The sequence below is a fragment of the Pan troglodytes genome, chromosome 19 (assembly GCF_028858775.2).
Source record: "Pan troglodytes isolate AG18354 chromosome 19, NHGRI_mPanTro3-v2.0_pri, whole genome shotgun sequence".
Classification (NCBI taxonomy): domain Eukaryota; kingdom Metazoa; phylum Chordata; class Mammalia; order Primates; family Hominidae; genus Pan; species Pan troglodytes.
In genome coordinates this window covers 52,325,287-52,599,534 of record NC_072417.2, presented here as the reverse complement: position 1 = coordinate 52,599,534, position 274,248 = coordinate 52,325,287, and the positions used below count along the sequence as shown (strand labels likewise).

Here is a 274,248-nt window from a genome sequence, read left to right as displayed (position 1 = left end):
AAAAGTCAATTCCTACTTTTCTCCCTAAACTTGCTTTCCTGCAGTCTCCACCATCTTAATGTCCAATCTAACATTAGGAGGCAAAAACTTTGAAGTCATTCTTGACTCTTCTCTATTACACACCCTATCCAATCTTTCTGCAGATCCAGTCGACCCCCAAATCCAGTTAGCTCTCATCATCTCCCCTGTTACCCCCTGGTCCAGGCCATCTTCCTCTCTCACCTGAATCACTGCAGCATTCTCCTCACTGGTCTCTTTGGTTCTGTTTTCACTCCACCTTAGCATAGTCTCCACAGAGCAGTCAGAGGGATCCTTTTAAAGTGTAATTCCCATCCTGTCCCTGCTCTGCTCAAAACCCTGTCATGATTCCCGTTTTAATCTGTCAGATTAAAAGCCAGAGTCTTTCCAGTGACCTACATGATCTGCCTATTATCACCTCCCACTTCTTTCCCCTTGCTCACTCCACTCCAGCTCTGCAGCTGTCCTTTCTGTTTCCTGAACAGCCCAGATTTTGCTTCTTTAGAACCTTTGTATTTGCTGTCCCCTCTGTCTGGAATGTTTTTCCAGGAAATCACCTGGCTCTCTCCTGCACTTCCTTCCTGACCACCATGTTTAAAAATCACTCAAACACACTTCAGGCCGGACATGGTGGCTCACACCTGTAATCCCAGCACTTTGGGAGGCCAAGGTGGGTGGATCACCTGAGGTCAGGAGTTCGAGACCAGCCTGGCCAACATGGTGAAACTTCGTCTCTACTACAAATACAAATAGTAGCCAGGTGTAGTGGCACACACCTGTAATCTCAGCTACTCAGGAGGCTGAGGCAGGAGAATCGCTTGAACCCAGAAGGCAGAGGAGGTGCAGTGAGCCAAGATCACGCCACAACACCCCAGCCTGGGTGACAGAGCAAGACCCCATCTCAAAAAAAAAAAAGAAAAAAAAATCACACAAACACACTTCTCTTCATATTCCCTTTCCAAGTTTTATTTTTCTCCAGAATACTTTACATTGTTTTAACGAAAGTTCTCCGTTTCCCCCCAACTAGAATGGATACTTCCTGCAGGTAGGCACTCTAGTCCTCCCATCCAAGTACTAACCAGGCTCAACCCTGCTTAGCTTCTGAGAGCAGGGGAGATCAGGCCTGTTCAGGGTGGTATGGCCCAGGAATTTTGATTCTGTTTTATTCATTGCTGTTCTGTTGATTCTCTTTTGTTCCTCCTCCTAGTGCTGAGAACACTACTTGTACATAATAAGCATTCAATAAATATTTGTTGAATGAATGACTTGTTGAATGAATTAATCTCAGAAATGCAGGACTGGTTCTACATTAGAAAATTTTTCAAGGTCATTCTCTGTTGTCATAACACATTAAGAGAGGAAAATTTTGTACTCTAAATCATTTGATAAAATACATACTGATTTCTGTTTTCAAAAACTCTTAGTGGCCGGGCGAGGTGGTGGCCGGGCGAGGTGGCTGACATCTATAATCCCAGCATTTTGGGAGGACGAGGTGGGCGGATCACTTGAGGTCAGGAGTTCGAGACCAGCCTGGCCATCATGGTGAAACCCTATCTCTACTGAAAATACAAAAATTAGCCGGGTGTGGTGGTGCATGCCTGTAGTCCCAGCTACCTGGGAGGCTGAGGCAGGAGAATGGCTTGAACCCAGGAGGCGGAGGTTGCAGTGAGCCAAGATCATGCCATTGCACTCCAGCCTGGGTAACAGAGTGAGACTCCATCTCAAAAGAAAACTCTTAGTGAGTTTAGGAATCCAAGGAAGACCCTCAAACTAAATAGATAATCTACCAGAAGCCTTCAGTAAACCTTAACACTCCATGGTGAAACATTAGAAACATTCCTACTAAAAGACAGGCCAAGAATGCCTGCAATCTTCATGACTAGTCCAAGAAGTCAAAAAGAAGAAATGAGCGCTGATTTAAAAAAACAAACAAACAAACAAAAAACTACCGATGCAGAGGCTGGCAGCAAGGACTGAAGGACTGTACAGTACTTGCCCGGAGCAGGCGGATGGCCACACCCCTGTGAAGCCTGCTCAGCTGGCTGGGGGACGCTCCAGTGTGTGAGTGGCAGGATGCAGGGTACTTCCTCTGCCAGGGAGTTGCATTGGGGAGATCCTCCCCCACTCACACTTTGGCAGCTGGGGCTTTGGAATGTGACTTAGCTTCTGTCAAAGGGTCAATCCACCCTTTGATATATGATGCAAAGGCAAACATATGATGCAAAGGTGAGAGAACAGCCCAAATTAGGACTTTTACCACAGCTGTGGAGGTGGACAGCGACAGTGGTGGGCCCTGGCCAGACTTTTCATGCTCAAAGGTGGTGGTTGTTCTTCCTACTTCTTGTCCCTCCAGGGCTTCCTTTGCCTGTGTGCTGAACCTGCTTCTTTTCATTTTTTTTAACTTTTTTAAATTTTTAATTGTTTTAATTAAAACAAATTTTGAAAACTGTCTGAACCCGCTTTTGAACCCTGCTATGATTTGAATGTTTGTCCCCTGCCAAACTGATTTTGAAACTTAATCTCCAAAGTGGCAATATTGAGATGGGGCTTTAAGCAGTGACTGGATCATGAGAGCTCTGACCTCATGAGTGGATTAATGGATTAATGAGTTGTCATGGGAGTGGCATCAGTGGCTTTATAAGAGGAAGAATTAAGACCTGAGCTAGCATGGTCGCCCCTTCACCATGTGATATCTTACACTGCCTATGGGCTCTGCAGAGAGTCCCCACCAACAAGAAGGCTCTCACCAGATACAGCTCCTCAACCTTGTACTTCTCAGCCTCTGTAACTGTAAGAAATAAATGCCTTTTCTTTATGAATTACCCAGTTTCAGATATTCTGTTATAAACAATAGAAAACGAACTAAGACAAACTCTCATGATTCTACTGCCATGCCATTCCAATAAACTCCCTTTATGCTTAAGAGAGCCAGAGTTGGCCAGGCGTGGTGACTCACACCTGTAATTCCAGCACTTTGGGAGGCCGAGGCAGGTGGATCACAAGGTCAGGAGATCGAGACCATCCTGGCTAACACGGTGAAACCCCGTCTCTACTAAAAATACAAAAAAATTAGCTGGGCGTGGTAGTGGGTGCCTGTAGTCCCAGCTACTGGGGAGGCTGAGGCAGGAGGAGAATGGCGTGGACCCAGGAGGCGGAGCTTGCAGTGAGTCGAGATCGTGCCACTGCACTCCAGCCTGGGTGACAGAATGAGACTCCGTCTCAAAAAAAAAAGAGAGCTAGAGTTTATTTCTGTTGCTTGCAACCAAGAAATCTGGCTGGTGCACTGAAGTTTCCATAAATAATAGCAATTTAAAGACTCTTTCCAAGCCAGGCAATGCCTAGCCTTGTGTAGTCCTTGTGGTAATACATTCATTCATTCATTTGTTCAACCAACTGTGCTCCAGAGACTAAGAATACAAAAATGGGGGCCGGGTGTGGTGGCTCACACCTATAATCCTAGCACTTTGGGAGGCCGAGGCAGGTAGATCACCTGAGGTCAGGAGTTCGAGACCAACCTGGCCAACATGGTGAAACCCCATCTCTACTAAAAATACAGAAAATTAGCTGGGGGTGGTGGCGGACACCTGTAATCCCAGCTACTCGTGAGACTGAGGCAGGAGAATCACTTGAACCCGGGAGGCAGAGGTTGCAGTGAGCCGAGAACGCACCACTGCACTCCAGCCTGGGCAACAAGAGCGAAACTCCACCTCGAAAAAAAAAAAAAAAAAAAAGAGGGCCAGGGCTGGGCGCGGTGGTTCACGCCTGTAATCCCAGCACTTTGGGAGGCCAAGGCAGGAGAATTACGAGGTCAGCAGATCGAGACCAGCCTGACCAACATGGTGAAACCCCGTCTCTACTAAAAATACAAAAATTATCCGGGCGTGGTGGCACACACCTCTAGTCCCAGCTACTTGGGAGGCTGAGGCAGGAGAATCGCTTGAACCCGGGAGGCAGAGGTTGCAGTGAGCCGAAATCATGCCACTGCACTCCAGCCTGGGTGACAGAGTGAGACTCCATCTCAAAAAAAAAATTTAAAAAAAAAGAATTCAAAAATTGTAGAGTTATAGTGTGCTTCTAGTTTAGTTGAGAGGACATCTGTCCTTCAAGGAAGGCTAGAATCTATACCCTGAGTCCTTACTGAAATCAATCCAGCAGTCAAAACATGGGACCAACGATCACAGCAGTAAGATAGGAAGAGCACCTTTGTACACTTAGCTCATGTTGAGATAAGCCACTGACAGAGCTGAAGGAAGCTCACAGTTCTGGGTTCCATCCTTTGGCATTTAAAAAGAAAAGTGCTAAGAAAATTCGGTTGGTCGCGGTGGCTCACGCCTGTAATCCCAACACTTCGAGAGGCCGAGGCAGGCAGATCATGAGGTCAGGAGTTCGAAACCAGCCTGGCCAACATGGTGAAACCCCGTCTCTACTAAAAACACAAAAATTAGCCGGGCATGGTGGCGCATGCCTATAATCCCAGCTACTCGGGAGGCTGAGGCAGGAGAATTGCTTGAATCCGGGAGGGGGAGGTTGCAGCGAGTGAGAGCAGGCCACTGCACTCCAGCCTGGGAGACAGAGCAAGACTCTGTCTCAAAAAAAAAAGAAAAAAAGAAAGAAAAGAAAAAAAGAAAGAAAAAAAAAAAAGAAAAAAGAAAATTCAGGCCAGGCCAGGCCTGGTGGCTCACATCTGTAATCCCAACACTTTGGGAGGCTGAAGCGAGAGGGTGCCTTAGCCCAGGAGTTTGAGACCAGCCTGAGCAACATAGCGAGACCCTGTCTCTATAAAAAAAAAATTTTTTTTGGCCAGACGCAGTGGCTCACGCCTGTAATCCCAGCACTCTGGGAGGCCGAGGCAGGTGGATCACGAAGTCAGGAGATGGAGACCATCCTGGCTAACACGGTGAAACCCCATCTCTACTAAAAAATACAAAAAATTAACCGGGCGTGGTGGTGGGCGCCTGTAGTCCCAGCTACTCGGGAGGCTGAGGCCGGAGAATGGCGTGAACCCGGGAGGCGGAGCTTGCAGTGAGCCGAGATTGCGCCACTGCACTCCAGACTGGGAGAGAGCGAGACTCCGTCTCAAAAAAAAAAATTAATTGTCAGGTGTGCTGGCATGCAGCTGTAGTCCTAGCTACTCGGGAGGCTGAGGTAAGAAGATCGCTTGAGCCCAGGAGTTCAAGGCTGCAGTAATAGTGCCTCTCACTCTACCCTGGGTGACAATGAGACCCTCTCTCAAAAAGAAGGAAAAAAGGGAAAGAAGAAAAGAAAAGAAAGAAAGAAAGAAAGAGAAGGAAGAAAGAAAGAAAGAAAAAGAAAAGGAAGGAAGGAAGAAGAAAAAAAAAAGAAAGAAAAGAGAGAAGTTCAAAGACCACAGGGTCAGGATCCCAAAATAGTTTTTATGTTTTATTTATTTATTTACTTATTTATTTTTGAGACAGTATGGCTCTGTTGCCCAGGCTGGAGTGCAGTGATGCGATTGCGGCTCACTGCAGCCTCCAAACTGGGCTCAGGTGGCCCTCCCACCTCAGCCTCCCGAGTAGCTGGGACCACAGGCGCGTGCCACCATGTCCAGCTAATTTTTTAATTCTTTGTAGAGATGAGGTCTCTATATGCTGCCCAGGCTGGTCTCGAGCTCCTGGGCTTAAGCCATCCACCCGCCTGGGCCTCCCAAAGTGCTGGGATTACAGAAGTGAGCCACCGCGCCTAATCGGGTGGTTTGTTTGTTTATTGACGGGGTCTCGCTGCTGCCCAGGCTGGAGTGCCAGTGGCTGTTCACAGGTGCAGTCCTGGCGCATTGCATCAGCTCTTGGGCTCTAGCGATCCTCCAGAGTAGCTGCAGCTGGGATTCCAGGCGCGCCACCGCGCGGGGCTCAGAATGGGTTTTTATATTGAGGGTTATGCTGCCACCTAGAGGATATATGTAGTACCGAACTGTGTGCGCAGAAATTGAGCCTCAAACTGGAGGCTGCTTTTAACAGAATAAAGCAGAATTCCTTGGAGTTTTGAACAAAAACATTTAGATGTTTTATGCTAGCAATTAATACTTTGGGTCATGGACTCATTTTAAGATGTGATGAAACAACAGACACTCTAAGAAATGCACATGCCACACGTTTCCAGGGATCCTGAGACCGCCAAAGACCACACTAAAGCCTAATCCCAGTTAAAACCTGTTTTACATGGGAATTAATAACTAAAAGATCAGAATACAAATTCAAGGATAGGTTTAACATGGATCTATTTACAAACTAGAGCCTACATTTTCCACTTGACTGTCAAGTGTTGGCCAGACACGGGAAAGTGGAGGGGCTTTCCGCACCTAGCCAGCAGGGGGTGCCCTGGGACCGGAAGGACCGGCGCCGGGAGCCGGGGGTCGGGATGTCTGCGGCCTGTGGATCCCGCCGCCCAGGGCTCCGCCCTCACTAGCCGGCTTCGCCACTGCCCGCTCCAGTCGAAGAGGCTCTTTCCGGGTCCCGCCAAGCCCCGTCCCTTTCCCGCGTCGTCTGGAAGATGAAGCTCCTTGGCTGGGAAAACAAAACAGCCATGGCTATGGGGCCCAGGACGGGTGGCATGGAGGGGCCACAGCTGCGTGCGGCGTCCGGGCGAGGTCCCCGCCTTCCGCGGATGTCCTGGCCTCCCCCACGCCATGGCCCCCGTCCAGGTCTTGGGTCCTCGCCAGGGCCAGAGGTGGACCCGCTTTTCCCCCAGGCCTGGGGAAGCCCGCACAGCCACTAAGCCCTGTGTCTCCCCCGAGGGCTGGGAGTTTGAGAGCCCCAGAGGCCAAAGGGCCAGCGCGGCTGCAAAAGCTAGGCCCGATCCTACCCTCTTACTAAAGAGACTTTGGGCCGGGTGCAGGGCTCACGCCTGTAGTCCCAACTATTCCGGAGGCCGAGGCGGTGGATCGCTTGAGACCAGGAGTTCGAGACCAGCCTGGGCAATATGGCGAGACCCCTGTCTCTACCAAAGCATACAGAAATTAGCCAGTCTCATAACTTGGTCTCAAAATAAATTTTAAAACATGGGTGCTGTGGGGGGGAAAAAAAAGAAAAAGAAAGTGGAGAGGAATCCAGAGCAGAGCGTCAGTCAGGCCAAACCAAGTCATCCTTAATGCCCAGCACAATGTTGGAGGTCCTTTCTGCTTATTCTGGAGCAGGGCCAGCCCTGGAGTTGGATAGGCTCTGCTGGAACACAGGCTACAGTGCTCACCAGGCATTCAGCCTTGGATCTCAGCCATAGTTTCCCCACGTACAAAATGGGTAAAAGGTACTTACCTCATGGGTTTGCGGTGAGGGTTAAACGAGATCATGAATGTAAACGACAAGTTCGGAGCCTGTTACACAATAAACATTTAATGAATGTCAACTGTGCGTTTCTTTTAAATAGGTTTCTTGGTCAGGAGTTGATAGAACTTACACAGAAACCTTGGCTTTGCAGTGTTTCTATTAAAATTGAGCGAGAGGGTCGGGCGCGATGGCTCATGCCTGTAATCCTGGCACTATGGGAGGCCAACGCGGCGGAACACTTGAGGTCAGGAGTTTGAGACCAGCCTGGCCAACGTGGTGAAACCCCGTCTTTACTAAAAATATAAAAAGTAGCCGGGTGTGGTGGCACCGCCTGTAATCCCAGCTACTCAAGAGGCTGAGGCGGGAGAATCGCTTGAACCCGGGAGGTCGGGGCTGCAGTGAGCCGAGATTGTGCCACTGCACTCCAGCCCAGGTGAGTGGAGTTTTTGTTTTGTTTTTGTTTGTTTATTTGAGACAGAGAGGCTCTGTTTCCAAAAAAAAAAAAAAAAAAAGGAAGATAAAGCAGGGCCCAAAATCTTCCTCATCTGAAATGTACTAAAGTTACCAAAATATAGGAGGAAATGGCTAAAAATTCTGTGGCAACCAAAGAAGGGGATATAATCTTATGCAATAAACTTCAAAGATTGGTAGCCAAGGAAGAAACGAGATTCTGGTAAGGATTAACATGGCTCTGCTTCAGGGTCCCAACTCCAGCCCAACCCCCAGATGAGGCTGGAGAAAGAGGTGACAGGAAGTGTGTAGGCAGATGTGAGCTCATTAGAGCTGTCCAGGAACACACTTTCTTAGTTTTCCAGGCTCGGGGTAGGATGACATTTCCCTGCTTCCTTTAAGTTTCACCTTTGAAGTTACTTTGAAGTTAGCATAGCTGTGTGGCTTGTTTTGGTAACTGGCAGTGAGCTCTGAGACCTAGTGCATGCTGTGACATGTCCCCTTCCCAGTGATGTGGTAGCAGGGGAAGCACATGTGGTGGATATGTAGTCACTGTCAACCTGTTACCTGGAACGCCACAATGAGAAAGACCCTTTGTAGACTTGTTAGTGAGAAATACACTTTGTTGTCTTAAGTGACTAAGATAGCAGAGTTTTTCATTACTGCAGGATAACCTAGCCTATCACTACTGATATAGCAGCCCTGGAGAAAGGACAAACTCAGCTCTTAAGAGTAACAGCCTTAGCAAAGGACTTTAATAGACAATTCTCCAAAGATTATAAATGGCCAATAAATGCATGAAAAGATGCTCAACATCACCAACAATGAAGAAAAAGCAAATTAAAATGACAATGAGATACCCCTTCTAATATTCATTAGGATGCTATTATTTAAAAAAAAACAAAAACAAGTAACAAATGTTGGTGAGAAAATAAGTGGTGGAAAAATCAGAACCCTTGTGCATCATTGGTGGGAATACACTGTTGGTGCAACCACTATGGAAAACAGTTTGGCAGTTTCTCAAAAACCTAAACATAGAATTACCATATGATCCAGCAATTCCACTTCTGGCTATATAAAAGCAGGAATTAAAAGCAGAGGGCTGAGCATCGTAGCTCACGCCTGTAATTCCAGCACTTTGAGAGGCCAAAGTGGGAGGATCACTTGAGGCCAAGAGGTCAAGACCACCCTGGGCAATATAGGGAGACCCCATCTCTACAAAAAATAAAAGATAGCTGGGCATGGCTGAGGTATTGCTCCTCATATTTGAGGGCATTAGCTGCAGGGGTCTGTCCGCAGACCATGACCCAAACGATGGATGAATAAAACGTACACTGACACACAGATATTCTGTTTTGCCAATCCAGCTGAGTGTCCGACCGCCTGCATACCAAGAGAGGTTTGTCACTGCAGCCTGCCCTGAGCAGCTCGCACTCCAGGCATTTATTTGATATACAATTAACAACAGAAGCTTTAAGTAAACACACTTGGGGATAATTAACACAGTTAAGAGAGTCGTTCTAGGAATGATTAAAGCTCAGGTACCGAGGTCTAAGGTAAATACCATTAGGGGGCAATATCCCTAGTCGACCTCCCCACAAGAGCGCCATCTGGCTCAAAGGTTAATTAATGGCAGTAGGGTAAACAGACTTAACTGGGGAAGCATCTATTGTCCCTATTATTTACCCTGTGACCTAATGCTCTAAGATAAGAACCAGCTGCGTTCAGCCTGTTCAATTATTACAAGCTATGTAACCTTTCGGCCTTTCAAAAGGTTTGTGACTATTCCCCGTAACTTTCCCTAATATTTCCCTTTAATATTTCTGCCACCATCCTGAGTGAATCCCAACACATGGCAGTGTGCTTGTAGTCCCAGCTACTCAGGAGGCTGAAGTGGGAAGACCCTTGAGCCCAGAAGTTTGAGATTACAGTGAGTTATGATCTCACCACTGTACTCCAGCTTGAGTGAGACTCTGTCTCTAAAAAACAAAACAAAGTCCGGGCGTGGTGGCTCACGCCTGCAATCCCAGCACTTTGGGAGGCCAAGGGTGGATCACAAGGTCAGGAGTTCAAGACCAGCCTGGCCAAGATGGTGAAACCCCATCTCTACTAAAAATGCAAAAATTAGCTGGGCGCGGTGTGGCAGGCACCTGTAACCCCAACTACTCGGGAGGCTGAGGCAGGAGAATCGCTTGAACTCAGGGGGCGGAGGTTGCAGTGAGCCAAGATCACGCCACCGCACTCCAGCCTGGGTGGCAAAGTGAGACTCCATCTCAAAGAAGAAAAAAAGAATTAAAAAACGTTTTTTAATGAATTAAAAAACGTTTTTTAATGAATTAAAAAACGTTTTTTAATGAATTAAAAAATATATAAACACCAGGCACAGTGGATCATGCTTGTAAATCCCAGCACTTTGGGAGGCTGAGGTGGGAGGATTATTGCCTGAGTCCAGGAATTTGAGATCAGCTTGGGCAACATAGTGAGATCCCATCTCTACAAAGAAGAAGAAGAAGAAGAAGAAAGAAGAAAGAAGAAGGCCAGGTGTGGTAGCTCATGCCTGTAATCCCAGCACTTTGGGAGGCCAAGGCAGGTGGATCACCTGAGGTCAGGCATTCAGGACCAGCCTGGACAACATGGTGAAACTCTGTCTCTACTAAAAATACAAAAATTAGCAAGGTGTGGTGGTGGGTGCCTGTAATCCCAGCTACTTGGGAGACTGAAGCAGGAGAATCGCTTGAAGCTGGGAGACAGAGGTTGCAGTGAGCCGAGATTGTGCCAGGGTGATGGAGTGAGACTCTGTCTCAAAAAAAAAAAAAAAAAAAAAAAGGCCGGGCGCGATGGCTCACGCCCATAATCCCAGCACTTTGGGAGGCTGAGACGGGCAGATCACTTGAGGTCAGGAGCTCGAGACCAACCTGGCCAACATGGTGAAACCTCTTCTCTACTAAGAATACAAAAAAATCAGCCGGGTGTGGTGGTGTGCACCTGTAATCCCAGCTACTTGGGAGGCTGAGGCAGGAGATCGCTTGAACCAGGGAGGCTGAGGTTGCAGTGAGCCAAGATGATGCCACTGCACTCCAGCGTGGGTGACAGAGCAAGACTTCATCTCAAAAAAAAAAAAAAAAAAAAAAAAAGAATTGAAAGTAAGGTCTTGAAGAGATATTTGTGCCTGTATGGTCATAGCAGTATTAACTTTGACCCACTAGCTAAAACACAAAAGCAACATGTGTCTGTCAGCAGGTGAATGGATAAACAAAATGTGGTATATATGTACAATTGAATATTATTCAGCCTTAAAAAAGGAATAAAAGGCTGGGTGCAGGGGCTCACGCCTGTAATCCTAACACTTTGGGAGACTGAGGTGGGTAGATCACCCGAGGTTAGGAGTTTGAGAACAGCCTGGCCAACATGGTGAAACTTCATCTCTACTAAAAATACTAAAATTAGCCGGGCATGGTGGCACTTGCCTGTAATCCAAGCTACTGGGGAGGCTAAGGCAGGAGAATTGCTTGAACTCAGGAGCCGGAGGTTGCAGTGAGCTAAGATGGCACCACTGCACTCCAGCCTGGGCAACAGAGTGAGACTCCATCTCAAAACAAACAAACAAAAAATTATTATTTCCAAAGAAACAAGACCCTGGGTCCATTTCCCAGCCCACACCTGATGTTGACTCACAATACACAGCCTGGTTTGCTATAAGCCTGCTTCATTTAATTGTCACCTTAACTTCACACCACCCTCAAGTCCTGGAATAACTCTTTGCTGACCTTTGTGTGCTGAGCCATCTCCATGTCGCTCAATGTGCAGTCCCTCTCACTGCACTGAGTCAATAGCCAGACGTGGTCTGACTGCAGGGTCATCCTTGGTGGCTTAGGCTGACTCGGGCATAGCTGTGTGCTCTGAGACCTCACCGCATATAGGCTTTGCCCCCAATAAACTCTATATCATATTCATATTATGTGGTCTGGGTGTGTGTAGCTTTGCACTGTCTTCTCATGACAGTGCCCTCAACCTCTTTCCCAGGATTTCCTCCTCTACCTCCTCAAGTCCCACTGCTCTGCAAAGACCAAAAGCTGCAGAGTCCCAGCTCCCTCCTTCACACCCCACGACGCAGCCTCCTCTCTCAGAACCCTTTAAACAGAGTCTTTTACTGCAGATCCCAAGAACAGCCACACCCCTCTCTCCCACCCACTCCAGACACACCCAGGTAATTATAGCACCCAGGGTAACTCTATGTAGATGGAGTCCCTGGAACATGTGGATAGTGCCCCCTGGGAGTATGCAAAAGCAACATTGCTGGCACCTGCAGAGAACAGGGTGACATCTAGGAATCAGAGCATGGGCCTCTGGGAGGTAGGGATGTGGCCAGGCAGGCTGCCAAAAATTGGTAGAGCAAGGCCACAGGATCTTTCTGATCTTCCTTCCAAACAGAGGCTCCTGTACTGGTGATCCCTGTGTTGATTGACCACTCCCTTCCTGGGGGTCATGGTCTCTGTCCCAGTTGCCCGGACTTCTGTGAGTGTCCTACTGAGGTCCTTTTCATGAGAAGCATGCTGTCCTTCCACCTGCTGGGAGCAAGAGTGACAACTGCAATACTATAATAGCAGTGGCATACAGAGAAGAAGAAAGATGAAGTGGCAAGAAAAACAGGCTTCCAAGCAGGAGTTTTTCTATAAAAACAAAAACGTTTACAAGCAAACTTTTTATAAAGGGCTAGATAGTAAATATTTTAGGCTTTGAGAGCCGCATAGACTTATTTGCAGGGACTCAATGTTGCTATTGTAGTTTGAAAGCAGCCATCAGGGTTATGTAAATGAGTGAGTCTGATTTTGTTTCAGCAAAATTTTATTTACCAAAACAGACAATGAGTGGGCTGGATTTGGCCCATGATCCTTAGTTTGCCAACTCCTGCTTTGGGCTCACCCAGATCTGATTTTGAATTCTGGCTCTGCTACTGGTTAGCTGCAGGAGCTTGGAAGGCTCTCTGAGCCTGTTTCCTCGTCTGTAAAATTAAAGCAATAATTTCTAACACTCAAGAGTGTTACCTCACGCCTGTAATCCCAGCACTTTGGAGGCTGAGGCAGGCGGATCACCTGAGGTCAGAAGTTCAAGACCAGCCTGGCCAACGTGGCAAAACCCTGTCTCTACTAAAAAATACAAAAAGTAGCCGGGCATGGTGGCGTGCATCTGTAATCCCAGCTACTTGGGAGGCTGAAGCAGGGATACTGCTAGAACCTGGGAGGTGGAGTGTGCAGTGAGCGGAGATCACACCGCTGCACTCCAGCCTGGCCGACAGAGCGAGACTCCATCTCAAAAAAAAAAAAAAAAAAAGAGTGTTAGAAGGTTTTGAGATAATGAATAAAAGATGCCTTGTGTATACTAAGTATTCAACAACTGATAGCTGCATTGGTCTAATTATAACAGTTTAGAAGCGATTGAGTCAACAAATGCTGGATTTGTCAGGGAGGACTTCCTATCAGGAGGTAGATCTTGGGCTGAGTCCTGAAGCAAAGATAGGCATTGGATAGAGGAGTTGAGAGAACACCCTAGGACTGTTATTATTATTATTCGACACGGAGTCTCTTGCTCTGTCACCCAGGCTGGAGTGCAGTGGCGCGATCTCGGCTCACTGCAACCTCTGCCTCCCAGGTTCAAGCGATTCTCCTGCCTCCTAAGTAGCTGAGACTACAGGCGTGTGCCACCACACCCGGCTAATTTTTATATTTTTAGTAGAGACAGAGTTTCACCATGTTGGCCATGCTGGTCTCGAACTCCTGACTTCAGGTGATCCACCCGCCTCAGCCTCCCAAAGTGCTGGAATAACAGATGTGAGCCACCGCGCCCAGCCCAGAACCATTTTTCAATCCTTGGCTCTGCCTTTTATTAGCTGCAAGATCTCAGGCAATTTATTTAACCTCTCCAAAGACTCATTTTCTCATTCACAAAATGAGGCAAATAATAATATCTACTATCCCAGGTTCTCATGAGAATTAAATGCAACATGACATTTAATGAAATGAGAAGTCCCTTGGACATTATCTGGCTAAAGTATGTGCTCGACAAGGATACCATTTTATGTGCATACTTAGCATCTCAGAACTGATGCTCACAATGGAATATCATTGAAACGCATTAAAATTCATTTTAAATGATTGTAGGTAGTGAGGCAATTGAAAGAAGAAGACAAGAGGACTGATTATAATGCTTCAGGCTCACTAGCTTCCTTTTAGGAGGGAAAAACAATTTTAAGTTAAATTTTAGGCTCTAGATTTTTACCCCTGCTGCTCATTAGAATCACCCAGATTGATGAAATCAGAGCCCATCTGAGGCTGTGTTTTTCATCTCCAAAATGAGAGCTGTTGTGGGGATTAAGTTTTTGAAAAAGTACATCTAACAGGTGATCAAAAATGATAGTGATATTATTGCAGTGTTGGTCATTGTTGTTGTTATTATTATACTGAAAGAGGCTTCAGTTTTCTGATCCATAGAGTGAGGGAATTGCATGAGACCATTGCTAAGATTCCTTCTAGCTCTGTTTTTTTGTTTTTGTTTTTTTAGACAGAGTCTCTGTCGCCCAGGCTGGAGTGCAATGGCATGATCTTGGCTCACTGCAACCTCCGCCTCCCGGGTTCAAATGATCCTCCTGTCTCAGCCTCCGAAGTAGCTGGGACTACAGGCACACACCACCATGCCCAGCTAACTTTTATATTTTTAATAGAGGTGGGGTTTCACCATATTGGTCAGGCTGGTCTCAAACTCCTGACCTCAGGTGATCCACCCGCCTCGGCCTCCCAAAATGCTGGGATTACAGGCATGAGCCACTATGCCCAACCCCTTCTAGCTTTCTTGATCACTGATTCTAGGGTTCTCTGCTGAAATATATTTGAGACATCCTGGATAAAAGATCATGCAAGAGCTCCAAATATGGTATTAATAATTGATTCTGGAGGCTTAGCTACTCCTGATGGATTAGACATGACTCAACTGCCTCTCTTATGTGTACAACACAACAACACAACCAAGAAAGGTTATTCTGGCATTCCATTTATTCAGTTTATTTACAGCCCTTACTTCCAGCAGCACGTTAAAGATATGGCCAGGGCCGGGTGCAGTGGCTCAAGTCTGTAATCCCAGGACTTTGGGAGGCCAAGGTGGGTGGATCACAAGGTCAGGAGTTTGAGAATCTGGCAATTCTTCAGACCTAGAAGCAGCCAGCTCGATAACACAGTCTTGTGTGGGCTCTCCCTCTGTCCCTCCCTCGCTTCCCTCATTTCTCATCCCTGCCCCTGAGACTGTGCACCTTCACATAGCCCTGCCATGAGACCTTCATCTCAGGCTTTGCTTTCTGGGGTAACTGAGGCTAAACACTGAGTGGCCCTAAAAGAGGATTGGGATTTGGAAGTTAGATTATTCACCAGAGAACAGACTTTGCTGATGATCAGGCCCAGGTTGTAATTGTTGAAAAAAAGAGAGGATGCATAGTCTTATCTCATCTCCTAGTCAAAGTCAACACCATGATAAATAAGAGTCAAATCCTGAGATGTGAATTGGGGACATTTGAGTGGTTAACCCTGAGAAGCTTGCACCTTCAGACCCCTCAATACCCCTGCTCCCCAGAGAAGGCTGGACATCGACCTCAGCACAGGCAGGAGCCCTGCAAGATGCCACTTGTCCTACTAAAGATGGACCCCTCCACTCTGTTTCTAGGTAAATAACCAAAGTCAAGTCTCCACACAGCCTGAGCAAGAAAGTCAGAGCCTGCTACAGGAGAAAATACCACACTGGCCAAAGGATTCACTAGCCCTGGCTACTGTGTGTGGGAGGAACCAGGGAATCATGTGTGGGAGTCAATGTTGAAGCTGTTGGACTGGGGGTGGGGTGGAATATAAGCCTGGCCCTGGGGAGTTTTTCCCGTTTGAGGGCCTTTACCCACAACTCAAGATCCAGTGCTATAGCAAGAGATCCCAGAGCTAGTCCTAACAGATGGTCAGGATTGAACTTGGCCTAGAGTAAAATGAGGAGGATAGTCCCAGAACTTTCTCAACATAGTATTGAGGAAGAGGTCAGAAGGCTGAAGGAGGTAGTGTAGCTGGAAAGGGGTCCTGATCCAGACCCCAGGAGAGGGTTCTTGGACCTTGCATAAGAAAGAGTTCGAGACGAGTCCACCCAGTAAAGTGAAAGCAATTTTATTAAAGAAGAAACAGAAAAATGGCTACTCCATAGAGCAGTGACATGGGCTGCTTAACTGAGTATTCTTATGGTTATTTCTTGATTCTATGCTAAACAAAGGGTGGATTATTTGTGAGGTTTCCAGGAAAGGGGCAGGGATTTCCCAGAACTCATGGATCCCCCCACTTGTAGACCATATAGAGTAACTTCCTGACGTTGCCATGGCGTTTGTAAACTGTCATGGCTCTGGAGGGAATGTCTTTTAGCATGTTAATGTATTATAATGTGTATAATGAGCAGTGAGGACGGCCGGAGGTCGCTTTCATCACCATCTTGGTTTTGGTGGGTTTTGGCCGGCTTCTTTATCACATCCTGTTTTATGAGCAGGGTCTTTATGACCTATAACTTCTCCTGCTGACCTCCTATCTCCTCCTGTGACTAAGAATGCAGCCTAGCAGGTCTCAGCCTCATTTTACCATGGAGTCGCTCTGATTCCAATGCCTCTGACAGCAGGAATGTTGGAATTGAATTACTATGCAAGACCTGAGAAGCCATTGGAGGACACAGCCTTCATTAGGACACTGGCATCTGTGACAGGCTGGGTGGTGGTAATTGTCTGTTGGCCAGTGTGGACTGTGGGAGATGCTACTACTGTAAGATATGACAAGGTTTCTCTTCAAACAGGCTGATCTGCTTCTTATTCTCTAATTCCAAGTACCACCCCCCGCCTTTCTTCTCCTTTTCCTTCTTTCTGATTTTACTACATGCCCAGGCATGCTACAGCCCCAGCTCACATTCCTTTCCTTATTTAAAAATGGACTGGGGCTGGGCGCGGGGCTCACGCCTGTAATCCCAGCACTTTGGGAGGCCGAGGCGGGCGGATCATGAGGTCAGGAGATCAAGACCATCCTGGCTAACACGGTGAAACCCCGTCTCTACTAAAAATGCAAAAAAATTAGCCAGGCGTGGTTGCAGGTGCCTGCAGTCCCAGCGGCTCAGGAGGCAGAGGCAGGAGAATGGTGTGAACCTGGGAGGTGGAGGTTGCAATGAGCCGAGATCGTGCCACTGCACTCCAGCCTGGGTGACAGAGCGAGACTCCGTCTCAAAAAAAAAAAAAAAAAAAAAAATAGCTGGGCATGGTGGCGCGTGCCTGTAATACCAGCTACTCGGGAGGCTGAGGCAAGAGAATTGCTTGAACCCAGTAGGCGGAAGTTGCAGTGAGCCGAGATCTTGACACTGCACTCCAGCCTGGTGACAGAGTGAGACTCTGTCTCAAAAAAAAAAAGAAAAAAAAAGACAGAAAGAAAGAGCACAGACACAGTCACAGGTATTTGCAGTAGGAAGCTGTCAGGTTAGAGTGCACGGAAATAGAAAGTATATTTTACACTTGCAGCACATCTTCGTTTGATTAGCCACATTTAAAATACTGAATAGCAACGTGTGGCTATTTAGTATTCACTAAAATCTTGGACAGTGCAAGTCTAAAGAATCCTTGATCCGTCCGGCATGGTGGCTCACGCCTTTAATCCCAGCACTTTGGGAGGCCAAGGTGGAAGGATCACTTAAGGTCAGGAGTTCGAGACCAGCCTGGCCAACATGGTGAAACCTCGTCTCTACTAATAATACAAAAAAAATTAGCCGGGCATGGTGGTGCATGCCTGTAATCCCAGGTACTTGGGAGGCTGAGGCAGGAGAATAGCTTGAATCCAGGAGGCGCTGCAGTGAGCCGAGATCATGCCATGCCACTACTGCACTCCAGCCTGGGCAACAGAGTGAGACTGTCTCAAAAAAAAAAAAAAAAAAATGCTGGGCGTGGTGGCTCACGCCTGTAATCCCAGCACTTTGGGAGGCTGAGGGGGGTGGATCACCTGGGTTCTGGAGTTCGAGACCAGCCTGGCCAACATGGTGAAACCCCATCTCTACTAAAAATACAAAAATTAGCTGGGTGTGGTGGTGGGCACCTGAAATCTCAGCTACTCAGGAGGCTGAGGCAGGAGAATTGCTTGAACCCAGGAGGCAGAGGTTGCAGTGAGCCAAGATCGCGCCTCTGCACTCCAGCCTGGGTGGCAGAGCAAGACTACGTCTCAAAAAAAAAAAAAATACTTGATTGTCTGGACATTCTGCAGAACATCATATGGAGACACTATGTTGACGACATCATGCTGATTGTAAGCAAGAAATGGCAAGTGTTCCAGAAACACAGGCAAGACACATACATGCCAGAAGGTGAGATATAAACTCTACTAAGATTCAGTGGCCTGCCACACTGGTGACATTTTTAAACCTGCTAGATGTTTGTGTAGAAAAGGATTTAACCTTGCCCAAAGAGGGGTCTGGCCTTTGTCCCCAGCTACTGGAGGTAATCTCTTTAAACTCTTGAAATATCATTCCTGATAGAAGTATTTTGTTTTGACTAGGGGCCTTGGGCCAGCCAGATAGCAACAATGTGATCTGGGTTGGGGGCTTTGGATCAGGTGGCATCAGTGTGACCTCCTGAGTGGCTAGAGACTGGAATCAACCACATGGGCAGACAACCCAGCTTACATGATGGAATTCCAATAAAGACTTTGGACACAAGGGCTTGGGTAAGCTTTCCTGGTTGGCAATGCTCTATACTGGGAAACCCATTCTGACTCCATAGGGAGAGGACAACTGGATATTCTCATTTGGTACCTCCCTGGGCTTTGCCCTATGCATTTTTCCCTTGGCTGATTATTATTATTATTATGAGATGGAATCTCGCTCTGTCGCCCAGGCTGGAGTGCAGTGGAATGATCTCAACTCACTGCAACCTCTGCCTCCCCGGTTCAAGCGATTTTCCTGTCTCGGCCTCCCGAGTAGCTGGGACTACAGACGCATACCACCACACCCGGCTAATTTTTTTGTATTTTTAGTAGAGACGGGGTTTCACGTTAGCCAGGATGGTCTCGATCTCCTGACCTCATGTTCCGCCTGCCTCGGCCTCTCAAAGTGCTAGGAATACATGTGTGAGCCACCGCGCCCAGCCCCCTTGGCTGATTATTAAAGTGTATCCTTGAGCTGTAGTAAATTATAACCGTGAATATTACAGCTTTTAGTGAGTTTTGTGAGCACTTCTAGCAAATTATCAAACCTAAGGATAGCCTTGGGGACCCCTGAACTTGCAGTTGGTGTCAGAAGTAAGGGTGCTCATGTGTGTACCATGCCCTCTAATTTTGTAGTTAATTAACTTTCACAACTTTATTATTACTGCTTACACTCAATGTTTATTCACATTTATCCACATACCACTTATTCTAGTGCCTTGCATCAAAGACTTTCTATCTCATGTACTTTATTCTGCTTGAAGTAAATCCTTTAGGATATTCTTTTTTTTTTTAAACTTTGCACATACATACTTTTATTTTTTACTTATTTTTAATTTTGTTATTTTTGTGGGTACGTAGTAGATATATGTATTTATGGAGTACATGAGATGTTTTGATACAGGCATGCAATGTGAAATAAGCACATCATGGAGAATGGGGTATCCATCCTCTCAAGCAATTTATTCTTCAAGTTACAAACAATCCAATTACACTCTTTAAGTTATTTTAAAATGTACATTTAATTTTGTATTGACTAGAGTCACTCTGTTGTGCTATCAAATATAATTTTTTTTTTTTTTTGAGACAGAGTCTCACTCAGTGGCCCAGACTGAAAGTGCAGTGGCACAAGCTCGGCTCACTTCAATCTCTGCCTCCCTGGTTCAAGCGAATCTCCTGCCTCAGCCTCCCACATAGCTGGGATTACAGGCACACACCACCATGCCCAGCTAATTTTTATATTTTTTTAGTAGAGACGGGTTTTCGCCATGTTGGCCAGGCTGGTCTTGAACTCCTGGCCTCAAATGATCTGACCACCTCAGCCTCCCAAAGTGCTAGGATTACAGGCATGAGCCACCACACCTGGCCAAAATAGAATATTCTTTAGTGAGGTCTGCTGGTGACAATTTTTTTCTTTTTTTTGAGACTGAGTCTCGCTGCCGTCAGCTTGGGCTGGAGTGCAATAGCACGATCTCAGCTCACTGCAACCTCCACCTCCCAGATTCCAGCAATTCTCCTGCCTCAGCCTCCCAAGTAGCTGAGAGATTACAGGCACCCACCATCACACCCGGCTAATTTTTGTATTTTTAGTAGAGATGGGGGTTCACCGTGTTGGCCAGGCTGGTCTCGAACTCCTGACCTCAGGTGATCCACCCACCTTGGCCTCCCAAAGTGCTGGGATTACAAGCATGAGCCACCACGCACAGCCAATTTTTTCCATTTTTGTCTGAAATCTTATTTTGTGTCATCTTTGAAATATATTTTTGATGGATATAAAATTGTTGGTTGATAGTTATTATCATTATTATTATTATTTTGAGACAGGGTCTCACTCTGTTGCCTATGCTGGGGTGTAGTAATGTGATCTCAGTTCACTGCAGACTTGACCTCCTAGGGCTCAGGTGATCTTCCCACCTCAGCCTCCCTAGTAGCTGGGACTACAGATGCATGCCACCATACCCAACTAATTTTTCTATTTTTTGTAGAGATGAGGCTTTGCCACGTTTCCCAGGCTGGTCTCTAACTCCTGAGCTCTAGCAATCCACCCACCTTGGCCTTACAAAGTGCTGGGCCATGACTAGCCAGCAGTTACTTTTTATAGCATATTGAATATTTAATATGAATCTTCTGGCATCCACTGTAACTGTTTAAAAAATCAGCTGTTTACTTGGCACTCTTTTTTTGTTTTTTTTTGAGACAGAGTCTTGCCCTGTCGCCCAGGCTGGAGTGCAGTGGCGTGATCTTGGCTCACTGCAAGCTCCGCCTCCCGGGTTCACGCCATTCTCCTGCCTCAGCCTCCCGAGTAGCTGGGACTAAAGGCGCCCGCCACCATGCCCGGCTGATTTTTTTGTATTTTTCGTAGAGTTGGGGTTTCACCGTGTTAGCCAGGATGGTCTCGATCTCCTGACCTCGTGATCTGTCCGCCTCGGCCTCCCAAAGTGCTGGGATTATAGGCGTGAGCCACCGCGCCCAGCCTCTTTTTTTTTTTTTTAGACGGAGTCTTACTCTGTCATCTAGGCTGGTGTACAGTGGCGTGATCTCAGCTCAGTGCAACCTCCACCTCCTGCCTCAGCCTGCCAAGTAGCTGGGATTACAGGTGCGTACCATCACGCCCGGCTAATTTTTGTATTTTCAGCAGAGATGGGGTTTCACCATGTTAGACAGGCTGGTCTCGAACTCCTGGCCTCAAGTGATCTGCCTGCCCCAGCCTCCCAAAGATTACAGGCATGAGCCACCTCACCCGGCCAAGTAGCACTCCTTTGAAGGTAATCTGCTTCCCCTATCCCTAGCAATTTTTAACAATTTTTCTTCATTTTTATTTCCTGAAGTTTTGTTATTAATAATCTGTGTGCAGATTTCTTTGTATTTCTTTTGTTTGCAGTTGATAGTGATTCTTGAATTAGTGTGTTGGTTTCTGTTATCACCACAGGAAAATTGTCAGCCATTAGCTTTTCAAATATTTCCTTGCTAAATTCTTTCTTCTCCCCTTTCGGTACAATTGATTTGATTGAAACTAAAACCAGGGCTGGGTGCAGTGATTCATGCCTGTAATCCCAACACTTTGAGAGGCTGAGGCAGTTGGATCACCTAAGCTCAGGAGTTCAAGACCAGCCTGGCCAATATGGTGAAACCCCGTCTCTACTAAAAATACAAAAATTACCAGGCATGGTGGCACACATTTGTAGTCCCAGCTACTCAGGAGGCTGAGGCAGGAGAATTACTTGAATCCAGGAGGTGGAGGTTGCAGTGAGCTGAGATCCCACCACTGCAGTCTGGCCTGGGCGACAGAGTGAGATGAGAATCTGTCTCGAAAAAAAAAGTTATGAATGTTTGATAAACTATATTTGTTAGAATGTTTGTTGTAGAATACTATTCATTGATTTTTAAACAATGTTAGATTAAACCATTCACTGGATTTGTGATAATTAACTTACTGATTTTACCTCACTGATTTGTTGTAATTAATACAACTGGTATAAAAAGACTGTGACGAGGCCGGGCACGGTGGCTCACGCCTATAATCCCAGCACTTTGGGAGGCTGAGGCAGGCGGATCACCTGAGGTCAGGAGTTCAAGACCAGCCTGACCAACATGGTGAAACCCCATCTTTACTAAAAATACAAAATTAGCCGGTCGTGGTGGTGCATGCCTGTAATCCCAGCTCTTCGGGAGGCTGTGGCAGGAGAATCACTTGAACCCGGGAGGTGGAGGTTGCAGTGAGCCGAGATCGCGCCATTGCACTCCAGCCTGGGCAACAAGAGCGAAACTCCGTCTAAAAAAAAAAGAAAAAAAACACATAAAACAAAACAACACTGTGACGGTTCCCAAAAATTAGGAGCATAATTAAAGGAACTCCTGATAAAAATTAATTTTATCTTACATGTAAACTAAAATGACTTTATGAAGTTAATTCAGAAATACAATGCAGGGTATTAGTTTGCCACAGCTGCGTATTCAGCCTAATGTAATATTCTTGTTATTTTTAAATTCTTCTTTTAACTTTACTCATATGTGGATCATCAAATTTCAAAAGATTAAATGACAATACTCTTAGCAGCAAGCTTCCCTAAGCATATAAACATTTTAATGGGTGATGATTCAGAAGGTACCTGAAGAATATGTACTGCCAGATATCATTCACCCCCATATACCTGCCCGACAGACATCCCATTTTGGGACACTGGATAAATGTGTGGGTGGAGAGAAAGATAGGAGAAAGTGGTATAAGCAAATGGCTTTGGAGTCTGATTGACAGCGATTGAAATCCTGTCTCTACCTCTTAACAGCCTCATGATCCTACATAAGTTACCCCGATCCTCAGGGCCACATCTGTAAATTGGGGGTTGCGATGGCAGCCATCTCACAGGGTCTCTTTTCGGGGAAGGGCAGGAATTATGGATTAAGTGAGCTAGTAATTGTAAAGCACTTAATACAAGGAGGGCGCATAATAAGTACTTCATAAATAATGACGGCCATTATCATGACTGAGGTGTATGCAGCTGTCGGGGATTACGGCGACTTCAGAATTTCTGGTGGGCAGGGCTCAAAGGCAGCAAATCACACTGGAAGTCGAGGCGAGGCACTGCTTCTGCACAGACTGCTTAGCTGGAGAGAATGAGGAAGGCTTAGAGGAGATTTAGAGGAACTTAGAGTCCTCCGCCTCCAACTCTGTGGGATCTGCTCCCGTGCCAGAGACATTCAGGGGATTTCTCGCACTCTCCCCTCCCCTACGTCCCTCCCGCCCCATCCAACTAACCACACAACACATACAAAATAGCCCCTGCGAGGTTCTGCACGCTGGAAGGGAACAAGAGAAGGGCGCTGCGTTTTCTTGCTGATGCCCTGTACTTGGGCCCCTGGTAGACACAGCCACTTGTCCCCTCAGCCTGCAGAGAAATCCCACGTAGACCGCGCCCGGGTCCTTGGCTTCAGCCAATCTCCCTTTGGTGGGGGTGGGATGCACGATCCAAGGTTTTATTGGCTACAGACAGCGGGGTGTGGTCCGCCAAGAACACAGATTGGCTTCCGAGGGCATCTCGGATCCCTGGTGGGGCGCCGCTCAGCCTCCCGGTGCAGGCCCGGCCGAGGCCAGGAGGAAGCGGCCAGACCGCGTCCATTCGGCGCCAGCTCACTCCGGACGTCCGGAGCCTCTGCCAGCGCTGCTTCCGTCCAGTGCGCCTGGACGCGCTGTCCTTACCTGGAGAGAGGCTTCACCTTGAAATCCAGGCTTCATCCCTAGTTAGCGTGTGACCTTGAGCAGTTGACTTTATTTTTCAGTGCCTAGTTTTCCAGATACCAGGACTGACTCCAAGGACTATTACTCATCTGGAGGGTTTAGCACAGTACTGGCGCATAGTAAATTTCCATGTCAGTTTTGGTTACCTTTCATGCACTTGCAAACATGCCATGCTCTGAAACGAAATAGGCACATCTTTTTTTTTTTTTTTTTTTTTTTTTTAGGAGTCTTCCTCTCGCCCAGGCTGGAGTGCAGTGGCGCGATCTTGGCTCACCGCAACCTCCACCTCCCGTGTTCGAGATTCTCCTGCCTCAGCCTCCTGATTAGCTGGGACTACAGGCATGCCACGACGCCCAGTTAATTTTTGTATTTTTAGTAGAGACGGGGTTTCGCCATCTTGGCCAGGCTGGTCTAACTCCTGACCTCAGGTGATCTGACTGCCTCAGCCTCTCAAAGTGTTGGGATTACAGGCATGAGCCACTGCATCTGGCCAGAAATGAAATAAGTAAATCTTTTAACCTGCTCTAACAATATAGTGAAAAGACCATATTATTATTAGAGCAGGTTAAGGGATTTGCCTATTTCGGGTTCTAGTTATAGTCTTAAACTTGGACATTCTTGTAGAAAGTAAAAAGTTTCCTCTTCAAAGTTCCCCTTCTTGTTAAAGAATACATCATAAGTGTTAGAAGTAATAGTTTCTTTTAAAGACTAACTTTCTTCAAGCCTCCTTGCTTTGTGCTAATAACTCTTTGTTAAGCCCTATCCTATGTAACTGTTGGACATGCTCACAGGCACGTTCCAGTTCACAGCCTATGCCCCTTCCTTATTTGGAAATGTTATTGCTTCCTTAAACCTTTCGGTAAGCAACTTCCTCTCCTTCTTCGTTCTTCCTTGCACTTACCTATTTAGAAAGTTTTAGGCTATTAGCAAATCGGCTATCAGTTTAAGAGTGTGAGGTCCCGCTCCAGCCAATGGATGCAGGACATAGCAGTGAGGACGACCCAAATGCATAAGGGATAAATATGTCTGCTTTTCCTTTGTTCAGGTGTGCTCTCGACATTGTTCCATCTGCGATTGAGCACCCTTTCTGCAGAAAGTAAAGATGGCCTTGCTGAGAGATCTTTTGTCTCCGTGCTGACTTTTCTTCGTGGCACCGATTATCTATTTCTAACAATTTTGGTATTTCTAACATTCTGAACAATCTTGGGCTAGTTGTCTCTTCTGGGCCTGTTTCCCCATCCGTCACATGATAAACTTCATTGGTTTAAAAACCCCAGCGAACATTTATTGAGTTACTATTACCTTCCTGCCCTCCCCAACCCCAACCCCACGGAGCGGTTACAACCTCAGCCGCTGAGCGCACTCGCCGGGTGTTAAGAAGCACCAAAGACAGGGAGGCTTGATTGATTTTGCTTTGGGAGTAGAGGGTCAGAAGATTCACAGGAAAATGGCATTTGAGCAAGGATGAATCACTGGAGCTAGCTTTTAAATACTGGCGAGGCTTTTATGTTGCAGTCCCTTACAAAGTTGAGCATTCGCAGTGACTGCACTCCGAAATAAGCCCGCTTCCCCTTTTCATTCGCTAATGATCCAGGGAGCTGCTGGTTCCGCATGCAGCAGGTTGTGCCTTTTCCTAATCAGGGTTCTGCATCGCCTCGAACCCGCAGGCCGTGGCGGGTTCTCCTGAGGAAGCAGGGGCTGGGGTGCAGGGTGAAGCTGCTCGTGCCAGCCAGCGCCTGTGAGCAAAACTCAAACGGAGGAGCAGGAGGGGTCGAGCTGGAGCGTGGCAGGGTTGACCCTGCCTTTTAGAAGGGCACAATTTGAAGGGTGCCCAGGGGCCGGAAGCCGGGGACCTAAGGCCCGCCCCGTTCCAGCTGCTGGGAGGGCTCCCGCCCCAGGGAGTTAGTTTTGCAGAGACTGGGTCTGCAGCGCTCCACCGGGGGCCGGCGACAGACGCCACAAAACAGCTACAGGAACGGTGGCTCGCTCCAGGCACCCAAGGCCCGGGAAAGAGGCGCGGGTAGCACGCGCGGGTCACGTGGGCGATGCGGGCGTGCGCCCCTGCACCCGCGGGAGGGGGATGGGGAAAAGGGGCGGGGCCGGCGCTTGACCTCCCGTGAAGCCTAGCGCGGGGAAGGACCGGAACTCCGGGCGGGCGGCTTGTTGATAATATGGCGGCTGGAGCTGCCTGGGCATCCCGAGGAGGCGGTGGGGCCCACTCCCGGAAGAAGGGTCCTTTTTCGCGCTAGTGCAGCGGCCCCTCTGGACCCGGAAGTCCGGGCCGGTTGCTGAATGAGGGGAGCCGGGCCCTCCCCGCGCCAGTCCCCCCGCACCCTCCGCCCCGACCCGGGCCCCGCCATGTCCTTCTTCCGGCGGAAAGGTAGCTGAGGGGGCGCCGGCGGGGAGTCAGGCCGGGCCTCGGGGGCGGCGGTGGGGCAGGTGGGCCTGCGAGGGCTTTCCCCAAGGCGGCAGCAAGGCCTTCAGCGAGCCTCGACCTCGGCGCAGATGCCCCCTGAGTGCCTTGCTCTGCTCCGGGACTCTTCTGGGAGGGAGAAGGTGGCCTTCTTGCGCGAGGTCAGAGGAGTATTGTCGCGCTGGTTCAGAAGCGATTGCTAAAGCCCATAGAAGTTCCTGCCTGTTTGGTTAAGAACAGTTCTTAGGTGGGGGTTAGTTTTTTTGTGTTTCTTTGAGGACCGTGGATCAAGATCAAGGAAATCTCTTTAGAACCTTATTATGGAAGTCTGAAGTTTCCAAATATTCAGGGTTTTATGTCTAAAAGCAACACGTGAAAAAATTGTTTTCTTCACCCAGTGCTGTCTTCCAATTTCCTCTTTGGGGGGAGGGGTAGTTACTGCTGTTACTAAAATAAAATTACTTATTGCTAAAGTTCCCCAACAGGAAGACCACTACTTTTGATGACTTTGCAAGTTTGCTAACTACTGGAACCCTAACTTACAAGCGAACTACTTACATTTTTGATTTTCAGTTGTATTACCTGCCCAATGTTTACGTAGAAACAGCTTGATTTTGATTCTGGGTAACGTTGTTGCACTTCATTAAAAATACATACCCGAAGTGAGCAAGTGTGGGTCTGTGGACAGCAGTGATTTTTCCTGTCAATTCCTGTTGCTTCAGATAAAATGTACCAGACAGAGGCCGGGCGCGGTGGCTCACGCCTGTAATCCCAGCACTTTGGGAGGCTTGGCGGGTAGATCACCTGAGATCGGGAGTTCAAGACCAGCCTGACCAACATGGAGAAACCCCGTGTCTACTAAAAATACAAAATTAGCCAGGGTGGTGGCGCATGCCTGTAATGCCAGCTACTTGGGAGGCTGAAGCAGGAGAATCGCTTGAACCTGGGAGGCGGAGGTTGCGGTGAGCCGAGATAGCACCATTGCACTCCAGCCTGGGCAACAAGAGCGAAACTCCGTCTCAAAAAAAAAAGTACCAGACAGAAATGGGTTTTGTTTTCTTTTTTTGTTTTGAGACGGAGTTTCGCTCTTGTTGCCCAGGCTGGAGTGCAATGGCGCGATCTCAATCTCGGCTCACTGCAACCTCTGTCTCCCAGGTTTAATCGATTCTCCTGCCTCAGCCTCCCAAGTAGCTGGGATTACCCATGCCCCACCATGCCCGGCTAATTTTTGTATTTTTAGTAGAAACGGGGCTTCACCATGTTAGGCTGGTCTTGAACCCCTGACCTCAAGTGGGCCTCCTACCTCGGCCTCCCAAAGTGCCAGGATTACAGGCATGAGCCACCACGGCCAGCCAGAAATCGGTTTTGGAAAAAGCACTAAACAAAATCGAACTTGGTTTCATATGACAGCTCTGCTGCTAACTGTAACAGGGGCAGACCAGTTAACCTACTTTTCTGTCTTCTATCAGCTGAGAATTAGATGATTCCCAAAGGCCCATTGAACTCTGAATGACTTTAAATACTTCTTAAGTGGGTACACGGTTTTGGTGACTGATGCCAGGTGATGAATGCATGAAAGTGCTTAATGAATGAAACCGGTAAAATAGTAGGAGGAAGCTTTATTGGTAAGGCAGGGGTATACCTAATAGCTCTCTAATTTATTGGTATTGAAGTGGTTAACTTTTGTTTTTTTAAGGGGGGAAAGCATTCTAAGAATAATGAGGCAAACTGCATATTGCACAAGAGACTGTTGTCTCTATTCAGCAAATATCTTTTGAGTGTCCAGAGTCTGCCAGATGCTGTGCTAGGCCCTCACGATTGAGTAGTGAACCAGAGAATGTCCCTGCACCCATGGAGCTTATTGTCTACTGGGGTAGACAGATAATAAGTAAGCAAACAAATCTTCTCTCTTCTCCCTCTCGCTCCATGTAAGTGTGTGTGTATAGGTGTATACTTACAAGTTGAGTAAAGTGTTATGAAAGATTAAGAGGAGAAATGCATTTTGGTTAGATGTTAGAGAGAGGACTCAGCAGGTGACCTTGAAACTTAGAGCTGAAGGATCAGTAGGAGGTAACTAGAGAGGCCAGGGAATCGCATGTTCAAAGGTCAGGAGGCAAGAAAGAGCATGGTGCCCTTCAAGAGAGGAAAGAAGGCTACTGTGACTGGAGCATAGATGTAGGCAAGTGTCGGGTGATTGAGAGCTCTACGGGCCATGGTTAGGTTTTATTCCTAATGCTGAGATGCCAAACATGGTGGTTCATATCTGTAATCCCAGTATTTTAGGAGGCCGAGGCAGGAATATAGCTTGAACCCAGGAGTTCAAGACCAGCCTGAGCAACATGAGACCTGTACAAAACATTTAAAAAATTGCTGGGTATGATGGTGCACACCTGTGGTCCCAGCTACTCAGGAGGCTGAGGCAGAAGGATCACTTGAGCCTAGGAGGTGGGGGCTACAATGAGCCATATTTGAGTCACTACACTCCAGCCTGGATGACAAAGTGAGACCATGTGTCAAACAAAATACAGAAAGAATATTAATTTAAAATTTTGAAAGAGGAGTGATCTGAACTTATATCTTAAAAAGATCATTCTAGGGCACGGTGGCTCATGCCTGTAATCAAGGGCTTTGGGAGGCTGAGACAGGAGGATCACCTGAGGCCAGTTCGAGATCAACCTGTACAATGTAGAGAGACTCCATCTCTACAAAAAGAAAAAATAAATAGCTGGGTGTTGTGAGTTATTCAGGAGGCTGAAGCAGAAAGATCACTTGAGCCCAGGAGTTTGAGGCTGCAGTAAGCTATGATCCCACCACTGCAACACAGTGAGATCTTGTCTCAAAAAAAAAAAAAAAAAATCATTCTAGGTGCTTTTTGGAGGCTGGATGTGGTAAGAGTAGAAGCTGGAGATGGTCCTGTTAGGGATTCGATTCAGACTTTAAATACCATCAATGCATTGAGTCCCAAATTTACATCACTACGTTGGATCCTTGCCCCTGAATCCAGACTGGTATATCCAACTTTAGGTTCACTTTGTATCTCTACCTGACCAATATAGAGGTGTCCAGTCTTTTGGCTTCCCTAGGCCACATTGGAAGAAGAATTGTCTTGAGCCACACATAGAGTACACTAACGCTAACAATAGCAGATGAGCTAAAAAAAAAAATCGCAAAACTTATAATGTTTTAAGAAAGTTTACGAATTTGTGTTGGGCACATTCAGAGCCATCCTGGGCCGCGGGATGGACAAGCTTAATCCAGTAGATACCTTCAACTTACAATATCTAAAATTTTATGCCAGATTTAGTCATTTTAAACCTGCTCATCAGTTTTTCTCAAGAAGTAGTATTTTGGCTTTTTTTCTTTTCTTTTTTTTGAGATGGAGTTTCGCTCTTATTGTTCAAGCTGGAGTGCAGTGGCGGATCTTGGCTCACTGCAACCTCCGCCTCTTGGGTTCAAGTGATTCTCCTGCCTCAGCCTCGCAAGTAGCTGGAATTACAGGCATGCGCCACCATGACCAGCTAATTTTTGGAGACAGGGTTTCACCATGTTGGTCAGGCTGGTTTTGTACTCCTGACCTCAGGTGATCTGCCCGCCTCGGCCTCCCAAAGGCTGGGATTACAGGCATGAGCCACCGCTCCCGGCTGCATTTTTGGATTTTTAGTTGCTCAGCCCAAAACTTTAGTACATCTTTGAACCTCTTCTTTCCTCCTACTCTATATCTGATCCATCAGCAAATCTGTTAGGTCTACCTCACACATATCGAAATCCTACCACGTCTCACCATCTGTGACAATTAACACCCTGGTCTAGGCAGTCATCTCTGTTAAGATTGAGTGGTTAAGGACGTCCTCTAAGGAGATGACATTCAAATCTTAGCTTAAATGTCAAGAGGGAGCTGGTTTTATAAAGATTGAGGAGGCAGCATTATTTTGCCATAGGCTTCCATTTGGTTTCCATTCCATTCTTGATACTTATGGTATATATTCAAAACAAATGCACAGAAACAGACCCAGGTATATATGGGAATTTCGGATATAGAGTTCCTAGTTGGGAAAAGATAGACTGATCTGTAAATGATGCTAGTTATCCATCATCTGGCAAAAAATAATTTCCTGCCTCCTCTCATATATATCAGATCAACAGACTTTTTCTGTTAAGGGCCAAATCATAAATATTTTAGGCTTTCCAGACCATATGGTTTCTGTCACACTCTCCTCTATCCTTGAAGCCATAGACAATATGTAAACAAATGGGCATGGCTGTGCTACGATAAAACTTTACTTACAAAAACTGGTAGTGGGCCAGTTTAGGCATGGCCAGCACTTTGGGAGGCTAAGGCAGATGGATCACTTGGGGTCAGGAGTTTGAGACCAGCCTGGCCAACATGGTGAAACCCCGTCTCTACTAAAAATACAAAAAATAGCTGGGCATGATGGTGGGTGTCTATAATTCCAGCTACTCTGGAGGCTAAGACACAAGAATCACTTGAACCCAGGAGGCAGAGGTTGCAGTGAGCCGAGATAGCACCACTGCACTCCAGCCAGGGTGACGGAGTCTTAAAGCAAAACAAAACAAAAGGTAGTGGGTTGTATTTGGCCCATGGGCTGTAGTTTGCCAATCCCTGATGCAGAAACAAATTCCAGGTAGATAAGAGCCCAGAATGTTAAAAAAACAAAACTTGAAGTCATGTAGAAGAACAGGTAGGGGGAAAAATCCTGATCTCAGGATAGGAAGGGATATTGCTTAAAATAAGACACAGGAAAATATAATCCATGTTGTGTAAATTTGACTACGTTAAAACTTAAAACTTTCGCCAAGCGCGGTGGCTCATTCCTGTAATACCAGTACTTTGGGAGGCCGAGGTGAGCAGATCACCAGGTCAGGAGATTGAAACCATCCTGGCTAACACAGTGAAACCCCGTCTCTACTAAAAATACAAAAAATTAGCCGGGCGTGGTGGCGGGCACCTGTAGTCCCAGCTACTTGGGAGGCTGAGGCAGGAGAATGGCCTGAACCCGGGAGGCGAAGCTTGCAGTGAGCTGAGATCGTGCCACTGCACTCCAGCCTGGGCGACAGAGTGAGATTCCGTCTCAAAAAAACAAAACAAAACAAAGCAAAAAACCTAAAACTTTCATACAATAAAGTATACCTAAGATACTTCTAGAAGAGAAGATTTACATCCAGGACGTGTATGGAATTTCTGCAAGTAATAAGTAAAAGACAAGGGACGTGAAGAGGCAGTTCACAAAAGAGGAAACCAAAATGACCAATAAACATGAAAGGATGTTTAACCTCAAAGGAAACAAGGAAATGAATTAAAAACATCAAATGCCATTTCAAAACTAGTAAGTTGGCAAAATTAAAAATACCAAGGATGAGAATATGAAGCATGGCTATATGAGTGCATGGAACTGGTACAGTCACTTTCATTAAAAATGCACATAATTTGTTTTTTATTTATTTTTTTGAGACAGTCTATGTTGCCCAGGCTAGAATGCAGTGGCATGATCTCGGCTCACCACAATCTCTGCCTCCTGGGTTCAAGCAATTCTCCTGCCTCAGCCTCCTGAGTAGCTGGGATTACAGGCGTGTGCCACAACGCCCGGTTAAGTTTTGTATTTTTAGTAGAGACAGGGTTTTGCCATGTTGGCCAGGCTGGTCTCGAACTTCTGACCTCAGGTGAGCTGCTTCCCAAAGTGCTGGGATTAGAGGCGTGAGCCAATGCTCCTGGCTGAAAAAAATGCACATAATTTGTTACCTAGCAATTCCATGTCTAGAGGCTTATCCTAGAGAAATTCTTGCTTATATGCATAGGAAGACGTGTACTAGAATGTTCACTAGTTGAATGTTTAAGTGAAAATTAGGAAATAAAGTAAATGTTCATTAACAGGAAGATGAGTAAAGGTATATTTATAAAACAATTAAGTAGCTAAAATGAATAAACTAGAGCTGCGTGAATGAACTAGAACTGGTTCAATAGTCATGTCAGATTATTGAATGAATACAGGTCAGATATGTATAGAGTGTCATTTGTGTAATTAATTTTTTTTTTTTTTTTTTTGAGATGGAGTCTCACTCTGTTGCCCAGGCTGGAGTGCAGTGGCGTGATCTCAGCTCACTGCAACCTCCACCTCCTGGGTTAAAGTGATTCTCCTGCCTCAGCCTCCCGAGTAGTTGGGATTACAGGCATGCACCACCATGCCCAGCTCATTTTCCTATTTTTAGTGGCCACAGGGTTTCACCATGTTGGCCAGGCTGGTCTTGAACTCCTGACCTCAAGTGTTCCACCCAACTTGGCCTCCCAAAGTGCTAGGATTACAGGCGTGAGCCACCGTGCTCAGCCATTTGCGTGATTTTTAAAGATGTGCAGAATAATGCCATTAAAAAAAATACATACATGTATATATATACACGTTTGGCTGGGTGTGGTGGCTCACACCTGTAATCCCAGCACTTTGGGAGGCTGAGGCAGGAGGATCACTTGAGCCCAGGTGTACAAGACTAGCCTGGGCGAGATAGCAAGACCCCATCTCAACAACAGAAAGGATAATTAGGCATGGTGGCATGAGAGGATCACTTGAGCCCAGGAGTTCGAGTGTTATCAGGCCACTACACTCTAGCCTGGACAACAAAGCAAGACCGTGTCTCAAAAAAATAAAAATAAAAAGTATTTGTATGTGGTCATAGTCAAAAAACGTACATGGAAGGAAAATGTCTTTATTTATTTATTTATTTATTTTTAAGACAGAGTTTTGCTCTGTCACCCAGGCTGGGGTACAGTGGTGTAATCTCAGCTCACCGCAATCTCAGCCTCCCGGGTTCAAGCGATTCTTCTGCCTCAGCCTTCTAAGTAGCTGGGACTACAGGTACCCGCCACCACACCCTGCTAATTCTTGTGTTTTCATTAGAGACAGGGTTTCACCATGTTGGCAAGGCTGGTCTCGAACTCCTGACCTTAAGTGAGCCACCCGCCTTGGCCTCCCAAAGTCCTGGGATTACAGGCGTGAGCCACTGCGCTCGGCCAGAAAATATCTAATTTAGTAAGTATTTATATCTGGGAAAGGAAGGGTCAGGTGGTGATTCATAGGAACTCTAAAGTCTATGTATAATACTTAGGGGGACAGAAGGAAATAAAGCAAAATGCTGATATTTGATTGTTGAGTTGTGTATATGTTAGAAGTATAACATAGGAGATCTGATTGATAGTAGGAGAATGTTTTTAGGTGGTAAAAGTGGAACCGTGGTGGTTTATTTTGGCAGTAGAATCAGTTGGTCATAGTTTGTATGTGGAAGGTAATAAACAGACCATGTTAAGGATGACTTCCGGAATTTTGGTCTGAGTAGTGGGTGGATGACAGTGTCATTCATGAGGGAAGATGAAGACTGAGGTAGGAACAGGTTTGGGAGAAGATGACATGTTCCCTTTTAGACAAGTGGAATTATGGAAGATGGCAGGTAGGTGGTTAGCTATATGAATTTGAGATAAAAGATTTAGGATGGAGATATAAATTTAGGAGTAACAGCGTACCTATGGTATTGTAAGCCTTAAGAATGGGTAGGATCAGCCAGGAAATACAGATGTATATGCAGAAGAGAAGAGTCAAGGAAGCCAAGACAAGTTAATGTTTAAAGTGAGTGATGTAGTCCATGGGCAGATGCTGCTGAGAGGGCTGCAAACACCAGTGACCCTACAACATTTTTAAATGTCATCTTCCTGACAGCAGTGATCAGTACCTGCAACGATCTTATTTATTTTTTTCATGTTAGTCTCCACACACTTGAATGTAGACTTTTTGAAGGCAAAATCATTGCCTTTTCTGAGCTGGGAGCATGTCTGGCACATACCAGGCACTCAACAGTTGATGTATTGACTTCATCCAGATACTCTGAGGGCGAGTTATTTCCTGCTACTAGCCTTTCACCTTTCAATGTTTAAGAGCACAAATACAGAGATGGGCACGTTTTGGCATTTCTTATTTTGATAACCTTTTCCTGGTAAGATTTTTTAATGTTGAAAAAAAAAAACAAGAAAAGAGGGTTAAAAATAGTCTTATGTCAGATCCTGTAATAGAATTCACACTTGGCTTAAGCTGCTGGGCACCTTCCTATCTTGGATGTCATATTAGCTTATCTACAGCAGAATTTTTACTGTTTTATGTAATAAGGAAGCAATTATATGATTATTTTACAGACAAATTATTCTTTATCTTTTATTTTTTTAGACGGAGTCTCTCTTTGTCTCCCAGGCTGGAGTACAGTGTCGCGATCACGGCTCACTGCAACCTCCGCCTCCTGGGTTCAAGCAATTATCTGCCTCAGCTCCCAAGTAGCTGGGCTTACAGGTGTCCACCACCACACCCAGCTCATTGTTTTGTATTTTTAGTAGAGATGGGGTTTCACCATGTTGGCCAGGCTGGTCTTGAGCTACTGACCTCAGGTGATCCACCCGCCTTGGCATCCCAAAGTGCTGGAATTACAGGCGTGAGCCACCGTGCCTGGCCCAGACAAATTATTATACTCTGAGTGTTAGAGGCTTAGGATGTTTTCACTTGATGCTATGGGAGGAATAAGTAATAAGATATGATACACAACCAAAGACCTTTCTTCACTATGCTTCTAGTAGCTAGTACTATGGATGACACACGGTAATAATATTGGTTAGCATTTGTCCTCAATTTACTGTGCTAGTTACTCTTCTAAGCCCCTTACAGGTATATATTTTTTTTCATCAATAACCCTCTAAGGTAGTTTTTATTATTGACCTAATTTTATAAATCAAGAAAATTAAGACCCAGAGAAGTAAGTAACTTGTCCAAGATCACATGGCTTATAAGTGGTAGAGCCAGAATTTGACCCCAGATGTTGTGACTACATTGTCTCTCCATAAGCAGGTTCAACTCTTTTGACTGGATGCTGTTCCAAGGTCACTTCCTTAGAGAAGCCTTTGCTGACAACTACCCTCCTGTGCCCTCCTCCAAGGCTGTCCATTGTTCTAGAACTTTGAATACTCATCTTAGAATAAAGCTGGTCTAATTTTTACAGTGTTATAGAATGGATCTCTGACTGCAAAAGTTGGTCATAATTATCTTTTTGTGTTCTAGTGAAAGGCAAAGAACAAGAGAAGACCTCAGATGTCAAGTCCATTAAAGGTAAGTTCTGCCCTTGGCAGTCCACTGCATTAAAAAGTGATGTGCTTTGCATTTGTGAGCTCTTTAATCCTGTTATACTCTCTCTTTTGGCATTAATCGTTTCTGCCTTATTTTATAATTACTTATGATTTTGATTTATTTCCCTCTTTAACCTGTATAATGCTTTAACATCTAGCATATAATAAGTAGGCTTTTTTTTTTTTTTTTTTTGGAGACAGAGTCTTGCTCTGTCACCCAGGCTGGAGTGCAGTGGCGCGATCTTGGCTCACTGCAAGCTCTGTCTCCCGGGTTCACACCGTTCTCCTGCCTCAGCCTCCCCAGCAGCTGGGACTACAGGTGCACGGCGCCACGCCTGGCTAATTTTTTGTATTTTTTAGTAGAGACAGGGTTTCACCATGTTAGCCAGTATGGTCTCGATCTCCTGACCTTGTGATCCGCCCGCCTCGGCCTCCCAAAGTGCTGGGATTACAAGCATGAGCCACCGCGCCCGGCCATAAGTAGGCTTTTTTTACCTTAATTTTATTTTTTTGAGATGGAGTCTTGCTCTTATCCCCAGGCTGGAGTGCAGTGGTGCCATCTCGGCTCACTGCAACATCCACCTCCCGGGTTCAAGCGATTCTCCTGCCTCAGCCTCCCGAGTAGCTGGGATTACAGGTGGCCGCCACCATGCCCAGCTAATTTTTGTATTTTTAGTAGAGACAGGGTTTCACCGTGTTGGCCAGGCCAGTCTCAAACTCCTGACCTCAAGTGATCCACTCGTCTTGGCCTCCCAAAGTCCTGGGATTACAGGCGTGAGCCACCATGCCTGGCCATAAGTAGGCTTTTACTGAGCCTTGTGTGTATTGGCCATCCTAGTGATTACAGTGAACCAGTGCCCTTCTTATTAATCACACATTTAATTGTTCCCTAAAAGTGAATAGTTCACTTTATTTATTTAGTAAGACAAAAAATGAAGAATACTCTTAACTGAGCAGTCTGTTAACTGTAGGAAAGCACTGACACTTATAAGGCTTAGTTTTCTGTCATTTATCCAGAAGTATGGTTGATTACAGTTTTTGCTTTTTTATTTGAATGAACAACCTTAATTTAAAATATATTTTGTTTATTTTTTGTTGGGATTGATACATTGTCCTTGTTTATAGATTAGAGCATGCTTTTTAAAGATGCTGTATTACTCACTGATTTTATTTGTCCAGTGTACAGAGATTGAAGTGGGAAAATTATAATGGAAATTGTTTCCATAGTCATTACATATTAATTTCATCAATTTATTTCCATAAAATCTGTAGATTGCTACTTATTTAGATTTTTCCTTCAAATGTTTTTATGTTGTATTGCTTGCACTGAGTATTTATTCTATATGCTCAATTTGCTGGAGAAGACTAATTATAACTTAGGCAAGTTGTAAAATTAGGGAAAAAAGTAAGGTACCTTACAGCCTAGTTTACTTATTTCTTATGTAAAGCCAGTTAGATTCCACATTAGTTCAAACTGCCTTCTTTGAGCAAAACTTGATTGGCAGTGATAAAGGCTTAAAGCCCTTCTCAAGCAGAGACCTGTAAAGACTAGATCTGACTATAGTAGAAGGAAGGAACTTAGATGTTTCAGGCAGTGAGAACACCAGTCTTCCACTCTAAACTTTGCCACTAACAGTATGACCTTGGGAAGTTGTAACTTTCTTCAGAGTCTTCATTTGTTGAATGGGGGGATTGGCCTAGCTAATTTCTAAATCTCTACTGGGCTAAAAAATTCTGTGTTTATACTCTGATTATGAGGTACATAATCTGTGCTTAACATTCACTGACTTATCCTTAGGATAATACAGAAGCAGTACAAGAAACAGCCCCTCAAGACGTTTGCAGTCTGGTTAGAAAGACAAACTTATACACAGAACAGTAGCAAATAGACCAAAATAATAATAGCTGCCATTTATAGAACACTTCTTCTGTTCTGGGCATTAGACAAAAACTGACTATAACGGTGAACAAAAAAGACTTAGGTCCTGCCCTCATTGAACTTACAGATTAGTAGGGGAGAGGAACATTAATCAAGTAATTCCACAGATGGCTTAGCCTAGATTGGTAGTGATGGAAGTAAAGAGATGTGAACGGACTTGAAAAAAAATTAGGAGGCAAAATGGATAGAAGTTTATTATTGATTAAATATGAGGTGTGAGAGAGAGGGATATTTAAGATTGATACCTACCTTCTGGCTTGCCTAACAGAACCAAACCAGGAAATTATATGTTCAGTTTTGTTATGTTGGGTGGGAGGTGCTTTTGAGTCATTCATTTATATATGTTACATATGTTATTTTATATGCACAGTAATTTTAAGGTCTGAGTTTTAAACCAAAGGTTAGAGAGTGATATTTAGAGTCTAGCAAACCTAAGTTGAAATCCTGCCTGTTGAAATGGCTGTTTACTAGCTCATTAATCTAGGGCAAAGTATTCAACTTGTTTTCATTTTAGTCTTCATCTCTAAAATGAGGAAAATATGGTCTTACAAGATTGTCCTGAGAGATAGATGAAATAATATCCAAAAAAAAAAAAAAAAAGATACATAGAGAAACTCATATAGTGCCTGGTATATAGTAGGTCCTCCATTGGTAGCTATCATTATCTAGTTTTAACATAGCCTTCAGTTTGTTGAGTGAAGCACTGCAAGGAGTTCAGAGGAATTTGAGATCAACAAATGATTTCTGAAGTTTAGGGAAGACTTCATGGCAATGACACTTACCTTGTATAAAAGTTGAAGAATAAGAAAGATTTGAATGAGAGATTCTTTCTCTTCTCCCTACCAGCCCAGCTTCTTATTTGAGGATATATTGGGCAAAGGGGCCTTCAGACAAGTAGAGGGAGATTTTTACAGAAAGATTGAGATGAAGGTATAGAAGGCTGTAAAGACCAGAAAAGAGAATTGAGACAGAGGAAGCAGGAAGCCACTGTAGGTTTTTGAGCAAGATATTGATGCTGTAAGTATGGTGTTTATGAAAGGTTAGTCTGGAAGAGATTTGCAGGATGGAGACCCCGGAAGTTTTTATGTTATAATACAGAAAGACTTGCACTGAGGGTGAGGTGTTAAAAATAAACAGATAAGTAAATGTTTAAACATCTTGAAGGAAAAGTCAACAAATCTTGGCAAGTAAACAGATAACAGTGAAAAAGAGTGGGACCAAGATTTTGAGTTTTGGAGACTGGCGGATTGAACAGACAGGGAAATTGAGAGGAGAATCAGATGATGATGTTTTAAGTTGATATTTAGACAGATTGTGCTTGAGATGGTAAAGTCAATGTGGGTGGGAATGCTTAGTAGCGAGTAATCAGTGATACAAGACCAAAGCCCAGGTCAAAGACAAGTCACAGATACAGATCAGGGCTTTTTCATCTGCTCTGCAGAGGTGTACCCCAGGAGCTGTTGCAAAGAGTCCATGAGGAGGGTGTGAGTAAGATGTTTCCCTTGAATTTGCCAGAATTACTTTTTTGTTGTTGTTGTTGTTGTTTCTGAGACAGATTCTCGCTCTGTTGCCCAGGCTGGAGGGCAGTGGCGAGATCGTGCAGCTCACTGCAACCTCTGCCTCTCGGGTTCGAGTGATTCTCCTGCCTCAGCCTCCCAAGTAGCTGGGATTACAGGCTCGCGCCACCAAGCCCAGCTAATTTTTTTTGTATTTTTAGTAGAGATGGGGTTTCACCATGTTGGCCAGACTGGTCTCGAACTCCTGGCCTCGTGATCTGCCTGCCTCAGCCTCCAAAAGTTCTGGGATTACAGGCGTGAACCACTGCACCCGGTCCCTTGTTAAGTTTATTTTGGTGGGAAGCAAAGGAGGTTTCACCTTTTAAAAAGTTTGAAAATTATTGCTCTGGTAATAATTAAAGATTTGAGAGTAAATATGCTTTCTAGCAGAAAGAATAAAAGAAGAACAGATAGCCTCAAGAAGGGGAGCCAAAGAAGCAGGCTATATCTGACACACTGGGTGTTGATAAATGGGTATTAAAAGAATGAGAGGAATGAGCAGATAGAAGAGGAAATTAGGAGAGTATAATACCATGGAGACCAAGAAAGATAGACTATCAGGAAGGAGTGGTAAAAATAAGTTACTAGTTCTAAGAGAGATGTTAAGAGGGACCGGGGAAAGCCTTGTACAAATGAGTTAGTAGCATTTTACATTATATACATCTAATTAAGAAACAATGCGAGAGTCTCACCATTCCTATAGACTCTTACTTGTACTTGTCTGAACACGAAAACTGGCTTTTGTTTATAAATAAGCTAAAAATTATTTTGCTCCAATTTCTCATGAAAATAAAAATAAACCTTCTTTTAACATTGAAAAAATAGTTTGAAGACAGTCACTCTTCATTTTGTAATTCCCACAACTATTATTGAATGACTGAAATTATCTTTATTCTGAAGCCAAAGGGGTGATACTGATATTTCTTCAGACTACTAAAAATATATTTTATGAATTTTTAGTGTGCTTTATCTTTTTTTGTTTTTTTTTTTTGAGATGGAGTTTCACTCCCGTTGCTCAGGCTGGAGGGCAGTGGTGCAATCTCAGCTCACTGCAACCTTCGCCTCCCAGGTTCAAGCAATTCTCCTGCCTCGGTCTCCCAAGTAGCTGGGATTACAGGCACCTGCCCCCACACCCAGCTAATTTTTTGTATTTTTAGTAGAGACAGGGTTTCACCATGTTGGTCAGGCTGGTCTTGAACTCCTGACCTCAGGTGATCCACCCACCTTGGCCTCCCAAAGTACTGCGATTGCAGGCGTGAGCCACCATGCCTGGCCTGAGGAATATTTTTCTAGGTTTCCCCCCACCCCAAGCATTTATTCTGCAATTTTAGTTTTGTTCCTAAAGCAAGCAAGGTTTAAGGATTTAAAAATAATCCGTATTTTAGAATGCTTTCTGGCTTTGTTACTTTTTATCCACAGTAGAAGTTCTCAGAGAATGATCTACCTCTTTTTATTTAACTTTTTGGCACAGTATTTTGAGAATTATAAATAATATTAGAATGTTTTCTGGCTGGGTGTGGTGGCTCATGCCTGTAATCCTGGTTACTTGGGAGGCTGAGGCAGGAGAATCACTTGAACATGGGAGGCAGAGGTTGCAGTGAGCCGAGGTCATGCCACTGCACTCCAGCCTGGGTGACAGAGCAAGACTCTGTCTGGGGAAAAAAAAAAAAAAAAAAATAGAATGTTTTTTTTCCTATTTTCCACCACTTGATTAAGTTACTTTTCCTCTTAAGTATTTTTTGCTGAGTATGCTGACTTAAGAGTAATGTTACAAAATTTAATTTTTAAAGTTCTCTGAAAGCCCCCTTATGAGAGTTTTAGGCTATCAAATTGTGTTTAATTCTTAACAATTTTTTGAAAAATTATAGCTTCAATATCCGTACATTCCCCACAAAAAAGCACTAAAAATCATGCCTTGCTGGAGGCTGCAGGACCAAGTCATGTTGCAATCAATGCCATTTCTGCCAACATGGACTCCTTTTCAAGTAGCAGGACAGCCACACTTAAGAAGCAGCCAAGCCACATGGAGGCCGCTCATTTTGGTGACCTGGGTAAGTAACTATCATTTTTTATTAACTTGTATTAGAAGGATTTGAGTACAATATGTGAAACTTCTGTCATAGGATACAGAACTATATAATTGGAAAGTGCTTTGGAAAAAATGTATTTAAAATAACAGCTACAAGTATAATGGGTAGCTGTGTTGTGTTCCTGTAAATATAGAATATAAAGCATGCCCAGTAGAAAAACAAGCATTTCCAGAAGAAATATATCTGATCACTAAATATAAATATATGAAAAAGATGTCTCACTTTATTACTGAGGGAAGTGCAAATTAAAATAATCAGTTAATGTTCCCCTAACACATTAGCATATATTTAAAGTTTGACAATTTGAATGTCAGTGAAGATGCAGGGAAATACCCCTCCTATTTAGTGATAATATAATCTGGTGAAGACTCTTTGGAAAGCAATTTGGAAATCAGTATAAAATATGCATGTCATTTAGGCCACTCTTTCTAAGACCTAGCCCTCAGATATGCTCATTCATATGTGCAGGTGTGTGTGTGTGTGTGTGTGTGTGTATGTGTATATATATGTATGTATGTATGTATGTATGTTGAAGGCTATTCATTATAGTATTGTTTGTGATAGCAAAAAATTATGGACAACATATAAATATCTGTTATAGGGAAATAACCAAATTGTGGTATACGCATGCTCTGGAGTATAATATAGCCATTTGTTTCTATTTATTTATTTTCTTGAGACAGGGTCTTACTCTGTTGCCCAGGCTGGAGTGCAGTGGTACGTACGATCATGGTTCACTGCAGCCTTCACCTCCTGGGCGCAAGCCATTCTCTCGCCTCAGCCTCCAGAGTTACTAGGACTGCAGGCATGTGTCACCACACCCAGATAATTTTTTAATTTTTTGTAGAGACAGGGTCTCACTATGTTGCCTAAGCTGGTCTCAAACTCCTGGCCTCAAGCAATTCTCCCACGCAGGCCTCCCAAAGTGCTGGGATTACCAACGTGAACCACCACACCTGGTTCAGTGTAGCCATTTAGAAATCTAAAAAAGACGTGGGAAAATGTCTAAGGCATGTTTAAATGTGAGAAAAGCAAGTCACAGTATGCATGGTAAAATCCGTTATATTAAAATAAGTTCTTCCAAAACAAAAACATATGCAGGAGACCTTTATTTTGTCAGTATTTCTTACCCAAATTTCTGCACTTAGAAAATTGCGTGTCATGTTGTCATAAGTTGAAAAAAAGATCCATGAACCAATAGACTTCTAATAAAATCAGTCCTGCTTTTGACATCTCTCTCTACTTTTGTGTATATTCAAACCAGAGTGTCAATGTGTTTGTGGGGCACACTTAGCAATAATACATAGCAGACAAAATGCATATAGCTCAGAGAGTAAAATTGTAAGTTTTGCTAGATCACTCATAAATTGCTGATGAGAATTTAAAATGGTGCAGATGCTCTGGAAAACAGGCAATTTCTTTCTTTTTTTTTTTTCTTTTTGAGACAGGGTCTCACTCTGTTGCGCAGGCTGGAGTACAGTGGCGTGATTACAACTCACTGCAGCCTCACCCTCCTCAGGTTCAGGTGATCCTCCCTCCTCAGTCTCCTGAGTAGCTGGGACTATAGGCATGCACCACCACGCCTGGCTAATTTTTGTATTTTTTTTTTTTTTTTTGTAGAGACGGGGTTTCGCCATGTTTCCCAGGCTGGTCTCAAACTCCTGGAATCAAGCGATCCACTCGCGTAGGCCTCCCAAAGTGCTGGGATTACAGGCGTGAGCTACTGTGCCTGGCCTAGGCAGTTTGTTTGTTTGTTTGTTTATTTATTTATTTGTAGACGGAGTCTCACAGGCTGGAGTGCAGTGGCCCAATTTTTGGCTCACTGCAACCTCTGCCTCCCAGGTTCAAGCTATTCTCCTGCCTCAGCCTCCTGAGTAGCTGGGATGACAGGTGCCTGCCATAATGCCTGGCTGATTTTTGTATTTTTAGTAGATATGGGGTTTCACCATGTTGGTCAGGCTGGTTTTGAACTCCTGACCTCAGGTGATCAGCCCGCCTCGGCCTCCCAAAGTGCTGGGATTACAGGCATGAGCCATCATGCTTGGCTGGTGGTTTCTTATGACGTGAAACATGCAATTACCATATGACCTAGCAGTTGCACTCTGTATTTATCCCAGATAAATGAAAACTTACCTTCCAATAAAAACCTGTGCACAAATGTTCATAGCAGCTTAATATTGAAAAACTGGATGTTCTTCAGCAGGTGAATGAACTGGTTCATTCATACCATGGAATACCATTCAGCAATAAAAAGGAACAAACTGTTGATACATTTAACCACCTGGATGAATATCAAGGGAATTATGCTGTCAGACAAAAACCAATCCCTAAAGACTACATATAGTATGATTCCGTTTGGATACTATTCTTGAAATAGAGAAATTAGAGAAATGAAAAGATTAGTGTTTGCCAGATGTTAGAGACAGGGAGGTGAGAGGGGTAAGTGGGTGTAGTTATAAAAGTGCAACATGAGGGATCTTTGTGATGTTGAAGTTGTATCTTGGCAGTGGATGCAGAAATCTCAATGTGATAAAATTACAAAGAACTAAAAACAAGAATGAGTACAGATAAAACTGGGGAAATCTGAACAAGTTAGAGTGTTGTATCACTGTCAGTATCTTAGAGTGATATTGTACTATAGCTTTGCAAGATGTTACCATGGGAGAAACTAAAGTGTACAAGGGATCTCTAGGTATTATTATTTTTTTAGAGATGGGGTTTCACTATGTTCCCCAGGCCGGTCTTGAACTCCTGGGCTCAAGTGATCCGCCTGCCCCAGCCTCCCAAAGTACTGGAATTACAGGCGTGAGCGACCATGCCTGGCCCTTTCAGTATTGTATCTTACAACTTCATGTGAATCTAGCATTATCTCCTAGAATTTAATTAAAAGAAATTGTAAACCTCACAGAAGATCAGAATTTCCTCAAGTTTGTGATGTTGACAAAGATGAACTAGTTGACACTGACAGTAAGACTGAGGATGATGACACGACGTGCTTCAAAAAAATGATTTGAATATCAATGGATTAAGAAGAACTCTTTTGACAAATTGATGAAACCCTCAGTCAGTTTTATAAGAATGCCCATCTTTATGATCATGCTATGAAAGCCAATTTTTAAAAAAATGTTTTGTTTTTCCTAACAATTAGCTTGTGGTTATAATTATAATTTAAATTTAGTTAAATATAAGATAAATGATTTTTTATTAAGTTTAGTTTCATTTTTCAAGGTACGATCTCAAAGCTACTCTTTAACCTACTATGAATGAATAATGCTGAGTTCATAACATCTTTGTAGATATATCCACAATTTTCCCTCAGGATAAGTGCCTACAAGTGGAATTACTGGACTGAAAATAATGCAGTTTGCTAAGACTTTGCTGTCTGTTCCTGAATGCTCCTCCAAAAAGGTTTTGCCAGTTTACATCCTCATGACCAGTGAATGAGAGTGTTGCCTATTTTCCTGTGCCCTTGTTACTGCTTAATAATTTTTGAAAAAAATCTAATTTGACAGACAAAAATGCATTTTATGTTAATTTGCTTTTCTGGGATTTTTAATGAGGTTGAGTATAGTTTTTAATATTTTTATTGGCCCCTTTGGAGCTAGTATCATAAGTTTTTTTTCTTAAGAATTTATGTGGTCTGGGCTGGGTGCAGTGGCTCACGCCTGCAATCCCAGCACTTTGGGAGGCCGAGGTGGGTGGATTGCCGAAGGTCAGGAGTTTGAGACCATCCTGACCAACATGGTGAAACCGAATCTCTACTAAAAGTACAAAAACTAGCTCAGCGTGGTGGCGGGTGCCTGTAATCCCAGCTACTTAGGAGGCTGAGTCAAGAGAATCGCTTGAACCCGGGAGGCGGAGGTTGGTTGCATTGAGCCGAGATCACGCCATTGCTCTCCAGCCTAGGCAACAAGAGTGAAAAGTCTCAAAAAAAAAAAAAAAAAAAAAAAGAATTTACATGGTCTGAATTGCCATTAAAAGAGATATGAGAATTATTGAGTAACAAATAACTTTTTAATAATTTAGGCAAGTTTTGGACGATTGTACTTTGTTTAGAAACCAAAAGCATAGTATTTGTAGTTTTTTTATTTATTTTAGTTGGTAGGAAGTAAACTTTATTCAAGGTCTCTGGTACCAGTTATTGCTAAAAGTGATCAACTAATCTGTCAATCTGAAATTATTTGTTGCTGAACTGCTAATTCTTTTGCTTCTATCTTTTAGGCAGATCTTGTCTGGACTACCAGACTCAAGAGACCAAATCAAGCCTTTCTAAGACCCTTGAACAAGTCTTGCATGACACTATTGTCCTCCCTTACTTCATTCAATTCATGGAACTTCGGCGAATGGAGCATTTGGTGAAATTTTGGTTAGAGGCTGAAAGTTTTCATTCAACAACTTGGTCGCGAATAAGAGCACACAGTCTAAACACAGTGAAGCAGAGCTCACTGGCTGAGCCTGTCTCTCCATCTAAAAAGCATGAAACTACAGCGTCTTTTTTAACTGATTCTCTTGACAAGAGATTGGAGGATTCCGGCTCAGCACAGTTGTTTATGACTCATTCAGAAGGAATTGACCTGAATAATAGAACTAACAGCACTCAGAATCACTTGCTGCTTTCCCAGGAATGTGACAGTGCCCATTCTCTCCATCTTGAAATGGCCAGAGCAGGAACTCATCAAGTTTCCATGGAAACCCAAGAATCTTCCTCTACACTTACAGTAGCCAGTAGAAATAGTCCCGCTTCTCCACTAAAAGAATTGTCAGGAAAACTAATGAAAAGTGAGTATGTGATTTTCTTGTGTGTACATATGTGTCTTTCTTTTTTTAATTTACTAAGCAGAACTTCAGATGAGGAATAAAATGATTGGAATATTTTTTTTCTCCTCTAACTACTTGTAAATTTGGGAGAATTTGGAGAATGTAGTAGAGTCAGATCAGTGTATGGAAAAGGAGCAGGAGGGATATCTGGAGTGACTGGACCTTCTAAGAAGTGTGTTATCAGAATTAGTAAATGAAGAAGGGTCAAATGTCCTACTTTTCCCCTCCACTGATTTTGACATCAAACCATTATCCACATAGCCTTATTTCCTCCCTCGGTCTTAATTTTATTAATATTTTACTGCACTTTGCAGATAAAATTTTTTAAAAATTTTAAAAAATTGCCAATAAGTGACATTTATTAAGTTCAGTGCTTAGTGTATATTTGGATTTTATTTATTAGTCACAAGACCTTTGTGCAGGTAGTAGGCATGATTATCTTTTTTTTTTGAGATGGAGTCTCGCTCTATCGCCCAGGCTGGAGTGCAATGGCGCGATCTCGGCTCACTGCAACCTCCGGGTTCATGCCATTCTCCTGCCTCAGCCTCCCAAATAGCTGGGACTACAGGCGCCCGCCACCACACCCGGCTAATTTTTTTGTATTTTTAGTAGAGACGGGGTTTCACCATGTTCGCCAGGATGGTCTCGATCTCCTGACTTTGTGATCTGCCTGCCTCGGCCTCCCAAAGTGCTGGGATTACAGGCATGAGCCACCGCGCCCGGACTGATTATCTTATTTACACATGAGAAAACCAGGGCTTAGAAAGGTTAGGTAACTTCCTCTAGGTTGTACAGTAAATGTGGACCTAGAAGCATTTTGACAAGAGCACCTGTTTTTTTTTCTTCTCTATTAGTTTAGAAATTATATACTCTTAATTATCACCTGGGATTTTGATTAGACAGCCTTCATGTTCTTTTTCATCTTAAATGTTCTTTGTGTCTTAAAGGGCTAAGTGATTTCTTCAGATCTTTTAGTTCACTCATTCTCAGTGAACTAAAATGAGGTCTAATCTACTACTGAATCAAGTTTTCAGCATGTTATTTCCTTCCTCCCTCCCTCCCTCCTTCCTTCCCTCAACCAGGCTCCCGAGGAGCTGGGATTACAGGCGCCCGCCACCACTCCTGGCTAATTTTTATATTTTAGTAGAGACGGGGTTTCACCATGTTGGTCAGGCCGATCTTGAACTCCTGACCTCAAGTGACCCACCTGCCTCGGCCTCCCAAAGTGCTGGGATTACAGGCATGAATCACCACACCTGACGGCATGTTATTTTCATCACTAAGTTACTGTAAGCTGGGAGAAGTGGCACACACTTGTACTCCCAGCTACTCAGGAAGCTTAAGGTGAGAAGATTGCTTGAGCCCAGGAGTTTTGAGACCAACCTGGGCAACACAGCAAGACCCCAGCTCAAACAAAGAAAAAAAGTTATTGAATTTTTTATTTCTATGGATCATTTTTTGTAGTTTCTTATTCCTTTCACCCTTCATTCCCACTTTTGATCCCATCTTTTATTTCTTTAGTTTTATTAAATGTATATTTGTCTGATAATTCTGCTATCTACAGTTTTTTGTGGACCTGACTCAGCATTTCTTTGTTTCTTCGGATTCAGACTGTTGGTGGCTTGTGATTTTAGTGATTTTTGGCCGTGAACATGTTTCTTGGACTTTTGTCTGTGGGAATTCTCTGTGTACTCTGTATAAATTAAGTTATTTCAGGTGTTTTGCATTTTCTTTTGCCATGCACCTGGGGCCTGGGTCACTACCCTTCTGGTACCACTTAAAACTGAATTTTTGTCTTGGGTGCTCGTACTAATCCTGTATGAGTACAGGTTTATACTTACTGTAGAAATATGGTGTTTGATTATGGGGTATTGTCCCAGATGGTGCTGGAGTATTAATATGCTCTCTGTTAAACTTAATGTGTTGTCCCTGTAAAACTCCAAAATTCTGAATTCCAGAATACTACTGGCCCCAAATGTTTAAGATAAGGGAACTGCCTGTATTTGTTTCTGCCTCCCACTATTTTCCTTAGTTTAACACAAACTCACCTTTTTAAAAAACATTTTGAGAGAATTCAGTATTGGGAAGAGTTTCTAACCTGTTTCTGGAAATGGAAGTCCAAAGTCTGTTTCTGTAATTGTTTTTTTTTTGAGATGGAGTCTCACTCTGTCACCCAGGCTGGAGTGCAATGATGTACTCTCAGCTCACTGCAACCTCCACCTCCTGGGTTCAAGCGATTCTCTTGCCTCAGCCCCCTGAGTAGCTGGGATTACAGGTGCCCACCACCATGCCTGGCTGATTTTTGTATTTTTAGAAGAGATGGGGTTTCGCCATGTTGGCCAGGCTGGTCTTGAACTCCTGACTTTGTGATCTGCCCACCTCGGCCTCCCAAAGTGCTAGGATTATGTTTCTGTAATTGTAATACATTTATTGTTTTTAGAAACTGTCTTTGCTTTGGTGGTAATTTTCAATAAAAATAGAAAATAGCAGTGGAGTTATTAAAAGAGCATTAGTTACATTTTTCCCTTTTTCGTTATCTTCAAATATTATATATAGTAAGTTTGACCTTTTTAAAATGCATACTTGTATCAGTTTTAACACATACATAGATTCCTGTAACTGTCACCACTATAAGGGTAAAGAACAGTTAGTTCCTTCACCTTTGAAGTCAAACCCCACCTCTATCCCAACACTTGGCAACCGCTGATCTTTCTCCGTCTCAATAGCTTTGCCTTTTCTCTTTTTTTTCTTATTTTTTTTTGAGACAGCGTCTTGCTCTGTCGCCTGAGCTGGAGTGCAGTGAGGCAATCTCGGCTCACTGCAACCTCCGCCTCCTGGGTTCAAGCAGTTCTGCTGCCTTAGCCTCCCTAGTAGCTGGGATTATAGGCACGCACCACCACACCCGGCTAATTTTTTTGTATTTTTAGTAGAAATGGGGTTTCACCATGTTGGCCAGGCTGGTCTCAAACTCTTGACCTCAAGTGATCCACCTGCCTCGGCCTCCCAAAGTGCTGGGATTACAGGCGTGAGCCACTGTGCCCAATCAGGACTTTTTTTTTTTTAATTTACATTCAACTTGTCATTTTTTTCTTGTATGGATTGTGCCTTCAGAGTCACACCCAAGAGCCCTTTGCCTAAGCAAAGGTCATGAAGATTTTCTCATATGTTTCCTTTTAAAAGTATTGTGGTTGGCCAGGCGCCGTGGCTTATGCCTGTAATCTCAGCACTTTGAGAAGCTGAGGTGGGCAGATTACGAGGTCAGGAGATCGAGACCATCCTGGCTAATGCGGTGAAACCCCATCTCTACTAAAAATACAAAAAAAAAAAAAAAAAAAAATAGCCGGGCGTGGTGGCGGGCGCCTGTAGTCCCAGCTACTTGAGAGGCTGAGGCAGGAGAATGGTGTGAACCCGGGAGGTGGAGCTTGCAGTGAGCCGAGATCGCACCACTGCACTCCAGCCTGGGCAACACAGTGAGACTCCATCTCAAAAAAAAAAAAAAAAAAAAGGATTATGGTTTTACACTTTACATTTAGATATATATCTTTTTTGAGTTAATGTCGTATAAGTATGAGGGTTAGGTCAGGTTTTTTGTTTTTTGTTTATTTTTACATATGGATGTCTAGTTGTTCTAATACCATTTGTTGAAAAGACAACCTTTACTCCATTGAATTGCCTTTGTACTTTTGCCATATTTGTCTAGGCCTGTTTTTGGACTCCTTTTTCTGTTTCATGATGTGTGTGTCTATTCCTTTGTTAATACCACATGGTCTTAATTACTGTATAGTAAGTCTTAAAATTGGGTAGTGCTGGCCTTATAAAACGAATTGGGAAGTTTTTATTTTTACTCTTATTTCCATTTTCTAGAAGAGATTGTGTAGAATTGGTGTCATTTCTTCTTTAGATATTTGGTTGAATTGGGAAGTGATGCCATCTGGGCCTAGGGTTTTATTTTTTGTGTATGAGACAGAGTCTCACTTCTGTCACCCAGGTTGGAGTGCAGTGGTGAGATCTTGGCTTACTGCAACCTCTGCCTCCCAGGTTCAAGTTATCCTCCTGCCTCAGCCTCCCAAATAGCTGGGATTACAAGCGTGTGCCACCATGCCCGACTAATTTTTGTATTTTTAATGCAGACAGGGTTTCACCATGTTAGCCAAGCTGGTCTTGAACTTGTGACCTCAAGTGATTCGCCCACCTTGGCCTCCCAAAGTGTTAGGATTATAGATGTGAGCCACCGTGCCTGGCAGGGGCCTAGGGTTTTCTTTTTCAGAGTATTTTAAACTATGAATTCAGATTATTTAATAGATATAGGACTATTTAAGTTATCTATTTCTTCTTGAGTGAATTTTTACTGTAGTTTATGGCCTTTGAGTAATTAATTGTATTGAATTGTCAAATTTATGAGCATGTAATTATTTATAGCATTTCGGGTTTGTAGTGGTATCCCTCTTTTATTCCTGGTGTTGGCAATTGTGTCTTGTTTTTCTTTGTCAGATTGTATAGGGATTTATTAGTCTTTTCAAAGAACTAGCTTTTGTTTTGATTTTTCTGTTGTTTTGTTTCCAATTTTATTGATTTTCTGCTCTTTATTATTTCTTTTCTATTATTTCTGCTTGCTTTGGGTTTATTTTACTCTTTTTTTTTCCTCCAAGTTGCTTAAAGTAGAAACTTAGATTTCTGGTTTGAGACCTTTCTTTTCTAAGATAAGCATTTAATACTGTAAATTTCCTTCTAACCACTGCTTTAGCTACACCCCCACAAATTCTGGTATTTTGAACTGAGCACAAATGAAATGTTCTAATTTCCCTTGAGTCTTACTCTTTTACCAATGAATTATTTAGAAATCTGTTATTTAGTTTGCAAGCAATTGGAGACTTTTTTCCTGTTATTTTTCTACCATTTATTTCTCATTTCATTATATTATGGTCAGAGAATATATTTTGAATGATTTCATTTATTAATTTTTAAAAATAACATTAAAAAATTTTTTTAAATGTGAATATACCACATACAGTGTAAAGATTGTACATTCTGTTTTTGGACAGTTTTCTGTAAATGTCAAGTTGATTTAGTTGGTTAATGATGGTGTTCAGTTTTTCTTTATTCTTGCTGATACTTTGTATGCAGTTATATCACTTTATTACTCAGAAGAGTGTTGAACTTTCCAACTACAATTTTTTTTTTCCAATTTTACTTTCAGCTCTATCTGGTTTTGCTTCATGTATTTTGAGGCTCTGTTGTTAGGTGTGTACACATTTAGGATGATATCTTCTGGGTGAATTGCCTGTTTTATCATTATGTAATTCCCTCTTTATGGTAATTTTCCTTGTTCTAAGATCAGAAATATCTGTTGTCCAATTTATATAGACACTGCAGCTTTCATTTGATTAGTGCTTGCATGGCGTATCTTTTTCCATTTTTTTACTTTTGATCTACCTTTATAATTCTATTTAAAGGGGGCTTCTTGTAGGCAGCATATAGTTGGGTCGTGTTATTTATTTATTTATTTATTTATTGAGACAGAGTTTTGCTCTTGTTGCCCAAGCTGGAGTGCAGTGGTGCAATCCTGGCTTACCACAACCTCCACCTCCTGGGTTGCAGCGATTCTCCTGCCTCAGCCTCCCGAGTAGCTGGGATTACAGGCATGCGCACCATGCCTGGCTGATTTTTTGTATTTTTAGTAGAAACGGGTTTTCACCATGTTAGCCAGGCTCGTCTTGAACTCCTGACCTCAGGTGATCCACCTGCTTTGGCCTCCCAAAGTGCTGGGATTACAGGCGTGAGCCACTGCACCCGGCTTGAGTCATGTTATTTTTAATCTTTTCTCACAATACAGGGTTTTTGTAGGTAAATTTAATTATTTTAATATAAATTTTAGTATAATTATTTACATTAAATGTAACTGTTGCACTGGCGTATTTATAATGTGTAAATATAATTATTGGTATTAATATAATTATATTACTCATAATAATATTAATATCTTTGGATTTAGATTACCAGTTTAGTATATGTTTTTCTGTTTCTCCCTCTTTGATTTCCCCTTTTTTGCTTTTTTTTTTTTTTAATTCTTATTTTTTTTTAGTATTTGTTGATCATTCTTGGGTGTTTCTTGGAGAGGGGGATTTGGCAGGGTCATAGGACAATAGTTGAGGGAAGGTCAGCAGATAAACATGTGAACAAGGGTCTCTGGTTTTCCTAGACAGAGGACCCTGCGGCCTTCTGCAGTGTTTGTGTCCCTGGGTACTTGAGATTAGGGAGTGGTGATGACTCTTAACGAGCATGCTGCCTTCAAGCATCTGTTTAACAAAGCACATCTTGCACCGCCCTTAATCCATTTAACGCTGAGTGGTAACAGCACATGTTTCAGAGAGCACGGGGTTGGGGGTAAGGTTATAGATTAACAGCATCCCAAGGCAGAAGAATTTTTCTTAGTACAGAACAAAATGGAGTCTCCCATGTCTACTTCTTTCTACACAGACACAGTAACAATCTGATCTCTCTTTCTTTTCCCCACATTTCCCCCTTTTCTATTCGACAAAACTGCCATCGTCATCATGGCCCGTTCTCAATGAGCTGTTGGGTACACCTCCCAGACGGGGTGGCAGCTGGGCAGAGGGGCTCCTCACTTCCCAGTAGGGGCAGCCGGGCAGAGGCGCCCCCCACCTCCCAGACGGGGCAGTGGCCAGGTGGAGGCGCCCCCCCACCTCCCTCCCAGACGGGGCGGCGGGCCAGGCGGGGGCTGACCCCCCCACCTCCCTCCCGGATGGGGCGGCTGGCCGGGCGGGGGCTGACTGCCCACCTCCCTCCCGGACGGGGCGGCTGGCCGGGCCGGGGCTGATCCCCCACCTCCCTCCCGGATGGGGCGGCTGGCCGGGCAGGGGCTGCCCCCCACCTCCTTCCCGGACGGGGCGGCTGCCGGGCCGAGGGGCTCCTCACTTCTCAGACGGGGCGGCCAGGCAGAGATGCTCCTCACCTCCCAGATGGGGTGGCGGTCGGGCAGAGACACTCCTCAAGAGGTGCTCCCCACATCTCAGACGATGGGCTGCTGGGCAGAGACACTCCTCACTTCCTAGACGGGATGGCAGCCGGGAAGAGGTGCTCCTCACTTCCCAGATTGGGCAGCCGGTCAGAGGGGCTCCTCACATCCCACACGATGGGTGGCTAGGCAGAGACGCTCCTCATTTCCCGGACGGGGTGGCGGCCGGGCAGAGGCTGCAATCTCGGCACTTTGGGAGGCCAAGGCAGGCGGCTGGGAAGTGGAGGTTGTAGGGAGCTGAGATCACGCCACTGCACTCCAGCCTGGGCAACATTGAGCACTGAGTGAGCGAGACTCCGTCTGCAATCCTGGCACCTCGGGAGGCCGAGGCAGGCAGATCACTCGCGATCAGGAGCTGGAGACCAGCCCGGCCAACACGGCGAAACCCCGTCTCCACCAAAAAATGCAAAAACCAGTCAGGTGTGGCGGCGTGCGCCTGCAATCCCAGGCACTCTGCAGGCTGAGGCAGGAGAATCAGGCAGGGAGGTTGCAGTGAGCCGAGATGGCAGCAGTACAGTCCAGCCTCCGCTTTCACAACTTTGGTGGCATCAGAGGGAGACCGGGGAGAGGGAGAGGGAGACGAGGGAGAGCCCCCTTTTTGCTTTCTTTTGGATTATTTGAATTTTTCCTTAAATTTATTTATCTTACTTATTTATTTATTTTTTTGAGTGATTCTCCTGCCACAGCTCCCAAGTAGCTGGGACTGCAGGCATGTGCCACTACACCCAGCTAATTTTTTTGTATTTTTAGTAGAGACAGGGTTTCACCATATTGGCCAGGCTGGTCTTGAACTCTTGACCTCAAGTGATCCACCTGCCTCGGCCTCCCAAAGTGCTGGGATTACAGGCGTGAGCCACCATGCCCTGCCTTTTTCTAGAATTTATATATTGAGTTCTTGATTGTATCTTTTTATGTAGGCTTTTTAGTGGCTTCTCTAGGAATTACAATATACATACTTTTCAGTGTACTCACATTTAATATTTTGTAACTTCAAGTGGAATGTAGAAAACTTAACCACCATAAAAATAGAACTAGGGATGAGGTTAAAAAAGAGAGAGAAAAGAAATGTAATAAAGATTTAATAACACCGGTTTTTTTTTTTCTCTTTTTTTTTTTGAGACAGAGTCTCTCTTTCTGTTACCAGGCTGGAGTGCAGTGGCGTGATCTTGGCTCACTGCAACCTCCGCCTCCTGGGTTCAAGTGTTTCTCCTGCCTCAGCCTACTGAGTAGCTGGGATTACAGGTGCGCGCCACCGTGCCCAGCTAATTTTTGTATTTTTAGTAGAGACAGGGTTTCACTGTGTTGGCCAGGATGGTCTCGATTTCTTGACCTTGTGATCCGCCCTCCTCGGCCTCCCAAAGTGCTGGGATTACAGGCGTGAGCCACCGCGCCCGGCTAAGTCTTTAAATATTTTTTTGACATTGCACTTTTTCTCTTTTCCTTCTAGGATTTTAGTAACCCAAGTGTTAGTTTTGTTATTGTTTGGCAGGTTCCTGAGGCTTTATTTACTTCTTTAAATTTTTTTTTCCTGTTCTTCAGCTTCGAAAATTTCTATTCATCTGTCTTCAAATTCACTGGTTCTTTCCCCTGTTATTTCCATTCTGTTATTGAGTCTTTGTAGTGAATTTTAAATTTTGTTTATTATGTTTTTTAGTTCTAAAATTTTCTTTTTTTGTGTATGTCTTATACTTTGCTCCTGAAACTCTTATTCATTTCAGGAGTGACCTTATTTCTTAGAGCATGGTTTTAGTAGCTACTTAAAATTTGTTTTATCATCCCAGCATATGTGTCCTCTTGATTGTCTTTTCTCTTGTGAGATAATGGGATTTTCTGGTTCTTTATATGACAATTAATTTTGGATTGTATCTTGGACAGTTTGACTTACGTTATATGATTCTGAATCTTGTTTAAATCCTGTGGAAAATATTGAAGTTTTTGCTTTAACAAGCAGTTGACCTAGTTAGGTTCAGTCCACAAATTCTAAGCAGCATTCTGTCGGCTCTGGTTCCATCATCAGTTCAGTTTTGTATCTTATCTGCTTATGTGCCTTTCTGTGTCCAGTCTGGGACCTGGCCAATGGTCAGGTCCCAAAGCCTTTGTACACTTTTAGAAGCAGGGCCATGCACACCCAGCTCACGAGTGGCCCCGGGAGTGCACATACAACTCGACGTTTTCATGGGCTCCTTCTTTTCTGTGATGTCCCTGACACGTTCTGCCTTCTAAGAACCTCCCTTTATCCCTTTCCTGTTGTCTGGCTAGAAAGTCAGGGCTTTAGATTCCCTATACTTCAGCACACTTCCTGTAGCTATGTCAGCCTCTGTGGCCAAGACTTCTCTTCTTCCTCTTGGGACTGCAGTTTCTCGTGTCAGAAAGTAGGATTCTTGGAGCTGCTGTCATTGCTGCTGTGGCTGCTCTGATGCTGCCTGGGAGTCGAAGGAGAGAAAGGAACAAAACAAAACAACCCAGGGGATTTCCTCCACTCTCTTTGATCCGTGAGAGCCCCCTTTCCTGTTCCTCAGACCAGAAATAGAGGGCCTGTCTTGGAACTTCTTCTTTGTGCATCTGGTGTGCAGTTTCAGCTTTTGAGTCCAGGCCAGGAGGTGCTGGACAAACCTGTCAGGAGTACGGAGGTACTGCGAGTTCTGGTTACTTTTCTCAGTCCACCTGCTTCCAAGTCCTTGGATGCATTTGTCCATTGTTTTGAGTTGCATTCCATGGGAGAGACAGAAGAGTGTGCTTATTTCATCTTGACATACTTATTAGTATTTCATATCAAATCAAAGGATGATATTCTCTATTAATTTGCTGTTTTCCCTTTAGCAAGCACATTAGGAAAATAACAGTTTAACACCCGCCTTTGGTGGTTTCTGTCATAATTATTAATACTTGACTTTTTTTTTTTTTTTTTTTGAGACGGAGTCTCACTCTGTCCTTTGAGGCATTGTCCCCATAAACTTTTGGTAAAGCATCAATAATTTTATCTTTCATCCACACAAGCTTCACCATAAATTTGATGTTTATTCTTCCATTTTAGCAGAGTTCATGTTGCTCCAATAGGGGCTGTCTTCAAACTGATGTTTTCTCCTTCTTAGTGCCTCAGAGTAGATCCTGTTCAGATACGTTATAACAGGTTAATATGAATTTATTTTGGTGTAAAAGTACTTTGAAATTCATGCATAGTTTTTTCATCATATGCATTTTCCATAGCTTTGAACACCCCCATGTAACTCTCCTCTTCCACAAACCAAACAATGAAAAAGCACCTTTGTGATGGAAGTTTATTTTGCAATAGGAACTCACAGTGATCTAAGCCCTGCTATTCATGAATATAATTCATTACTGGAGTCCAAGTTGCTTTTTGATTTTTGAAGTTCTCTTCTTCCCTTGCAGGTATAGAACAAGATGCAGTGAATACTTTTACCAAATATATATCTCCAGATGCTGCTAAACCAATACCAATTACAGAAGCAATGAGAAATGACATCATAGGTAAGCAGTGCTTGAAACTATGGCAAAAAAAAAAAAAAATGACAAAAAATGCACAGAACTGACAATTTTGGTTACTGACTAAGATAATTTTTTCTTAACATGGAATTTAGCAATTCCCTTCCTAATTTGTTTTCTGAGTATTTTTTATATCAGATTATAGCTCACTTTAAAAGTTTCTCGGCTGCATTCGGTGCCAGGGTCTTTGCCTGGGCCAGGTGGGCTGCAGTGTAGCGGGTGCTCAGGCCTGCCCGCTGCTGAGCAGCCGGGCCGGCGGGCGGCTACGCTAACCAGCACAGACCACCGGATGGACTGGCCGGCAGCCCCGCGCCAGTGCACGAAGTGGGCGGGACAGAAACTTCTGGGGTTGGAAGTCCAGTGAGGCTAAAAGCCGGTACCAAAGTCTCTAGGCATCAGGGCTGCAGCCCAAGAGTCTCACGACCAGTGGGCAACTGGATGGCCAGACAGGTGTCTCAGTGGTGGCCTCTCCGTCTCAGGGCTTCATCCCACTTCTCAGTGGGCCTGACGTCCCTGGGCACCCTGGATGTCTACCTGCATTAGCCAGAGCCATCACATGGCCTGTGACTTGCCGTTTTTTGCCAGTTGATTGTGCCACACACAGTGTCATTTCTGTGTCATTTGGCACAGCTGGAGGTGCAAGGAGGAGGGCAGCCTCATGTCCAGTCCCAGTTTCACGTAACTTTATTCTTCTGAATAAAGACAATTTGCTAACCTTAAAAAAAAAAAAAAGAAAAAAAGTTTTTCTTATATGTTGGACCCAAATTCTTAGGCTTTGACCTGAATAACAATGACAGCAAGATCAATAAATAGTACACATTTATTAAACACTCACTGTGTCCCAGACAATATTCCAAGCACTTTTTATGGATAGACTCATTTTAACTTCTAAAGAACTTTGTGGGATAAATACAGTTATTTTATAGATGAAGAAACTGAAGCCCAGAGAAGTTAAGTGCTTTGTCCAAGGTAACAGCTCAGATATGGCAGAGTCAGGATTTGAAACTAGACCCTCACATACCTTAACTGCTGTGCTGTGGCAGTGTTTTTCATACTGTAGGTTGGGACCAGCCTTCTCTTATGCCCTCACCCCCTGCCAAAAAAAAAAAATATATATATATATATATATAAAATATATATATATTAGTATATAAGCGTATATAGTATATATAATATATATACTATACTATATATATACTATAAATATAGTATATATATACTATATATATACTATATATAGTATATATAGTATATATACTAGAATAAAAAAATCAAAGTATCTCAGAGTAGTAAGGACAAACATTTCAGAAAAATGTTTTCATTATATATACATGTATGTATGTGTATGCTGATTCAACAAATATATTTCTTATAGGTTATAGCAAAATAGTTTGAAAGCTTTTACTGTGTTTTATCAGGAAGACCTTAGGTGAACGTATATTCACAGATAAAAGAGGTTATTTATTCATTCAATAAATATTACATTCTCATAAGTCCTAATATTATGTATTTTTATTCTTCAAAAAAGTTAGTATTTGTGATTTATGAAATAAGACATGTTCTTGCACTTTTAGCAGATCTGTCCCGATGTTGGGCTTCTTTAATCCTTAGTGTGGGTGCTTTGCACTCACTCACTGCTGGAGACAGCAAGACCCCTGTTAGTCTCAGCTGTGTTTCTTAAATTGGCCCACTGTACCTTCCAGTTAGCTATTCTGGGGTCCATGTCATGTTGGCTCCATTTTCCTTTTCTTTCTCCCACACAGATACCTATAACGGCTATAACATAGGCCTGGTGGCTGTTGGTGGCTTATCCCTATCTGCTTGTATTTAAGGGGTACTGTTTCACTGAGTTTTGCTGACAGATGTTATGAGATTTGAGGTTTTCTGTGTTGTTGCTCTATTTTTATGTGGGAATTTGCTACTATCATCATCCCTAGACCAGCTTTTCCTAGTAATACAACAGGGATGTTCTGACTGATTAGAGTTTGCCTGTTTGAAGAATTGGTTGGCTAGTGATTTTTTTTTGAGGGGAGTCTGTACCAGTTAATAGCCTGACTGGCGTGTGGATAAAAAGGAAGGAGTTTCAAGTCAAATAAAACACTTAAAATGAAACCACACTGCAACTCTCTTTCTTTTACTTAAGCTTAATCAAATTAATGATGATGTAATCCCATGAAGGAAAAGTCTTCTGAAGGATCAAGTTGATAACATTTTGTGATCAAGGAATTTGAGAAAACCTCTATCCCAGTGTCTATCATTATATATTTTAGGATGTTAATTACCTGTGTGGCTTTAGGCAAGTCATTTTTCCTCCTTGAGCCCCATTCTTAATCCTGTCCAAATTATTTGTCTCCTCTTGCAGTTGGACTATTTTAATATAGCTGTCCTTCAAGTGAGTTTTGTTCAAAGGAGCCTTCACTTTAGCTCTTACTGTGTACCCACTTTGCATAGTCTTGTTTTAAATGTAATCCTTGGATTTTTGGTGTTGCTAACTAATTACTGTTTTTATGTGAGGATTTAGAGTGATCCAGAATCTATACTTGCACTACCTCCTTCATCTTCCACAAATGTTTGAAGTGGTAGAATTTTTAAAAACTTTGAAGGTACAGCTGACGGAATTTGCTGATGGTTTGGAAGTGAGTGGTATGAGAGGGAAAAAAAGGAATAAAGCATGACTGCATTTTTTGTTTGTTTGTTTTTGAGACGGAGTCTCACTCTCGCCAGGCTGGAGTGCAGTGGCGTGATCTTGGCTCACAGCAACCTCCGCCTCCTGGGTTCAAGCGATTCCCCTGCCTCAGCCTCCCAAGTAGCTGGGACTACAGGCGCTCGCCACCACGCCTGGCTAATTTTTTTTTTTGTATTTTAGTAGAAACAGGGTTTCACCGTGTTGGCCAGGATGGTCTCCATCTCCTGACCTCATGATCTACCCACCTTGGCCTCCCAAAGTGCTGAGGTTACAGGCGTGAGCCACCCCACCCGCCTGCATGACTCCATTTTTTAAAAAACTGAATACCTGGAATTGTAGTGTTGTCATTTATAAGATGAGAAAGACTGTGGGGGTAATGGCTTATGAGGAAAATCAGGAGTTTGGTTTTAGACATCCAAATGGTGAATGTCAAGTAGGTAATTGGACACCTACATTAGGATTTTATGGCAGAGGTCCGGGTTGGAGACACGTGTTTGGAAGTCATTAGCATATAGATGGATTTAGAGCCACAAGACTGGATAACATTACCATAGGAGTGAGTGTAATGAGGGAAGATGAGGTCTAAGGACTGAGTCCTGGGGCATGCCCTGACATTCTGGCAGATGAGGAAGAACTAGCAAAGGACACTTAGGCCGTCTTATGACAATGGTATATCAAGAAGTAGTTTTCTTCAGAAAGCCAAGTAAGACAAATGTTTTTGTGAGGAAATGAAGCTGAGGTAAGTAAGATGAATACTAGGAATTGAATGGATTTGACAACCTATTGTACACTGGTTATCTTAATTACAGTGGGCCATTTTAGACAAAACTTAATTGGAGGAGTCTTAAGAGAGAATAGGAGGAGTGGAACCAGCGAGTATTGACAACTTTTATGAGGCATGTTGCTCTAAAGATGATCTGGAAGGTGATGTTAATCAAGGTAGCCTGGGGGCAGTGGTGCACACCTGTAATCTCAGCACTTTGGCAGGCCAGGCAGGTGGATCACTTGAGCCCAGGAGTTTGAGACTAGCCTAGGCAACATAGCGAAACCCCATCTCTACCAAAAAATAATAATAATACAAAAATTCTTCAGGCATGGTGGTGCACACCTGTAGTCTCAGCTATTAGGAAGGCTGAGGTGGCAGGATCGCTTGAGCCCCAGGAGGTCACGGCCTCAGTGAGCCAAGATCATGCCACTGCACTCCAGCTTGGGTGACAGAGCCAGACACTGTCTCAAAAAAAAAAGGGGGGGAACAATGGTTTTTAATTTTGTTTTTTAGGTGAGATGTATTATAAGCATATAAAGTGTGTTATAGCATACAAACAGGTATATATATAACATGCAGTCCACACAGCTGATAGGAATGAGGCAGTAGTGAAGGAGAAGTTGATGTAGGAGAGGGGACAGTTGTTACAGGAAAGAAGTCTGGAGGCAGAAGGGATGAATTCCAGTGCTCACATAGAAGATTGCTTAGATGGGAGCAAGGACAATTTATCTAGAGTCACAGGAAAGAATGCAGTACATGGGTAGAGATGCAGGTGAGTTGAAAGATGTGAGAGATGGTGGAAATAATTTTCTGATTGCTTCTATATTCTCAAGGAAGCAGGAAGCAAAGTCCTCAGCAAAGAGAATAGAAGACGTGTTAAATATTTGAGAAAGGAGATGTACTGTAGAAAAAAAAACAACAACTCAGTTTCTCCTTCTGAACTCTCACAAAACAGAACCCTTCCATGACCCAAGTTGTGTGGGGTTTTTTCCCTGTCAGCTACCAATTCTGCAGATGATTGTTCAGTGAACACCAACTGGGTGTCCTCTAAGTCAGTTCAGTTCTCACACTGTTTACCTGGAGATAGCATCAGATCCCACAGATTGAGGACTCTGTCCCACAAGACTGCCTCCACTTCAGATGCCAGTCTCAAGTACAAGTTGTGGCCTGTGCTTCTGACTGACCTTCTATAAATTGGAGTTCCCACAGTCCCCTCCTTGGGTTCAATAAATTTGCTAGAGCAGCTCTCAGAACTCAGGGAAATGCTTTACTTATACTTACCCATTTATTATAAAGGATATTACAAAGGATACAGATTGAACAGGCAGATGGAAGAGATGCATGGGCAAGGTATGGGAGAGGGGCACAGAGCTTCCATGCCCTCTCCAGGTCATGCCACCCTCCAAAAACCTCTACAGATTTAGCTATTCAGAAGCCCCCCTCCCCATTCTGTCCTTTTGGGTTTTTTGTGGAGACTTCATTATATAGGCATGATTGATCATTGGCTATTGGTGATCAGCTCAACCTTCAGCCCCCTCATCCCGGGAGGTTGGTGGGTAGGGCTGAAAGTCCCAAACGTGTAATTCTGCCTTGGTCTTTCTGGTGATTAGCCCTCATCCTAAAGCTCTTTAGAGGCCACAGCCACAAGTCATCTCATTAGCATTCAAAAGAATCCAGAGATTCCATGAATTTTAGGCGCTGTATGCTAAGAAACTGGCTAAAGGCCAGTTGCAATGGCTCAGGCCTGTAATCCCAGCACTTTGGGAGGCTGAGGCAGGAGGATCGTTTCAGGCCATGAGATCAAAACCAGCCTGGTCAACATAGTGAGACCCCCTTACAAAAAATTTAAAAATTGGCCAGGCGTAATAGCTCTTGTCTGTAGTCCCAGCTACTCAGAAGGCTGAGGATCACTGAGCCCTGGAGTTGAAGGCAGCAGTGAGCCATGATCGTGCCACTGACTCCGGCTTGGGTGACAGAGTGAGACCTTGTCTCAGAAGAAAAAGGAAAAAAAAAACTGGGCAAAGACTAAATAACATATTTCACAGTATCACAGATTTGTATTGTCTAGGAAAGTGAATGTAAACAGACCAGGACACTAGTATGATCCCTGGGTTTCATGAAGGTCCCACTAAAGTCATGAACACAAAGTGAGACTAGGCATCATATTATATGGTTTTTCCAGCCATGTTTAACAGCTAGCTAAATAGCTAATTGTTTCACTGCAGTTTATTTTAGCAGTTCCTTATTTTAGCACATTTCATGTTTTAAAATTTCTACCAATAACATTTTAATAAACTTTTTTACAGATAACTTCACAAATCCATAATTTTTTAAGTTACAATCCCAGAAATAGAATTGCTCATTGAAAGGGTATGTTCATTTTTAAAGTTATGCTAGAAACTGCCAAATTGCCTTCAGAAAAAGGTGTTTGTATCCCCACTAACACTAGTGTCAGTTTTCTTGTGCCCTTGCTCAAGTATACATATTATTAAAAACAATGTTGGGCCAGTTTACTAGATAAAAGGTGTAGTGCCTCCTTATTCTAATCTATTTGATTACTAGTGAGTATGTATGTCTTTTCACGTTGGTCATTTTATGTTTGTTCCTTTGTGGATTGTCATGTCCTTTGCTCATTTTTCTTTTGGGACATTTCTTAGTAGTTTATAAGAGCTCTTGGTATTTTAATGATAGTAATCTTTTAACTGTCATGCATGCTGCAAATCTTTTTTCTGTTTGTTTGCCTTTGTATTTTGTTTTTGGAGGGTTTCTGTGTATAGGAATTAAATTTTATGTTGTTAAATCTTTTGATTTCTGCTTTTGCATATGTACTTCAAAAGACTTTCTACTTTAAGATCAAGTGTTACCTGTATTTTCTTTTAGTTCTATTTAAAACCTCTTAATTTATATGCCTATGCTGTTAACTCCCAAGTTGATTCACAAGTGTGTATACATAGTTTGAATTTAGTGGCAATTTAATTATTTACAACTTCTTTTGCAGCAAGGATTTGTGGAGAAGATGGACAGGTGGATCCCAACTGTTTCGTTTTGGCACAGTCCATAGTCTTTAGTGCAATGGAGCAAGAGTAAGTTAGTTCATATTTTCACATTGTGCATCCTAGGGAATTTGGGTTCATTGTTAGGAATGGGCTTCACTCAGCTAAAAACAAAGTATTTTTGAGAATTTAAATATTTTGGATATTTACAAGATCATATAAAGCATACTCTATCTTGGTTAACAGTTTCTTTTAAATATAAATTATGTGAACTCTTAAAATTTTCATTTTCATTTTCAATGTTAATATTTCCTAAGTTAAAATAATTTGTTTTTAGTTCTGAAATCATTTGGGGAGTGATTGAGTCTGTAGTGATTATGACTATTAGAATTGGTTTATTTATTTAAATAATGCATGTCTTCAGATGGCTCTCCTAATTTGTTAGTTAGGCTTTAAGCTAAATGGATGCTATATAACTAAATCCACATAGATTTGTTGAAATGGCTCCAGAGGTTTTTTAGATTTATTACTGCTATGTGCCCTTAAAAAAAATCTATTCATTCTTTCACTTAACATTTATCAGAAGAGTGCTCTGTGTAAGACGTGTTTAGGCATAGTGCCAGTCTTGAAGGAAGTTACAGCCTAATAAAAGACATAGGGCATGTTGTTTGGTTACTGTAATATGAAGTGGCATGTGTTAAATGTCAAGGGAGAACTACAAAGTCATAAAAAGGTGGGAGAGATTACATACAGGTAAAGGAATCAGGAATGACACTATGGGGAGTAAGGTAGTGTTGACCTAGGCCTTTAAGATACAATAGGGACAGTATGGAAAGAGTATATTTTTCCCACTTAAACTCTTTCCTTGGTCGTTCCCTCAAATTTTCCCTTTTGTCCATGTGCAGGCACTTTAGTGAGTTTCTGCGAAGTCACCATTTCTGTAAATACCAGATTGAAGTGCTGACCAGTGGAACTGTTTACCTGGCTGACATTCTCTTCTGTGAGTCAGCCCTCTTTTATTTCTCTGAGGTAAAGTCTGCATTTCTTTTCACACTCTATTCGAGCATTCCAGCCTCTAACTATCAATGCTGGGGCCCTGTCTATAGGAATTAACACAGAAGAGCCAAGTCATTTCCAAAAAGATGTATCATTGTTTCAAGTTGTTTCTGATGGCAAGAGTAATTTAATAATATATTAGAGAGAACATGAAAATTCAATGTATTAAATAACTCTAATTTTGAGAAACCCAATTAAACTACTGCATGTAAGAGAGGGCATGTTTTTAATTATTTGGAGCTATTTTAAAACCACAGAATTTGAAACTTGCTTCCAGTGCATAAATTGCAGACCAGACTTCAGAAGAGAAAAAAAGTAGTAAATTTTTTCTTATGCTCATCATTTTTACTTTAGTCACTTGATAGGATTGCCCAGTGAAGAAGCATTTGCAACAGACAATGAGTATATTAATCTTTTTGAGGCATACAGTTTAGTATAATGCTCTTTGTTAGGCTTCAACAAGTGAAATTATTTTGTTGGAAAGCAAATGACTATTAAGTAGAAAGAGGATTCCCAGTCTCACAAAGCAGTAATTTAGACACTCGATTCTGCCTCTTTACAAGAATACAGGTACTCAGTTGATTTGTTTTCTCACTCCCTTTCTTTGCTATAAGTTTAAATCAACAATTTGTTTAGGATAACATGTCCTCATGGAATGGTGGAAATGATCAGATATAAAATATTTGGTTTGGTTAGTTTACTCTTTATATGTTTGCTGGCGAGGAACCACAAATCCAGTTTAGTATAATTTTTACTCTAGTTCACTAAAAATTTGCATCCAGCTGTGTAGTGTTTGTTTCTTGTTAACTTTTTTTTTCGTCTAAAAGAATACTTTAAAACTTTTCAATCTCAAATGACTGTAACTTGCTGACAGGTGTTAACAGGAGAAGTAGATCTTTTTGTTTTTTGCTTATGACCTGTATTTTAATATTTGAGCTTATAGATTAGAGATTGTGAGAGAAATCTGTTTATAGTCTTATTTTCCCTTGTGTATTTTTTCTTCCTAGTACATGGAAAAAGAGGATGCAGTGAATATCTTACAATTCTGGTTGGCAGCAGATAACTTCCAGTCTCAGCTTGCTGCCAAAAAGGGCCAATATGATGGACAGGAGGCACAGAATGATGCCATGATTTTATATGACAAGTGAGTTATATTGATAGATGCATTCAGCAGATACTTACTGAACATTTGATATGTTTTGTGGAAATAAAGATGAATAAACTCAGTCTCTGTTGTTAAGGAGCTCACAGGAGGCAGCATAAAAGCTGCTTTTATATGGTGTTTGTAAAGCTTTGGGGGTTCTTAGAACAAAAGTTTCTGCTGGGAAAGGGGAAGTGTATGTGGGGTAAACAGGATGGCAATGGTGGTGTTCAAGGAGTGTTTCCCAGAAGAGAGATTTTGTTTGGATCCCAAAGAAAGAAGGGAATTTTGCTACCCAGGGAAGGCAGAAAACAACATTCTAGGCAAAGGCATTGGCACAAAAGCCATGGAAACGTAGGGGAAAGTGGCACTTTCAAGAAACTTGAGTTTAGATAATCAAAGGGGTGGGGAATAAATATGAGGATGCTGGTACTAATTGGAATAGATTGTAAGGGACCTTGAATGCCTATTTATGGGTATATTATACTTTCTGTATAAATCTGCTCAGCCACGTTGTTAATTAGTTTTTTATTAGTTTTCACTGAAAATGAGAGGATGGAAACATCATACAGTAAACAAAATTGAAAATATCTGGTCAGGCAGATGATGAGCTTGTGGCCAGCTCTGTAACGTATGGTATTCTTTTCATTTAACTTTTCTTACTCTGTAAAAAAAGTAATTCGTGGTCGGGCACGGTGGCTCACTCCTGTAATCGCAACACTTTGAGAGGCAGAGGCAGGTGAATCGCTTGAGCCCAGGAATTTGAGACCAGCCTGGGCAACATGGCAAAACCCGCCTTTACTAAAAATACAAAAATTAGCTGAGCGTGATGGCATGCGCCTGTTGTCCTAGCTACTTAGGGGCCTGAGGCAGAAGGATCACCTGAGCCTTGGGAGGTTGAGGCTGCAGTGAGCTGTGATCCACTGTACTCCACCCTGGGCAGGGCAGTAGAGTGAGACCCTGTCTCCAAAAAAAAAAAAAAAACAACAAAGGTAATTTGTTATTTGTATCCTTAAGCAAATGCTAAAGGGGTAACTTGGGGATAGAGAAAAGTCCACAGATGTTAGGGTTTGAAGACACTAATAGTATCTAGGCCAGTGGTTCCTGAACATTAGTCTGTGGGCTCTTGCTGGGCTGTCTGCATAGGAATCACCTGAGAGCTTATTAAAAATAGGTTTTCAGGCTGGTTGCGGTGGCTCACGCCTATAATCCCAGCACTTTGGGAGGCTGAGGCAGGCGGATTACTTGAGGTCAGGCGTTCAAGACCAGCCTGGCCAACATGGTAAAACCCTGTCTCTACTAAAAATACAAGAATTAGCCAGGCATGATGGCACACACCTGTAATCCCAGCTACTCAGGAGGCTGAGGAAGGAGAATTGCTCGAGCCCGGGAGGTGGAGGTTGCAGTGAGCGGAGATCATGCCACTGCACTCCAGCCTGGCTGACAGAGGGAGACTCTGTCTCAGAAAAAAAAAAAAAAAAAAAAAAAGGTTTTCAGTCTGGGTACCGGTGGCTCACACCTGTAATCCCAGCACTTTGGGAGGCCAAGGCAGGCAGATCACTTGAGGTCAGGAGTTTGAGAACTGCCTGGCCAACATAGTGAAACCTTGTCTCTACTAGAAACTACAAAAAATTAACTGGGCGTTTTGACGGGTGCCTATAATCCCAGCTACTAGGGAGGCTGAGGCAGGAGAATTGCTTGAACCCGGGAGGCAGAGGACTGTACCTCAAAAAAAAAAAAAGGTTTCCAGTCCCCCTGTCTCAGAAATTCTGATTCTGCAGGTTTGAGGTGTGACCAGGAATCTTTATTTTTAGAAGACATACCAGATAATTCTGATAAATAGCCAGTTTAGGGATGTAGTCTAATTTTCCTATTTTGGTAAGGAAAATAAGGTCCAGAGAGGTAATGATTTTCTCAAAGTCACAGAACAAGTTAGTGGCAGAATTTGGACTGGAATGCAGTTCTTAATGTTCTGTCCAGTGTTTATTCTGGTATAGTATGTTTGTAGAAGGTATTACGTAAGAAACATTGTTATATAGATGTTGAGATAGGAAGAGTTTACATTTAGAAATTTGGTCTAAAATGCCTGAACATTCAAGTCGTGGAGGAGTATTGACCAACTTACTCAATACAACATAGGAGATTCACATTTTGTTATAAAAATGCTGATTTAAAAGGAGAGTTTTCTTTTTTTTCTTCTTTTTTATTTTTTGAGATGGAGTCTTGCTCTGTCACCCAGGCTAGAGTGCAGTGACACGATCTCAGCTCACTGCAACCTCCACCTCCTGGGTTCAAGCGGTTCTCCTGCCTCAGCCTCCTGAGTAGCTGGGATTACAGGTGGGGGCCACCACGCCCAGCTAATTTTTGTATTTTTAGTAGAGACAGGGTTTCACCATGTTGGCCAGGCCGGTCTTGAACTCCTGACCTCAAGTGATCCACCCACCTCTGCCTCCCAAAGTGCTGGGATTATAGGCGTGAGCCACTATGCCCAGCCTACTTGTTTTTGTATCATATATATGCGTCATCATAATCATGCATTATCAACCTTTGTATTTCTGTCAGGACATAGAAACCATTAGAGTGATTGGAAGAGAGCCTTTTTTTTTTCTCGCATTTAATGCTTTTTTTGGTATTCATTTCATAATCAGCTTACCAAAACATTACCTGCATTATACCCCATCAAGGTAGAAATCTTTGTGTTATCAATATTGGTTACTCCCTTTCCACACCGAGTCATCAGTAAGTCCTGTTCTATCCAAATAGATCATATGCATCTAGCTCACCCCTCAGTGCTGTTTTGTTTTGAATTTGTACATGTTTACTCCTGATGCCTTGTAGTTATGATGATGTGTTCTTATTTTATTCTGTGCATACAAGTTCTCAGCTCGCTTTTTAGGGAAAATGACCATGTCTTCCTTTCCTATAAATTCCTTTCTATCTATCAAGTCCTCAACAGAGAATAGGTACCCATAAATATGTGATTGTTAGTTTCTTTGCCTCAGTTGTAGTCTGATCCTTACAGCTTTTAAACAACAGTAGAGTTCACCGTCAAGAACTAAGGATGGTTGGCAGGCAGATAGAAAGGTAGCAAGTTGACCCAACTATCTCTGGGGAAGTGGGAACAAAGAAAGCTTACATCAGCACTGTCATCACATAGCTCTATAGTTCTAGGCCTGCAGGCTCAATCAAGTAGCCTTGTATAAGATTCTCTGGAGGAGGTGCCGAAAGTTGCTTATACTTGCTATGGAATTTGATTTTACTTCGGATATCTTTTTACCATAGGTACTTCTCCCTCCAAGCCACACATCCTCTTGGATTTGATGATGTTGTACGATTAGAAATTGAATCCAATATCTGCAGGGAAGGTGGGCCACTTCCCAACTGTTTCACAACTCCATTACGTCAGGCCTGGACAACCATGGAGAAGGTAACCCAGAACTTCAAACGTATTAAACTACAAGAAGTTTTATTGGTAGAACTCATAAAATATAAGGTGGGAAAACCAAGCAGAATAGCACAGTGGAAATTGAAGCAGTCCAGCAAAGTGATTAAGAGCAGAGGACTTGAGTCTGGCCTGGTATGTACAGTCACATGCCACATAACATTTTAGTCAACAGTGGACTGCATGTACGATGGTCCTGTACGATTATAATGGATCAAAGCTGGCAGTGCAATAATAACAAAAGTTAGAAAAAATAAATTTTCATAAGTAAAAAAGAAAAAAGAAAAACTAAAAAGATAAAAGAATAACCAAGAACAAAACAAAAAAAATTATAATGGAGCTGAAAAATCTCTGTTGCCTCATATTTACTGTACTATACTTTTAATCATTATTTTAGAGTGCTCCTTCTACTTACTAAGAAAACAGTTAACTGTAAAACAGCTTCAGACAGGTCCTTCAGGAGGTTTCCAGAAGGAGGCATTGTTATCAAAGGAGATGACGGCTCCATGCGTGTTACTGCCCCTGAAGACCTTCCAGTGGTACAAGATGTGGAGGTGAAGGAAAGTGTTATTGATGATCCTGACCCTGCGTAGGCTTAGGCTAATGTGGGTGTTTGTCTTAGTTTTTAACAAACAAATTTAAAAAGAAAAAAAAAAAATTAAAAATAGAAAAAAAGCTTATAAAATAAGGATATAATGAAAATATTTTTGTACAGCTGTATATGTTTGTGTTTTAAGCTGTTATGACAACAGAGTCAAAAAGCTAAAAAAAGTAAAACAGTTAAAAAGTTACAGTAAGCTAATTTATTATTAAAGAAAAAATTTTAAATAAATTTAGTGTAGCCTAAGTGTACAGTGTAAGTCTACAGTAGTGTACAATAATGTGCTAGGCCTTCACATTCACTTACCACTCACTCGCTGACTCACCCAGAGCAACTTCCAGTCTTGCAAGCTCCATTCATGGTAAGTGCCCTATACAGATGTACCATTTTTTATCTTTTATACTGTATTTTTACTGTGCCTTTTCTGTATTTGTGTTTAAATACACAAATTCTTACCATTGGAATAGTAGCCTACGATATTCATTATAGTAACATGTGATACAGGTTTGTAGCCCAAAAGCAATAGGTTGTACCATATAGCCAAGGGGTGTAGTAGGCCATACCATCTAGGTTTGTATAAGTACACTCTGTGATGTTAGCACAATGGCAAGCAGCCTAACGGAAATTCTGTTGATTGATTGATTGATTGATTGATTGAGACAGAGTTTCACTCCATTGTCCAGGCTGGAGTGCAGTTGCACAGTCTTGGCACACTGCAACTTCTGCCTCCCAGGTTCAACCAATTATCCTGCCTCATCCTCCCAAGTAGCTGGGATTACAGGCAGGCACCACCATACCTGGCTAATTTTTGTATTTTAGTAGAGACAGGGTTTCACCATTTTGGCCAGGCTGTTCTCGAACTCCTGACCTTAAGTGATCTGCCTGCTTTGGCCTCCGAAAGTGCTGGGATTACAGGCATGAGCTACCATGCCTGGGCAGTAACTGAAATTCTCTAATGCCATTTTCCTTATCTGTAAAGTGACAATAATATGCATGTTTACCTCAAAGTTACTTTGATGATTAAAGTAATGTATATAAAATACATATTAACATAGTACCTGACACATGGTAAGCATCAAAAAATGTTAACTACTTTTATTACTATTATTATTACGTATTTTTAAATAATTAGAGAGCAGTATCAAAAATTAGCTGGGCGTAGTGGCATGCACCTATAGTTCCAGCTACTCAGGAGGCTGAAGCTGGAGGATTGCATGAGCCTGGGAATTAAAGGCTGCAGTGAGCCGTGTTCATGCCCCTGCACTCCAGCCTTGGTGACAGAGCAAGACCCTGTCTCGAACAATTAAAGAAGGCATTATGCCACAACGTTAGCTTAGAAATGATCCAAATATATCACCAGTAACTGTCAACAGGATTGGAACCCTAGTTTTGGGTATTATGATCACTAGGTATTATTAATAGCTTATTAATAATAAAGCGTTGGCTAGGCACGGCGACTCACATCTGTAATCCCAGCACTTTGGGAGGCCGAGGTGGGTGGATCACCTGAGGTCAGGAGTTTGAGACCAGCCTGACCAACATGGAGAAACCCCATCTCTACTAAAAATACAAAATTAGCCAGGCGTGGTGGTGCATGCCTGTAATCCCAGCTACTTAGGAGGCTGAGGCAGGAAAATCGCTTGAACCCGGGAGGCAGAGGTTGCAGTGAGCTGAGATCGCACCATTGCACTCCAGCTTGGGCAACAAGAGCAAAACTCCGTCTCAAAAATATAATTATAATAAATAAATAAAAGTAAAGTGTTGATGTTTGTGAATGATTTATTCTTCTAATGAACTAGAGGAGATTTTTCCAGGAATTTCAGAGCCAGTGAGGTTATGTTGCTTATATGTGTCATGTGTATCCAGGTGAAAAAACTTAATTAAATGCTATTATATAATACCATACATAAAAACTGAATTTTAGGAATACTGAAGAATGACATATAGAAGTCAAATCATTAAATAGCTAGTAGTAAACAGAATAGAGTGTCAGCTGTTACCCAATGATGATAATATTTTCACGATTAAAATTAAACCTTTTCTGATTTTAAAGGAAAAGTTCAGATCTGTATCATATAAAGAATGTAAATTTTCAGGGTAATAAAATTAAAATGCAGAGAGAAAATGCAAAAATAGTTCTTACTAGATGTGTGTATGTAAGGAACTTAGACTAATTTTAAGAACACTGTCAAGACCCTGGTAGTTAGGTAGGAAAAAAGACATGAATGATTCATTCAACAAAAACTTTGAGTATTTCTGTGCTAGATGGTAGTGTTACAGTGGTAAACAAAATAAATGTGTTTCTGCTATCCTGGAGCTTAGTCTACAAAAAAGGTACATATTGGCCGGGCACGGTGGCTCACGCCTGTAATCCTAGCACTTTGGAAGATTGAGGCGGGTGGATCACCTGAGGTCAGGAGTTCAAGACCAGCTTGGCCAACATGGCGAAACCCCGTCTCTACTAAAAATACAAAAATTAACTGGGTGTGGTGGCGGACACCTGTAATCCCAGCTACTCGGGAGGCTGAGGCAGGAGAATCACTTGAACCTGGGAGGCAGAGGTTCCAGTGAGTCGAGATCATGCCACTGCATTCTAGCCCGGGGGACAAAAGCGAAAATACGTCTCAAAAAACCAAAACCAAACAACAAAGGCACGTATTAAATACGAACATAAATATTTACAGATTATACTGAATAAGTTCTCATGTTTATTATTTGCTTGTCCAGTTACAAACTTTTCCTTCGTAGAATTAGAAATATAAATAATAAACATGAGAACTCATTCAGTATAATTAATAATTATTAAATGTAAATAAAAACATCTATGTACAATTAGGCATTTATTTAAGAATTATTTGAAAAAAAAACACAATGTGGAAACAGATATTTTGATATATTGCTAGTGATTGAAATTGATAATGTTCTTTTGAAGAGTAAAGTGACCATATATATTAAAGTTAAAATTTAACTCAGCAATCACACGCCTGGTGAGTTATCTTAAGGAAATCAGTTTGAAAGTAAAATCAATATATGCACAAAGACTTTAACATTTATCATAAACCAGAAAAATCGAGTTTCAAATTATATCCTATGGACTATTTTCTGCTAAAAAGTATTAATATCAACTTTATGTAATACTTTCGTGACAAATATTTTGGGGGAGAAAACCCAACAAAATTACATGCATTGTAATTTTTTTTTTTTTTTTTTTTTGAGACAGTCTTGCTCCAGCGTCCAGGCTGGAGTGCAGTGGTGCAATCTCGGCTCACTGCAACCTCCATCTCCCAGGTTCAAGCAATTCTCCTGCCTCAGGCCTCCCGAGTAGCTGGGATTACAGGCGCTCACCACCATGCCTAGCTAATTTTTATAGTTTTTAGTAGAGATGGAGTTTCATCATGTTGGCCAGGCTGGTCTTGAACTCCTGGTCTCAAGTGATCATCCGTCTGCCTCGGCCTCCTAGAGTGCTGAGATTACAGGTGTAAGCCACTGCACCCAGCCTTATGCATTATAATTTTAATTTGTAAACTGTACAAAGGGATAATACTTGTAGTACAACAAGAAGTAAAAACATTTGTTATAGGTAGTTAACATTTGTAACCAGTAGAATTATAGGTAAAATTTATTTATTTAAAACAGTTTTAGTTGGATTTGATTTCAACTTTAAAATAATGCTTTTCATCTCTATCAGGTCTTTTTGCCTGGCTTTTTGTCCAGCAATCTTTATTATAAATATTTGAATGATCTCATCCATTCGGTTCGAGGAGATGAATTTCTGGGCGGGAACGTGTCGCTGACTGCTCCTGGCTCTGTTGGCCCTCCTGATGAGTCTCACCCAGGGAGTTCTGACAGCTCTGCGTCTCAGGTATTGACTGATTGCATCTGCCATTAGGGAGAAAAGCATACACATCCTTTCCTTCACATCCCAGTAACAGATCCTATTATTTGTAAATTTTAAGTTGTAGAATAAAAAGATAAATAAAAGCCAGGCACAGTGGCTTGTGCCTGTAATCCCAGCACTTTGGGAGGCTGTGGTGGACGGATCACATGAGGTCAGGAATTCGAGACCAGCCTGGCCGACATGGTGAAACCCCATCTCTACTAAAAATACAAAAATTAGCCGGGCATGGTGGCAGGCACCTGTAATCCTAGCTACTTGGGAGACTGAGGCAGGAGAATCGCTTGAACCCAGGAGGCAGAGGTTGCAATGAACCAAAATCACGCCACTGCACTCCAGCCTGGGTGACAAAGTGAGACTGTGTCTCAAAAAAAAAAAAAAAAAAGAAAGAGAAATAAAATTAGCCTACTTACTATCTTCTAATCAAAGCATTTGTGGTAACTTAAAATATACTGTATTGTAAAGTATCATGCTGTTTCATTTAGGCCATTATTCTATTTGAATCTGTGGCTGTTTCTCTTAATAAATCAAGTAATATGGAATATATTCATAGCCTCTGAAGAGCTCTTTATGTAAGTATTTATTTAGGATACTTTTTGTAAAATAAGTGAATGAATTCTTAGGTCTCCTTTTTTTTTCTTTTCTTGAGACAGGGTCTCCTCGCTGCAACCTGGAAATTCTGGGCTCAAATAATCCACCCACCACAGCCTCCTGAATAGCTGGGACTAGAGGCATGCACCACCACGCCTGGCTAATTTGAAAATTGTTTTTGGCCAGGCATGGTGGTTCACGCCTGTAATCCCAGCACTTTGGGAGACCGAGGCAGGCAGATCACGAGGTCGGGAGATGGAGACCAGCCTGGCCAACGTGGTGAAACCCCGTCTCTACTAAAAATACAAAAATTAGCTGGGTATGGTGGCTCATGCCTGTAATCCCAGCTACTTGGGAGGCTGAGGCAGGAGAATGGCTTCAACCAGGGAGTCGGAGGTTGCAGTGAGCCGAGATCACGCCACTGCACTCCTGCATGGCGACAGAGTGAGACTGCATCTCAAAAAAAATTTTTTTTTTAAATGATGGAGTCTTGCTGTGTTGCTCAGGCTGGTCTTGAACCCCTGACCTCAAATGCCGCCTGCTTCAGCCTAAGTTTCTTTTTTTTTTGTAAAGAGACAGGGTCTTGCTATGTTGGCCAGGGTAGTCTCAAACTCCTGGCTTCAAGCAGTCCTCCCACCTTTGCCTCTCAAAGTGCTGGGATTACAGGCGTGAACCACTACCTATAATGTTGTGTTTCACTCAAGGCCTTTTGATTTCGTTTTGCATTACCGTGCCACATTGTGCATTTCCTTGACCTTTTTTGGAGTGCTTTCACATGTTAAACCATATCTCATTCTCCTCAAAATCACACAAAGTAGAATATCCTAAGACAAGAAATCTAAGGAGGCATAAAGAAGTTAACTGGTTTTATTAAACTCACACAGTAAATGATAGAGCCAGAAATATTCCCCTTCTAGTGTTCTTCACCATCAGCTTAATGTAGCATAATAATTTTCTAATTACTGTTGACAAATAAATAACCCTTTGAATTTTCAATACTGGGCCTTGGATAAATTTTCCTAATTTGTAAGAGAGTATTATCGTATTGCCATTTACAAAGCTCTCCTGAGTATCTTTTTCTTCTGTTAAGTTTACCTAGGAGATAAACTGCTGAGTATGGTTGCCATTTTGGTTTTTTGATATAGGTTAGAATGTCTTGGTTTTTTTTTTTTTTTTTTGGTTTTTGTTGTTGTCATTGTTTGAGACAGCATCTTGCTCTGTCGCCCAGGCTGGAGTGCAATGGCACGATCGTGGCTCACTGCAACCTCCACCTCCCGGGTTCAAGCAATTCTCCTGCCTCAGCTTCCTGAGTAGCTGGGATTACAGGCATGTGCAACCACACCTGGCTAATTTTTGTGTTTTTAGTAGAGAAGGGGTTTCACCATGTTGGTCAGGCTGGTCTTGAACTGCTGACCTCATGATCCACCTGCCTCGGCCTCCCAAAGTGCTGAGATTGCAGGCATGAGCCACTGCACCTGGCTGAATGTCTTGTTTTTGATTAGGCACTTAAAAAAGGCCTAGGTACTAACCATAAAATATATTTTTATACCTTTTGTTGATACTATATATATAGAAAACTGCACTTATCATAACCTTAGACACCTCGAAGAATTTTCACAAGCAGAACTAACCCATGTGACCCAGCATCCAGATCAAAAACAGCATTATCAGCCCCTCTAGAAGCCCTCTTGGGCCCCTTCCATTCACTGTCCTTCTTGTCACCAGGGTAGCTACTATCCTGACTTTTGATGGCATAGATTAGCATTACCTGTTCTTGTCATTTTATAAATAAAACCATACTGTGTATTCTTTTCTTGTACAGCTTTATTGTGCTAATTCACATTTACATCATACAATTCAGTGGTTTTTATATGGTCACAGAGTTAGGTAACCATTACCACATCGATTTTAGAACATTTTTTTCACTCCAGATAGAAACCCCCTTTACTTAAACTCCAAATCCCCCACTCCACCAGCCCTAGGCAGCCACTAGTCTACTTTTTATCTTTATAGAGACAATAGATTTGCTTATTCTGGACATTTCATAAACATGGAACCGTATATTATGTGGTCTTTTGTTGCCAACTGTCTTTCACTTAGCATCATGTGTTCAAAATAGCGTCATGTTATCCATGTTTGGCATGTATCAGAACTTTATTCCTCATTATGGCCAAATATCCCATTGCAAGGATTTATGACATTTTATTTGAATTGTACCCTCCTTTCTGCCATTTATCAATAATGCTACTGTGACCATTTGTGTACAAGTTTTTGTGTGGATATAGGTTTTCTTTTTGTTTTTAAATTTGAGGTGCAGTCTTGCTGTGTCGCCCAGGCTGGAGTGCAGTGGCACAATCTCGGCTCACTGCAACCTCTGTCTCCTGGGTTCAAGCAGTTCTCCTGCCTCAGCCTCCCGAGTATCTGGGACTACAGGCACGCACCACCACGCCTAGCTAATTTTTTAGTAGAGATGGGGTTTCACCATGTTGGCCAGTCTGCTCTCGAACTCCTGACCTCAAGTGATCCACCCACCTCGGCCTCCCAAAGTGCTGGGATTACACGGGTGAGCCACTATGCCCGGCTGTGGTTTTCATTTCTTTTGTTGTATATACATAGGAGTAGAATTGCTGAGTCAATAGGTAACTCTTAAACTTATTGAAAAACTGCCAGAGTGTTTTCCGAAAAGGCTGCACCATTTTGCAATCCCACCAGCAGTGTATGAGTTTTACAGCTTCTCCACATTTCATTGGAACTTATTATCTGTTTGGCTGTTTTTAAAAATGATAGTCATTCCAATAAGTTCTACTTCACTGTGGTTTTTGCACTTCTCTGATGAGTAATGATGTTGAGCATCTTTTCATTTGCTTATTGGCCTTTGTTCTAGCTTTGGAAAAATGTTTATTCAAATCCTTTGGCCATTTTTATTTTTATTTATTTATTTATTTTTGAGACCAAGTCTCACTCTGTCAGCCAGGCTGGAGTACAATGGTGTGGTCTCAGCTCACTGCAACCTCCGCCTCCTGTGTTCAAGTGATTCTCCTGCCTCAGCCTCCCGAGTAGCTGGGATTACATTTCAGGCACCTGCCAGCATGCCTGGCTGATTTTTGTATTTTTACTAGTGACAGGGTTTCACCATGTTAGCCAGGCTGGTCACAAACTCCTGACCTCAGGTGATCTGCCCGCCTAGGCTTCCCAAAGTGCTGGGATTACAGGCGTGAGCCATTGGGCCCAGCCTAGATTTTCTTTTTTCTTTTTTTTTTTGAGAAGGAGTCTTGCTCTTGTTGCCCAGGCTGGAGTGCAATGGCACAATCTCGGCTCACTGCAACCTCTGCCTCCTGGGTTCAAGCGATTTTCCTGCCTCAGCCTCCCCAGTAGCTGGGATTACAGGTGCCCACCACCACACCCAGCTAACCTTTGTATTTTTTTTAGAGACAGGGTTTCACCATGTTGGCCAGGCTGGTCTCAACTCCTGACCTCAGGTGATCCACCTGCCTTGGCCTCCCAAAGTGCTGGGATTACTGGCATGAGCTACCAGGCCCAGCCAATTTTCTCATTATATTGCCCAGGCTGGTCTCAAACTCCTGGGTTCAAGTGATCCTCCTGCCTTGGCCTCCCAAAGTGTGGGGAGTACAGGTGTGAGCCACCTTGCTCAGCCCCTTTGCCCATTTTTAAATTAGATTGCCTTTTTATATTGAGTTTCAGGAGTCCTTTATATATTCTAGATAAATGTCCCTTATCAAATTATATTATTTCCAGGTATTTTCTTCATTCTGTGAGTTGTCTTTCCTCTACCTTTTAAAAAAGGTGGGTTTTTGTTTGTTTTTTTAAGATAAGGTCTCATTCTGCTGCCCAGGCTGGAGTGCAGTGGCACAATCACAGCTCACTGCCACCTCAACTTCCTGGGCCGAAGTGATCCTCTTACTTCAGCCTCCTGAATAGCTAGGGCCATAGATACACACTATCACACCCAGCTATTTTTTTCTGTTTGTAGAGACAGATCCTACTGTGTTGCCCAAGTTGGTCTCGAACTCTAGGCTCAAAGTGATTCTCCCACCTCTGCCTCCCAGAGTGCTGGGATTACAGGTGTGAGCCACACGCAACCTGTCTTTTCACTATTAATAGTGTCTTCCTGCTTTAGCCTCCCGAGTAGCTGGGATTACAGGCACCCACCACCATGCCTGGCTAATTTTTTTGCATTTTTAGTAGAGACAGTGTTTCACCATGTTCACCCGGCTGGTCTTGAACTCCTGACCTCAGGTGATTCACCTGCCATGGCCTCCCAAAGTGCTGGGATTACAGGTGTGAGCCACTGCACCCAGCCAAAATATTGCCTTCTTAACAGTATTGTCTTCTAATTTGTGAACATGGATGTATCTTCATGTATTTATGTGTTCTTTCATTTCAGCAGAATTTTGTAGTTTTCAGAGTAGAAGCCTTTCACCTACCTCCTTGGGTCATTTATTCCTATGTTTTAAGTTCTTTTCAATTCCATTATAAATAGAATTGTTTTCTTAATTTCATTTTCAGATTGTTTGATGAGAGAGCATAGAAATACAAGTGATTTTTACATGTTGATCTTGCAACTTCAACTTTGATAAATCTGATTGTTAGCTCTAATAGTTTTCTTGTGGATTCTTTAGGATTTTCAGTATATAAGATCATGTCATTTATGGATAGAGATAGTTTTTTTTCTGGCTAGAACTTACAGAGCAATGATGAGTAGAAGTGGCAAAAGCAAAAATCTTTGTCTTGTTTCCTATCTGACAGGGAAAGCTTTCAGTTTCATCATTTAATATGATGTTAGATGTGGGTTTTCAATAAATGCCTTTTTTCAGATTCAGGAATTTCCCTATCATTCCTGATTTTTTAAGGCTTTTTTTTTTTTTTAAATCATGAAAGGGTGTTGAATATTGTCATGTTCTTTCTGTATCAGTATAAATGATCCTATGGGTTTTGGGTTTTATTCTGTTGATGTGAAATATTAATTGATTTTCAGATGTTAAATCAACCTTGCATACCTGAGATGAATCTCACTTGGTCATGGCGTATAATCTTTTCAATATGCTGCTGGATTCCATTTACTGGTATTTTGTTGAAGATTTTGTATCTGAATGCTTAAGATAACATTTACACTCTATCAGAAATCAATTGACCATAAATGTGAGGGTGTATTTGTGGGTTCTTGATTCTCTTCCATTCCAAAGATAGACATACATCCATCTGTATGTCTGTCTTTATGCCAGTACCATACTCTCTTGATTACTATTGCTTTGTAATAAGTTTTGAAATCAGAAAGTATAAATGAGATTTTGGTATCTGAGTAACAGTCCTCATAGAATTAGTTGGGAAATATTCCCTCTTTATTCTGGTCCCTCTTTCTTTTTTATTTAACTGTGTATCTTGGAGATTGTTCCTTCTCAACACATGAGAGCCGCTTTCCCTACCCTCCCACCCCTGCTATAGAGAGGTCTGTAAGTGTCTGTTCAATTATTTTATTTACTTAACCTATTACTTAGTCGGGGACATTAAGCTTGTTTATGTCTTTTATTTTAAACAATGCTGCAATGAATAGTCTTGTATATAAGTCATTTTCCATCAATATAAGTCTCTCTGTAACTGAATTTTTAGAAGTGGAATTTCTAGGTCAACCTATGGCTCTGTATTTCACAAAAATACCAATTCTGGTTTTTCTTGTGGAGGTGGGGAGTAGGAGGTAGAATGCTGGAGGAGAACTTGCTGTACTCAGCTAGCTAGTCATTTTAGAAAGGTTTCCTTAGCTTCTTTTTGTCATACGGCCTCACCAAGAATCAAAAACACTCCTATTTACCCTGTAAACATGGGGCTTTACTACCCAAGATACATATTTCTGGATGTATGACAGCTTTTCATATTGAAGAAATAATGCTGTGAGTACAGCACATTTGTTGGAACTTAGGTCATTAAGAATGTCTTATAAATTCATATGTTATACATTTTATTTTATTTTATTTTTTAGTTTTTGATACAGAGTCTTCCTCTGTCGCCCAGGCCAGCGTGCAGTGGTGCAATCTTGGCTCACTGCGACCTCCATCTCCTGGGCTCAAGTGATTCTCATGTCTCAGCCTCCAGAGTAGCTATGGTTACAGGCATGCACCACCATGCCCGGCTAATTTTTTTATTTTTAGTAGAAACGGGGTTTCACCATATTGACCATGCTGTCCTCGAACTCTTGGCCTCAAGTGATCGGCCTGCCTCAGCCTCCCAAAGTGCTGGGATCCTTGTATTGGGTAAAAGATGAATATTGAGGGCTGCATGGTGGCTCATACCTGTAATCCCAGCACTTTCTGAGACTGAGGTGGGAGGAGTCCTGGAGCCCAGGAGGGTGAGGCTGCAGTGAGTTGTGATCGCGCCATTGCACTTCAACCTAGGGATTATAGGCTTCAGTCACTGTGCCTGGCCTGTACATTTTAATATTGTGCTTTCCTCTTTTAGCTATAGTATGAGGTTACATTTCAGAGTCATTGTTGTTAAGCATCTTAATAGTGATGAGGTTGAGTGAAAGTTACTTCTATTTCAAACACTGAAGACAATTTTGTACAAATCTGTCACATTCCAAGCCCAGGACTGATTGTTTCATATACTTCTAATTTTACAATTTCTATTGTAGTCCAGTGTGAAAAAAGCCAGTATTAAAATACTGAAAAATTTTGATGAAGCGATAATTGTGGATGCGGCAAGTCTGGATCCAGAATCTTTATATCAACGGACATATGCCGGGTAAGCTTAGCTCATGCCTAGAATTTTTACAAGTGTAAATAACTTTGCATCTTTTAAATTTTTTAATTAAATTTTACATTTTTTTCTAATCTATTATTATATGCCCAGAACTTTCACTTAGAGTGTGCAGTATAATGTGGTGGTTAAGTATAAAGGCTCTGGAGTGACTTCCTGGGTTTTAATCTTGGCTCTGCCATTTATTGGCAGCCGCTAACCTCTTGGTATCTCAGTTTTTTCATCTGTAAAATGAGAATAATAAAGTGAAAAGATGCCAACATCATTTATTCTGGGCTGCATAACTGATACTTGGAAAAAAGTATTCCTTTGAGTTTAAGAATTAAGTTGGTTATTCATTTTAGCTTGTAATAAAAAGATAGGGATTCATAGGATATGCCACTTACTGAAATTTACCACAGATCCAATCATAAAATCACTTTCTCTTCCCTAAAGATGGCTTGATTAACATGTAAAGGTGTGTAAAGGCTTGATTACCCTACCCTGATCCGTACCCCAGTTCCCAGCAGCACCATGAAAAAGGGATTTCAACATATTTAATTACTTTCAGTAGAAAGTAACAGTGGTAGGCCAGGCGCAGTGGCTCACACCTGTAATCCCAGCACTTTGGGAGGCCGAGGTGGGCGGATCACGAGGTCAGGAGATTGAGACCATCCTGGCTAACACGATGAAACCCCGTCTCTACTAAAAATACAAAAAATTAGCCGGGCGTGGTGGCAGGCACCTGTAGTCCCAGCTACTTGGGAGGCTGAGACAGGAGAATGGCGTGAACCTGGGAGGCGGAGCTTGCAGTGAGCTTAGATTGTGCCACTGCACTCCAGCCTGGGCAATGGAGCGAGACTCTGTCTCAAAAAAAAAGAAAGTAACAGTGATATTGGGAGACTGAGGAGCCTAGAAAGTACTTGAAGGAAGTAAAAGGTTTGTTTGACCACATTGTATTTGGAAAGCCAGCTTTTTCAGCTGTGTCAGCTTTGTGTAGTGATTTTTAGTTCTTCTTTTAGAAAATAATGGACAAGGCTGGGCACGGTGGCTCACGCCTGTAATCCCACAACTTTGGGAGGCCGAGACGGGCGGATTACCTGATCTCAGGAGTTCGAGACCAGCCTGGGCAACATGGTGAAACCCCGTCTCTACTAAAATACAAAAAGTTAGCCGGGCGTGGTGGCGTGTGCCTGTAGTCCCAGCTACTCCGGAGGCTGAGGCAGGAGAATTGCTTGAACCCGGGAGGCGGAGGTTGCAGTGAGCCAAGATCACACCATTGCACTGCAGCCTGCGCGACAGAGTAAGACTCTGTCTCAAAAAATAAAAATAAAATAAAAAAGAATGGACAGTAAACCTAAATGAGTTCATTCCCAAAGATGATGTTATTCTTAAGGGATGGTTCATTTATTTAAGACCTTACATAAAGTCTATCAATTGCGTGATTTTTCACTTCTGTAATTGTGTGTATGTATAATGTAAATATATATATTTTTGTTTTGGTTTGGTTTTTTGAGACGGAGTCTCGCTCTGTTGCCCAGGCTGGAATGCAGTGGTGCAATCTCAGCTCTCTGCAACCTCTGTCTCCCAGGTTCAAGCGTTTCTTCTGCCTCATCGTCCCAAGTAGCTGGGACTACAGGCACGTGCCACCACGCCCGGCTAATTTTTTGTATTTTTAGTAGAGATGGGGTTTCACCGTGTTAGCCAGGATGGTCTCAATCTCCTGACCTCGTGATCCACCCGCCTTGGCTTCCCAAAGTGTTGCTATTACAGGCATGAGCCACCACACCCAGCATGTATTTTTTAAATGTATAAAATGAAGCAGAAAAGAGAAATGATAATTTTTCTTCATCTTGAAAGATTATCTTCACCAGGCGCAGTGGCTCACACTTGTAATCCCAGCACTTTGGGAGGCCTCGGCAGGCGGCTCACTTGAGTTCGAAACCAGCCTGGCCGACATGGTGAAACTCCGTCTCTACTAAAAATAAATAAATAAAGATGGTTTTAATATATGTTTTAGTTTTATGATTTTAGCATCTTTCTGAAATTTTTCTCAAGGCAAGTAAATTTGTATCAGTTGGTATATTGGCACCCATCTATGAAATAACTTATTAGGAAGGTATCTCTAAAATAAGATCACTTTGCCTGAAATAAACTGATATATTGATGTTCACAGAATTTTTCTTTTAACCGACTTGATAAATGCATTATTCTTGACCTCAAGTGATCCACCTTCCTCAGCCTCCCAAAGTGCTGGGATTACACGCATGAGCCACCGCACCTGGCATTATTCTTATAAAAGGTTAAATTTCTAGTTAAGTTTAATGTCCTCTTTGTTCATGTACCATTGCTTATTTTCTTCCCTTCCTACTCACAGTAATCATTCTTATGGTATGCATTTTTGTTTGCTTATTTTTATGTAATTGATATTATGCTCCATTCTGTACATTGTACTTTCATTCACAGTGAGTTTTGGACATTCCTATGTTCATCTATACAGACTTACCTCATTTTAACTACACTGTAGTATTCCGTATGTAATATTTACTATAACTCATCACTGTAGCAGAGCATCTCATAGTGTATGTATTACTGTTTTGCCATTTTGGTATCAATGAGTATTTAAGTCATTTGCAGTTTTTCCCTCTTATACCCAGTATTACAAAGGATCTCCTTTTATATGCTTCTTTGTACCAAGAGGCAGATTAAAAAATTTTTTTTTGAAAAAATTTTTGAAAAAAATGAAATGAAGTCTCACTATGTTGCCCAGGCTGGTCTCAAACTCCTAGGCTCAAGCAGTCCTTCCATCTTGGCCTCCCAAAGTGCTGGGGTTACAGGCATGAGCCACCATGCCTGGCCTAGATTTTAAATTTTGATAGCTCTTACAATTTACTTTGTAAAGTATCTGCATCATTTTATGTTCTCACCAGTCATTAATAAGAATACTTCATACTTTTGGCTGGACACAGTGGCTCATGCCTGTAATCCCAGCACTTTGGGAGGCTGAGGCGAGCAGATCAAGAGATCGAGACCACCCTGGCCAATATGGTGAAACCCTGTCTCTACTAAAAATACAAAAATTAGCTGGGCGTGGTGGCGCACTCATAGTCCCAGCTACTCGGGAGGCTGAGACAGGAGAATCACTTGAACCCGGGAGGTGGAGGTTGCAGTGAACTGAGATCACACCACTGCACTCCAGCCTAGCAACAGAGTGAGACTCCGTCTCAAAAAAAAAAAGAATACTTCAGACTTAATTTTTTTCCAGTCTTAAGTTTTTGCTAATGAGATTGAGTTTCTTTTGGTATGTCTCTTGATTGTTCAGGTTTTTTCTTTTATGAATTGACTATTCATCTCTTTTTCACATTATTTCTGTTGGGTGATTTTATTAGTGACTTGTTAAAATTCTGTATATTTTTTCAGCATGACACTTCATTATTAAAAAAAAAAAGATTCTCTATGTTTCTCGATACTAATCATTGGTTGGTAATACCTTAAAAATAAGACCCTTACTGTATTTTTTGCTTTTTTTTTTTTTTTTGAGATAGAGTCTTGCTCTGTTGCCCAGGCTGGAGTGCAATGGTATGATCTCGGCTCTCAGCTCACTGCAACTGCAACCTCCACCTCCCTGTTTCAAGCGATTCTCCTGCCTTAGCCTCCCAAGTAGCTGGGATTACAGGCATCCACCACCACACCCGGCTAATTTTTGTATTTTTAGTAGAGACAGGGTTTCACCATGTTGGCCAGGCTGGTCTCAAACTACCGGCCTCAAGTGATCCGCCTGCCTCGGCATCCCAAAGTACTGGGATTACAGGCATGAGCCACAGTGCCTAGCCACTTTTTGCTTTTTAACTTTGTTTTATAGTACTATAGTTTTAGTATAAACAGACATATGTATACACACAACTATGGCTTTATAATATATTTCAGTCATTGTTAGAGCAAGGCCTACCTTTTGGGTGCTTCTTTTACAAAATTGTCTTGGCTATTCTTGTGCCTTTTTTCTTATTTGTGAATTTTAGAATTGTGAATTACCTGTTGACTCACCATGTTTTGTAAACTGAGGATTTTGAATGGAATTGCACTCAATTAAAGATTATCTTGCTTTCTGTGCAGCAATGTTTTATTTCAAATAATCCCTACTTTAAATTACTTAGGATAGCTATAAATTGTGTTTCTGGCTTTCTAGATTTAGATGAAACGCTTTAAATTGATTTTTTTCTCCTAAATTTAAAACTGATTGTTAGAACTTAAAGTCTTCTGTTCATCCTTATTTAGGAAGATGACATTTGGAAGAGTCAGTGACTTGGGGCAATTCATCCGAGAATCTGAGCCTGAACCTGATGTAAGGAAATCAAAAGGTTTGTGGTGTTTTTATACTTCATATTAAGCCTTTACTCACATTAGTGATTGACTGTAAGTCAAAGACCACTTAAGGTTTAAACTGTTTATTTTGTAAAGTAACCACTGTATCTTTCACCTTGTGTTTATAGTCACAAGTAAGTACAAGGGCTTCCTGTAGTCACATCTTTATGCAATCTCCTCTGAATCAAGTTAGTGAACTTGCTTTGCCACTCCAGAAGGCACATGAATATGAAAAAGCATTGTCTATTTTCTTATTTAATGGCAAAATACCCAACCTAAGTTGGACTTAATGTTTGAGACCGTTTATTTTATTAAATTATATTTTTTCTCTTTTCTTTTTTTTTTTGAGACAGTTCTTGCTCTGTCACCCAGACCGGAGTGCAGTGGTCTGACCTCACCTCACTGCAACCTCTGCTTCCTAGGTTCAAGCGATTTTCCTGCCTCAGCCTCCTGAGTAGCTGGGACTACAAGTGCGCACCACCACACCTGGCTAATTTTTGTATTTTTAGCAGAGATGAGGTTTCACCACATTGGCTAGGCTGGTCTCATACTCCTGACCTCAAGCAATCCATCCGCCTTGGCTTCCCAAAGTGCTGGGATTACAGGTGTGAGCCACCATGCCTGGCCTTATTAAATTATTTTTATTAAATTTCCTCAAGATTGATGAAAGTAATGAAATATAAAAGTAATGAAATATATGTGGAAAATAGACTGGATTAAGAAAATGTGGCACATATACACCATGGATACTATGCAGCCATAAAAAAGGATGAGTTCATGTCCTTTGTAGGGACATGGATGAAGCTGGAAACCATCATTCTGAGCAAACTGTCTCAAGGACAGAAAACCAAACACCACATGTTCTCACTCACAGGTGGGAATTGAACAATGAGAACACTTGGACACAGGGTGGGGAACATCACACGCTGGGGCCTGTCGTGGGGTGGGGGGCTGGGGGAGGAATAGCATTAGGAGATATACTTAATATAAATGACGAGTTAATGGGTGCAGCACACCAACATGGTACATGTATACATATGTAACAAAGCTGCACGTTGTGCACATGTACCCTAGAACTTAAAGTATAATAAATTAAAAAAAAATAAATATATGTGGAAAATATTAATAGGTCAAAATTCAAATTGTTCATTTAATCAGAAGAGTAGTTTAGTCAAATCCAAGGGTTAGACAACAGAAATCTTTTTTGTCAAGTGCATTCTTTGTGACTGATTTCATTTTCTTCCTGGTTTACACAGGAAGATTTCAGAAACAAATGTGGATCCGTGACAGATGGTATCTAGAAGTTTTTAGTTTGGTTGAATTGACAGTATTTTATTGAGTAAAAGATACTAATTTTTGTAAGAAGAAAAATTCAATTTTGATAAGTATGTTTAAGATTAAGAGCTATTGGCCAGGCGCTGTGGCTCATGCCTGTAATCCTAGCACTTTGGGAAGCTGGAGCAGGTGGGTCACGAGGTCAAGAGATTGAGACCATCCTGGCCACCATGGTGAAACCCCGTCTCTACTAAATTAGCCAGGCGTGGTGGCACATGCCTGTGCACCCGCCTCTGGGTTTAAGCGATCCTACTGCCTCAGGCTCCTGAGTAGCTGGGATTACAGGCGCCATGGCTAATTTTTGCATTTTTAGTAGAGACAGGGTTTCACTACATTGGCCAGGCTGGTCTGGTCTCAAACTCCTGACCTCAGGTGATCTGCCCGCCTTAGCCTCCCAAAGTGCTGGGATTACTGGCATGATTCACCATGTCTGGCCATTTATCTTATTTTCTTCTTTTTTTTTTTTTGTCTGAGACAGAGTCTTGCTGTGTCGCCCAGAGCTGGAGTGCAATGGTGCGATCTCAGCTCACTGCAACCTCTGCCTCCTGGGTTCAAGCAATTCTCCTGCCTCAGTCTTCCAAGTAGCTGGTATTACAGGCGCGTGCCACCACATCTAGCTAATTTTTGTATTTTTAGTAGAGACAGGGTTTCACCATGTTGGCCAGGCTGGTCTCGGAACTCCTGACCTCGTAATCTGCCCACCTCGGCCTCCCAAAGTGCTGAGATTACAAGCGTGAGCCACTGTGCCCAGCCATCTTATTTTCTTTCTTTTTTTTTGTCGGGTGGGAGGGGGACAGAGTCTAGCTCTGTCGCCAGGCTGGAGGGCAGTGGCATGATCTTGGCTCACTGCAACCTCCGCCTCCTGGGTTCAAGTGATTCTCCTGTAATCTCAGCCTCCCGAGTAGCTGGGATTACAGGCATGTACCGCCACACCCAGCTAATGTTTGTATTTTTAGTAGATATGGGGTTTCACCATGTTGGCCAGGATGGTCTCCATTTCCTGACCTCGTGATCCACCCACCTTGGCCTCCCAAAGTGCTGGGATTATAAGCGTGAGCCACCACGCCTGGCCCATTTTATTTTCTTAATGCAACTATTGTTTAGGTAATTAATTGCATCTCTTCATTTTGATGAATTATCTACTTTTTGGTCAGATATACATTTGACAGAGAAAGCAAAAAATGCAACAATTATTGAAGTAATTTAAACCAAAAAAGGGCCTATTGCCTGGTTGACCTTATTTATCCAAATAATTACTTTTATTTCCTGTTTTGTCAGAGAAGTCTTAGGTACACAGTTGGGAAGAATCTTAAGACTGAAGGAAAATCTACACAGTTCCTTCAGTAAATAATGTTTTGCTTTTCCTGAGTTAAGGAAAGGGAAAAAAAATGTGTGTGTGTATGTTTTAAGTAAATGATTTTTGAGTGCCTCTTTGTTTACTTGTATTCACACGGCAGGTTAGAAGATTCAGATCTTGCTTTCAAAAATTTGACAGTCTAGTAGTTATGTGCCTTTTTTTTTCTTTTCTTTTCTTTTTTTTTTTTTTTTGGAGACAGTCTTGCTCTGTCGCCCAGGCTGGAGTGCAATGGCGCGATCACGGCTCACTGCAACCTCTGCCCCCCAGATTCTAGCAATTATTCTGCCTCAGCCTCCCAAGTAGTTGGGATTATAGGCACCTGCCACCACGCCTGGCTAATTTTTTGTTATTTTTAGTAGAGATGGGGTTTTGCCATGTTGACCATGCTGGCCTCAAGTGATCCGCCCTCCTTCTCCCAAAGTACCGGGCTTACAGGCGTGAGCTTGTATTGGGTAAAAGAACAATATTGGGGGCTGCATGGTGGTTCATACCTGTAATCTGAGCACTTTGTGAGACTGAGATGGGAGGAGTGTTGGAGCCCAGGAGGGTGAGGCTGCGGCTGCAGTGAATTGTGATCACGCCATTGCACTTCCACCTAGGTAATGGAGCAAGACCATGTCTCTAAAAAACAAAACACAATTTTTTTAAGGAATACTGGGAAGAGGTCAGTGGTGGTTTTAGAACAGAGGAAGTGCCAGATGACCTTTGTGAGGCATTGGCCAGGAAGAACTCTACAGTGTCTTTAGGTAGCTTCTGTCCATAAGGATAATGGGGTCTCCTCCCCAGTATTAATAGAAAATCTCTGAGCTGTTTTTTTTTGTTTGTTTGTTTTGTTTTTTTTTCCTGAGATGGAGTCTCTCTCTGTCGGCCAGGCTGGAGTGCTGTGGCGCGATCTTGGCTTACTGCAAGCTCCGCCTCCCAAGTTCACACCATTCTCCTGCCTCAGCCTCCCAAGTAGCTGGGACTACAGGTGTCCACCACCACGCCCAGCTAATTTTTTGTTATTTTTAGTAGAGACGGGGTTTCACCATGTCAGCCAGGATGGTCTCGATCTCCTGACCTCGTGATCCGCCCGCCTCTGCCTTGCAAAGTGCTGGAGTTACAGGCGTGAGCCACCATGCCTGGCCTGGTTTTGTTGTTGTTGTTATTTATTTATTTATTTATTTTTTGAGACAGATTCTCGCTCTGTCGCCCAGGTTGGAGTGCAGTGGCACGATGTCGGCTCACTGCAAGCTCTGCCTGCCAGGTTCAAGCCATTCTCCTGCCTCAGCCTCCTGAGTAGCAGGGACCACAGGCGCCCGCCACCACGCCCGGCTAATTTTTTGTATTTTTAGAAGAGATGGGGTTTCACCACATTAGCCAGGATGGTCTCGATCTCCTGATGTCGTGATCCGCCCACCTCGGCCTCCCAAAGTGCTGGGATTACAGGTGTGAGCCACCGCGCCTGGCCTGATTTTTTTTTTTTTTTTAATCTGGTCTCATACCTCTGACAGCTCATGAAGAAGTGCTCCTGCTTCATATGTATATGTGTTAGCATAGTGTTAACATAGCATAGGTGTTCGGTGTTTGCAGTTTGTTTCTGTTTGTTTTATATGAATTAAGGTGTATTATGAGCAGTTGAAGATATATAGGAAATTTTTTCCCAAACCACTATCTCTGCTCGTTCTATTCATTCAGTCTGTTTATGTTATTCCTTCATTCATTCATTTGATAGAACAGTGGAGTGCCTACTGTATGCATCTATTGTTCTGGGTCCTGGGGAAGAAAACAAAGTTCCTGCTTTCATGGAACTTACATTATATTGGCGGAGACAGTAACAGACAAACAAATGTAGCCTGTGTACATGTGTTACATGAAAAGCAGGGTAGGGGGCTGGGAGAGAGTAGTAGGGAGTGCTATTTTCGAGGTGGTTGTCAGGAAAGGCCTCACTGAGGAGGTGGCATTTTGAGTAGACCTGAGCGCAGCGGGGGCGTAAGCCCAGGCAGCATGTGGAGGAAGAGTGTTCTTGGTGAAAGGAACAAGGATAGAGGCCCGAAGCTAGAGAGCTCAGCATGATCAAGGAACAGCAAGCCCCGTGTGGCTGGAATGGAGTGAGCAAAGGAATGAGCAGTAGAAGGTGAGTGAGTTGGGAGGTCACCAGAGACCATGGCAAGGACTTGAAAGTGTCAGGGACACATTGGAAGTTGGAGCAGGGAAATGATGGGATTTATGTTTTGTTTTTGTTTTATGTTTAGTGTTTTTAAGGGATTGCTCTATCAGCTATTTGGAAATTTTAGTGTAGGGTTTCAAGAAGAGAAGCAGAGAAACAACATTCTTGCCATAGTCATAGTCTAAGTAAGGGATGATGGTGGTGTGGATTAGGCTGGTAGTGGAAGACCAGTCCAGTTCGGGTTGTATTTGAAGGTAGAGGCAAAAAGATTATATTTCTACCAGCAAGCCCATCTATGAAGTTACTTGTATTATTAATTTAATTGAGACATGCCCACATAAACTAATAAATAGGAATTTCTGCAGTTTGGTTAAACACCCCTGTATATCCTGGTTCTTCTTTTAGTTGTCCAGATGTCTCTTTAAGTCAAGTATTTTTTGTGGTGTAGGAGCCTAGAGATTGAATTTATTCACCCAAAAGGCATTTGAGTGATTACTATGTGCCAGGCACTATGCTGAATGCCAAGGATGTAAATAAGAGGGCATAGTCTCAGTCTGTTTTACTCCAGCTTGGTTCCTTTTTAATGACCCTGACTTGTTAAGCATATCAGTTATCCTACAGAATGTTTAATCTTCTGTACTTTCCTGGTTGTGTCATTTAGCTTATTTCTCTCTCCTTGACATTTCTTGTAAACTGGAAGTTACACCTATAGTCTTGATGATTCGTGTTACACATTTTAGATTAGAACACATCGTGTGTTGTATATGGTGTTTTTGAAAGGCTCTCTGTATATTGGTCTGTACATTAAAATGTTGCCTGAATGGATACACATAAAATTTAACAGTGATTACATTAGAGATGAGAAGAAAGAGGTGCCTTTTACTTTTCAATATACCTTTTCCTCTGCTTTTTGAACTTTCTTGCCCTATGCATAGTTTATTGCTTAATCATCCACCTCATCTCTTCCCCTGTGGCTTTCTGTTGCATTTGGAATGAAATCTAGCCTCTTTGCTGTTACCTGTGTATGTCCCTTGCTGGCCTCTATCACCTTACTTTGAACCACTCCTTTCATGGACTGAGCTCTCATTGGACTATCTTTTATTCTTTTGCTGAAGTTTCTTCACTTTGAGGGCCTCTGCAGTTGCTATTTCATGGCTGTGGCAAGCCCTGCCATGGCTTTCATGCAAGGATGGTTCCTCCTTCTCATCTCAATATTATCTCTTCAGAGAGGGACCTTCCCAACTCCGATGATCTAAAATCCTTTGTATATACCACTCACTACCACTTCTTTCTTTTCTTTTTCTTTTCCTTTTATCTTTTTTTTTTTTTTTTTTGAGATAGGGTCTTGCTCTGTTGCCCAGGCTGGAATCACGACTCACTGCAGCCTCAACTTCTTGGGCTCAAATGATCCTCTCACCTCAGCCTCTTGAGTAGCTGGAACTGCAGGCACACACCACCATACTTGGCTTATTATTTTACTTTTTGTAGAGACAGGGTTTCACCAAGGCTGGTCTCAAACTCCTGCCGCAAGCAATCCACATCTCTCGGCCTCCCAAAGTATTGGGATTATAGGAGTGAGCCACCACTCCCGGCCTATTTTCTTATTCACTGTCTAAAATTATCTTGTTCATTTATTTACATACTTGTTTATAGCTTATTTCTCAGCTGGACATGGTGCCTCACACCTGTAATCTCAATACTTTGGGAGGCTGGGTTGGAGAATTGGTTGAGCCCAGGACTTCAAGACCAGCCTGGGCAACAAAGTGAGACCCTGTCTATAAAAAATTGTTTAAAAATTAGCTGGGCATGGTGGCACATGCCTGTGGTCCCAGCTACTTGGGAGGCAGAGGTGGGAGAATCGTTTGGGCCCAGGAGGTTGAGGCGACGGTGAGCCATGATTGTGCCACTGCACTCTAGCCTAGTGACAGAGTGAGACCATGTGTCTAAAAAGTAAATAAAAATAGTTTCTCTTTCATGACTAGAATATTATCTCTATGTGGGCAGGGAGTTTGTCTATACTATTTGGCACTATATTTCCTGATTCTGAAATTATGCCTAGCACATGGTAAGTACTCCTTAAATATTTATTGACCGAATTATTTAATACTTAAGAATTTCATTTGGGATTATCTGAGTGGTAAGATTACGGATTATATTTATGTAAGAAAAAAATCATTTTTTAAACTTGGTTGCCCTTTGCCACACTGACATAGACACTAAGTTTTCTTAGCCAGATTACTTCCGAGGATACTCACAGAGGCCATTCTCTTCTCAATCCCCAAATAATTGATATTTCTTAGCACTTTCAAGCTAATGCAATTCTTAGATGATGTATCTGTGTATATCATATCCTCATTCTACAAATGTAGAAATTGAAGGCTGGGCACAGTGGCTGTCACCTGTAATCTCAGCAGTTTGGGAGGCCAAGGCGAGCAGATCACTGAGGACAAGAGTTAAGACCAGCCTGGCCAACATGGTAAAGCCTTGCCTCTGTTAAAAATACAACAATTAGGGCCGGGTGTGGTGGCTCAGGCCTATAATCCCAGCACTTTGGGAGGCCAAGGCAGGCAGATCACGAGGTCAGGAGTTCGAGACCATCCTGGCTAACACAGTGAAACCCCATCTCTACTAAAAATACAAAAAATTAGCCAGGCATGGTGGCATGCGCTTGTAGTCCCAGCTATCGGGAGGCTGAGGCAGGTGAATCCCTTGAACCCGGGAGGCGGAGGTTGCAATGAGCTGAGATTGCACCGCTGAACTCCAGCCTGGTCAACAGAGGGAGACTCTGTCTCAAAAAAAAAAAAAAAAAAAAAAACAATTAGCCAGGCGTGGTGGCGGGTACGAGTACCTGTAATCCCAGCTACTAGGGAGGCTGAGGGAGGAGAATCACTTAAACCCAGGAGGTAGAGTTTGCAGTGGGCTGATAATGCACCACTACATTCCAGCCTGGGCAACAGAGTGAGACTCCGTCTTAAAAAAAAAAAAGAAAGAAAGAAAGAAATTGAGGAATGTGGAGATTGTGGTCTGTGATTTGTTAGGAATCACACAGCAGGTTAGTAGCAACTACAGGGCTTTGGTTCAGAATACCACCTTGACAATGATTTGTTTACAGTTTGGCTCCCCTTCCTCTGCCTTTCTCTCCTTCCTTATTGAGGGCAGCTGGAAAGAATTTTCATCATTTACTAGCCTATAGTTTTAATTTGAGTTTTGAAACCTTGATAATAGAGCACAGAGGAAAAGACTGAGTTTTCTTTTTTTGAGACAGTCTTGCTCTATGGCCCAGGCTGGAGTGCAGTGACACCATCTCAGCTGGTTGCAACCTCTGCCTCCCAGGTTCAAGCAATTCTGCCTCAGCCTCTCGAGTAGCTGAGATTACAGGCACGTGTCACCACGCCCAGCTAATTTTCTGTTTTTGTTTCGTTTTTTTTTTTCTGAGATGGAGTCTTGCTCTGTCACCCAGGCTGGAGTGCAGTGGTGCGATCTTGGCTCACTCAAACCTCTGTCTCCTGGGTTCAAGCAATTCTTCTGCCTCAGCCTCCCCAGTAGCTGGGACTACAGGTACATGCCACCATCCTAGTTCATTTTTGTATGTTTAGTAGAGATGGGGTTTCACTATGTTGACCAGGCTGGTCTCGAACTCCTGATCTCAGGTGATCTACCCGTCTCAGTTTCCCAAAGTGCTGGGATTATTGGCACACGCCTATTTTTGTATTTTTAGTAGAGACGGGGTTTCACCATGTTGGTTAGACTGGTCTCAAACTTCTGACCTCAAGTGATTTGCCCGCCCCAGCCTCCCAAAGTGCTGGGATTACAGGCGTGAGCCACCGTGCCCAGCCAAGATTGAGTTTTGAAAAGAGCCTTCTGAGATTATGAGAAGGGCAAGCAAGATAACTTAAGAAGTTACATTAAAATCATCTAAGAGACAGTGTAATAAGAAGGAATTGTAAAATGATGTTATGAGCACGTGCCCATGTAGTGGCAATCCCTTGTGCTTGGATACAGTGGTGGGAGACAAAACTGTACTTAAATTGATAAATCCCTTACATGTCATTTTAAGGAGCTTAGACTGACTCCCATCATGTAGACATCAGAGATTTCTTTTTTTTTTTTTTTTTTTTTGTGACAGAGTTTTGCTCTTGTTGCCGAGGCTGGAGTGCAATGGCGTGATCTTGGCTCACCACAACCTCCACCTCCCAGGTTCAAGCAATTCTCCTGCCTCAGCCTCCCGAGTAGCTGGGATTACAACCATGTACCACCACGCCTGGCTAATTTTGTATTTTTAGTAGAGACGGGGTTTCTCCATGTTGTGGCTGGTCTCGAACTCCTGACCTCAGGTGATCCTCCCGCCTCAGCCTCCCAAAGTTCTGGGATTACAGGCGTGAGCCACCGTGCCCAGCCCAGAGATTTCTAAACAGAGTTCTAACCAGATGCTTTTCCCTGTCAGTAGAATGAGAATGAATTGGAGGTGGGAGAGACTGGCATGAGGGACACCAGTCAGCCAGTGGAATTAGCTGGTAATGTTGATAGGAGAAGAAAAAGATTCAAAGTTAGGTAGTGGTAGCAAGAATTAGAGGGAAGGTCGGATTTATGATATGTCCAAGGTTGAATTCTAAGGTGAAATTTGGTGGCAGATTTCATGTGTAAATTGGGAAGGTAGATTGAGTTTTTTTAACATGGGTTTTCTAACATGTCAATAGAGTGACTCTGCAGGGGGGCCTGACGAGAGAACAGTGCATGGGGTGATTCAACAGCCAGTTGAGCCTTCATGCAGAGCATTTAACACTGTGACTCTGTAGACTCTGGTTGGCAGTAAAATTTCATTAAACCAATATTTAAACCCTTAGGTAATAATAAAAATTGAGGGAAAAGGATCCAGGTTTTGTATTTTTTATGAATTCAGTTATTGAATTAAACAGGACCTTGCCTCAAGAAATAATCTACCAACAATTAACTTGTTTTAAAGCAAAGTTAGGAAGTGAGCCTGTTCAAATTATTAAATAAAAAAGTAAGCTGTGTATTTCATTCATAGAAATAGAGGCTGGCCTACTTCGGATGATTCTCAGCATGTGATTACAGATGTGGGCTTATACATCCTAGGGAGTTAAGGCGTACTCTGGCTTGGATAGAGTAGAGCTCTTTGAAACTCTTCTCTCACCCAGCTAGTTTATATAGACTAGAGAACTAGAATGTAGCAGCATACTCTGTCTTAGAAGCCCTTTTATATAGGAGCTGGTCTGGAAGGTTTGAAAACATAACAAATGTGTTGGTGTCTCCCAATGTATTGCTAGATTCTTACCCAAGAGCATTATCCTGGTTAGGGTTTTGTTTTGTTTTGTTTTGTTTTTTAATGTTTGCCACAAACTAACACTAGATGTTAGTTCTTTCATCAAGTGAGGAGAGTAGAAGAAAAGTCCAGAACTCTGAAACACCTTTTCAAAAGTTTTTCAAGCCATGATGTTTGCAAGTTAAATGCTCTGTTATGTAAGCAATATAATCAGTTTTTATTAATGTAACATTCCTTAGTGTTTTGGGGTATCACACAAAAAAGAATATCCCTATCTGGAAGCAACAGCTTTTAAATAAGAGCATTGTGGTGGTGGTGGTGATAGTGGTTTTTGTTTGTTTTCTTTTTTTTTTTTGAGACAGAGTCTTGCTCTGTCGCCCAGACTGTAGTGCAATGGTGCGATCTAGACTTACTGCAACCTCCGCCTCCTGGGTTCCAGCGATTCTCCTGCCTCAGCCTCCCAAGTAGCTGGGATTACAGGTGCCTGCTACCCAGCTAATTTTTTTTATTATTTATATTTTTAGTAGAGACATGGTTTCGTCATGTTGGCCAGGCTGGTCTCAAACTCCTGACCTCAGGTGATCCACCTACCTCAGCCTCCCAAAGTGCTAGGATTACAGGCGTGAGCCACCGTGCCCGGCCTTTTTTTTTTTTTTTTTTTTTTGAGTTGGAGTCTCGCTCTGTTGCCCAGGTTGGAGTGCAGTGGCATGATCTCAGCTTGCTTCAACCTCTGCTCCCAGGTTCAAGCAATTCTTCTGCCTCAGCCTCCTGAGTAGCTGGGATTATAGGCACCTGCTACCATGCCTGGCTGATTTTTATTATTTTAGTAGAGACGGGTTTCACCATGTTGGCCAGGCTGGTCTTGAACTCTTAACCTCAGGTGAATCACCCACCTCGGCATCCCAAAGTGCTGGAATTACAGGCATGAACCACCATGGCCAGCCAAATAAGAGCATTTTTAATGTAAAATTATGCATGAAATGTACATTCAATTTTGTCTTTGTTTACTAGGATCCATGTTCTCACAAGCTATGAAGAAATGGGTGCAAGGAAATACTGATGAGGTAAATCCTACCTTTAGGATAAAAAGATTTCTGTTTATAAGTGCCACCCTCATGTAAGTGAGGTTTAAAATTTTCCTTTTCTTTAGGTCCCATGTTTAAGCAGCATGGCACATTTATGTTCTCTTACCCAGAATGTACCAAGAAAGGATGGTCCCTTCTTAACATCTAACAATTGCCTGGTAGTAGCAGTGAAGGTATCTTCAGTCCAGAGGCTAGGACCACTGAAGGATATACATGCATTCAAGTTTCCATCAGCCAGCAGGCATCAGTAATCAGTGTGTAGATCAAAAGCTCAAATGTTTCCTTCCCCACCGGCAGTTTTACTTCAAGTAGTGGAGGCTTGCTTTTTTAATAGTTAATTAAGTACATTGAGAGATGGGAGGTAAAAAAAGGAAAATGTTTTATTTTGACCATCTAATATGAAAGTAGTTCGGTGTTAGGTATCCAGTAGTTGACACTGGAAGACAGGGAATGACATGTTAATATTCATAGCCAGAGGGTGGCCCAGGTTTTTTCGTACATGGGAATGAAATTCTTATCCAAATAAGTAGAAATTATGTGCATAAGCCATTTGTTAAGAGCACTGAGTATGTGCATCTCGATCCATCTAATGAATAACCATTATCACCAGTTTAAATTATTTTCTTTAGGCCCAGGAAGAGCTGGCTTGGAAGATTGCTAAAATGATAGTCAGTGACGTTATGCAGCAGGCACAGTATGATCAACCATTAGAGAAATCTACAAAGGTAAGGATGACTTCGTTTTGTGTAAACTAAAAAGTATTATTTTCCAGGTGTAAAAATAAAAAAGAACATAAGGGGTTTCTTTGCCTTTGAAGGATTAACTGCTGTGGGGATTACCTTCTTATCATAAGCAACTAGAAAATTGACAAACTAAATGAAACAACTGTTTGCATATATTGGACAATGGGCAATACAGGGAAACCATGGAAACCAAACAGAGCCCAGTAGTCTTGCTGAACGAAAGAGTTAAATATCAAAGTTCAGGCCAGGTGCAGTGGCTCACGCCTGTAATCCCAGCACTTTGGGAGGCCAAGGCGGGTGAATCACTTGAGGTCAGGAGTTCAAGACCAGCCTGGCCAACATGGTGAAACCCTGTCTTAGCTGGGTGTGGTGGCAGGGGCCTGTAATCCCAACTATTTGGGAGGCTGAGGCAGGAGAATCGCTTGAACCAGGGAGGCGGAGATTGCAGTGAGCCGAGATCACACCACTGCACTCCAGCCTGGGCGATGAGCGAAACCCCATCTCAAAAAAAAAGTCAAAGTTCAGAGAGCTCAATTTGAGTAGAAGTTGTAGGATAAGGTAGCAGAAAAGAGGAAGCTGCCCAGAAAGAAAGCCGTAGAGATATTTAGAGAGATTCCCATGGATCCTTGGCCTAGGAGTGATCTGTATATGTGTGGGGTGAAAACGCATGTGTCCAGGTAGAGAACCCCCCAGAAATTAGTAGGCTGAATGATTGCTGGAACATAGGGCTAAGAAAAGTTCATGGCCAGAAGGATCTGGCCAGAGTAGAGAGACTTTGTAATACACAAGGCATTGGGTAGTGTCTTCACAAAGGTTATGCCTTACTACTGAAGATAAATTAGTCCTAGAGTACAAGCACCTGAACCAAGTTTCAAAGCAAATTTTTAAAGGGTCAAATTACCTAACAACTGCATGCCAAAACAAAGGCCTAACCCTCTTTACAGTAACACAACAAAATTCAGCACTTCACAGTGTAAAGTTAGAATGTCTGACGTCCAGGCTGGGCGCAGTGGCTCATGCCTGTAATCCCAGCACTTTGGGAGGCCGAGGCAGGTAGATCACCTGAGGTCAGGAGTTCAAGACCAGCCTGGCTAACATGGTGCAACCCCGTCTCTATTAAAAATACAAAAACTTAGCCAGGCATGGTGGCTGGCACCTGTGATCCCGGCTACTTGGGAGGCTGAGGCAGGAGAATTGCTTGAACCCAGGAGGTGGAGGTTGCAGTGAGCCGAGATCGCACCACTGCACTCTGGTCTGGGCAAAAAGAGCAAAACTCAGGCTCAAAAAAAAAAAAGAATGTCTGACGTCAATCACAAATTACCAAGCATGACATGAAGTTGACCTATAACCAGGAGAAAACTCAATCTATAGAAACAGACCCAGATGTGAGAAAGATGATGAATTTAGCAGACAAAGACCATCAAGTGGCTCTTTTAAATATTAAAAATATGTTCAAGTGGCCAGGCGCAGTGGCTCATGTCTGTAATCCCAACACTTTGGGAGGCCAAGGTGAGTAGGAGTTCAAGACCAGCTTGGCCAATATGGTGAAACCCCTTCTCTACTAAAAATACAAAAAAATTAGCTGGGCATGGTGGCAGGTGCCTATAGTCCCAGCTATATGGGAGGCTGAGGCACAAGAATCACTTGAACCCGGGAGGTGGAGGTTGAGGTTGCAGTAAGCCGAGATTGTGCCACTGTACTCCAGCCTGGACAACAGAGTGAGACTCTGTCTCAAAAAAAAAAAAAAAAAGTTCAAGAAAACAAGAGTATAATGAGAAATATGCAAAATAGTTTTAAAAGAACCAAATGGAATTTCTTAAAATAAAAAATACCAGAAATGGGGGCCGGGCGTGGTGGCTCACGTCTATAATCCCAGCACTTTGTGGGGGCTGAGGCAGGCAGATCACCTGAGATCGGTAGTTCAAGGCCAGCCTGACCAACATGGAGAAACCTCATCTCTACTAAAAATACAAAATTAGCTGGGCGTGGTGGCGCATGCCTGTAATCCCAGCTACTTGGGAGGCTGAGGCAGGAGAATTGCTTGAACCCGGGAGGCAGAGGTTGCGTGAGCTGAGATTGCACCAGTGCACTCCAGCTTGGGCCACAAGAGTGAAACTCCGTCTCAAAAAAAAAAACAAAAAAAACAAAAAAAAAACAGTAGACTCGAAGAACTAGCTGAGTTTTTCTTTACTTTAGGCAGTAAGTGTGACCTTTTGCAGGTGACTACTTTAGTTCCTCATGTCCTCATTAGTAGATCAGAGAAATTCGACACCAAAACGCCAAAAGAAAAACCCCTTCTAATCCTCATTCCATGATTTTATGAATGCATGAAGTCCTAGGCCTGCGAAGGAATACTCATTCTCTTTATCCTGTGTTGATACCTCTCTGGTTCAACCTCCAACTCGACATTTGCCTATAGGATGTACTTGGACATTCAGCATAAACTACCTCACACCATTACTGAATTGCTTCATGTGCACATGTCCCATGCCACAATACCGGGGACCTTGTCTTCCGTGATATTTGTCCCCAGTGCTGTGACTACAGGAGGGAGTCAGTGAATGTCTGCATGTGTGTCTTTACCATCCTTCTTGAATATGCTGTAGGGTTAATTCCTAGAAGTAGAATTACTCTATTGAAAATTGGCAATATTTTTCATTCTAATATCTATTGCCAACATGGGAAAGCAAGTCTGGATGCCAGTCCTTGTTATATGCCCCTTGGGTAAGTTACGTAACCTCTTTAAGCTTCTGTTCACTCATATTTTAACAAGGAAAATTACAATATTTTACCTCACAAAATTGTAGTCAGCTTCTGGCTGTCTTAAACTCTGGTATATAGTAAACACTAAGTGTTGGTGTCCATCCTTAATTTGTAATAATAGGTCACTTGTTAGAGAAATGCACCTTACCATTTTTTCTTTTCTTTTTTCAGTTATGACTCAAAACTTGAGATAAAGGAAATCTGCTTGTGAGAAATAAGAGAACTTTTTTCCCTTGGTTGGATTCTTCAACACAGACAATGAAAACAGCACTATATTTCTGATCTGTCACTGTTGTTTCCAGGAGAGAATGGGAGACAATCCTAGACTTCCACCATAATGCAGTTACCTGTAGGCATAATTGATGCACATGACGTTCACACAGTGAGAGTCTTAAAGATACAAAATGGTATTGTTTACATTACTAGAAAATTATTAGTTTTCCAATGGCAATAACCCATTTATGAGAGTGTTTTAGCCTACTGGAATAGACAGGGACCACATCCTCTGGGAAGCAGATAAGCATAGAACTGATACTTGATGCACACTTGTAGTGGTAACTCATCCCTAACAGCATCGTAAAGCAGGTGCCAGAGGTGCTTTGCTTTGTCCTTCCAAAGCAGGTGAGTCAGCCCCACCGAGAGCCAGGCAGCTTTGAGTGGCAGCGTGGTGCTAGCAGCTTCAGTGGAACAGGGTGAGAGTTAATTATGCAGTCTTCTTGACAGCGGCATTAATTTGGAAGGAAACTGACAAGTCATGGGTCAAGTTTCAGTGACTTCTTCCTTCCTCTGATGGCAGTATATAGTTTTCACATTTTAATTCCTCCTCCTGAGATGCACTATACTTAAAACCATTCTCTCCCCTGCTAACAGAAGGGTGTGAATCTGGTTTACTTTGAGCATTAGGATTTGCCCCTTTGGAATTCTGCACTCCAGTTACTTAACTTTCCCTTCAGAATACATGTGGAAAGAAAGAAAGAAATAGCGATGACTCCACTTTTGCCCCTGTGGCACCTTGAACAAAGCAGTTCTTCCCAAATTATACTTTTTTTTTTTTAAATAAGGTGAGCAGGATGACTGGGGAGAGAGAAACATTTGACTTTGACTGCCTCCCCCATTCTTTGCTGTGAGCTGGAAAGTGTGCAGTTGGTCGTCTTTCTTCTCCTTTCTTTAGGATAGTAAGAGACTCACTCACTGCACTTCTGCTCAGTTGGCTTCTGCATCGGGATCGCACAGCCATCAGCAGGACTGCCCAGTTGGTGAGCACACTCCATTGACCACGTGGCGCCAGCGCTTCCTCAATGCACATGATTGAGAGGAAAGAAAGTTCTCTTAGATGTTACTGCTTTTGCTCAGACTTTGCAAAAAAAAAAATATATATATGTATAAATATATAATTATTAATCACTTTTGTCCTTGAGAAAGTCTTGAATGAACAGAGAATTTATTCCATTGCAATATTTGATTGTATAGAGGCACACTGTTTCATCGACAGAAGAAGCAAAAAGGCTTTGTGTAAGTTTTTGGTACTATGTACCACCTCTGTTATTCTTTTAAAGCTGAAGTATTCATGTACTTAAACCATATTATATTTAATTGTGTTTGATTTTAAAATATATATATATGAATTCTATTTAAAATTGTGTCAACTTTCTGCTTTCAGGGCATTTATGGCTCTTCTGTTGAAATATATTGATCTTTCCAAATATTTTCATTTGCTTTCTAAAAACCCAGAACATGAGCCACTACTGGACTTTGCCTTGTGTTTGGAGTGTATGGCATAAACCCAAGGTTTTTATTAGTCATCTATGCTGTGATTAATTCATTTTGTTCTTTTAACAAAATATTTCCATCCACTTCACATTGCTTCAATCTTTAACAGAAAAGCAATATAAAGGTTATAGAATAAAATGTGGTTTTGGGCAACTCTTGCTGCCTCTGCATGTTTTGGAATAACAATTTCTACAAGACTCTAGGCTGTTTAAACTAGTGCTTTCAGTTAAGATAAATTCTAATCATTTCTTTGTATATACATTTTGTGCTTCTGAGCTAGAGATGCCAAGTGGTTGTAAACTGCTTATAAAGAGAATAGCAGCAAATTTGAGACTCGGCTACTTTTTTCTGCCCCACCTGCTTTGAGACACAGAAGCGGAGTGTGGCCCGAAATTATTAGCCAGATTTAATATTTGATCTAAAGTAGATCCTTGTACTCATTTTAAAGTTGGAATTTGATTCCTCCAACATTGAGCACCCACCATGTTCCAGGCTCTGTGCATTGTGCCCACAAAATAAGATTCCCTGGTGGAGTTTTTATGGGTTCAAATAATCAGTTGAACACCCTTCATCTTTATCATGTTGTTGACATTGACACAAATTGTTTAAAAAGAAAAGATATTAGAGAGAAAGTGATACCTTTGTAACTTGATGTGTCTTCATCATTCGGTAAGATTTGATGAAAGTAAAAAGCAAATGTCAGCCAAATCCAGTAAACAGCAATAAAACAGGGAGTAACTTTTTATAACTTTTTCTACTTGGATTTCAACATTCAGTAGAGTTTAGGCCGGGCGCGGTGGCTCACGCCTGTAATCCCAGCACTTTGGGAGGCAGAGGCGGGCGGATCACGAGGTCAGGAGATCGAGACCACGGTGAAACCCCGTCTCTACTAAAAATACAAAAAATTAGCTGGGCGCAGTGGCGGGCACCTGTAGTCCCAGCTACTCGGGAGGGTGAGGCAGGAGAATGGCGTGAACCCGGAAGGCGGAGCTTGCAGTGAGCCCAGATCATTCCACTGCACTCCAGCCTGGGCGACAGAGCGAGACTCGGTCTCCAAAAAAAAAAAAAGAAAAAAAAAAAAAAAAAAACATTCAGTAGAGCTTTTCGAAATGTAAGTAGTTTACAGTACTGGAGGTTTGACTAGTTCAGTAGGAATTTGGAGGGGAAGGTCATTCTGAATTGTAACAAAGTACAAACTTCTTTGCTGTTTTATTTAAGTACTGAGAGCTAAGCATCTGATGAAGTGACTGACCTCTCTCCAGTGACAGTGTTTGGGTACCTGCCTGACTTCAGGAGTGGGGTTTATGTTTCTACACAGTGACCTTTTCTCTCGCCCTCTCCTCCCTCTTGCCCACACACCAGTTGATTGGACCTGGGTTGAACTCCTGATCCAGACAGGCCCAAGACAGTTCTTAATGTTAAGAATTTTGGGGCCGGGCACGGTGGCTCATGCATGTAATTGCAACACTTTGGGAGGCCGAGACAGGCGGATCACTTGAGGTCAGGGGTTCGAGGCCAGCCTGGCCAACATGGTGAAACCCTGTCTTTACTAAAAATACAAAAATTAGCTGGGCATGGTGGCACACGCCTGTAATTCCAGCTACGTGGGTGGCTGAGACAGGAGAATCGCTTGAACCTGGAGGCGGAGGTTGTGCAATGAGCGGAGACCGCGTCACTGCATTCCAGCCTGGGTGACAGAGGGAGACTCTGTCTCCAAAAATAAAAATAAGAAAAAGAATTTTGGGCTAGGTGCGGTGGCTCACGCCTGTAATTACAGCATTTTGGAAGGCCCAAGATGGGCAGATCACTTGAGGACAGGAGTTCGAGACCAGCCTGGACAACATGGTGAAACTCCGTCTCTACTAAAAAGACAAAAGTTAGCCAGATGTGGTGATGGGCACCTATAATCCTAGCTCCTCGGGAGGCTGGGGCAGGAGAATCACTTGAACCCAGGAAGCAGAGATTGCAGTGAGCCAAGATCACATCTCTGCACTCCAGCCTGGGCAACAGAGCAAGACTCTGTCTCAAAAAAAAAAGAATTTGGCCAGGCGCGGTGGCTCACGCCTGTAATCCCAGCACTTTGGGAGGCCAAGGCAGGCAGATCACGAGGTCAGGAGATCGAGATCGTCCTGGCTAACATGGTGAAACCCTGTCTCTACTAAAAATACAAAACATTAGCCGGGTGTGGTGGTGGGCACCTGTAGTCCCAGCTACTAGGGAGGCTGAGGCAGAGGAAGGATGTGAACCCAGGAGGCGGAGCTTGCAGTAAGCCAAGATCGTGCCACTGCACTACAGTCTGGGCGAGAGAGTGAGACTCCGTCTCAAAAAAAAAAAGAATTTTGGCCGGGTGCGGTGGCACATGCCTGTAGTCCCAGCACTTTGGGAGACCAAAGTGGGTGGATTACCTGAGGTCAGGAGTTCAAGACCAGTCTGGCCAATATGGCGAAACCCTGTCTCTTACTAAAACAATACAAAAATTAGCCAGGTGTGGTGGCGGGCACCTGGGGAGGCTGAGGCAGGGAGAAATGCTTGAACCGGGGAGGCAGAGGTTGCAGTAAGCCAAGATCGTGCCACTGCACTCCAGAGCAAGACTCTTTCTCAAAAAAAAAAAAAAAAAGAATTTTGCGTGGGGAAGGAGAGATACTGATCACCATCTGGAATGGTGCTTGGATGTGGCACTTACAAAATCAGGAGCCAGCACTGCATGGACAAACAGAAGCATGTGGGCCTGAGATAGCAGGTACCTTGATAACCCTGAAGACATCCTTGGTTTCTGCATCTATTCCTGCATCCTTGTGTTGGACTACATTAATCTGTCAGTTATCCTTATAATGATTTTTGATTTTTTTTTTTTTGAGATGGAGTTTCGCTCTTGTTGCCCAGGCTGGAGTGCAATGGCACGATCTCGGCTCACCACAACCTCCACCTCCCAGGTTCAAGTGATTCTGCTGCCTCAGCCTCCTGAGTAACTGGGATTACAGGCATGCGCCACCACACCTGGCTAATTTTGTATTTTTAGTAGAGACGGGGTTTCTCCATGTTGGTCAGGCTGGTCTCGAACTCCCAACCTCAGGTGATCACCCTGTCTCGGCCTCCCAAAGTGCTGGGATTACAGGCGTAAACCATGGTACCCGGTCTGTTTTTTGATTTTTTGAAACCAGTCTGAAGTGAGTTTTTTTAATTACGTGAAAGGAGTTTGGCTAAAATACTGCCATACTGCCCTAATGCCTAATGATTATGTATTCTCAGCATGTCTGCAAAGTACTGCTGATTTCTGGAGAATAATTTTTCTTTAGTAAACTTCACTTAAGTCATCATGTGTATTCTCTCAAAATGGTATCCTAACCTAATGGAGCTAAAAGACACCCCTTGTTTTTATAACAAGCAGTTACTGAGGCCCAGGAAGGGGAGAAGTCCCTGGCTTGTGAGATGATCACCATTAGAACTCAGGCCTGGGCCAGTGCCTTTTCATGCTTCTCAGATCCTTCCAAAGAATAATGAAGATTATAACCGCTTTTGGCAATTGTAGTAAACCCAGAAATAGAAAGCTTTTTGGTTAGAGTACTGGTAGAAGTTTGGCGGGAGAGAGAATTTTTACAAAATTTGTAAATACCTGCCAATTCTATATACTAGGCAAGGTCTCTGGCCTTGTAAAACCCCTCAAGGTTACAACTTTGGTGGCCCACACTAATAGTTACCCACTGAGGCCCTCTCCGGGTGAACATTGAGCACTAGAGGAAGCCCCTCTGCTTGGGCAGGACTGGGCGTGGTGCAGAGTAGGAGCGGTGATACTGTGGATTCTGGGCAGGTGGAGATGGCCAGTGATGTCCAATAAAGGACACTGGAGGGAGCAGTGTGAGTAAAGGCCCTGAGGGCGTTCATGTTCAGGGAGGGTTGCTGCCCACTGGCTTGCTTGGCACACAGGAGAGTGGGTATTCCTGCCTTAGTAACTTTATGTAAACAAGTATTTCCTCAGTCTGTTCCTCTCAAACTGCCTGCTCTGGCACATTCAGGATGTCACAGAACTCACCTGGATGCATTCAGCCCCTTGCCTAAAGGTGACAGTGCATCTCCTTCCCCACCCCACCCCTCATACCATTGAAGCACCTGTCAGACTGGCCCAGTCTGTGGGCAAGGAGCCTAGAGAGGGCTTAGTTTCAGCTTGAAAGGAGCTGGTATTTACCAAGAAGCAAATGAGAGACGAGGATTGCAACAACTGTGCCATTTCCCCAGCTTCAGCTGACTCCTGTATATTACTGTGCCTTCAGACTCATCCGTAAGTGACCCCAGGCTGGCCTCTCGCACATCACAGTAAGAATTCCACACACCATACAACTTGGAAAGAGGCTCCAGCTGAAGGAAGCCCCACACTTCTTTCAAGTTTTTCTTAGTTTTCTCTTCTTGGCAAAGAGTACCTTTTGTTTCTTCTAATTATGTAACTATTGGTTTAGTAAATATTCACCCATTCAGTCACCCTGTAAGTGCCAGGCACTGTTTACAGGGACACAGGAAGGAATAAAAACTTGCAGGCACCTTGGAGCTTGCATTCTATTGAAGAGGTAATGGAAATTGGGATAGCAGCTAAACTATGCTGGTATTGGCCAGGTGCAGTGGCTCACACCTGTAATCCCAGCACTTTGGAGGCCGAGGTGGGCAGATCATGAAGTCAGGAGATCGAGACCATCCTGGCTAACGCAGTGAAACCCCGTCTCTACTAAAAATAAAAAAAAAAATTAGCCAGGTGTGGTGGCGGGAGCCTGTAGTCCCAGCTACTTGGGAGGCTGAGGCAGGAGAATGGTGTGAACCCGGGAGGCGAAGATTGCAGTGAGCCGAGATGGCACCACTGCACTCCAGCCTGGGTGACAGAGCGAGACTCTGTCTCAGAAAAAAAAAATGTGCTGGTAGTTTTGATTCAAGATGGCCTTCGGAGCCCATGATTTAGGTCTCGTACCCACCAAGGTCTTCTGGAAATCATCAGGCTCTCCTGCTATAGACCCATAGGGAGAGCTGCAGCCGAGAGGGGGAAGCCTGAAGAGAGGTGCCCCTTCTGTGTCCTGTCAGCCTCATCTTTCCGCAAGGACCAGTTGCTGTGCCACTCCATTCACTTGCTGCAAGACTGGAGGTTTTTCCTCAGGTGTTGAGCACCTGGTTGACAAGATGTCAGCATCTTGATGCCTGAGACCATCAAGGCAAGTCTCTGAACAGGGCTTACCTTAGAGTAAGGCTTAGAAGAGGCCGTAAAGTCAGTCTCAGCTCCGTGGCTCTGCAGAGCTTTGGGACATGTGAATTCTTAAAAACAAGACTATTGTACAGTTACTATATGCATGCAGTATAAAATTATAACCTTGGAAAATCCTAGCTAGCTGTTGAGCTAATTCCATAAAGTAATCAGCTCCTGAGTTCTGCAGTGGTAATAATAATCAGCATAATGAGTAAACACTGTGTGTGCCAGGCAGCGTCTCATTTGATCCTTGTGATAATCTTGTAAGTACTGATTTTCTCCCTTCTTTAAACAAAGTTTTTTTTTTTTTGAGAGAGGGTCTCACTATGTTGCCCAGGCTAGTCTTGAATTCCTGGCCTCAAGCACTCTTCCCATCTCAGCCTCCCAAAGTGCTGGGATTATAGGTGTGAGCCACCATGCATGGCCATTTTTTCCCTTCTTATAAAGAAGACAAGCTTAAGAGGTAAAGGAGGCCGGGCGTGGTGGCTCATGCCTGTAATCCCAGCACTTTGGGAGGCCAAGACAGGCAGATCACGAGGTTGGGAGATCGAGACCATCCTGGCCAACATGGTGAAACCCCATCTCTACTAAAATACAAAAAATTAGCTGGACATGGTGGCGCAAGCCTGTAATCCCAGCTACTTGGGAGGCTGAGGCAGGGGAATCATTTGAACCTGGGAGGCAGAGGTGGCAGTGAGCCGAGATCGCGCCACTGCACTCCAGCCTGGCGACAGAGCAAGACTCCATCTCAAAAAAAAAAAAAAGAGGTAAAGGAATTTCACCAGGGTCTCGGCCAGGGGAAACTGCCCTCTTACTCACAACTGTGCTATCCTGCAAATGTTCTCTTCTCTCATTTTCCTGCTTATTGGTACTCACCACAGACAAGTATAGAAGATAGCAAAAACTTCAGAAAAAAATTAGAGGGATTCACTTTAAAATGGAAAACATCCCATCTATCTACCTTAAAGCAGTGGTTCTTAAATTTTCACATGCATCAGGATCCCCTGGAGGACTTGTGAAAATGTGCATCATTGGGCCTAATCCCCAAAGTTTCTAATTTAGTAGGTCTGGGGTGGTGCAAGAATTTGCCTTTGTTTTTGTTTTTGTTTTTTCTCTGAGACAGAGTCTCATTCTGTCCCCCAGGCTGGAGTGCAGTGGCACGATCTCGGCTCACTGCAACCTCCGTCTCCCGGGTTCAAGCAGTTCTCTGCCTCAGCCTCCTGAGTAGCTGGGACTACAGGCGCCCGCCACCATGCCCGGCTAATTTTTGTATTTTTAGTAGAGACGGGGTTTCACCATCTTGGCCAGGCTGGTCTGAACTCCTGACCTCGTGATCCACCCACCTCGGCCTCCCAAAGTGCTGGGATTACAGGCAGGAATTTGCATTCTTAACAAATTCCCAGATGCTGCTGCTCTGGAGACCATACTTTTCAAGAATCCCTGCCTTAAAATCTTTCCTGTGAGTTGGGAAATGAATATTTTCATTCCCTTTTATTGGGAATGACCATGCTATACAGAAATGTAATTTGAGACCTATTATTTATGACTCACCCAAACAAGCACATAAATCCTTTACTATTATTCAGATGTTTATCAAAGCTGAGAACACCCAAACACCACTGTAGTTTCTCAGTCTCTGGTTGCCTAGGCAGATCTGAGGCCATCAAAGCAAGTCTCTTGCTGGGATGAGACTTTAGAAGAGGCCACAGACCAGTTTCAGCCCCATAGTCATCCACTCCCCAGCCCCTTTGCTGGGAACAGTACCCTTGACAGTCCAGGCTGAGACTTGCGGCTGTTGGGATCATACCCAAGGTTCCAGTGGAATCTCACACAAATCCTGTCTGGTTCATTTTCTTTCTGTTTGCACCTCAGGTCCTCAGTTCCCTCTGAGGTCCCGACCATGCCTTTCCTGGCCTGTCTCTCCTTCGCTGACCTCCTTTTCAAGTCCCTCCCAGAGAATGCTCATACCTTAGTCTTTTCTTTCCTTCTTCCTTCATCTCTCTATTTCTTCATCAGGTATGTATTTCCTGAGGGCCTATTATATGCCTGTTGTAGTTGCTGGGGATACAGCAGTATCCAAGACAAACACTGCCTGCCCTCCTTGCAGTCCAGAAAGCAAGCAATGACCACTCAATGGGATGAGTGCTACTAGACAGTAAGGGACCTGCGGGGGGCAGTTTAGGTGCCCTCCCTCAACCCTGCAGTTTACAGACTTTGTGACCATCTCACTCTTTCTGTAGGACTTGCCCATTCTGCAAGTCTCAAGACACCATTTCTTCCCAGTCCTGACTCCCTACCCCACACCCCATCATCATTGTCCGTAGCACCCACTCCCAGCCAGTGCTGCTTCCACAGCCTTGCCATCTGAAACTGCCCTTTCACTTTTGCCATCTGCTCAGCTCCAAGCCGCTCCTGCCTGTTTCTCCAAGTCTTCCATCTACCACTCCCAGGTTTCGTCACTTCATTCCCACCCCAGGAACATCACTGTCCATGATGGCAGTCTGCCCGGCAATCCGGCCTGTTCCCAAGACTGGCGTTTCACTCCTCGATTGCACCTGTAACCAAACTTGGTGATCTCCTGCAACTGCTCTACCTCTGGTTTCTCCTAACATACTACCCACAGCAACCTCAAACAATGAAGTTTTGTACCATTATAGAGTCCTCTTATTGGAATGGATTAGAGGGGAAGGAAGAAACTTAAGTCATTATACCAGGAAAATCATTCCCTCACTATTGCTAGAGTTAGGTTTCATAATCTGCCTTTCAAAGAGCAATTACAAAAGCAATAAGTGATTTTGTTGTAAGGATTACAAATACACCTACATGATAAATTGGGGGCCGGGGAGGATGGTCCTAATGTGGTAACTTGGGTCAAACTTGCCAGAGAGTCAGACATGTATTTGAGAAGTGCTGCATCTCAGACAGCTTAGATGCAAGTGAAGGAGATACACTTTGAGAAATGGACTGTAGATACCATGAAGACGTTGATGTCCAAGATGCATGTAGAGAGTGAATAAAATTGTTACTTGAAATGTGAGAATGGGAAAAAAGCAATATTTTGTATTAATGTATTATATGTATAATGTTATTTTAAATATGCATGTGTAACTAAAGTAATAAATTAGATATTATAACTAGACATGTGCCTATTTCATCAACATTCCTAGAAGTTTAAGTACTCTGGGTACTTTAAATGATTTTTTTATTAAATGTAGAAATCAACTGTATGTTTCATGAAGTTCCTATTGTCCGCTGAATAAAGTCCGGAGTCTCACTCTGTCACCAGGCTGGAGTGCAGTGGTGCAATCTCAGCTCACTGCAACCTCCGCCTCCTGGGTTCAAGCGATTCTCCTGCCTCAGCCTCCCGAGTAGCTGGGATTACAGGAGCATCCAGCTAATTTTTGTAGCTGGGATTACACCACACCCAGCTAATTTTTGTATTTTTAGTAGAGATGGAGTGTCACCATGTTGGCCAGGCTGGTTTCGAACTCCTGACCTCAGGTGATCCACCTGCCTCAGCCTACCAAAGTGCTGGAATTACAGGCATGAGCCGCTGCACCCAGCCAGAACACTACTACTTGAACTGCACATCTCTCTCCTCGGTGGGTTTCACACTTCAGAACTGGTACCTTTCCTCAAGCAATGCCCACAATTTAAAATGTCTTCCCCCACATTCTGTCCAAAGAAGTCCTCATCTCTGAAGACTGACCATTTTCTCCTCCACATCCTCCCAAAGCCTTTCCCAATGCCCAGCCTGTCCTCACATAGCATCCAGTTTGGCATCACTGACAGTTCGGTTCTGGGCCTCTATGCCACCAGATGTGAGTGAGCTCTTCCTGGGAAAGACTGGGGTTTGTCCCCAGGAAGCATGACCCAGGAGATGCAGGGGAAAATAAGTTTGCTGTAAATGGACCAGGCCCAGCTAATGGCCCTGTTGGGCCCATCTGCCCAGAATCTGAACTAAGCCTTCCTTTGCTTTAGCGCCTGAAAAACACCCTATCTGCTCCTACAAAGAGGCTGACATTAAGATGTCTCTCTCTAGTGCTAGTCCAGCAGTTCACCAGACATCATCCCACAGGTGCCCAAGGGTCCCTGAGACCCTTTCTGGAGGTCTGCGAGGTCAAAACTTCATAATCAGACTAAGATGTGGGGTGTCACTATGTGAATATTTGTACTGATGATGCAAAAGCAAGGATGGGTGAAATGCATCTCAGTGGAAATCTGGACAGTGACACTGACCTGTGTCATCATTATTGAAATCTTCACCACCATGCACTCAACACAAAAAAGAAAAAGCCTGCCAGGCACAGTGGGTCATACCTGTAATCCCAACACTTTGGGAGGCTGAGGTGGGTGGATCATCTGAGGTCAGGAGTTCAAGACCAGCCTGGCCAACACGGCAAAACCTTGTCTCTACTAAAAAATACAAAAATTAGCCGGGCTTGGTGGTGGTCGCCTGTAATCCCAGTACCCAGGAGACTGAGGCAGGGGAATTGCTTGAACCTGGGAGGTGGAGGTTGCAGTGAGCCGAGAGAGTGCCACTGCACTCCAGCCTGGGTGACAGAGCAAGACTCCATCTCAAAAAAAAAAAAAAAAAAAAAGTTTCCCATAGGAATGTTCTTGGTGAAGGAGTAACAATTGGTAATTTCATTAAATATCAACCCTCGAGTACATGTATTTTAATATGCGTGACAAATGGGAAGTCTGCGTAAAGCACTTCTGCACAGTGAAGTATGATGGCTGTCCCTAGGAAAAGCACTGGTGCAGTTGTCTGGATAGTCAGCCAACTTAGCCACCATTTTCATGGAATACCATTTTTGCTTGAAATAACAACTGACCAACTGGCTATTTATTGGGTTTTTAAAAGACATTTTCTTTTTTCTTTTCTTCATTTTTAAGATAGGGTCTCACTCTGTCACCCAAGCAGTGCAGTGGTCTGATCATGGCTCACTGCAGCCTCAAACTCCCGTGCTCAAGCGATCCTGTCACCTCAGCCTCCCTCGTAGCTGGGACTACGAGTGTGTGCCACCATGATTTTTTTGTGGAGAAGAGGTCTCACTATGTTGCCCAGGCTGGTCTCCAACTCCTGGGCTCAACTGATCCACCTTGGCCTCCCAAAGTGCTGGTATTACAGCTGTGAGCCACCACACAAGTGAACAAATGTGATTTGTAAAATGCTGTGTAATAAAATGTGTCAATATTTGGAGGATCTGCATAATCCAGTACAATTTTTTTTTTGTTTTGTTTTTTGAAACACAGTCTTGCTCTGTCACCCAGGCTGGAGTGCAGGGGTGCAATCTTGGCTCACTGCAACTTCCACCTCCCAGGTTCAAGCAATTCTCCTGCCTCAGCCTCCCAAGTAGCTGAGATTACAGGTGTGCACCATCACACTAATTTGTGTGTGTGTGTGTGTGTGTGTGTGTGTGTGTGTGTGTGTGTGTGTTTTTAGTAGAGACGGGGTTTCACCGTGTTGTTAATTCCTGACCTCGGGTGATCCACCCACCTCGGCCTTCCAAAGTGCTGGGATTACAGACATGAGCCACCACGCCTAGCCCAGTCCAATTGTTTTTTGAGATGGAGGTCTTACTGTGTTGCCCAGGCTGGTCTCAAACTCCTAGCCTCAAGTGATGCTCCCACCTCAGCCTCTCAAAGCATTGGTATTATAGGCATGAGCCACCAAACCTGGCCAAGCCAGTATTTTCCAAATGACCAGTGCATGATATAAGAAATCATGTTTAGGTAATAGATCAAACTGCAAGAACCAGCAATAGATTTCAATATAACAGTATCAACAGTTCGTTGATATGGTTCAGATTCTACATTGTAACTAAACTTTAAGAAAAAAACACAAGGCTGGGCGTGGTGGCTCACGCCTGTAATCCCAACACTTTGGGAGGCTGAGGCGGGTGGATCACCTGAGGTCGGGAGTTCAAGACCAGCCTGACTAACATGGAGAAACCCCGTCTCTACTAAAAATATAAAATTAGCCAGGTGTGGTGGTACATGCCTGTAATCCCAGCTACTCGGGAGGCTGAGGCAGGAGAATGGCTTAAACCCAGGAGACAGAGGTTGCAGTGAGCCAAAATTGTGCCATTGCACCCCAGCCTGGGCGACAAGAGCAAGACTCTGTCAAAAAAAAAAAGAAAAATAAAAAAAAGGCTGACTCCTTTTTCGGACTCAGCCCACCTGCACCCAGGTGAAATAAACAGCTTTGTTGCTCACACAAAGCCTGTTTAGTGGTCTCTTCACACGGCTGCACGTGACATGTGGTGCTGAAGACCCGGGACAGGAGGACTCCTTCAGGAGACCAGTCCCCTGTCCTTGCCCTCACTCCGTGAGGAGATCCACCTACAACCTCGGGTCCTCAGACCAACCAACCCAAGGAATATCTCACCAATTTCAAATCGGATAAGCAGTCTTTTCACTCCTCACCAGCCTCTCTTGCTACCCTTCAATCTTCCTCTCTCACTACCCTTCACAATCTTCCTCTCTCACTACCCTTTAATCTCCCTGTCCTTCCAATTCCAGTTCTTTTTCCTCTCTAGTAGAGACGAGGAGACACATTTTATCCATGGACCCAAAACTCCAGTGCCGGTCACGGACTCGGGAGGACAGTCTTCCCTTGGTGTTTAATCACTGCAGGGACGCCTACCTGATTATTCACCGACACTCCATTGGTGTCTGATCACTGCGGGAATGCCTGCCTTGGTCATTCACCCACATTCCCTTGGTGGCAAGTCAATTGCGGGAACACCTGCTTTGACTACTCACCGCCCCTCTTCTCTGTGTCTCTACTTTTCTCTTTAAACTTACCTCCTTCACTTAGGGCAAACTTCCGCCCTCCATTCCCCCTTCTCCTCCCTTAGCCTGTGTTCTCAAGAACTTAAAAGCTCTTCAACTCACACCTGACCTAAAACTTAAATGCCTTATTTTCTTCTGCAATACTGCTTGACCCCAATACAAACTCGATAATAGTTCTAAATAGCCAGAAAACGGCACTTTTGATTTCTCCATTTTATAAGATCTCGATAATTTTTGTCAAAAAATGGGCAAATGGTCTGAGGTGCCTGACGTCCAGCCATTCTTTTACACATTGGCCCCTCCCTAGTCTCTGCTCCCAATGCGACTCGTCCCAAATCTTTCTTCTTTCTCTCTTGTCTATTCCTTCAGTCTCCACCCCAAGCTCTAAGTCCTGTGAATCCTCCTTTTCTACAGATCCATGTGACCCCTTCCCTCCTCCCCAGGCTGCTCCTCACCAGTCCCAACTCTTCTTCAGCCTCCGCTCCCCCACCGTATAACCCTTCTATTACCTCCCCTCCTCACACCCGATCTGGCTTACAGTTTCGTTCTGCGACTAGCCCTCCCCAACCTGCCCAACAATTTCCTCTTAGAGAGGTGGCTGGAGCTGAAGGCATAGCCAAGGTTAATGCTCCTTTTTCTTTATCCGACCTCTCCCAAATCAGTTAGCGTTTAGGCTCTTTTTCATCAAATATGAAAACCCAGCCCAGTCCATGGCCTGTTTGGCAACAACTCTTAGATGCTTTAACACCCTAGACCCAGAGGGGCCAGAAGGCTGTCTTATTCTCAATATGCATTTTATTACCAAACCCACTCCCGACATTAGAAAAAGCTCCAAAAATTAGATTCTGGCCCTCAACCCACAACAGGACTTAATTGACCTCGCCTTCAAGGTGTACAATAATAGAGAAGAGTTGCAATTACTTGCCTCCGCTGTGAGAGAAACCCCAGCCACATCTCCAGCACACAAGAACTTCCAAACGCCTAAACCGCAGGGGCCAGGCATTCCTCCAGGACTGCCTCTCCCAGGATCTTGCTTCAAGTGCCGGAAATCTGGCCACTGGGCCAAGGAATGCCCACAGCCCGGGATTCCTCCTAAGCCACGTCCCATCTGTGTGGGACCCCACTGGAAATCGGACTGTCCAACTCGCCCGGCAGCCACTCCCAGCGCACCTGGAACTCTGGCCCAAGGCTCTCTGACTGACTTCTTCCCAGATCTTCTCAGCCTAGTGGCTGAAGACTGACACTGTCCGATCACCTTGGAAGCCTACAGGACCATCACAGACGCTTTGGGTGACTTACAGTGGAGGGTAAGTCCATCCCCTTCTTAATCAATATGGAGGCTACCCACTCCACATTACCTTCTTTTCAAGGGCGTGTTTCCCTTGCCTCCATAACTGTTGTGGGTATTGATGGCCAGGCTTCTAAACCTCTTAAAACTCCCCAACTCTGGTGCCAACTTGGACAGCATTCTTTTATGCACTCTGTTTTAGTTATCCCCACCTGCCCAGCTCCCTTATTAGGTGAAGACACGTTAACCAAATTATCTGCTTCCCTGACTATCTCTGGGCTACAGCCACACCTCATTGCTGCCCTTTTCCCCAGTTCAAAGCCTTCTTCGCATCCTCCCCTTGTATCTCCCCACCTTAATCCACAAGTATGGGACACCTCTACTCCCTCCTTGGTGACCGATCATGCACGCCTTACCATCCCATTAAAACCTAATCACCCTTACTCCAATCAACGCCAATATCCCATCCCATGGCATGCTTTAAAAGGATTAAAGCCTGTTATCACTCGCCTGCTACAGCACGGTCTTCTAAAGCCTATAAACTCTCCTTACGATTCTCCCATTTTACCTGTCCAAAAACCAGACAAGTCTTACAGGTTAGTTCAGGATCTGCACCTTATCAACTAAATTGTCTTGCCTATCTACCCTGTGGTGCCAAACCCATATACTCTTCTATCCTCAACACCTCCCTCCACAACCCATTATTCTGTTCTAGATAAACCTAGCTGACCCCATAAATCCTAAATCCTTTCCCCACTCCCCTTTCCATTCCTTAAAAAACAGCCCTAAAAGCTGCTCCCAAACTAGCTCTCCCTAACTCATCCCAACCCTTTTCATTACACAACCCTGAAGTACAGGGCTATGCGGTCAGAATTCTTACACAAGAGCCAGGACCGTGCCCTGTAGCCTTTCTGTCCAAACAACTTGACCTTACTGTTTTAGCCTAACCCTCATGTTTGTGTGTGGCGGCTCCCACTGCTTTAATAGAGGCCCTCAAAATCACAAGCTATGCTCCACTTACTGTCTACAGTTCCCATAACTTTCAAAATCTATTTTCCTCCTCACACTTGACACATATACTTTCTGCCCCCCAGCTCCTTCAGCTATGCTCAGTCTTTGTTGAGTCTCCCACAATTACAATTGTTCCTGGCCCAGACTTCAATCCGAACTCCCACATTATTATGGATATCAGAACTGACCCCCATGACTGTATCTCTCTGATCCACCTGATAGTCACCACATTTCCCCATATTTCCGTCTTTCCTGTTTCTCACCATGATCACACTTGGTTTATTGATGGCAGTTCCACCAGGCCTAATCACCACTCACCAGCAAAGGCAGGCTATGCTATAGTATCTTCCACATCTATCATTGAGGCTACTGCTCTGCCCCCCTCCACTACCTCTCAGCAAGCCAAACTCATTGCCTTAACTCGGGCCCTCACTCTTGCAAAGGGACTACGTGTCAATATTTATACTGACTCTAAATATGCCTTCCATATCCTGCACCACCATGCTGTTACATGGGCAGAAAGAAATTTCCTCACTACACAAGAGTCCTCCATCATTAATGCCTCCTTAATAAAAACTCTTCTTAAAGTCACTTTACTTCCAAAGGAAGCTGGAGTCATTCACTGCAAGGGCCATCAAAAGGCATCAGATGTCATCGCTCAGGGCAACGCTTATGCTGATAAGGTAGCTAAAGAAGCAGCTAGCGTTCCAACTTCTGTCCCTCATGGCCAGCTTTTCTCTTTCTCACTGGTCACTCCTATTTACTCTCCAAATGAAGTTTCCACCTATCAATTCCTCTCCACTCAAGGCAGATGGTTCTTAGACCCCAAAAAAAAAAAAAAAAAAAAAAAACTCCTTCCAGCCTCACAGGCCCATTCTATTCTGTCATCATTTCATAACCTCTTCCATGTAGGTTACAAGCCGATAGCCTGCCTCTTAAAACCTCTCATTTCCTTTTCATCATGAAAATCTATCCCCAGTCCACCACTCTTGACTCCCTCTTGGAGTGGATCTTTGCTGACAGGACACATGCCAACACTTTCACCCTGATGAAGTCCTATTCTTTACTTTTATACTCACTCTTATTCTCATTCTCGTTCTTATGCCACCCTCTAACTCTCCCCAGCTATCTCCACCACACTATCAATCTCTCTCACTCTCTGCTAGCCGTTTCTAATCCTTTTTAAACAAACAGTTGCTGGCTTTGCATTTCTCTTTCCTCCAAAATCGCCAAGGCCTCGATTTACTCACTGCTGAAAAAGGAGGACTCTGTATATTTTTAAATGAAGAGTGTTGTTTTTACCTAAATCAGTCTGGCCTGGTATATGACAACATAAAACAACTCAAGGATAGAGCCCAAAAACTCGCCAACCAAACAAATAATTACGTTGAACCCCCTTGGACACTGTCTAATTGGATGTCCTGGGCACTCCCAATTCTTAGTCCTTTAATACCAATTTTTCTCCTTCTTTTACTCGGACCTTGTGTCTTCCGTTTAGTTTCTCAATTCATACAAAACCGCATCAGGCCATCACCAATGATTCTATACGACAAATGCTCCTTCTAACAACCCCACAATATCACCCCTTACCCCAAAATCTTTCTTCAGCTTAATCTCTCCCACTGTAGGTTCCCATGCTGCCCCTAATCCCGCTGGAAGCAGCCCTGAGAAACATCGCCCATTATCTCTCCATACCATCCCCCAAAATTTTCACCGCCCCAACACTTGACCACTATTTTGTTTTGTTTTTCTTATTAATATAAGAAGACAGGAATGTCAGGCCTCTGAGCCCAAGCTAAGTCATCATATCCCCTGTGACCTGCACGTATACATCCAGATGGCCTGAAGCAACTGAGGATTCACAAAAGAAGTGAAAATGGCCTTAATTGATGACATTCCACCATTGTGATTTGTTCCTGCCTCACCCTAACTGATAAGATATAGTCTCCCCACGCCCTTAAAAACGTACTTTGTAATATTCTCCCCCACCCTTAAGAACATACTTTGTATGCCTACCCCAACCCTATAAGAACTAATGATAATCCTACCACCCTTTGATGACTCCTTTTTCAGACTCAGCCCGCCTGCACCCAGGTGAAATAAACAGCCTTGTTGCACACACACACACACACACACACTTACACACACAAAGGCCAGACATGGTGGCTCACGCCTGTAATCCCAGCACTTTGGGACGCCAAGGCAGGTGAATCACGAGGTCAGGAGATCGAGACCATCCTGGCTAACACAGGGAAACCCCATCTCTACTAAAAAAATACAAAAAAATTAGCCGAGTGTGGTGGCAGGCCCCTGTAGTCCCAGCTACTTGGGAGGCTGAGGCAGGAGAATGGCATGAACCCGGGAGGTGGAGCTTGCAGTGAGCCGAGATCCCACCACTGCACTCCAGCCTGGGCGACACAGCGAGACTCCATCTCAAAAAAAAAAAAAAAAAAAAAGAAGAAGAAGAAGAAAGAAAGAAAGAAATACTCGGCCAGGTGCAGTGTCTCACACCTGTAATCCCAGCACTTTGGAGGCCATGCTGGGCAGATCATGAGGTCAGGTGTTCGAGACCAGCTTGGCCAACATGGTGAAACCCCATCTCTACAAAAAACAAAAAAATTAGCTGGGCGTGGTGGTGCACACCTGCAATCCCAGCATTTAGGAGGCTGAGGCAGGAGAATCACTTGAACCCGAGAGGCAGAGGTTGTGGTGAGCCGAGATTGTGCCATTGCACTCCAGCCTGGGCGACAGAACTAGACCCTGTCTCAAACAAACAAAACAAAACAAAAAACACTTGTCAAATTTTGATCTGAATAGGTTTTGAGTTAGTCCACCTCTTCAACTACATATCTATGAGGCCAGATTTTCCTTAACCAAAACAGTGTATTACAACAGATTGAATGTAAAAAATATATGAGAATCCAGTTTTCTTCTATTAAGCCAGACACTAAAAAAATTTGTTAAAACATAAAACAATGCCACTTTTATCACTACATGTGTTTTGGAAAACATAGATTTTTAATGATACATTTTTGTGTTAATTTATAATGAGCCTATTATTTTTAAATAAAATATATCCTAAGTTTCTTAGTTTTAATTTTCAATACAGTAAATATGTCAGGAATCTTGAAAGTAAAAAGCTTAAGAAGGCCAGGCGTGGTGGCTCACGCCTGTAATCCCAGCACTTTGGGAGGCTGAGGTGGGTGGAGCTCTTGAAGCCAGGAGTTCAAGACCAGCCTGGCCAACATGGCAAAACCCTGTCTCTACTAAAAATACAAAAACCAGCCAGGCATGGTGGCACATACCTGTAATCCTAGCTATTTGGGAGGCTCAGACACAAGAATCGCTTGAACCTGGGAGGCAGAGGTTACAGTGAGCTGAGATAGTGCAACTGCACTCCAACCTGGGTGACAGAGCGAGACTCGGTCTAAAAAAAGAAAAATGCTTAAGAACTGCTGGATTAACTAGGCAAATGACAAATGTGATTGAACACATAAAACTAGGGGAAACTATGAAAAGGTAGTTGAAGGAAGAGAATTGAACAGAGATGCTAGTCAAAATAAAGCCAGGCAGCTGGGCACGATGGCCCACGCCTGTAATCCCAGCACTTTGAGAGGCCAAGGCGGGCGGATCATGAGGTCAGGAGTTCAAGACCAGCCTGGCCAACATGGTGAAACCCCGTCTCTACCAAAAATACAAAAAAAAAACTAGCCAGATGTGGTGGCAGGTGCCTGTAATCCCAGCTACTGAGGAGGCTGAGGCAGGAGAATGGCTTGAACCTGAGAGGTGGAGGTTGCAGTTAGCCGAGATAGCGCCATCGCACTCCAGTCTGGGCAACAAGAGCAAAACTCCGTCTCAAAAAAAAAAAAAAAAAAAAGAAGAAGAAGAAGAAATAAAGCCAGGCCAGGCCTGGTGCCTCGTGCCTGTAATCCCAGTACTTTTGGAGGCTGAAGCAGGCAGATCTCTTGGAGCCCAGGAGTTTGAGACCACCCTGGGCAATATAGGGAAACCCTGACCTGTCTCTACAAAAAATACAAAAAAATTAGCTGGGCATGGTGGCACATGCTTGTAGTCCCAGCTACTCCAGAGGCTGAGGTAGAAGGATCAGCTGAGGCCAGGAGGTCAAGGCTGCAGTGCAGTGAACTGTGATTGTGCCAGTGCACTCCAGCCTGGGTCACAGAGTAAGATGAAAGAAAGAAAGAAAAGTAAAGAAAAAGAAAGAAAGAAAGAAAGAAGGAAGGAAGGAAGGAAAGAAAGAAAAAGAAGGGAGGAAAGGAGGAAAGAAAGAAGGAAGGAAGGAAAGAAGGAAGGAGAAGGGAAGGGAAGGGAGGAAGAAAAGGAAGGGAGAGAAAGAAGAGAAAGAGAGAGAAGAAAGAAAGAAAGAAAAAGAGAAAAGAAAAAGAAGGAAAGGAAAGGAAGAAAGGAAGGAAAGGGAAGGAAGGAAGGAAGGAAGAAAAAAAAAAGTATCCAGCCTGACCAGCATGGTGAGACCCTATTGCTACCAAAACAACAAAAAAGTTACCAGGACATTGTGGTGTGCGCCTCTGGTCCCAGCTACTCAGGAGGCTGAGGCAAGAAGACATCCTTGAGCTTAGGAAGTCAAGTTTGGGTGAGCCGTGTTCATGCCCCTGCGCTCCAACCTGGATGACAGAGCAAGACACTGTCTTAAAAAATAAAATGAAAAGGAAAAAGAAAACCAAGTATCAATTTCAACAGAAAATTTTAGGTTGTCTAATGATATGAAAATTAATTTGTGGTCCAGGTGCGGTGGCTCATGCCTGGAATCCCACCATTTTGGGAGGCCAGGGTGGGAGGATCACTTGAGCCCAGGAGTTCAAGACCAGCCTGGGCAACATAGTGAGACCTCATCTCTACTAAAAATTTAAAAAGTTACCGAGGTGTGGCAGCGTGTGCCCATAGTCCCAGCTACTCAGGAGGCTGAGGTAGGAGGATCGCTTGAATCCAGGAGTTCAAGGCTGTAGTATGCTGCACTTGAGGCTGGGTGACAGTGAGACCCTGTCTCTTAAAAAAATTAAAAAATAGGCCAGGTGCAGTGGCTCACACCTGTAATCCCAGCACTTTGGGAGGCTGAAGCGGGTGGATCACCTGAGGTCGGGAGTTTGAGACCAGCCTGACCAACATGGAGAAATCCTGTCTCTACTAAAAATACAAAATTAGCCAGGCGTGGTGGCACAGCTACTCAAGAGGCTGAGGCAGGAGAATCGTTTGAACCCGGGAGGCAGAGGTTGCGATGAGCTGAGATTGGGCCATTGCACTCTAGCCTGGGCAATAAGAGCAAAACTCTGTCTCAAAAAAAATTAAAAATAAAATAAAAATTAAACATAAATAAGATATTCATTCTAATAAATTATTTTATATGTATTTCATAATAAAGCTGTTGGATATATTTTTTAAATCTCTGACATTATTACAAGGATGAAGAAGATTCAGAGACATGAACAATATTGTTAATATTGAAACATTCTCTAGGTATTAAGAATACAGGCCAGGCCAGGCATGGTGGCTCACGCCTGTAATCCCAGCACTTTGGGAGGCCAAGGCAGGCGGATCATGAGGTCAGGAGATCGAGACCATCCTGGCTAACATGGTGAAACCCCATCTCTACTAAAAATACAAAAAATTAGCCAGGTGAGGTGGCAGGTGCCTGTAGTCCCAGCTACTCGGGAAGCTGAGGCAGGAGAATGGCGTGAACCTGGGAGACAGAGCTTGCAGCGAGCAGAGATTGTGCCACTGCACTCCAGCCTGGGCGACAGAGCAAGACTCTGTCTCAAAAAAAAAAAAAAAGAAATCCTCAAAGTAATTTAATTAATAATGTGTGCTCCATCTTCAGTGAGTTGATAGGAAACTTTATGTCATGTGTTATTTGGTTTATTCAAAAAATAGAATGTTAAATTTTATATGTTAGTATATAATATTGTTAAAAGTTGCCTATACTGTTTATATTAAATATTGTTAAATATGTTTAACACCCCAAATACAAGAAAGATTTGGTTCCTGTTCTCAGTAGCCCCTCAAGGATGAATACTGTTTCAGTAATCTACTGCTGTTTTGCAAAACTTAGTCACTTAAACCAAAAAACTTCTTTTTTTTTTTTGAGATGGCATCTTGCTCTGTCACCCAGGCTGGAGTGCAATGGTGTGATATCGGCCCACTGCAACCTCCGCCTCCCGGGGTCAAGCAATTCTCCTGCCTCAGCCTCCCAAGTAGCTGGGATTACAGACACCCACCATCATGCCCAGCTAATTTTTGTATTTTTGTAGAGACAAGGTTTCACCATGTTGGCCAGGCTGGTCTTGAACTCCTGACCTCAGGTGATCCTCCGCCTCAGCCTCCCAAAGTGCTGGGATTACAGGTGTGAGCCGCCGTGCCTGGCCAACATTTTTTAAAAACTGTTCATAGGCTAGGCATGATGGCTCACGCCTGTAATCCCAGCACTTTCAGAGGCCAAGGTGGGAGGATTATTTGATCCCAGGAGTTTGAGACCAGCCTGGGCAATCAAACAAGACCCTATCTCTTAAGAAGTAATTAACTAATTAATTAATTAAGGGTTCATAATTGAGTAGGTCAGGAATTCTGGTAGGGCCATCAGGGATGGTTCATCTCTGCCCCACATGGTTTTGCCTGTGGTGACTCAACTGGGGCTGTAGGATCTGGGTCACTGGAGCTGGCCAAGAGTGCTGGGTCTCTTTGTATAGGATGAGCTGGATTCACTCATTTTTCTGGAAACCAAGTTCCCCCGTCACAGACCCCCTCCTCCTCCCATCCCGCCACTGTACTCCAAAAGGTAACACTATCGCAACCTCTAGATTTAGTTTTGTCTGGTTTGTATCTGGTTTCTTTCACTCCGCGTCATGCATGTGAGAGTCATTCTCATTGCTATTCAGTATCACATGGTACGCATAAACCACGACTGCCAAGTTTATGTCTCCTGCAAATAGTGCTGTTACAAACACTCTAGGTTGTGAATTTGGGTGAACATTTGTCGACATTTCTGTTTGTATACCTAGCTATGGAACTGATGGATCATAGGCAATGCATGTATTCAACATTGACAGATACTAATGAAGTGTTTTCCAAAGAGTTTGTACTGTTAACTTTTTTTTTTTTTTTTGAGACGGAGTCTCGCTCTTTCTCCCAGGTCGGACTGCAGTGGCGCTATCTGGGCTCACTGCAAGCTCCGCCTCGTGGTTTCACGCAATTCTCCTGCCTCAGCCTCCGAGTACCTGGGACTATAGGCGCTCGCCACCGCGCCCGGCTTTTTTTTTTTTTTTTTTTTTTTTTTTTTTTTTTTTTTTGAGACGGAGTCTCGCTCTGTCACCCAGGCTGGAGTGCAGTGGCGCGGTCTCGGCTCACTGCCAGCTCCGCCTCCCGGGTTCACGCCATTCTCCTGCCTCAGCCTCCCGAGTAGCTGGGGCTACAGGCGCCCGCCACCACGCCCAGCTAATTTTTTGTATTTTTAGTAGAGACGAGGATTCACCGTGTTAGCCAGGATTGTCTCGATCTCTTGACCTCGTGATCCGCCCGCCTCGGCCTCCCACAGTGCTGGGATTACAGGCGTGAGCCATCACGCCCGGCCTTGTGCTGTTAACTGTTTAAAAACTGCAATGTATAAACTTAGAAAAAGGGAAGATACTTGATTTTTTTTTCTTTTCTTTTTTTTTTTTTTTGAGTCGGAGTCTCGCTCTGTTGCCCAGGCTGGAGTGCAGTGGCGCCATCTTGGCTCACTGCAAGCTCCGCCTCCCGGGTTCATGCCATTCTCCTGCCTCAGCCTCCCGAGTAGCTGGGACTACAGGCGCCCGCCACTACGCCCGGCTACTTTTTTTGTATTTTTTTAGTAGAGACAGGGTTAGCCAGGATGGACTCCATCTCCTGACCTCGTGATCCGCCTGCCTCGGCCTCCCAAAGTGCTGGGATTACAGGCGTGAGCCACCGCGCCCGGCCGAGACTTGATTCTTTATAAAAGGGTTACAGCCCCCAAGGTGACCATCCCACAGGCTGGAAAGCGTGCCTCTGACCAAGACTAGAGATAGGCACTTCAGAGGAGGAGGGGTTAGGGTAGGAAGTTATGCTGGACATGTTGGCTAAGCATACATATTCAACATGTTATAGGAGGAGCTATGCTATGAATATTCATGAAGGCAGTCCTGATGTGTATTGAGCAAACATACATGTAACATATAACCCATGTTCACTTCTGGGTAGAGATTTAACATTTAAATGTATTACAGTTAGGCCCTATATGTCAAAAGATCTTTTCAGGACCCGAAGTCATGAAAATACGAAACCTCTGTAAACCCACAAGAGCCAGTCCATAATCAGTGGTCTTTTTTTTTTTGAGATGGAGTCTCACTCTGCCGCCTAGGCTGGAATGCAGTGGCGCTATCCCTGCTCACTGCAATCTCCACCTCCCGGGTTCAAGCGATACTGCTGCCTCAGCCTCCTGAGTAGCTGGGATTACAGGCGCTTGCCACCACGCCCGGCTAATTTTTGTATTTTTTAATTTTATTTTTTGTTTTTTTGTATTTTTTGTTTTTAGACGGAGTCTTGCTCTGTCACCCAGGCTAGAGTGCAGTGGTGCGATCTTGGCTCACTGCAAGCTCTGCCTCCGGGGTTCACGCCATTCTCCTGCCTCAGCCTCCTGAGTAGTGGGGACTACAGGCACCTGCCACCACGCCTGGCTAATTTTTTTTTTTTTTTTTTGTATTTTTAGTAGAGACGGGGTTTCACCGTGTTAGCCAGGATGGTCTCGATCTCCTGACCTCATGATCCGCCAGTTTTTGTATTTTTTTAGTAGAGACAGGGTTTTACCATATTGATCAGGCTGGTCTCGAACTCCTGACCTCAAGTGATCCGCCCACCTTGGCCTCCCAAATGTGGTCTTCTTATCAGGAGAAAGTTACTTAAATCAGTCTCTTGACCAATCAAAGCTGTAGCTATGGCTAGCGGAGCAAGGGTTCAGTTAGTCAGCATCTGTGAGCTGGATGAGTTGTCACTGTTTTAATATTGCTTATTTGAGGCCACAGCTTGTTTAGTTGCCAGAGTTGCTCTCAGCATTTTGGGAAGCTGAGATGGCAGGATCACTTGAGCCCAGTAGCTCAAGGATGCAATAAGCTATGATCGCGTCAGTGTACTTCAGCCTGGGTGACAGAGCAAGACCCTGTCTCTAAAAAAAAATTTTTTTTTAGTTGGAGTTTTGCTCTTGTTGCCCAGGCTGGAGTGCAATGGCATGATCTCGGCTCACTACAACCTCCGCCTCCTAGGTTCAAGCAGTTCTCCTGCCTCAGCCTCCCAAGTAGCTGGGATTTCAGGCACCTGCCACCATACCTAGCTAATTTTTTTTTTTTTTTTGAGACAGAGTCTTACACTGTTGCCCAAGCTGGAGTGCAGTGGCACGATCTCAGCTCACTGCAAGCTCCGCCTCCTGGGTTCCAATGATTCTCCTGCCTCAGCTTCCTGAGTATCTGGGATTACAAGCACCCGCCACCATGGCCAGCCAATTTTTGTATTTTTAGTAGACACAGGGTTTCACCATGTTGGTCAGGCTGGTCTGGAACTCCTGACCTTATGTGATCCAACTGCCTCGCTCTCCCAAAGTGCTGGGATTACAGGCGTGAGCCACCGCGCCTGGCCAAAATTTTTTTTTTTTTTCCGAGATGGAGTTTTGCTCTTATTGTCCAGGCTGGACAATCTTGGCTCACTGCAACCTCCACCTCCCGGGTTCAAGAGATTCTTCTGCCTCAGCCTCCCAAGTAGCTGGTATTACAGGCATGCATCACCACTCCCAGCTAATTTTTTGTATTTAGTAGAGACAGGGTTTCACCATGTTGGTCAAGCTGGTCTCGAACTCCTGACCTCACCGGTGATCCACCCACTTCAGCCTCCCAAAGTGCTGGGATTACAGCTGTGAGCCATTAAATTTTTTTAATGGTGCTAGGTCAGACACTAAGATTATCATGATGGAGGCATGGATAATAGATGTTTCCCAGGAGAGCTACGTGGATAGGAGGTTGGCTCTGACAGTCAGAGTTCAAGATCAGCAAAAAATAACTCACAGCAGAGGTTATGTGAGATGTCTTAGAGAAATAATATTAATGCCAAGTCAGCAAGAGCTTTTTTTTTTTTTCTTTTTTGTTGAGGCAGAGTCTTGCTCTGTCACTCAGGCTGGAGTGCAGTGGTGTGATCACAGCTCACTGCAATCTCTGCCTCCCAGATTCAAGCTATTCTCGTGCCTCAGCCTCCCGAGTAGCTGAGATTACAGATGTGCACCACCATGCTCAGCTAATTTTTTGTATTTTTAGTAGAGATGGGGTTTCACCATGTTGGCCAGGCTGGTTTTGAACTCCTGGCCTCAAGCAATCCACCCACCTCAGCCTCCCAAAGTGCTGGGATTACAGGCGTGAGCCACTGTGCCTAGCAGCAAGATTTTTAAATTGAGCATATCTTAATAAAGAGTGTGGCCCAGGCACGGTGGCTCACGCCTATAATCTTAGCACCTTGGGAGCCCGAGGCAGGTGGTCAGGGGTTCAAGACCAGCCTGGCCAACATGGCAAAACCCCGTCTCTGCTAAAAATACAAAAATTAGCTGGGTGTGGTGGCACATGCCTGTAATCCTAGTTACTCGGGAGGCTGAGGCGGGAGAATCGCTTGAACCCAGGAGGCAGAGGTTGCAGTGAGCCAATATCATGCCAGCGCACTCCAGCCTGGGCAAGACAGTGAGACTCTGTATCAAAAAAAAAAAAAAGAAAGAAAGAGTGTGCTGGTCAGATGCGGTGTCGCACACCTGTCATTCCAGTGTTTTGGGAGGCTGAGGTGGGAGGATTGCTTGAGCCTAGCAGTTGGAGGCTGCAGTGAGCTATGATCACACCACTGTACTCTAGCCTGGGCAACAGAGTGAGACCCTTTCGAAAGAAAGGAAGAAAAAAATGAAAGGAAGCAAGGGGGAAAAGAGGGAGGTGGGGGAGTAAAGAGTGTACTAATCAGAAAGGGGCTGAGAGCCCTGGAAGAATGAAAAGGCAGAGTCAAGGAGACAATATGGGGAGAGAGAGTATTGCCTTGCCAAGGGTGATGCCTTCAATGTCATTGCCCGAGGTCAGCAGACACCCTGGGCTCAGATTCCAGCTTACTCAGTACCCCTGAATCTATGGCTTCCCAGGTGGCTTTGCAGAGCTGAGGGTATGTGAGGAGCTACTTACTGTTACCAGCATTTTAGCCCACCAGACGGTTCATCTATTCATTCATTCAACAAGTATTTAGGAGTGAACAAAATTGACAAAGTAGCCAGGTGCAGTGGCTTGAGCCTGTAATCCTGGCACCCTTTGGGAGGAGAAGGCAGTAGGATCACTTGAGTTCAGAGCCTGGGCAACAGAGTGAGACCCTCTCTGAAATACATATACATATATATAATATACGTATTTTATATTCATATTTACAATTTTAATATATATATTAAAATAATAATAGAAATAACTGACAAAACCCCTGTTCTCAAGAAATGTATTCTCTAGTGGAGGAAGCTGACCATCAAACAAACAAACTAGGTAGGATGTTAGCTGGTGATGGGTACGAAGGAGAAAATGAAACCTGGAAAGGGAGATAGGAATTGTAGAGGGAGGAATACAACTTGACAAAAGGAGGCCAGGGATAGCCTCACTGAGCAGGTGACATCTCAGTAAAGACCTGAAGGAAGTGAGGGCGTGATCCTTGCAGATAGAGTGAGAGCATTCCCAGAGGAAAAAACAGCATGTTTAGGAGCCCTGAAGCAGGAGGCCAGGCAAACTGGGGGAAGGTGACATGAGATGTGGACACATGGGAAACAGGCCAGATGGTGAAGGGTCTTGCAGGTTATTGTTAAGGACTTTCCCTTGATTGGATGAGAGGACTTTGTAGGGTTTTTAACAAAGAAGAACGTAATCTGGGTTACTCTTTTCCTTTTAAAGACTTTATTTTTATCTTTTTAGTTACTTTTATTTCGATTTGTACAAATGTATTGGGTACACGTGCAATTTTGTTGCATGCATAGATTCCCCAGTGGTCAAGTCAGGGCTTTTAGTGCACCCATCAGGTACATTGTACCCTTTAACTAATTTCTCATCATCCACCCCTCCCCCTCGCAGCTCCTCACCCTTCTGAGTCTCCATTGTCTAGCATTCTACTCTACGTCCATGTGCACACATTTCTTAGTACCCACTTATGAGTGAGAACATGCAATATTTTATTTTCTGTACCTGTCTTGTTTCACTTAAGATAATGACTGACCTCCATTTCTACCCATGATGCTGCCAAAAACATAATTTCATTTTTTTTTTTTTTTTTGAGACGGAGTCTCCCTCTGTCACCCAAGCTGGAGTGCAGTGGCTTGATCTTCGCTCACGGCAACCTCTGCCTCCTGGGTTCAAGTGATTCTCCTGCCTCAGTCTCCTGAGTAGCTGGGATTACAGGCACGCACCACCATGCCTGGTGAATTGTTCTTGTATTTTTAGTAAAGATGAGGTTTCACCATGTTGGTCAGGCTGGTCTCGAACTCCTGACCTCATGATCCGCCCTCCTCAGCCTCCCAAAGTGTTGGGATTACAGGCGTGAGCCACCGCACCCGGCCAATAATTTCATTCTTCTAATGGCTGAATGATATTCCATTGTGTATATGCACCACACTTTCTTTATTCATTCACCTGGTGATGGACACTTAGGTTGATTTTGTATCTTTGCTATTGTGAATAATGCTGCGATAAACATACAAGTGCAAGTATCCCTTTGATACACTAATTTCTTTTCGTTTGGGTAGATACCCATAGAGGGATTGCTGGATTGAATGACATTATGGTTCTATTTTCAGTTTGTGAGAGATCTTCACATTGTTTTCCACAGAGGCTGTACTAATTTACATTCCTACCAACGGCATATAAGAGTTCCCTTCTCTCTGCAGCCTCACCAACATCTGTTATTTTTTGTCCGTTTAATAATAGCCATTCTGACTGGTGTGAGATGATATCTCATTGTGGTTTTAATGTGCATTTTGCTGATAATTAGTGGTGCTGAGCATTTTTTAGGACTTTACTTTTTAAAGCAGTTTTAGGTTCACAGCAAAATTGAGCAGAAAGTACAGCAAGTTCCCACACACTCCCTGCCCCCACTGCATGCACAGTCTTCCCCACTGTCAACATCCCCCATCAGAGTGCTGCATTGGTCACAATCCATCAGGCTACACTGGCACACTCTAATCACCTGAAGTCCACCGTTTACAGGAGGGTTTTTACATTAGTGTTTTCTCTTGGTGATAGATGTACTATGGGTTTGGACAGATGTCAAAGTTGGGAGAAGTTCACCTTTAATCAGAAATGAATGTTGGATTTTGTCAAATGCTTTTTCTGGTTTGGTTTTTAACAGCTGAAACTTTCCCTCACAAATCAATACATTCGGCTTCTGGGATATATGTCACAGCCTCTAGGATTGTGATTCATGTGAACTCCTCTTGAGAGAGACTCTCACCCTGATCTCTGGGTGCTCATGAAATCAGGTTCATGGACCTGCCAGGCCAAGTTCTGCATCCCAACTGAGGTGGTTTCTCTAGAGCAGGCATCCCGTTGTGAAGCCTTAGGGAGGACATGGGCTGCAGCTTCTCAGGATGACCCCCTCGCTATCAAGGCACAGCGCTGTGGGCTGTGGGTTCTACTGGCTCAGGGTTCTACTGATGTCTCTGCTATGTCTGCACTGAGATCACACACACAGTTTTAGTTCTTGTTGCTGGTGGGTTTTGCTTCTTCCTTCCTTTGAAGAAGGCTGGCAGCCTCCAAGAGCTTCGTCCCCGAGAGGCGTGGCATGTGGGCATGTGTGTGCCGTGTGGTTGACCTCGGGCAAGATCCCTACCACATCCCCGAGAGGCAGAGGAGATGGCTTCGGGCCCCCTGTGCAGGGCAGGGCGTTCACTTCCTCTTGAGTTGGGGGAAGATATCAGCTCAGCAATTCTCACCACAGTGGGGAGAAAAAGGGAAATATTAGTTTCCCAGTGTTAGCAATTACACAACAGCCAGAAATCAGTCCTCCTGATTATAGACTCCTCTAAGGAGGAACTGAGAGCTGCAGGGGCTGCACGGAAAGAATAGCCTTGGGAGTAATATCAAGAGATAGGTCTGTCTTTGTAATAAATCAGAAAAATCAATGCTTTATTTTTATCTATTTATTTATTTTTGAGACAGAGTTTCCCTTTTGTTGCCCAGACTGGAGTGCAATGGCACGGTCTCGGCTCCTGCAACCTCTGCCTCCCGGGTTCAACCGATTCTCCTGCCTCAGTCTCCTAAGTAGCTGGGATTACAGGCGCGTGCCACCACGCCCAGGTAATTGTTGTATTTTTAGTAGAGATGGGGTTTCACCATGTTGGCCAGGCTGATCTTGAACTCCTGACCTCAGGTGATGCATCCGCCTTGGCCTCCCAAAGTGCTGGGATTACAGGTGTGAGCCACTGCCGCCGGCCACCAACTCTTTACTCTCATCTTCATAATACATCATCAGGACCTCCTGACTGTCCCACCAATGTTTCACAAGTCAGTGAACTTGTCTCTATCTCTGTCTGCCACCAGCAGTCACTAAACATCATCATCTCCATTTCTACAGATGGCACAGAGGCCCAGAGAGGTGAAGGAAAGCCTAAGGTCCTACAGCCAGGATGTGGCACAATTTGGAACTGAACCTACTTTACTGCAAACAGCATAGTGTAGATGAAGCCTGGCCTCTTACGGCACTAGCTTGAGCTTGGACTAGTGGAGCAGTTCTCAAACCTTTCATCTCAGAAACCCTTCACACCCTGAAAATGTTTTGAGAATCCCAAAGAGCTTTGGTTTATGTAGGCTAGACCTATTGACATATGCATAATGTATCAGAAATTAAAAACAGAAATTGGCCAGGTGTGGTGGCTCACACCTGTAAGCTCAGCAATTTGGGAGGCTGAGGCAGGAGTATCCCTTGAGCCCAGAAGTTTGAGACCAGCCTGGGCAACAAGTGAGACCCCATCTCTAAAAAAATTTTTTAAAGTAGCCCAGCACAGTGGCTCATGTCTGTGCTTCCAGCTACCCAAGGTGGGAGGATTGCTTGAGCTCAGGAGGTCAAGACTGCAGTGAGCTGTGATTGTACCACTCACTGCCCTCCGGCCTGGGTAACAGAGTGAGAACCTGATTTAAAAAAAAGAGGGAGAAATTTTTGGCCGGGCACAGTGCCTCATGCCTGTAATCCCAGTACTGTGGGAGGCCAAGGTGGGTGGATCACCTGAGGTCAGAAGTTTGAGACCAGCCTGGCCAACATGGTGAAACTGCCGTCTCTACTAGAAAGACAAAAAAAAAAAATTAGCTGGGCCTGGTGGCCCTCTGTCTCCTGGGTTCAAACGATTCTCATGCCTCAGCCTCCTGGAAAAAAAAAAGAGAGAAAAGATTGAATTTTCTATTATAAATCATTTATTAAAACCAGACCCTTAAAAAGTTTCATTTATTTATTATTTAGCCACTCCCATGTTACAGTTTTTATGTTTTTATTAAACTTTCTAAATGAGGATGGATTGCTTTTTTTTTTTTTTTTTTTTTTGAGACTGAGTCTTGCTCTTTCTCCCAGGCTGAAGTGCAGTGGGGTGATTTCGGCTGACTGTAACCTCCGCCTCCGGGGTTCAAGTGATTCTCCCACCTCAGCCTCCCAAGTAGATGGGATTACAGGCATTCGCTACCACACCCAGCTAATTTTTGTATTTTTAGTAGAGATAGGGCTTCACTATGTTGGTCAGGCTGGTCTTGAACTCCTGGTCTCAGGTGATCCACCCACCTCAGCCTCCCAAATGCTATGATTACACGCCGGGCCGAGTCACAGGAAAAAAAAAATTTAATAGATGCTTTCAGATATTTTTTCTGCCAGTTCCACATAATTCACAGGACACACTAAATAATCTTTAAAGTCTTAAAATTTGCATTTAAGTACATTATTAAAATATTTTAATATGAAATAATAGATGTGGCATTGATAATGGTAGAAAATTACGGCTTGACTTCCAAGTGTTCCCGAAAGTTGTTGCAGTAGCCTTGGGGACATGCTGCCCAGACCTTCCCTGGAGGACGGACATGCTGCAAGGCTGTGGTAGCACAGTAAACGTCCAGCAGTCAACTCCTCCTGGCCTCAGCAGCAGAGCAGCCTCACCGCCCTGTCAGGGGGCCTGGGTGGCCCCACCAGGTTGCTGAGTGAGGCGTGACATTTTGGCTCAATGCGGGACAACTCTGATGTTCTGCTCCAGAGCTTTCTGCTGAGGAGGTTAGGCATGGTCGAGCCTGCATCACAGTTCTTCCTCTTCTGTCCCGTTCTGCTTCCAGCCCCCATTTTTTTCCCCCTGGTGTTAATCCCTAATAATCATCTGTACCTCAAGTCCAGGTCAGCATCTCTTCGCAGAGAACGCAACCAAGGACAGTTGTTTTGTCATTTCAGTGGGTCTTTGCTTCGTAAGAGGGAGCTCAAATCTAGATTGCAATGGCACATCTACATTGGTCTCATTCCTTTTTTCTTTCTTTTTTTTTTTTTCTGAGACCAAGTCTCGCTGTGTCGCCCAGGCTGGAGTGCAATGGTGCCATCTTGGCTCACTGCAACCTCTGCCTCCTGAGTTCAAGTGAGTCTCCCCCCTCAGCCTCCTGAGTAGCTGAGATTATAGGTGTGTGCCACCACACCTGGCTAATTTTTGTATTTTCAGCAGAGACAGGGTTTCATCATGTTGGCCAGGCTGGTCTCAAACTCCCGATCTCAAGTGATCCACCCACCTCGGCCTCCCAAAGTGCTGGGATTACAGGCATGAGCCACTGTGCCTGGCCAGTCTTATTGTTTTTTGAAGTTCTAGTAAATCCATCATGGCTGAAAATGCTCTATTCTTTCTAAACCATACAGTAGATTCTGTTGACATTTTTGAAGTGCTTCCAGATAGCGGAACAGGGGAGGTTCCTGGAGGGTGCTGTGCCTGGAGAGGACATAGAAGCTCCATGCCCCTTCCCACATGCCTTGACCTGTGCATCTGTTCACCTAAGACACATGCTCACCAGTGCCCAGATGAGGAAGTAAGAGCTATGGACAACAGTGTGCTGAACAGAATTGGGGAACCCAGCTTCTTCTCGATCCCCTTTCATAGTCCTTTTGGACATGACCTTATCAGACAGGCTGGAAGTAGGAGTTGGCGGGGCCTCTAGCACCTTCCTGGATAAGGTCCCAACCTAACTTCCCAGCCCCATCTCCCACTATTCTATCCAACCCATCCAACCATGTACCTTACATTCTTGCTATGCCAAACAGCCCACTGGTTCCCACAATACCACATTTTGAACACGCTCCTTTCACTCACCTTTCCTACTTGGCAGGCTCTGATACATCTTTCAAGACTTTTCTCCAACATGACTTTCTTCCAGAAAACTTTGCAATCCCAAGCAATGTTAGAGTCGTCTTCTTCTGGTTTCACCATGTTGGCAAGGCTGATCTCAAACTCCTGACCTCAAGTGATCATGTGGGAAGGGACATGGAGTTTCTATGTCCTCTCCAGGCGCAGCACCCTCCAGGAACCTCCACCTGTTCAGCTATCTGGAAGCACTTCAAAATGTCAACAGAATCTACTGTATGGTTTAGAAAGAATAGAGCATTTTCAGCCATGATCCCAAAATGCCTTTAATCCCAAAATGCTGGGATTACAGGTGTGAGCCACCGTGCCCGGCCTGGTCAATTGTTTTATTTTTTGTAGAGATGAGGTTTTCCTATGTTGCCCAGACTGGTCTTGAACTCCTGAGCTCAAGCAATCTGCCTGCCTCATTCTCCCAAAGTGCTGGAGTTACAGTCTTGGGCCACTGTGTCTGGCCTGAAATGCAAATTTTTTTTTTTTTTTTTTTTTTTTTTTTTTTTTTTTTTTGAGATGGAGTCTCACTCTGTCGCTCAGGCTGGAGTACAGTGGCGCGATCTTGGCTCACTGCAAGCTCCGCCTCCCAGGTTCACGCCATTCTCCTGCCTCAGCCTCCCTAGCAGCTGGGACTGCAGGTGCCCGCCACCACGCCCAGCTAATTTTTTGTATTTTTAGTAAAGACAGGGTTTCACCGTGCTAGCCAGGATGGTTTCGATCTCCTGACCTCATGATCTGCCTGCCTCAGCCTCTCAAAGTGCTGGGATTACAGGCATGAGCCACTGAGCCCGACCTGAGATGCAAATTTTATACTGATTTTTTTTTTTTGAGACAGAGTCTTGCTGTGTTGCCCAGGCTGGAGTGCAGTGGCACGATCTCAGCTCACTGCAAGCTCTCTCTCCCGGGTCCACGCTATTCTCCTACCTCAGCCTCCGGAGTAGCTGAGACTACAGGCGCCCGCCACCATGCCCAGCTAATTTTTTGTATTTTTAGTAGAGATGGGGTTTCACCATGTTAGCCAGGATGGTCTTGATCTCCTGACCTTGTGATCTGCCCGCCTCGGCCTCTCAAAGTGCTGGGATTGCAGGCGTGAGCCACAGCACCCGGCCAAATTTTATACTGATTTTTGCACAATATAAAAAGATGCTCCCTGCTGTTTTTGTTTGTTTGTTTGTTTTTTGCATTGCATCAAAATATTCCTAGGCTGAACTTTGTTACTGATATCGTTTCAGAAAACTTACACTTATTATTCAGAAGATTTGTCATTATGGTATTTTTTAAAACTTTAAAAAACATACTCAAAATTTGTTATTGCTTCCTTTTATGTGCTTATTTTTCATATTTTATTGTAAATTCTTGCATTTATAAATATCAAAGCACTGCACCCTAACTATTCACAAGAATTTCAAAGCATCAGCAATGTCATCAAAGTAGAAACAATAGAACCAAAATAGAAGGAATAGCAATGATGTAATTTGAAGATAATAATAAACTGGCTATTCTCCTGCATCTTGGAATGCCTCCCTGCCCAGCAGAATATTTCCCACATTTATTTTCACAGGATACCTTTTATCATCAGAACATTTCTATAGCACTGGATGATAAACTAAACAGTTTATATTAGAATTTATATTAGTAATTAATTTTTTTTAAGACAGTGTCTCATTTGTCACCTAGGCTGGAGTGCAGTGGTGCGATCCCGGTTCATCACAACCTCTGCCTCCCCGGTTCAAGCAACTTTCCTGCCTCAGCCTCCCAAGTAGCTAGGATTACAGGCGAATGTCACCACACCTGGCTAGTGTGTGTGTGTGTGTGTGTGCGCGCGCGCACATGTGTGTGAGATGGAGTTTTGCTCCTCTCATCCAAGCTGGAGTGCAATGGTACAATCTTGGTTCACTGCAACCTCCGCCTCCTAGGTTCAAGTGATTCTCCTGCCTTAGCCTCCCTAGTAGCTGGGATTACAGGCACACTCCACCACGCCTGGCTACTTTTTGTACTTTTAGTAGAGATGGGGTTTCACCATGTTGGCCAGGCTGGTCTGGAACTCCTGACCTCAGGTGATCCACCCACCTCAGTCTCCCAAAGTGCTGGGATTATAGGCGTGAGCCCCTGTGCCTGGCCTATATTAGTAATTAATTTTACCTCTCATTGCAGTTACTGTTATTCTATTTACTAACTGGTATTGAAACATTTCAACAGTTAAGCATGTTTAGACACACATGCATATGCACACACAGGACAAATTAAGAACAATGAACATGAATCAAATTGGCAATTTCCAGTGATTTTAGAGGTAAACTAGAAATCTGCCCTGGCCTCCATTCTCAAATGAAGCCTAAATTTGACCTAGGGTGAACACTTCCTGGGGTGCCTATGTGGCCCCTGCTTCTGGGGACTCAGAACACCCATAGGCTTGTGTTGGGGGCAGCCATAGTTACATGATCCTGCCTTCCTCAGTCCCACTCCTGGCTTCCGATGATTGTTCAGGGCCCAGCACCCAGCTGAAGTTAGGTTGATCAGAATCCCCTCCTTAAGAATTTGGTGGCTGGGCACAGTGGCTCACGCCTGTAATCCTAGCACTTTGGGAGGCCGAGGCAGGCGGGTTACCTAAGGTCAGGGGTTCAAGATCAGCCTGGCCAACATGGTGAAACCCCGCCTCTACTAAAAATGCAAAAAAAATTTTAGCCAGGTGCAGTGGCACACAACTGTAATCCCAGCTACTTGGGAGGCTGAGGCAGGAGAATCGCTTGAACCCAGAAGGCGGAGGTTGCGGTGAGCCGAGATCGTACCACTGTACTCCACCCTGGGCGACAGAGCAAGACTTCGTCTCAAAAAAAAAAAAAAAAAAAAATTGGTTTGGAGACTGGGGCTGCCATTGCCACCATGTAGGAGATCTCAGGCAAGAGAACAAAGCAGGGGCACAGACGGAAGGCAGTTCTCTTTGAGATCCTGGTTCTGCGGGTAGTTTGCTTTTGAAGCCCAACTTTGAACTCTGAGAAGCACACCTGTATCTTTATCTACATTCTTTATTTTTCACTTTATCACATTTGACGTTTGCTATTTGCTACCAACATAGTCCTAACTAAACATTTTTTAGCAAAGCACCCCCTGCCTCCTGCCCCCACTTCTTTTCTAACCCTTGAGGTCAGAAATCCTGCACATTTTGCTTTTCAAATGGATATGTCCATGGGGCCCATGTTTGGCCTGTGAATACAGGACACGCATGTCCAAACGAAGGGCCTATTGGAGGTTTCTTAAAAATACCTTCATGTGGCCGGGCGCGGTGGCTCACGCCTGTAATCCCAGCACTTTGGGAGGCCGAGGTGGGCGGATCACGAGGTCAGGAGATGGAGACCATCCTGGCTAACACGGTGAAACCCCGTCTCTACTAAAAATACAAAAAATTAGCTGGGCATGGTGGCGGGCGCCTGTAGTCCCAGTTACTCCGGAGGCTGAGGCAGGAGAATGGCGTGAACCCGGGAGGCAGAGCTTGCAGTGAGCTGAGATCGTGCCACTGCACTCCAGTCTGGGCGACAGAGCAAGACTCCGTCTCAAAACAAACAAACAAACAAAAAACCTTCATGTGGCTAGGTGAGGTGGCTCACACCTATAATCCCAGCACTTTGGGAGGCCGAAGTGGGCGGATCGCTTGAAGTTGGGAGTTTTGAGACCAGCCTAGCCAACATGGTGAAACCCCACCTCTACTAAAAATAAAAAAAATTAGCCGGGCATGGTGGTGCAGGTCTGCAATCCCAGATACTCGGGAGGCTGAGGCAGGAGAATCACTTGAACCCAGGAGGCGGAGGCTGCAGTGGGCCGAGATCGTGCCATTGCACTCCAGCCTGGGCAACAGAGCAAGACTGTCTCAAAACAAAAAACAGGCCGGGCGTGGTGGCTCACGCCTGTAATCCCAGCACTTTGAGAGGCCGAGACTGGCTGATCCCTTGAAGTCGGGAGTTTGAGACCAGCCTGGCCAACATGGTGAAACCCCATCTCTACTAAGGTACAATAATTAGCTGGGCGTGGTGGTGCGTGCCTGTAATTCTAGCTGCTTGGGAGGCTCAGGCAGCAGAATCACTTGCACTTGGGAGGCAGAGGTTGCAATGAGCCAAGATTGTGCTACTGCACTCCAGCCTGGGTGACAGAGTAAGATTCTGTCTCAAAAAAAAAAAAAAAAAAAAAAAAAAGTAAACAAAGAAATAGACTGTAGAGAATCTTTCAGTGAGGTAAGGAATCATCTCCATCCATTTTTGGGTGTATGTGCAAACTTGCTTAAGTTGCTGTCAACTTTTGAAGGCTCCAGATTTTCAGTGTCTAACACAACCACCTGGGCCAGATGTAAGTAAGGACAGGATAACGTAAGCGTGCACAGTAGCAGAAGCAGAAACTCAAGGCCCTACGTTTTGAGCGTGTGAGGAAGGAGCGTTCTCTCAGAATCCTGGAGCTGACTCTGTCATGGTTCAGAGATCAGCTTGCAGGGACATGCAGTGGCAGTCGAGGTGGTGACAGACCCCAAAAGCACATACCCTATATAACCGAACACACACTCAAGTGTGGAGCCTGCGTTTTCCATGATAGTTTCAAGCATATTGTTTATTAAATGGTTTCATAAGACACTTCTTTGCGGGAAACCTGACAATCTGTTGCTTGTCACTTGGACAGCTTTAACAATCAGGTAGAAAAGAAAGCTCCCTTCGCCCATGCGAAGTAAGCCCGAGGTCAAACTAGCCTGACTCTAGGAGCTCCCAGGAGAACCTTGAAAACGTGTGCGATCCTGAGTCGGTGTGCAGAAACGACTCTCTGCGAAGAGCGCCCTGAGCTGTCACCAGCTTCTCGCAGTCAAGGGACCCCCAAAAGGTGCAGAATCCCGCCTGTCACCGTCCCTCTAGGGATCCTAAGCGAGTAAACCCCGAGAGGCGTCCGAAGGCTGGCAGTTTGGCAGCGTGAACTCTGGTTTTCCAGAGCGCGGGCAAAGCCTGGAGTAGCAGTTGCTCCTTTGCTCTGGCAGGAATCTGGGGGTCTACACTGCGCAGATAATCCCGTCCTGCCCGCAGCTGGGGTTCAAGACCCGCTTCTCTGAAGTCCGCCTCCCAGCGGCCTGGAGCCCGGGGCGTGGTCGGCTCGAATCTGCTCCCCAGGCCCAGAACGGAGCCCGCAGCCCGTAACCCGCTGTGGCCGCAGCGGGTCGCGCCCTTCGTCCCCGCCTCAGGAGCGGCCGAGGATCTGCCCAGCTGCGGGCGCCAAGCCCTGGCCGCACTCCTTTCCCCGGCGGAGGGAGCCGGCTGGCGCTGCGGCCTTCAAGGCGCGCGGACGTCGCGGAGGGCAGCCAGTCGCGCGGGAGCGGGTAGCGCGCGTGAGGGCGTTGGGCGCCGCCGCGAGGCGGGGAAGCGCGGGGCCGCGGCGGTGCGGGTTTTAGGGCGGCGGCCGTCGCCGTCGCAGCAGCGCCCCGAGCGGGGAGGGCCGAGGAGACCGGACGAGCTGGGGATGGAGAGTACCGGGCCCCTCACTGCCTCAGAGCGCGTGTGCGGCTCTGGGCGCGCACAGTGACGGTGACGGCACCCCTGGCCCGGCAGCGCCGAGGCCGCTTCGCCAGACAGCCAGCGGCCGGCGGCAGGCCGGGCCATGAGCGGCAGGGGCCGGGCCGGGCCTCGCTGACCCTGGCTCCGCGCGGCAGCTTCCCCAGTTTCCGCTCCGGTCTCTCGGCATGAGAGTCCGCCCGGGCCCGGGGCTGCGGCTGCCCCAGAGCCGCCGCACGCTGGCGCGCTCCGGGCCCGCGGAGCCGCGGTGCTGATACCTGCGCCGCACTGCGCCGCCCGGCCGTCCGCTGTGTGCCCCGGGGGCGCGGCCATGGAGGTGGTGGGCGACTTCGAGTACAGCAAGAGGGATCTCGTGGGACACGGGGCCTTCGCCGTGGTCTTCCGGGGGCGGCACCGCCAGGTGAGCGCCGGCCGGGGCGAGGCCGGGCCCCGGGCGGCAGGCACGGGGCTTGGTGGTTCTGAAACTTGGCGCAGCCGCGAGCCGAGACCCCCCGACTCGGCTAGCCGCCCTGGTGTGCTATTGTGCGCGCAGCCCGTCTCGCCGTTTGTTTTGGTCCTGTGAGGGTTGTTGTGAGGCCCAAGCCTCTGGCAGCGCTCCGCCTACCGACCGGCTGCTGCTGATCCTCCTGTGTGCCCGGGACCCACCCCGCGGTCCGCCCGCAGGAGCCTTTGCACCCAGGTTACCCTGGACCCAAAATAGACGGTACTGCACCGTGCAGACTCGAGGGTTGGGCGTGAATGGACCTTTGGTTTTTTTCCCCGTGCCCAGGGCTGGTCACTTTTGAGGTTGATAATTACAGACTCAGCGGAAAATGGGCGGATGTCCCATTAGCCTCAGGCTTTCGCAGCCTGGGAGGTATCACCTTTCCCAGCACTGGTCCCCTGCACCCCGAAGAGCCCCCGTACCGTTTCCCCCCCACCCCGGAGTCAGATAGACGAGCTCCGGGTGAGAAAGGTGGTTGGACAATTCATTTTCAATCATCTTGAACATGAAATCATGTTTAAGCCTTAAAAAATTTTTTTTAAGTCTGCTGTTTCGCAAGTACAGTTACACGAGGTTTTAGAATCTAAAGAATTTGGAAAGGCATATCGGGAGTGGAAATAATCTTAAAGGGTGTGGCAGTTCTGATTGTTGCCCAAGGGGCGTGTTAAAAGTGGGCTGACTTTGTTGCTTATCGGATAAAGTAATGCTACTTTTCTTATTTTTTTATTTATTTATTTTTGAGACAGAGTCTCGCTTTGTCGCCCAGGCTGGAGTGCCGTGGCGAGATCTCCGCTCACTGCAACCGCTGCCTCCCGGGCTCAAGCGATTCTCCTGCCTCAGCCTCCTGAGTAGCTGGGATTACAGGTGCCCGCCACCACGCCCGCCTAATTTTTTTTTTTTTTTTTTTTTTGTATTTTTAGTAGAGATGGGGTTTCACCACGTTGGCCAGTGTGGTCTTGAACTCCTGACCTCAGGTGATCCGATCCGCCCGCCTCAGCCTCCCAAAGTGCTGGGATTACAGGTGTGAGCCACGGCTCCCGGCCTACTTTTCATTTATTAGGAAAATAATTTAGAACTCAAGCACGGTGTAATCCTGCCAAGCTAACAAATAACTTTTCAATTAACTGTATCACCTTCCAAGTTTATTTCTACATTTGTCCGTAACTTTGAAGTGGTTGTGAACTGTTCTTTTTTCATTTAATGTTAGTTACTATGTGGACTTCATATTTGTTATTTTTAGAAGTTGTGTTGTAGGACCTTGGCATATTACACTATAATTTATGAAATCACTTTCCAATTATTGAAAATACAGGTTCTTTTCCATTTTTCCCCGATGCCGTACATTTATTTGCCAAAAACACCTTCGCGCTTGTAAATTTTTTTCTGTTATTTATGTGGAATGGTATCTAGGAGTAACACTGTTTTTCCTTTTCAGAAAACTGATTGGGAGGTAGCTATTAAAAGTATTAATAAAAAGAACTTGTCAAAATCACAAATACTGCTTGGAAAGGAAATTAAAATCTTAAAGGTATGTTACTTTATGTAGTAGTATTCATATAAGGTTAAAACTTAATTTAAATGAATACATGCTGCCATCCTTTTCAATTTTGGTAGTTGGGTCCAAGTTTGAGAATTTTCAACTGTTGCTCTCCTTTTTGCATGCTCACTTTTTTAAAACATTGAGTACTCGGAAGCTATTTTTAAGAACCAAAGCTCAGAGGGATTCTGTGAAGACTGAGTTTAGCTTCTCATCATTTCTCTTTTTCCTAGTGACTGTGTTGTTGTTTGAGAAGAGGGCCAGGCAGACCCATCTTGTACATTGTTTTTACCTCTCCTGTTGTCCCCTTTCATGTTAACTACTAAGTTTTTTGGGGGGAGTAGGGGTGCTTGGGGTCTTTCTTTAAATTGAAGAAAGTTATATTCCTTGGAGGTGGCCTTTTTAGATCACTCACAACCAGTGTTATCTAAGTGGGATGGTTTGAGAAGATGGTTGAGTACGTTTGGAAAACCCCATTTACTAAATACTTCTTGGAGAGTCACAAAGCCTATGGCTCATTAAAGAAAGTCTGAAAAATTCTACAATGAAGAAACTTGTTTCAAAGTACTTAACCTGGTGTTTTCCAAACTAATACAAGCGTGGAACCCTCATTTAACACCCGATTTCCTCAAAACTGCTTCCTGTGGAGAGCTCTTTTTTAAGAATTGTAGCTCTTTGAGCTAAAAATCATATTTTCTTTCAGTGAGATAATGTGCTTTTTGTTTGATCAGGCACATTTCTTATTCTTTAATTGAATTTTTATAGTCTTAATGTAAGTATAATACTAGAAGTGTATGTGTATACTTTAAGTTTATTTACATATTAAAATATAGTAAAGTCATTAGAATACTTACATATTTTTCATTCTCAATTTTCTTAATAGGAACTTCAGCATGAAAATATTGTAGCACTCTATGATGTTCAGGTACCTTATTTTGAAAATTTTTAAAAATTAAAATAAATTTTTTTTTATTTCATACAGATTTAAGTGACTCTTAATAGAAATAAAAATGACCTTAATTCTTGTTGAAAAGATGCATAGCTTGAGTTACATGTTTCTGAATTAAGAAATTGTTTAAAACAGAACAGAGTAATAGGCTGAAAGAATTTGCTGCATGAGTAAGTTTATTAACAATTGATAATATACTATAGGTGTAGCATTGTTTTAGGTGAAGTAGAGGACTATTGATACCAGATCTAGCATTCTCTGATGAATGTTGAAAGGACAATTAAAAATAGAGCTTTTTTTTTTTGATGGAGTCTCACTCTGTCTCTTGGGCTGCAGTGCAGTGGCTTGATCTCGGCTCACTGCAACCGCTACCTCCCGGGTTTAAGCGATTCTCCTGCCTCAGCCTCCCGAGTAGCTAGGACTATAGGTGTGCACCACCATGCCCGGCTAATTTTGTGTGTGTGTGTTTTTCATAGAGATGGAGTTTCACCATGTTGGCCAGGCTTGTCTCGAACTCCTGACCTCAAGTCATCCTCCCACCTTGGCCTCCCAAAGTGCTGGGATTACAGGCGTGAGCCACTGCGCCCTGCCTAAGTAGAAGTTCTTTTTTTAAAAAAACATTTTTTTTTATTTTGTAGAGATAGGGTCTCTCTGTGTTGCTCAGGCTAGTCTTGAACTCCTGGGCTCAAGGGATCCTTCTGCCTCAGCCTCTCAAAGTGCTGGGATTACAGATGTGAGCCACCACACATGGCCTACATAGAGCTTTTTCTTCTTATGAAAGCAATATTTGTAAATTGAAAAAATATTAGAAAATAAATTAAAAACAAGGACACTATGCATGTTCATCAACCAGTTATATCTCTGATTATAGGTTATAGATATATTTGTGTATGCTATGGCATGCAGTAGAGTTGCATTTTATTTGGAATGGGAAGTAGGTTCTAAAGTCAATCACTAAGGCAAAATTTCTGTATAGTCAAAATTACTCTTGGAAATCCTTTTCAGATCTCAGCATTGGAGAAAATTGCTGTTTTCTGGGTGTAGCACCAGATGAAGTAGCTGGCTTATATTTAGGGCCATATTATGTTAAAAAATCCTTTAAATGCAAGAATCAGGCTGGGTGTGGTGGCTTGAGCCTGTAATTCTTGCTACTCAGGAGGCTGAGGCAGGAAGATCACTTGAGCACAGGAGTTCAAGGCTGCAGTGAGCTGTGATCCTGCCACTGAAGTCCTGCCTGGACAACAGAGCAAGATAGTTTCTTAAAAAAAAACAAAACAAAAACTAGAATCACATGTAGCTAGTGTGATACCATGTGAGAGCTGTGGGGACCTGAGACTCCCAGAGGGAACAGCAGATTCTGGTTTTTTCTCCATTGTCACTGCAGGGCAGGTCAGCATGATGATTTACATAATTTCTTTCTTTTGCTTAGTCTGGACAGTTGAATTCGGGTAAGGTAAATGTATATGTTATGTGATCCTATTACATATATATTTCTAGCTAAAACCTCTTTTGTATTCACTTGCATTACTCAAATTCATTCATTTGACAACCTTTCTTTTTTTGGAGACAGTCTCACTCTTGTCGCCCAGGCTGGAGTGAAGTGGTGTGAGCTTGGCTCACTGCAACCTCTGCCCCCCCGGGTTAAAGCGATTCTTGTGCCTCAGTCTCCCAAGTAGCTGGGATTATAGGCGCCTGCCACCAAGTCCAGCTAATTTTTGTATTTTTAGTAGAGACAGAGTTTCACCATGTTAGCCATGCTGGTCTCGAACTCCTGACCTCAGGTGATCCTCGTGCCTCTGCCTCCCAAAATGCTGGGATTACAGATGTAAGCCACCACTCCCGGCCTGCTTTGCAAGTTTTTGAGTGACTATTATGTGCCAGGCATTGTTCTGAGTGCTAGGAATGAGGCAGTGAATAAAACAAAGTCTTTGCTTTCAATATGTTTAGTTTTAGTGGGGTGAGACAAATGGGCTGTTGTATATTTACTTTTTAAAAAATACTGTCATTTTTCAGCTGGGCACGGTGGCTTATACCTGTAATCCCAGGACTTTGGAAGGCTGAGGTAGGCGGGTCACCTGAGGTTGGGAGTTCGAGACCAGCCTAACCAACATGGAGAAACCCCATTTCTACTAAAAATACAAAAATTAGCCAGGCATGGTGGTGGGTGCCTGTAATCCCAGCTACTCAGGAGCCTGAGGCAGGAGAATTGCTTGAGCCCAGGAGGCAGAGGTTACATTGAGCTGAGATTGCGCCATTGCACTCCAGCCTGGGTAACAAGAGCGAAACTCCGTCTCAAAAAAAAAAAAAAAAAAAAGTTGTCATTTTTCATGTGGTCATATCATAACACAAAGTAACTAAACTCATGTTATAAGATGTTTAACTTTTTTTGCCTGGTTGCGATGGCTCACGCCTGTAATCCACACTTTGGGAGGCTGAGGCAAGTGGATCACCTGAGGTCAGGAGTTCAAGACCAGCCTGGCCAACATGGCGAAACTCTGTCTCTGCTAAAAATACAAAAATCAGCTGGGTGTGGTGGCAGGTGCCTGTAATCCCAGTTACTCAGGAGGCTGAGGCAGGAGAATCACTTGAACCCGGGAGGCGGAGGTTGCAGTGAGCTGAGATTGTGCCACTGCACTCCAGCCTAGGTGACAGAGCCAGACTCCATCTCGGGGGAAAAAAAAAAAAAGAAAAAGGATGTTTAAGTTTTTCCTAATAGAAAAATGCTGTAAGAATTATGTATATCTTCTGAACATATTTTTGATTATTTAACTTCAATTTCTAGAATTGGAAAGACCAAGTCAAATAGCATGCACAGTGTTAAAATTTTTGATTGTAGAGTAATGATTGCTTTCCAAAAAATTTACAATTTAAACTTCCATCCATGGAATATGTGAATGCAGTGGGTATATTTTATTACCTGCTCAGATAGCTGTTAATTCGTTTCTTCATTTGAGAAATTCAAAGCAGCATGAAAAGGGGAGAAACCTTTTAAGTCAAAACTAAACTCATCTTTCAGTCCCTAGTTGAAATGTTGGTTCTCCTCACTGCTGTTTGTGTAGTTTGTCTTAGTCTCTGTAGATAGAGGGCACCAAGTGGTACAACTCAGTGCCTAGTACCAAAACTGTTAAATAATGTTAACTCTTTAGTTTCCCAATCTTGGAGAGGTACAGAAAACCCTGGCAATTGCAGAGTAGGTTTTGTTTTGAAAGTATACTTAGATGATTTTCTTTTTTTTTTTTGAGACGGAGTCTTGTTCTGTTGGCCAGGCTGGAGCGCAGTGGCGCGATCTTGGCTCACTGCAAGCTTCGCCTCCTGGGTTCACGCCATTCTCCTGCCTCAGCCTCCAGAGTAGCTGGGACTACAGGCGCCCGCCATCATACCTGGCTAATTTTTGTATTTTTAATAGAGACGGGGTTTCACCTTGTTAACCAGGATGGTCTCGATCTCCTGACCTCGTGATCCGCCCACCTCGGCCTCCCAAAGTGCTGGGATAACAGGCATGAGCCACCGCGCCCGGCCTTGCTTAGATTATTTTCTATCAGAATGAAAAGTATTTTTTAGTACCAGCTTTGATTATAGAATGAGGTATCCTTAGGGAGAACATACTAAAAAATGTGAATTGTTAATCAGGAATTTCAGGGTGACTGCATTCAAATGTTATAGTATTTTGTACATGGTATACTGTTAGAACTAATTTTTCTTTTTTTTTTTTTGAGAAGAAGTCTTGCTTTTGTCGCCCAGGGTGGAGTGCAATGGCACAATCTCAGCTCATTGCACCTCTGCCTCCTGAGTTCAAGGGATTCTCCTGCCTCAGCCTCCTGAATAGCTGGGATTAAGGTGGGAGCTGCATTGGCCAGGAATCGAACCTGGGTCTCCTGCGTGGGAGGCGAGAATTCTACCATTGAACCACCAATGCTTTGTAACTAATTTATAAAAACAAATTTAAGAAGTGTCAGGCCAAGCGCGGTGGCTCATGCCTGTAATACCAGCACTTTGGGAGGCCGAGGCAGGCAGATCACCTGAGGTCAGGAGTTTGAGACCAGCGTGACCAACATGGAGAAACCCTGTCTCCACTAAAAATACAAAATTAGCTGGGCATGGTGGCACATGCATGTAATCCCAGCTACTCGGGAGGCTGAGGTAGGAGAATCTCTTGAACTGAAGAGGCGGAGATTGCAGTGAGCCGAGATCGCGCCATTGCACTCCAGCCTGGGCAACAAGAGGGAAACTCCATCTCAAAAAAAAAAAAAAAAAAGGAGGTATTAATCAAATGTCTTAAGTATTTGGCTATTAAATAGAGTTTTGACCTAATACTTTATGTTTGTTTTATTGATTGAAATTGTTCATCAAGGGGTACAGTGTGTTTAGGAATTAATACGGTAACTATCAACTTGAAGTGAATGTCATTTTTACTGACCATTAGTTTTGGTTATCTGTCCGAAGTTTATAAATTGGGAACTTTTGCTATTGTAAAAATCAGCTTTCAGTTTAGATGACACTTAAAAAGAAATGCATTTTCCCACTAATTCCAAAAATAATATATGCCCACAGTTAATCAAATACTGTGTGAATGGTAAATTAGAAAAGAGATGGCAATTCCCAGGGATAACCACTCTTTGGTATATTTGTTTTAGAATTTTCTAAATACATACATCAATCTATAACCATTTATACTTAGTTTTTAAAGCTTTTCATTTTGAGAGAATTAGTAGTGTTTGTACAGAAATGCAACTTGTTTTATTAAGCTTAATGTATCTTAGATACCTTTTCATAATCAGTATAGTATTGTAGGGCTAAATGATAATTTACTTAAAACCCAATTATGAGCCAGGCATGGTGGCTCACACCATAAACTCAGTGCTTTGGGAAGCTGAAGCTGGAGGATTGCTTGAGGCCAGAAGTTCAAGACCAGCCTGTGCAACATAGTGAGACCCTGTTTCTACAAAAAATAAAGTTAGCCAGATGTGGTGGCGCATACCTGTGATCCCAGCTACTTGGGAGGCTAAAATGGAAGGAAGGCTTGAGCCCAGGAACTTGAAGTTACAGTGAGCTGTGATTGCACCACTGGCCACTGTACTCCAGCTTGGGTGACAGAGTGAGTCCTGTAGCTTAAGAAACCACCGAATTATGGCTATTTGGAGTGTTTCCTATTTTTTCCCTATTGGAAACAGTATTGCAGAGAAAGATGTGTGCATATATCTTTGTGTGTTTTTATAGTGTTCCTGTAGAATAAATTCCTTGAAGGGGAATTGCTTGGTCAAAGATATTAGCTATCTTTTAAAAGATTATACCAATTCTTTCTGTTACCCAGGCTGGGGTGCAGTGACAGTCTCAGCTCATTGCAACCTCTGCCTCCTGAGTTCAAGTGATTCTCTTGCCTCAGCCTCCCAAGTAGCTGGGATTACAGGTGCCTGCCACCACGCCTGGATAATTTTGTTTTTGTATTTTTAGTAGAGATGGAGCTTCACCTTGTTGCCCAGGCTGGTCTTGAACTTCTGACCTCAGGTGACCCGCCTGCCTCAGCCTCCCAAAGTGCTGGGATTACAGGCCTGAGCCACCGCACTCAGCCTATACTAGTTCTTTTTAACCAGTAGTGACCTTTTTAAAAAAAATTTTTATAATCTCACACTAGGAAAATATCTTTAAAAAAATTTTTAAATTATATTTACTTAATTAATAGAGATGAGGTCACTATGTTGCCCAGGCTGGTCTCGAACTGCTGGACTAAAGTGATCCTCCTGCCTTGGCTTCCTAAAGTGCTGGGATTATAGGCGTGAGCCACCATGCCCAGCCTAATTTTATTACTTTTCTTTCTTTCTTTCTTTTTTTTTTTTTGAGATGGAGTTTCACCCTGTTGCCCAGGTTGGAGTGCAGTGGCACGATCCTGGCTCACTGCAACCTCTGCCTTCTGGGCTCAAGCAGTTCTCCTGCCTCAGCCTCCCAAGTGGCTGGGATTACAGGCGCCCACCACCACAACTGGCTAATTTTTGTATTTTTAGTAGAAATGGGGTTTCACCATGTTGGCTAGGCTGGCCTCGAACTCCTGACTTCAAGTGGTCCACCTGCTTCGGCCTCCCAAAGTTCTGGGATTACAGATGTGAGCCACTGTGCCCAGCTGGTATTTTTTTTTTCTTAAACCATTAGGGTATCAGTCATCTTTTTGCTGTATTTGTCTTTTTACATTTCTTCTGTGACGTTCCCATTGCTGTCCTATGATGCATAGGTTGTGTTCATTTTTCTTACTGGTTTATTTGTGACTAGTATTTCTTGAGCTGGTTAATGAGATGTACAGGCGTATAGTGGTGAACAAAGTAGAAATGGTCCTTGTCATTGTGGAACTCTTACAGGATATTAGGGAAGATGACATTAAGCAAATAGTTACTATTTCTTTTTTTTTTCTTTTTTGAGACAGGGTCTGGCTCTCTTGCCCAGGCTGGAGTGTGGTGGCATGACCACACCTCACTGCAGCCTCCACCCTCTGGGCTTAAGCCATCCTCCCACCTCAGCCTTCGAAGTATCTGGGACTACAGGCAGGCACCACCATGCCTGGCTAATTTTTCTATTTTTTGTAGAGATGGAGTTTCACCATGTTGCTCAGCCTGGTCTCAAACTTCTGAGCTTAAGCGACCTGCCCAGCTTGGCTTTCCAAAGTGCTGGGATTACAGATGTGAGCCACCACACCCGGGCCAATAGTTACTATTTCCAAGTGTGCCAAGTGCTGTAAGGGAGAGCTGTTGGCGAGGTTTGAACAATATGGGGCCTAGGAAAATGGGACAAGGGAAGGCTTCCTGGGGAAATGATATCTGTAGAGACTGAGGGATGGGTGGGAGAAGGCTAGGTGGGGGTTAATGGGAGAAAATAAAGTAAGTTTCCCAAGGAGATGAAGCCTTCTGTAAAGACCACTGACAGGAGAGATCACTGAGTTTGAGGAACTGGAAGAAGGCTAGTGTGTCTGGAGTACAGTAATGAGAGCGAGAGCATAGTGTTAGATGATACTGGAGAGGTTAGCAGGAGCCAGATCTGATCTTTATCTTAAGGACAGTACAAAGCTATTGAAGAGTTTTAAAAGCAGGAGAGTGATACCGTTTTTGTTTTTCAAAAGATAAATCTCCTAGAGCACTCTGAGCATGAGATAAGTACTTTCACTTAGGAATACATAACTGTGTGATTGTCAGTGGCCTGGTTAAATATCTACCTCTTGGTAATTTTTAGTATCGCAAGAAAAAGATGATTAATTTAATAGGTGGTGCTCATAAAACTGAGACATCTGACAAAAAATAGAATTGGAACACCATTCTCATCATTTTCCAAAATCATTTCCAAATGAATTAAAAGCTTAAATATATAAAGTAAACAATAACAGTCTCAGAATAATATTTAAATGACTGTACAATCCAAGGGATGGAAAGACATTTTAAATCAAGATAAGAAACTCAGAAGCTATAGTATCAGAAGCTCTAGTAGGGACATGTAAAACATTTTTTTTTTTTTTTTTTTGAGACAGAGTCTCACTCTGTCACCCAGGCTGGAGTGCAATGCCGTGATCTTGGCCCACTGCAACCTCCACCTCCCAGGTTCAAGCGATTCTCCCTGCCTTAGCCTCCTGAGTAGCTGGGATTACAGGCGCCCCGCCACCACACCTGGCTAATGTCTGTATTTTTGGTAGAGACGAGGTTTTGCCGTATTGGCCAGCCTGGTCTCGAACTCCCGACCTCAGGTGATCTGCCTGTCTTGGCCTCCCAAAGTGTCGGGATTACAGGTGTGAGCCACTGTGCCCGGCTATAAAAAATTTTAAAACTCTTTTTTTTTTTTTTTTTGAGATGGAGTCTCGCTTTGTCACCAAGGCTGGAGTGCCGTGGTGCAATCTCGGCTCACTGCAAGCTCCACCTCCTGGGTTGACACTATTCTCCCACCTCAGCCTCCCGAGTAGCTGGGACTACAGGCGCCTACCACCATGCCCGGCTAATTTTGTTTTTGTATTTTTTAGTAGAGACGGGGTTTCACCGTGTTAGCCAGGATGGTCTCGATCTCCTGACCTTGTGATCTGCCCGCCTCGGCCACCCAAAGTGCTGGGATTACAGGCGTGAGCCACTGCACCCGGCCGTAAAACTCGTTTTATAGCAAATAATACAATGAACAAATTGACATATATAAAAAGGAACAAACGATACATGTCATAACGTGAATTTCAAACTTTTTTTTTTTTTTTTTTTTGTGACAGAGTCTCGCTCTGTCGCCCAGGCTAGAGTGCAGTGGCGCGATCTCGGCTCACTGCAAGCTCTGCCTCCCGGGTTCCCCCCATTCTCCTGCCTTAGCCTCCCGAGTAGCTGGGACTACAGGCACCTGCCACCATGCCCGGCTAATTTTTTGTATTTTTAGTAGAGACGGGGTTTCACCGTGTTAGCCAGGATGGTCTTGATCTCCTGACCTCGTGATCCGCCCGCCTCGGCCTCCCAAAGTGCTGGGATTACAGGCGTGAGCCACCGCGCCTGGCCTCAAACATTATTTTGAGAAAAATAAGCATGCCATATACTGCTACAGTATAATTCTGTTTTTGTGAATTTTGGGAAGAGTCAGAAGTAAGCTAGGGTGATAGAAATCAGAACAGAGGTTGCCTCTTGGTCCCAGGGAGTGATGGGAAAGGGGCATGAGAGAACTTCTTGGGGTGATGGAATTGTTATGTATTTTGATTGGCAGGGTAGATACATAGGTGTAAACATCTGTCACAACACATTGAACTGTACATTTATTTTTATTTTTAAATACTTATTTAGAAATGAGGTCTTACTCTGTTACTCAGGCTGGAGTGCATTTCTTCTGTGGTGCCATCATATCTCACTGCAGCCTCTAACTCCTGGGCTCAAGCGATCTTCCTGCCTTTGCCTCCTGAGTAGCTGTGATTACAGGCCTGTGCCACCATGCTCAGTGTATACCGTTATTAAAAAGAAAGAGCTATTTATATCTGGGTAAGAAAGAATGTTGGTATCAATGGAGACAGAGGCCTGGACAGATTAGTGAGATGTTTAGGAGATAGAATTGGTAGGACTTGGGCACTTGGACTGTAGGAGGTAAACAAGAAGGAATCAGAGTTGATAGCTCTTTGTCATGTTTTGAGATATTTTTCCCATTTTGTTTGGTATTTTTGTGGGGGGTCTTACTTTAGACTTTTTTTCCTTTTTTTTTTTTTTTTTTTTTGAGATGGAGTCTTGCTCTGTTGCCCAGGCTGGAGTGCAATGGCACAGTCTCGGCTCACTACAACCTCCGCCTCTCGGATTCAAGTGATTCTCCTGCCTTAGCTTACCCGGTAGCTGGGATTACAGGCACCTGCTACCACACCCGGCTAATTATTGTATTTTTAGTAGAGATAGGGTTTCTTTTCTTTTTTTTTTTTTGAGATGGAGTTTCGCTCTGTTGCCCAGGCTGGAGTGCAGTGGCACGATCTCGGCTCACTGCAAGCTCTGCCTCCTGGGTTCACGCCATTCTCCTGCCTCAGCCTCCCGCGTAGCTGGGACTACAGGCTCCTGCCACTATGCCTGGCTAATTTTTTGTATTTTTAGTAGAGACGGGGTTTCACAGTGTTAGCCAGGATGGTCTCGATCTCCTGACCTCGTGATCCACCCGCCTCGGCCTCCCAAAGTGCTGGGATTACAGGCGTGAGCCACCACGCCTGGCCTAGCCTCTTTTTTTTTTTTTTGAGATGGAATCTTGTTCTTTTGCCAAGTCTGGAGTACTGTGGCACGCTCTCAGCTCACTGCAACCTCTGCTTCCTGGGTTCAAGCAATTCTACTGCCTCAGCCTCCTGAGTAGCTGGGGTTATAGGCACCTGCCACCAAGCCCAGCTAATTTTTTGTATTTTTAGTAGAGAAGGGGTTTCACCATCTTGGCCAGGCTGGTCTTGAACTCCTGACCTCGTGATCCACTCGCCTCTGCCTCCCAAAGTGCTGGGATTAGTCTTAAGCCACCATGCCCCCACCTGTGTCTTTAATATATGAAAGTTCCTACATGGTAGAATTTATCCAACCTGTTATTTAATGACCTCTAGGTTTCATATTATAGAAGATTTCTTTACCCTGAGCTTATGAAAATGATTCCCCATGTTTTCATCTAGTACTTAGGGTTTCATTTTTTCATATTTATATTTTTGATCTCTGGAACTTAGTTATGTACAAAGGGATAATGTAGGGACTCAACTTATTTTCCAGAAAGCCCAACCAGCTATCCCAGACTCTTACCTGTTTTTGAGGATATCTACAGAAGAAGTCTTCTGTAAGACTGCTAAAAAGAGTTAGGACTTAGGGAATTTGAAGAATTACAGCAAATCAGGGTCAGATTAGGTGAGAATCAATTTATAAATTTATTAATTAGTATTATATATTCTGAATATTTTTGCAGCCTTTGGTATAATTAGTATTAATGAGATACACATTGAAGGAGAGTTTTTCCACAAACCTATGTTGGGTTTGTGTTAGATCAGGAAGCTAGAAATGCCTTTTTTTGTGTGTGCTTTTTTTTTTTTTGAGATGGAATCTCACTCTGTTGCCCAGGCTGGAGTGCAGTGGCGCGATCTTGGCTCTCTGCAACCTTCGTCTTCTGGGTTCAAGCAGTTCTCCTCCTTCAGCCTTCCGAGTAGCTGGGGTTACAGGCATGCACCACCACACCCAGCTAATTTTTGTGTTTTTAGTAGAGATGGGTTTCACCGTGTTGGCCGGGCTGGTCTCAAACTCCTGACCTCAGGTGATTGGCCCAGGGATTGCAGGTGTGAGCCACTGTGCCCGGCCAGAATTGGCTTTCATATGTTGTATTTTGCATCTCTAAGTTTTGTAGAACTTGATTTGCTATGGTGTCAATCAATGTTCATGTCCCTCCAAAATTCATATGTTGAAATCCTATCACTCATGGTGATGGTATTAGAAGGTGGGGCCTTGGCCGGGCGTGGTGGCTCCCGCCTGTAATCCCAGCACTTTGGGAGGCCGAGGCGGGCGGATCACGAGGTCAGGAGATCAAGACCATCCTGGCTAACAAGGTGAAACCCCATCTCTACTAAAAATACAAAAATTAGCCGGGCGTGGTGGCAGGCGCCTGTAGTCCCAGCTACTTGGGAGGCTGAGGCAGGAGAATGGCGTGAACCCGGGAGGTGGAGGTTGCAGTGAGCTGAGATTGTGCCACTGCACTCCCGCCTGGGCAATAGAGTGAGACTCTTGTCTCAAAAAAAAAAAAAGAAGGTGGAGCCGAATTGTAGGAATGTTTCTTTTCTCTTTTCCTGTGAGATAAACCATAGAAATTGCCTGAGGGGTGGAGAATGAATTAAGAATATAGCAGAGAGATGTGAGGATTTGGGTTTAGAAACCAGGAATTAGGCCAGGTGCGGTGGCTCATGCTTGTAATCCCAGCACTTTGGAAGGGCAAGCTGGGCAGATCGCTTGAGTCCAAGAGTTTGGGACCAGCCTGGGCAACGTGGCAAAACCCCGTCTCTAGAAAAAATACATAAAAATTAGCTGGGCGTGGTGGTGCACACCTGTGGTCCTAGCTACTCGGGGGTGCTGAGGCAGGAGACTCGCTTGAACCCTGGAGGTGGAGGTTACAGTGAGCCAACATCACACCACTGAATTTCAGCCTGGGTAATAGAGCGGGGCCTTGTCTCAAAAAAAAAATTAAAAAAAAAATTAAAAAAATTTAAAAAAATGTCACTTTAAAATAAAAAAGAAACCAGGAAGTTTTCTTTGAATTGTCTGGCTTGTCATTTACTTTTCTATTGCTTTGTATCATGCTGCCGTTTTCTCTACTTCTGCTTCTAGGCATCTGAATTTACTGGAGAGAACCACCTACTCATGTTATTTTGACTTCTAAAAATTGGCCGTGCACGGTGGCTCACGCCTGTAATCCCAGCACTTTGGGAGGCCGAGGTGGGCGGATCACGAGGTCAGGAGATCGAGACCATCCTGGCTAACACAGTGAAACCCTGTCTCTACTAAAAATACAAAACAACAACAACAACAACAACAACAAAAAACTAGCCAGGTGTGGTGGCGGGTGCCTGTAGTCCCAGCTACTCGGGAGACTGAGGCAGGAGAATGGCGTGGACCCTGGAGGTGGAGCTTGCAGTGAGCTGAGATTGCGCCACTGCACTCCAGCCTGGGCCACAGAGCGAGAATCTGTCTCAAAAAAAAAAAAAAATTTACTTTATTGTTTTTTTAAATTACAAAAGTAAATGACCTTCAGTATAAAAACACTTCAAATAGTCTAGCAGTATATGAAGTAAAGAGATACCCTCTTTTTTTTTTTTTGAGATGGAGTCTCGCTCTGTCACCCAGGCTAGAGTGCAGTGGTGATCTCGGCTCACTGCAAGCTCTGCCTCCTGGGTTCACGCTATTCTCCTGCCTCAGCCTCCCAAGTAGCTGGGGCTGTAGGCGCCGGCCACCATGCCCAGCTAACTTTTTGTATTTTTAGTAGAGATGGGGTTTCACCGTGTTAGCCACGATGGTCTTGATCTCCTGACCTTGTGATCCGCCTGCCTCGGCCTCCCAAAGTGCTGGGATTACAGGCGTGAGCCACTGCGCCCAGTGCTTTTTTGTTTGTTTGAGATGGAGTCTTGCTCTGTTGCTCAAGCTGGAGTGCAGTGGCGCGATCTCAGCTCACTGCAAATTCCGCCTCCTGGGTTCAAGCCATTCTCCTGCCTCAGCCTCCCAAGCAGCTGGGGCTACAGGTGCGTGCCACGCTGCCCAGCTAATTTTTGTATTTTGTTTTTGTTTTTTTTGAGATGGAGTCTCATTCTGTTGCCAGGCTGGAATGCAGTGGCGCAATCTCGGCTCACTGCAACCTCTGTCTCCCGGGTTCAAGCGATTCTCCTGCTTCAGCCTCCTGAGTAGTTGGGACTACAGGCATGTGCCACCATGCCCAGCTAATTTTTGTATTGCTAGTGGGGGTGGGGTTTCACCGTATTGGCCAGGCTAGTCTCGAACTCCTGACATCGAGGTCTTGAACTCCTGACGTCGTAATCCGACCTGCCTTGGCCTCCTAAAATGATGGGATTACAGTCGTGAACCACCGCACCCGGCTGAGATGCCCTCTTCTTATACCTCTCTATTTCCTTTTTCCAGAAGAAGAAACTGTTTTGTGTCCTTCAAGACTTTTTTATTTTTATTATTTATTTATTTATTTTGTGATGGGGTCTTATTCTGTTGCCTAGGCTGGAGTGCAGTGGCGCGGTCTCAGCTCACTGCAACCTCCACCTCCCAGGCTCAAGCGATTCTCATGCCTCAGCCTCTGGAGTAGCTGGGATTGCAGGCGTGCACCACCACGCCCGGCTAATTTCTTTGTATTTTTAGTAGAGATGGGGTTTTACCATGTTGGCCACGCGGGTCTTGAACTCCAGACCTCAGGTGATCTGCCCACCTTGGCCTCCCAAAATGCTGGGATTACAGGTGTGAGCCACTGTGCCCGGCTTAATTTTTTTTTTTTTTTTTTTTTTTTTGAGGGGAAGTCTCACTCTGTTGCCCAGGCTGGAGTGCAGTGGTACGATCTTGGCTCACTGCAACCTCTGCCTCCTGGGTTCAAGTGATTCTTCTACCTCAGCCTCCCAAGTAGCTGGGATTACAGGTGCCCGCCACCATGCCTGGCTAATTTTTTTTTTTTTGGTATTTTTATTAGAGACGGGGTTTCACCATGTTGGCCAAGCTGGTCTCGAACTCCTTAGCTCAGGTAATCCACCCGCCTCAGCCTCCCAAAGTGTTGGGATTACAGGCATGAGCCACTGTACCCGGCTATTTTTTAATTGTTAGTAGAGATGAATTCTCCGTGTGTTGCCTAGGCTAGTCTTGAACTCTTGGGCTCAAGTGATCCTCCCACCTTGGCCTTCCAAAGTGTTGGGATTACAAGTGTTAGCCACTGGGCCCAGCCCAAAAGCTATATATCTAGATACAGATAGGTCTAGATCGATCTAGACCTATCTATATATATTTTTTGAGACAGAGTCTGGCTCTCTTGCAGGCTGGAGTGCAATGGCATGATCTCGGCTCACTGCAAGCTCCGCCTCCCAGGTTCATGCCATTCTCCTGCCTCAGCCTCCCAAGTAGCTGGGACTACAGGTGCCCGCCACCACGCCTGGCTAATTTTTGTATTTTTGGTAGAGATGGGGTTTCACCGTATTAGCCAGGATGGTCTCGATCTCCTGGCCTCGTGATCCGCCTGCCTCGGCCTCCCAAGGTGCTGGGATTACAGACGTGAGCCACCGCGCCTGGCCAAAAGCTATATTTTGAATTACATTTGCACACTGGCTCAAGTTAAGCCACAGGGAAGTTCAATCTAAATTTTAGTTATCGTTATAAAAATTGCCATTGAAGAGCCAGCTAATCAGTCTTTGAGTTACTTAATCAACAGCAGACCTGGAGCTATATGGATTTGAGAGACTTTTTAAGAGCCCTCAATTCATTTCCTCAACATTGTGGAACATGTGTTGATAATGTGATAAAACATTTCCCTTTGCCACCAATTGCTGATAATGCGATTGCCCCAAATAAACATAAAAAACAGAAAAACAAAAAACCAGGCATCCTGAGTCATATATTCCAGAAATCAGATTGTGCATATAGTGTTGCTAGGGAGGATTATGCTGTTTTGCTGCTCCAAATCATAAACTTTTCAAAGTGGAAGTGTTTCCCCAAGGACCAAAGAATCCTTCCTTTTCCCCCATTGTAAATTTACCATGCTTTTTGTCCTAGATCTGTTGTTTTAGGTCAATCATAACCAAAAGATGAATCTTTCTCTAGTTATTTCTGTAAACAAAATTTTACTTCTTGATGACTACATTAGTGTTACCAAAACTTGATTTGGCTTTGTAGAGGAGATAATTACATCATTGTGTTGGGAATTTTAATTTCACTTTCTAATAGATTTTGTGATTTCATTTTAGCAGTTTTAATAATGAACAAGTATGGTATTTTTAACTATCATTATCTTTAAATTTTGTGTTTAATTTTTCTCTAAATGATATTTAATATGTTTACTTTTCAGGAATTACCCAACTCTGTCTTTTTGGTGATGGAGGTAGGTAGTATACAAACTTCTGTTTAATTTATTTCAAATTTTTTTTTTTTTTTTTTTTTTTAGATTCTAGCATAAATCTGCATATTTCAAATCCTTTTTGATTAATATGAACTTTAAAATTGGTAGTAGATTATTTGAATTTTTGTATTAATAAAGTTGATTCAGTGATCTAGATTCTACTCAAGGAATATAAAATTTAAAAAATTTTGAATCTATAATAATGTTTTTAGGCTATATTTACATGACATTATATACAAATGATTTTTTAATCACAATTGAGAATGGATTGAATTAATCTTGAATCACTGTCCTTATTTTCATTACTTTCTCTTTTCTATGTCAGTATTGCAATGGTGGAGACCTCGCAGATTATTTGCAAGGTAACTGTGTATGTGTGTCAGTGTTCAGTAAAGACAGTACTGCAGCCTGTTTAATCCTAAGAGGTACTTGTGAAATACACTACCCATTTTCTGCTCTTGTATAGAAACATTCAATAAATATTTGTGTATTTGTTTGACTTGTGGTCACTTTGCAGACCAGTTGTTGTTGTTTGTGGTTTTGTTTCTAAGCTTTACTTGTATATAAGTATTTACCTTTTTGTGTGTCTCTCTCTGACAGTGTTTGAGAGATGGTCCTATCCCCAGGAGAGGAGAAACCCGATAGAATTCCTCTCCTTCAAAAGGCTTGACTGAGTTTTAGTCCGTTTCGTTTCTTTCAAAATTAAAAAATTATAGTGGAAAAATATATCCAAGAAGGTATTTATGTGAATATTTCTTGTAATTAAAAAAAGGCAACAAAAATTATAAGGCATTAAAGGTAGCATTTAAATTATTTTGTGGTTCAGAAGTAAGATTTTAATATTAGATGGTGCTTTAAATTCTGAACCCAAAATGCATACATGTAGGATATGAAGCATTCAGATCAAATTGTGTGCCTCCAGAGTATTTTCTTTTTCCTTTTTTTTTTTTGGAGATGAAGTCTCACTCTGTCACCCAGGCTGCAGTGCAGTGGTGCATTCTTGGCTCACTGCAACCTCCGCCTCCAGAGTTCAAGTGATTCTCCTGCCTCAGCCTCCCGAGTAGCTGGGATTACAGGTGCATACCTCCACACACAGCTAATTTTTGTATTTTTAGTAGAGACAGGGTTTCACCATGTTGATCAGGCTGGTCTCGAACTCCTGACCTCGTGATCTGCCCACCTCAGCCTCCCAAAGTGCTGGGATTACAGGCGTGAGCCACCGCACCTGGCCAGTGAAGCCAGTATGTACTTGTTCACCCCTTACAAGATGCAAGGGGAATATGCAAAAAGACAGTAAAAGGTTAACACATTCAACCTATAAATAGGTTACGACGCCGGACGCGGTGGCTCACGCCTATAATCCCAGCACTTTGGGAGGCTGAGGTGGGCGGATCACCTGAGGTGGGGAGTTTGAGACCAGCCTGATCAACATGGAGAAACCTCATCTCTACTAAGAATACAAAATTAGCCAGGTGTGGTCTCACATGCCTGTAATCCCAGCTACTTGGGAGGCTGAGGCAGGAGAATCACTTGAACCCAGGAGGCGGAGGTTGCAGTGAGCCAAGATCATGCCATTGCACTCCAGCCTGGTCAACAAGATAGAAACTCCCATCTCAGAAAAAAAAAAGAAAATAGGTTATTGCAGTTGATGGTAAAAGCACTGTGGACAGTTTACAAAAGATAACATAGATATATAGAATAATATAGAATATTGCTAACATTCAGAAGCTGTGTGGAGAAAAATGTAAAGAATACTGGTACGTGTACCCCCCACCACCATTTACAAGGGAATTATAGGCTGGGTGTGGTGGCTCACGCCTGTAATCCCAGCACTTTGGGAGGCTGAGGTGGGCAGATCACTTGAGGCCAGGAGTTCGAGACCAGCCTGTCCAACATGGTGAAACCCTGTCTGTACTAAAAATACAAAAAGTAGCTGGGCATGGTGGTGCACGCCTGTAGTCCTAGCTGCTTGGGAGGCTGGGGCAGGAGAATCTCTTGGACCTGGGTAGCAGAGGTTGCAGTGATCTGAGGTCACACCATTTTATTCCAGCCTGGGCTACAGAGCAAGTCTCTGTCTCAAAAAAAAAAAAAAAGAAATTATAAATACAGTTGAAGCTCCCTGTAAGCCCTTCTGCAGCCCCATTCCTGTCCTTTCCCTAGAGGCAGCCATTGTCCTGAATTTGGTAGTTTAAAAAAATATAAATTGTCAATTTAGTAAACAGATTTCAAAATGTTAATCATAGATAGAATGCAGTGAGACAGACACTTTCATTCACTGCTGTTGGAAAGGAGTCGAAGCTGGAAAGCACACTGCTCTGCCTTTCTTGACATCCTTAGTGTTCCTGATGAAGCACTTTTCTACTTGGGTCAGACTGAGTGACACCAGCTTACAGCCCTCATTAGAGTATCAGTTGACACCACCCTCCTTAGAATATCAGTTTTTTCTTTTCTAGAGAGCATGTTTAAAAAAAAAAAAGAGAGAGAGAGAATATCAGTCTCATTAACAAAACTATTATTCACCCATAGAAGCACTATTAGAACAGTTTTGTTGAACTCTTGTGTTTGATATTCTAAAGCAATATTGTTAGGAGACTGAATAGTGAAGAGCTTAATTAGCTTGAATGTTGGAGTCAGCCAGGCAAGCATGGTTCTAGCACCAGTGTTTACTTATACTGCTGTATGATTTTGGTTTTTTAACTTCTCCCTGATCTTTCTCTGCCACAGTCCTTAAGGGAATCCTTTGTAGTATAAAAGTACTTTAAAGACATATGAAAGAAATTCTGGTCCTTAGAGGAGTTATTGAGAGCTGCACTGCCCAGTATAGTAGCCACTGACCACATTGCGCTGTTGAAGTGTGGCTAGTCAGAATCCAGATGTGCTGTAAGTGTAAAATGCACAACGGATTTTGAATACTTCATCAGAAGGAAAGAATGATTAAATCTCATTAATTTAAAAATATTTATTACAAGTTGAAATGGTAATATTTTGGATATATTGGGTTAAATATATTAATTATATCTCTTTCTTTTCACTTTTTAAAATCTGGCCACTAGAAAATGGAAAGTTTGATGTGTGGCCACCTTATATTCCTGTTGGAGAGCACTGGTCTAGAAGGTCTGGAATGTCTAGAAGGTCTGGAATGTCTAGAAGGTTGAATGTCATTGTGTCACAATAGGGTCATTTAGTCCTTTAATTTGCTCTTTGAAACAAACACCTTTTACATTTTCTTTCTTTTTTTTTTTTTTCTTTTTGAGATGGAGTCTCACTCTGTCGCCCAGGCTGGAGTGCAGTGGTGCGATCTTGGCTCACTGCAACCTCTGCCACCCGGGTTCAAGCCATTCTCCTGCCTCAGCCTCCCGAGTATGTTACAGGCACCTGCCACTGTGCCTGGCTAATTTCATATTTTTAGTAGAGACGGGGTTTCGCCATGTTGGCCAGGTTGGTTTTGAACTCCTGACCTCAGGTGATCCACCCTCCTCGGCCTCCCAAAGTGTTGGGATTACAGGCGTGAGCCACCGCGCCCAGTCAAAATAAATTTTAAATATACCATCCATTTCAATAGTCACAATGTAATTTAAGTAAAACATTATAAAAATAAAGTTTTAGTTGTTGATTTGACCTCCCCACTAATATGCGATAATATATATATTAGCATCTGCGAGAAAGTAGAGCTGGAAAAATGCACATCAAATTTTTAACAGTGTTCATCTCCGGAGGATGACTTTTTTTTTTTTTTTTTGAGATGGAGTCTCGCTCTGTTGCCCAGGCTGGAGTGCAGTGGCAGGATCTCAGCTCACTGCAACCTCCACCTCCTGGGTTCAGACTATTCTGCCTCAGCCTCCCGAGTAGCTGGGACTGCAGGTGTGCACCACCATGCTGGGCTAATTTTTGTGTTTTTAGTAGAGACAGCATTTCACCATGCTGGCCATGCTGGTTTCAAACTCCTGACCTCATGATCCACCCACCTTGGCCTCCCAAAGTGCTGGGATTACAGGCGTGAGCCACCGCGCCCAGCCCCCCAAAATTTCTTTTAATTGTAATTTTAAATTGTATTTATTTATTTATTTTTTGAGATGGCATCTCTGTAGTCCAAGCTGGAGTGCAATGGCGTGATCTCGGCTCACTGCAACCTTTGCCACCCAGGCTCAAGTGATTCTCGTGCCTCAGCCTGCCAAGTAGCTGGACTACAGACGTGTGCCACCATGCCTGGCTAATTTTTTGTATTTTAGTAGAGATGGGGTTTCATCATGTTACCCAGGGTGGTCTCAGACTCCTGAGCTCAGGTGATGCACCCACCTTGGCCTCCCAAACGGCTGGGATTACAGGTGTGAGTCACCATAGATGGCCTTAATTTTTTATTTTTTTGCAGAGACAGAGTCTTACCATGTTGTCTAGGCTGGTCTCAAACTCCTGGGCTCAAGCAATCCGTCCACCATGGCCTCCCAAAGTGCTGGGATTACAGGCATGAGCCACACACTGGGCCATATTTGATAATTTTTAAACCATAAAGATTTATTTTATTTGAAGATGTTAAGGACGTGTAAAACTTGACAGGTCATTAAAATGATTTTAAAACCACAGTATTTCACTTGTTCCAAATACTAATGTTATTTCTCTCTTATTTACAAATGGAAAGGTTATATAGAACATATTCTAAGAATTATATGGACAGACATGCATCACGAATAATTTAAATAGGTACATGGATACTAAATCCTCAGTGTAGGTAAGGAATTACACTTGTGACTTTTAGACTCATTGTAATAAGTATTTGCATACCTGCTACATTGAAATATGTGCAAAGCCTTTTTCTAAAGTTTTCATAATTTTTTTCTTTTTTAATATAAATATTTTTTGCTAATCTTCTCTGTATTGTTCCAATTTTAGTATATGTGCTGCTGAAATGAGCACAAGTTTTCATTATTAAATGGGTTTTATTTAATCATCATGTCAACTCGTAGTTATTCTCATCAACTTTTATACATGAGGAAGGTGGGCACAGAGGGATTGTCTTTTCAAAGGGGTCACACATTAAGTGGAAGAACTAGGAGTTGAACAAAGGCAGCTAGACTTCAAATCAAGCTGTTAACCACAACATGCTCTGGCATACAGAGAAATAGAATTTACTGAATAGGCTGGTCACGATGTCTCTCAGTGTAATCCCAGCACTGTGGGCGGCTGAGGCAAGTGGATCACTTAGGTCAGGAGTTCAAGACCAGCCTGGCCGACATGGCAAAACCCTGTCTCTACAAAAATAGAAAAATTAGCTGGGCATGGTGATACATGCCTGTAGTCCCAGCTACTTGGGAGGCTGAAGCAGGAGAATCTCTTGAACCCAGGAGGCGGAGGTTGCAGTGAGCTGAGATTGTGCCACTGCACTCCAGCCTGAGGGACAGAGTGAAACTCTTGTCTCAAAAAAAAAAAATATTTACGGAATAATGACTCACTACTTCCAAATAATGTTCATATCACCTCTTTATAGTGGTGAAATAGGTTAAAACATTTATTCTTAAGGTATTTTTAGTTATGAAAGATAGTGGGACGGGGGTGTGGGAGATAAAAGGACAGAGTAGATGCAGGAACACAGATGCCTCACAGGTACAGGTAGCAGTAGTATCTGGTCCCTCTGGTCAAAGATTTTGCTTGTTTTTAATTTGTGCTCACATAATGGTTGGAATTAAATATGGACACTTATTCCAGATATTTGACTAATATGAAGGGAACTTAGCTTTTGGCTTGTAAAGGACGTTCATATTTATTGAGTACATATGGTGTTCAGAGTCATGTGGGCACCTTCAGCAGTAAAAACATGAAGGGAAAAGCAAAAAACACAGGTGAAACAAAAGATGAAAGTGCCAATCAGTTCTCTTTACAACAGATTGACTACAGGTTTTGAGAAATCTGATATCTCTTCATAGTCTTCAATTATTAAAATTAAAAAAATGAATAAATGTGAATCCAAATTCCTCATTCCCTTCATGCTCTCCTTCACAACCCAATCCTGTTGATGGAATATGCAGATGGTATTTGATTTTGTGTGCTTAAATATTTACGTGACTCCTTTTGTACCAGCGAAAGGGACTCTCAGTGAAGACACTATCAGAGTGTTTCTGCATCAGATTGCTGCTGCCATGCGAATCCTGCACAGCAAAGGAATCATCCACAGAGATCTCAAACCACAGAACATCTTGCTGTCCTATGCCAATCGCAGAAAATCAAGTGTCAGTGGTATTCGCATCAAAATAGGTAAATGGCCATGTATTGTGTCATGGAAAGGACATTTTTTGAAACTATTTTTAGACAACTTTAGCTTTGTTGAATGATGGATTTTTTTTTTTTTTTTTTTTTGAGATGGAGTCTCGCTCTGTTGCTCAGGCTGGCGTGTAGTGGCGCGATCTTGGCTCACTGCAACCTACGCCTCCTGGGTTCAAGCGATTCTCCTGCTTCAGCCTCCTGAGTAGTTGGGATTACAGGCATGCACCACTATGCCCAGCTAAATTTTATAGTTTTAGTAGAGACAGGGTTTCACCATGTTGGCCAGGCTGGTCTTGAACTCCTGACCTCAGGTGATCTGCCCGCCTCAGCCTCCGCAAGTGCTGGAATTACAGGTTTGAGCCTCCACACCTGGCCAAATGATGGATTTTATTGATGCAATTTGATATTTTTATTGAGATCGTGGAGTTCTCTTAGATAGGTGAATCCTTTACATTATTGACAGTTTCTGCCAAGTCTCAGGCAGTGCTAACAGGCCCACATCAGGAGCTCTAAATATGAATACCTGCGTCTCTCGAGAGGAAAATTGATGTGGTGTGCTTACTGGCAGCAAATTAATAACCCTGATTCTTTTTTTGTTTGTTTGAGATGGAGTCTCGCTCTGTCACCCAGGCTGGAGTGCTGTGGCACGATCTCGGCTCACTACAACCTCTGCCTCCCAGGTTCAAGAGATTCTCCTGCCTCAGCCTCCCAAGTAGCTGGGATGCCCAAGTAGCTGGCATGTGCCACCACACCCAGCTAATTTTTTTTGTATTTTTTTTTTAATAGAGACAGGGTTTCACCGTGTTGGCCAGGCTGGTCTCGAGCTCCTGACTTTAGGTGATCCGCCCACCTCAGCCTCCCAAAGTGCTGGGATTATAGGTGTGAGCCACCACGCCTGGCCATAACCCTGATTCTTTACAGTTCCTAGGCTTTTGACGTAGGGATCTCAGAGACCATCTAGTTTAGCCCTTGGCAGTTTTTTTTAGTAGTACCTCAAAATTATTTGAAACAATAAAAGCATAATTGTTCACATTCTACATCTGGCATTGATATTTAATGAAAACTGTATTAATGAGCTACTTATTATAATTAGCATTTTCACTTGCAAAGTTTTGTACACCTTGGTTACAAATCTGGCAGAGCAGTGACTTGTACAGTTGACGATTACTACTATTTTTAGCTTGTTGAAATCAAGGTAGCTACTTTTTTCTTTGGTGGACAGTCTTATTCAATAAGCTGTTTATTTTTCACAGTCCTTTGTGCCTTCTTGTGTCTCGAAGAATCATATGATATATGTTAGGTATGAGCGAAGACGTAATTTGCTTTTCTACTTTCTGTTTTGTGAAATAGCGGATTTTGGTTTTGCTCGTTACCTACATAGTAACATGATGGCTGCAACACTGTGTGGATCCCCGATGTACATGGTGAGTGAGTGTTTGCATCCTTGTGTGTTTAAAGCGTGGCTCCATAATCATTGGAATTTAAATATAATGCTTGCTTCTAAATAAGATGTGATTTTACATATAGTCCAAGTTGTTATTACTAATGTTAATTATATTACTGATAATGCTATAATACAGACATCTTTTGCCTTAGCATAGTGGAATGTAAAAGTAAGTCATTTTTGCCCATTTGTTTTTATTTTTTAAAAAAGATTAGTTATGAGACAAATCTATTAAGTTGAAAATAAAAATTAATCAAGGGTAGTCATGCTGTACATAATGTATAATATTAGGAGTGCTTTAAAAAACATCTTCTGGGAGCACTTCTTCAGCTGTAGGATGTGCTCATCTTTTGCATGTTAACTCTCGTGACAGGATCCCTGTGTTGTAGATGTTTTTTCCATTAGCCTCACACAGCTGAAATATCTCAGCTTTCCCCTTTATCCTCTCATATAGATAACATCATGTATTATAGGGTTAGGCTATGAAACTTCTAATGTAATGTGCAGTATTAAGTCTGGAAATACCTTAATTCTAGAGATTCAGAATTATGTAAAATAAATGTACCTATTTCAGTTCTAAATTTAAAATGGGTTTGTATTAAATTCGAAATTTCTCTAAACTAAAATCAACTTTGAACTGGTAATCAAATTTCAAAAAAATTTTATTAGATTTACAGTCTTGATCATAATTTTACTGCTTATATATAATTTTATATAAAATTTAAAATTACTTTGTACTTCTTGAGTATAAAATTAGTTTAGCCTTGAGGTTAGAGTGCTTTGGCTGATTATTAAAGGATATTGACTTAATAAGAAATTTACTAGGGAAAACAAATAAAAATGTTATGCCTGATCTGGGTGTAGTGATGCATGCCTTTAGTCCCAGCTACTTGGGAGGCTGAGGCAGGAGGACTTCTCAGGCGTTCATGGCCAGCCTGTGAACACAGCAAGATCCCATTTCCACAGAGAATTAAAGTTAAAAGGAAATGTTACATCTGAGAAATAAAACTATCTTTAAGTATATTTTCCATTTCTGTTTAATATTTGTCCTGATTAATGGTATATTTAAAATGCAAAATTTGATGAGAGGTGGGAAAATACCCGTAACAAAGCAGCAGAGAAATGGTTTTGCTTTTAGGACAATTTTTAGTATTGTGTGGGGTTTTGCATCATAGTTTTTCTATTACTATAAAAGTATTCAGATTACAAAAAACATAGGGAATAATATAGCAAACACCTATGTACCCACCATCCATATTTCACAAAGTTAACATTTTGCCATGTTTGTCTTGATCTTGTTTTTGAAAGAAATAAAATAGGCCAGGCGCAGGGGCTCATGCCTGTAATCCCAGCACTTTGGGAGGCTGAGGTGGGAGGATCACGAGGTCAGGAGTTCGAGACCAGCCTGGCCAACATGGTGAAACCTCGTCTGTACTAAAAATACAAAAAATTAGCTGGGCATGGTTGCAGGCGCGTGTAATCCTAGCTACTCGGGAGGCTGAGACAGGAGAATCACTTGAACCCAGGAGGTGGAGGTTGCAGTGAGCCGAGATCACGCCACTGCACTCCAGCCTGGGTGACACAGTGAGACTCAGTCTCAGAAAAAAAAGAAAAAAGAAAAATATTTTGGAGACAGCCCAAGTTCCTTTTGTACCTCTCCCTGATTGCATTTCCTCCTCTGCTCCTCTCACACACCTGAGGGAACCTCTGTCCTATGGTATGTATCTTATACACCATGCCCTATGGTGTGTATTTTTCTTTACTCTTTCGGCCCTCTTACTGTACTTTATGTGTCCATTATAATCAGTTGAAACATTTGTTTCTATAACTTGCCTTTTTTCATGCAACATTGATTTTGAGATTTACTAGTGAATCTCAATATATAATAATATGTTGTAAGTTCATTGCCTTATTATTTGATTAGAGAACTATCACAGGGTGTTGTTTTATTCTGGTAGTTTGTTAGGAGTGTCACCTTTACCAGTTAATTAATATGTGCATATTAATTATGCAAATAATGTACCGCATGCCCCTTAAATTTCTCTGTTCCCAGGCTCCTGAGGTTATTATGTCTCAACATTATGATGCTAAGGCTGACTTGTGGAGCATAGGAACAGTGATATACCAATGCCTAGTTGGAAAACCACCTTTTCAGGTAGGCTGACTTTTTTCTTATGTCCTCAGTTTTGGGATCTTGTCATTTTATAGTTGCGTTTGATTTGTAAAATGAAGAATACTTTGAAAGCAGTGTTTTTGGCTCCTCTGTGACTTACTTTGATTCTGTTATAGGCAAAAACTGCTTTAGTGAATCAGAACATCTTTTGGTTTTCCCCTTTTATCTGCCTGCCCTTTGTAGTTGGACTGGGCATGAAGTCTGTTGTATGTTGGGTTCGGGGCTAACAGCCTGGTGGGAAATGGGTGTGAATGGTGACACCAGAGCTTCCTAGTTAGCCTGGTTTTGGGATCCCGGAATCCACATGAGGGCTGGGGCTGGTCTGGGGAGATCTCTGGAAACCATCTCTAGCTCTCTATTTCTGACACTGCTAGGTGAGAGGGAGGTAATTATATACACTTTATGGAAATTATTATGGGTCTGTCTTCTCCTCCTCTCCCACAACATCCTGCCAAAAAGTGACCCTGTAGAGTATAATCACGATGATTTCTCTTGAGTTCATATTGCCATGTTATAATTTCTTATGTTTCAAAGAAGATCTTTGAATTTGAAAACTGAAACAAAGTGAAAATATTTGCCCAAGATAGTATTAAGAAAATTAATGATGGCCGGGCGCGGTGGCTCACACCTGTAATCCCAGCACTTTGGGAGGCCGAGGCAGGCAGATCACCTGAGGTCGGGAGTTCGAGACCAGCCTGAGCAACATGGAGAAACCCCATCTCTACTAAAAATACAAAATTAGCCGGGTGTGGTGGCACATGCCTGTAATCCCAGCTACTAGGGAGGCTGAGGCAGGAGAATCGCTTGAACCTGGGAGGCGGAGGTTGCGGTGAGCCGAGATCACACCATTGCACTCCAGCCTGGGCAACAAGATCGAAACTCTGTCTCAAAAAAAAAAAAAAAAAAAAAAAAAAGAAAATTAGTGACACAGCCAGGTTAAACACTTTTAATTTCTTAGTCTAGTTTGCATGTAGAGGAGGCTTCACTAATTCAGCAGCTGTTGTTATCAGCTATTTGTTGTTGTGGAGAGACTGAATAGTAGCAGTATACATAGTTCTTTTCTTTGAATTCCTTTAGGGTCCTAAGGTAAAGTACACCTGAATTTTACCCAACAATAATGTACCTATTGGGCAGGCCGTGTAACCTTCAGAATAGTGGTCCTTAAACTATTCTAAGTTTCAGGCTCCTCTCAGAGTCTGACCTCAGAAAAGGTACTTCAGAAAAGGTACCTCAGAAAAGGTACGTTATACTCAGATGTACAGAATTTTCACACAATGTCATAGGTTTTATGAGTTCCTAATGACCAGTTATGGGTCCTTCAGCAATCCATGGCTTTCAAGTTGATAATCTATGTTCTGTAGCAAGAATATGAGCATCATCTCTCTTTCCTTTCCTCCTCCCTCATACTTTCCCTCCTTTCCTGTCAGTCCCTTCCTTGAAACTCCCACTCCCTCAATCCCTTAAAAAAAAAGCATATGAGTGTCAATCATATGATTTGAAAGTTTTGACCCCGTTGTTTAGGAAATTAAACCTTTTTTTTTTTAATAGGCCAATAGTCCTCAAGACTTAAGGATGTTTTATGAAAAAAACAGGAGCTTAATGCCTAGGTATGTGTTTAGATTACACTGGGTTTTACTGTTTGTGAATACAGTGTTGTTTATTTGAACTGTTTGTGTTTTATGTATTCTCATTTTTTAATTCTTTTTCAGTTGATAATGTGAAAGCATTTGTTACAACAAATTAGAAAATTGCTGGCACATCATAGGTGTCTGTGTAGTGCTGTACTCTTTTCTTTCTTTTTTAAAATGTAAATTTAAAAGAAAAAGATACAGAAGTTACATGTGTTCCTTGTGGGGAGGGTAATGTGGACAGAATAGAATAGATACGCGTAAAGTAGGAAGTGAATTCCTCCCAGCTTTGCTCTCTTTAGGGGTAACAAGAGTTTGCTGTGTCTCTGTCTTCATAGTTTTTGGGCGTTCTTTATACATGTTTGAATGCTTGTTTTCCTTTTTTTTTCTCTCGAACTTGTATCTTAAGATGAGTGCTTGTTTATGTATGTATTTATACACACACATAGTTTAAGACAAATTACATCATATTTTGTGAGTTGTTTGCAGCGTCCTTTTGTTTTTTACTTTGTAGCACATCACAGATGATGTTCCGCAGCAGGATGTGGAGAGGCACTGTATGCTTTTTTTTGTTTTTGAGACAGAGTCTTGCTCTGTCACCCAGGCTGGAGTTCAGTGGCACGATCTCGGCTCACTGCAGCCTCCCCCTCCCGAGTTCAAGTGATTCTCATGCTTCAGCCTTCCTAGTAGCTGGGACTGTAGGCACCCACCACCACGCCCAGCTAATTTATATATATATATATATATATATATATTTTTTTTTTTTTTAGTGGACACGGAGTTTCACCATGTTGGCCAGGCTGGTCTTGAACTCCTGACCTCAAGTGATCCCCCCGCCTCATCCTCCCAAAGTGCTGGGATTAGAGGCATGAGCCACCATACCTGGCCAACTGTATGCTTTTTTTTTTGTTTTTTTTTTTAATGATTAATAGACTATTTAGGCAGGAGTACGTATAGTCATCATTGACAGACTTAATATGAGAGGTTAAATGTTTGATCCAATTTTCCTTCCCGGATAAGTTTTTCTTTTCTATCCATGTCAGTTTTGAAAACACAATACCAGAAGAAGAGGGGCCCAAATCCACACAGAGCGCCCAAGAGTGAGTTTTTAGGAGTGGGTCTGAAATTAGGATAGACATTTGCTGATCTTGCATAGGTCCAACGAATCAAGGCAGGATCTTCGATGAGCCCTCTGCGGTTGGGGTTGTTGTACTGAAGCAGGTACTCTCATTTCAGCCGGGCTCTTATGGCCAGCTGCTTGACTTGCGCTCATCGGGTGTCCGGAGATATGTCGTATTCGGCTGGGTTGAGGGTCGGGGGCACAGTGGCCAGGTGTGATAGAGTATACTTTGGGAACGACATCTTGGTGACCCAGAGCTCAACTGCACCTGCCACTGTATGCTTTTAAATGCCACAGAGAGTCCCATAGATGTACATTATTTTATTTAATCAGATCCCTGTTTTCATTTTTTTGGTTACTGCAGACAGGCTCTAGTGAAGTGTGTGTGTGTGTGTGTGTGTGTGTGTGTGTATGTGTGTGTACTCCTTTGTGTATGTGTGCATTTTGTTAGGGTGGACTCCTAGAAATGGAATTGTCAGACCAAAAGATACACTTTCCGAATAGGCTGTCCCAGTGAATACAGCAAGATAGAAGACTGCTCCTTTTCCCTCATTTTTACCAACATGGAATGTTAGCAGTTTTGATGCTGCACAAATGCATGAGGACCAGTTAGCTATTAATTTAATTTGCATTATTCTCTTTATTAGTGAGTTTGGCTCCTTTGTATTTGTTTAATATCTTTTTCTTTTCTTTCTTTTTTTTTTTTTGAGACAGAGTCTTGTTCTGTTGCCAGGCTGGAGTGCAATGGCACGATCTTGGCTCACTGCAACATCCACCTCCCAGTTTCAAGCCATTCTCCTGCCTCAGCCTCCCAGGTAGCTAGGACTACAGGCAGGCTACCACACCCGGCCAATTTTTGTATTTTTAGTGGAGACGGGATTTCACCATGTTGTTCAGGCTGGTCTTGAACTCCTGACCTCAAGTGATCCACCTGCCTTGGCCTCCCAAAGTGCTGGGATTACAGGTGTGAGACACCGTGCCCAGCCTGTTTAATATCTTTTTGTAATTCTTATTCTTTGAATTGTGTACTGCTATTAATTCATTTTCCTGTTGCTTGTTGTTTTCATATCGGATGTTAGGAAGTTGCATTAGTTCTCACTTGTATTTAAGTGCTGCCCTTTTCCAGACAGAAATAGAGGTGGCTATTTTGTAATAGAGAACATTATAGCAACTATTAGTGCAAGATTGAAGCTATGCTAAAAGTCAACATTGGGCTTTTGAGGTGCCTTACTCCTGCAGATACTCAAAACAACAGCAAGCACAATACAGGAATCTTCTCAATTTGATGCTGTTTCTCAAAGGCAATTTAGTGCCTTTTTTCCTTCTTTTTTTTTTTTTGAGATGGAGTCTCGCTCTGTCGCCCAGCCTGGAGTGCAGTGGCATGATCTCGGCTCACTGCAAGCTCCACCTCCCGGGTTCATGCCATTCTCCTGCCTCAGCCTCCCAAGTAGCTGGGACTACAGGCACCCGCCACCATGCCCAGCTAATTTTTTTTTTTCTATTTTTAGTAGAGATGGGGTTTCACCGTGTTAGTCAGGATGGTCTCGATCTCCTGACCTCATGATCCACCTGTCTTGGCCTCCCAAAATGCTGGGATTACAGGCGTGAGCCACAGCACCCGGCTTTTTTCCCTTCTTTAGATGACTCTTACATGGTCTTCTTGGTATAAATGTATTGGTATTTGTGAAACCGCATATACGTTTTAGTTTACTATATGGAAGGCAAAAGTTAATGTTTATGTATATAAACTTATCACTTAGGTGGTTGTGTTTTTCCTTTCCCCCAGTATTCCCAGAGAAACATCACCTTATTTGGCTAATCTCCTTTTGGGTTTGCTTCAGAGAAACCAAAAAGATAGAATGGACTTTGGTAAGAAATAGTTTTAACTTTTGCATGTTTTCTAATTTTATTGTTATATGTGCCAAAAGATTTAAAAACTAGAGATTTCAGAAAATTAAAGTCAGTTTCACTTTTCTTTTTGTTTATTTCCTTCACTGGTTTCGTAAATATTTATTGAGTGCTTATTACTATGTTCTAGGTACGAGAGATAGAGTAATAAAATCACTCTCCTCATGTAACATATATTCTAGTGGTAGAGACAATAAACAAATTAAAAACCATAATTACATATTATATTAGAAGTTGCTAAGTATTATGGGAATAAAGAAGTGGGGGTGGGGTGGGGGTGGGGATTGAAATTTTAAATAAGGTAGTCAGTGAAGACCTTACTGAGAAAGTGACATTTGAACAAAGACTTGACTTGAAATGAGAGTGAGCCATGTGGATATCTGTGGGAAGAGCTTTTTAAGCAGAGTGAACAGCCAATATAAATGATCAGGGCTGGGAGCATGCCTGTAAGCTTGAGGAACAACTAGAAGGCCAGTTGAAGACTTGGGCTTTTCCACAAAGTGTGATGGGAGCCATTTAGAGGGTTTTGAGTGGAAGAAAAGTGATGTGACTAATGTTTTTAAAAAGGATCAAGCTGGCTGCTGCTTGAGAATAGACTGTGTGCATGTAAGGGGAAGAGCAGAAGCTGGGAGACTAATCAGGAGACTCTTGTCGTTACCCAGGTGAGAGATGAGTGTAGCTTTGACTAGGGTAATAGTAGTGGAGGTGGTAAGAAGTCTTTCTGGTGGTAGAGGCAACAGCATTCACTGATGGATTGAATGTGAGGGTGTGAGAGAGAAGACTCAAGGATGACTCCAAGGTTTTTGGCCTGAGCAGCTGAAAGGATGTTGTCGATTACAGTGATGGGAAAGACTATATGGATAGAGCAGGCTATGGGGACAAGATGAGGAGTTTCTGTTGGACATGTTAAATTTAAGATAACCATTGGATATCTAAGTGTCGATGTCAGAAGTGCACTTGAATTTCAGAAAAGTCTAGACTGGGGACAGATTGGGGAGTTGTCAGCCTGGATTTATTTGTTTATTTATTTTTATATTTTTTGAGACAGGGTTTTACTCTGTCACCCAGGCTGGAGTGCAGTGGTACTATCATGGCTCACTGCAGCCTTGAGTTCCCCAGGCTCAGGTGATCCTCCCACCTCAGCCTCCCCAGTACCTGGGACTGCAGGTGTACAACACCACCTCTGGCTAGTTTTTCTATTTTTTTTGTAGAGACAGGGTTTCGTCATGTTGCCCAGGCTGGTCTCAAACTCCTGGGCTCAAGCGATCTACCCACCTTGGCCTGCCAAAATGCTGAGATTACAGATGTGAGCCACAGTGCCCAGCAATATTTATTAAATAGATTCTTTTGTTTTTTTGTTTTTTCCTTTATTTGAGAAAAGGCCTCACTCTGTTACCCAGGCTGGACTGGAATGCAGTGGTGTGATCGTAGCTCACCGCAACCTTGAACTCCTGGGTGCAAGTGATTCTCCCACCTCAGCTTCGTTAGTAGCTGGGACTACAAGCCTGCACCACCACAGTTGGCTAATTTTTTGTTTTGTTTTATTTTGTTTTGTTTTTGAGACGGAGTCTCGCTCTGTCGCCCAGGCTGGAGTGCAGTGGCATGATCTTGGCCCACTGCAACTTCCGCCTCCTGGGTTCAGGCAGTTCTCTGCCTCAGCCTCCTGAGTAGCTGGGATTACAGGCGCCTGCCACCATGCCCAGCTAATTTTTTATATTTTTAGTAGAGACAGGGTTTCACCATCTTGTCCAGGCTGGTCTTGAACTCCTGACCTTGTGATCCGCCCACCTCAGCCTCCCAAAGTGCTGGGATTACAGGCATGAGCCACCATGCCCGGCCTGTTTTGTTTTGTTTTTTCGAGACGAAGTTTTGCTCTTGTTGCCCAGCCTGGAGTGCAGTGGCATGATCTCGGCTCACTGCAACTTCCCAGGTTCAAGCTCCCAGGTTGCAGCCTCCCAGATTCAAGCTATTCTCCTGCCTCAGCCTCCCAAGTAGCTGGGATTACAAGTGCCCATCACCATGCCCGGCTAATTTTTTTTGCTTGTTTGTGTTTTTGAGACGGAGTCTTGCTCTGTTGCCCAGGCTGGAGTGCAGTGGCGCGATCTCGGCTCACTGCAACCTCTGTCTCCCGGGTTCAAGCGATTCTCCTGCCTTAGCCTTCTGAGTAACTGGGATTACAGGCACATGCCACCATGCCTGGCTAATTTTTGTATTTTTAGTAGAGATGGGGTTTCACCATGTTGGTCAGGCTGATCTTGAACTCCTGACCTCATAATCCACCTGCCTCAGTCTCCCAAAGTGGTGGGATTACAAGCGTGAGCCACCACGCCCGGCCTAATTTTTGTATTTTTTTTTTTTAGTAGAGATGGGTTTTTGCCATGTTGGTCAGGCTTGTCTCAAACTCCTGGCCTCAGGTGATCCACCTGCCTTGGCCTCCCAAAGTGCTGAGATTACAGGTGTGAGCCACCGGGCGCGGCCCAGTCGGCTAATTTAGGGTCTCACAATATTGCCAGGGCTGTTCTCGAATTCCTGGCTTCAAGAAATCTTCCTGCCTTAGCCTCCCAGAGTGCTGGGATTACAGGTATGAGCCATTGTTCCTAGTCAAAATAGATTATTTTCTAGTGTGCCATTTAAATTCTTTCATTGAGTGTTCTGGCTTTTTTGTACTATGTATTTTTTTTTAATGATTGCTCTAGGGATTACAGTATGCATCTTTTTTTTTTTTTGGAGACGGAGTCTTGCTCTGTCACCCAGGCTGGAGTGCAGTGGCGGGATCTTGGCTCACTGCAAACTCCACCTCCTGGGTTCATGCCATTCTCCTGCCTCAGCCTCCCGAGTAGCTGGGGCTACAGGCGCCTGCCACCACGCCCGGCTAATTTTTTTGTATTTTTAGTAGAGATGGGGTTTCACCGTGTTAGCCAGGATGGTTTCGATCTCCTGACCTCGTGATCCGCCCACCTCGGCCTCCCAAAGTGCTGGGATTACAGGCGTGAGCCACCGTGCCCGGCCTCTACAGTATGCATCTTAATTTATCACAGTCTACTTTATATAAAAACTAGTTGAGGCCGGGTGTGGTGGCTCACGCCTGTTAAGCCCAGCACTTTGGGAGGCTGAAGTGGGCAGATCATGAGGTCAGGAGACCAAGACCATCCTGTAGTCCCAGCTACTCGAGAGGCTGAGGCAGGAGAATGGTGTGAACCCGGGAGGCGGAGCTTGCAGTGAGCCAAGATCGCGCCACTACACTCCTCCAGCCTGGGTGACAGAGCGAGACTCCATCTCCAAAAAAAAAGAAACAAAAACCAAAAAACTAGTTGAATTCCATTAAAATATAGAAGCTTTGTTCCCTTAATATGGCTCCATTTGCTCTTCCCTTTGTGCTGTTGTCTTACATATTATGTCTATGTTGTAATCTCAGCAGTGGAGTGTTACGACGATTGCTTTATACAGTCTTACCTCTTTTTAAGAAGTGAGGAGAAGAAAGGTGAAAAACATGTATAGCATCTTTTTGTGTGTTTCTTTTTTTTTTCTGAGACAGAGTCTCACTCTGCACCCAGGCCTAAGTACGGTGGTGAAAACAAGCCTCACTGCAGCCTTGACCTCCTGGGCTCAAGTGATCCTCTTGCCTGAAACTTCTGTATAGTTGGGATTACAAGTGCACACCACCATGCCCAGCTAATTTTTAAATTTTTTGTAGAGAGGTTTTTGCCATGTTGCCCAGGCTGGTTGCCAACTCCTGGGTTCAAGCGCACATCCTGCCTCGGCCTCCCAGAGTGCTGGAATTATAGGTGTGAGCCATCATGCCCAGCCTTAGAGTACTATTTTAGCCTATACATTTATCATTTCTGACACTCTTCATTTGTTCTTATGGACTCAAGTTACTGTTTGGTGTCATTTTTTTCTTCTTTTTGTATTTTTTGTATCTCTTTTTTGTTTGGTGTCTTTTTTTAGTTCTAATATAATTCCATTCCTTTCCTCCTCTTTTGTGTTGTCATATATATTAATCTTTGTATGTTACAAAGCCCAGTAGTACAATTTTATAATTATTTTATACAGTTGTCCTTTAAATCGGCTAAGAGAAAAATACATAATGTACTGTCTTCCATAATTATCTACATAATTACCAATGCTCTTTATACAAATTCTCAGAATCTTCATTTATCTGGGAATGTCATTATTTCCCTTTATTTCCCTTCACTTTGGAAAAGTGTTTTTTTTTTTTGGTAGATACTGAATTCTTGGTTGTTAGGATTTTCTCCAGCCCGTACTTTGACTATGTCATCTTACTGCTTTCTGGCCTCCATTGTTTCTGATGAGAAGTCACCTGTTAATCTTACTAGGTTTCCCTAGTAGGTGATGAGTCATTTTTCTCTTAGTGCTTTTGAGATTTTTCTCTGTCTTTGATTTTCAACAGTTTTAACTGTGATGTGTCTAGATGTGTATCTCTGTGTTTATCCTGCCTGGAGTTTATTGATCTTTTTGGATATATAAATAAATGTTTTTCACCAAATTTGGGGAGTTGTCAACCATCATTTCTTAAAATATTCATTCTGTCCCTTTCTCTTTCTTTTCTCTGAGACTCCCATTGTGTGCACTAAATGGTCTATGCTTGATGATGTCTCACAGCTGAGTCTGTTCATTTTTCCATATTGTTTTTTCCTTTGAGTTTTTTAGGTTGGAAATATCTGTTAATCTGTTCTCAGCCTTGCTGATTGTTTTATTCAGTTATTGTACTTTTTAAGTCCGGATTTTCTGTTTGGTTCTTTTTTATAATTTCTGTCTTTTTCTTGATATTCTCTATTTGATGAGTCGCTGTCTCCTGCCTCAGCCTCCTGCATAGCTGGGACTACAGGCGCCCACCACCATGCCCAGCTAATTTTTTGTGTTTTTAATAGAGTCGGGGTTTCACCATGTGGGCCAGGCTGGTCTCGAACTCCTGGGCTCACATGATCCACCCACCTCGGCCTCCTAAAGTGCTGGGATTACAAGCGTGAGCCACTGTGCCCGGCTGGCTTTCTCTACTTTTAAAAATGGGCGACAGAGTGAGACTCTGTCTCAAAAAAGAAAATTTGTTTATAATAACTGCTTTAAAGTCTTTGTTAAGTCCAACATTTGGCCCCCTCACGACAGTTTCTATTGACTGCTTCGTTCCCCTGTGTATGGGCCATACTTCTTTGTTGCTTTGCATGCCTTGCGGTTTTTTGTCGAAAATCAAACATTTTGTTCAATACAGATAGCAACTTTAGATTTGAACCCTCCCCCTCTCCCAATTGGGGGTTGTTCTGTTTTTTTTTTTTTTTTTTTTTTCCTTTGAGACAAAGTCTTACTGTGTCGCCCAGGCTGGAGTGCAATGGCATGATCTCAGCTCACTGCAAGCTCCGCCGCCCGAGTTCAAACAATTCTCCTGCCTCAGCCTCCCGAGTAGCTGGGATTACAGGCGCACACCACTACGCCTGGTGAATTTTTGTATTTTTAGTAGAGACAGGGTTTCACCACGTTGGCCAGGCTAGTCACGAACTCCTGATCTTAAGTGATCCACCTGCCTCAGCCTCCCAAAGTGCTAGGATTACAGGCATGAGCCACGATGCCTGGTCGGATTGTTCTATTTGTTTAATAACTTGCGTGGACGAAATCTGTGGAATATTGTTTTCCTTGCAGTTTTTGAACATTGATTTATCTCCAAAATTGTTTTTGTATTTTTTTCAGTTAAAAAAATTGTAAAGCCCAGTTTCCTAGGGGTCACCCCTTTGTCTACAGTTTTTTAGTGGTCAGCCAGTTATTGGTCAAAGGTGGTGCTTTGAGACGGTAAGTTACCATCCTTTGTCCATAGATCTGTGTGTGGCTTGGGGAATGCACTAAAAGTTCAAGCACAGCTGAGCATTGTGGCTCACATCTGTAATCCCAGTGCTTTGGGAGGCCGAGGTGGGCAGATCAGTTGAACTCAGGTGTTTGAGACCAGCCTGGGCAACATGGTGAAAGCCTTCTACTAAAAATACAAAAATTAGCTGGTGTGGTGTGGGCCTGTAGTCCCAGCCACTCAGGAGGCTGAGCTGGGAGGATTGCTTGAGCCCTGGAGGTCAAGGCTACAGTGAGCTGTGATCATGCCACTGCACCCAGCCTGGGTGACAGAATGAGACCCTGTATAAAAAGAAAAAAAAAAGAAAGAAAATGTTTCATTTATCTTGACTCCAATCTTTATTATTTCTTTCCTTCTACTAGTTTTGGGCTTAGTTTGCTGTTTTTCTAGTTCCATAAGCATGAAGTTAGCTTATTGATTAGATGTTTCTTTTTCTTTTTTTTTTTTTGAGACGGAGTTTTGCTCTGTCACCAAGGCTGGAGTGTAGTGGCGTCATCTTGGCTCACTGCAACCTCCATCCAGCTCCTCGGTTCAGGCGATACTCCTGCTTCAGCCTCCAGAGTAGCTGGGACTACAGGCTCAAGTCACCACACCTGGCTATTTTGTATTTTTAGTAGAGACAGGGTTTCATCATGTTGGCCAGGCTGGTCTTAAACTCCTGATCTCAGGTGATCCACTTGCCTCGGCCTCCCAAAATACTGGGATTACAAGTGTGAGCCACCATGCCTGGCCTATTTCTTCTTTTTTTTGAGACAGAGTCTTGCTCTGTCGCCCAGGCTGGAGTGCAGTGGCACAGTCTTGGCTCACTACAACCCCTGCCTCCTGGGCTAAAGTGATTCTTCTGCCTCAGCCTCCTGAGCAGCTGGGATTACAGGTGCCCACCACCACGCCCGGCTAATTTTTTTGTGTTTTTGGTAGAGACGGGGCTTCACCATGTTGGCCAGGCTGGTCTTGAACCCCCAACCTCAAGTAATCTGCCTGCCTTGGCCGCCCAAAGTGTTGGGATTATAGGCGTGGGGCACGGCACCTGGCCTTATTTCTTCTTTTTTAAAGGAGGTGTTTACAGGTATATTTTTCCCTCTTACTACTGCTTTTGCTACATCCCATAAGTTTTAGTATGTTGTGTTTTCATTTTCATTTGTCTCAAGATATTTTCTAATTTGCCTTTATGACTTCTTTGACTCATGGTTGCTTAAGAGTTGGTATCCTTTGGCTCTGTGTCCCACCCAGATCTCATCTTGAATGAGATGAGACGGGGAAGGGCTTGGTGGGAGGTGAGTGAATGGGGAGGGGCTTGGTGGGAGGTGAGTGAATCATGGGGGCGGATTTCCTCTATGCTGTTCTCATGATAGTGAATTCTCACAAGATCTGATGGTTTGAAAGTGTGGTACATCCCCTTCCTGCTCTGCAATGGTAAGACATGCTTGCTTCTCCTTCGCCTTCTGCCATGATTGTAAGTTTTTTGAAACCTCCCCAGCCATGGAAAACTAAATTAAACCTCTTTTCTTCATAAAATGGCCAGTCTCAGGTAGTTTTTTTTTTTTTTTTTTTTTTAGGGACGGAGTCTTGCTCTGTCACCCAGGCTGGAGTGCAGTGGAGCAATCGTGGCTCACTGTAACCTCCACTTCCGGGGTTCAAGCGATTCTCCTGTCTCAGGCTCCTGAGTAGCTGGAATTACAGCTGCGTGCCACCACGCCTGGCTAATTTTTGTATTTTTAGTAGAGATGGGGTTTCACCATGTTGGCCAGCTGGTCTTGAACTTCTGTTCTCAAGCGATCAGGCTGCCTGGGCCTCCCAAAGTGCTGGGATTATAGGCGTGAGCCACTGCGCCCAGCCTCAAGTAGTTCTTTATAGTGTGCGAAAACAGAGTAATACAAGAGTGTTTTGTTTAATTTCCACATATTGTGGATTTTCCCGTTATTTCCTCTGTTACTGATTTCTAGTTTTTTTTTTTTTTTTTTTTAAAACAATCTCAAAGGACAGGCATGAACCACTGTGCCCGGCCCTTGATTTCCACTTTTATTCCATTGTGATTGGAAAAGATAATCAGTCACCGTGATTACAGTCTTTTAAAATTTATGGGCCAGGCATGGTGGCTCATATCTGTAACCTTAGTGCTTTGAGAGGCTGAGGAAGGAAGACTGCATGAGGCCAGGAGTTTGAGATTAGCCAGGGCAACATAGTGAGAACCTGTCTCTACAAAAAATATTAAAAATTAGCTGGGTGTAGTGGTATGCACCTTTAGTTCCAGCTTCTTGGGAGTCTGAGGTAAGAGGGATTACTTCAGCCCAGGAGTTTGATGCTGCAATGAGCTAATTGCACCACTGCATTCCAGCCTGAAAAAACAGAGCGCAACATTGTCTCTGATTAAAAAAAAAAAATTATTAAGACTTGTTTTGTGGCCTAAGGTGTGGTCTGTTTTGGAGAATGTCCCATGTGTACTTGAGAAAAATATATGCTCTGCTCTCAGAGACTAGAGTACTCTGTGTGTGTCTGTTAGGTCCAGTTAGTTTATAGCACTGTTTAGTGCCTCCCTTTCCTTATTGATGCTGTATCTGGTTATCCTATCCATTACTGAAGGTGGGATATTGAAGTCTCCAACTATTATTGTACAAATCTCTTTCTTCAGTTGTCAATGTTTGCTTCATGTATTTTGGGGCTCTGATGTTTATAAATCTTAAATTTTCTTGGTTAATTGACCCTTCTATCATTATTTAATACCTTTTTTTTTTTTTTTTTTTTTTTTTTTTGAAATGGAGTCTCGCTCTGTCACCCAGGCTGGAGTGCAGTGGCGCGATCTCGGTTTACTGCAACAACCTCCGCCTCCTAGGTTCAAGCGATTCTTCTGCCTCAGCCTCCCAAGTAGCTGGGACTACAGGTGCCTGCCACCATGCCCAGCTAATTTTTATATTTTTAGTAGAGACAGGGTTTCACCATGTTGGTCAGGCTGGTCTCAAACTCCTGACCTTGTGATCCGCCCTCCTCAGCCTCCTAAAGTGCTGGGATTACAGGCGTGAGCTACCGTGCCCAGCCCCCCCCCTTTTTTTTTTCCTTGACAGGGTCTCATCCTGTCACCTAGTCTGGAGTGCGGTGGTGCAGTCTTGGCTCACTGAAACCTCTGCCTCCTGGGCTCAAGTGATCCTCTCACCTCTGCCCCTCAAGTAGCTGGGACTACAGGTGCAAAGCTACCACACCTGGCTAATTTTTGTATTTTTTGTGGAGACAGGGTTTCACCATTTTTTCCAGGCTGATCTAGAACTCTTGAGCTCAAACGATCCACCCACCTCGGGCCTCCCAAGTGCTAGGATTACAGGCTTAAGCCAGTGTACTTGGCCTTATTTAATGTACTTTTTGTCTTTTATAACAGTTTTCGATTCAAATTCTATTTTGTCTGATAGTCAACTTTGCCCTTCTCTTTTGCTTAGTATTTGCCTGGGAATAGCTTTTTCCATTATTTTGCTTTCAAATATTTGTGTCTTTAGATTTAAAGCGAGTCTCTTTTTCTTTTTTCTTTTCTTTTTGAGATGGAGTCTTACACTTTCACCCAGGCTGGAGTGCAGTGGCACAATCTCAGCTCACTGCAACCTCTGTGTCCCGAGTTCAGGCGATCCTCTCACTTCAACTGGGACCACAGATGTGCAGCACCATGCCTAGCTAATTTTTTTGTATTTTTGGTTTCACCATGTTGCCCAGGCTGGTCTTGAATTCCTGAGCTTAAGAGATCTGCCTGGGATTAGAGGCGTGAGCCACCTCACATGGCCTAAAGGGAGTCTCTGTTCTGTTTACAGATTATAGTTGGATTATTTCCTTTTAATCTACTTTGCCAGTCTCTGCCTAAGGAGATCTATTTACATTTAAAGTAATTACTGATGAGGAAAGATTTTCACCATTTCACTATTTTTATGTCTTACAGCTTTTTTGTCCCACATTTCTCCCATTACTGCTCTCTTTAGTGTTGTTTGATTTTTATGGTAATGTGTTTTGATTCCTTTCTCATTTCCTTCTGTGTATATTTTTCCTTGTGGTTACCTGTGGATTACATATAACATCTAAAGTTACTGAATTCATATTAACTTTAGTTGCACACAAAAACTCTACTTCTGTATTGCTTTATCCCCCCTTTATGTTGATATCACAAATTATATCTTTATGATAATTTTAATGCGTTTGTCTTTTAAACTCTGTAGAAAGTGAAAAAGTGAAGTTACAAACCAAAATTACAGTACTATTGGATTTTAAATTGCCAGTGTATTTATCTTTTCCGGAGATCTTCATGTCTTCATGTGGCTTTTTACTGTCTAGCTCTTTTCATTTCAACCTGAAGTGCTCTCTTTAGCATTTCTTATAGGGGAGGTCTTGTGGTAATGAATTCCCTCAGCTTTTGTTTTTCTGGGGATATCTTAATTTCTTCCTGAGTTTTGAAGGACAGTTTTGTGGAATGTAGAATTCTCAGTTAACTTTTTTTTCTTTCAGCACTTTAGATAATATCCCACTGCCTTCTGGCCTCAAGATTTTTGATGGGAAATTGGCTGATATTCTTATTAAGGATCCCTGTATATTACAAGTTGCTTCTCTCTTGCTTCCAAGATTCTCTCTGTCTTTTGAAAGTTTGATTCTGTAACTCTGTGTGGGTCTCATCAGTTTATCTTAAAGTTTTTGAAAGTTGCTTTTTTTTTTTTTTGAGACAGAGTTTCGCCCTTGGTGCCTAGGCTGGAGCGCAATGGCAGGTTCTCAGCTCACCACAACCTCCACCTCCCGGGTTCAAGCAATTCCCCTGCCTCAGCCTCCTGAGTAGCTGGGATTACAGGCATGTGCCACCATGCCTGTTAATTTTGTATTTTTAGTAGAGACGGGGTTTCTCCATGTTGGTCAGGCTGGTCTCAAATTCCCGACCTCAGGTGATCTACCTACCTCTGCCTCCCAAAGTGCTGGGATTATAGGCATGAGCTGCCACGCCCGGTCCAACCTAATTCTTATCTTAGGTAAAAACAGCTGCTTGAAAATGTCAGACCAGAGAAATCATTAAGACATGTTTAATGAAAATACTTAGCAAATTAACCCTGGTCTTGTAGTTTTTAGGGAAAAAAGTGTTTGACTTTTCCTGTAGTAATAGTTGTAATACTAACAGAGATTTGTGGAAATATACTCCAGGATTTTGGTTTGCTAATGTATAGTATAATATGGAAACCCACATTGGTATTTAAATAAGATGGACTGGAATTTGAATTCTAGTCCCTCACCTTACTAACTCTTTGACATTGGACAAGAAACATGGCCTTTGTGTGCTTTTAATTTTATTACCCATCATAGGAGGACATACTTCCTCAGATAAGGTTTGTGAAGCACCCAGTTCATTGTCTTAGTGAATGTTGAATACTCAGTAGAGGATAGCTGTAATTGTTTCCATGTCGGGGAAAAGATGAAATGGTCTGAATACCTATTGTCTTAATGTTTTGTAAAGTTGGACTAAAATTAAGTTCATGTAGTTGGAAATATTTATACCTATTAGGGAGAAGTTAAGCTGAGAGTTGCTCTGAACCATGAGAATTATGGTCAATAGTGAAACAACTATTATGGAGAATGGTTTTAAAATTATTGAATGTATTGTTTTTGTAGTTTCTTTTTTTTTTTTGAGACGGAGTCTCGCTCTGTCACCCAGGCTGGAGTGCAGTGGCGCGATCTCGGCTCACTGCAAGCTCCGCCTCCCGGGTTCACGCCATTCTCCTGCCTCAGCCTTCCGAGTAGCTGGGACTACAGGCGCCGGCCGCCATGCCCAGCTAATTTTTTGTATTTTTAGTAGAGACAGGGTTTCACCGTGTTAGCCAGGATGGTCTCAATCTCCTGACCTTAGGTGATCTGCCTGCCTCGGCCTCCCAAAGTGCTGGGCTTACGGGCGTGAGCCACCACACCCGGCCAGTTTTTTCTCTTTTTAATGTGAAACCAGCATCAGGAATACTTGTAGGGGCGAAGGATAGTTTGTTGTATAAATCAGCTGCATCAATTTCCTCTTAGGACAATTAACAGCTGTAGTTCACATGGGTGCTTAACAAGGGCCTGGTGATCACAGTTCTCCTGTGGGGCTGTCCACTGGAGGGTGGCATACGTTAGAGAACATGTCTGTGTAAGTAGCATCAGAGTATGTTGTGCTGGTGATAGATGTTTTGAGAATTCATAATTATTTAAAATTTGTTATTGATTCATTATTTTGTATGATTATAAAAATATTTTATAGAGGATTTATAAAAAATATGCTTTTACATTTAAAGGAAATGGAGCCTATATAAAGAAGTTAAATTCTGATCTCAAAGTCATTATATTGAATACGTTGAGAAAAAATAACCTGGTTGATAGTTTAGTCAATGTCTCTTTAAAGGTTGCATTCTCATTTCTTGTTACAGAAGCATTTTTTAGCCATCCTTTTCTTGAGCAAGGTCCAGTAAAAAAATGTGAGTATCCATTTTTTGTATTTTCACTTAAAGAATGAATGCAAGCTTTAGGAAAAATTAATGATTTTTACTACAAAATTCATCTTTTATTGTGACTCCTAAAATTTCATTGAATTTATTTATTTATTTATTTTTTTGAGATGGAGTTTCGCTCTTGTTGCCCAGGCTGGAGTGCAGTGGCGTGATCTCGGCTCACAGCAACCTCCACCTCCCGGGTTCAAGCCATTCTCCTGCCTCAGCCTCTGGAGTAGCTGGGATTACAGGCATGCGCCACCATGCCTGGCTAATTTTGTATTTTTAGTAGAGATGGGGTTTCTCCATGTTGGTCAGGCTGGTCTCGAACTCCGGACCTCAGGTGATCCACCCGCCTCAGCCCCCCAAAGTGCTGGAATTACAGGTGTGAGCCACCACACCCAGCCACTTTTTTTTTTTAAATGGAGTCTTGCTCTGTCACTCAGGCTGGAGTGCAGTGGTACAACCTCTGCTTCCTGGTTTCAAGTGATTCTCCTGCCTCAGCCTCTGGAGTAGCTGGGATTACAGGCAGGCACTACCACACCTGGCTAATTTTTGTATTTTTAGTAGAGATGAGGTTTCACCATGTTGGTCAAGCTGGTCTCAAACTCCTGACCTCAAGTGATCCTCCTGCCTCAGCCTCCCAAAGTGTTGGGATTATAGGAGTGAGCCTCTGCGCCCAGCCTGATTTTCTTAGATACCTACGATTGTGTTTATTTAATAATTGTTCTATTTTTCCTTCTGAAACGAAGTTGAAATAGTTTTAGTAATTGCTGCATTTTTAGTTTCATCAGCAGATGTGGTAATAAATAGGTAAATGCAGATTTTGGGGGAACACAAACGTGTAGTAGTTTTGGCAAGTGTTTCTGTTATACAGGTCATGTGACTGCACTACAAAATGATGTAGTTCATTTGTGTTTCTTCCCCTAGCTTGCCCAGTTCCAGTGCCCATGTATTCTGGTTCTGTCTCTGGAAGCTCCTGTGGCAGCTCTCCATCTTGTCGTTTTGCTTCTCCACCAGTAAGTTATAGTTTATTAAAAATAATTTCAGAGTTAGTGCTATTACATCTGTTCTCAAATGGAGCATGCACATACACTGTGGATATTCTTTTTATGTGTAATGTTTACTAATGCAGCTGAGGTTTGGGAGAAAGAACATGATAGTTGGGTCAAATGGACCTGCATTCGGGCCTCTGTCTGTATGTTACTGTGTAAGCTCCAGAAAGAAATGTCACCTCTCTGGGCCATTTGCCTCTGAACAGTGAGTATAGCACTATCACCTTTTTATACCCTATGGTGTTTTGGTGATGATACTTGCAAACAGAGTACCCATTACAGGTGGATAGGCAATAAATATTTATTTGATCTGAATGCCGTAGACATGAGCTTGGATTTTTTTTGTATGTGGAATTTCTACTGAGGGAGGAGTCACCTCTGAGCCAGATTTCACTGACTTAGATTCTCTTAATCATGATTTCTGGCGCTTTAAGGTGGCTTCTACTCAAACCTCTTCCTTTCCCTGAAGCTCCCAAGCCATTTTCTTCATGGCTGTGTTCCCTCCCATCTCAGTACTTCTTCCTAATCCTGAGGCCTTCTGGTCACTCTAGTCACTTCTTCCTACTCCACTCTCCTCTTAGGCTTTTGTTTTTTGTTTTTTGTTTTTTTGAGATGGAGTCTCGCTCTGTCGCCCAGGCTGGAGTTTAGTGGCTCCATCTTGGCTCACTGCAACCTCCGCCTCCTGGGTTTAAGCGATTCTCCCAGCCTCAGCCTCCCAAGTAGCTGGGACTGTAGGCGCACACCACCACACCCAGCCAATTTTTTGTATCTTTTGTAGAGACGGGGTTTCACTATGTTGGCCAGGCTGGTCTGAAACTCCTGAACTCAAGTGATCTGCCCGCCTTGGCCTCCCAAAGTGTGAGCCACGGCACCCCGCCCCAGACATCAGTTTCTTGAATGCCGCTGGCAGAAAGGTAGGGGAGCCATAAAAGTGAGACAACTCAGAGGTGTAAGTGGATGGGGCTTGCAGCCTCCATGTACCTTACCTGTCATATTAACTAGGACACCTTTTTTTTGTATGTCAAGTGAGTGTAATTTACCTACCTCGTAGGGTTCTTCAGGGATAAGTGAGTGTAAGCACTTATTGCATGCAGGGTCTGACACATAGTATATAACGCAAGAGGTGGCAACTGTTAGGTAAAGCAGATGCAGATATAGCCTGTTGCAAACAGACAAGTCTCAAAACTGGCAGCAAACCTTTCTTACACAGCCCCGCAAATTCATACCAAATAGATAAAGCAGATTATGTTAATAAGACTTATGTTATGTTCTGGTGAACTAAAAAAATTAAGAGCCAGACATGCTGGCACCAATCCTAGCCCTGCTGCTTGCCCACTCAGTGACTTTGGGCCGGTCAGTTAGAGAGGTGGGCCATGGTGTCCTCATCTGGACCATAGGCTTGTTTAACCTTTGCTTGCAGGGTCCTGGTAGTAAGATGTGGGAAGTGCCTAGCCATGGCAAAGTCTCAATAAATTGTGGCTATTATTATGAACCATATATTTGACACAATGTAATATGAAAAGCAAAGCTTGTGCTAGAGAAAAGAACAACAGGGAAGAATCTAATTTTGGGAGAGCAAACATAAAGGAGCCTGTGGGGTGATAGTGTGACTGAGGGATGAGAGAGGCCAGCAGGGAGGATGTTGAACTGGAAATTTTCTTTGACTGGAGAGAGCATTTTGGGGTTTTTGTTGGTTGAAAGAGGAGGACAAAATAGGAGCCAGGCTAGGGCTGCCAAGGAGTAGCTGAATGTAGAACTAACTGGAGGAGTGAAGAGAGGCAGGAGAAAGAGAAAGTCTTTTTAGATGTTAAAAACTCTGGTGGACAAACCTATTTTTTCTGAGGCAGGAATATTGTTTGATTCCAGGAGTTCAAGACCAGCGTGGGCAACATATCAAGACCACCCATCTCTACTAAAAAAAAAAAAAAAAAAAAAAAAAATAGCCAGGCGTGCCTGGGCATGACTGTAGACTCAGCTGTAAGGGAGGCTGAAATGGGAGGATTGCTTGATCCCAGGAGTTCAAGGCCACACTGGGCAACATAGTAAGAACCTGCCTCTATTAAAAAAAAAAAAATCCAGCTGGGTGTGGTGACTCATGCCTGTAATCCTAACACTTTGGGAGGCTGAGGTGGCCAGATCATGAGACCGGGAGATCAAGACCATCCTGGCTAACACGGTGAAACCCCATCTCTACTGAAAATACAAAAAATTAGCTGGGCATGGTGGCACGTGCCTGTAGTCCCACCTACTCGGGAGGCTGAGGCAGGAGAATCACTTGAACCCGGGAGGCGGAGGTTGCAGTGAGCCAAGATCGCGCAACTGCACTCCAGCCTGAGCGACAGAGCGAGACTCCATCTCAATAAAAAAAAAACAAACCAAACAAAAAAACAGTAAAATGGCCGGGTGTGGTGGTTCATACCTATAATCCCAGCACTTTGGAAGTCTGAGGCGGGTGGACCACTTGAGGTCAGGAGTTTGAGACCAGCTTGGCCAACATGCCAAAACCCTGTCTTGGTGTTTTTTCAAATAACAAAAATTAGCTGGGCCTGGCGGGGTGCACCTGTAATCCCAGATACTCAGGAGGCTGAGGCAGTAGAATCACTTGAACCCAGGAGGCAGAGGCTGCAGTGAGCCAAGATCATGCCACTGCACTCCAGCCTGGGTAACAGAGCGAGACTCTATCTCAAAAAAAAAAAAAAAAAAAAGAAATAAGTCACTGGCATAAACATATCCTTTTTATGTCTTATTCATTAGAGTTCTTTAAAAAGTAAGGTTGGGCCAGGCTCAGTGGCTCACACCTGTAATCCAGCACCTTGGGAGGCCAAGGTGGGTGGATCGCTTGAGATCAGGAGTTTGAGACCTGCCTGGCCAACATGGTGAAAACCTGTCTCTACTAAAAATACAAAAATTAGCCAGATGTGGTGGCGTGCACCTGTAATCCCAGCTACTTGGGAGGCTGAGGTGGGAGAATCACTTGAACCCAGGAGGTGGAGATTGCAGTGAGCTGAGATTGTGCCACTGCAGAGCAAGACTTTGTGACTTTGTCTCAAAAAAAAAAAAAAAAAAAAGATAAGGTCAGCTGGGTGTGCTTGCTCATGCCTGTAATCCCAGCACTTTGGAAGGCCAAGGTGGGAGGATTGCTTGAGCCCAGGAGTTTGAGACCAACTTGGGCAACATGGTGAAATCCCGTCTCTACAAAAAAATTAAAAATTAGCTGGGTGCTTGAGCCCCTGACTTCGAGGTTACAGTGAGCTATGATTGCTCCACTGCACTTCAGCCTGGATACAGAGAGACCCTGTCTCAAAAACCAACCAACCAACCAACCAATAAACATCATTTTAGGAAGCCTTTAAAAAAAATGGAAATAAAGTGGAAAGCAGGGGAAAAAAGGAAAGTACGAACATTTGTATATAGTTTCCAGTTAGTGGGGTTAGAAAATGGTATGGTTTGATAGACCTTACATTTAACATCATCTGCCAAAAATAAGATGATTTCATACGTGCTTCCCCTTCTTTCTAGGACTGGTGTAGACTCATACAGAGGCTTGAGATACACAGGCATGTGATATAACGTTGTCGTTTTTACATTCTCATGTAAATATCTAGCTGCTATTTTATTCCAGAAAAATTCTAGGCCCCCCCAAAACAAAAAATTATAAACAATAAAGAAACTCCAAATCACTCTTTTAATTATGATACTGACTAGAGATTAAATGCTATTTAGATGGTAAATCTTGAATATTTATTTATTTAGTTATTTTTTTGAGACAGAGTCTCACTCTGTCACCTAGGCTGGAGTGCAGTGGCACGATCTCGGCTCACTGCAACCTCCGCCTCCCGCGTTCAAGTGATTCTCCTGCCTCAGCCTCCCGAGTAGCTGGGATTACAGGCGTGTGCCACCACTTCTGGGTAATTTTTGTATTTTTAGTAGAGATGGGGTTTCGCCATGTTGGCCAGGCTGGTCTCGAACTCCTGATCTCAGGTTATCCACCTGCCTTGGCCTCCCAAAGTGCTAGGATTATAGGTGTGAGCCTCCTCGCCTGGCCTATTTATTCGTTTTATAATATTTATCGAATACCTACTTTGTGTAATGTTCTGGTTTATACTAATGAATGAGATGACCAGGTCCCTGACATTAAGGAGGTTTTAATTTAATTGTATGGAGAAGAGGTAGGTAACTCAATCATTGCCAGAAGCATATGTCTATGTATCTTCATTGCCTATGGGAATGTGATTGGGGAACATCAAAATTAGACTAAGGATTTAGGAAGGCTGCTAAAAAGAGGGGATTGTTTGAGCTGAGTTTTGAAGAAAGATTGCAAGAATTAGTGAAAGAATGATATTGTAAGCAGAAGAATTTCCGTACATGAAGTCATAGAAGCATGAGCCACTGAAGGAACTCTCTAGCTCTCCATGGCCATTTACATTTAAATTTGTTAAAATTAAGTGAATTTTAAAATTCACTTTCTTATTCACACCAGCCACATTTCAAGTGCTTAGTAGCCTTAGCTAGCTGGTAGCTCCCATAGTGGATAGCTCAAATATAGGCCTTTTCCATCATTGCAGAAAGAACAAGGCTGCACTCAGTAGTTCAGTTTGGTGGATGTAGAGAGCATTGGTGATGGGTGAAGGGAAAAGAAAGCTAGAGAGGTAGACAGAGGCCTGACAGTATTTGGAGGTCAAGCAAAGGAATTTCAGCTGCATTCTTAAAAGTTGTAGTGAGCTAGGCCGGACACCTTGGCTCACGCCTGTAATCCCAGCACTTTGGGAGGCCTGGGCGGGTGGATCACGAGGTCAAGAGACTGAGACCATCCTGGCCAACATGGTGAAACCCTTTTTCTACTAAAAATACAAAAATTAGCTGGGCGTGGTGGGGCACGCCTGTAGTTCCAGCTACTTGGGAGGCTGCAGCAGGAGAATCGCTTGAACCTGGGAGGCGGAGGTTGCAGTGAGCCGAGATCACGCCACTGCACTCCAGCCTGGTGATAGAGCGAGACTCCATCTCAAAAAAAAAAAAAGTTGCAGTGAGCCATTGGAATGATTTTAGAGTGAGTGATATGATCCACTGTGTTTTTTAGCTAGATTCTCCCAAAAGCAGGGTGGAGGACTAGGTTGGAGTGAGAGAGGAAATACAGAGGTCTCCATTAGAGGAGAGAGGACACCTTGAGACCCTTGCACCTTTTATTTTATCATCATTGTTGTTGTCGTCATTACTGTTTTGAGAACGAAGCCTGAACTAAGGCGGCAGTAAGAAAGGAGAAGAGCCAGGTAAGAGAAAGGCAAAGAGCGCACAGATCTTGAAGATTGCTTGAACTTGGGACCTGAGGAAGAGTGAGACCTTGCTGGTGACAATGGCCGGCTGGCAAGGTCACTCTGAGGGAACTTGGGGAGCAGTGCTTTGGAATATAAAGGTGATGAGTTAACGTACAGGCATGAATGTGTTGTATAGGCAAGTGAACAAAGGGATCTAGAGCTCATCAGAGAGAATTTTGGCTGAAGATCAAAAAGTAGGAACCATCATTCTGTGAGTGGTAGTTAAAGGTAGGAGGGACAGTGAGCATGGTCACTCGGGTAAGTACAACAAGTGAAGCGTGAAGAGCCCAGGGTGGGTCATGGGGAACTCTATACTCTTCTCCTTCTCCTTTTTGAGGGGCAAATGAGAAGTATGTACTCACAAAAGAGACTCAGAAGGAGTCCCCAAGAAGTAGGAAAAGCAAGAGATTGCAGGGTCACTGAATGAAGGGGCAGAGTGTTGAGAAGAATGGTCCACAGTACAGATGGAGCAGAAAGTTTATGTACCTTAAGGAGTATGGGAAATACTTGCTGGACTTGACAATAGAAATTATTGATAATCTTAGTAAAGGCATTTTTATTCAAGGGTTGAAGACAGAGTGGGTTATGTTGAATTAAGGGATATATAGGATGTGACAAATTTGAGTCAGTGAAGATGATAATTTCAAGATATGTTGTTTATAGGCTCACGCCTGTAATCCCAGCACTTTGGGAGGCTGAGGCGGGTGGATCATGAGGTCAGGAGTTCAAGGCCAGCCTGGCCAAGATGGTGAAACCCCGTCTCTACTAAAACTACAAAAATTAGCCAGGCATGGTGGCAGACGCCTGTAATCCCAGCTACTCGAGAGGCTGAGGCAGGAGAATTGCTTGAACCTGGGTGGCAGAGGTTGCAGTGAGCCAAGATCATGCCACTATACTCCAGCCTGGGTGACACAGTGAGACTCCATCTCAAAAAAAAATAAAAAAGAAAAAAGAAAAGAAATGAAGAAGAGATGATAATTTGAGAGGGTTTTAGGGATTTGAGATGTGAGAAAGTTAAACATGGTTATCTACAGAGGGAAAAAAATGCCATAGCTAGTTAGCTCTTAAGTATTTGTTTAAATATATTTACATGCTTTTCTTTCCTTCCTATCCTATCTCCTACTAACAAATCAACTACTACCCCTGATAAAACAAAAACAAGAGGAACACAAGGATACCTGTAAGGTTTTCCAAATCTATAAATATATTTCTGGTCTTAAGTGCAGGCACCCTTCCTGATTTGTCTATTTTTTTACATAATGTGGTCTCTTGGTTTCCTGCTTGTAATTTTTCTTCATTATATATTTCAAACGTGTGTGTGTAAGATGTCGTTAATTTAAAGTCTCTGGACATTTTGTGTTTAGTCATTAAGTGGAGAGTTATTAAGTATCTGCTTTGTTAGGCCATGAGCTAGAACCGGGGGATGTTGTGATGATAAAAATTTACTTTCTCAAAAACTTCAGGAGAGGGAGGCAAGTACATGTGGATAAGTGGTACGATATATTTTTAAGTATCATTTTTGGAAAACATTTTAGAAGTCTTTATGCAAACACTTTTAAAAGAAAGGTTTTCTAAAGGAAAGCTTTTCCAGAGAGATTTTTTTGAAACCTTAGATGGAATTGGACTTCATGCCCACTTTTGTGGGGGGAAAAAAAAATTCCTTAGTCTAGTCACTATTCTGACTTGCATTTGATTATTAGACCAGTTTTAATTTTATGTTGTTAATTTTAGTCCCTTCCAGATATGCAGAATATTCAGGAAGAAAACTTATCTTCCTCACCATTGGGTCCTCCCAACTATCTACAAGTTTCCAAAGATTCTGCCAGTACTAGTAGCAAGAACTCTTCTTGTGACACGGATGACTTTGTTTTGGTGCCACACAACATCTCGTCAGACCACTCATGTGAGAATCTTTTCTACTTGTACACATTGTATTTCTTAATCTACTAAACTAGCATCTTTTTTTAACCCATATATTACACTTTCTTGTGTAGGGCACCTTTTCAAATGAGCATTTTATTTAGTTGTTTGAATTCTCAGAATTATATTCCTACCTTTTTAAAATTTGCTCAATCATCTTCTAGTAAACAATAATTTTGGATTCTGAAGGTACATGAAAACTTTATAGGAAATGATCTCAAATTCTGTTTGTATCCAAACAGAAAGAAATAGAGAAACCAGCAGAATGAGTGAAACTAAGTAAAGAAAGGAACAACTCATTTGGGGAAAAAACCTGAGTCAAAAGAGTGTTATAAACAATCTGAACGTCCTTCAGAAAATACTTATGTAAGTTAAGGAATGAACTTCATAAATATATGGGAAGAATTTTCATAAAGGAACTAGAAGCCAAGTGACTAAATAGAGCCAGTGTACTTTGGAATAGTGAAGGGTACCAGAAAACCTACAAAAAAGAGAGATTAGGTAAAACTATTAAAAAGAAGGAACCATGGTTTGATCATGAAGGAATAGTATCAGAAAAGCTAGAGATTTGATTACTTTAATAATTGAATAATATCAAGTGCTGATTATGTGCAGCAGTTTGTATCAGGTCTTTTTAGTTGTTCATCTAGTGCTTATTTAGTAGATGCTCATTCTAGGCACTGTGCTAGTTTTGAAGACCATAATCCCTAAACTGAATGTAATTAAGTATTAGCTGGGTGTGGAAGGGAAAACATGGACCACAGCAGCAGTGCCATGGCAGTTTATAACCAGCATTATGAGAACTGAGAGTTACCTTTAAAAGTAATCTAGTACAGTGGTTTTCTTTTTTTTCTTTTTTCTTTTTTTAAAATTTTGTTATTATATTTTAAGTTTTAGGGTACATGTACACAACGTGCAGGTTTGTTACAAATGTATACATGTGCCATGTTGGTGTGCTGCACCCATTAACTAGTCAAGTGGTTTTATTTATTTACCAAAAGTAATTAAAACTTTTAAAATCATGAAACATTTTAAACAAAATAATAGAGCAGATACTCAAGGTACCCACTAGGCTGCGTTACTTTTATATAGGTCAATATTTTGCCATATTTGTCTTAGATGTGTTTTTAAAATATATATAATGCCCTAAGTTGCTTGGCACAGTGGCTTACGCCTGTAATCCCACCACTTTGGGAGGCCGAGGCGGGCAGATCATGAGGTCAGGAGTTTGAGACCAGCCTGACCAACATGGTGAAACCCCGTCTGTACTAAAAATACAAAAATTAGCCAGGTATGGTGGTGCGCACCTGTAATCCCAGCTACTCGGGAGGCTGAGGCTGGAGAATCACTTGAACCCCCTCCAGGAGCACTGGGGTCCCTGGGAGGGGGAGGTTGCAGTGAGCTGAGATCGTGCCATTGTACTCCAGCCTGGGTGACAGAGAGTGACTCTGTCTCAAAAAACAAACAAAAAAACAACAAAAAAAATGCTGTAAGTACAGCTAAAGTGCCTTTTCTCTTTCTGCTCTTGCTAGGGGTATATTCTTCCTGTAGATTTCATATTTCTGCATACAGTTGTATCCATACTTAACATAGGGTTTTTGTGTTTTTATAGTTACAGGTTGAGCCTGCCAAATTAGAAAATCTGAAATGCCCCCAAATCTGAAACTTTTAGAGTGCCAGCATGATGCCCAATGGAAATGCTCACTGAAGCATTTCAGATTTTAGATTTTTGCATTTGGAATGCTCAGTATAATGTGAATGTTCTAAAATTCAAAATTCATTCCAATACCTGAATTGTATAATATAACTAAAACACAGTTTATCCATTTCCCTACTGATTTATAGTTGGGTTACTTCTACCTTTTCACTGTCCAAAATGTAATGAGCCAGGCATTGTGGTTCACAACCTGTAATCCCAGTAGTTTGGGAGGCTGAGGAGGAAGGATTGCTTGTACCCAGAAATTTGGAACCAGTCTGGGCAACATAGTGAGATTCTTTCTCTACAGAAACTAAAAAGTTAGCCAGGCGTGGTGGTGCACACCTGTAGTCAGAGCTTCTCTGGGGGCTGAAGTGGGAGGATCGCATGAACCCCCAAGTTCAAGACCAGCCAGGGCATCATGGCAAGACCCCACCTTTACCAAAAATAGAAAAAGTAGCTGGGTATGATGGTGCATGCCTGTAGTCTCAGCTTGGGAGTTTGAGGCTGCAGTGAGCCATGATTGTGCCACTGCACTCCAGCCTGGGCAACAGAGCAAGACCCTGTCTCCAAAAAAAAAAAATTATATATATATATATATATGTATATAATAACAGACATTCTTGTGTACATGTCCCAGAATTTCTTCTAACTAAAAACTTCTAACTACAACTTTATAATATATTGGTACAAACAACTTGTACTAATATTCTCTGTCATGCTGCCCTAGTGTTATAATGGTGTTCTATATTTTCTTCTAAAGATTTTTTTTTCCACATTTAATTTTACCTGTAACTCATTTTTGTAGATGGAGCAAGGTAGAGATCAGTCACATGTCCTATTTATTAAATATTTGTCTTTTCTCCACTGATATGCAGTGTCACGTTTGTCATGTCAGCTTGAAATACAAGATGGGGTTTCTTTTTTTGTCTATATTATAAGAATTTTTAAATTTGTGTCAGTATGTATGTGTGGTCAGGGAGGGAAGGAGAGGCAGAGAGCATTTCAGTATTCTTCAGAATCACTCTGGCTATTCTTGGCCCTTTCCCCCCACATATAGTTTAATTTCAGCTCGATAAGTTTATGAAAACCATTTTGGGATTTTGATGGGAATTGCATTGACTGTATAGTATGACCTATTCAAGGACAGGCAGGTTCTTTACAATATTAAGTCACCTAATTATGAATGTGTATTTCTCCACTTATTTAGGTTTCTTTAATGTGTTTTGATACATTTTTATACTTTTCTATATAAAGAGCATTCACATCTTTTGTTTTCTTCTAGTTATCTTTTTTCTTGTGTGTGCTGGTGTAAATGTTTCAAAACTGCTCCTGTCAAGATCTTTGTGCTGCCAAATCCTAGGGGTCAGTTCTCAGTCCTCATTGTCCTGATATATCCACATTTGTTACAGTTGATCATGCCCTTCTTTTTAATGATTAAAAATGTGCTATTGTGAAATGTATCATACATACAAGATATTTAAAACAGTTATACAGTTTAAAAGTAATATATAACATAACAAGTACCTGAGTGCCCTGCTGATTTTTATCTTTTTTTGGTCAGATTTTCCATCTTTTTGTCTTATTGCTCTAATTTATTAATGTTTCTTCTTACCCTTTTAGTGAGTTTTTCTTTTATGCTCTCATGTTTTAAATTTTCAGAAGTTCTTTTTCTCTGAGTATTGTTCTTATTTCAACATGCGGTATATTGTATGCTTCTTGATGATGGAGAATTTGAAAGTTGTTTGAGAGCTCTGTATGTGGGAGTGTCTCATTGACAGCAAGCAAGCCTCTTTGATGAATGATATGGCGGGGGCAATTCTTGGGACTATTTCCCTTTTGGAGGGCTACTCAGATCCCCCAAAAGACTCATCCAATCTTTTGCCTAAAGAGTATAAACCTGATATTATCTGGAGTAGCAAAATGGGGGAAGAAGTATGGAGTTCTCAATAGTCAGTGTAAAATTTCGTTTAATAACTCTTTTCCACTAATCTTTTTATCAGTGTAGTACCCTTGCTTTTAATTTTTCCTGTTGTTCTGCAGTTCAGAGACCCTCTGTTTTACTCTGTCCCAAGTATGAATTTACAGTTTTTTGCTATAGTGGGAGATGGGCATTGCCTACCTGCATAAGGTTGGGGAAAGGATATAAAATTCTAACTGCTTCTTTTAAAAAGAATTCTATATAAAAAATACGTTGTATTATGTATATTTAAGGTATGCAGCATGATATTATGAGATATACAAATGGTCACTGGCTTATAATTTTTTGACTTTATGATGGTGGGAGAATGATATGCATTCAGTAGAAGCCATCCCTCAAATTTTGAATTTTGATCTTTTTCTGTATTAGCAATATGCAGTACAGAACTCTCTTGTGATGCTGGGTGGCAGCAGCAAGCTGCAGCTCCTAGTCAGCCTGCGATCACCAGAGTAAACAGCTGATGCTGGAGATATTCAACACTTCATAAAATAGGCTTTGTGTGCCCAATTGTAGGCCAGTGTAAGTATTCTGAGTATGTTTAAGGTAGCTGGGCTTAGCCATGATATTTGGTAGGTTAGGTGTATTAAATGCATTTTGACCCAGGACAATTTCAGCCTACAATGGGTTTATTCAGAAGTGACACCATCTTAGGTTGAGGGGCATCTATATATAGTTACTACGGTGAAATAAATTAATGTATTCATCAACTCACATAGTTACCCCTCCCTCCATGAGCAGTTGTAATCTATTCACTTACCAAAAATCCTGAATACGATACACTATGATGAACTATATTCTAACTGCTTCTAAATAGACTTTCAATCAATCCTGCTTTTAGTCCTACCTTCAGTGCTACTCTGAAAGGTATCTGGTACTGCTGATTACTGAGCATTTTGGAGTTCTGTGATGTAAATTGGTTTACTTCTGGGCTTTCCAGCTGGCTAAGGTTCTATCTTCTTGGGTCAACTAAGTCAAATACTACTCGTCCATCAACTTTATACCTTCCAAATTTTGGTGGCTGTGAACTTTCCTGTTCTTTTTGTCCTTGTGAGTTTAGGCTCTTCTCTTTTCTGTCCCGTTGCCTCTATAGTTTCAAAATTACAACATGGTATCAAAAGAACTCTGTGAATATTACTTAAAATATGATTATTTATTGGTCCTATCTGACTTAAAATTTTTTAAAATGTGGTCATTGAAAGCCATTTAAGATCTTTTTTGTCCTTAGGATAATCCCATTGGGTATATGCAATCAAATTATTGAGTTTCAAAGTTAACTTGAGGCCAGGTTCAGTGGCTCATGTCTGTAATCTCAGCACTTTGGGAGGCCGAGGTGGGCAGATCACTTGAGGTCAGGAGTTCGAGACCAGCCTGGCCAACATGGGGAAACCCTGTCTCTACTAAAAATACAAAAATTAGCTGGGTGTGGTGGCACACACCTGTAATCCCAGCTACCTGGGAGGCTGAGGCAGGAGAATTGCTTGAACCTTAGAGGCAGAGGTTGCAGTGAGCCGAGATCATGCTGCTGCACTTCAGCCTGGGCGACAGAGTGAGACTCTGTCTCAAAAATACATAAATTAAAAAAAAAAAGTTACTTGAGATAATTTCCTTCTCATGATTAAGCTATCAGGTTGATACATGATTAGGTTCCTTTACATTTGATTTTTAGGGATTTTATTTTCTTTTGATTTAATTTCGTTTGAAAATTATGTATGGTTTCAAACTCAAAGCTACGAAAGGAAGTACACTTAGTAAAATCTAGATTTTATCCCTGCCTCTTCTCCCTGTTTTCTCAATTCTCCTATAGACAAGTATTCATTGTCTTTAAATAAAAATGGACTTCCCCTTTGCCCTGCTACTCTTTTTTCCCTTACCCTGATTTATTTTCCTTTATAATGCTTATTGCTACCTGACATTATTATGTGTTTTTTTTTTTTGAGAATGGGATCTTGCTATGTTGCCCAGGCAGGTCTCAAACTCCTGGGCTCAAGCTATTCTCCCGCCTCTGCCTCCCTAAATGATGGGATTCCAGGCATGAGCTACCACACCTGGCCTTCTTCCATGACATCTTGTTCAACAACTCCTGCAAGACCTGAGAGAGTGTTATGCAGGAGGATGGGGTAATCCGACATTTTACGGAACTAGACTTTGTTATATGGTCAGTTCTTCTATTATGTTATATACATGTTCTTTGCAAAATTTTGCAATAAAGTTATGTGCAAATGGTATTAAAGGGCACAACTCTCAGAACTTTTGTCTTTGACACAGAAAAAGCAACCTGATAAAAACAGCACAGTTTTTGCATGTTTAATGGGGAAGAAATATGTAAACACTGCAATAAATATGGCATTTTATTTTGAAGAAGACCTCAAATTTGCTTATAGAAGTGAGCATCCAAAGAGTTGCAGCCTATGTCTTCAGCTAGGTATAGTTTTCTGAGGTCATCTATTATTTCTTATACATGAAATCATAACATAAGCCAATGGTAATTTTGCATTGTGCATGAAATCCTAATAATCATGTTGGAACAAATTTGTGTTTTTTTAAGCAGATGGTATAACAGGAACTGATTGTTCTTTTCTCTCCTTTAGATGATATGCCAATGGGGACTGCTGGCAGACGTGCTTCAAATGAATTCTTGGTGTGTGGAGGGTATGTATATTTACATTATCTTATTAAAATTTGTTTTATATTTTATTTTTGTGAGTAAGGTTATAGAACTTAGTGTTCTTGATTTAAGATTTATTTTGTTTTACAGTCCATTATTTCTGGTTTTTTTTTTTTTTTTTTTTTTTTTTTTGAGATGGAGTCTGGCTCTGTCACCCAGACTGGAGTGCAATGGTGTGATCTCAGCTCACTGCAAGCTCTGCCTCTGGGTTCATGCCATTCTCCTGCCTCAGCCTCCCGAGTAGCTGGGACTATAGGTGCCGGCCACCATGCCTGGCTAATTTTTTGTATTTTTAATAGAGACAAGGTTTCACTGTGTTAGCCAGGATGGTCTTGATCTCCTGACCTCATGATCCGCCCGCCTTGGCCTCCCAGAGTGCTGGGATTATAGGTGTGAGCCACCGCGCCCGGCCTCATTATTTCTTTTCTTGAAATTTTATTTAGTTATTTTTTTCTTTGAGATGGAGTCTTGCTCTGTGGCCCAGGCTGGAGTGCATTGGTGGGATGTTGGCTCACTGCAACCACCGCCTCCTGGGTTCAAGCCATTCTCCTGTCTCAGCCTTCCAAGTAGCTGGGATTACAGGCGTGTGCCACCATACCTGGCTAATTTTTTTTTTTTTTTTTTTTTTTGAGACGGAGTCTTGTCCTGTCACCCAGGCTGGAGTGCAATGGCGTGATGTCGGCTCACTGCAGCCTCTACCTGCTAGGTTCAAGTGATTCTCCTGCCTCAGCCTCCTGAGTAGATGGGATTACAGGTACGCACCACCATGCCCAGCTAATTTTTTGTATCTTTAGTAGAGATGGGGTTTCACCATGTTGGCCAGGCTGGTCTCAAACTCCTGACCTCAGGTGATTGCCCGCCTCGGCCTCCCAAAGTGCTGGGATTACAGTTGTGAGCCGCTGTGCCCAGCCTGAAATTTTAATTGTGATAAAAAACACATAAAATCTACTATTTCAGCCATTTTAATGTTTATAGTTCATTATTGTTAAATATGTTCACATTGTTATGCAACCAATTTCTAGGACTTTTTCATTTTGCAAATCTGAAACTTTATACTCATTAAGTATTACCTCCCCGTTTCCCCTTCCCCTCAAGGCCCTGATAATAACCACATTCTGCTCTCTGTTTCTATGAATTTGACTACTTTAAATACCTCATGTAAGTGAAATCATATAGCATTTGTCTGTTTTGTGACTTGACTTACTTCACTTAGCATAATGACTGTAAGGTTCATCCATGTTGTGGCATGTGACAGGCTTTTTCCCTTTTTACAGCTGAATTATATTCCATGGTATGTATATGCTACATTTTGTTTATCCATTAATCCATTGGTGAACATTTGGGGTTGCTTCAACCTCTTGGCTATTGTGCATGCTGTTATGAACATGAGTGTGTAAATATCCCCTTAAGATCCTGCTTTCAGTACCTTTGGATATGTACCAAGAAGGGAGATTGCTGGATCATATGGTAATTTTGTGTTTACTTTTTTCAGGAATTGGCTAAATTTTCCATAGCAGTTATACCATTTTACAGTCCAACCAACAGTGCACAGGGGTTCCAGTTTCTCCACATTCTCACCAGCATTTGTTATTTTATAAAATAACAGCCATCCTAATTAATGAGTGTGAGGTGATACCTCATTGTGATTTTGATTTGCACTTCTCTAATGATTAGTGATATTGAGCATCTTTTCTTATACTTCTTAGCCATTTGTATATCATCTTTGGAGAAATGTCCAGTCAAGATCTTTGCCCATTTTTAAATTGAGTTATTTGGGTTTTTGTTGTTGGGTTGTAAGAGTTCTCTGTATATTTTGGATATTAGCCTCTTGTCAGGTATGATTTGCAAATATTTCTTCCCATTCTCTTGGTTGTCTTTTGACTCTTTGTGTCCTTTGATACATGAACATTTTTTAAGTTTGAGGAGGTCATATTTGTGTATTTTTTGTTTTGTTGCCTGTGCTTTTGGCATCATATTCAAGAAATCATTGCCTACTCTTATGTCATTAAGTTTTCCCTCTATGTTTTTGTCTAGGAGTTTTATAGTTTTGGGTATAATGTTCAGGCCTTTAATCCCCTTTGAGTTAATTTTTGTGTATGGTGTATGATAAGATTCCAACTTTACTCTTTTGCATGTGGATATCCAATTTTCCCAGCACCATTTGCTGAAGAGACTGTCCCTGTCCCATTGTGTGGTCTTAGCATTCTTGTCTGAGATCATTTCACTGTATATGCAAGAGTATCTTTTATTTTTGAGATGGAGTTTCGCTCTTGTTGCCCAGGCTGGAGTGCAATGGTGCGATTTCGGCTTGCTGCAGCCTCCGCCTCCCAGGTTCAAGCAATTCTCCTGCCTCAGCCTCCAGGGTAGCTGGGATTACAGGTACTCGCCACCACGCCTGGCTAATTTTTTGTATTTTTAGTAGAGACGGGGTTTCGCCATGTTGGTCAGGCTGGTCTTGAACTCCTGACCTCGTGATCCACCTGCTTCAGCCTCCCAAACCTTAAACAATTTGATGTACTCTAAGGCGCCCCTTGAGTAGCACTGGTACCTTGGGGGCCCTCAGTGCACAGTTTGGGAACCATGGGGATAAGCAAATCTTGTACAATCTTGTTTCTTTCCTCTCTTTGAGGATATGGGAATTCAATTATGGGAATTGTATATTGCCAGATTTTCACTTCTTTTGATGTGCTGCCTTTTTTTCTTCTTGAGTCATCTTTGGCTCCTTTTTGGCTTCTCTTCCTATGGTCTAATTCTTGAACTTTCCTTTACCAGTGAATATGCATTTTTCTCTAAAGCAGCACTTCTTAGTAATAGTGCTTTCATTAGCTACATGGCAGTTTTCAGTACATGTAGGGAATATAATATCTATTCCTTGTGCATCCAGACAAAAAATAGGCATAGGCATGGGAGTTAGGATATCAGAATTCTAAGACTGGTTGTTGCCAGACATTGATGGAGGCCAGCTGCATACACAGCCCATGGTGCATTAGAGTGCACCATCTGAGTGGATTTCTACCTTTCTGATTGCTTCCCTTTACATGCAGTAACCCCTTTCTCACTAGAACCTTGCAAGCTGTGTGCCTGTGTGCCAGACTAGGCCCTTTTCTGATGCTGCTTGGGTCTCTGGGTGATGAGCAGGTTATCTCCACTTGGCTCCCCATCACTTACAGAGCCTCATGAGCATGAGCTCACAACTGTGGCTTAGCATTAGTCTGCTAGATTGCGTTTCACAGGAGCTCTTATGCATAGATCCTTCCTTCTTCTCTCCGTCTGTCCCTTGGCATTACTTCCAGCTGAACCCTTGCTTTCCTGATTACTTGTCACCCTTTCAGGATTTACTCATGGAGTCTTCTAAAACAAAGAGGCAACTGGGGATCTCCTGGTGTAAAGATTGTGAATTTGAAGAAGTTGTCATGCTATCACCTAGTCTTTATTTGTCCATTTGCATTTGTGCTTTCCTCTCAGCACAAGTAGATAGAATAACATGTGATTGTGCTTTTGTGTGACCAGGCTGCCTTATCTTTCAAGTATTTCATATGGGTCCAAGATGACGGTCCACACAGAGAATGTTGTGAGTTGTAGGCCCTAGTGGAGGTGAGGAAGATGTGCTGGAGACTCAGGACATACATAGACTTTCCCTCTCCTTAACTTGGACTCAGGGAGTTGATGATGGTTAAATATTGGTGTTAATATTAAGTTGTACAGGAAAATGGCTGCAGTTGTCTTAGCTAGCTAGAGATCTGGAATTTGTCCAGGGAAGACTTTCTAGACCCTGAGCAAGTCTGCTTGCAGGTCCTGTCCGGAGACTATCTGAGATAACATTTGCAGAACACCATCCATGGCTGTTCATGTCCTCATGCTGGTAGGGGGAGGAACCAGAGGTGTTAGAGAAGCCAGCTGAGATTACCTGAGAGAGGCGCTTAGAATTATGAGGTTGCTAAGTTTACTTCTTTGGGTACCTTTATTTAGCTTCTTCCCTTTGGAGATTAACCAGTACAGGAAAAATTTTAGAGCTTGATAATGTGTATTTAAAAAAAATTCCCTGATGTACTTTAGCAGGGAATGAATGCTTCAAAAACTCTGTTTACTTACTAAATTGAAACAATAAAAAAATGGCATTTATTCATTCACATTCTGATAATTGATGACTGTGTTGGTTATTCTGTTGTTAAGGAACTTGGGTTGTCAGACCTATGAGTGCACTGGCTTGCAGACACCAGAGCTGATTAGTGAAGTACTGTTAAGCTGTTTTAGTGGTAGTAGAGGGTTTGTGTTTTTGGGATTTTGTTTGTTTGTTTTTAGGATGTAGATAAACTGAAGAATCAGATGTATAGATATTAAAAGCATTCATTATTGTATTTAAAGATACTAACTGGAAATACCTAAATAAAAATGTATAGAGAGAGCTCATAGAAGCACACTAAATGGCGTATCATTAGGAATTCCACTTGGCCGTAAACCACAGGGTCCTAACTATAGTGTGGTTGAACACTTAAAGGTTTTCTCTCATGAAGAAAAGTCACGATAAACAGTTGTTTCCTTAGTTTCTGTGGCTCAAGGAAGTTACGTGTCTTCAGGTCTTTTGGCCTTTTTTTTGTGGTTCAAAGGTATCTGCTGAAGCTCCAGCAAGCATGCTCACATTTTGAACAGGAAGAATGAGTAGAAGACTTCTGCTTATATCTCACTGACCAAGAAAGACATATGGTTATGCTTGGCTGCAAGGGAGTCTGGGATATGCTGCAATTAATTGGGCATATTATTGCCACTAATAAAATTTAAGTTATTTTTTAGTAAGACATAAAGGCTGAATGGATATTGGGAAAGCAGCTAACATCTCCACTACAAAAGTGTTTTATATTTCTTTTTACTTTGAAATAAGTCATCTCTCTTAGGGCCCAGTGTTATCTCTGATATGTTTTTAGGATATGTTGTAAAGTGAATTAAAAGTGGTATAAGGACATTCTATTTGTGAATTTATGAAAAGTGAGGAAAGAGGCTATTACAGAAACCAAATACTGACACTACAAAATGTGGACGTCAGATGAGTTGCATGCTTGAGAGTTTGTGCAAGATGTTCTCCTTCTTCATAAAGTCAGAGCTCTTTGAGAATGCTTACAGCATTCATGACTTTTGCAAACATTCCAGTCATCTTTGTTGTTGAACTTCCCGTTCTTTTACCCAGCATATTTTCCTGGATATTTTTTCTCTCACATAGTAATGAATAGCAGAATGTGAGTGGATGAAACAGTTTTGCTGACCTGTGGACTTTTCCTGTTGTTGTAAAGGAACTTTTTTCCAGGTTATTATAATTCTTAGTCCTCAATATGCATATGAATGCCAGGAGTTTTTTAGATAATAAATGTGATTTTTTTTGGCTTTATATATGTTTTAACAAGATCATTTCTTATTAAGGTAGTGGAGTGACCATTTGGCTCTTTCTGGAATTTTCTCTAAATATAACTAATGGGTCAAATGAAAGAAAAACAATCCTACCACTGTTTCTTTCCTTTTTCAATAAATTACGATTGCAGGCAGTGTCAGCCTACTGTGTCACCTCACAGCGAAACAGCACCAATTCCAGTTCCTACTCAAATAAGGAATTATCAGCGCATAGAGCAGAATCTTACATCTACTGCCAGCTCAGGCACAAATGTACATGGTTCTCCAAGGTAAGTTAGTAGCTTTTTTCTTGCTTAATTCTTTTTCATCTCCTTTAAAAAAAATTTATTGCTATTGGAAGATATGTTACTTTCTGTGGCATAGTTAGTGTCTTACATGTGTGTATAATGGGAACGCACAAAATTGAATAATAAAGTTTTATAATTGATGAATTTAAATGCTATTTAAGCTTAGCTTGATAATATAGTATGATATGTATATATTTGTATATATTTTATATGTGTTAAGTATACATGTGTATAGACATATATACTTAAAAAGTATAATTACTTTTAAGAATTGAGGAAGAACTTATTAAAAAATGAAATCCCACCAGTTGTAGCAGATTATTTACATATTGTTTACTTTTTCCCCCATCCTGAGACCTTACTAAGATCATATTAAAGGAATAACAAAGGTACAAGTCCACAAAAACAAGTGAAATAAGAATAGATTATTATTTTTTTTCTTTTTCTTTTCCTTTTTTTTTTTGTGCTTTAGAGACGGGGTCTCACTACATTGACCAGGCTGATCTTGAACTCCTGGCCTCAAGCGATCCTCCCGTCTCAGCCTCTCAAAGTGCTGGGATTACAGGCATGAGCCACCACGCCTGGCCAAGCATAGATTATTCTTACTCTATTCAGTGAGAGAGAGAGTTCAGTAAATTTCTGGAAAACAGAAGGGGATGGAAGAATGGTACTTGATTTAGCATGGCAGACATAAGTATGCATGTAATCAGGGATTCTGACATAAGGAGAATCACTGTGCCCCACAGTACCCTCAGAGAGACCTAAATCTCAGAGCACCCAATAGAGTGGAGGGAGGAAATAGCACTTTGACTTCTCGTAACTAATTCTACATATATGTATGTCATGGACATACTCTACATATACAGGCCTCTCCTGTGTATGAAATTGCATTTACACAAAGTTGTTAACTGTTATGATACCAAAGGATGAAAAATAAGCCAAGTGGCCACCTGTAATGAACTAATTTATTAGGATCCATCTCTGATAATGGAATATTACACACCTTCCATTCCACAAAGAGTGAAGGAGTTCCCTCTGTGCCAAGATAGAAAGATTTCCAAGTTATATTATAAAATGAAAAAAGTAAAGTGATTAACAGTATATTGTACAGTGGTTCTCAAAGTTTAGTCTGTGGATCCCTTCAGAGGGTCCATGAGGTCAAAACTATTTTCATAATAAAAATTAGACGTTATTTTCTTTTTTCATTACATTGATACATGCACTGATAGTACAAAATGCAAAGATGGATAAAGCTATTGGTACCTTTGCCTGAATCAGGGTGGTGGTACCCAAACAGTACTATTAGTCTTTGTATTCTTCTCCACTACAGTACAAAAGAATGTCCTTAATGAGGCAGTAAAAATTAATATTTTTCTTTGAAAAAATCTTTGAGTGAGATGTACACATAAAGCACTTTTGCCACATATTAGAGTAGTTATCTTAGGAAAAGCATTGTATGATTGTTCTAGTTCCAAGTTGAGCTAGCTGCTTTGTCATAGAGTACCCTTTTTACCTTAAAAAATGGCTGATAAACTATGGTTATGGGTATCAAGCAGCTATTTTGTCAAAAATGGTAAGTCTTTCCACTTTGAAGAAAACAAGTGATGATAAAACTTGAGCTTTTAAGCAAAAATTGGAATGTTGGAAAAATTCAGTGGTGAATACAAGTTTGACAGCTTCTGTTATACCTTGACAGGTGTTTCTTTTAAAATTGAGGGTGATATTTTGTTATGAATATGACTTTTTGATATTGTTTAATGTATCAGCATTGGAATATCTGCATAACTCAGTGAACCAATGTTTTCCAGATTACTGAATGGTTAAAAAAAATCATGCACAGGTAAAAATTTCATTCAAAGTGCAAGATTCTTTGCAAAAGAATGGAGTCTCACATAATGGAGTATGAGTTCATTAATCTGGTTTCAGATCCACATTGCAGCCAACCTTTTAGCAACGACCACTTGCTGAGTTTTGGTGTAGTATCAAAGAAACGTGTCACAGTTAACCTGAAAAGGCTACCAAAATATTCCTTCCTTTCACAGTTACACATCTGTGGAAGGCTGGATCCTCTTCATATTCTTCACTCAAAGTAACGTATCTTACAACAGATTGAATGCAGAAGCAATTATGAGAATCCAAATGTCTTCTGTGAGCCATTAGAAATTTATAAAAATATATAAAATAATGCCATGCTTCTTACTAATTTATTTTGTTTTGGAAAATATGCTTATTTTTCATAATCTTATATTACATGGAATAAGCTTATTAATGAGTTAATAATTCTTAAAAATTCTCAGCTTAATTTTGAATACAGTAAATATCAATAGATATAAATTATATAAACAGAACTCTCTGGGGTCTTCAGTAATTTTTAAGAGTATAAACAGGACCTGAGACCAAAAGGATTCAAAATGATTGGTATGTAATATATCACCTTTGGTGTTAAAACATGGTGAAAAGGAGTATATATTTAGTTTGTTTTGTATATGCATTAAGGAACTCTGGAAGGATACACTAGAAACTAAGAATCATGGTAACCTTTTGAACAGAATTGGGGAAGTGTTGGGAATTAGGCAGATAGAATAGAAAAATGAGAGGGAGACCTCACTCTTTTTATGCATCTTATAATTGTTCCATGTGACTGTATTACATATTTTTGAAAACTACTCCGTGGCATATTGTTAGGAAGTTTCAGAAAATGCAGGAATAAAAAGAGAGTTCTAGAACCTTTTATAGAAGGAATAATTTACTTTTCAGATCTGCAGTGGTACGAAGGTCCAACACCAGCCCCATGGGCTTCCTCCGGCCGGGATCATGCTCCCCAGTACCAGCAGACACAGCACAGACAGTTGGACGAAGGCTCTCCACTGGGTCTTCTAGGCCTTACTCACCTTCCCCTTTGGGTAAGTAGAGTTTAAAAACAGTTGTTTTCAACCTTTTTTTCACTGTAATAAATCTGACATGACACATTTTCTTTAGGAACTTCGGCTCATGATGGCAGTGATTCTCAGCTGATTGGAGGCCATATCCTGTCCCTCCATCTTTACCCCAATCCCAACTCCCTCTTTTCTTTTCTTTTTCTTTTTCTTTCTCTATTTGAGACAAGGTCTCACTCTGTCGCCCAGGCTGGAGTGCAGGGGGCATGATCTCGGCTCACTGCAGCCTCCGCTTCCCGGGTTCAAAGGATCTTTTCACCTCAGTCTCCCAAGTAGCTGGAACTACAGGTGCATGCCACCACACCCAGCTAATTTTTTTTATTTTTTTATTTTTATAGAGACAAAGTTTCACTATGTTACCCAGGCTGGTCTCGAGCACCTGGGCTCAAGCATCCACTCGCCTTGGCCTTCCAAAGTGCTGGGATTATAGGTGTGAGCCACCGCGCCCGGCCCCAACTTCTTTTTGAGAATCTCTGTATAAATTTATTAGGATCTCTACTGGAAATACAATAATATAAATGTAATTTATGTATAAAAAGCATCTCCTTTGGGATTGGGCTCTAAATGCAAAGTCAGAAACCCTAGGTTGAAGTGCATAAAATGCCTTTTCTACTTATCACTCATACTTATAAGGATTACTGTATAGCAGCTCTGGGTCACAATTACCAGAAACCTTCCAGTTCTGGTAGGCATGTGGTGGCAGCTTTGTTACAGATCTTCCCACTTCTCCTGGTACCATAATAAGGAGAACGCCAATACAAACAAAACACCAGAAACAACAAAAACCCTACCAAAAGGAAAAACAAACCATGTACCATATCTTCAGTGAAACCAAGAGACAGAAATAAAAGCTCAAACTGCAGAAATATGTGTGAGACAGAAATATGTGTGAGAGAGCCAAAGCCATTGAGACTACGGCAGCTGTATGAGAGGCAGCACTGAGGTGGTGGGAAGAACAGGTGGTGCACGCAGGGCCTGGGGATGGCAAATCTCAAAACTGCAAAAAAAATACTTCCGGGAGAGGGCCCCACCTTCAGTCAGAACTGCTGAAGTAACACTAAGATGGAACAGGAAGAAGTCTCCAGAGACAAAGAGAAGGGCTTTCCTCAGGAGCCCTGTTTAAAACAAGACAAAACATACAATGATAGTGTTAAGAAAAAGAAAAAAGTTTATATTGCCACATTACCTGTTGCAATGGTTTCAAAGCTGTTTTTAGATGAAAAATCTTTAAATAAAATTTTGGCCCTTTCTCACCCCTGTAGCAGCCCCTGAGGTACTTCAAGGTCTCCAAAGACAAGGTCCAAATCTCATCCTTGCACACAAGGATAAAGCCCTTCCCTAAGGATCTGATCTCTGCCCACTGCCTGATCCCTTGGAATGAGCCCTCTTGATATAGACATGTTTCTCATCTGCTTAAACTGCCTGAAGCCTTCCCTAACTCTCTCTCTCTGTGTTAGTTTTAATTCTCAGAGAAATGGATGCATAGAACATATTAGATATACAAGAGAGTGACTTGGGGAAACTTCTGTGAAGAATGAAGGGGAGGAGCAGGAGGAAGCAGGGAGGGCCCTCAGACCAAGACATAGGTCCAACACCTGGAAAAGGAGGGCAGGAAGGAGGAAGAGCTGGCCAGGAAGAGTCTCAGACTGTGGTGTAGGTCTAAGAAGGTTTCAGCCGGACTGAAGAAGTAGCCCCAAGCACTGGATTGTCTTGTTAGAGGAATTCCCTGACCCGCTTCAACAAGCCTGAATTAGTGCCCCACCATATGCAGTCATTGGCTGGGAACAGCCCTGGGGGAAGCCTAGCCTTGGCACCAGTGTGGTAGATCCAGAGGGACTGCAGCTGGGGCTGTCTGTTAGCTGTGCCCTGCAGCTCCACAAGCCCGGACACTTTGTACAAACTCTTTGTACTTACCTGTCTTATGGACATACCTGTTAGGAGCATTTATTTGTTTATGTGGTTTTTCTTCCCCTAATGTTCTTATTTCAAGGCAGATTATATGATACTTTTTATCTTAGTGTGCAGCACCCAGCGGATTGGTTGTCCAGTAAATGTTAGTTGAACTAAACGTTTGTTACTTAAAATTTTCTAACCAGTAGTTTACTGTGCAATTTGTGCATGTGTTGCCTGTTGCCATCTTTTATTGGTTTTTGATCATTTTTCTTCCTTTCCCCATCTTTTTTTTTTTTTTTTTTTTGTAGTTGGTACCATTCCTGAGCAATTCAGTCAGTGCTGCTGTGGGCATCCTCAGGGCCATGACTCCAGGAGTAGAAACTCCTCAGGTAGGAGAATGTATTTGGTTTATTAATAATTTGAATTGTATTATAAATGGATTTGAGTTGTGTTTTTCTAGTCTTATCAAAGAACAGAATTGATATGAAATATCTCCTCTGCTATCCTGATTTTTAGAATCTTGGTCTAATGTGGTTTAATATGTCATAAAGCTAATCTAATACCTCTTTTTGGATATGAGATTCCTTAATAAAAATAAGTCTTAGGAATTAAATAACTTGGCTAAGTTTTGGTTATTTTCACATAGATAATGAAAATTATTTATGGAGGAAATTTTATTACTTTAATACTATTGATTAATAATACTTTTTTTTTTTTTTTGTAATGGAGTCTCGCTCTATTGCCCAGGCTGGAGTGTAGTGGCATGATCTTGGCTCACTGCAACCTCCACCTCCTGGGCTCAAGCAATTCTTCTGCCTCAGCCACCCAAGTAGCTGGGACTACAGGTGAGCAACACCATGCCCGGCTAATTTTTGTATTTTTAGTAGAGACGGGGTTTCACCATATTGGCCAGGCTAGTCTCGAACTCCTGACCCTGTGATACACCCGCCTCGGCCTCCCAAAGTGCTGGGATTACAGGTGTGAGCCACCATGCCCGGCTGATTAATACCATTTTTGGTAAGAGCCATGAGTCAGCATCAGATAAAATAATATGGATTTTAAAAATTGTATGTATTTGCCTGAAAAGATATGTGTGAATCATGTCTTTATAAGTTAAAGACACTTTATAAGTTAAATTCTGTTGTATGGATATTTAAGGAGTTGGCCAGTTAAAGGAATCCTGTGTTACTTAGAAAAGCACTCTTTAACAAAGCTTAAATAACTTTATTCAGACCATAAGATTTTAACACAAATTTATTTTTATAAAGGGCAGTAAAATTAAATATCAGGTTTGGAAAGAGATGAAGCCAGAAGTGGTCAATAGCAAAGCTTCTGTTGGTTTCTGTTTTTAGAAGAATGATGGTTAGGTCACTAAGAATATTTGCATGCCCTTTATATTATTCTTGCTAGTTTGGCTTCTAAGAAACTCCAAAGAGTGTGTAACTGGAGTCAAGGATTAGTGGGCCTTGGGTTGGAAACAACAAGGTTTGTAGGGGGGAAACAGGGACCTCCTAGGCTCTTGATTTGGTGTCCCCTGAAGAGGCAAGGATATCTGCAGGCAAGTGTTATCTTTGTGAGAATATGGATGCTTTCGGTTTTAAGTGTGTAATTTAATGGACAAAGTACAGAAAATCCACATGCTTGTTATTTTTACACAAAGTAAAATCTCGGAAAGGTCTGTTATCTTATGATCTTCTTTCCTACACGTTATATATATTTGTTTATTTTGTTTTTTTGAATAAGGAGTTATTTTGAGTTAGTTCGAGTTTTCTTTTAGTTGCTGTGTGAGAAAAGAGAATAATTACATAGATTTATCCAGGTATGTATTCATATAGAGTAAAAATCATCCTGTTCAATGTAGGTTTTTGTTGTATTCATTAACTTTAATCATTAACGATATTGTTCTCTTTGGTGCTAATCAGACCTTGCATTAATCTGAGTTATTTGCTAGCTACTGATTAAAAACAGCTAATAACCCGTAATCATTAAATTCTGTCTCCTGAGAATATGAACAATGGACTTGTTTTGCAAAGGATGACAGAAAAATAGTCTCTTGCCAAGTAAATAACTTTTAGAATGTCTTATGAAAAATAAGATATTTATCAGAATTCTCATTTTAAAAATTGTCTTCTTAATTTTTACATTTTTGCACTGCACTTCTTCACTTCAGGTTAATGTTACATTTGTTTTCTTGTTAGGTTCTCCAGTCCCACAAGCTCAGTCCCCACAGTCTCTCTTATCGGGTGCTAGACTGCAGAGCGCCCCCACCCTCACTGACATCTATCAGAACAAGCAGAAGCTCAGAAAACAGCACTCTGACCCTGTGTGCCCATCCCATACTGGGGCTGGGTACAGCTACTCGCCTCAGCCCAGTCGGCCTGGCAGCCTTGGAACTTCTCCCACCAAGCACTTGGGGTCCTCTCCACGGAGTTCTGACTGGTTCTTTAAAACTCCTTTGCCAACAATCATTGGCTCTCCTACTAAGGTTTGTTTATTAAACCCTTTTGTAGGTCAGGAACTGGTATAGTACTTTATGGAAAGGATTCATTATGAGAATAGCTATAATTTATTTATTTTATTGTTTGAGACAGAGTCTTGCTTTGTCGCCCAGGCTGGAGTGCAGTGGCACAACCTCAGCTCATCACAACCTCCACCTCCCAGGTTCAAACAAGTCTGGTACCTCAGCCTCCCGAGTAGCTGGGATTACAGGCATGTGCCACCATGCCCAGCTAATTTTTTTTGTATTTTTAGTAGAGATGGGATTTCACCATGTTGGCCAGGCTGGTCTTTAACTCCTGGCCTCAAGTGATCCGCCTGCCTCAGTCTCCCAAAATGCTAGAATTACAGGTATGAGCCACTGCTCCTGGACAATAATAGCTATAATATAATGAGCACTTTCTATGTACCAAATGCAGCGTAAGTACTTTACTTGCAGAATGCTTTTTGTGTATGATCCCATTTAATCCTGAAAAAAGGAAATTGAGGCTTAGAGAGTTTAAATTAATTGTGCAAGGTCACACAAGCTGTAAATAGAGCTGCCAGTGGGTTTGACTGACTCCAGAGTCTATACTTCTGCCAGGTCTCACCCACAGACCCTGACCAAGTAATGGATGAAAAAATGCACTCCAACACAGACATCCAGTGAAGGAGCGGGCTAGGGGACCGGGCCGTTCACAGAAAGAGTTGTAGCAGCCACAGCCCTGACATGCTGGTGCTGCAGGCATTTATTTAGTACAGATTTAATGACAAAGGCCTTGAGTCAACATACTTGTAAGTAATTGTGCATGGATGATTAAAGGCCAGGTTCCAAGGCCTAAGTAAACTAACTTATCTAGATCAGTTTTTTTACATCCCCTTGTTATCTAACCTAAGCTTTCAGGAACCAGATAAGAGAATCTGGTTGCCTTCAGCCAAATCCTAACTTTTGTAAAACCTCCCGTCCTTCCAAGAAGGTTTGCATCTTTCTACAATTTTTCCCACCACCCGACCTATCTCCTACATGCTCCTGACTACTGGGTCACACAAGCCTGCCAGTACTGAATAGTTCATGCATCGTATTAACTAGTTTACATATATATATCTATATATATGTCTCTTTAGACCACAGCTCCTTTCAAAATCCCTAAAACTCAAGCATCTTCCAACCTGTTAGCCTTGGTTACTCGTCATGGGCCTGCTGAAGAACAGTCCAAAGATGGGAATGAGCCACGGGAATGTGCCCATTGCCTCTTAGTGCAAGGAAGTGAGAGGCAGCGGGCCGAGCAGCAGAGCAAGGCAGTGTTTGGCAGGTAAAAGACTGTTTCCATTCTAGCATTAAACATGAAAACTGTAATAGTAAAACATAGATTTCTGTTATAAAAGCAGCAAGACTACATTAGTGTAGTGGGTGATTTATGCCATATGGTTATTGATATGTGCCGCGTACATTTAGAATCTCTGAAAACCACAGATGATTCCTGTAACTATGTAAGTACATAGTTCTTCCTGAACTTTTTGAATATTCTATTTCTGTCCTTTATTTGTATTATTGAAGTTTATCTCTACCCTGAATTGTTTGGTATCTATTTCTTGTTTCCTCATTCTCTAACTTCCTATTAACCCTTCTAGTTTTAAAAAGTATACTTTTCCTTTATTAAAAACATCACTATTCTTTTTAGATCTGTCAGTACCGGGAAGTTATCAGATCAACAAGGAAAGACTCCTATATGTCGACATCAGGGCAGCACAGACAGTTTAAATACAGAACGACCAATGGATATAGGTAAGAAAAATGTAGTTTCTTTTTAGGCAGGTAATTTGCTAGCATATGCATTCATTTCTTACTGCTGTTGTAACAAATCATCACATGCTTGGTGGCATAAAACAACACAAATGTATTATTTCATAGTTCTGGATGCCATCCCTATCCTCTCATCTTCCTTCTCAGTAGCCCATTCAGAATAGGACCTTATTCAGTATCTTGATGAGCAGCAGCCTGTGCATTACTAATGGAAGGAGTTCTGACGAAGATTTTTTTTTTTTTTTTTTATCAGTAGGATAATACTGGTCGAAGTTGGCCTAAACCTACATGTACTCCTGAGCATTTACTTTACAGCAACTGGATTTTATAAAGACCGATAGGTCACTGAGACCCCTGAACCTTTCGGAGTTGCTCCAGAGACTGTATGTTCATGACCACCCATATATATATAGATTACTTGGCCTGTGTGTCAAAAAACAAAAACAAAATGCGGATTCTAGACTGTAATTCCATATTCCAGACTTGCTTGCTTAAATTTTCTGGGTTTTTTTTTTTGGGAGATGAAGTCTCGCTCAGTCGCCCAGGTTGGAGGGCAGTGGCGCAATCTTGGCTCACTGCAAGCTCCGCCTCCCGGGTTCACACCATTCTCCTGCCTCAGCCTCCCAAGTAGTTGGGACTATAGGCGCCCGCCACTATGCCTGGCTAATTTTTTTGTATTTTTAGTAGAGACAGGGTTTCACCGTGTTAGCCAGGATGGTCTCGATCTCCTGACCTCGTGATCCACCCATCTCAGCCTCCCAAAGTGTTCTGGGGGTTTTTAGGAATCAACATGTGTAATACACTCCCAGGTGATTATTGTGGACACCCAGATTTGAGAATCACTATTGTAATCTCCTCGTTTTTTTTTTCTCTATGACTTTTTAATTTTCCCCATGAGCATCCAAAGGAGGAAATATCTGAGCCAGCATGGTTTCTTTCTAATCCAAAGAGAATACTGTAGGATTTAATATTTCACTGTACTATCTTCTTCCCTGCATAGTTTCTAAAGAGAAGTCTGATGTAATTCTTACCCTTGTTCTCTATAGGTGAGGTGTGTTTTTGTCCTTGGCTTCTTTCAAAATTTTCTCTGTCTTTGATTCTCTGAAGTTTGAATATGATATGCTTAGGTGCAGATTTTTTCATATTCATTCTGCTTGGTGTTTTCTGTTTCCTAGATCCGTGGTTTTGTTCTGTCATTAATTTTGGAAGTTTTTCAGCCATTACTACTTTGAATGTTTCTTCTGCTTCTCTCTCTCATTCTTCTGGTATTCCCGTTAAGTATATATTCCACTCTTACAGTTGGCCCATTGTTCTTAAAAGTCTCATGCTCTACTGACTGAGCTAGCTGGGCACTGGCTCCATTGTTCTTAGTCTGTTCTTTTTTTTTTCTTCTTCTTTTCATTCTTATTTCTCTTTGCTTTTTAGTTCAGGAAGTTTCAGGAAGATATTGACATATCTTCAATCTCACTGATTCTTTCCTTGGCAAAGTCCAGTGTTCTGATGAGTCCATCAAAGGCATTGTTTGTTTCTGTTACTGTGATTTTGATTTTTAGCATTTCTTTTTGACTCTGAGTTTCCATCTCTCTGTCTGTATTACCTATCTGTTCTTGCATGTTGTCCACTTTTTCCATTAGAGCCCTTAGTATATTAATTATCGTTACTTTAAATTCCCAGTGTGGTATTAAACAATTCCAGTATCTCTGCCATATGTGAGTCTGGTTCTGATGTTTGATTTGCTCTCTCTTTTCAAACTGTACTTTTGCCTTTTTAGCATGCCTTTTAATTAAGGCTGGGTATGATGTACTTTGTTTAAAAACTGAGTTAAATAGGCCTTTAGTGTGAGGTTTTTTGTTTATCTGGCCAGGAGTTAAGCTTTATTTAGTGTTTGCTGTAGCTGTAGGTATCAGAGGCTAAAATTTTCTCTGGTATCCTTGTTTTTGTCTCTCCGGTTGTCTTTGGGTTTCCCTATACACTCCTTCTTAAATTGCATCTGGACCTTGCCTAACTCTGTATTTTCTTCCAAGAGTTTTATAATTCTAATTTTAAAAGTGTAAGATGTAGCTCTTACGCTTATGTCTGTGGTCCAGTTTGACTTAATTCATATGGATGATGTGAAGGGATCCAGCTTTATTCTTTTGGATGGGCTATTCAGTGGTCGCAGCAGCATTGAAGACTATTCTTTCCCTGTTGTGTTGTTTTGCTAGCCTTGTCAAAACTCGGTTGACCATTGATAGGGTTAGGTTTTGTGTCCCCACCCAAATCTCATCTTGAATTGTAATTCCCATAATTTCCATGTGTCAGGGGAGAGACCAGGTGGAGGTAATTGAATCATGGGGGCAGTTTCCCCCATGATGTTCTCATGATAGTGAGTTCTCACGAGATATGATGGTTTTATAAGGGGCTCTTCCCCCCTTTGCTTGGCATTTCTCCTTCCTGCTGCCTTGTCAAGAAAGTGCCTTGCTTCCCCTTTGCCTTCCACTGTAATTGTAAGTTTCCTGAGGCCTCCCCAGCCATTCTTAACTGTGAGTCAATTAAACCTCTTTCCTTTATAAATTTCCCAGTCTCAGGCAGTTATTTATAGCAGTATGAAAATGAACTAATACAACTATAAATATGTTTATTTCTGGACTCTTAACTATTTCACTGATCTATATGTCAATTTATGCTGGTACCATACTGCCTTGATTACTGTAGCTTTGTCTTAAGTTTTGAAATCAGGAAATACGAGTTTTTCTTTTTTGTTCTTTTTCAAGATTGTTTTGGTTATTAGGGGTGCCTTGAGTTTCCATATGAATTTTTGCATCATCTTGTCAGTTTCTGTAGAGAGACTGGCTGGGTTTTTTTTTGTTTGTTTTTTTGTGTTTTTTTGAGACGGAGTCTCGCTCTGTCACCCAGGCTAGAGTGCAGTGGTGTCATCTTGGCTCACTGCAAGCTCTGAGAGACTGGCCGGGTTTTTGGTGGAGATTGCATTATTAGATCACTTTAGTGAATATTGAAATCTGTCTTAGTCCATTTTGTGCTGCTATAACAGAACATCTGAGACTGCGTAATTTATGATGAACAGAAATTTACTTTCTTACCCTTCTGGAGGCTGAAAGTCCAAGATCAAGGCACTTGATCTGGTGACAGTCTTGCTGCATTATCACATAATGGAAGGCAGAAGGGCAGAAGAGGGCTTGTCCTTTGACCTCAAGCCCTTTTATAATGGCATTAATCCATTCATGAGGGCTTTTGGGTCTTGTTTCCTCTTTTCTTAGTCTGGTCTAAGGTTTGTCAATTTTATTTATCTTTTCAATAAACTAGCTTTCATTTCCTTGATCTTTTGTATTGTTTTCTTAGTTTCAATTTCATTTATTTGTTCCCTGATTTTTTATTATTTCTTTTCTTCTAGTAATTTTAGGTTTGGTTTGCTCTTGCTTTTGTAGTTCTTTAAGATGCATTGTTAGATTATTTGAAGATTTCTTCTTTTTTGATGTGTAGGCACTTTTAGCTATAAATTTCCCTCTTAGTACTGCTTTCACTGTAATCCCATAGGTTTAGTATGTTGTGCTTCCATTATTATTTGTTTCAAGAAATTTTTCAATTTCCTTTCTCCATTGACCCACTGGTCATTCAGGAGCATATTGTTTAATTTCCATGTATTTATATAGTTTCCAAAATACCTCTTATTAATTTGTAGTTTTATTTCATGGTAGTCAGAGAAGATGCTTGATATTATTTCTTTTTCTTTTTTTTTTTTTTTTTGTAAACAGGGTGTTGTGGAGTGCAGTGGCACGATCTTGGTGCACTGCAATCTCCACCTCCCAGGTTCAAGCAATTCTTGTGCCTCAGCCTCCCTCGTTGCTGGGATTACAGGTGTGTACCACCATGCCTGGCTAATTTTTATAATTTTTTTTTTCTTTTTAGACAGAGTTTCGCTCTGTTGCCCAGGCTGGAGTACATTAGTGCAATCTTGGCTCACTGCAACCTCCTCCTCCTGGGTTCAAGTGATTCTCCTGCCTCAGCCTCTTGAGTAGCTGGAACCACAGGTGTGTGCCACCATACCCAGCTAATTTTTGTATTTTTAATAGAGACGGGGTTTCACCATGTTGGCCAGGCTGGTCTGGAACTCCTGGCCTCATGTGATTTGCCTGCCTCGGCCTCCCAGAGTCCTGGGATTATAGGCATGAGCCACTGCACCCACCTAATTTTTGTAATTTTAGTAGAGACAGGGTTTTGCCATGTTGGCTAGGCTGGTCTCGAACTCCTGGCCTCAAGTGATCTGCCCGCCTCAGCCTCCCAAAGTGCTGCAGCTATAGGTGTGAGCCGCTACTCCTGGTTGTTGTTGTTGTTTAATGTTTTATGACTTGTTTTGTGACATAACATATGAGAATGATCCATATGCTGAGAGAAATGTATATTCTGCAGCCATTGGGTGAAACGTTCTGTAAATATCAGTTAGGTCCTATAGTGCAGATTAAGTCTGATGTTTCTTTGTTGATTTTCTGTCTGGATGATCTATCCAAGGGTGAAAGTGGAGCATTGAAGTTTCCAGCTATTGTATTGGGGTCTATCTCTGTCTTTAGCTCTAACAATATTTGCTTTATATATCTGTACGCTCGTGTAGGGTGCGTATAGATCTACAGTTGTCATATCCTCTTGCCGAATTGACCCCTTCGCCATTATATAATGACCTTTGTCTCTTTTTATGGTTTTTGTCTTGAAATCTATCTTGTCTGATGTAAGTATAGCTACTCCTGCTCTTTTTTAGTTTCCATTGCGTGGAGTATCTTTTTCCATCCCTTTATTATCAGTCTACGTGTGTCTCTATCGGTGAAGTGTGTTTCTTATAGGCACCAGATAGGTGGGGCTTATTTTTTTAATCCATTCAGCCACTCAGTGTCTTTTAACTCATGGCTGAAGAGTTTAGTTCATTTATATTCAATGTTTGTATTGGTAAGTAAGGACTTAATCCTGCCATTTTGTTATTTGTTTTCTGATCTTCTTTTTCCTTCCTTCCTTCCCTCCCTCTTTCTTGCTTTTAGTGAAGGTGATTTTCTCTGGTGGTATCACTGATTTTCTTGCTTTCTATTTTTTGTGTATCCAGTGTATGTTTTTTTATTTGAGGTTACCATGAGGCTTATAAATACTATCCATTAATTCAATTTAATTTAATTTTTTTATTTTTGAGATGGAGTTTCGCTCTTGTCACCCAGGCTGGAGTGCAAGGGCACGATCTTGGCTCACTGCAACCTCTGCTTCCTGGGTTCAAGCGATTATCCTGCCTCAGCCTCCCAAGTAGCTGGGATTACAGGCACCTGCCACCACACCTGGCAAATTTTTGTATTTTTAGTAGAGACAGAATTTCACCATGTTGGCCAGGATAGTCTCGAACTCCTGTCCTCAGGTGATTCACCTGTCTTGGCCTCCCAAATTACTAGGATTACAGGCTTGAGCCACCACTCCCGGCCCTATGCATTATTTTAAAGTGATGACAACACTGATTGCATAAACAAGCAATAAGAAAACTAAAAATACTCTATCTCCTTGCTTCTTAACTTTTTGTTGTTTCTCTTTATATGTTACTGTACTGTCTATGTCTTGAAAAGTTGTAGTTATTATTTTTGATCGGGTCGTTGTTTAGTCTTTTCTACTTAAGGCCAATAACCCTTAGTTTTTTTTTTTTTTTTTTTTTTTTTGCAGCTATTTTTTAGATTTGTAGGCTTGCTTCATTCTTTTTCATTTTTTTCTTCTGTTTCCTCTGTATTTTCAAATAGCCTATTTTCAAAGCTCACTAATTCTTTCTTCTGCTTGATCAATTCTGCTATTAAGAGACTCCATTGCATTCTTCAGTGTGTCAATTGCATTTTTCACCCCTGGAATTTTTACTTGATTCTTTTAATTATTTCAGTCTGTGTTAGATTTATCTGATAGAATTCTGAATTTCTTCTCTATATTATCTTGAATTTCCTTGAGTTTCCTCAAAACAGCTATTTTGAATTCTCTGTCTGAAAGGTTATGTATCTGTTTCTCCATGATTGGTCCCTGGTGCCTTATTTAGTTCACTTGGTAAGTTCATGTTTTCCTGGCTGGTCTTGATGTAGATTTTTGTCCGTGTCTGGGCATTGACATGTTAGGTATTTATTGTTGTCTTCACAATCTGGGCTTTGCAATCTGTACCTGTCTTTCTTGGGGAGACTTTCCAGGTATTTGACGGGACTTGGGCTCCAAGCCCAATAATGCTGTAGTTCTTGCAGACTCATTGACTCGGATAAGATCCAGAAGAATTTTATGGATTACCAGCTAGAGACTTTTGTTCTCTTCCCTAACTTTTTATCAAAAGGTGAACAACTAATGGCGTGTCTCTCTTTCTATGCTGAGCTACTTGGAGGTGGGGGTGGGGTGATGCAAACACCCCTGTGGCCACCACCACTGGAACTGTCTGGGTTAGACCTGAAGCCAGCACAGCCCTGGGTCTTGCCCAAGGCCCTCTTTAATCATTGCTTGGCTACTACCTATGTTCGCTCAAGCCCCAGGACTTACAATCAGCAGGTGGTGAAACCAGCCAGGTTTGTGTCCTTCCTTTCAGGGCAACAAGTACCCCAGGCACCAGGCATGTCCAGAGATGCTATCTAGGAGTCAGGGGTTGGAATAAAAAACCTTAGAAATCTACCTGGTATTGTATCCTACTGCAGCTAAGCTGCCACTCAAACCGCAAGACAAAGTCCTTCCCAGTCTTTCCTGCCCCTTCCACAGGCAGAGGAACCTATCCCTGTGGCTGTAACCACCACTGGCCCACAAGGAGTTCTGCCAGGCTACCACTGATGTTAACTTAAGGCCCAAGGGCTCTTCAGTCAGCATGTGCTGAGTGCTGCTAGACCTAAGACCCACCCTTCAGGGCAGGTCCAGAAATGTCCAAGAGCCTAGGCCTAGACTTGGGAACCCCAAGAGCCTGCTTGGTGCTCTATCCCACTGTAATCTAGCTGCTACCTGAAGCCAGCATGTCTCAGAGTCTCACCCAAGGCCCAAGCATGCTCCCTGGGTAGTGTTACTGGTTATTCAGGGCCCGAGGACTCTTCAGTCAGCAGGTGATGAATCTTGCCAGGACTGGGTCTTTTTTTTCAAGGCCAGTGAGTTCACTTCTGGCTCAGGGTGTGTTTAGAAATGTCAACAGGAACTAGGGCCTGGGATGGGGGTCTCACGACTCTGCCCGGGGCTCGTCCTACTGTGGCTGAGCCTAGTATCCAAGACATAAGAGAAAGCCCTTTTTACCTTTCTCTCTTGTCCTCAAGCAGAAGGAAGGAGTCACTTTTGTTGCTGTGAGCTGCGCTGCCTGGGTTTGGGAGGAGGAGTGGCACAAACACTCCCTTAGAAGCCCTGTCTGATGTCTCTCTAAGTCATGCCCCAATCCACTGGCTTTAAGCCCAGCACGGCACCAGGATTTGGCTAGGCATTGCAGTCCTTGTGTCCTAGACTGCCTTTCAAGTTCACTTGGACCCAGAGCACTTTAGCTTGTGGTGGTGAGGCTTGCAGAAACTCACATTCTGGCCACTCAGACAGGCACTTTCCCTCTAGCTACAGCTGGTCCAAATGCTCCCTCCGTGGGCGGACACCAGCTGAGTTCAGCATGGTTTTCCTTTGCACTGTGACAGGGCAGCACTGAGTTCAATGTGCAATCCCCAAATTGCTGCACTCTCCCTCCCCCAAGTACACAGATTATTTCCTTGCCACACACAGCTGCTGCCAGGGGAGGGGCGGAGGGTGGTGCTGGTGATTCAAGACTGCCTTTCCTGCCCTCTTCAGTGCCTCTTTCAGTGATATGAAGTTAAAACCAGGTACTGTGATTACTCACCTGATTTTTGGTTCTTATGAAGGTGCTTTATTGTGTGCAAATTTTTGGGAGGTGGGTTGTACAATTGGTGGAGCCTTCTATTTTGCCATCTTACTCTGGTTTGTAATTTTATGTCTTTGAAAAGAAGCTGAGATAAGAAAGCAAGTATGTATTTATAGTTTGTTATATTAACTTTCTTATTTATCATTTCTGGTTATCTTGGTGTGTTTTTGTGGATTTGAGTTACCATCTGGTGTCACTTCCTTACTCTAATACAGTTTTACTCCCATCTGACTCCTTTATGTTCTTATTATCAAATATATTTCTGGCTGGGTGCAGTGGCTCACGCCTGTAATCCCAACACTATGGAAGGCCGAGGCACGAGGATCACTTGAGCTCAGGAGTTCCAGGCTGCAGTGAGCTATGGTCACACCAGTGCCCTTCAGCCTGGGTGACAGGTGGAGACCCTGTCTCTAAAAAAATAAAAACTAAGGCTGGGCGCAGTGGCTCACGCCTGTAATCCCAGCAGTTTGAGAGGCCAAGGCGGGTGGATCACAAGGTCAAGAGATCGAGACCATCCTGGCCAACATGGTGAAACCCTGTCTCTACTAAAAATACAAAAATTAGCTGGGCGTGGTGGCACGCACCTGTAATCCCAGCTACTCGAGAGGCTGAGGCAGGAGAATCAGGAGGCAGAGGTTGCAGTGAGCTGAGATCGTGCCAATACATTCCAGCCTGGAGACAGAGTGAGAGTCCGTCTCCAAAAAAAAAAAAGTAAATAAATGAACATTACATTTCTATATGCTATAGACCTGACAATGCAACTGTATACATGTTTTATACAGTTGCTTTTTAAAATCAGTTAACAGAAGAAATATACAGTTTGTGTTTTATAATTATCTTTACAGATTGGGATTACTATTTGGAGTTAGTTACTTTTGGTCTGAAGAGCTATGCTTTGTATTTCTTGTAAGACAGGTCTGCTGGCAGTAAATTCTCTCAGCTTCTGTTTATTTGGGAATGTCTTTATTTTGATTTCTTTTCTTTTTTTTTTTTTTTTGAGACGGAGCCTCACTCTGTCACCCAGGCTGGAGTGCAATGGCATGATCTCAGCTCACTGCAACCTCTGCCTCCTGGGTTCAAGAGATTCTCCTGACTCAGGCTCTTGAGTAGCTGGGATTACAGGCATGCATCACCATGCTCGGCAAAGTTTTGTATTTTTAGTAGAAACAGGGTTTCACCACGTTGGCCAGGCTGGTCTCGAACTCCTGACCTCAGGTGATCCACCCGCCTTGGCCTCCCAAAGTGCTGGGATTACAGGCATGAGCCACCACACCAACCCTAGTTTAACCTGTTTTTATTCTCAGTTCTTGGCGTTCATTTTTTTAGTACTGTCTCCAACATGTATAACTTACAGTTCATGTATTTTAGAAGTATACAAACATAACTCTGAATGCTAGATTTTGGTGTGAATAAGATTCACACTTGAGATTACTGTAAGTTATTTTAATGAAAATATTGTATTACATTTTCTGATTTTAAGAGCAATAAGTACTTTTTGTAAGAAGAGGAAAAAAAAAAAAAAAAACCACTAGACTCCTGATATAAAAGTCAGTATCCCCCTGCAATCCCATCTCCCGGATATAAACACTATCAGGGTAATATGACCTTCTATAAACTTTTTGTTGTAGCTCCGGCAGGAGCCTGTGGTGGTGTTCTGGCACCTCCTGCAGGTACAGCAGCAAGTTCCAAGGCTGTCCTCTTCACTGTAGGGTCTCCTCCACACAGTGCGGCGGCCCCCACTTGTACCCACATGTTCCTTCGAACAAGAACAACCTCAGGTAAGGAGCATTTGTTATATTACAGTTTTTGGCTAGTATTTGGAATGTAGTGTTTTGACAAATGACTCAGTGTTGTAACTTGGACAAGTCACTTAATTCTCTGGGCTTCAGTTTCTTTACCAGTGAAATGGAGATTACTATTTTCTTTATCTTAATGGGTTATAAGAAGTAAATGAGGCATCATTTGTGGGGGAAAAAACTTTGTGAAGTGCTATATTATATATTAAAATATAAATATATGTTGTATATAATGTTTTACAAAATGACATATAGTATAAATATGACTTCTTCGTGAAGAAGCAAATCATATATGGTTCTTCTCAGCTTATATATTAAAGGGTTACTTTAGTAGATCCAATAAATTATTTGAAAATTATAGGTTTTTTTTTTTTGGTTTTTTTTTTTTTTTAAAGAAACTTGTTTTGGCTAGGTGAGGTGGCTCATGCCTGTAATCCCAGCACTTACTTTGGGAGGCTGAGGCAGGCAGATCACTTGAGGCCAGGAACTCGAGACCAGCCTGGCCAACATGGTGAAACCCTGTCTCTACTAAAAATACAAAAATTTAGCCAGGTGTGGTGGCAGGTACCTGTAATCCCAGATACTCAGGAGGCTGAGGCAGGAGAATCACTTGAACCTGGGAAGTGGAGGTTGCAGTGAGCCGAGATTGCACCATTGCACTCCAGCCTGGGTAACGAGCGAAACTCTGTTTCAGAAAAAAAAGAAAGAAACTTGTTTTATTTATTTTTTTTAATTTTTTGTACTTTTGGTCTCAGTCTTTGCACTTAATCCTGTATACAGTTAGAAGGCTAATAGATTTATCATTTATAATCTGTAAATAGGTTAATACCAAAAATTAAGAAAGTATTTAGATTGGACTTGAAATCAATAATTTGATGTCTTATCTGTTGTATCATGAGTCAAGTTATCTTACTCTAAATAAGTTGCTGATCAAGAGACCAGGTTAATAAGCAAAGGATAGAAATAGATAAGAGAAAATAGATCTAAAATTATGTTTTTAAGACGATTAAAAACCTTGAATAATAAGAAAATACCATTTTAAGAAAGTAACATTTTATATCTGTTAACTATACCTATATCTTAAAAAGTACAATGCCCAAGACTGGGCATGGTGGTTCATGCCTGTAATGCCAGCACTTTGGGAGGCCGAGGCAGGAGGATCACTTGAGGTCAGGAGTTTGAGACCAACCTGGGCAACATGGTGAAACCCCATCTCTACAAAAAAAAAAACCAGAAATTAGCCAGACATGGTGGCATACGCCTATAGTCCCAGCTACTTGTGAGGCTGAGGTGAAAGAATTACCTGAGCCCAGAAAATCAAGGCTGCAGTGAGCTGTGATCACGCCACTGCAATTCAGCCTGGGCAACAGCAAGACCCTGACTCAAAAAAAAAAAAAAAAAAAAGTATCATGTCCAGTGTTATTGAGGTTTAGTAGGATCTATGTGCTTACTCAGGGCTGCGTTAGAGAGTACTATAACAGTTCTTAGGAAGAACTGTAAAAATATTTATTGATCTATGCTAATTCCATTCCTTCTTATACCACTTCAGAGTATTTATCACAAAGAAATTATTCAAAAGAAGTAACAACTGTCTGCATTTCATTACAGTGCTATTTGTAATATGAATAAAATCAGAAATAGTATAAATGACTCCAGATAAACATTATATAATATATATAAATTTAATGAATCAGTGCATCCATTGAGTTTTATAATTATGAGGCCCTGTGGAGCAGCAAGGAGAAATGAATATGATCTAAATTTGTTTAAAACAGAGTATAAAAAAACTAGCTCTGATGATGTCTAATATAAAATATATAGACAAGGAATAACAATGAACATGGGTAAGTAAAAACTATTAATATCCTCAAATAGTACATAGGGGGTCAGTGAGTTTCTTTTAACGAAACTTTCCTTTATCACCTCAGCAGGTTTGTTCAGTAAATAAGAGTAGGAGTGGGTGTGAAAGCCCTAACTTTGGACACTGCCATGTATCCTCTGTTTCCTTGTAGTGGGGCCCAGCAACTCCGGGGGCTCTCTTTGTGCCATGAGTGGCCGCGTGTGCGTGGGGTCCCCGCCTGGCCCAGGCTTCGGCTCTTCCCCTCCAGGAGCAGAGGCAGCTCCCAGCCTGAGATACGTGCCTTACGGTGCTTCACCCCCCAGCCTAGAGGGGCTCATCACCTTTGAAGCCCCTGAACTGCCGGAGGAGACGCTGATGGAGGTAGAAAAGAGACTATAGTGGTGTGAATGTAATGTTGATTTGATATGAGAACATTCTAGTGATGACAAGAACAAAATACATTAAATAGTTAGGAAGTTATGTTCTCTTTAACGTGCCTTTTCTGTTTGAAAAGTATTGCTGATGTCTTTTTAAATTAACGTTGACAGTGACACTCATCCATAATAAGCTTTGGTTTATAGGAAGAAACACATAGATTCTGTGTTTTTCTTTCTTTTTTTTTTTGAGACAGAGTCTTGCTCTGTCACCCAGGCTGGAGTGCAGTGGCGCAATCTCGGCTCACTCCAACCTCCGCCTCCTGGGTTCAAGCAATTCTCCTGCCTCAGCACCCCCGAGTAGCTGGGATTACAGGCACACGCCACCATGCCCGGCTAATTTTTGTATTTTTAGTAGAGACGGGGTTTCACCATGTTGGCCAGGCTGGTCTCGAACTCCTGACCTTGTGATCTGCCCACCTCTGCCTCCCAAAGTGCTAGGATTACAGGCATGAGCATTCTAGTACATTCTATTGCATGTTCCAGTGTATTGAAACATACAGTGCAATATGCTGTCACAGAGCAGAGAGACTTTTAGAAGTCAATTGGCTTATTCTCCTGTCACTAGGAAAATGATTCTCATCTTTATTTAAGCATAAAAGAGTGGGAAACTTTTAGGCTTATTTGAGATTTCAGAATGCATTTATAACTAAAAACAAATCTCAAAACAACAATCTAGAATACCCATTTATTTATTTATTTGTTTGTTTGTTTATTTATTTGAGACAGAGTCTCGCTCTGTCACCCAGGTTGGAATGCAGTTGTGCGATCTCAGCTCACTCTAACCTCCACCTCCTGGGTTCAAGCCACTCTCCTGCCTCAGCTTCCTGAGGAGCTGGGACTACAGGCACATGCCACCACGCCCAGCTAATTTTTGTACTTTTAGTAGAGACGGGATTTCGCCATGTTGGCCAGGCTGGTCTCAAACTCCTGACCTCAGGTGATCCACCCGCCTCGACCTCCCAAAGTGCTTGGATTACAGGCATGAGCCACCATGCCCGGCCTAGAATGCCCATTTTTAAATGACAGCCCTCTGAATGCTGTTATGTCTACCCACACTCCCCTCTTTAACTAACTGAAAAGATCACAGAAAGTTAGAGCTTTGGTATTAGTAATCACTGTTAACTGAAAAACGACCAGAAATTAAATAAAGCAACTCTGAAATTATAAGAAGTCAGCAGAATTCAATACAGTATCAAGAAGTGTGATTTAGCACCTATAGTATCCTTATAATCTTGGTGTCTACCTTGTCACGTTTTTGTCTCATGTATATTGATTTAATCGTTCAGCTTTCTTTTCTTTTTCTGGTAAAAGCACAGCGACCCATCCTGAGTTTACTTATGTGGGTACTCTGATACACATACACAAACACATGCATATACCTATATTTGGTTTCATTTGTGTTCATTTTCTTACCAGCTTTCTGAAATTTAAAAATTTCAATCTCCTTTTGTCATTCTGATACTCATAAGTATAGAAAACATGATCAGTGGCCATGGTTTATGTACAGAAATGAGTATGTACGTATTTTTAATCTGAAATTTTCTAAGACAAATTGACTTTGCTGCAGCGGGAACACACAGACACCTTACGCCATCTGAATGTGATGCTGATGTTCACTGAGTGTGTGCTGGACCTGACAGCCATGAGGGGAGGAAACCCTGAGCTGTGCACATCTGCTGTGTCCTTGTACCAGATCCAGGAGAGTGTGGTGGTGGACCAGATCAGTCAGCTGAGCAAAGACTGGGGGTGGGTGCCCCCTTGTCATTCATTTCCAGACTTTTCATGCTTTGTCTAAACTTGTGTCTAAGTTGTAGGTATTGTCATCCACTGAAGATCATATCTCATTATTAAAAGCTAGGAGTCTCAATTATTTCTTTGTACTACATTTCACTATATGAGCCAAGACCTGGAGATTATGCAGCCTCAGTGTTGCCTTTCCTTGTAAATTATACTGTTGAAGATCTTTTGTGTAAATAGATTGTATTGATTTTTATCTGAGTGTATCCGTTATTTTCACAGTACACACATCTTTAACTATGCCTTGTCCCTCGAGAGTTTACTTGTGCATTAAGAAATTAAGGAGGGCTGGTCGCAGTAGCTTATGCCTATATGTAATTCCAGCACTTTGGGAGGATGGGGCAGAAGGATTGCTTGAGCCCATGGGTTCGAGACCAGCCTGGGCAATATGATGAATCCCTGTCTCTACAAAAAATACAAAAATTAGCCGGGCATGGTGGTGCGTCCCTGTGGTCCCAACTATTAATATTCGGGAGGCTGAGGTGGGAGGATCCCTTGAGCCCAGGAAGTAGAGGCTGCAGTAAGCCAAGATCAAGCCACTATACTTCGGCCTGGGGGACAGAGCAAGACTCTGTCAAAAAAAAAAGAAAAGAAAGAAGAAAAGAAATCAAAGAGGATGCTATTCCTTTATAGAAAGGCAATTTTAATGGTGACCTGTTGTGTAGAGTGCCACATCTTACATTAGTTCACAAGATAACCCTCTGCTACTGTCTTTTGGGTGCAGGCGGGTGGAGCAGCTGGTGTTGTACATGAAAGCAGCACAGCTGCTTGCGGCTTCTCTGCATCTTGCCAAAGCCCAGATCAAGTCCGGGAAACTGAGCCCATCCACAGCTGTGAAACAAGGTATGGGAGAAGGCAGCGTGTGACTCCAGGGGTCGGTCGTTAAGTTGCTCTTTCCCATCACACTGTGAGAGCGTCTGATGAGTACTCACTGTTGTTTTTATTTTTCAATATTCTTAAAGGGAAAAGATGCTGGGTTCTTAGCTTTTTGCAGTTCAATTGATAGAAGTCTGAAGTGCATTATTCTCAATCTTTTCATATTGAAAGAGAGAACATGAAAAAATCCTATTTCTGGTCCTTTTTTTGAATGATCACATAGTGACACCTTCCCTATATATCAGCAGGAAAGATACATATAACTGTGTCTTTATTTCTGGAGGAAAATTAAAATTAGTTCCCATCTCAATTTTTTTTCAGTTGTCAAGAATCTGAACGAACGATATAAATTCTGCATCACCATGTGCAAGAAACTTACAGAAAAGCTGAATCGATTCTTCTCTGACAAACAGAGGTTTATTGATGAAATCAACAGTGTGACTGCAGAGAAACTCATCTATAATTGTGCTGTAGAAATGGTAACCCTTTCTAAGGTTTAATATTGTATAGTACTACTTATCTTTAAGTGTCTTTTTAATTGAATATCTATATGACAGCTATCCTTTTAAAAGATAATGTCTCAAGTCCCAAGTATTGTGGATTGCCTTCTACTAAAGAAGTAATTGGATTTAAGCAACTGTTAATGTCATTTACTGGATGTATTTTAAGTAATTACAAATCCGTTTACCACATTTGCTAAAAGTTTATTACAGCTCTTATTAAACATTGCTGGCATTAGGCATGATCTAATCTTTTTTTTTTTTTTTTTTCTTGAGACGGAGTTACTCTGTCGCCCAGGCTGGAGTACAGTGGCACGATCTCAGCTCACTGCAACCTCTGCTTCCCAGATTCAAGTGATTCTCCTGCCTCAGCTTCCTGAGTAGCTGGGATTACAGGCACCTGCCACCATGCCCAGCTAATTTTTGTATTTTTAGTAGAGATGGGGTTTTGCCATGTTGGCCAGGGTGGTTTCCAACTCCTGGCCTCAGGTGTTCCACCCTCCTCAGCCTCCCAAAGTGCTGGGATTACAGGTGTGAGCCACCGTGCCCAGCCGATCTAATCTTTTTATAGTGTGCATCTAAAAGCATTAGCAGGATCTGTTTCTGCATTTTCTGTTGTTTAAGAAAGTTAGGCTTGATAAAACTCTTAGGAAAAACACTGCTTTATTAATCAATCCACACAAATTTATGTGCTCAGGTCCCACTTACTGATATTGTAGTATAGACACAAAGTAAAACCTCCTTTTCCTATTTTCTGGTTTTAATATTGGAAATAATTTTTTTTCTGCCTCTCGGGGAAAAATTACTCTAAAGTATAAATAAAAATAGAGGCTGTTGAAAAAGTAGTTAAGTGGGGGAAAATTCATTAGTTAGCCAATCATATGTTTTTCTTTTTTTTTTTTTTTTGAGATGGAGTTTTGTTCTGTCGTCCAGGCTGACGTGCAGCAGCATGATCTTGGCTCACTGCAACCTCTGCTTCCCAGGTTCAAGCGATTCTGCTGCGTTAGCCTCCCATGTAGCTGGGATTACAGGCACCTGCCACCACACCCAGCTAATTTTTGTGTTTTTAGTAGAGACAGGATTTTACCATGTTGGCCAGGCTTGGTCTTGAACTCTTGACCTCAGGTGATCCACCCACCTCGGCCTCCCAAAGTGCTGGGATTATAGGTGTGAGCCACTGTGCCCGGCATGCCAATTGTATTTCTAACACATTAACATAATAGATCCCCCTTTCCATTTTCTATTTGTCTACTGTGAACTGTGCTGTTATATTACATCCGTGGCCTTATTTTGAAATTTATTAAAATAACCATAGGAAAATAACTTTGGAATATAAATTCTTGACAAAAATAGTATATATCATATTGCTGTAAACTATTGAGATGAATAATATGCACTGCATCACTGTATGCTGAGTTGAGACTTCATATGATAAATTATTTTTAGAATTTTGCACCAGAAAAATGTCCTCCCTATGGAATTATAATGCTGTTTTTCCTTCTCAGAATAAAGAGCCCTATAACTTATAAATTCCTCCTTTCGTCCTGGCTGCTTAGTGAGCTTAGAGGCATTAACACTTAGTTATTTTTTTCTTTTTCCTTGTCCTGGCTCTGATCTTCTGTATCCATTTTATTTGCTTTATTGTTAGCTGCTTGAAATTATTTTTTTGAAGGAGAGAGAATAGCTAGGTGCAGTGGCATGCACCTGTAGTCGCAGCTACTCAGGAGGCTGAGGCGAGAGGATTGCTTGAGCTCAGGAGTTCAAGATTTGTCTAGGCAACAGAGCGAGACCCCATCTATATAAGAATGCATAAATACATTTTAAAAATTAAAAACAAAAACAAGATATAGCATATTAACAAGTAAATTCGGATACTGGATTACTGAGAGTTATGGTGCTTAATGATCAAAGAGAAAATCAGAATGTCGATGGGGAAACCCCTGTGAATAATGCTACCATCCCCTCTTTCTGGAGAGCCCCTTCCCACATTTTTCCTCACCTGATTCACTTCTGCTGTTGTTGCTTTATGATTCAGCACAAACAGCACCTCCTGGAAGCTTCCCCTAATCATCTTCTCCTTCCGTAATATAGGTTAGAGGCATCCCCTATGTATTCCGTATCATCCAGTGCTTCCTCCTGTAATACCGTGTGTGCCTTGGCATTAGAATTGCATTTTTTGCAGGACTGTATCTCCCTCCAGACTGCAAGCTCTCCTTCATTGTAGGCGCAGTGCCTGGCACTTTGTAGGTGCTCAATAAGTATCTTTGAATGAATGAATGACTACACCCAAAAATTATTTGGCTAGAAAAAGAAGCCAGTAAAGCCAGCAAGTGACTATTAGCATCATTTAATTATATTATTGAAACAAAATCTACTTTAATGAAATTTCAGGTTACCCTTGTATAGAAGTGTGTGTTTAAAATCAATTTATAATGAAGTCATAAAAGAGCCAGTTTCATACCTCTGAATACCAGAAGGCTGTGTTTGAAAGCAGAGCGACTTTTTATGAAGTTGCTCTTATATATTGCTCATCCCAAAGAATCTTTGAGTTTTATGTAGTTTTGCAGACTGTATCACTTTACCAAAATGTGTTAATTTTAGGTGGATTCCATTTAAAGGTTCATTGCCCAAATGGATTTGTATTTTCTTGGAAAAATTGAGAGAATTGTGTTTTTGTTGACTGGTTCCAGGTTCAGTCTGCAGCCCTGGATGAGATGTTTCAGCAGACCGAAGATATTGTTTATCGCTATCATAAGGCAGCCCTTCTTTTGGAAGGCCTAAGTAAGATTCTACAGGACCCTGCAGATATTGAAAATGTACATAAATGTAAGTTGACTTACAAAGTAGTGTATTTTTTGACTTCATTTTAGTTGTCTATCACAGGCATAGTACAAAGAGCTTGGAGTTTGGAATTCTGCCTTAGTTTGAATCGTGGCTTTCCAGCCTTGTGCAAATCACAGCCTTTGTGTGGCCTCAGCTTCTTTTTCATAAAATAGGAGTAGGGCCAGGCACAGTGTCTCACGCCTGTAATCCCAGCACTTTGGGAGGCCAAGGTGGGCGGATCACCTGAGCTCAGGAGTGCAAGACCAGCCCGGCCAACATAGCGAAACCCCGTCTTTATTAAAAATACAAAAATTAGCTGGGCATCATGGCGCATACCTGTAAGCTCCACTGCTCGGGAGGCTGAGACAGGAGAATCGCTTGAACCCAGGAGGTGGAGGTTGCAGTGAGCTGAGATTGTGCCACTGCACTCCAGCCTGGGCGACAAAGCAAGACTCCATTCTACGTAGTTAGGTAGGTATGTAGGTAGGTAGGTAGGTAGGTAGATAGGTAGGTAGGTAGGTAGATACATACATAGATACATAGATAGATATATAGATAAATAGATGCATAACTAGATAGATACATAGATACAGCAGTGCCTGCCTTGCAGGGTTGTTGTGAGGATTACAGGTGATGCATGAAAAGCACTGGTGACTGCGTAATTCATCTTTAGATTTCTACACGGTGTTACTTTGTTGGCAAGTGTTCGTATATGTAGGAGGACTTTAGTTTTATTAAATGTAACTGTTTTAAGCCTCATGGGCTTAGTGACTGAAGAGTCCTGTGAAACTTCTGTGTACTGCAGACTTGGTATAGATAGCAGAGTGGAGATTGATGGGATACCAGGATGCTATTACTTATCACATACAAGCCCAATAATCTGGTTTTTTAGGCAGAGGTGGTGGACTGGTTGGAGTGTATGTGGTCCTGCTACATTTTGAGTAGCCACAAGAGGATGGCAGTTCTAAGATTATTTGCAGTTATGAGCAAGCTAGTTATGTAGCAAGCTAGCCGATGTGCTTACCTAAATTTTACCACTTTGCAGCACTAAGGTAGAAGTCATATCTAAACTATTACCAAGCAGAAAGAAGAAAACATATTCAGAACTGTTAACTTTGGGGCAAAGATAGAATAGAGATGACAATATAGTGATTTTTTTCATTAGTTCTTCATTTTTGTTATTTTATTTCTAGATAAATGTAGTATTGAGAGAAGACTGTCGGCGCTCTGCCATAGCACCGCAACCGTGTGAGCAGCAGGCTCATCCCGTGGACCGGTGGTGGGAACGTGAGGTGATGCCTTTGGGATTACAGCTTGAGTTCTGTCACCCCATCCCCAGGAAACTGTAGCTTCTTAACTGGTGACTACCAAAGAACAAGCAGTGATTTGAAAAAGGAAAAACAATCCAAAAACTACATATTTGTAGGAAATCTGCCTTATTGGAGAAAATCACCCTTTCCCTTTTTCTTTGTAGAAACAGGAGCAAGAGTGTTTGGCTCCCAGTTTGGACTTGGTGAATAAACGTACCTTAGAACTAGGATAATCGGTACAGTTATTCTTAAAGATAATTAAAAATGAAACAAAGTGAGTGCTCGTCACTGGGTTCATCAGAGCAGTGTGTGAAATTCCATGTGTTTGCTGAGGTGTAAAGGTAAATGTATTCACCCCTCATCCAGGCAGTTTGATATTTGGAGTAAGTTTGTTTAAATCTGAGCATGCATCTTTAAACAGCTCAGGAAGAAATAGCTTAAGAAGAAGTGAAACATGGATCTTGGAAGAAATTTTGAAATCTTCAATTTGATCCTAATATGGACACATGTTAATCTTCCAAAATCTTTCATATTGCACTAATTTATTAAAACAACTGTGTATTGGATTTTGTAATTTAACTAAGGCACAATGGACTTGTTTAAAATATTTTACTTGATTGTATACATAGACCCTTTCCAGAATTCACATGTAATCTCCAGTGAACTTTTAAGTGGTTAAAACTTGTATTCATGTGAACCTTTGCACATTTTTTTTTTTACTTCTTCATCTACACCTACAGATTTTCTCAGTAATGTTTTTGTTAGCTTTTGGTTCCATTTTTTATTGTGCATGCAGAATGTACATTGATGCCTGTGACCTTAGGTTTATTAAAGGCTAGGTTTATTTGGGCAGTATTAGAAACAAAATCATGGATCAAGAGATACTCTTGATAATTTGAATAGGGCCAAAACAAAGTTGGTGACCTAAAGGCTTGTTAGTGATGTGGAGTTCCTACATGCAGTGAGTGGAAAATGAAGTTCGTTTTCTCTTAGGAAAATGGGCAGCTGTCTTCTGCCTAATGTGTATTTTTCATGTTAATCCTGACAGTTCACCAAATAGCTAGTCATGGAGAATGCAGGCAGTTAACTTAATATCCCTCCAGGAATGGTTCCTACGTTGTGTATTATTTGGTTTCTTTTACTTACCTGCTTGAATACTTGAATAAACCATTCACCAATTTTAATCCTTTTATTTTAATCCTTTTACATAAAATAATCTGAACTCTTTGACAAATTTCACAGAGCTCTTTGGCATTAATCTAATTTTAATGTACTGATAAAAACAAACATGGTTTTCCTTTACTTTGACAAAGTAATGTAATTTTTACCTTATTTATCTGTATGAAATTCCAGTAGTTAATTTGAACATTTATTTATATGACGTTTGTATTTTTAGGTCTTTAATACAGTGTTTCTACCTCTCATTTGTAACTGCATGCATTATTCTTGAAACTAGGTAAAACTCACTGAATTGTTGTGTAATAGCCTTTTTATTATTGCCTGTACAAATGTATATTAAGGTAAAATAAAACTGACAAAGTGTTTCTAGGGTGTAGCTGGGTACATATTAAGTGGCTTGTTGAGCCAGGTACTTCCTTAGTGAGTTTAGAGACTTGGCCATGAATATCCTTTGTCCTGCCCCAGGATTTAGATCTTGGCTACTGTCATGCAGGCTTCCAGGAACATAGACTGTTTTACCTCCACAACCCTATTTGTTATTAGTGATACTTTTATTTTATAAATATTTTTTATTCACAGTGAAATTTCATTCATGTTCTTTCAGTTATCACCTGTGTTATCTCAGTTGTAGGTTTATTCTATCCTCTCCTCTTCCTCTCCCATTTCTTTTTTAACACAGGATGAAACAGGTTCAGAGAGGGGAAGTGATTGGCCTAAAGTCAGGAACTAGGCAAGTGGTCAAGCCATGCTTTGTGACTTTCAAGTTAATTCTTCTTGTTCTTGTATATTAAAGGTCTTGGGGTAGATGGTGTGTGTGAAACAGTGAAGTCTCAACAGCAGAAAAGAACAAAATGTAAATTCATGAATAATGGTTCTGGTTATACTTCCATTATCAAGGCTAATTGTTTTAAGAGATTTTGCCTTGAGTATAGCAATAATAAACAAATGCTTTATGTTTCCCTGAGTATTTTTAAATTTCATATCGTGTTTCATAGAGTGGAAATGTACCAGTTCATACATTCATGGGTTGACACCTGTATTCAAGCCATAACCTGGAAAATTGCTGACCAGCTATTCCTACTCTAAGGGTTTGCTTTAACTATACCCTCCACTGAACTATATATAGAGAGAGAGCCTGTGCTGTATATAGTTGGTTTCCCACAGTCCCTGTCCCCTCCTTCCATTGAGAGAAGTAACTAGAGCAACAGTTGTTCTCCCTCGCTGGAGTGGTGAATAGGAGCCGGGAGGAGGGGACTGTTAGGGTCGGGCTGCCTCAGTCTCCACAGTAATTAAGAGGAAATTGAGTTGGATACAGCGGACATGAGGCCTGGAATGGGTACCCCAAACCCATGCATCTTAAGTGTCTGAGTCCCCACGCCCCCTTCTGCCTGCCAGGAGTACTCTGTGCAGCCATCCTGTAACTGCTTCAGTCCAGAGAAGGATAGCATCCATCCCTCCCTCCAGCTCGCCTCTCTGCTGAGGCTTTCTCCTCTCCACTCAGCTAGCTATTTGCAACAGCTTCTCTCCTGGCACTTGTCTGGGAATATCAAGTTAAAAATTATAACACCCAATTTTGATAACTTTAGTTGAGAGAAACAACCTCTAGTGAAGACTGATAAGTAACTTATTGCCCGTAGTCCCATGTTCCTTTGTCTCCACCAAGAGGAATTACCAGCCCAGCAGTTCTGCCCTCACTAGAGTCCCATCCAGGAGCTTGAGAGGAGAGGATTTTCAGGGCTGGACTGCCTCAGTCTGCACAGTAATAAGTTGAGTTGGACACAGTGGACATGAGGACCTGGACTCAGATATCTGAAGAATCCTTATTATTTTTTTGTTGGCTTGTTTTGAGACGGAGTCACCCTGTTGCCCAGGCTGGAGTGCATTGGCGCAATCTTGGCTCACTGCAGCCTCTGCCTCCCAGGTTCAAGTGATTCTTCTGCCTCAGCCTCCCAGGTAGCTAGGATTACAGACATGCGCCACCACGCTCAGCTATTTTTCGTATTTTTAGTGGAGATGGGGTTTCACCATGTTGGTCAGGCTGGTCTTGAACACCAGCCTCAGTCTCCCAAAGTGCTGGGATTACAGGCATGAGCCACCGTGCCTGGCCAAAATCCTTAATGTTTTTGTTTTTTTTTTTTGAGACAGTCTCGCTCTGTCACCCAGGCTGGAGTGCAGTGGCACAATCTTGGCTCACTGCAAGCTCCGCCTCCGGGGTTCATGCCATTCTCCCGCCTCAGCCTCCCGAGTAGCTGGGACTACAGGCGCCTGCCACCACGCCCGGCTGATTTTTTGTATTTTTTAGTAGAGGCAGGGTTTCACCGTGTTAGGATGGTCTCGATCTCCTGACCTCGTGATCCGCCCGCCTCGGCCTCCCAAAGTGCTGGGATTACAGGTGTGAGCCACCGCGCCCGGGCTACCCTTAATGTTGATATTAGTGGTTAGCACATGTTTTGGAGGAGGACTTCACACTTTTTAAACTATGCTCCCTCGTATTTTCTATAAGCAGTCTTAAATTCTTTCTGGAATAAAGCAAGATTGATCAGTATTTCTCAAGGAGGATTATTTGGCAGGCAGTAGCTACTGCTCAGAGAACTTGGTATTGTTACATGCATCCTGGAAGCATCTGTGCCTATTTCTAGACAGCCTCAGACCACTTTCTTCTGAGTCCTGGACCCTTGAATCTGCAGCCAAGCAAGCTCTTGGGTCCCTCCCAAGTCTCATGTTTAGTAAAGCCCTGTGAGAATAATTTTATTGGTGGAGGAGTCAAGATGATACTTCCCTCACCTGCATCAGAGGAAACCACATCAGAAACAATCCACCTAGAAAAACACTGCATACAGGAAAGCTGACAACTTGCCCTGAGAAATCACAGCTTTGGTGCAAGAGGTGAAGCCGAACTGGTAAAAGATCAAAGTGAACTCAGAGATCAAACTGTACTAGGGAAAGGAGCAGAGGCTGAGATACTGCTGCCAGTGTGACCTCTCACAGAGTGGCCCAGCAGAGGCTGTGCAGAGATGGCCAGAGCCAGGACCCAGCCCTGTGGAGCCCCTGGGCACATGTGGTCCCGAGTGAAGCCGTGCCTGTTGCTCTGAACAGGTGGGATCAATCTGTAGATTTTTCCACTTTTCACAGAGTGTGGCTCTCCTTAGGTCTGCACTCCCTCTCTGCGCAGGGCGGACCTCCCTGGGCTCTGCAGCATGATCTCCTGTCCCAAGACAGTCGTGCTCTTGGACAGTTAGCTTCTGTCATTACGAAGTGCCCACATGAGCTGTTGTTTATTGGAAACCATGTTCTATGCCTCCTTTGGGGTTTCTGCAACTCAATTTGGCAGGTAGCTTAGTGGTCCACTTGGTCTCAAATTCCAGCTCCACCATGTGCAGTGGTGTGTTCTTTGGCAAGTTCCTCCCCTCCGAATCTGTCAGTGGGGGAAGAGTGCATGTCTCACAGAGTTGAGGTGAGAAATAAGTTAATGAATATGAAATTCTTTGCCCAGCCCCTGGCACGTGGAAGGGCTCAGCAATCCTGTATCCGTTGTAGTGGTCATCACTCTGTGGCTCTTCACTGCTTTTGTTTTGTTTTGGGAGGGGGTGGAGAACAATTTGTTCTGTGTTTGTGTGGGGCAAGGCCTGTCTTCAGGGCTCTCTCGAACCACGTACGCTCTGGCTGGAGCTTCTGAAAGGACACAGTTCTTGGATAGAAGTTGCTTTCTCCAGCTTGCCCACCAGGCAGTCTGGCTTCAGACATCTGTGTTGCCCTTTTAAGTCAATTTGGCTGTTTAAGTGGAATGTTTGTGTCAGTCTGAGAATTGTTAATTCATTTGATCCTCATAGCAACCCTTACTTGCCTCCTTTTACAGATGGAAAAATCAAACTTGGACAGTAATTTCCACAAGGAAAAGCCCCACAGCTGGAAAGCGGTGGGAGCAGGAGGCCACACTGGGTACAGGAGTACCCATCTCCCCACAGGAGCCCCACACTGTCTCACCCTTAGGAAGCCCAAATGCTCACTCCTTGTCTTTCTAATGCATTCTTTCTGATGTACAGGAAGAGGGGAAAGAAGGAAGAGCTTTTCCATTTGGTGCTCCAATGTCTCCTGCTGGACCCATCTTCTGCCTAGTGGAAGGCAGCAAAATTTCAAGAAACAGGTGAGGTTGAGCAGCTTGGTGCAACCCCATGGGGCCTGGAGTTGGAGCTCAACAGCAATGGATTTCAGAGACCACCCTGAAACTCCCAGTAAAAAAGACTTCGGAGACATGTTAATAAACTCAAGCATTTGATCGACCCACTTTTAAGTGTTCCTGTTTGCTTGTTTTTGCATATGGCAGTGAGATTGAGCAGCAGGGAATCGTTTCAGTGGGAAGTGGGAGGACCCTCAAGTCTAGATGTGCCCAGAGGACCCTCCCCTGCCATAGGCCCTGCCGCCTGCTGGGGCCAGTTCCTTCACTGATGGCAGTAGACATAGCCCCTTTCTCCAGGAAAGCCCTTTAGAGGCTGCCCTGCTGAGGCTGCGTGCACTCCCATTCTCACCTCGGCCTGCCCAGCCTAGCGTTCAATGCCAGTCCCCTTTGGCTTACGCAGGAGGAGGATGGCATGTAGAACCCCATCTCCAGCCACCAAGTCCACCCAGTTGCTGCCTTCTCCTACCTTCTGTCCTATTGTTCCCATCTCAGCCCACATGGGGGCCCTTGTTTACACTGGCACCCCCACCCGCTACTACAGGGAGAGGCTGGGGAAGAAGATAGTGGCTGAGCCTGGCCAGATCTCTGGAAGGCCTCTCCCAAGTCTCACGGGCAATAAAGTGACTTCCTGACTAGCACATGGATTCCCTTCAGGAAGTAATGATGGGAAACCTACAGCCAGGGCTTCTGAGGGGCCCTGGGTGGCTAGAGGTTATTGCTCCACTTCCTCTGGAAAATTTCAGTGAAGATGAAGATGAGTTGATAAACTTTGGAGCTAAACCAAAGATGACTGATTTAGGTAGGAATTCTCATAAAGAGCAGGAAGAGTGCAGGCTGCTGGTTTGATATGGAATGCCTTGTGGTTGGAAAATGGATTTAGTTTCTAGTAGAAACCCAGAATATTTTGAGCATGAACAGTTTTGTTTCCATAAATCCCTTTTACATTCTCAGAAAGAAAACAGCACCCCCATACACCTGTCTCTTTGGGAGAACTTTCCTACAATATGATGAAAGTATGCACAAAAGGTTTGAATACATTTTAAGTGTTTATAAGATGATAAAGATATATCTGTGGGTGTCCAATGGAATAAGTTTTCCTTCCCTATCTGTAGTGTCTGATGGACTTGGAAAATGGGAATTATTTTAGAGGGTGGGTGAGACTTGTTTGTTCGAGGCGGAGTCTTGTTCAGTCACCCAGGCTGGAGTGCAGTGGTGCGATCTCAGTTCACTGTGACGTCCGCCTCCCAGGTTCAAGTGATTCTCCTGCCTCAGCCTCCTAAGTAGCTGGGATTACAGGTGCCCGCCACCAGGCCTGGCTAATTTTTTGTGTTTTTAGTAGGGATGGGGTTTCAGCATGTTGGCCAGGCTGGTCTCAAACTTCTGGCCTTCGATGAACCACCGCCTCAGCCTCCCAAAGTGCTAGGATTACAGGAGACATTTAATTTTATATTCCATAATGCTGATATTTTTCACCATGAGCTTATATAATTAAAAAAAAAATTTTTTTTTTTTGAGACAGAGTGTCACTCTGTTACCCAGGCTGCAGGCTGGAGTGCAGTGGCACGATCGCAGCTCACGCAACCTCTGCTTCATGGGTTCCAGCTATTCTCCCACCTAAGCCTCCCAACTAACTGGGATTACAGGTGTGTGCCACCACGGCTGGCTAACTTTTTTTTTTTTTTAATGTATTTTTTTGAGATGGAGTCTCACTCTGTCGCCTTGGCTAGAGTGCAATGGCGTGATCTCGTCTCACTGCAACCTCTGCCTCCTGGGTTCAAGTGATTCTCCTGCCTCAGCCTCCTGAGTAGCTGGAATTACAAGCATGTGCCACCATGCCCAGCTAATTTTTGTATTTTTAGTAGAGACGGTTTCACCATGTTGGCCAGGCTGGTCTCGAACTCCTGACCTCAGGTGATCCGCCCACCTCAGCCTCCCAAAGTGCTGGGATTATAGGCATGAGCCACTGTGCCTGGCCTAATTATGTAATTTTTAAAAACAAGGTTTTTTTTAAGTATAGGAAAACTAAAAGACTAGGAAAGATTTGCAGTAAATTCAACAGATGAAGGGAGGTTAAAGTAGGGGAAAATGTTAGGAGAAAATCCAGAAATTCTCTTTGCTCCTGACAGCCCCACCTCACCAATGGTGAGCAGCAGAGGGGCCTGAAAGGGTAGTGGGTTTGAGAGGCCCTGGTGTCCTGTGGGGCCCTGCCACATGCCCTGGTTGCCTCCTGTGTGCGCCGACACTGACCTGGGTGAGACGCCTCACTCCCTGGGCTTCCCTGTCCTTGTCAGTAAAGCAGAGACAGAAACACAACATGCCTCTCGGGTTTCCTGCGAGAGTTAAATGAGCTGCCGTGGAAAGTGCACATGGCAGTCCCTCCCTGAGGCTGGTGTGGCCAGCAGTGGGAGTAGCAGAGGGAGGCTGAAAGGACACGGGAGGCCTCAGGATCCACTCTGTTGTTTCTCCTCATTGGCCATCAGATGTGCTTCCTCTTTGTCACATCTGTATTTTGGAAACATAAACCCTCCTTTCCATGGAACATGTGCTAAAATAACATTTCTTAGAAAAATTGGTCTCAAGAATATATCGTTCACTCAGTAACAAAGGAGTCAGCAGTGTGACAAATGTCAATTCAAAACGGACCTGAAAACTGAGGTCTGTTTTGGAAACAGGATGCTTATTACATAAGTAATTTGTGAAAAATAAGTTGCTTATTTTGATAAAGGTCACAGTTTCCTTTTACGTCTATGGTCATAGAAACATTATATGGGTTGTTACAGAGGAAGTCTGGGGCAGGATGGTCCAAGATACCAGGTGTGTAGACCAGGGGTTGACAAGCTTTTCCTGTACTGAAAAATACAAATATTTTAGGTTTTGAAGACCGTCTGGTCTCTGTCGCAACTGCAGGAGTCCCACCTTATTCATGAGGTTATGTTCCAAGACCCCCCAGTGGATGTCTGAAACCTTGGAAACTGCCAAACCATATACGTATGCTGTTTTTCTCTATACAATCACATAATATAGGGTGGATCACATATGCGGCGTGGACATGACAGACAAAGGGAATGATTTGTGTCCCAAGTGGGATGGCAGAAGACTACATCACGCTGCTCAGAATGGTGTGCAACTTAAAACTTAGGAATTGTTTATTTCTGGAATTTTCCATTGTTTTCTTTCTTTTCTTTTCTTTTTTTTTTTTTTTTTTTGAGACAGAGTCTCTGTCGCCCAGGCTGGAGTGCAGTGGCATGATCTTGACTCACTGCAACCTCTGCCTCCTGGGTTCAAGTGATTCTCCTGCCTCAGCCTCCCCATTAGCTGGGATTACAGGCCTTGTGCCATCACGCCCAGCTAATTTTTACATTTTTAGTAGAGACGGAGTTTCGCCATGTTGGCCAGTCTGGTCTTGAACTCCTGACCTCCGGTGATCTGCCAGTCTCAGCCTCCTGAAGTGCTGGGATTACCGGCGTGAGCCACTGCATCCAGCCTTAAACAGAATTTAATGAACTGTTAGTTTACAGCATGCAAATTTTTCTCCATTGGTAGTTTTGGAACGTACTTGTTTTTCTGCTTCTTTGAGAAATGAGGTGTTCTACTTTTAATCTTCCTGTGTGTTATTTGGACAAGTTACCTTCCCATCCTGAGCCTCAGTTTTTCCATCCATTAGAGAAGATAAGAGGACTACTACTTTCTAATCCTACCTGTGTGGGGAAAATGCTCTTTGCACAGTGCCTGGCATTTAGCAAGTGCTCAACAAATGGTGGCAGTAAGCAAAGTGAAGCTCTCCCTGCCATGCTGGGATCTGATGCCCCTGTTCCTAGAAACAGCTGCCTACAGTGCCGGGGAGCCAGGCCTTGGGCTGTTGCCCTGTCTCTCAGCAGGGCTATGTAAGCATATTGATTTTTGAAAAACCAAGTTCTGGTTCCTTGCTGTGGGGCTGACAAAAAACCATGGGGCCGATCCTCTATAAATATTTTAGCTCTGTCCTCTGTTTTTAAAATACAAAATGTGTACTCTAGCCCTTGCCTGTCTGAATTGAAACAAACTCTTTTGAGGTCATGTGCCTCGGGACCCCCACAGCCACACACTGTCAGCGGCAGGCCCCACCCCTGGGACTCATGTCCCACCTCAGTGCCTTCTCTGCCCTTGGAGAAGGAGCTTAGGTCAGGCCCCACACACCTGTCCAGCCCCATGTGTCTCCCCGACCAGCCCTACTGCCAGCAGCGCCCCGTGGGCTGAGCCAGACCCGGGCCAGCCCTCAACCGGCAGAGGGCGCCCGCCCCCAGGCAGTGAGGCTTCTCAGGCTGCTCCCTGAGAAAGGACAGTGTCTTGCATGGGGAGGGGAGAAGGGACAGTGAGGTAACTTCTTCCCAAGGTGTCGCCAGCAGGGACCCCTTTGAGAGTCTGAGGAAAACCTCAGAAAAGGCACAAACTCACAGAAAACGTGAGAGCTGCCCTCTTGGTGCCCCCCTGTCACTAGATGTTGGGGACTCCCAGCTCCCCGGAAGCCCATCTCCCTTCTTAAGGGAAGCAGTGAGGTGAGTCCTCAAGTCCCTTTTCCCCAAAGAAGCTCTGCTGTCTTGCCCCAAAGATTCCTCGATCCCCTTTTGGGGCTGGTCAGATCTGCCCTTGGCTTGAGAAGGGGCTGGGGAGCGAGCCTACCCCTAAGGAGACTCGGACCTGCAGAACTAAGGGCCACCCCCAGGAGGGAAGGGCTGCCCTCAACACATGTCCCTTCTGGGGCCTGCCTCTGCTCGGCAGGGCGGGGGGTGCCCCATGTGGAGGACTGCTCTAGATGGGCTTTTGTAGGTGAGAAAGGTAAGACCTCAGGCCTACTAGCGCATAGAAGAAAAAGATTCTGGCCGGGCTTGGTGGCCCACGCCTGTAATCCCAGCATTTTGGGAGGCCAAGGCAGGTAGATCACCTGAGGTCAGGAGTTCAAGACTAGCCTGGCCAACATGGTGAAACCCTGTCTCTACTAAAAATACAAAAATTAGCTGGGTGTGGTGCCTGGTGCCTGTAATTCCAGCTACTTGGGAGGCTGAGGCAGGAGAATCGCTTGAACCCAGAGGGCAGAGGTTGCAATGAGCCGAGATCACGCCATTGCACTCCAGCCTGGGCAACGGGAGCGAAACTCCATCTCAAAAAAGAAAAAAAAAAAAAGGCCTGCTGCCAGGAGAAGGTCTGATGTGGGGCAGGCGGGGTCTAGGGTAGGAAGGAGTTCCCTTCCCTGGATGTTTCCTATGCCAGAGGCTAATGGACAAATTTTGAGAAATTGTGATGTTTGGCTTGATATTGGGTCTTTTTTCCTGTCATTCATGCCCTCGAAGCCATTTGTTAAGCACCTGCTCTGAGTTGGTGCTATACTATGACACAAGGGAGAACGCCAGGGCATGGCCTGCCCTCATGAGGCACACACTGTAGATAGGACATTGATAAAGACAACATGACAATTGTGACTAATGCCACAGAAGACAGGTAGATGATGATGTTATGTGGACTTGTGGGAGGGAAACTGTACCAGCCAAGGAAGTCAGGAAAGAAGGGAGCATGAAGCCGGCGGAGAGGGGAGTGTTCTGAGCGGGGGACCAGCATGTGCAAAGGCCAGCAGGTTTGCTTTCTGCAGTGCAGTAATCACTTTCGGAAATTATCTTGTGTGTATTTTTACTTGTTTATTATTATTATCACCTTACTAAAATGTCAGCTCTCTAAAGCCAGGAACCTTACTGTCTTACTGTGTCCCTAGCTCCTAGGACAGTACCTGGGAGATAGTAGGTACTCAACATATATTTGATATTTGTGGAAAATAATGGCTGACCTACACTGCATGTCTTCCCCATGCCAGTCAGTTTTTTTTTTTTTTTGAGACGGAGTCTCACTCTGTTGCCCAGTCTGGAGTGCAGTGGCGCGATCTCAGCTCACTGCACCTCTGCCATCCGGGTTCAAGAGATTATCCTGCCTAAGTCTCCCAAGTAGCTGGGATTACACGTGCCTGCCACCACGCCTGGCTAATTTTTGTAGTTTTAGTAGAGATGGGATTTCACCATCTTGGCCAGGCTGGTCTTGAACTCCTGACCTCAGGTGATTCACCTGCCTCAGCCTCCCAAAGTGCTGGGATTACAGGCGTAAGCCACTGCGCCCTGCCTGCCAGTCACAGTTCTAAGCATTTTATATGAACCCACAGCCAGCCCATGAGGAAACTGAAGCTTAGAGAGGTTAAGTAACTTGCTTAATTTCTCATAGGTGGTGAGTCCCTGAGCCAGGATTCTAACTCAGGCAGGCTTCCTCCAGAGCTCATGTTCTTACAGCCCATCTGTAGATGTAAATGAAGCAGATGGATCTGCTTAGGTGCAGCTTTAAGCATGTCTATGTATATGTGAGCAAGTCGGGGATTTCAGCTCACGACAGAACACAGGCTGTCAGCACTGTCACTGTGTGACTGCAGGTCAGAGAGTCTGCGTGGGAAGAGAGAGAGGGAGAGGTAATGTTGATGAGCTTGCAGGCTTTTTTTTTTTTTTTTTTTTTAAGACGGAGTCTGGCTCAGTCGCCCAGGCTGGAATGCAGTGGCGAGATCTTGGCTCACTCCAACCTCTGCCTCCCGGGTTCAAGCAATTCTCCTGCCTCAGCCTCCCGAGTAGCTGGGACTACAGGCGCCCGCCACCATGTTTGGCTAATTTTTGTATTTCTAGTAGAGATGGCGTTTTACCATGTTGGCCAGCTGGTCAGGAACTCCTGACCTCAAGTGATCCACCCACCTCGGCCTCCCAAAATGCTGGGATTGCAGATGTGAGCCACCGTGCCCAGCCTTGCAGCCATTTTTAAGCATCGGATGTGGCTTAATCAGATTGGCAGGTTGCAGAAAAGATGAGAGGGGCACAGATGGATTCAGGGAGACCAGATGAAACTTACTCACATAAGAATGATGGATGATTTCAATAGATGAGTAGGAGTTAAAATGCCTTGGAGATCAATAGGATGTGGGTATCTGTCAGTATTCTCAGTTGCTAGAAAGTGTATGAGTTAATTTTTGCTGTATAACAAGCCACTCCAAAACTTAATGGCTTAAAATAATAAGCATGTATTATTTCTCATCATGCTTATGGGCGAGTTAGGCAGTTCTGGTCTGAGTCAACATGGCTGGTGGTCAGTGGTCTAAGACAACTTCACTTGGGTATGTAGACTTGCATGATGTTTAGCTGGGACATCAAGGATGACTTGGCCTCCTGTCTGCCATCATCTGGCAGGCCAGCTCAGCCTTGTTTACATGGTGGTGTCCCATGGTAGGCAGAGAGCAAGTCCCAGGGCACAATCACCAGCACCCTACGTGTCTCTGTGTGCCTCATATTTGCCAGTGTCCCATTGGCCAAAGCGAGCCCCATGACCAAGCCCAGATTCAGGAGGTGGAGAAATCCCCCTATTGGTGGGGTTTATGGCAAAGGCACATTGTAAAGCTCTGTACATACAGGGATGGGAGGAATTCCTATGGCCATTTTGTGCAGCTTAGCACAAATGGGAACATAGGAACAACTTTGGCTTATTTAAGCAGAAAAGAACTTGTTATTTTTTTAAAAGGCTATTTGTAAGAATTTGGGGGAGGCCTGGAGAGCTGGGGAAAAAAAGTCAGAAATGAAGCTGCAGAACTGGAATAGGCAGAGGATGTCATTGCATTGCTGACACTGTGTCCGCTGCCTCTCGGGAAATTTGATCTTGTGGCAACCACTACTGCTGTCAGAGAGAAAAACCCCTGAGGTCCCCACATCTTGGCTCTTTTAAGGTCCAGTGTCGGCCTGTTGGATTGGTGAAGCTAGGTCACATGCTAGGAGACCCTGTCTGCAAGGTGGGCAGAGCTTCCAGCAGCGTGCCTGGCATAGCCTTTGTATAGAGAGGAGAGGCTGGGGGGAAGGATAGACACAGACATGCGGGCAGTGGTGCATGGCTTTGCTGATTGGTCAGGGGCTTAGAAGAAGCAAGATTGGCAAGTTGGAGCGAAGGCGATCTGGAGAAGACTTGTGATAACCCAGGCAGTGAGCAGACAGTACTGTGTTTAGTGTCAGCGCCCACCAGAGGGGCACAGGACAAACCAGGTGGACAGGACGACTTGTCCAGTGAAGGTCAACTGGCCTCCATCCTTGGCCACCCTGATGCTTGCACTGTGAGCCCAGGATAAGCCTGCCATGGTGACGGAGCTGCAGGCTACCCATGGGCCCAGCAGGCTGATTTTGCTAAGCTCAACCTGCCAGCAGCAGAGGGCAGTGCTGAGTCCTCCGGGTGCACCATTGCCAGGGGAGACCAGCCAGACCGCTGCTCAGGCGCCCCCGTGGAAATAGCCAGGACCCAACTCAGTGTTGCCCTTGTGCTGGCTCTCCTTCCCCGGCCCTGCTTTTGAGGGATGCTAAGTGAGACTGCTTTGAGCGTCTCTCTCCGATGGAGGGCTGAGGCTGCTGGCACCCCTCCTTGGTGGCACCTTTGGGAGAGCTTTTCTATGTATCTTCTGAAGCTTGGGGGACATGCTAGGTGGGTGTCTGCTGCCTGAAAAATCAAATGGCCAAGAGTTCATTTCTGGCCAGCTGCTCTCAAACACTTTGTAGGCCAAAGACTGCAGCAGTGCCAAGGGGGCGATGTGGGCAGAGACGCAGGCAGGGAGAGCTGGGGGTCCTGTCCAACATGGCTGCTCCAGGGCTTGGGGTAAGGGGGCCTTGGCAGGAAAGCAGGGGGTGTCTGTCAGAGGCTAAGGAGCAGCAGAGGAGCATGAGCCGTCTGTGGAGATGGCATCTCCGTCAAAGGGAGCCCAGGGCAGCAGTCCTTGGGAACAGAGGGTGTGGGAGGCTGTCAAAAGCTGCTGTGTGAGCGAGCAAGCCTCGGACCTCAGAGGAAACCACCTGAGACTGGCGCGAGACGAGAAAGCTGCTCCCCAGCCCCTTTGCCTACCTACCCTCTGTGATCTTAGTGGAGCCCGGGCTCACTGAGGCCGAGGAGGAGGAGGAGGAGTGGGAGGAGAAAGAGGAGCAAGGTGGGGAGGCTGAGAAGCCTATAGGGCCTCCTGCCCACCACAGCACCTGCAGCTGCAGAGGCCCACTGGGTGAGGTACTTGGAAGAGGCTCCAAGGATTACCCCAACGGGCATTTTTTTTTTTTTTTTTTTGAGATAGAGTCTCGCTCTGTTGCCCAGGCTGGAGTGCAGTGGCATGATCTCGGCTCATTGCAACCTCTGCTGCCAATGTTCAAGCGATTCTCCTGCCTCAGCCTCTCGAGTAGCTGGGACTACAGGCGTGTGCCACCACGCTGAGCTAATTTTCTTTTATTTTTAGTAGAAACGGGGTTTTGCCATGTTGGCCAGGCTGGTCTCGAACTCCTGATCTCAGGTGATCTGCTTGCCTCGGCCTCCCAAAATGCTGGGATTACAGGTGTGAACAACCATGCCCGGCCCCAACAGGCATTTTTTTTTAACTGACTGAAATCAAGTTGTTATTCATGATCGGAGAGGGAACATCATGGACTTGCCCCAGTTCTCGTCCCAAGATCCAGGAAGAACTAGCTCCAGAGCTCAGAGGAGAGAAAAGAAGAGAGTTGTTTTTCTGACGGCAAACTCTGAGACCTGCCTGTTCACTGTTGCGATTAAGTAACCTCCATGAAAATAAGTGTTGTGAGGATGTGGAGAAATTGGAACCCTTGTGCATGGCGGTTGGGAATGTTAAAATGGTGCAGCTGCTGTGGAGAACAGTCTGGCAGTTCCTCAGAAAGTTAAACATAGGATTACCACACGATCCAGCAATTCTGCTTCTGATTATATACCCGAGAGAAGCGAAAGAGGGTCTCGAGGAAATCCTCGCACCCCCATGTTCATTGCAGCGTGATTTGCAATAGCTAAAAGGTGGAGGCAGCCCAAGTGACCACGGGCCGGTGAGTGGAGGAGCAAAATGAGGCATAGACAGACGGTGGGATGTTATTCAGCCTGAAAAAGGAAGGAAATCCTGACGTGCTACAACACGGGATGCACCTTGAGGACATCACGCTGAATGAAAGAAGCCAGACACAGAAGGACAAATTTTGTAGGATTCCACTTCCATGAGGCACTGAGTCGTCAGGTTCATAGAGACAGAGGAGAATGGTGGTTTCCAGTGGCTCTGGGGAGTTTTTTTAATGGACACAGAGTTTCAGTTTGAGGAGGATGAAAAAGTCCTGGAGATGGATAGAGCTGCTGACTGCACACAGTGTGAATGTGCTTAATGCCACTGAGCTCTACACTTGAAAACGGTTACAATGGTGAATCTATTTTATGTATTTTTACCACAAAAGAAATACGAAAAAAATAGGTCTACATGGAAAAATAAGGCACTTGTTTGCCAGTGTTTGTTCCTTAGTTCCAGCTCTGATCCTGCTGGCCCCAGACAGGCATCATCAGTTATGAGAGAGCACCTTTCTCCTGACCAGGGCTGTCACTGTGTAAAGCTCATTGCTCACAGTGGGACCTTGGCAGCGTGAGCTGAAGGCGCATGGAAGAAAAGGTCCGTGCAGATGAGATCAGAAGCCGAGGGCTCTGGCGCTGAGCATCTCAGTGAGGAGGGCCAGGTGGGCCTCCCTAAGGGAGAGGGAGAGAGGAGGGGCCTCGGGCCATGGTGTGAGCTTCCGAGGAGCTGGGATTTGTGGAGACAAGCACTGTCCTGCGGCCTGGATGCACCACGGGGCTTGGAGGAGCCCTCTCCACCCCAGGTCCTGAGGTGTGAGGGGCCTGGAGAAAGGCAGCACCCGTGGGAAGGAGGGCCGCAGGGAAGCCGCCCTGGTCCTTTGGGCAAACAGATTTCGGGTTCAGGAAGGGAGGAGGAGGACTGTGCTTTCCAGAGGGCCCAGAGGCAGGGTTTGGGTGGATGGATGGACAAGAGGGTGGCAGGAAGGAGGGGTGGGGTGTGGGGCGGGGCAGCCAAGGAGCAGGGAGCGCGGAAATCTCGAAATGACAGGTGAGTGGGGAGTGAGGCCCCATGGATTCGTGCAGGAGGAAGGCGTTAGGCCACGTGTTGAGATGCTTGCTTTTGGTGGCAAGCAGGCCTCGGGGCTAGGGCTGTGCGTGTGAGTGTGGGGCCTCACTGAGCACAGGCATGGGAGTCCATGGACACTCCCTGTCTCCTTCCTGCTTCTCCTCCAGCAGGCAGAAGGAATGAGGCAGATGTGCAGAGACAAGCAGGGGGCAGGGAGGGCAGAGGGAGAGGAAGGGAGACAGACCACACCCTCTTGCAGCGGTCCCCAGGCCCCGAGCTTGCTCCTACACCTGCATCGCCACAGCTTGCTCCTACACCTGCATCGCCAGGGCTCCTCCCAGAGGGCCAAAGCAGCGTCTTCTCTTGGTGCTTGTCATTTGCAGGAGAGGCCAACTAATACACGTCCACCTGAAGTTTACTCTGTGCTCCCTACTGCCCCCAGAACAGAGTCCAAGCACCTCCGCCCTGCATTCAGGGTGACCCAGCTCCGCCCCACCCATCGCACCCCAGCTCTGCCCCACCCATCGCACCCTCTCAGGCCTCCATGAACAGACCTGGTCAGGCAATGCGTTTGTGCTTATTCGTCAAGACTGGTCTCGAACTCCCGACCTCAGGTGATCCGCCTGCCTCAGCCTCCCAAAGTGCTGGGATTACAGGCGTGAGCCACTGCACTCCGCCCATACTCTTTTATCTTTCCCACACTGAAACTCTGTTCCCATTCAACACTCACTCTCCATTCCCCTCCCCTCAGCCCCCAACAACCATCATTCTAACCATTCTATTTTCTGTCTCTATACATTTCACTTCTCAAGTACCTCGCGTAAGTGGAATCATACAGGATTTGTCCTTTGGTGACCAGCTTATTTCACTCAAGGTTCATATCCATGTTGTAGCACATGTCAGGATTTCCTTCCTTTTTTTTTTTTTTTGAGACGGAGTCTCGGTCTGTCATCCAGGCTGGAGTGCAGTGGCACAATCTTGGCTCACTGCAACCTCTGCCTCCTGGGATCAAGTGATTCTCCTGCCTCAGTCTCCTGAGTAGCTGGGATTATAGGTACCCGCCACCATGCCTGGTTGATTTTGTATTTTTAGTAGAGTTGAGGTTTCGCCATGTTGGCCATGCTGGTCTCAAACTCCTGACCTCAAGTGATCTGCCCACCTTGGCCTCCCAAAGTGCTGGGATTACAGGCATGAGCCACCATGCCCAGCCTCCTTACTTTTTTTTTAGAGACAGAGTCTTGCTCTGTTGCCCACCACTGGAGTGCAGTGGTTCGATCATAGCTCACTGCAGCCTCAAACTCCTGGGCTCAAGCAACCCTGGTGGCATGTGCCACTATGCCTGGCTAATTTTCTTTTTTGTAGAGATGGGTGTCTCACTATGTTGCCCAGGTTGGTCTTGAGCTCCCGGTCTTAAGTGATCCTCCACCTCAGTCTCTTGGGTCGCTGGGATGACAGGCATGAGCCATGGTGCCTGGCCTTCCTTCCTTTTTAAGGGTGAATAATATTCCATTGTATGTGATTTTTGTGGATGGTTTTGAATGGGTCTGGGGGGCTCTGTAGTTGTCTTAGTGATTATGGGGCGGAAGGACACAGCTGGAATGGAGCGTGCTCCAGTTTGGGAGGCACTGGGAGACTCACCCACTCTCCACCCATCACCAGGGGGTCCCAAGGCCTGAAATGCCATCATCTTGGGCTCTGTACATCTTTCGTGTGCTCTGGGCCTTTGCCCTGTGGAGACCTCTCCCAAGGATGAGGGAGCAGAGCCGGCCCTTCCATATCTTCCAGCATCTCTGCCATGTAAACAGAAAACTAGACATTGGAGAGCTGGTGAGAGTTGAAGGAATCATGAACCTAACAGGAGAAAAACAGGACCTTTTTCCTTCCTTCCCTGGAGCCTCCCTCACACACAGGTGGGCTCCCCACCACTCTGCGCCAACCATGGGGCTCCAAGGGACTCCCTGATGGAGATGGGGGTAACTGCAAGGAAAGGGGTGGTGTTTCATTGCCCGTTGGGATGTCTTCTCATACAAAGGACTAGCTGAACCACCCTCTGTGTCATTTGAGCTGGTTGAGCAAGAAAAAAGAATGAGACAAAGATGGCTGGGCAGAGAGGGGCTGAGCGCGGTGCCTGCACAGGCGTCTTGCATGGGGACAATGCGTTCGCTCCCTCTGGGCCAGCTGCACCCCAGGAGGCTTGCTGGGTGGGCCACCTTGCTGATGCCATGGCCAGGGACCTGCTGGTGAGGTGAGGGGCCCCATGGAAGGTACTTGGCGGAGGGTATGGGGGGCAGCAGGAATCTCCCTCCCTCTCCAGGAACCCAGTGGTGGGTAAGCACTGCAGGGGCTGTGAAGAGCAGCACCTCCCAGGAGCACCAGTTAAGTCAGAAGTCCTTCGCTCTTGCCCATTTTTCTCCTACCAGCCGATATTCCAGAGGGAAAGGGAGACCCAGGGTGGGCGGGGTAATGAGGCCTTCCTTGTCCCCTTCCTCAGGGCCACAGGCCCAATCCAGGCTGGGCAGAAGCGCATTCACTAGGGTCCGCTTAATAAATTCTCCTGGACCTGGTGTTTTGATATGGGACACCAGCCAGGAAGGGATGGGAGCTGTTGGGGTGTCCTAGGGATGGATAATAAAGGTTGGACAAGGGACAGTGGGAGGCAGTAATTGGGAAAAAAGTCATTTTGTATTCATACCTCACTTGGGCCAAATAATAGTGTAAAACTAAAAGTACAGGAGGGCTCTGTACTTTTAGTTTTAAGTGGGGGGCAAAAACCTTGGGGCACAGAGGTGGGGAGGGGTAGGGGTGCCCATCCCAAATGCTACAGCCAAGGCCTGGGGTGGCAGTGGAGCGGAGGTGAGTCTGAAGCTCGTGTCCTGGCAAAGGAGGGCAGCCCAGAGTGGGAAACAGTGGGTAGAGAAATGCGCCTGTGATTACTGAGCAGAGACGGGAGGACCCATCGACACAGCGGAAAGGTAGGAAGAACTCACAGACAAGCCAGGGGAAGTGGAAGGAACAGCACTGGAGGCAAGAGGAAATAACCGGAGGAAGTAAACCGCTCCATACAGGGGGAAATTGAGAGGATAACCCCAAGTATTTCAGCCATTACACAAAGAGAGGCTGTCAGGATATTGTCTGAAAACAAGCCCTAGCTCTGCAGGATTGACGGGATGCATGCGGAACAGCAAGGTCGAGAAGGGCTGGGGGCGGTCCGTGTGTGGACAGATAAGACACAGACGTGGCGCGCCAGCAGTGTGAGCCACAGACAGGCAGACTTTCAGCTTAGAACATGTGATGATGAAAAGCAAATCTTATAAAGGAAAAAAGTCATAGTACCATATGGACTAAGCAAAATGACGGTTAAATACACAAAGCCAAAATTACTAGAATTGTAAGGAGAGCTTGATCCAAATACAGTTACAGTGGGCGATGTCAATACACAGCTCTCAGGCCAGTCAATAAAAAGGAATGATATAAAAGAATAACCAATACATTTGATTTAATAGGTGGAGATTCTTTTTTTTCATGTGTGTAAAGTATAGTTGTTAAAACAGCAGAAACAGAGTAAAGAGGCCGTGGCTCCTCTGGGGCAGTGGCAGAGCAGGCCCCTGCATACTTAGACCTGGGGAGGAAGGGCTCTATGCAGGGCAGGGTGGGGGCAGTGCTGTAGCAGGGCCCTGCATACTTAGACCTGGGGAGGAAGGGCTCTATGCTCCAGCAGGTCTAGGGCTGGCAGGCAGGGAGGTGGGTTCTCACGTTTGGCCCTCATGGCAAAGAATGGAGATCTGGTGGGGCTGATGGTGGGCTGGAGAAAGCCTGATCAAGATGTAGCTGTGGCCTCAGCCCCCTCCTCCAAGTCCCACACTGCAGGTAATCAGCAAAGAGAGCCCTGGCCCAGCACAGGACACGCCCCAGGTGGCGTTTTCACATGAGGCGGCCAAAGCACATGGCCAGCTCGTTGTCATCCAGCGCATTGCGCATGGTGTGGTTGCGGTGCTCCAGCAGGAGGGCCAGGTAGAGGAACAGCATAAATGGGTTCCCCCGACCAGACTCCTGGGGTGGGGGCAGCCCCATTGGTGGTGTGGGTGGCAGGGACTTTCCAGGGTCTTTCTGGGAGCCTACCTCTCGCACCAAGGGGGAGCCGACAGCATGTCAGCAGTGGCAGACGCCTCCTGGGTGGATGGTGGAGATAAGGAAGATGGGGAATCAGGATGGGAAAAGGAGGAGAGCAGTGGGTCTGGGGAGTTTGGCAAAGGCTTGGAGAGGGACTTGGAGCTAATAAGGGTGGTTGGGTGGGGCAGCTGGACCAGAGGGTCCCTCCCGAAGCCCATGTTATCCCTGAGTTGCTGGAGGCCATCCAGGACGGCTTGTCTCAGGTGACACCCCCTGCTACCAGGCCCCTGGCTGGCTGTGGCCAGGTGGTCAATGGCATCTTCAAAGGTACTACCTCCTCCACTGGCAGGCCTTAGCATGTGCCTGTCACACGGGCCGCCCCCTGTGGCCACCAAAACCAGTGTCTGCCACTTAGCTGGGGGATCCAACCAGTTCTCCCTCACGTTCAGGAGGATCAGGGGACAGCGAACTTCAGGTGACCTCACACATGTAGAGGGCATCTTTGAAGGCGACCTCTCGCTTGAGCTCCAGCAGCAAATTCAGAGGAAAAGCAAACACTTTCACTCCTGTGTTATAATAGGAAAACAAAAATAAAGGACCTATATAGTTTAAGCACCAAAAGAAACTAGGAATTGATAGAAACGGAAATCAATGAGCTGGGAAACCAACACGCATCCCATTCATACTTCTTTTAGAGTGGATGAGCGACCCCACGCATGGACTGGTCTCTGCAACACTGATGAGACAGACCTGGGCACATCGTGATTTGCAGTTTCCCTGGTAAGGGGAATGGGGATAGCAGACACGTTCAAGACTAGGAATGAGAACAGAATTTGGAGAAAACCGTATTCCACACTCTGGCAATATGTTTGCAAACCTGGGGGGAAGGACTCCCCAGGATATGAGTCTCCTCAAGGGGATGCCAGGTCAGATTCTCGGGTGAAACCTGGCTCGATCGCTCACTAGCTGTGTGACCTTATGCAAATCACTTAGCCTCTGTGTTCTTCAGTTCCTCATCTCTCATGGAAATAATGATAGTTTCTGCCTCTTGGGTGCTTGTGAGGACTAAAGGAGTTCATACATGGAAGTGCTCAGACCTGGCACATAGCAAAGGGTCAGGAAGGGGTGGAGTTGTTATTAAACGATGTTGGCACACAGGCTGTGCATCTGCAAAAAAAAATACAACGTGTGGGCTGGGTGCAGTGGCTCACGCCTGTAATCCCAACACTTTGGGAGGCCGAGGCAGGTGGATCACAAGGTCAGGAGTTCAAGATTGGCCTGGCCAAGATGGTGAAACCCCATCTCAACTAAAAATACAAAAATTGGCCGGGCGTGGTGGCAGGTGCCTGTAGTCCCAGCTACTCAGGAGGCTGAGGCACAGAATTGCTTGAATCCGGGAGGCAGAGGTTGCAGTGAGCCAAGATCGTGCCACTGCACTCCAGCCTGGGCGACAGAGTGAGACTCTGTCTCAAAAAAAAAAAGGAAGAAAGAAAGAAAAAGAAAAAGAAAATCAATGTGCATTTCCATTTGCATTTGTAAAATCAACTCTTGATGGGTTCAAAGTGAATAATAAAACAATAAAAATCTTAGCAGAAAATTAGGAATTAATCCTGGGGCAAGGAGTACCCTCCTAATCTAAACTAAAACAGGAGAGTTCTATTTAGCTTTATAAAAACTTTTATATAACAAAATATACCATAAATAAAGTCCGTGGATAAATGATAGATTCAGGAAAATACTAGTGATGCAGATGGCTGTAATATACAAAGAGCGCCTAGACACTGACAAGGAAAACACAAACCCTTCCAAGAAATGGGCAAATGCCAATGGCCATTGCACAGTGAGGAATGCACCAGCCACTAGGCAGCAGGGAAACGGCAGAGTGCCACACACTGCCAGGCCAGCTGGAACTACAACAGCCCCTTAGGGCGACCTTGGTGGATAGTCACCGGCAACACCTGTGAAGACTGACAAAGCCAGCATCCCTGGGATCTAACACGCAGAAATACACACGCCAAGACATGCAAAGCGGCCCATGGAGCATTGATCCAAAGTGGAGGGCAAAGTGGTCTCCCATCCACGGGGAACATTGTGGTTGCTTGCACATTCTACATGCTTACCACTGCTTTCACACGGCCATGAGGAAGAATGGACTCCAGCTCCCGGCCGCCCCGGATGGAGTGGGGTCAGAAGATGCAGAAGAGGGTGCATGATGAGGCTCTGCTTTTAAAATGCTGACAGCTTCCAGTGTGTCATGTACATTTTTGTGTATGTCAAATAAGCACTGAGAAAAACTTAGGGAAAATATTGTGGATTACAGATGAGACACTCATATTGAGAAAGGGGCAAACCAAGTACGTACAAAAGAAAAAGTCTGAGCTAAACTGTGTATTATGTTTGTAAAATTACATTTGTGTGATTATTGTGAAGAAACAAAACAAATTTTCTTTGCATTTTTCGAGTAAACATTATATTTCATGTGTGATGAGGGTGCATTCCGTGTCCGTTAAGATCCAGGACGGGGCTTCCCAGACCCCAAGAGACTGGCAGTACCAACCCAAGCGTGCCCTGGCATGTCCTCCTGGCATGCCCGCTGTGTCCCTTCCAGGATGGCCGGGGTGTGGGCTGGTCTGCAGAGGCTCTGCAGCTGGGGCTGCAGCCAGGCGGTGACTCAGGCAGGTTCCACCTGGGCTAGGAGGGCCGGGCATTCCTGCTGTGAGGCTGCCTGTGCCTAACTCACCATGACTTGCACTTTGCTGCCATCCTGCCTGGCAGGCTGACTTAGCCAGGATGGCCCTAGTACCCACTTCCCCTCCAGCCAGCACTCATGCCTTCTGCCCCGCTAAGATGCCCTTTGTCCTGACTCGGCAGAGGCTTCCTGGGAGCCAGGGCCTGGGCCTGGGAGCCACAGCTTCCTGGGAGCAGGAAAGTCCAAGGGAGATGGGGTGAACACTGGGGCCTCTGCAGCATCTTAGGGGAGGCTCCCCCTTGCTCGCACTCACCTCCGCTGGCTGCAAACCTGCAGCTTCTCTGACCCAAGGCACTATGACTGGCAGCAGATAAAGAGATGAAGAAGCCCCAGAAGTCCTTTCCTACAAGTCCCCAGAAGGTGTGGACACAGTGGGGAAATTGCCCCGGGCACAGCCAGTTCTGCTGACTTCATGCCTCTCCAAAGAGGGGCTTTGTAACAGTAACAGAGGGCTTTGTAACAGACTGACTGCTCTTGGCTGGGCACGGTAACTGGATTACAGCTCTCTGTGGCCTTCAACTCCTGGGCTCAAGCGATCCTCCCACCTCAGCTTCCCCGAGTAGCTGGGACTGCAGGTGCGTGCCACCACGCCCAGCAGATTTTTACATTTTTTGTAGAGATAGGGTCTTGCTTGGTCACCCAGGCTGGTCTCAAACTCCTGACCTCAGGTGATCTGCCCGCCTCTTCCTCCCAAAGTGCTGGGATTACAGGTGTGAGTCACCGTGCCTGGCTGAACACTAAGTCGTATTATTTCTACCTAAATATGTGTTTGTACGCACTAAGCAAGCTCTCTTTATTCCCCCACCTCCCCACCCTTCCCAGCCCTGGTAACCACCGATCTATTCTCTATCTTCATGAGATCCACTTGTTTGGCTCCCACACATGAGGGAGAACATGTGGCATTTGTCTTCCTGAGTCATAACACTTTTAACCAATGGGGAGGTCCCTGAGACCCACTGCCTAATTTTCTCCTTTCTACTCTCTCTTTTTTTTTTGAGACAGGGTCTACCTGGTCACTCTGTCCCCCAGGCTGGAGTGCACTGGCATGATTACAGCTCACTGAAGCCTCGAACTCCTGGGCTCAAGTGATCCTCCCGCCTCAGCCTCTCAAGTAGCTGGGTGCATGCCACCATGCCCAGCTAATTTTTTTTTTTTTTTTTTGAGATGGAGTCTCGCTCTGCCCTCATCCAAGTTGGAGTGCAGTGGCGCAATCTTGGCTCACTGCAACCTCCACCTCCCAGGTTCAAGCAATTCTCCTGCCTCAGCCTCCCGAGTAGCTGGGATTACAGGCATGCACCACCACGGCCAGCTAATTTTTGTATTTTAGTAGAGATGGGGTTTTACCATGTTGGCCAGGCTGGTCTTGAACTCCTGAGCTCAAGTGATCTGCCCGCCTCAACCTCCCAAAGTGCTGGGATTACAGGCGTGAGCCACCGCACCCAGCCTCCTTCCTTTTTTTTATTTTTTGTAGAGATGAGTCTCTCTATGTTGCCCAGGCTCCTTCTACTCGTATAAAGAAAGTGGTTTCCCCTCCCAACAACTATATCTAATCTAAATGTTCCTTGAAATTTAAGCAAACTCGCTATTCATTCATTCATTCATTCAACACTTTTTTTGCTAACTTTGGGTGAATTTGCTGAAAATCGTCTTGCTAAATGATTGCTTTTCCATCAGAGGGATGGTTAGGTGTAGTGGGCTGCTTCCGTATCTTCAGAGGTCTCCCTTGTGCCAGGATATGGTGCTGGACAAAAGTTGAGATCTCTGCCTTTGTGGACATTCCAGTCCAAGGGGGAATAAGGAGAGAAGAAAAACAATCAACACATAGTCACACAAACAAAGATATGAATGCAGGTTGTGACAGGTTCCTGGAAGTAAGGAAGGTTTTATTTGAGAGGTGAGAGAGGTCAGGGAAGCTGAGATCTGAACATGGATAAGAGTTAGTCTGGTGCAGAGTGGAAGAAAAAGTGTCCCAGGGAGAAAGAACAGCATGTGCAAAGGCCTTGTGGTAGGAAATTGCCTGGTTAAGTCAAGGAATGCCAGCAGACTGGAGTGCAGTGAGAATGGTGGGAAGTGGTGCGAAGTGAGGCTGGCAAGGCAGCCAGGAGCCAGGCCAGGCAGGGGCTCACAGGCCATGGGAGGAAGCTTCCTGACAGCAAGGGGGTGCCACCCAAGGATGTGAATCAGGGGAGAGACATGCTCAGGTCCTTATCGTCCGCATGTCTCTCTGGCAGCCACTTGGAGAAGGCAGCTGAGCCTGACTCAAGGAGAGTAGGCAGAGGGCAAGAACAGTGGCCTGGGAGAGAGAGAGTGAGTGACAGCCCAGGTGAGGATGAGGCATTGGGGATGGAGTATTAGGACTTGCAAAGATTAACTCATGCTTGCAATCCCAGCACTTTGGGAGGCTGAGGCGGGAAGATGAATTGAGCCCAGGAGTTTGAGACCAGCCTGGGCAACATAATGAGACCCATCTCTACAAAAAATTTAAAAATTAGCCAGGCATGGTGGTGGGTTCCTGTAGTCACAAGGTGGGAGGATCGCTTGAGCACCGGAATTCAAAGCTGCAGTGAGCCGTGATGGCACCACTGCACTCCAGCCTGGGCAACAGAGCAACACCCTGTCTCAAAAAAAAAAAAAGAAAAAGAAAAAAAGAAAAAAGAAAATCGGAAAAGCAAGTATCTGCAAGTTTCTAGCACAACCCACACTCCCACACTTTTGCCACTACTGAAACTATAACCAAAACCCAAACACGCAAACAAGGATTTTGTTCTTCGTAGATTTGAACTACTTTTAGGCTCCTTGCTCTGACGCTTCCACCACTACTGCTGCCACTTTTGATGACACCCACACCACCTAACCTTTCCAGGATGCCCTCGGCCCGCCAGGCACTGTTCTGGTCACTTCGTGTACTCAGTGCTGTGTTGCTGGCTTTTGCTAGTTGCTTCCATGGTTCTCCCAGGGGAGGGCCGCTGCCACGAGAAGTCAGCTCCGAATGGCCTTCGGCCTTGCATTCTGCCCTCTACTCAAGATCCAAATTCCCAGGAGAGTCAGGGAGGCCTCATGGGGAGCCCACCCCAACCCATGGCTGGCCTGGAGAAGGCACCTGGTTGATCATCTCACCAAGTAGGAAGGGGTTGCCTGCAAAGATAATCAGCTGCTGCCACCAGAAAAGGGGAGAGGCTGGCACAGGCTCGGTCTTCCCCCCTCTCAGGAGGCACCCCACTTTGCACCTGCCACCCAGTCCAGCCCCTGCACAGGTGCGAGGTCCTGCAGATGCTTCTTTCTGCTGTTTCTGGAATGTTTCCCATTCTGTTAGTCTTATTTGGGGGTCTCGTCATTTCTTGCCTGCATTGCTGGAAGCTGCAGCCTTTGGGCTAGACTTTTCTCACACTGTGCCCTGTCCAGGGGGTTCTCTAAAACAAAAAATAGCAGACATTTGTCTGTCTGATAATCTCCTCAGCGCCCTGCACCCCCACAGCCAGCCTGGCCCACAGGCCTCCGTGAGCCCCCGCCCCAGGAGAGTCATTCACCTCCACACCTCCTGCTGGCAACAGTGGACACATCGCACTTTTTCGTGACATAACGTTCCCAGCCTCTGTGCCTTTGCTTCTGCTCTTCCAGCCCCCTTGCTGTTCCTTGCCCAAATGCTTCTCACTCAGCTCAGATGATGTTCCCTCCCACGGACTCTCACCCCAGCCCCTCTAGCATCCTCTGCCTACCTGGTTACTACAGTGTTCACATTATTTTGAAATTTCCTGTTTATTTTGTCAGTCAATAAATATTTATTGAGCATCTACTATAAATGCTGTATGGAGATTACAGCAGTGAACAAATCAAATTCTAGCTGTCAGGAGTTAAGGGACAGGTAGCAAACAAGATATAAACGCTCCAGAGAAAAAATAATGGAGGAAGACGACAGCATTGTGCTATTTTCCACAGCACATTGGAGCGTAGCCGTGTGGGTGGACGTAGGGGAAGGGGGCTCCAGGTGGAGAGAAGCAGCAGGGCCAGAGCACATCCTCAGGACTCGTAGGCCAGGACCGGAACCTTGTGTTTTCCCCGAATGAAATGGGAAGCAGGGACCCCATGCTGGTAAGCAGCCTGCCCGCAGGCGGGTGAGGATGGCGGGAAGCTCCTGGTGAGAGGGGCCGAGAGTCTGTTCCACACCTGCCTCCTCCCCACAGCGTGGTGCAGAGCAGGAGCCCAGCGAACATTGATCAGACAGCGTGGGAACGGCTTTTCCAGACTCCTTCCTTCCCAAGCGTCTCTGGTTTTCGGTGACTACACAGACCCTTGGCCCTCTTCTCAGCTATTCAACGAGGGAGCAGATTTATGGATTGGAGATCCCCATCAAAAGTCCCCAGCCTGTGGCTCCCCAGCGTTAGGATCTCTGACTCAATGGGGCCCTGTGCACACTGGGGGATGTGAAGGGCCCGGGGCAGCGGTGGCTGGGGGTGCGTTTCGGGGGAGCTGCATGCTCTCACTGTGGTTCGTGGCTGACCCCTGCCGATCTTATGTAACCAGAGAACTCAGAGAACCGCATCTGGCAGCGGCAAGTCTGGAAAGCTGGAAGAGCTCCACGCCAGGCTGAATCAATCAGCAGCCCCCACGCCCAGGGCAAACATAGGCTCTTTTGAAGATTGGAGATGTGCCCTGCCCAAGCCTTCAGAAACATTCTCGCATTTCAGAAGTGAACAAAAGCAAACAGCCCGGGACCTAATCCCCAAAACCTGGGCTGTAGGGAGCAGAGGTCCAGAGGACGCCACACCCCACATTTGAATATTTTTTTTTCTTGTCACGCAAACTTCCTGGGCAGGAACTCCAAGGGCTCAATGGACGGGAAGCAGGGTCCTTAAATACGTCCCCTCTTGGCTCTTGCCGTTCCAGGAGCCCCAGTTACCGGGAGAGGCTGTGTCAAAGGTAATCCTCTTCCCTGCATTCCTTATTTTTTCTCTTGTCTAGGTGGAGTCTGCACTCAGAGCCGGGGCCCTAAGTGTCAAGAGTCCTACATCATCTCTCCAGGGGGTCCCTGCCTCTGGGACCATCATCTCTGGAGCATCCTCCTGGACCTCTGGCAGCTCTGCCATCCCCCAAACCAGGAGGCAGAGGTCCCAGGGATCCGCGGAGCAGGGACACCAAGGTGGCCATGGAGTGAGAGGCCTTGATGGGCCGTCAGACTCCATGACTGGAAGGAAGGCAGCAGAGCCGAGTGCTAAAGGCATGAGCTGCTGACAGAGATGCATGTGGGTTCAAACCCTGACATGCCACCTGCTAACTGTGAGATCAGATACAGCATTAAATGTTTCTCAGTCTCCCTTTCCTCATCTGTAAAATGCACTCATAACCGTTTCTTCTTCATGGGCATCACTACAGAGCTTTTGTGAGGATGGAAGGCAATGAGGAGGGGAGGAGGTGTCACTGGGGGGCAAAGTCAACACTGGCACAGGTGAGAGGAGCGGGGTGCAGGAATGTGGGGTGTGAGGCGACAGGCTCTGGGGAGGCCCCCAGTGCCTGCTGCAGCAGCTCCCATTTGGGTGCAGCTGCGACGTGATGGTGTCCACTCATCTCTGTGAAGTGGCACCTTTGTTAACCTGTCTCTCGGGGAAGTCCTGGGAAGGCCGTCCAGCCCAGAGACCACAGTTCCAAGTGGCGATGCTGGGGTGCAAGGCCAATCCCGTCCCACGCTCACCAGGCTCTTCCCACCTGGGCTGCCTGCCTTGGTTTGACCATACAAGGCTCGGGAGAGAAGCAGGACCTTCTCTCCTGGGTTGTGGTCAGCAGGAGGGGCCTGGCCCATGGGACTGAGGAGGTCCCAGTGAGGGGGCTTTCCCAGCCTCCTATCAGATCATAGGGAGGGGCCATGGAAGGGCCAGGCTTAGAGCACCCTCAATGCCAGCAGGTCCCTCCTCCCTGTGCAGAAAGCGTGGGACTAGGGGTCAGCCTATGGGGAGGGGAGGCAGAGGAAGGATTGGAAGCCACTCGCTGGAATGTAGGCAGGACCATATATCTATATACAATATAATTATATATTACATATGATATATAGGGTTTTTTTAAAAAATGGAAATACCCTATTTCTGCTGATGTTAAAAGTTATGCCGGGTCTGCAAGTGGGCTGAGTATCTCAGGAAGGGGAGTAAGGAACTGGTAACAGTGGCCCCTCTGTGGGGCAGCACCTGACAGCTGATGGAGCAGGGAGGAGGGAGGCAGACTTTTTTCTGTGCCCCTTTGCTATATTTTACATTTTGTTTCATGAGCATGTAGTGCCTATCTTAAAACGCACCAAAATTTAAAAAATACAAGCTCATTGCAAAAAGTCAAACATTGCATAAGAGGAAAACAGATCATCAATAATTCCACCCCCATCAGTTGTCTCATCATGTCGGGGGCTACCGTTCTAGTCCTTTCTTGCATGTTAGAGCATGCACGCCCACACACGCACACGCGTGCACGCACACGCACACACACGCACGCGCACACACACGCACACACACACATGCACACACACATGCACACGCCTGGTACATCTGTTGTTCTGTAACTTGTTTTCTGTTTTTCTTTCTTTCTTTCTTTCTTTCTTTTTCTTTTTTTAGATGGAGTCTCGCTGAAAGTAATTATATTACTTACCCGAGGCCTTCAAATACCGCTTCCACTGACAGCCTCTTGACTTCTAGCAAATCTCACTAACCTTGCCTTACCTCCTACCACTAATCTAATAGGAGAACTCTGTGATTATGGCTCCATTCTCCCGGTCAAAGTGCTGGAGTGCAATGGCCCAATCTCGGCCCACTGCAACCTCCTCCTCTCAGCTTGGTTCAAGCAATTCTCCTGCCTCAGCCTCCCAAGTAGCTGGGACTACAGGCGCCTGCCACCACTCCCAGATAATTTTTGTATTTTTAGTAGAGACAGGGTTTCACCATGTTGGCCAGGCTGGTTTTGAACTTCTGACCTCAGGTGACCCGCCCACCTCAGCCTCCCAAAGAGTTTGCTAGGATTATAGGCGTGAGCCACCGCGCCCGGCCTGTAACCTGTTTTCTTTCTTATCCCCAGTGCCTGAGACACCCCTGGTGCAGAGAGAGCCCCTACAAACATGCTGAATAGCCTGCTCCACCTAATCCCTAAATACTGCACAGTAAACCCTTACGTGGGTGTGACAGGAGTCATTTAAACTGTCTCCTTTCTTTCGGACCTTTGGGATGTTTACAATACTTCCCTGTTATAGAAAACAGTGATGACTTTCTTATTCGTGAATGTTTAGGAAAGGCTGTAGGACCTTTTCGTCACAGAGAAGTATGTTTGAAAAACTTTTGCCACATATTGCCAAATTGCCCCCAGCAGGGCCATCCCGATTTGCCACTATACTTTCGTGTATTGGTAGCAGGAATCGCCTCCACACCTCTTTGTGGAAATCTGCAGCTCTCTGAATCCTTGGCGGGCATGGGCGTGCGTCTCCCAGGTGTGGCACGCGTGGTTTACACACCAAGCCTGGTTCAGCTCTGCCAAGAAACCAGCGCTTTTCAGAACAATGGCTTAGCCAGGAGGGTGGTGCTGGGTTTTTCTTTATCGGCTTGGGTGTGGAATCGCGGACTGCGCCCCTCCAATCTGATCTGGAGAGTGGCTGACTGCGTGTGCAGAGCTCTGGGGGTGTTGGTCTGGGATTGTGCCATCAGCTTTGCAAGCAAGTAAGGGAGCGGAAAAGGCCGGGAAAGGCCCTGCCGCGAGCACGCTGCCAAGAGCCCCCAGCAGCAGTTCGGCTTAGGACTCGGGTTGCGGCGGGTGTCACCTTCTCAGGGGCTAGCAAGGCAGCCGGGGCCCAGGCGTCTGAGTGAGGGGCGGGGGAGGAGGCGAGGCAGAAAGTGGACCTTCCAGCGGAAAGGCCATTTTCCCCAAGGCCGAGCCCAGGGAAGTCCCTTCCTATAGAATTCAGGCGGGGTGGGAGGCAGGGCGCGCTCGTGCCCCTCAGCCAGCTGCAGGTGCTCTCTGTCCCCAGGCGCCATGAGCAAGATCAGCGAGGCCGTGAAGCGCGCCCGCGCCGCCTTCAGCTCGGGCAGGACCCGTCTGCTGCAGTTCCGGATCCAGCAGCTGGAGGCGCTGCGGCGCCTGATCCAGGAGCAGGAGCAGGAGCTGGTGGGCGCGCTGGCCGCCGACCTGCACAAGGTGCTCGGGCTGGGCGGCCGCCTTCTGCCAGTGTCGGGGCCATGCGATGGGGCGGGGGGCGGGGGAGAGTGCGACCCAGAGAGGTTCAGGAAGGACTCCCCTCGGTCGCGGAGACTGGGCGCACCGCCCTCCCCTCCGCCGCGCCCCGCGCGCCCCCGCCGCCTCTTCCGCCCTCTGGCCTTTACCTCCTGGCCCGGCCTCCGCGTCCCGCCCGCAGCGTCCCCCATTTCAACTTCCTGCTGCCCCGACACCCTGAACTTCTGGTCCTCCCCATTCCTCAGCCCCACGCAGGACCACTCGGTTCTCCACACCAGGAACCAGAGCAGCTTGGCACCCCGGAGGGCATGGGGGGCTCTCCCCTCCCTCCCAGTTCTCACAGGGGCTGTTCCGTCCCTCGCCCTGAGCAAGACCAGACACCTCTGCATTCGCAGACCCCTGCTGTCCCCACATGCTGCCTGGGGTCCAGCGCTCCGGAGCCCATCCTCCCACCGACTACCCTCTTTGCTCCTGCACTTTTATTTTTATTTTATTTTATTTATTTATTTGAGACAGAGTCTCGCTCTGTCGCCCAGGCTGGAGTGTAATGGCGCGATCTCGGCTCACTGCAACCTCCGCCTCCCGGGTTCAGGCGATTCTCCTGCCTCAGCCTCCCCAGTAGCTGGGACAACAGGCGTGTACCACCATGCCCGGCTAATTTTGTATTTTTAGTAGAGACAGGGTTTCGCCATGTTGGACAGGCTGGTCTTGAACTCCTGCCCTCAGGAGTTCCTCAGGAGGAGTTCTCGGCCTCTCAGAGTGCTGGGATTACAGGCATGAGCCACAGCGCCGGGCCTGCTACTGCACTTTTCAAGAAATCGCTCAGGACTTCTCATCTTAAACCAGAAACAACAAGGAAACCCATTCTGTTGACTTTACAGCTTCTGTGTTGCTCTTCACAGCCCAAGTTTATAAAAGAGACGCGTTTTCCACCGTCTGCATCTCCTCTTCTCACCCCTGCTCCCCACAGGAGGCCCTGGGCGCCCAGCAGCCCTTGGTCCTGCATCTCCCTCCAGACAACTAAAGGGCCTGGCTCCCTCCACCCTGCCCGGATCCAGCTCCCAGTGCCCGAATCTATCCCCCCTCCCCGGATCCTTCCCCCCCTCCCCGGATGCATTCCCACTGCCTGAATCCACTCTCCCCTGCCCGGCTCTATTCCCCCTACCTGGATCCATTCCTTTGCCCATGCCTGGTCCCTTCACCGGCTCTCTCCCCTGGGGCCCCAAACCTACCTGGGCCCCCCTCTGGCAGAAAGGGGTCCTCTCAGACCCACAGGTCCAACGGCTAATCCTGGCTCTGCTTCCCCTGGGAGCCTTCTGCGGCTGCCCCCACCCTGGGCTGGGTGAGTGGCCCCCATCACCCTGGCAGCTGAGCAGTGGGGCTCCCCACTCGCCCCAGCTGCAGGTGGGCCCTGGCCCTGGAAGCTCACTCCGGCTCTGTCGCTGCAGAATGAATGGAACGCCTACTATGAGGAGGTGGTGTACGTCCTAGAGGAGATCGAGTACATGATCCAGAAGCTCCCTGAGTGGGCCGCGGATGAGCCCGTGGAGAAGACGCCCCAGACTCAGCAGGACGAGCTCTACATCCACTCGGAGCCACTGGGCGTGGTCCTCGTCATTGGCACCTGGAACTACCCCTTCAACCTCACCATCCAGCCCATGGTGGGCGCCATCGCTGCAGGTGCATGGCCCTGTGGGAAGGGAAGCTGGGGGAGCACCGTCCCCCAGCGTGGAGCCAAGCCAGGATGGGCTCAGGCCTGTGTTAAGAGTCCTGGGGTCAGATAAGGGTTTGCTGGGTCTGTCACAGGAGGCTGTGGGGACCAAGCTGTTTAGCCAGGCCTCTTGGTGCCTGAGGTCCAGTCAGGCTCAGGTGTCCACACCTGGTGATACAGAGAGGGACTGCCTTCCCCCACCCCTGTTGGGGGGCTGGAGCTTCTGTCACCTAATATGCATCAGGGCTTCCTTCCTAGAATGGGCCAGCGCTGTTCTACCAACCAGGCCCCCAGAGCCTCTCTCCCCTTTCTGCTTTTCCTCCAACATCTCAGCAACTCAGAGGGCCAGGTGGTGCAGCTCTGGCCAGCGTGTGCCCGTGTGTGTCCCTCTGTCATGTGCCCGTGTGTGCTCCTGGGTGTGCCCCGTGACATGTGCTTGTTTGCTAACAACTCTTCCATCCACTGTCCCGAGGACACACAATGGAGGGGAGGCTTCAGGTGTGGTCCTTGGGAGGGCAGAGCCTCTGGTGAAGTACCCTGGGCATAGGCCTGGCTCGGTGTGCTCTGCAGGGAACGCAGTGGTCCTCAAGCCCTCGGAGCTGAGTGAGAACATGGCGAGCCTGCTGGCTACCATCATCCCCCAGTACCTGGACAAGGTGAGTTGCCCTCCAGGGCCTCGTAACTCCATGGCCTCATAACTGAGCTAGGGCCAGGTCTTTGGGGGGTGAGAAATAGTGAATTCTTGCAGCAAGGGGCCAAGCTACTGGTGGGGCTGAGGATTGTTCTTAGCAGCTGCCCTGTCTCATTGGGGTGAACAGAGCCCCTGGGCCAGGAAAGGCGGTCTACTGCCAGCTACTGCCACCCCCCGCCCAAGGTGGGGTGCTGAGCTTCGGGGCTGCTCGTCTTGGCCACTGCAACTCACCCACACTTGCAAGAGCGAGGAGGGGCTTGGTCTTTGCTGAGCCTCCCCTCTCTCCTTGCATGGAAGGATCTGTACCCAGTAATCAATGGGGGTGTCCCTGAGACCACGGAGCTGCTCAAGGAGAGGTTCGACCATATCCTGTACACGGGCAGCACGGGGGTGGGGAAGATCATCATGACGGCTGCTGCCAAGCACCTGACCCCTGTCACGCTGGAGCTGGGAGGGAAGAGTCCGTGCTACGTGGACAAGAACTGTGACCTGGACGTGGCCTGCCGGTGAGAGGCACGGGCCTGCTGGCTGCAGCAGTCCTTACTCTGCCTTCCAAGCACACATGACTGCACCTCATGCTGTGGGTCCACTCTGAGTAACACAGACACCCCCTGCCTCATGGAGCAGTGGTCCTTGCAGAAACTTACATGGGGGTAGGGGTGGGGACCACATGCACAGAAGACGTGTGGGGAGTCCCAGAAGGCTTCCTGGAGGGGGAGAGGTCTAGGCTGAGCTCTGTTTGCTGAGTGCGCATCACTGGGGAAGTGGTACTCCAAGCAGAGGCTGCAGAAAAAGCAACTGTGGGACGTTCAGGACACAAGGAACTGTACTGGGTTCAGCCCTCTGATGGGGCAGGGCAATCTGAGTTCTGGAGAGCAGGCCCAGAGGGGAGAAGGGCCACCGCTGCTCGGGGTCTGGGGCAGAACCCGTATCTGCACCTCCTGACCCTAGCCAGGGCTCTGACCACCTCCATATCCCACATCTGTGGCCCCAGAGATGTAGGGGGGCCCGAGTAGCAGTGACACCTGGCTGTGCAGGACAAGGGCGTGATCAGGGAGCACGGAGGTTGCCCTCAACAGACGTCCTCTAGAAATTCCCCACCAGTCGCCAGTGAACATGATCAGGGCCATTGGGTCTGCTCAGTCCAGTGTCTAGAAGTGAGCAGACCGCTTGGGAGGACTCACTGGTGGCAAGGTCACAGCCGATGGCTTCTGCTGACCAGAGAGCTCAAGGGTCTGCAAAACGAGATGCAACTCCTGGGGAACCTTTAGGATTTAGTCCAGTCTGGGATTTTCACAGACGCATCGCCTGGGGGAAATTCATGAACAGTGGCCAGACCTGCGTGGCCCCTGACTACATCCTCTGTGACCCCTCGATCCAGAACCAAATTGTGGAGAAGCTCAAGAAGTCACTGAAAGTGAGTGTTGACCCCTTGGCAGGGTGGGATGAGAGGCTGTAAGGCACAAGGGGGGCCTGGCCCCTTAACCGACTTCTACAGATTTGGAAACACTGGATTTATTTTCTTCTAATATAAACATAATGCAAGCTAGGCATGGTGGCTCACACCGGTAATCCCAGCACTTTGGGAGGTAGAGACTGGAGGATCACTTGAGGCCAGAAGTTTGAGACCAGCCTGGGTAACATAGCAAGATCCCATCTTTACAAAATATGTTTTTAAATTAGCCAAGCATGGTGGCATGGTGGTGCATGCCTGTTGTCTCAGCTATTTAGAAGGCTACGGTGAGGCTGGAGGATTGCTTGGGCCCAGGAGTTTGAGGCTGCAGTGAGCTATGATTGCACCACTGCACTCCAGCCTGGGCAACAGAACAAGACCCTGTCTCTAAGAGAAAAAAAAAAAGATAATGCACAATCACTATAGATTATTTAGAAAAGATTAAAAAGCATAAAGAAGAAAAAAGCTCCACCCAGAATCCCACCACCCAAAGACAGACACTGCTGGCCTGTGTCTGTGCAGCCTTTGGGCAGGACGAGGCTCTGCGTCCTTACCCGAAGCCCCCACCTCTTCTCCACAGGAGTTCTACGGGGAAGATGCCAAGAAATCCCGGGACTATGGAAGAATCATTAGTGCCCGGCACTTCCAGAGGGTGATGGGCCTGATTGAGGGCCAGAAGGTGGCTTATGGGGGCACCGGGGATGCGGCCACTCGCTACATAGGTGCGTGACCCCTGAAGAGCACAGCCCACCTGCCCAGGCTGCAGGGGTCCCCAGCCAGTTCACAGCAAGTGGGCACAGATACTTGATAAGCAGACGTGACCTCGGGATGGGTATAAATTGCTTTCACCAGGGAGCCTGGGGTAGACTCTAGCAGGCAGGGGCTGAGGACAGCCCCTGCTTCAGCCTCAGAATCCCCTCTCCCAGCAAAGGCCCAGAAAGAGGGGCCTCATCTCCCTGCCCCTCTGCAGCAGCAGGAGCAGGGACAGCAGAAGCCACAGGAGCCCCAGGTGTGCCCAGCCGTGAGTGGCCCCCAGTGCCCAGGCTGTGGGTCACCAGATGGGACCCTCTTGGCCCCGAGTTTGTCAAGGAGACAAGAGAATTCTGGCAGGGCATCAGGTGGCCGGCAGGTGCAGTGCCTGCTCCTGGAGGCAGATCTCGGGTCCTTCCATACAGGTTAACCTATAGTTGTCCCCAGTGGTCTGCTCAGATGGCATCCAGGACGCAGGTGCCTAGGGTACCTCTCTGAGGCCTCGTCCCTGCCCTTTTCCAAGCCTGGGCAGGTTTGCCTGGAAAAGGGTTGGAGCAGGGGTCTAGGTGCTTGCACTTTCCATCCGCGTGGGGGTCTCTGCGCCGTCCAACTCTGGCTTGTTTCCTGCCTCAGCCCCCACCATCCTCACGGACGTGGACCCCCAGTCCCCGGTGATGCAGGAGGAGATCTTCGGGCCTGTGCTGCCCATCGTGTGCGTGCGCAGCCTGGAGGAGGCCATCCAGTTCATCAACCAGCGTGAGAAGCCCCTGGCTCTCTACATGTTCTCCAGCAACGACAAGGTGGGTGGTGGGCCTGGGGTGCCCTCCGCCAGGGTCCTGGGGCCCACAGACCTGGGTTCAAACTGCAGCTTCACTGTTCTCTGGCTGTGTGACCTTGGGCAAGTCACTGGATCTTTCTGAGCTCCTTTCACCTCGTCTGTAAGATCAGGACAGCAGCATCACCTGAGGGCACTGAATGAGCGATCCTTGCCCAGGGCCCTGCACACAGGCATGGGGGCGGCTGCTGTCACTCTTTGCTCATGTGGTGCTGACAGCCACGCGGTCTGCAGGAAGAGCAGGAGATGGAGGCTAAGGCTCTGCCTCCACCTGCTCCTGTCCTTGTGGCTCCAGGCTATACCCAGGCAGGGTCGGGTGGGGGGCTGGGGCATCCTGTGGGCAGGAGACTGAGGTCAGTGGCTGGGTCCTGGTGCAGGTGATTAAGAAGATGATTGCAGAGACATCCAGTGGTGGGGTGGCGGCCAACGATGTCATCGTCCACATCACCTTGCACTCTCTGCCCTTCGGGGGCGTGGGTGAGTCTGGGGCTGAGCTTGCTGCCTCCCTCTGGGCCCCCAGGGCTGGGCACACTCACCCAGCAAATTCAGGAGGGACCACCTCCTGCAGCCCGGGCGGCAGCATCCCATTAGCCTCTTCCATTTGGACCTTGGCCTCTGCGTGCCATCCATCAGACACACTTAACCTGGGAGCCTAGAGGTTCCTAGAGGTCACCTGGTGCACCGGCCTGTTTCATGGAGGCCTGAGAAAGGTGACCCAGGCCAGAGGTCACACAGCCATTTAGTGGCAGAGCTGGGATTAGACCCTTGCTGGGCACTCCCACAGTGTGGATGCCCTGGGGACACCCTAGACATTGGCCACCCTCAGGAGGCCCAGAAAAGGGCCACAACCTGGGGCTGGGTGCTGAGGGCCATAGGATTTGAGGGAAGGATGGGTGATGGTGGCTGGGGCTCTGCCTCCCTGTCCCTGTGGTTCTGGGATACACCCAACAAGGTGGAGAGGGAAACCTGGGGCGTCCTGGGGGCAGGATGCTGAGCCCTGTGCTTACTTCTCCTCCGCAGGGAACAGCGGCATGGGATCCTACCATGGCAAGAAGAGCTTCGAGACTTTCTCTCACCGCCGCTCTTGCCTGGTGAGGCCTCTGATGAATGATGAAGGCCTGAAGGTCAGATACCCCCCGAGCCCGGCCAAGGTGAGAGGGGGAAGGCGCTGTGGGGGAGACCGGGCTGTGCGGGACCAGGGCCTGGGGATCACTGCCCACTCCGTGTCCCTTTCACAGATGACCCAGCACTGAGGAGGGGTTGCTCCGCCTGGCCTGGCCATACTGTGTCCCATCGGAGTGCGGACCACCCTCACTGGCTCTCCTGGCCCTGGGAGAATCACTCCTGCAGCCCCAGCCCAGCCCCACTCCTCTGCTGACCTGCTGACCTGTGCACACCCCACTCCCACATGGGCCCAGGCCTCACCATTCCAAGTCCCCACCCCTTTCTAGACCAATAAAGAGACGAATACAATTTTTCTAACTCAGCAAATGCAGGCATATGGCACTTCTTTTGTAGCCCTGCACCCACCGACCTGTCCTGCCTGATCCCACTGCCCCACGCAGTGTGGTCACTGATGTACCAGCAAAGGCCTCTCATCAGCTGGTGGGGCCTTGTGCCAGGAGGCCATGCACGGTGTCAGGGTGACACTTGTCTTCCTTTTAGACTTGGGGAGGTCAGCTCTATCTCTGGTGTGTCCGGCCAAGGAGAGCCTGAGGAGGCTGGGCCTTGTCGGCACAGTGGCTCAGATACGGGGAGCTGATGCCGTCTCTTCCCAGACTAGCTTCACTATCTCGGGCAGGGGCCACTTTGTGAGACGATGCAGTAGTCAACACAAAACGCCCTGGTGATGTCATAGTGCTGCTCGTGGGGGCAAAGGACCCGAGGCCAGGCAGCACCAGCACCCACGGTGCCTCAACTGCATGGCGTTGGGCTGCAGCTGGCCCAGAGTCCCGCCCCAGAGGCCTGAGGAGCCAGGACAGGGTCTGGCAAGGGGAGTCTGAAGCTGGGTGTTCTGGGGGCTGGTTAGACTCAGAGCCAGGAAGCCTCCCAGCCTGGGCCTGGCAGGTAAGGGGAGGCTGCTGGGGGAGACCTGCTGAGGCTGGGCCTGTCCCTCAGGGTCCTCTACACAGACTCTCCTGGTATCATGCAGCAAAGCCCTCCCGGCTTTTGCTGAGATTTCCTTGTGAAAACATAGAGTTTTGTGCCACCACCAACAGGTGTGCCTGGCCCCACCTGTGCCTGCTCCCAGCAAAAGCCCACCCTCCACCTGGCCCGTGCCCCGCCACCACCACCCCCTTCCCACTCCTGACCTTACTCTCTCTCCTGCATCTTCAGTTTCCCCTTCTGTCCTGGACCATTCCTATTCTCTAGTGTCTTGAACCTTATTCCAAGTCCCCCAGACCCCAAATGCAACCAGAAAAACCGTAAAGTGTTACCTGTGCTTCCTTCCCTCCAGTGAGGGGGTGGGAGCAGGAGCAGAGAGGAAACTGTTTTCTTATGTTTTGTTTTGTTTGGATGTTTCCCGCGTGCACCTGTGACTTATTGTATACCCAGAGAATTGAGCCAAACTAAATCTTGGCTGGGAGTGGTGGCTCATGCCTATAATCCCAGTACTTTGGGAGGTCAAGGTGGGAGGATCCCTTAAGCCCAGGAGTTCAATACCAGCCTAGGCAATAGAGACCCTGTCTCTACTAAAAATAAAAAATTAGCTGGGTGCGATGGTGTGTGCCTGTAGTCTCAGCTACTAGAGAGGCTGAGGCAGGAGGATCACTTGAGCACAGGAGTTCGAGGCTGTAGTGAGCTGTGATGGTGCCACTGCACTCCAGCCTGGGAGCCACAGTGAGACCCTGTTTCTAAAAAAATGTTGAAAACCAAAACCAAGAACAAAACAAAATAATATTTTCTCCTAACTGGCTCCCCCTGCGGCAACTGCCTCATGTCTCTGCGCTCCTTCCCGGCAAGACCCATCTGAATGGTTGTTCTCAAACAGTGCTTCCTGTCCCCACTAACTTCCGCTTGCCCAGGTGACCCTCCCTCACCTCTGTCCTACAGGGAACCCCTGGCTCTTGACCAGGCAGGCACAGTCTCGTGCGGGCAGATCCCCAGGGTCTCGCAGCCACCTTGGACATCTCCACTGCCCTGCCACCTCCTTCCGTCTGACCCCAACCTCCCTCGAACACTCTGCTCTCCGGGTTCCTGGACCCCACGTGCTCCAGTTCTCCTCCCTCACCAGCTTGTGTTCCCAAGTTAGTCTCCAGCCCTCCTGACCTTGAGCTCCTGACTCATATACCCGACAACTGACTTGAACTGTGAACTTGGAGTCTCAATAGGAAATTAACACTTACGTGCCCAAAGGAGAACTCTTGATTTTCCCCTCTAAGCCACTCGTTTTTTGTTTTTTGTTTTTGAGGCAGAGTCTCTCTCTGTTGCCCAGGCTGGAGTGCAGTGGCATGATCTTGGCTCACTGCAACATCTGCCTCCCGGATTCAAGCGATTCTTCTGCCTCAGCCTCCCGAGTAGCTGGGACTACAGGAGCGTGCCACCATGCCCAGCTAATTTTTATATTTTTAGTAGAGACAGGGTTTCACCATATTGGCCAGGCTGGACTCAAACTCCTGACCTCGTAATCTGCCCGCCTCGGCCTCTCAAAATGTTAGGATTACAGGTGTGAGCCACCGGGCCTGGCCTAAGCCATTCTTTCCCAATGAATGTCACCCTGCAGAGTGGCTGAGGCCAAAACCTAGGAGTCAGCCTTTACTCCCAGCTTTCCTTCAAGTTCAAGACTTCCACAAGCCCCCAGGGGAGCACCTTCAAGTATCACAAACACGTGTCCAACTCTGCATTTTCACCCTCACGTCCCTGGCCTGAGCACCAGCAAATGCTTTCTAAGTGGCCTTCTTTCCTCCACTCTTGCTTCCCTGTGGTTCATTCTTCACTGTGCACCCAGATGATATTCCCAATACAAAAATCTCCATTAGGGCAAAGTTAAAATGCAAAAATAAGAGGCATGCCAGGCACAGTGGCGCATGCCTCTAATCTCAGAGCTTTGGGAGGCCAAGGCAGGAGGATCACTTGAATCTAGGAGTTCAAGACCAGCCTGGGCAACAGAGCGAGATGCCATCTTATATTTTATAAATGTAAGAAAATTAGCTGGTCATGGTGGTACATGCCTGTGGTCCCAGCTACTTTGGAGGCTGAGGTGGGAGGATCACTTAAGCCCAGGAGTTTGAGGCTGCAGTGAGCTGTTTTGACACCACTGCACTCCAGCCTGGGCAACAGAACAAGACTCTGTCTCAAAAAATAGAAAAAAGAGACTTAATTATCTCTGTTGAAAAAGAGATTTCTCTCCCTTCCCTTGTCTTAGAGCACCTGCTTTGGAAAACATGTCATTGTAAGTTCTGTCTCTTTGAAATGTGTGTAAGTCTTTTCAGAAGCTGTAATAAATAATACTCTTGTCAGCTTTACGAGCCAGACATCTTTCTCAAGGGCTGGGGTGTCATCTCTTTGAAATGCACCCCCATCTTCTAGTTCCTGTGAGAGGGAAGAAGCCTAATTTCCAGTGGGCATATCTGTCCAAGTTGCAAAATTACCTCCTGTCATAAAGATATAAGAGGTTTGTTTTCTGGATAGAGCCAATTAGCAGGTCAGGCACAGTGGCTGACACCTGCAATCCTAGTACCTTAGGAAGCCAAGGTGGTAGGATCATTTGAAGCCAGGAGTTCAAGATCAGCCCAGGCAACATGGTGAAACCCCATCTCTACAAAATATGAGAAAATTAGCCAGGCATGCTGGTGCACACCTGTAGTCCCAACTTAGGAGGCTGAGGCAAGAGGATCACTTAAGCCCAGGAGGTCAAGGCTGCAGTGAGCTATGATCATGCCACTGCACTGCAGCATGGGTGACAGAGTGAGACTCCAGCTCTAAAAACAAGTAAATAAATAAAATATTATGATGGCTTCCTGTTGCACTTGAGGATCCGTAAATTGCCTTGCAAAGCGCTATGTGCTCTGGGCCCTGCCTTACTCTCTGACCTCTGCCACGAATTTCCTGGTCAACACCCATGGCCTCCTGCAAGCCTTTCCCTTCCTCAGGACTGTTCCTTCTTCTCCTGGATCCTTCTCATCAAGCCTCCTCCGGCTCAAATCTCATCTCTTTTCCCTATTCACTCTCACTCGCCTGCCTTAGTCTTTGTCTTGTCTGTGTATCTGTTTATTGCCTGTCTGGCAAGCGCTGACCTTTGTCCATTGTATTCCCTCTAGATCTCTAGAGGCTAGAACAGTGGCCTATACATAGAAGGTGCTATGTAAATATTTGTTGAGTAAATGAAAAAATGAGTGAGTTTCAAAGACATCATTGGTGTTTTGTTGCTCTAAACGCCCCCCAACCCCGCACCATCATCTCATCTGAAATTACCTGATTTTATTATTTATTTATTTATTTATTTATTTTGAGACAGAGTCTCGCTTCCTCTGTCACCCAGGCTGGAGTGCAGTGGTGTGATCTTGGCTCACTGCAACCTCCACCTCCTGAGTTCAAGCAATTCTCCTACCTCAGCCTCACGAGCAGCTGGGTCTACAAGTGCCCACCACCATGTCAGGCTAATTTTTATA

At 44.2% G+C, this 274,248-nt stretch overlaps 3 protein-coding genes, 1 non-coding gene and 3 pseudogenes across 20 annotated transcripts; 3 read left to right on the top strand and 4 right to left on the bottom strand.

Moving 5' to 3' along the window:
- Positions 1-25,621: 25,621 nt before the first annotated feature.
- On the top strand, positions 25,622-100,875 carry AKAP10 (A-kinase anchoring protein 10). Of its 9 annotated transcripts, none has more exons than XM_016932217.4 (15): positions 25,622-26,097; positions 35,232-35,279; positions 40,660-40,842; positions 45,103-45,660; positions 56,126-56,224; positions 62,690-62,774; positions 63,590-63,713; positions 64,748-64,884; positions 68,164-68,308; positions 72,613-72,786; positions 80,057-80,166; positions 84,436-84,518; positions 95,659-95,711; positions 96,362-96,457; positions 99,410-100,875. In XM_016932217.4, the coding sequence occupies exons 1-15, from the start codon at positions 26,010-26,012 to the stop codon at positions 99,413-99,415; spliced, it is 1,989 nt and encodes a 662-aa protein (XP_016787706.1). In that variant the 5' UTR covers positions 25,622-26,009; the 3' UTR covers positions 99,416-100,875. The 9 variants fall into 9 exon arrangements, 5 of the variants coding, with proteins under 5 accessions (XP_016787706.1, XP_054526375.1, XP_016787708.1 ...); XM_016932219.4 differs by having other exon boundaries at positions 25,859-26,097; positions 40,691-40,842; XM_063798916.1 differs by lacking the exon at positions 25,622-26,097 and adding an exon at positions 33,039-33,170 and having other exon boundaries at positions 40,691-40,842.
- A 37,572-nt stretch (positions 100,876-138,447) lies between these two features.
- Positions 138,448-237,286, top strand: ULK2 (unc-51 like autophagy activating kinase 2). 6 transcript variants are annotated; one of them, XM_054670398.2, is made up of 28 exons: positions 138,448-138,676; positions 140,196-140,288; positions 141,181-141,222; positions 156,256-156,288; positions 156,632-156,668; positions 162,379-162,552; positions 163,912-163,985; positions 166,059-166,160; positions 167,727-167,785; positions 170,713-170,795; positions 183,087-183,134; positions 184,077-184,165; positions 191,245-191,416; positions 197,699-197,759; positions 203,307-203,444; positions 206,220-206,365; positions 208,600-208,680; positions 210,490-210,776; positions 211,892-212,079; positions 212,449-212,552; positions 222,153-222,221; positions 224,252-224,460; positions 226,084-226,262; positions 227,038-227,156; positions 227,511-227,668; positions 230,380-230,515; positions 231,706-231,804; positions 237,045-237,286. In XM_054670398.2, exons 1-27 carry the CDS (start codon positions 138,587-138,589, stop codon positions 231,762-231,764), a joined length of 3,030 nt encoding a protein of 1,009 aa, XP_054526373.1. In that variant the 5' UTR covers positions 138,448-138,586; the 3' UTR covers positions 231,765-231,804; positions 237,045-237,286. The 6 variants fall into 6 exon arrangements, 4 of the variants coding, with proteins under 4 accessions (XP_054526373.1, XP_009430858.2, XP_009430859.2 ...); XM_009432583.5 differs by having other exon boundaries at positions 222,072-222,221; XR_010153254.1 differs by lacking the exon at positions 226,084-226,262 and having other exon boundaries at positions 222,072-222,221.
- TRNAG-CCC (transfer RNA glycine (anticodon CCC)) lies at positions 145,092-145,162 on the bottom strand. Its single transcript has one exon. It is a non-coding gene; the product is annotated as a tRNA-Gly (tRNA).
- Positions 161,162-161,217, bottom strand: LOC112206131 (U6 spliceosomal RNA; annotated as a pseudogene).
- LOC107969219 (NADH dehydrogenase [ubiquinone] 1 beta subcomplex subunit 4-like) lies at positions 168,779-169,168 on the bottom strand (annotated as a pseudogene).
- Positions 237,287-251,964: 14,678 nt separating the features above from the next.
- On the bottom strand, positions 251,965-260,090 carry LOC468187 (TBC1 domain family member 25-like; annotated as a pseudogene).
- ALDH3A1 (aldehyde dehydrogenase 3 family member A1) lies at positions 259,690-270,127 on the top strand. 4 transcript variants are annotated; one of them, XM_016932223.4, is made up of 11 exons: positions 259,690-259,923; positions 262,994-263,160; positions 264,645-264,876; positions 265,478-265,563; positions 265,896-266,104; positions 266,898-267,015; positions 267,632-267,773; positions 268,435-268,601; positions 269,014-269,113; positions 269,657-269,787; positions 269,875-270,127. In XM_016932223.4, the coding sequence occupies exons 2-11, from the start codon at positions 262,999-263,001 to the stop codon at positions 269,887-269,889; spliced, it is 1,362 nt and encodes a 453-aa protein (XP_016787712.1). In that variant the 5' UTR covers positions 259,690-259,923; positions 262,994-262,998; the 3' UTR covers positions 269,890-270,127. The 4 variants fall into 4 exon arrangements, 3 of the variants coding, with proteins under 3 accessions (XP_016787712.1, XP_016787713.1, XP_063655807.1); XM_016932224.4 differs by lacking the exon at positions 259,690-259,923 and adding an exon at positions 262,516-262,685; XR_008540294.2 differs by lacking the exons at positions 259,690-259,923; positions 269,014-269,113 and having other exon boundaries at positions 262,914-263,160.
- The last annotated feature ends 4,121 nt before the right edge of the window (positions 270,128-274,248 follow it).

Bases quoted from the DNA above. Each gene is read 5' to 3' on its own strand.
- AKAP10 (XM_016932217.4), top strand. From the start codon at position 26,010: ATGAGGGGAGCCGGGCCCTCCCCGCGCCAGTCCCCCCGCACCCTCCGC. The intron at 63,714-64,747 runs GTAAAGTCTGCA...TTTTCTTCCTAG, and splicing joins CCCTCTTTTATTTCTCTGAG to TACATGGAAAAAGAGGATGC. The intron at 84,519-95,658 runs GTTTGTGGTGTT...TTTGTTTACTAG, and splicing joins TGATGTAAGGAAATCAAAAG to GATCCATGTTCTCACAAGCT.
- ULK2 (XM_009432583.5), top strand. From the start codon at position 138,587: ATGGAGGTGGTGGGCGACTTCGAGTACAGCAAGAGGGATCTCGTGGGA. The intron at 224,461-226,083 runs GTAGAAAAGAGA...ACTTTGCTGCAG, and splicing joins CGGAGGAGACGCTGATGGAG to CGGGAACACACAGACACCTT. The intron at 227,157-227,510 runs GTATGGGAGAAG...ATTTTTTTTCAG, and splicing joins ATCCACAGCTGTGAAACAAG to TTGTCAAGAATCTGAACGAA.
- ALDH3A1 (XM_063799737.1), top strand. From the start codon at position 264,733: ATGAGCCCGTGGAGAAGACGCCCCAGACTCAGCAGGACGAGCTCTACA. The intron at 267,016-267,631 runs GTGAGTGTTGAC...TCTTCTCCACAG, and splicing joins AGCTCAAGAAGTCACTGAAA to GAGTTCTACGGGGAAGATGC. The intron at 269,114-269,656 runs GTGAGTCTGGGG...TCTCCTCCGCAG, and splicing joins TCTGCCCTTCGGGGGCGTGG to GGAACAGCGGCATGGGATCC.